Source organism: Lygodium microphyllum, chromosome 11 (assembly GCF_053477565.2).
Source record: "Lygodium microphyllum isolate KBCC chromosome 11, Lygodium_microphyllum_v1.1.10, whole genome shotgun sequence".
NCBI classification, from domain to species: Eukaryota; Viridiplantae; Streptophyta; class Polypodiopsida; order Schizaeales; family Lygodiaceae; genus Lygodium; species Lygodium microphyllum.
In genome coordinates, this window is record NC_141145.1 from 126,697,276 (window position 1) to 126,973,411 (window position 276,136).

The following is a 276,136-nucleotide window of genomic DNA, read 5'->3' on the forward strand; positions in this document are numbered from 1 at the left end:
ATATTGACGATTTGGTCCTTTCCCATGGAATGCAGCATGAACACTTGCTCTTTCAATGTCTTCTTCCATAGTAGGGTCTTCCTCCTTATTAGTCTCTTTTAGGGTAATATTTGACGTTCTTCCTCTTGCCATAGCTACATGACCACGACCTTGGGCAGCTCTGCCTTGACCTCGAAATTGGCCTTGGTGATGGTTTCTACCAAGCTTTGGACAATCTCTCCTGAAATGTCCTGTCTCATTACAATGGAAGCACCTAAGACCATCCCTGTTTCCCTGGGTAGGAACAAAATTTCCAACTGCGTTGGATTTTGCCTTCTTCTTTTGTCCTTGGAAAAATTGTCCTTGGGTTCTTTTTGCTTGACCTTTGAATCCTCCTTTGTTCCGGTTATTGTAGCTCCAGAACTTATTGTTATTAGGCTTTGATTGTACTTCCTACACAATAGGAGCAGCTCGAATCAAAGCATCCTGGAGGTCTATGGGGCGCATTGATTCTAAACGAGTGTTTAGAGGATAATTTAGCCCATTGCAAAACTTGGACACTTGTTGAACAATATCCATGGGGGGTGCATATTTAAGAAGAGAAACAAACTTGGAGTAGTATGCTTCCAAGGTCAATCCCATTTGCTTCAAATTGAAGAACTCGTTCATCTTTTGGGTGCGATAAGCTAGAGGTAAATACCTTCCTCTTACAGCTTCTTTCAGCAAGTCCCAAGTAATGGTATTTTCAGGGACACCTTGATCTCGACACCACTGCTTCCACCAAAGTCGAGCTTCGCCAATTAATTTTAGCTTAGCTATCATGGCTTGGTTGGCTGGGATAGTTCCAGCAGCAGTAAAATAATCTTCCATCGATTCGATCCAAATTTATGCATCAGCTTCCACATTTTCACATTTCCCATCAAACTCTAGAGGTTTGACTTGCTTCAAAAGATTCCTTTTCTCTTGAGCTTCGTTGGGAATTGTTGTGGGTGCGAGATTCTGGGAAAATTTTACCAATTCATAAGTTAAATTTTACAACTCTATGTAGCGTCAATAATAGAGTTCAATACTCAAAATATCTCTCGCTTAGTTTACTGAAACAACTCTCTTCCCATGCTAAAGTTAAATTGCAATTTCAGAGGTTTCAAGACAAAAAAAAAGATTGCATGATTTATTTGATTGATAAAGTATCAATCAATCTTTTATTACAACGGATGTACAAGGTAATCAGATGGAAGGAAATACACTATTCAGATGGCTCACAGGCTCTCCTTATTTTCTCTAAGGAAAAGATTCCCTACTACAATCTAAGTATGACACTCTGATACATCCTTTAAGAAGTAACTTGGATTCAGAGAGTAAATATCTAGGAATCTATATTTTTAAGGGAGTTCAGGAAATCCGTCTTTTTTGTAGTTGCGGCGACTAAAGCGACCTATGACTTTTATTCTGTCAGCCAGAAGGATCTTTGTAACTTCCCCATAGATATATTGGTTTAGTTTGATCTTCTTGCCTCTAGTATATAGGGTTGAGTTTACAGTGGCCTCATGAAATAGATAGATCTTAACAACTTTAAGATCTTCCATCCATTTTACCCTTTTCAGATTATTTTGAAGATAAGCTAGACGGTTTGCATCGATATAGCAATATCCTCCACTAATCATCCACCGTCTTTCACGATATAGAGGCGACGGGTTGTACAACTGATCTAGTACTCGCATCATCTGAATTCTCCAAGAAAAACTGGATGAATGCATAACTAACATAAACATTACTCGAAAGATCAAGAATCGCTTCCAAGATTCGTTACTCTGTCATAATTCAAAAAATATACATTAATAAAGAGAAGAAAACATGTCTTAGGCTATGCTTAGAAAAAATAATATTTTTCTTAAGCTTACGTCGTAATCTATACTAATGTGCGCTCTGATACCAACTGTGAGGTGTCCGCTAGTCTCAATCCACGGCACACCTTTTAGTAGTCCATCAGTAGGTTTTCCCGTAAATGATGCCGCCTGGTGCTCCCTTGGAACATCACAGGGTTGTCACTTAGGCCCTACCGAGTCTACTTCGCAACGGGAGACCTCTGGCTAAACCCACTAGGATCGACCTGAAGATTTGGGTTCCTAAAATCGGATGGGTCTCCTAGCAGCCAGCTAGCGTCAGTAATTTCGAGTTCCACTTTTTAGAGGATTACTTGATCTGAAGCGGACTTGCCATTGCACTTGGTTCAAAGAGAATGGGAGACGGAGGGGAGTGCGGTACGTCAACCCTCCTACCCATAAGGCAAAATCCCATTCTGGCCCCCTAAAATAATGCAAGTCAGTTCTACCTAATGACTACTTGGTCAATTTATCGTCTTTCTATTTCTATATCCGATGTAGAAAAGCTCCCAGCTAACCGGGACCACCCTACCATTGGACGGACCCGTCGGGGGTTACGCCCACCCGCTTTCCTCTGATGATGGGTCATCTTTAGTTTTTTAATTACCTACAACACATTTATTGGAACATATACAACCAGCTTCCTTAATTAGTCCATTAAGTTACATGTTCCTTCACACAATTTATCTCACTAACATGCATACAATTCAAACAGTAAAGCAAACTTCTTTATTATATTGGAAGTTTATTACAATTTCCATCATTTCGTCCCAGCGGAAGATACACAAAATTCCATAAGGATATTCTGTCCACTAAGATTCCACCCTTGTAACTAGTATTTAGGGTTCCAGGATCCCATCCTGGGTCACGAAGGGGCTCGTCAGATTCTTGGAACAATGTAGGATTTACAGCCAGGGCCCCCTCTGGCACCTACAATTCCTACTGCTGGGACTATCCCTACTGACAAACCTTTCGCCTACGGAGCCGGTCTAAGCCTCTCGTAGCAATAATCATGACCCCCTTGGAGTAGGGTCTCGCCACTAGCTTGGGGGTAGCCTAGCGCGATCCTTCCTTTTATTCTGTTTGACAATAATTTCAATCAAAAATCTAGATTCTAGCAAACACAAATAGTCCTTTCAAATATGTATCAAATAATGCAATGAGAATCATCCCATCATGTAAATCACAGCTTCACATAGCCAAGGTAGACCTTATCCTAAGGTAACCTTACATTCTAATGAGGATTCTTCTCCCCATAAAGAAGTGTTGAGTACACCTCTTATAACATGTTAAGCAAGGCATGAGTTTTCCATTTGGATTCACTTATCCAACATAAGCAAAATCCCTTAAGGAAATATATTGTGTCAATAACTCAACGAGATGATCTATAGTATTCCTAAATAGACAATCAGTTTCTATAACCATCACTAATCAATTCTTAACCTCGTCGCATTTTATCATAACTATATTGAATGCGCATAAAGACATATGTACAATAACCTTTGCCAATTAATTCTATCCTGATTCTATGCCTTAGTATCTCAACTATTCTAGCTACAAATCATAGTGATTAATCGTTTTATGCTTGTACTAATTTGTCATTCTAGATGAGTTATCAGTTTAATGTGTAAGTGAAGAATATGGAAGCTAATATCTTATGTAATTATCTTATATTGTAAAATAATAATCTAGTAATGAATAACATGGTTTGGCAGCATGGCGACATTAGGAACTTCATCTTTACTCGCGCTCGCATTAGCCACACCCGATGTTCCATTTGTAGTGGCAACTCCCACAACCTCGGGCACTCCTGTATCATTGGCAATACCCGTTGCTTGACCAGTTGCGTTGATTTCCATGGTTTTTCCACTTCGTCACTTTGGAACCATCGTCCACGAGGAGTTTGAGAGATAGGGAAGGTGCGATAGATTTTAGATGAGAGAGGGTAAGAGAATATTGCTTAGTTAAAGATCGAGACAAGGGATTTGAGCTAACTCTCTTCCTCTTTCTCTCTCTCTCTCTCTCTCTCTCTCTCTCTCTCTCTCTCTCTCTCTCTCTCTCTCTCTCTCTCTCTCTCTCTCTCTAGCTTCTCGCAGTCTCTTGAAGGAGTATTCTTCTTTCTCTCGCAGCCTCTTGGGGTCTCCTTATGTCCCTCTAAGTGCCCCCCATGCCTCTTATTTATAGTGAATTGGAGAAGAGGGCTTGTGGTTGAGAAATGGAGCTCTTTGTGGAGGGAAATCGTGGAAAGATCAGTGATCTGATGCTTAGATCATAAATCTGATGGTTCCATTGGCTCCGAACGAGGGGTAAAACCCCAAGACACTTGCTTAGAAAGCTCTTAGTTCACTCCTTCTTTTTTTTGTTCGAAGTGCTGTCTACTGCCTGTAAACTACGATCGCGGCGTGCGGGATTTCGCCTGTCACTTTTCTTTATTTTTCTTTTTATAAAATCTTCAAACTAACTAACACATCACTTGTTTTTTTCTTTTAAATGACATCTAATTCTAGAAATCTCCATATCTCTTTTTTTTTAAATTAAGATAATCTCTAAAATATCTAAAAATTCTGGTCTTGTCCAAAAGTCTAATATTTTTAGACCATCCAAACTATACACATTATCCTAGTGATTAATATAACTCATAAGTTTCGTTCACGTTGTAATTTACGTGAAGGGTGGCCATGGTCCTTGCCAATTCGAAAAAAATATCGAATTTACGACTCTTGATTTTTCTAAATAAAATATTTTAAATTAAATAAAAATTATTAATAATTAATATTAGTTAGTTTTTACTTTAGTTAGTCTTTAGTTAGTAATCTTACTAACTTATTAATTAACTAACTAACTTTTGAACTAACCAACTAACTTTTATTGTGTGGAAATATTACATGCACATTGGTAAAAAGAAAGATTTGAAATTCAAAAGCTTTGGGAATCATCAAAGCCACAACTAAAGTAATATAGTATAGATTTCAACAAGTGAATACCTTTTGTACATTGCATGTTGTAGAAATGAGCCATGATGCATTGCAATTTAACAGGTTAATGAAAATAATTTTGAACTCGTCATATTTATAAGGTTTCTTTTTCGAGCTTAGTTACTTCCACTTCCATTTTCTTTTTTATGTCCTTACTAGTTTATCAATAGAAGAAATTCAAATAGCTTGTGATATAGATGGGTTTAGTAGACAATGCTATGAGGCCATATACACTATGATAGTAAATACACTAGCTTATAGCAAGTAAAAATATGATCTTGCCTTGTCCATTTCCACTTACATCTATGAGAAGACAAGCACAAAATGTATCACTTGGAAAATGAATAGGAGGCTATAAGAGGCTTGAGCTTAACTCTCTCTCTCTAGTCCTAATTACTTTACGGAGGATAAGGCACATGAAGGTTGATTTGTGGGAGCCTATATGGCTTTAAACCTAAAGTTCCACTTTTCAACATTCCAATTATTCTTCCATCTACTACTCGAATTATTACCAACCAGTGTTCCTTGTGCAAGGAACACTATCCTGCTTTGCGTGCCGCAAAGCGGGGCAACAGGGAAGTGAAGCTGCTGTGCGAAGGGAAGCAAAGTTGCCATGTTATCGCACTAAAAATACCATACAATTCACTTCCATTGCACAACCATAACATAACATGAACACATACTCTTCTTTTGCATTTAGGTGTATAGAGACTCATATATGTATACAGAACCTTTTATTATACACCAAACCTATAAACTTTACCCATACTTACTTTTCATGTTACAATTAGAAATAGCATTGCACCTGACCGCAAACAAAAGACATACGAAATGCATATTTTGTATCCTTGAGTGCAAGAAATCACATGCTTGCTCACTATCTTCTCTCTATCTTGAATCTCTCTCACCATTTTTTGCCTCTCTCCCTCTCTCTCCCTACCCCTTTTCACCCCCTCCTCTCCTTGTGACTCTTCTCTCATATATTTGTTACCCATCTCTCTCTCTCTCTCTCTCTCTCTCTCTCTCTCTCTCTCTCTCTCTCTTCTTCTCCTCGTTCCCTCCCTCCTCGCTTTTCATCTCTCTTCTCCCTCTGCAACCTCTATCTCTTCCTTCCTCCCCCTTTTTCACCTCTCCCCCTCCCTCCCCTTTCTTATACCTCTCCTCTACCCCCAACCCCTTTATCTCTCACCCTCTTTACATCTCTCCCCCCTCTTTTCACACACACACACTCTCTCTCTCCCTCTCTCTCGCGTATATGCATGTATAAAAGGCTAAACATGCATTTGTATCTAGGTGTGCAAACACTCATACATATGTGCAATGACCATGCACCAAACTTGTAAAATCATATCCATACTTGCTCTACGCAATAGTTAGAAGTACCTCTATATTATCTTTGGATGTCACAATTACAAAGTCCAAGTGTATCCAAGCATTACAAACAAACTCTGAGTATTAATAATACACATAGGTAAAGTGGAGCCCAAAACCAAAGTTTGTTCCAAAGATTGTGCCAATAACTTTGCACCACAAAGTCAAGCATCAACAAACCACAAAGCGCTATTCCTTGATTGTGCCTATGCATCTATATCCAAATGTTACAAAAAGGGTCCCAATGCGAACAAAAAAATCAAAAATTTCACATGGAGCCTAACCAAAATAAAGCTTTCTTTTCTTCGAGGAATCACACTAGCACAATTTCCATTCTCCAACACAACATGGTTAGGTGAAGCAAGTCCCATTGCCACTCCTTGCCTTGGCGATGGTATAGGGGACATGATAGTCTTTCCTCTCTTTCTTGCACCTAAATTTTTAGAAATCCACAATGTAAATATAAACACATATAATGATTGACAAAGATTACTTAATTTTAGAATAACAATACCTGGCCTAACACTTGCAAACTACTCAGTAGGCATTGCCATAGCTTGATGTAGCGTCACAAAGTAATCGAGGTCTTTAAAATCATACGTCGGCCACCCCCTTGGTATTCTATCAGTGTGAGATTATCGAAACCTCTTATCCTGCTCAGCTTCACCCATATGCACTTGAAAACATTGAGTATATCCACAATGCACCACCTAAATAAAAACTGGAACTAAAGTCTCTATATTGGCATCAGCATATAAACACTCAATGACTCTTGCAAGCATTCTTCTTATAATATCATGCATTGTTACTATGCGCAAGATACATTGTAGTTCCTTCTGATACTCAGAAGGTAGATAATAGCCTCAACTTAGAGTAAGCATCTGTAAAAGTTGAGTAAACACTTAAATATAATGTAGGAAATAATCAGTTACTATCTACTGAGTATATGCCAACCGAATGTGGCATAAAGGCCATTTCACATATGAGCCAAGCAGTGACTTTACGAAGCTGTCAAATTTCAATGGATACATCCCTGCAAAAAAGCAAGCACACCATTACATGCATCCTCCAAAAAACACATCTCTGCATGCATCCTTGCAAAAAAGTAATACACTTTATTGCATCTTCTGAAGTACATCCTTATATACAATGTTCATTGTGAAATTCATAATGCTCCCATTTTCATCCAGCAAGACTCTCACACCACATGAGGATTTCACCCTTGAAAATGCAACATACAGCTATCCATGTGCAAATACCTGTGTCTTCAAGTAAAGACCAACAATAGACAAAGTCTGGCCTTGCGACTTATTGATCATCATAGCAAATGCCAATCAAATAGGAAACTGCCTCCACCTCATAGTAAACGAAAATTGCAAAGTGCTAGGAATAAAAGTGATTCTAGGAATGAAAAATCGTTCCCCTACATTTGTTCCCATTATTATTTCAGCATCTATCACCTTTCTATTGAATGCCTTACATATCAACCATGTACCATTACACAGATCTTTACCCGGATTTAAGTTCTTAAGTAGGATAATAGGTGCATTCATCTTTAGCAGCACAATAGATGGGGAGGAAACCCACCTCAAAGATTTAGTGTATTTAGATACTCTACAGAGTACAAAAATGAGCTATCATCCGTCTCTACAACAATCAAATCCGCGCTATATCACTATATAACCTCTCTGCGCATCAATTGTAATGCATGATGATTCAAAGAAGCCACCTCTGTATTCTGCACTGCAAGTATAGCACGCTCGCTAAAATATACTCCAAAGTCTCTCACAGTGGATACTTCAATGTACACACTATCAATCAAGGTTTCAATAGAGTGTCCTTTTAATACCATGCCAAATGGAATATGTAACTTATCATAATTCTCTATAATACCCACTCCATCCCCTATACCTCGAATCCAACCAATAAGCCCATTATCCATTACATCACCAACTGTTGACATCTGCATAATCCTGGACAACCTTAGAACCTTAACACACTACCACAAATGAGAGTAACATAGTGTCGCATTAACAATATCTTCACAGGAGCCCTTCATCACAACAGGTAGGATCTATCTAAAATCACCTCCAAGTAAAGTGACCTTTCCACCAAATTTTTTATTGCAACTCATAATATCCCTCAAAGTTCTATCAATTGCCTCAAATGCATACCTATGCATCATTCATGGGAGCCTCATCCCACAAAATAAGGCTTGATTGTCTCAATAGTTGAGCAGGATCTCTCTAAACATGAATATTACAGGTGGATCAATTACTTAGATCCAATGGAATTTTAAACCTCAAGTGAGTGGTGTACGACCACCCTGTAGAAGCAAAGCAAGAATGTCGAATGATGCCATTGCTAATGCTATATGGCGATCGCTACATAGCCTAGTAAGCAAACACTTATAAAGAAATGTCTTCCCAGACCCATTGGGACCATCCAACAAAAATATATCCCCAGAGTTTGCACCAATAGTATCCATAATTGCATTATATGCAACTCTATGTTCATCATTCAACATTGCCTCCATAGAAAGACAAACTCTACATTGCTCCAATATGTCATATGCATATTCATCTTCTAAAGGAGGGTTGGCACACAACCAAGAATCCATTCGATGAGGTTTTGGAAATCCATCAAAGTCAGACAATCTTCACCCATGTTGCCGTAAAAGGTCTTGAAGATGCAACAATAAATCATTTTTTGATGCCTCCTGTTGTAGAATTCCAAAAGATACATGCATATGCTCTAGCTGTAATTTATACAAAATATCCTCTACCACTAGGCTGAGCAAGCTCACAAAAGACTAAAATTGCAGCAAACAAAGCATGTAAGTGGACACCAATCTGCACAGATGCAGCTTCTTCCGAGCACATAGCACACTCATCATCACCCTCTAACACGCCCTTTGCAATGCAGGCTTCCTTAAAAGTATTGTACATCACAATGCCAACAATATGCAAATCCTCAAAAAATGTACATCCGCAAGACACTATTAAGAGCATTCACAGGTAATAACGCACACCACATGTAGGCGACACAAAGTATATTCGACCACATGTATTTCCATACTTTTCCTTCGTCCATACATTTCGTTGTGCATTCCACACCCAGTACACCGGGAAGTCTTGATAGCGAATAGCTCGAGCCTCTAGATGAACACTATTGCATGCAAACCTCTTTGTAAGAGTGGTTTTTCTTAATATCTTCATATTGCATAACATCTGATATATTGTCTGCATCTCGAAACACCACACAATTCTCACCAGCAAAGTGCACCTGCAACCATTGTATATCAGGCTTCTCATTGTGCAATGCATAGTCATATATTCACCAAAATGCTTTTGAAGTAGAAACATATCATGCATTTAAATAACTCTCGATCTCATCCACTTCGCAAATGCTCATACCATTCAACCCTAAGCTTCCAATAGAAAACTTAATGGTTGCATGATCATGTCCCTTGTATATACACTTATACAAATACTTAATGGCTGCCACCGTTGAGCATACCTTAACATTTATATGTGCATTGTATTTCTTACTTAAATAAGGGTTGTATTGAACAATATATCGATTAACAATAGTATTACCCTTTATTGTGAATGTGTTTCCATCATCCCATCTTCTATAAATAGGATAGCCAGAGCTATCAATAGTTGTCACATTCACAAAATTCGAGGAAATTTTTTAGTACATTGACCATCACGCATGCAAGGGCTCTTGGGATTCAACGCACTGCAAGGACCATGGACATTGCACTTCAAGACAGTTTCAAACAAAGCTAAAATCCTTGCTTTATCAAGAAAATTTAGCACAAGAAAACCTATCATAATGGCATGCTTTAGAGGGTTTAAAAGGGTGCTCCAAAATGAGCAAAGTATGTGAATGCGGTAACCCTCGCTTTTGAAACTCAATCACACTAACATAGCCTGCAACATTTCCAAACAAATTTCTTTTCAACAATGTATGCATCATATTAGCATGTTTTTAATGGAAGACCCGAGCGGTAAAATCAAGACGATCATAAGTAGTCTGTCCAGGCAACAAAGCATTAGTTATCTCAGACCACTTGGGATTACGTGTCATTGTTATAAAGAGATTTGGTTTTCCCATACTCCGCACTATAGCCATGGCATCTTGATACAGCTAATACATGTGCCTTGGCCCACCAATAAAAGAATATGGCAAAACCACCCTTTTACCAACAGAGGCACCAATAGCCTATACTGGCCCATTATCTATCAATCCCATCATATCTGTCAAGCCACTATAAACTTCTGAGCATAAAACTAATTGATTCTAACCACACCAAGCCAACCTACATTGCTCCATACTACAATAAGCATCAACAATAAACTGCTGCAACAATCGACTACCACACAACATGCAAACCTCAGTGTCCTCACGCACTTGTAGTCAAAATGCATAAAATTGCATCTGAGTAACACAATCCTTATTAGGCAATCCATGTACATTAACTAGAATATTAACATTACTATAAGGCACCTTTACATGCCAACCATCATCACCCATAGGAAAAGGAAGAACACATAGCATTAGCATATACGCCCTATGCAAGTTTGAAATAGTAATACATCGTCCATCTCAACTATAAACATGTATATCTTGATGATCGAGACTATCACCTTGTCACGGCATGATAGCCGCAACTTCAATTGCCACTGGAGCCGAGTATTGTCTATGAGCTTGGTCAATGCCAAAATTAATCATTCTTAAACCATGCAAGGGATTGTTTTGCAATTGCATACCCAAGGATCTAAAAGCTTGTGCATATACATTGTGTTGATGCATCATAAACTGAAGCTCCCCAAGTAAATTTGGCAATAAATTAGGCATAACACCTAATCGATTAGATAACTCGTGCTCAGTATCAGAATAATAAAATTGTGCAAATCTTGGTCTTTCCTGCCATTGCACATTAGGAAGTAGAGGGCCTATATGATGATAAATGGAGCCATACACTCTAAAGGTATAAGAATTCCCTACAACAAACAAAAACTCATCAACATTGGCACCAAGTGACATAAATGCAAGAGCACTATTATATGCCCATATATTATTCTTAAATACTCTACTTTGAGGATGCATACCATGCAACAAATCATGCAATGGCTACGGTGGATGTTGCAATGGTGGCAACATTACTTTTTCATTCCGACAACAATGTTTACCAAACAAAATTGATCCCTGCACTTGAGTCTCACATCTCCACAATTTAGCAAAACATCACTCACACATCTCAGAAAGACTTCCCATGGAATGCACAATTTGATCTTGAAATAGCAATATTGTAGTTGCAGGATGAATATCCATTGTAGCTAAAGCATGCAAAATGAAACAAAAACCTCCATTTTGAGGGCTAAAGCTTGGAGCATTATTCACACTCTCGTGCTTCAACTCTGTATGCATCAAATACTACGCTGGGAAAGGGAGGATAAGGTTGAATTACGATGCTAAAGACTCATCAATCACAGGATTTCTTGGATTTTGGTTATTTCCAATATTGCAATTATAATTCATAGCAAAAGTAAATTGCTTCTCCATCAATTCACTATTCCCATCTAGAATCCCCATGCGAGAAGGCATATTTTGCATACTATGCAGGCTACTCTGAACTCCCTCATGAATCGCACTATCATGATTTAGAGCTTCTCTGCGTGAAATGTTTTGGCACCCAAGCAACACATCTCTTTGTGCCCCCTTCGACCATGTTTTGCTCACAGCCAAATCATTTGAGTCCTAAGCCTAGCAACTTGTCGTCGTCTATGCCACGTAGAGTTGAGTCTATGCCTATGAACACGTAACACATAATCTTTGCTAGTTGATCGATGTGAAAATCCCATATTGATTGGATTCTCACAAAGCTTGCATGCCAAGAGAGACCGTGCATTCTTTCAAGGAGAGACTTGATTAGGATTGGAATTTCTGAAAAAAAAGACTTAAAAGTAGAATCAATCCAAAATCACATAATTCAAAACACTACATTAATTAATTTAAATTAGCACAGTGCTACACACAAGGAACGCTAGTAGTCAAAATAAAAGTTATATATTTTTATATTATACATATAATTAGATACCTTATAAGAGAGACAAAGAAAATTTCTATCTAACCAACAAGCGATCCCGCAAGCCTGTAACTCAAACCCAAATATATCATTCAACAAGAATGCATAGTACACCCAAAACATTAAGATTCTTAAATTATTTCCAACAGCCACAATCACGAAACTATGCCAGTACTTAGTAGAGACCTAATGAAGATTCAAGAATTACATTTGTCATAACGAAAATAACAGCAGAGTTATCTCTTCACAAATTACAAGAGAGAATAAATTTCTCTAAAGTTAATATTTAAACTTGGCACATCAAAAGTGCTGCATAATTTCTTAGCCCATGAAATGCAGCTTCACAAATAATAAAAAAAGGCCAATAAAGACCATATTTATATTACATTGCAAAAATTAATTAAGTTTTCTCTCTAGATTGCAAGACAATAAGTCTTTATATAGATTAAACCTTAAGAAAAAGGCATAACATTATATGTACCCATTACATTTCACTCATTACATTTCAAAACCAATGTAGGCTTCACAAAAAGGACACATATACCACCATAAGAAAGTGGTGGCCCAAGCACTTTACAATAAGAAAGACAATAGTAGCTTATAAGTTTCATCCCGAGCAACTAATACATACTCAAAATAAAAAATGTGATCTAATCCAAGTCCTTACACAATGAACCAAATGTTGAAGAGAGAGAGAGAGAGAGAGAGGGGGGGGGGAGAGGGAGAGAGGGAGAGGGAGAGAGGGAGGAAGAGACGTGAACATTTAATTTAAATATTATAATTAGACTATGCACTAAGAATTCTATAGAGAATATTACTCTCATGTGCATTACATTGCAAAAATCAACAAAGTTCTATCTAGATTGCAAGGCACAATGCCTCTTCCTATAGACGAAACCTCAAGAAAGAGGCATCACATCACATTCAAAGTACCCAATACATTTTACTTAGTCTAGCTTTGCCACATCGAAACCAATGTAGGCTCCACAAAAAGGAAGCACACAACATTACCACAAAAAAGCAGTGGCCCAAGCACTTTTTTTAAAAAAGCGAGATAATAATAGCTTATAAGCTTGATCTCGAGTAAGCCCTCCTCCTTAGTTGTGACTATTCATTTGACGACTCAATTGTTGCAACAAGGCATTAAACCTATTGACATTCATTTGAAACTGTAAGAATGGCAATCGACAACCTCTTTGGCAAATCATAGGCTCGAGGTTATCTCCAAGTCCCCCAAAACGATGCCCACATATCATTTACCAACAAATTCATCAACCTGCTTGTCTTAGAGACAATTGTCAAAAGTTCCCTTACTTCACCACCCAAACCACTCGAGACTTGTTGAAGAACACTTCGGGTGTGCTTTGTCTCACATACAACACTATACAAACCCTTAGCTTGTTCATGTAGCTCTGCGGAGTAAATGGCAAGTGCATGATCGACACGTGTGCATAAACTCATTTGCAATTCCATCAACTCATTCATCTTGGTCTCGATCGAAATGTTTAAAGTCTGAAGAACTTGAAGCACCCTTTGTGTTCCTTTGAACCCTTATTGTTCTTGTAGATTTAGCAACACGCATTCCCTGTTGCCTTGCCACCACTTTCATTTTTTGCACATTAACTTTACTAACTCTATTAGACTCCACATTTTGGCTGCAATAACATATACAAATAATTGTCTCCAAAAAAAGTACACAACACCTTGACATAAATACAATTAGAACTATCTCCTATACCCATGCGAACGGGTCCAAGCAGGCAAGCATTGAAGAGATGATGTCGTGGCCGTTTTCTTTAATTCCACTGTATCAACTGCATTCAATGGTGTTAGATGCACTATGTCTAGAACATCATCCATGACATTGCTTTGTTTCGTGATGACTACACAAAACTTTCAAAAGAGTTTAAGAGTTTCAATATAGAAATCTCAAAGGTACTCAAGATACAATTGATAAACACATTTGCAATCGAAAACCCTAAATCAAAGGTGACCCAAACTCAAATATAAAAGAACAGTCACGCATGAGCACATGTGTAAGTGGCCATGCATGAGCACATGCATACATAGTGTTCGCCAAAGGCCAACTAATAACATCTCTCTCTCTAATGGATGTCCATTCATCCACATTTACACACGACTCTTGTCGTCGAAGGCCTAGCAAGCACCACTCAAACTTGAAAATATGCTAGTCTCAAGCATATTCGAGACTCGAAAGCAAAAGAATCGACATGCATTAGGTCCAACATGGATAAGTAAATGCATATATGGCCATGTGTGAGCACATGTATACATGGTTCTTGCCAAAGGCCAACTAGTAATCCCTCCCTCTAATGGATATCCATTCATCCACATATGCACACAACTCTTATCACCAAGGGCTTAGCAAGCACCGCTCAAACTTGAAAATATGCTATTCTCGAGCATATTTGAGACTTGAAAGCAAAGGAATAGACATGCATTAGGTCCAACATGCATAAGCAAATGCATACGTGGCCATGCATGAGCACATGAGTACACAGCACTCAATAAAGGCCAGCCAAGCATTGTCTACTCTCTCTCTCTCTCTCTCTCTCTCTCTCTCTCTCTCTCTCTCTCTCTCTCTCTCTCTCTCTCTCTCTCTCTCTCTCTCTCTCTCTCAGATTTGCCAATGGACATTCGTTCGTCTACATTTGTACATAGGGCTTGCCAAAGGATCGAAGGTGTTGTAGATCCAAAGGTGTTTGAGGCTCCAAACCGAAAGAATACCAAGGTGAGAGATGGAAAAAGAAACCATTAAAATCATTCTAAAAAAGTTGTATAATCTGGAAGAGGTTATATATACACCAAGCAAACCATGGATCCGAGGATGTGCTTGTGTGGCGATTCATTCAAGTTAACATTGCCAAAAACCTATCAAGATAAACTTCAAAAGAATGGAGGCATGGAGGCTTTTGTAGCAAACCATGCTACAAAAGCCTCCATTGCTACAAAAACCTATCAAGATAAACATGTGCATATCAACTATTCTTAAAATTTAGAAACATGAAAATATCCTAGACGGCATTAGATTAGCCTTCAAACGCATTAATTTGAAACATGATTGATCACAATCGAATTTGCTATAGCAACCAAACTTTGGAGTGAGGTTCCAATCTGTATATCTCACACATAGAACTCAAGTGGCTCCTTTACTAACTTACATACAGGTCATATGATTAATAAACAATAGGATTTGCTATAGTAGCAATGTTTGGAGTGAGGTTCCAATATGTTTATCTCACACACAGAACTCAAGTGGCTCTTTCACTAACTTACATATAGGTCATGCACATGTCCTGAAGGTGCAATTTGAGTATTTCAAGCAAATTCCCATGGCTTCCTAGATGAGAGATTAGAGTTTTTGTGACAATGGATGTATTCATGTGAATATCCCTATGAATACATCCATCATGATCTGAAACCCCTCTCTCAACCTTACCTTAATCTTAAGTCCTCTCTTAAGTCGAACAATTTATCTTTGTTCACAACCCATGGACAAATTAAAGTTTCCTAAAATTATACCCACCTCACGAATAAAATAAACATAGATTTAACTCCCCATATTCTTGACATCTTAAGACGTCAATAATATCTTGAAATGTTTATCCTAATCTAATGTAGATCCTCATATTTCAAGTGCATGGGTACGTGCTCTCTATATACATCCAACATTAAAATTAACAACCCCACTATTTCAAAAGCCGAGAGAGAGAGAGAGAGAGAGAGAGAGAGAGAGAGAGAGAGAGAGAGAGAGAGAGAGAGAGAGAGAGGCACACACATGGAGTTTTGCCTATAACACCAAATCAAAACACTAAGACTTCTTACCCCACATGAGACACATAGAGAGAGAGAGAGAGAGAGAGAGCTACTTTTCTCACTCAAATGTATGCAACATATCACCCTATCCATTTATTTTCAAACAGCAAAGAGAGAGAGAGAGAGAGAGACGTGCACTCCCCCTCTCTCTAACCAACCAACCAACAAAACTAACCTACTTCATACCATATATAAAAGAGATAGAAAGAGAGAGAGAGAGAGAGAGAGAGAGAGAGAGAGAGAGAGTCCATAACTAATCAATCAATCGATTTCTCTCTCCCTCACCCCCTCTCCTTCTCTCCTATACCTCTCTCTCTCTCTCTCTCTCTCTCTCTCTCTCTCTCTCTCTCTCTCTCTCTCTCTCTCTCTCTCTCTCTCTCTCTCTAACCAAGCAACTAACAAAACTAACCAACCTACCAATAAAACTAACCTACTTCATACCATATATACAAGAGAGAGAGAGAGAGAGAGAGAGAGAGAGAGAGAGAGAGAGAGAGAGAAGAATCCATAACTAATCAATCAATCAAATTTCTCTCCCTCGCCCCCTCCCCTTCTCTCCCATACCTGATTTATATATCAATTAATTAAAATCTCTCTCTCTCTCTCTCTCTCTCTCTCTCTCTCTCTCTCTCTCTCTCTCTCTCTCTCTCTCTCTCTCTCTCTCTCTCTCTCTCTCTCTCTCTCTCTCTCTCTCTCTCTCTCTCTCTCTCTCTCTCTCTCTCTCTCTCTCATTAAGAGAAAGAGAGTCCATAATTAAGTAATATTCAATTAATCAATCAATAATGGATCAATAAAACTAATAATTAACCAACAATTAATAATTTTCCTCTTTGAAGGAGAGAGACCACCAACCTCGATAACAATCGCAAAAAACTGCACGAAAGAGCAAACCATGCACAAAGAGCAACATCAACCAAAGCTTTAACCAAAACCTACTAACAAACAAACCTACCAACAAATTTAAATTAATTAATTAATAACCGATCAATAAAACTAATAATTAACTCCCTCCCTCCCTCCCTCTCTCTCTCTCTCTCTAATAACAAACATAAACTCACTAACATACATACGCATGCTTACTAACACAAACTACAATGATAAACTACTAACAAACTAATCAAAAGCTACTAAGAAACTAACCCACCAACAAATTCAATTAATTAATCAAAATTGACCAATAAAACTAATAATTGACCAATAATTAATCATTCCTCTCTCTCTCTCTCTCTCTCTCTCTCTCTCTCTCTCTCTCTCTCTCTCTCTCTCTCTCTCTCTCTCTCTCTCTCTCTCTCTCAACTCAACTTTGTATGCCACTTTATACACAACACTTATTATTATTGTTATAAACATAAACAAACATCAACTAATAACTAATAATATTAATAATAATAAATCTCAATAACTATTTGAAACTACTAAACCAACACTAATAAATAAATACACCAAAACAAATAAATATAATAATAATAATAATAACAATAATCTCTCTACCTCTCTACTAACAATCTCTCTTCTTTAATAATAATTATATTAGTCTATACATAACATAAATTATTATAAACATAAACAAAAAGTAACTAATAACTAATAATATTAATAATAAAAATATCAATAACTATTAAAAACTACCAAACCAATATTAATAAACAAATATATCAAAATAAATATAATAATAATAATAATCTCTCAATCTCTCTCCACTAACAATCTCTCTCCATTAATAATAATTATATTAGTTATATACACTACAAGATACAGGCCTCATACCAATGTTCAAAGCGATGAAAATGTTCACAAAAAAATTGCCCCCATTGTCGCTAAATACATCGGTATTAGCATCTCCATTGAACTAATGCAAATAGTGATGGTTTGTGACGCACATTGCGATGCCAATAGCGATGCATGTAGTAAATTTTTTACACTAATAGCGACGGTTACAAAGAAAAAAAATTGTGGCAGGACAGCTTGTGTTGTATTTTCATTCTACAAATTGATTACATGTAAAGTGTACAATGGTTGTCAAAATGAAGGTTAAATGTACTTGAACCCACAAGACTGATACATAAAATAAATACAAGATTGTTGAATGAAAACTCATGGAATCATGGCAAGATACAAAGGATGATAATATCATAATGCATAGAAAATACCTACATAAATCACAAGACCAAAAAGGAAGAGAATGTGCACTCCACGAATCCAAGTGCGAGCTATAGATCCTCGCCATCCGAAAGCTCATCCCCACACAAAGGAGCATCAAACGGACTCTACAAAAAAAAAAAGAACTACACATGAGTCCACCATACATAATGCATTTTAATAAAAAATAGTAACTACCAACAGGAAAGATGAGTGACGTATTGGGCTGCCGCGTGCATATAGTCTATCGATCAATGTAGTGAGACCATGTCTCTCTCCATATCGAGCCTCTAGACCAATGGGATCGTGGTTTGTAATTGAGTGCTACAAAGAAAACAAAATAAAATTGTTAGAAACACGAATGTTAGTACAAGTGATATTGTAAAGAAATAAGCGAGAAGAACAAAAGAAAAACTTACAAAGCCCTCTGGGTAAGTCCTGTGGCCGCCACTCCCAAGACGATGGACCACCCCTACCTCTAGTCGTGCCCTCGCTGCCTCACGCTGAAGTCTCCAACGTTCTGGAGAATCTTTAGCCTCCTCCCTAAGTTTGCACCAGTCATCTCTATCTAGCCACTCGGGCTTTGATGTGCCACTCGTAAGTGCTTTGCGTACATCCGATCGTCTGTATGACATATACGCACGCATGCACTCCATCATCCAACTTGTGGAAAACCTATTTGCCACGGTGGGTACTAGAAACTCCTCATGCAAGGATGCTACTATGTAGTCCTTGCTCCCCTCGGGTATATTCTTCCAATGGTCTAAGAAGTTGTGCCGAAAAATTCGTTGGCACAACTCTCTCATATGAGCCATCACCCTCCTCCCCTCATCATTCATGATCACGGTCCCTATCCTATCATCTACAAGGTATCCATACCCCTTTAGGGTATGCCTAAGATGTGTTCTCTCCTACTTACGACCGTGCTCTTAAGCATAACCAGAAGATCCCTCTGCATTTGGTGTATCCATGGGGATGGTATCTCTCAGAGTAGCACCCATAGGGGAGCCACGTGAGGACGAATGAGCAAAAGCTGTGGAGTCACTAGAGTAGACATCCCCACAGGTGTGAAAAAATCCTACGGGTGATGAAAATCAACCAAAACGACAAGACGAAGACACTGCATCAGTGCCTCCATAAAAACCACTTGATCCACCCTCCTCTCAAACCTGCATGAGAGCGAGGAGTAGCACACATATCTCGAACTCGACCATGGGCTCACTGTATCCACATCTCCGTAGCATCCCCCAAAACCACTCCCTTTGTCCCCAAGCCTAGAGCGTCAAATCCAAGTCTGGAGCATCGACCTCGCCTATTACAAATTGAAGCATCAGAGTGTGCCGATGTAGATCTAATAGAATAGCTTGATGGTGTCCGAGACAGCTCCTAGTCCGAGCCATTTGATTTGGAAACATGCATGTAAATATATCCTACAACTCCTCGTCGCTCATTCCTCGACTCATCGTGCTCTCCAAAATATCGTCAAAGGTCACTTGCACAGACAAAAAGTGATGTTAGCATAGTCAATATAAAGATTCAAGCAAAGCAAGGTAATATAACTTTGAAAAAAATGATGTTACTTAAAATGCATATTCTAGAGTACCCTTATAAGTGATTCATCAATGAATTGTGTAGGCAGATGTTGCAAGTATGACGTAATCTATGGTCCCATGTCAATCTCTTGACACAACTCCACATAGACTGGAAGGTTGATAGACAGGTCACCACAAAATGATGAGTCCTTCTTGTTCTCAAAGAATTCTTAGCCTCCTATCTTTTCATCGTGGTTACTTGATTCTTCCTCCTCTTCATGCTCCAAGCCATCTTCCACCTCCACCCCTTGCAATATCGAGCCCTTCATTTGCATACTGTCCTCATCGAAGCTAGGAACATTGCTTTAATCATACACTCACACTTTGGGGAGTTGAAGGCACAAGATACCACCATCGAGGTTGTTGGGGGTTTGGATAGAAAATTACATGTTCAAATTTATATACAAGAGAGATTCAATATTTGTGACATATACCATGTCGTAATAAAATTTAAAAAAATAGTTCCTGCACTTGCTCACAATGGGCTGGCAAGAAATCTATTTCACAAATAGTGACGCCGCTAATATGCATCGCAACTACCTGTCGCTATGCCCTTATATCCTTATAGTGTACAAAACATAAACTATTATAAACATAAGCAAAAATCAACTAACTAATAACTGATAATATTAATAGTACAATCTACATATATATTTTTTATATAATAAACATTAAACCAATAAACTAATATAATAATAATAATAATAATAAACCTTTAATAAGAAAAACGACAAGTGGGTGAGCGGGGGGACGGGAGACCAAATACCACTAATAATAGTAATAAATCAATAAATCAATAAACTAATATAATGATAATAATAATAATCTATATACAAATCCACACACACACACACATATATAATAACAACAATAATAATATATTATTTTTATTAACACTAAACCAATAGACCAATAAAATATAATTAACTAAATCTCTCTCTCTCTCTCTCTCTCTCTCTCTCTCTCTCTCTCTCTCTCTCTCTCTCTCTCTCTCTCTCTCTCTCTCTCTCTCTCTCTCTCTCCCTTTGTTTTGGGGGGGGGGGGGGATGGGGGGAGGGACAAATCCATGGTGGGCAATCTGTTTTAAGGGGGGTGAGGGCCAAACACTAAACCAATAAACTAATAAATAAACATTAACTAAAAATTAAACCAATACTAATAAATAAATACACCATAAACAAATAAATATAATAATAATAATAATAACAATAACAATCTTTGTATCTCTCTCTCCAATAATAATTATAATAGTTTATACACAACATGAATTATTATAAACATAAACTAACTAATAACTAATAATATCAATAAAATTATACAAATAGATACATACATACATATATCTTTATATATATATATATATATATATATATATATATATATATATATAACACTAAACTAATAAACTAATAAAATAATAATAATAAACCACTAATAATAATGATAAACTACTAAATCATATATATATAAACACTAAACCAATAAAGTAATAAACAAACATCAACAATAAATTCTTATAAACATAAATAAACATCAACTAACTAATAATTAATAATATTTATAATAAAAGTCTGTGCTCTATGTGTGTGTGTGTGTGTGTACATACATACATACATAAACATGAAACCAATAAATTAATAGAATAATAATAGCATTAATATATTTATTATTATTATTATTATTATTAAACCAATAAAATCTTAATTCTCTCTCTCTCTCTCTCTCTCTCTCTCTCTCTCTCTCGTTTTGTTTTGGAGGGCAGTCTACTAATAAAATAATAATAACAATAACAACAACACAGCAATAATAAAACTAAACCTATAATTTCTCTCTCTCTCTCCATCTCTCTCTCTCTCTCTCTCTCTCTCTCTCTCTCTCTCTCTCTGTGTTTTGGAGGGCAGTCTACTAATAAAATAATAATAACAATAACAATAATAAACTAAACCAATAATCTCTCTCTCTCTCTCTCTCTCTCTCTCTCTCTCTCTCTCTCTCTCTCTCTCTCTCTCTCTCTCTCTCTCTCTCTCTCTCTCTCTCTCTCTCTCTCTAATAACAAACATAAACTTACTAATATACATACCCATGCTTACTAACATAAACTATGATGATAAACTACTAACAAACTAATCAAAAGCTACTAAGAAACTAACCCACCAACAAATTCAATTAATTAATCAAATTTGATCGATAAAACTAAAAATTGACCAATTATTAATACTCTCTCTCTCTCTCTCTCTCTCTCTCTCTCTCTCTAAAATAACAAACATAAACTCACTAACACACATATGCAAGATTACCAACATAAACTTAATAATAATAATAAGTATTATTATTATTATGATTGTATGATAAACTACTAATAAACCATACACACACATACGTGTGTGTGTGTGTGTGTGCGTATGTGTGTAAACTACTAAATCCATGTGTGTCTGTGTCTGTGTCTGTGTCTGTGTGTGTAAACTACTAAATCCATGGACAATGGGAGAGGGGGGAGGGTAAACCCATAATAATACAAATAGTGAAATGATGAAAATCTATAAATAAATAAATATATGTATATGTAGATTTATATATAAATCAAATACTAAATAAACTATCTAATATAGTTATAATAATAATAATGAACCACTAATAATAATAATGATAAATTTTCAACAATAAACCACCAATAATAATGATAAACTACTCAATTAAACATTATGCCAATAAATTAATAAAATATTATTAATAATATTAAATCCATAAAATAATTCACTAAATCTCTCTCTCTCTCTCTCTCTCTCTCTCTCTCTCTCTCTCTCTCTCTCTCTCTCTCTCTCTCTCTCTCTCTCTCTCTCTCTCTCTCTTTATGAACTCAACTAATTTGTATGCCACTTTATACACAACACAAATTATTATTATTATAAAGATAAATAAATATCAACTAATAACTAATAATATTAATAATATAAAATATCAATAACTATTAAAAACTACCAAACCAATACTAATAAATAAATACGCCAAAATAAATAATTATAATAATAACAATAATATCTCAATCTCTCTCTCCATTAACAATCTCTCTCCGTTAAAAATAATTATATTAGTTTATACACACTATAAGATACAAGTCTCATACCAAGTTCAAAGCGATGAAAATGTTCACAAATTTTTTTTCCTTGTCATCGCTAATTTGGTATTAGTGTCTCCATAGAACTGACGCAAATAGGGACGGTTTGTGACGTGCTCCACCACCCAACCTCAACCTCTGCCATCTCACAAATTATGTAAATTGTCCTCACAGTCAGGCAAAAAAATTATGGCAGGGCAGCTTGTGTTGTATTTACATTCTACAAATGGGTTACATGGAAACTATACAATGGTCGTCAAAATGAAGGCAAAATGTACTTGAACCCACAAGACTGATACATAAAATAAATACAAGATCATTGAATGAAAACTCATGGAATCATGGCAAGATACAAAGGATGATAATAACATAATGCATGGAAAATGCCTACATAAATCACAAGACCAAAAAGGAAGAGGATGTGCGCTCCACAAATCCAAGTGCAAGCTATAGATCCTCACCATCTAAAAGCTCGTCCCCGTGCAAAGGAGCATCGAATGGACTCTTCAAAAAAGAAAAGAACTACACATCAATCCACTATACATAATGCATTTTAATAAAAATAGTAACTACATACAAGAAAGATGAATGACTTACTAGGCCGCTGCGTGCATACAGTCTATCGATCAATGTAGTGAGACCATGTCTCTCTATATATCGAGTCTTTAGACCAGTGGGATCGTGGTTTGTAATTGAGTGCTACAAAGAAAAAAAAATACAAATGTTAGAAACACAATTGTCAGTACAAGTGATATTGCAAAAAAATAAGCGAGAAGAACAAAAGAAAAACTTACAAAGTCCTCTAGGTAAGTCTTGTGGCCGCCACTCCCAAGACTGGACTGGTTGTAAAGGAGAAAACACCCTTAGACTTGAGGGGCTGAATAGTTCACCTTTTGATTAGTATGGGCAGCACCCATAGCTTCATTAATACCAAATCTTTGCATGGGTTGAGATTGCTTCCTCGACAAATGCAAGTGCCGTTGAAGATTCAAGTTGCTAATGGAGCTTATGGATCAAGTAATGAAGTATGTCTACACACTCCTATTACTCTATCTCCTTCATGTATTATGGAAGTGGACTTGATCACTTTGGAAATGGGTCCCATAGATATTGTCACTAGTTGTGATTGGTTGAAAACCATTTGAAATTTTTCTTTGGACTTGCAAAACATGTTGATGGAATTCCAATGGAATGGACAGCCTATATTATTGAAGGGAATTGGTCAAAAACAAATGGAACTTGTCTCTATGAAGAAGATGCATAAAGAAATCAATGCACGGTCATGAATATTCACTCTTTTGCTTGCGAAAGTGGATGAAGTGTAGTCACCAAATAAGCCATCATCTTCTTCAAAGAAAAAGGATCCAAGAATGGAATATTTATTGGAGGAATACAAAGATTTATTTCAGCAACCATCATCTTTGCCTCCAAAGAGAGAGGTAAACCACCCTATTGGCTTGCTACCCAACACAAAACCCATCAACAAACCTCCTTATCACTTATCAAAGCTTGAAAGGGAAGAGGTGGAAAGACAAGTTAAAGAGCTATTGTAAATGGGTTTAATTCAGCCAAGTCAATCTTCATTTGCTTCTCCTGTGCTCTTGGTTAAGAAGAAATATGGATCTTTTCACATGTGCATTGATTGTAGGGAGCTTAACAAGTCCACGGTGAAGAATAGATACATGATTCCTCGCATCGATGACCTCTTGGATGAGGTCAAATATGCAAAGGTCTTCACCAAGATTGATCTTCGTTCGGGCTATCATCAACAGCCTTTAGGACTAAAAGAGGATTATATCACTTCTTGGTCATGCCATTTGGGCTTTCAAATGCGCCCGCTACTTTTCAAGCGCTCATGAATAAGATATTGCAGCCTTTCTTATTCAAAACATTCCTTGTATTCTTTGATAACATCCTCATTTATAGCAAATTCAAGGATGAGCATTTAATGTATGTGTGAGAGGTCTTTGACACATTACGAAGACACACACTCTTTGCCAAAATGTCAAAGTGTTCTTTCATGGAAGATGAAGTGGAATACTTGGGTCACATTGTGGGAGAGCAAGGCATTCGTGTGGATCCTAACAAGGTGAAATGTGTCAAAGAGTAGCCTACTCTTACGAATTCTACTTCCTTGAGAGGTTTCCTTAGCTTATCTTCATTCTGTAGGAGGTTTATCAAAAATTATGCTCAGGTGACGGCTCCTTTGATCGATAGGTTGAAGAAAGAGGCTTTGTTTTGGGACTCCATAGCCGACAAGAGCTTCAATGAGCTAAAATCTCTCTTAGTTTCAGGACCTATTCTTGTATGCCCGAATTTCTCTAAAAAATTCATTATATGTGCGGATGCTAGTGGAAGAGGAGTTGGGGCTATTTTGTATCAAGACCATGGAGTTATAGCCTATGAAAGTCGCAAGCTTGATGACAAGGAGCGTCAACTACATGTCTATGAATAAGAGATGTTGGCAATTTTACATGCTATTAAAAAGTGGCATCACTATATAAATAGCATCCATTTCAAGGTGAAGAGTGATCATCGTGTGCTGAAATACTTTCTTTCCCAACCAGATTTTTTCCCTAAACAAAGGAGGTGGCTAGCTACTCTTCAAAGCTATGATTTTAAAATATCCTACATGGTTGGAAAAGATAATGTTGTGGCAAATGCTTTATCACGTATGTGGGCATGTTCTTTATCTTCAATTTCAATTGTACATAAGGATTGGATTCATGACATCTAAGAAGAATATTTTCTTGATAAGCAAGCATCAAATATGATGAAGGATCTTCAACAAGGAAAAGGATAAGAGTATCCCAATTTCAATTGGCACAATGGTCTTTTATGGTATCATGGTAGAGTCTACTTGACACCACAATCCTCTTCTAAAGATCATATATTGCATGAGATGCATTCTTCACCTTTAGGGGTCATCATGGGTTGTTTAAAACATTTGACAACGTCCATAAGAGCTTCTATTGGAAGGGCATTTGGCGGGATGTCAAGGACTATGTGATGCAATGTCTTTTGTGTCAACAAAATAAAGACTCATCTCTTCTACCCGGCGGATTACTTCAGCCACTCCCTATTCCTCAAGGCAAGTGGACTGATATCTCTATGGATTTTATTGTGGAATTGCCTACAACTAAGCATGGATGGAATAGCATTTATGTGGTAGTTGATCGATTGACTAAATCAACCCATTTCATCCCTACTAATAAGGCCCAATTTACAGCCAAGCAAGTGGCTTAACAATTCATGGAATGTATTTTCAAGCGTGAAGATTGTGTCTGATCGTGACACTAAGTTTATGGGCATCTTTTGGAGGATTTTGTTCTCTTCAATGGGGACTTTTTTGACTCCTAGTACCGCATATCACCCACAAGTGGATGGGCAAACTGAAAGAGTTAAAAAATGGCTAGAAGTTTATTTGAGGCATTTTGCCATGAGACACAAAATGCATGGGATCACTGGCTCCATCTTGCGGAGTTTTATTACAACAATACTTACCATATGAGCATTGGAATGTCTCATTTTGAAGCTTTATATGGCTACAAAGTACAAGTACCCTCTGCATTGTTTCATGAAGATGTAAATCCACAAGCACATGAAGAGTTGGAAAAGATGGAGGCCCTTATGAAGCAATGCAAGGACAATATTCATAAAGCTCAAGAGATAATATGTTTCTGTAAGTTCTTCAAGCACTTATGTAGTTGCTTGAGCAATATTTTTTGAGCTTTGAGAGATCTCTTGAAAATCTTATAGAGACTCTTAAGTTACATCTACATTTCCTAGAGAGCATCTATTAGGGCAGTTAGTTCTCTTGAAGTGGCAGAAGTGATTGGTGCCTCCATAAAAACCACTTGATCCACCTCCTCTCGAACCTAATGAGAGTGAGGAGTAGCACACGTACCTCGAGCCTGACCACGGGCTCACTGTATCCACATCTCCGTAGCATCCCCCAGAACCACTCCCTTTGTCCCCAAGCCTAGAGAGTCGAATCCAAGTCTGGAGCATCGACCTCGCCTATTAGAAATCGAAGCATCAAAGCTTGCAAATGTAGATCTAACAAAATAGCCTGATGGTGTCCGAGACATCTCTTGGTCTGCCATATCTCTGAATCGAGCCATCTGATTTGGAGACATGCATGTAAATATATTCTGCAACTCCTCGTTGCTCATTCCTCGACTCATCGTGCTCTCCAAAATATTGTCAAATGTCACTTGCACAGACAAAAGGTGATGTTAGCATAGTCAATATAAAGATTCAAGCAAAGCACAAAAATATAACTTTGAAAAAAATGATGTTACTTAAAATGCATATTCTAGAGTACCCTAATAAGTGATTCATCAATGAATTATGTAGGCGGATGTTGCGAGTATGACATAGTCTATGGTCCCATGTCAATCTCCTGACACAACTCCACATAGACTGGAAGGTTGATAAACGGGTCACCATAAAAGGATAAGTCCACCTTGTTCTCAAAGAATTCTTGGCCTCCTGTCTTTTCATCATGGTTACCTGATTCTTCCTCCTCTTCACGCTCCAAGCCATCTTCCACCTCCACCCCTTGCAATATTGAGCCCTCCATTTGCATATTGTCCTCATTGAAGCTGGAAACATTGCTTTTATCATACACTCTCACACTTCGGGGAGTTGAAGGCACAACATACCACCATCGAGGTTGTTGGGGGTTTGGATAGAAAATTACATGTTCAAATTTATATAGAAGAGGGATTCAACATTTGTGGCATATACCATGTTGTAATAAATTTTAAAAAAATAGTTCATGCACCTGCTCATAATGGGTCGTCAAGACAAACGTAAACCAATCTGTTTTAAGGGGGATGAGGGCCAAACAGTAAACCAATAAACTAATAAACAAACATTAACTAAAAACTAAACCAATACTAATAAATAAATACACCGTTAAAAAATAATATAATAATAACAATAACAATAACAATCTCTGTATCTCTCTCTCCAATAAAAATTATAATATTTTATACACAACATAAATTATTATAAACATAAACTAACTAATAACTAGTAATATCAATAAAATTATACAAATAAATAAATACATACATACATACATACATACATACATACATACATACATACATACATACATACATACATCAACAATAAATTCTTATAAACATAAATAAACATAGCTAATAATATTTATAATAAAAGTTTTTGTGTGTGTGTGTGTGTGTGTGTACATACATACATACATACATACATAAACATGAAACCAATAAACAAACTCTTCTTCAATTGAGATTTAAGAGCATCCAGCTCATCATGAGCTTTCCCTGCTATCAGCATATCATCCATATAAAGTACCAAAATAAGCAATGAGCCATCACAGGCTTTCTTCGTGTAAAGACACGAATCCATAGCACTTCTGTTATAGCCCTGTAAGTACATAAAGGCATCAAACTTATGATACCACTTGCCTCAATCCATAAAAACTTTTCTTCAACTTGCACACTAGGTGCTCCCTACCAGGTTCTGCAAAGCCCTTAGGCCACTCCATGTATATCTCATCATGTAAATCCCCATGTAAGAATGCAGTCATGACATCCATCTATTACAAGTCCAAGTCAAGGTGCACGACTAAGGCCAAAACCAAGTGTAGGGTGGTCATCTTGACCACAAGAGAAAATACTTCATCAAAGTCAACTCCATGCTCCTGTTTAAAACCCTTAGCAACAAGTCTTGCCTTACAAGCTGGCTTGGGGATTCCAGGGGTACTTTTCAGCTTGTACACCCATTTGCATGACAAAGTCTTCTTGCCTTGAGGCAGTGCAACCAAATCCCAAGTCATATTCTTGTGTAGGGAGTCTATCTCAAACTGCATAGCCCTCTCCCAGGAGTGACTATCACCCCTATGCATAGCCTAATCATAGGTGAGAGACTCTCCTGCATCTGTAACTAAGACATAATGCATCGAGGGCTCAAATCTATCAAGTGGACGTCTATCTCTAGTAGACTGTCTCACGACAGGCTCTGCGGCTGGTCCGTCACCCTGGCCATGTGTACCAACTGCTATGGTAGGCTGTCCAACTGGCTGTGCAGGAGCACGTGGCCCCTCCTGGAATATAACCCTGCGTATCTCTACCACCTTCTCAAGCTACCTATGCATCTTGTCTTCATGGAAGACTACATCAGGGCTGCGGATGGCTTTCCGCGCTTGCGGATCCCATAGGCAGTAACCGATCTCGACTGCATCCCCATAGCCAAGGAAAATGCATTTGACACTCTTAGGATCCAAGTTAGTACGCTTATCTTTGGGCACATGGTAGAATGCCTCACATCCAAAGACACATAGATGCGCATAAGATGGAGGTTTCCCAGTCCATACCTCCTCTGCAACCTAGAAATCCAAACCACTAGAAGGTGATCTTGTAATAGAAAAATACTGCCAATAGAGAACTGCAGTCGTACATCCCCAATGCCAACAATAGCAAGTGACATGTCATCACCCAAGAGAACTGAACGAGAGATAGTGCGGTAGGAGTGGAACCATTCACGGCATGGTGTAACATGAAATGAAGCACCAAAATCCAAAAGCCAACACTGCGCATACATAGAGTGAACATTGGTCAATGATGTAGCATCACAAGAACTAGTTGCAAGTATGTACTTCTCATTGGAGTCATCAGTCTACATGACATTTATCTCCTCAATTTTCACATTGAATTTCACAAGCATAATGCTGCGATCGAAGGACTTTTCCTGTACTTTGTCTTTCCCCTTCTCTTTGCGCTTCTCATTGCGCAACTCATGACATTGTAGGCATATATGACCCTTTTTGTCGCAATGATAACATGTCACATTAGCATTTCTCCCACAAGACTTGCTACGCGACTTACCATGCGACTTAGACCTAGACTTCTGCAAGTTTTTGCCACGGACATTCCCACGATCATTCTTGCCATTACCATCTCTGCCTCTAACAGTCAAAGCATGTGACACACGAGAGGCATCCAAGTTCTTACGGTTAATCTCTTCTTGGCAGAAGAGCACTCTCTACGTCAGGAAAGTTCAAAACAGTAGCAGGAGCACATAAGGCAGTGCAGAATACATCCCATGACTCACTTAGAGTCCCAAGTAAAAAAAATGGAGTAACCTCATCATTAAAGGTAATACCCTGCGAAGTCAAGTTCTTGAGAATAGCATGAAATTGGCTCAAATGAGCAAGCATTGTCATATTCTCCTTCATGCGTAGCTCCATAAGATGCTTCAGCCAATACATCTAACTTGTTGGACTTTTCTTGCCATAGAGGTCTTAATTTTATCCCAAAGCTGCCAAGCACTCCGTGCTTCCTCAACCACATTGTAATGGACATGTTCAGTGGAGACAAGATGAGGGTGGACTTGCATAACTCATCAAGCTCATCGCATTCGTCATCAGTCATAGTTTCAGGCTGCTTGCCATGCATCCTTAGTGGCTTTATCTACTATTTTTGCACCAATACCTACCAAACTTGGCTCTTCCAATAGGCATAATTCATAGCATCAAGCTTAGTGATGTGAAGATAGCACTGTTAGTGGAAGAAGAACTCATAATGCAGTCCAAAACAGTGCAGATAGTTCAAAATTGCTTGTTGTAGCTAATGATGTTGCCCAACAAGTACCATCAAAAGTACATAAAATCAGGATGATTCAGCATGAAAATTCCACATCACTCCATACATAACAACTTGATGTAATAAATTACAGCCAAGTACGATGAGAGCAAACTGTAGGCAAAATCAATGCATCAAGTCAACCACTGACTGTCAAAGCATAACCAGCATCAAGGGGGCATAAATCAAAATATGATAGTCATACGGACATCGCGCAAACACCCAAGCATGTCAAACAAATCTATCAGTAAGTCAACACACCCCCTGTGTAGTAGGGCAAAGTGTACACAACATTGGCAAGACCTGACACAAAGAGGTATATGCTCAGGGAATACGAAACCCAAATCAGCCCAAATACATGTGTACGGACCACGGCATATCAACCATGCAACATCCAAGTGAAGAAGATCCCAGTCTCAGAAGAGTCAAATTTCAATAGCATAAACCACCTACTCAATGTTTGTCAAATATCCAACAATGCTCCCACTGGCACAAAAGCCATATGGATCAAGCCAAGAAGCTCAAGAAAGGCATATGAGAGTACCAATGATGAAAGATCCAAGACCAGACATCAATAAGACATCATGAGCATATAGGCTCTGTAGCCTCCAAGTAGAGCATCGATAGACATCAACTGTATCCCAAATACAACCATGGCAAGCCAAGAAGGATCCCAAGTAAGTTCCAGGAAGCTAAATGTAAGCCAAGTCAAGGCATCGACTCCAAACAATGTAAATAGCATGTAGAAGTGGCATAGGCCAAGCATGTCAAGACCGATCAGACATGGGTAACATACATGCCATTTGTGCATCCAAAATGGAGCATCAAATGCATTCCAAAGCCGAGCTCAAGTGCAAATAAAGATTCGGAACCAAAGACAAGCTCGATTTCGTACCCCGAAGGTCAATACTTCATTGCATATCCCAAAGACATAGCTAAAACCAATAGGCATAACCAAACATGAGATAATAGGCTTCAGCCCACTATGGTACAATAGTGATTTACTACTCAAAACTGAGTATTTTTAGCAAGAAAATCAGTCCAAAATGATGGCATAACATGTGCCTTGCATCCCCCGAACAATCAGGCATCAATAGGTACCAAACCAGTTAAGTAGAAGTGCCCAAACAAGCATAGCATTAGATGTAAATGTTACTTTTGTATAACATGACTGTGGAACTGCTATAAACAGTCCTGGGAATGTACAGATGAGACCCAAAACTGATGCCAATGATCAAGGAGGCTTCAACCAAAGTTAGAGACCATTGCCAAGTGCATTGCCAAGCTCGAAGAAGCATGGCATAGCCATCAATGAGAAGTAGGTGAGCTCTTGCAGTGTGTTGTCCAAAATAGCCAAAAAAATGTCACAAATTTGCTGACCCCTTCTTCAGCTCCTATGTATCCATGTGGCCTCAATGGTAGTGGTTGGAGGCTCCAGGGGGTGCCTAGGGAGGCCCACAACAAGCCTCAAGTGCCCAAATGCAAGAGGGAGCAAGATCCAAGCTCCAAGGGTTTGAGCTATGGCTGTCCTAATTGACTGCAACTTGAGAACTAAATAAAAGCACTAAAAGAACACTTCAATACCTCTATAGCAATGCCATGAGGGTGCCTCAATAGGCCAGGACGGTGCTTGAGAAGTCGAGGAGTGACAGGAGCTCGAAAAGGTCAGCTATGGCTGCCGGGAAGGAGACCCAATGCTGTGGGTATTTGAATGAAAGCTAAGAATGCCACGAACCAAGCTCAAGAAGTCTAGAAGCCTCACTCTAATACCAGTTGAAAGGTGAGAAGGATCGAAACTTGCTTGAAAGTGAGCTATGGCGAAGAGCAAGAGCAAGAAGACACAAATGGGAACTCCAAAAGTCACAATGTGTAGCCGGACCTTCCTTTATTCAAACTGTCACTAAAAGAATAAAGAATAAAGTAATGGTGATGGGCGCCTGCCACCTGCAGTGTGCAGTGGCGAGTACTGTCAGTGTAGTAATACATGGGCGACTAGGCAAAGGCGCCTTTACCCCCAGCAACCCATGGGCATGGGTGGGATGGGGAGGGGGATGGGCGGTGGGCTGGGGAGGGGGGGAATGGATGGGTGGGCCACGAAAGGGGACAAGTAGGCTGGGAAGGGGGGCAATGGGCGGGTGTCTGCTTTTTGTGGGGGGGGCCAAACCCATGGCCGGGCGAGCTTGGGAAGGGGGGGAGTCAATGGGCAGGTAAGTGGGTGGGGGAGGCGGGAGGATGGGTTGTGTGTATTGGGGGAGGGGGGGCCAACGGTCACCTAGATGACCTGATGTGCCTTCCTCCCCCTGGCCGACGAGAGCCGCCATTGCTTGACGACACCTGATGCACCCCTAACATATGCCCTTGACGCGCCCTTGACGACGAGAGAGAGAGAGAGAGAGAGAGAGAGAGAGAGAGAGAGAGAGAGAGAGAGAGAGAGAGAGAGAGAGAGAGAGAGAGAGAGAGTGTGTGTGTGTGTGTGTGTGTGTGTGTGTGTGTGTGTGTGAGTGAGTGAGTGAGAGAGATTTACTTGGCTATAACGTCGATCCCATGTCCTCAATAGCCATTTGACGATCGATCCCCCTTGGCACAATGCACGAGCAGCATGTAGGAGGAGCAAGATCGCAAGCAAGAGTGGAAAGCAATCAATGAATAATGTGGAGGATGGCACGAAGAGCAGGAACCCTTCGATGAAGACCACACTTGGTCATCACATGGCATGTCCTTTCCCATGTAAGACATGCAAGATTTGAAAAGTAGGCTCAGCAAAATAAAGAGCAGGTTTGGGAGCTTTGTGGTGGTTTGTCCATCACCTAAGGTATAGTCCCAATTATAATATAGTATAGAGCGGGAACTCTCCAATGAAGACCACACTTGGTCATCATGGCACGTCCTTTTCCATGTAAGACATGCAAGATTTGAAAAGTAGGTTCAACAATAAAGAACACCTTTGGGAGCTTTGTGGTGGTTTGTCCATCACCTAAGGTACAGTCCTAATTATAATGTAGTCTAGGGAGGGGAGAATGGGAGTGTGTTTGTTTTTTTGGGGGGAGGGGGGGGGGAGCAAACCCATGGATGGGTGGGCTGGCGAGGGGGACGGGCGACCTAGGGAGGGGGCATGGGCAAGTGGGCAGGGGAAGGGAATGGCGACGGGTGGGTTGGGGACAGGGGAGAATGGGAGGGTGTTTGTTTTTTTGTGGGGGGGCCAAACCCATGGCCGGGTGAGCTAGGGAGGGGGGGAATCGGCGGGGCACGAGCGAGCAGGTGGGGGGGGGGGGGGGGGGGCAAACGGTCATCTGGAAAACCCGATGCGCCTGCCGCCTGCCTTCCTCACCCTGATCGACGACGGCCATTGCTGCTTGACGACACCTGACGCAAACCTTGACGCACCCCTAACGACCCGAGAGAGAGAGAGAGAGAGAGAGAGAGAGAGAGAGAGAGAGAGAGAGAGAGAGAGAGAGAGAGAGAGAGAGAGAGAGAGAGAGAGAGAGAGAGAGAGAGAGAGAGAGAGAGAGAGAGAGTATGTGTGTGTGTGTGTGTGTTTGATTTACCTAGCTACAATGTCAACCCCATGTCCTCAGCACCCACTCAATGATCGATCCCCCCTTGGTGTGACGCAAGAGTAGCATGATCGTAGGCAGGAGTGGGAAGCCACCATTGAATAATGTGGAGGATGGCACGATGAGCGGGAACCCTCCAATGAAGACCACACCTGGTCATCATGGCATGTTCTTTTCCATGTGAGACATGCAAGATTTGAAAAGTAGGCTTGGAAATAAAGAGCAGGTTTGGGAAAGTTTGTGGTGGTTTGGCCATCATCTAAGGTATAGTCCCAATTATAATGTAGTATAGTGCGGGAACCCTCCACCACACTTGGTCATCATGGCACGTCCTTTTCCATGCAAGACATGCAAGATTTGAAAAGTAGGCTTGGCGATAAAGAGTAGGTTTCGAAGCTTTGTGGTCATTTGGCCATCACCTAAGGTACAATCCCAATTATAATGTAAGTCGTATGGGCACCACTCCCAAGATGATGGACCACCCCTACCTCTAGTCATGCCATCACTGCCTCGCGTCGTTCTCTCCAACATCCTAGAGAATCTGTAGCCTCCTCTCTAAGTCTGCGCCAATCATCTTTGTCTAACCACTTGGCCTTTGACGTGCCACTCTTAAGTGCATTGCATGCATCTGATTGTCTATGTGACATATACGCACACATGTACTCCATCATCCACCTTGTGGAAAACCTATTTGCCGCGGTGGGTACCGGAAACTCCTCATGCAAGGATGCTACTATGTAGTCCTTGCTCTCCTCATGTATATTCTTCCAATGGTCTAAGACATTGTGCCGAAAAACTTGTTGGCACAACTCTCTCATATGAGTCATCACCCTCCTCCCCTCATCATTCATTATCAGAGCTCCTCTCATGTCATCTACAAGGTATCCATACCCCTCTGGGGTATGTCTAAGATGTGTGCTCTCCCACCTACGACTGTGCTCCTGGGCATAACCAGGAGACCCCTGTACATCTGGTATACCCATGGGGGTGGTATCTCTCAGAGTAGCACCCATAGGGGTGCCACCTATAGACGACTGAGCAAAAGCTGGAATCACTGGAGTAGACATCCCCACAGGTGTGGCAAAATTTACGGGTGATGCAACTCCACTGAAATGACGAGACGAAGACACTGCACTGGTGCCTCCACAACAACCACCTAAGCCACCCTCTCTCGAACATGCATGAGAGTGGGGAGTATCAAGTGTATCTCTCTCTCTCTCTCTCTCTGTGTGTGTGTGTGTGTGTGTGTGTGTGTGTGTGTGTGTGTTTCAGAGGGGTGGATAGAACCCATGGGTGGCGGCGGGCGGGCTGGGGAGGGGGGAGGGGAATGGGTTGGTGTCTATTTTTTGTGGTAGGGGGGCCAAACCCATGGTCGAGCGAGCTAGGGGGGGGGGGGATCGACGGTGGGCGGGTGAGCTAGCGGGGTGGCAAATGGTCACTTGGACGACTCGATGTGCCTGGGCCCTACCCTTCTCCCCCTGGCCGACGAATGGTTGGTCACTTGGACGTCCCGATGTGCCTACCGCTTGCCTTTCTCCCCCTGGCTGACAAATGATTGGTTGCCTGATTGACCCAACACGCTTGCCACTTGCCTTTCTCTCCCTAGCTGACGATGGCTAGTCATCTAGACGACTCGACGCGCTTGCCGCACCTGACTTCCTCCCCTTGGCCGACAAGAGCCACCGCTGCTTGACGACACCTGACACACCCCTGATGACGAGAGAGAGAGAGAGAGAGAGAGAGAGAGAGAGAGAGAGAGAGAGAGAGAGAGTGTGTGTGTGTGTGTGTGTGTGTGAGTGAGTGAGTGAGAGAGAGAGTGAGAGACATTTACCTAGCTATAACATTGACCCCACGTCCTCAGCACCCACTCGACAATCGATCCCCCCTGGCACGACGACGAGTAGTAGGCAAGGAGCAATAGGATCGCAGATACGAGCGGGAAGCCATCAATGAATATTGTGGAGGATGGCATGATGAGCGGCAACACTCCAATGAAGACCATACTTTGTCATCATGGCATGTCCTTTTCCATGCAAGACATCCAAGATTTTAAAAGTAGGTTCGGCAATAAAGAGCACGTTTGGGAGCTTTGTGGTGGTTTGGCTATCACTTAAGGTACAATCCAAATTATAATGTAGTATAGAGTGGGAACCCTCCAATGAAGACCACATTTGGTCATCATGGCACGTCCTTTTCCATGTAAGACATGCAATATTTGAAAAGTAGGATCGGCAATCAAGAGCAGGTTTGGGACCTTTGTGGTGGTTTGGCCATCACCTAAGGTACAGTCCCAATTATAATGTAGTATAGGGAAGGGGGGGAATGGGCGTGTGTTTGCTTTTTTTGCGGGGGGGTGGGAGGGGAAAACCCATGGGCGGGTGGGCTGGGGAGGGGGGGAATGGGCGGGTGTGTTATTTGTTGGGGGGGGGACCAAACCCATGGCCAGGCTAGTTGGGGAGAGGGGGGGGATCAGTGGGCGAGCGAGTAGGTGGGATGGGGGGGGGGAGGGGGGAAGGATGGGCTATGTGTATTGGGGGGGGGGGGCAAAATGGTCACTTGGACAACCTCACACGCTTGCCGCCTACCTTGCTCCCCTGGCCGACAATGGCCGCCGTTGCTTGACAACACTTGACGGACTCCTGACCACCTTGATGCACCCCTAATGAGCCGAGAGAGAGAGAGAGAGAGAGAGAGAGAGAGAGAGAGAGAGAGAGAGAGAGAGAGAGAGAGAGAGAGAGAGAGAGAGAGAGAGAGAGAGAGAGAGAGAGAGAGAGAGAGAGAGAGAGAGAGAGAGAGAGAGTGTGTGTGTGTGTGAGCGAGCGAGCGAGTGAGAGAGATTTACCTGGCTATAACGTCGACCCCTATGTCCGTAGCACCCACTCGACAATCGATCCCCCCTAGCGCGATGCACGAGTAGCAAGCAAGAGTAGCAGGATCGCAAGCAAGAGCGGGAAGCCACCAATGAATAATGTTGAGGATGGCATGATGAGTGGGAACCCTCCAATGAAGACCACACCTAGTCATCATGGCATGTCCTTTTCCATGTAAGACATGAAAGATTTGAAATGTAGGCTTGACAATAAAGAGTAGGTTTGGGAGCTTTGTGGTGGTTTAGCTATCACCTACGGTAGAATTCCAATTACAATGTAGCATAGAGCAGGAACCCTCCAGTGAAGACCACACTTGGTCATCATGGCACGTCCTTTTCCATGCAAGACATGCAAGATTTAAAAAGTAGGCTCGGCAATAAAGAGCAGGTTTGGGAGCTTTGTGGTGGTTCCGGCCATCACCTAAGGTACATTCCTAATTATAATGTAGTATAGGGAGGGGGGGGGGGGAATGGGTGTATGTCTGTTTTTTTGGGGGGAGGGAGGGCAAACCCATGGGTGCGGGTGGGATGGGGAGGGGGATGGGCAGTGGACTGGGGAGGGGGGAGGGGAAATGGACGGGTGGGTTGGGGAAGGGGACAAGCAGGCTGTGAAGGGGGGGAATGGGATGGTGCCAATTTTTTTGGGGGGGGGGGGGGGGGCAAACCCATGGCCGGATGAGCTAGGGAGGGGGGGGAATCGATGGGCGGGCGAGTGAATGTGGGGGGGATCGGGAGGATGGGCTGTGTGTATTGGGGAAAGGGGGGCAAATGGTCGCTTGGACGACCTAATGCGCCTTCCTCCCTTGGTTGACGACAGTCAGCGTTGCTTGATGACACCTGACGCACCCGTGACATGTCACCTTGACGCGCCCTTGACAACCCGAGAGAGAGAGAGAGAGAGAGAGAGAGAGAGAGAGAGAGAGAGAGAGAGAGAGAGAGAGAGAGAGAGAGAGAGAGAGAGAGAGAGAGAGAGAGAGAGAGAGAGAGAGAGAGAGAGAGAGAGAGAGAGAGAGAGAGATTTACCCCATGTCCTCAGCACCCATTCGACGATTGATTCCCCCTTGGCGCAACGCACGAGTAGCAAGCAAGAGGAGCAAGATCGCAGGCAGGAGTGGGAAGCCACCAATGAATCATGTGGAGGATGGCACGATGAGCGGGAACCCTCCAATGAAGACCACACTTGGTCATCATGGCATGTCCTTTTCCATGTAAGACATGCAAGATTTGAAAAGTAGGCTCGGCAATAAAGAGTAGGTTTGGGAGCTTTGTGGTGGTTTGTCCATCACCTAAGATATAGTCCCAATTATAATGTAGTATAGAGCGGGAACCCTCCAATGAAGACCACACTTGGTCATCATGGCATGTCCTTTTCCATGCAAGAGATGCAAGATTTGAAAAGTAGGTTCGGCAATAAACAACACATTTGGGAGCTTTGTAGTGGTTTGGCCATCACCTAAGGTACAATCCTAATTATAATGTAATATAGGCAGGGGAGAATGGGAGTGTGTTTGTTTTTTTGGGGGATGGGGGGGGGGGGGGGGCGGGGGGCGCAAACCCATGGGCAGGTGGGCTGGGGAAGGGGACGTGTGGGTTGCGGACGGGGGAGAATGGGAGGGTGTTTGTTTTTTGTGGGGGGGCCAAAACCATGGCCAGGCAAGCTAGGGAAGGGGGGAGGATGGGCTGTGTGTATTGGGGGAGAGGGGCCAAATGGTCACCTCGACAACCCGATGCGCCTACCTTCCTCACCCTGATCGACGACGGCCACTGCTGCTTGACGACACCTTACACACCCCTGGCGACCTTGACGCGCCCCTGACGACGAGAGAGAGAGAGAGAGAGAGAGAGAGAGAGAGAGAGAGAGAGAGAGAGAGAGAGAGAGAGAGAGAGAGAGAGAGAGAGAGAGAGAGAGAGAGAGAGAGAGAGAGAGAGAGAGAGAGAGAGAGAGAGAGAGAGAGAGAGAGAGAGAGAGAGAGAGAGAGAGAGAGAGAGAGAGCGTGTGGGCATGCGCACGTGTGTGTGTGTGTGTGTGTGAGAGTGAGAGAGATTTACCTGGCTATAGCGTTTACCCCCATGTCCTCAGCACCCACTTGACGATCGATCCTCCCTTGGCGCGACGGATGAGCAGCAGGAGTGGGAAGCCAACAATGAATAATGTGGAGGATGGCACGATGAGTTGGAACACTCTAATGAAGGCCACACCTGGTCATCATGGCATGTCCTTTCCATGTAAGACATGTAAGATTTGAAAAGTAGGCTTGGCAATAAAGAGCATGTTTGGGAGCATTATGGTGGTTTGGCCATCACCTAAGGTACGGTCCCAATTATAATGTAGTATAGAGCGGGAACCTTCCAATAAAGACCACACTTAGTCATCATGGCACATCCTTTTCCATGGAAGACATGCAAGATTTGAAAAGTAGGCCCGGCAATAAAGAGGTTTGGGAGCTTTGTGGTGGTTTGGCCATCACCTAAGATACAATCCCAATTATAATGTAGTATAGATATAGATATAGATGTTGGGGAGACCGAGAAGGGAAAGTCGAACATAAGGAGAAGAACGTCACATTTCGTGATCACGACGATCGCACCTTGTTCATTGTCATCGACGATCCTTGTAGCACACCAACAATCCGCCGCCTGTATGTAGTTATAAATCCCATCGTTAAGGGTTTTTTGGAATTCGTTTATAGGCGACACTTTAGATGCCAACAAGGGTTTGGCTACGTGGCGAGTGCTGGTGAGCATCTGAGGTGGATGCTGAGTTGGAAGTCTTTCTTTTTGTGTCTTACTATGGCAGCAGCGATGGCGTCCTTTAATAAGACGTAAATCTTCCCCCAACGGCAGGCACCTAAATCTTCCTTAACGGCAGGCGCATCTTAGGACAAGACTGCAACGTTGCACCTCGACTACGTCTCGTCTGAGACAATAGAGCTGAAAGAGCCGTAAGCATCCCTTCCTTGAAATCTGTGCCTCACTATGGCAGCAGCGATGGCTTCGTTCCAGATGTAATGTCTTCCCCTACGGTAGGCACATGAGAGAACAATACTGCAACGTTGCCCCTCGACTGCGTCGCTTCTGAGACAGTACAGCTGAAACAGCCGTCCGCATCTCTCCCTCTTCAAGGAAGTAGTGCGGCTTCATGTGCTGCAGCGGCAGGAATTCAAGGAAGTTCCAACAGAGAATGCTCACTACACGTTGGTTAAATCCTGCATTTGATAAAGTTTCGTGCAAAGGATAGTCTTCTTAAGAAATTCTAACGGAGGACGACTCATTACGCGCTGGTTCAATCCTGCATATGGTAGATTTTCTGCAAAGGTTTCTCTCTTTATTGCTTCTACAGCTGCATTTGGGAAATCCTACATTACAAGCCAGCATGAGGAAGGCCTTTACTGCTTCTATAGCTGGCCGGAAGCTGCTCGATGCGAAGTTTCAGAGATGGTTAATGGCAGCTCGCATGCGAAGTAACTCCAGTTACTGCACTTCCCTTCATCGAACAGCTTTCCATAGCTTTTACAGGGAAAGAATACCATCAGCGGCTCCGCCTCTGTATACTTTGCTCCCTGATTCTGGGAAATCCAAAATTTGTATGCCTGCTTTACAGCCTGTTAGTTCTTGCCAGTGTGGAGGAGTTCGTTGTATAACATACCGCTCAAGACTTGACAATTTGGAAGCTTTGCAGAGGCCCTGGTGTAATAAGACATTTAAGCGTACTCACATTGGTCATGCGCATCATCATGATGAACATACAAATAATGTGCGAGATGACTCTGGAGATGCAGGGGTTAGGGTCTCTCGTCTGGGTTTGATTGCAGACATCTGCTTGACTGTTGGTAAAGCATTTTGTGGTTACATATCTGGCAGCGCAGCAGTTGCAGCAGATGCAGCACACTCCATGTCCGATATTGTAAGTCTCTCAGAATCTACCTAGTGTGCATACAAGGTGTTATCAGACATTGTTGCTATCATTTGGATTTTTCAAATTAATGTGCACAAACTTATGGCTGTCCTAGCAACTAGAGCTTTCAATTGCATTGATAGGCAATTGAATATGAATTACAATATAATCATTTTAGCAGTATCTGTTGCTGCTAATTTTGGTTGGATGTTTTTCCATATTATTGCAAGTAAACATTCTTGTTTACCTATGAATGCAAAGTACTCAGCAATTCTTAGTTAGGTATTCAAAGGGAGGTCGAGATAGTGTTTCTAAGCTATCATATAAACCACTAAGAAGAAGGTTTAGTCTAAGTTTAAGCAACATATCACAGTTCTGCCTTTCAACTTTGGCAGGTTTGGCATTGACATTGCCTTTGTAGCTCAGCTGAGATAGTAGCATTGGTTTGACTAAATTGGAAGAGCAGTTTTTTGTGAAGCAGTTTCTAGAAGAAGAATGTCAGTGTTCTAGAACTTTCCCTTTTTTCCCTAAGAAGATACATGCACATGACACTCCCAATATGGGTACTATCCCTTCCCAAACATTGAATTATCCATTCATGCTTTTTTTCTTTGAACATTGGAGTATACAAATGATTGAGTAACTTAGCAACTCATTGGATGGGTTAGGGATGCACTCTTGTTTGAGTCTTGGCTCTGATACCAGTTGTTGGACTGTAAGGACACAGCTTAGAGAGTTTGAGATCGAGCAGGAGCGTGTGAGTGTGACAGCTGGAGAGAGGGGTGAGCAGAGTGAAAGTTCGAGACGATAAGAGTTACACAAAGAATAAAATGTATTTATACTTAGGGCACGCAAAGGGTGCATTCACATGTACAATGTGCGTGTACTATATACACGGAGGTTACCGGGCCTTTATATCCCAACACATTACCCTGTAATAACCCAAACAACCACACCCCCCCCCCCCCCCCCCCCCCCCCCCCCCCCACACACACACACACACACACACACACACATTAAAAATAAAATAAAAATAAAAACCCAAAAAAAAGGTGTGGAACAACAAAAATCCTTGCAATTTTGTAGTTTGAGAGAAGCATGTGAAACTATTGGCAAAGCATGTGGCACCATAGTCAAAGAACATCCGCCCTTGAGCACTCTATCACTTTACCATTTTACCACCTTGGGTCAGATTGTTCTAAAGAAATTGAGACGAGCTGATACCCAATTGGCCTAAAACCATTGGCACACCTTGTGGCATTTTGTTTCACATTAATTCCAAAACTTTGTTCAACAGAGATTTGATTCGAATCCTTGAGAAGTGTCATGCTCTCTAGTCCTCATTTTCTCTATTGACTGAGCCAATCCTCCTACAACATTTGGAATATCTTGCTGTTCTCTATAACTAGCAATTTCAAAATCCAAATTGCCCCTTGATTCTGATATTAGGGAACTCCAAATTGAATCCTCTTTGGGTTGCATGCAAACTAGGCTCCTGTAAACCTTCCAGATCTCACCCGTTATGTAGTCCCTTTGACTGAATTTGCATCAACAAGCTTTCTCAATCACTGAGACAACCATGCATGCATCCCATTGCAGCCATGCAAACCCTGAACTTTACTTTCGTGGTTTCAAACTGAGATTAGAAAATCCCCAAATTTGCAACATATCAGGTTCAAATCCAAGGCTCAAATCTCCAATTTCCTGCAAGACTGCACATGCATTTGACCAAGATGGGAGAGAAGCAGCATGGGAGAAATTTCTGATTTTTCATCCCTGCAACATCAATTTCAGCCTAAAATAGTGACAGTGTCATTAGTCCTCAGTTGTCTCTTGTTTGTAATTGCTTGGGCAGCAAAATTGAGTTGTCAATAACTGTATACAGGTCACCATTGCAGTAGATGACCAAATCTCTCCAAACCTTCTGTTAATCTTTAGATTTGTAGCAACAACTCTTCATGCATATCTGAGACTTGCTAGCATTTATTCCAAGAAAGCTGGTAAACCCTAATTCTTACTGAAATTAGGTATGCAATCAGCAAATTCACTGCTGAAATGCTTCAAATTCACTGATGGTTCGGCATGGAGAGAGAGAATTCCGATTTTCTCACATAGAAAATGCTAAAAATAGGAGTTGCATACATCTGATTATGCATTGAATGCTGTCACCTACAGCTGACTAGGGTTTCTCTTCTGTCTACTCCAAAATCAAGTTCAGCAGATGTCTGTTGCACTACAATGTGCATCGACAATTGTGTATTGTTCCAAAATTGATCTCCACAACCTTCTCTAGCCTTGCATGGCCCATAAACCACACTAGAACGGGTGAGAAAGAGCCAACATGGAAGATACACTTGCATGCAGTCCAAAACTGACCCAAACTTGACATTTGGCAAATTTCCATTTTCATTGGGGCTTTCACATGCAAATGTGAGCTGAATAGCACCTTTGGCCTTACTCTGCCCTCATTTTAAGTAACATTATATTTTCCCAACCTCACTTTTAAATTCCTAACCTCTTTGAACCTGAAAGCGGAGACTTTCCATAAACCTTTGGCTAGGAAATCAAATCATTTAAATTTACAACTCTAATGACACCAAGAGTTATTTCTAGGGGGACATTCAAATGTCACGACCAAGATTTGACTTATGTATTGCACTGGCACCTATCCGCCACTACTTTTGCCAATGTCCCCCATTGCCCAAACTAGGATCAATTGTCGGCGTGACACATTCAACTTAATCTCACAAGTAAACCACACATGCACAACTTAAGTATCCCAACTTAACTGTCCAAAGAGCATTAAGTTAAAAATTCACTAGAAGCCCCTTTTTAATCAAAACAGCCCCAATGCTAATGTCTGTTGCACTACAATGTGCATCGACAATTGTGTATTGTTCCAAAATTGATCTCCACAACCCTTTCTGCTTCCTACCCAGTTTGCATCTATTGTTGTAACAACAACTGTTGCTATTGTTGTTACTGCAACAAAGCAATCATCTGTTGTTAAGCATCATTACCACTTGAACCTGCAGAATCCTATTGCCAACTTTCACGTCGGGCACACCACCATTGTCAGAGCGTTTGTGGTTGAAAGTCTATCACAGGGGTAACAGACACCAGGGTGAAGAGAGGCTTAAAGGTGACGTTCTCAAATATGTCATTGAGTGTTTGTCTTGTCAACGTATCAAAGCTGAACATGTCAATGGCCCATAAACCACACTAGAACGGGTGAGAAAGAGCCAACATGGAAGATACACTTGCATGCAGTCCAAAACTGACCCAAACTTGACATTTGGAAAATTTCCATTTTCATTGGGGCTTTCACATGCAAATGTGAGCTGAATAGCCCCTTTGGCCTTACTCTGCCCTCATTTTAAGTAACATTATATTTTCCCAACCTCACTTTTAAATTCCTAACCTCTTTGAACCTGAAAGCGTTGAGACTTTCCATAAACCTTTGGCTAGGACATCAAATCATTTAAATTTACAACTCTAATGACACCAAGAGTTATTTCTAGGGGGACATTCAAATGTCATGACCACTTATGTACTGCACTGGCACCTATCCGCCACTACTTTTGCCAATGTCCCCCATTGCCCAAACTAGGATCAATTGTCGGCGTGACACATTCAACTTAATCTCACATGTAAACCACACATGCACAACTTAAGTATCCCAACTTAACTGTCCAAAGAGCATTAAATTAAAAATTCACTAGAAGCCCCTTTTTAATCAAAACAGCCCCAATGCTATTAACACATGCATCGCATTGTTGTGAATATATGATAGGGTTTGCACCAAGGAAACACAAAAAGTACAACCAGGACTGAAACACAAAGCTTTAGATAGTGATATGTAAAACTCAAACTCTACCCTAAACGCAAAATCCAAAACTCAAGGTGCAAAAAAATAAACATAGGGAGAGAAAAAAGAGAACTCTGGAGTGAGTGAATCCATACAGGAAATGAATGTGAGAGTGTACAAAATGCTCAAGGATAGAGCAGTGAGTGTTCGAGTGTGACATCCATTGGAGACAAATCTGGAGTATTGTAACCACTAGTCGAGATGTTGGAGAGTGGAAAGGGCAAAATGTTGATCATCGAGGCAATAGGCATCTAGCTGAGAGCAAAGAAAGGTGTCTAATAATGATAAGATCAGAAAATCTGCAAAACTCAGTAAGCTGAAGGGGAAGCAGGTGATGTGTTAGGGCTTGCACTACAAGATGTAGCCTGTTTGATGCCGAGTGGATGCTTGGACAGCAGGGTAGCTCCTTGATCAGCAAACACAATAATCTGGAGGGGTTGAATGGTGTTGCTAGCAAGGTGGAGTGATGGGTGGCAGCAGTGGATAGGTAGTCAAGAAAGGATGATGATGTGGCAGCAGTTTGGAGGGGCTGGACAGCCACGGAGGGAAGATTGATGGTGGCTGAAATCTGCACTTGAATGCGAGAAACCTACTCCACAAAAAAAAGGATCAATGTGCTTTTATCCGCCTTTGCAGAACTTGGTAGGCCATTGAGAAACTGACAAGCACCCTTTGCCCACTGCTCTATCCTTTCTCGGGTGACTATTAGGGCTCCCTTGATCAGATATTCATCACCTCTATAGTCTTGGTGGGCCACTAGGCAACCAACGTGTACCCTTTGTCCAATGCCCTAACTACTTTGGGGTGGGACTCCTTAGGGTAAAAACGTGCTTAAGCCTTTCTTCCAGTCCCTTCTTGGTTCCAGTTTTGGGCCTAAGAGGGGTTCTTAAGCTAAAAATTCATTACATACTAATTAGCTCTTTAAAACAACCCCAAAATAGTAAATTACCAAAAGTTTCGTTAAACGGGGAGTGGTTCTAGAGAGTTTCTGTATCCCACATGCAAAACCCTAATCTAGAAGGATCCTTCCACGTCTATAAATAGACAAGCTGTCCACCATTCAACCTCATCCTATATACAATAACCCATTGGTTTGCAATTGTGGGATTCGAACACTTGGTATGCAAAGATTGATGCCTTTTTTACTCAGCCAAGGGTTCATAAACCGCTCATTAGAGTCTACACTTTACGTATGTAAAGGGGGGGAGGGGGATCCTTGCTGGTTATATGTCTTTATATTGATGATTTGCTACTTATAGGAATACTGTTGATTAGATTTCAGCATTCAAACAAAATTTGCAGCAAGCTTTTGAGATGTCAGATTTGGGGTCTTTGCACTAATATTTGTGCATTCAGTTTATTCATGATGCTAGAGTCATTGGATTGTCATAGTCTAGATACATTGGTAAACTTCTTGAGAGATTTGGCTCACAGGATTGCAAGCTAGTCTTTATACCAATGGAACCTGGACTCAAGCATCCTTGCATGATGACAGTGATTTGTTTAATATCCATACATATACTCCAGTAGTTGGATATCTCATTTACTTATGCAACACAAGGCCAAACATTCAGTTTGCAGTTTCAGCCTTGAGCAGATATATGCATCAGCCACGCATGTCATGTTGGCAAACCGTCAAGCATGTTTTTCATTACTTGCAAGGTACTAGGACTGGGGGGACCATTGCACCTACATTTTTATAGTGATTTTGATTGGGTTGGTGATTATGATTCTTATCACTCCACAAGTGGTAATTGTTTCTTTCTTGGCTCATCTTGTATCTCTTGGGTTAGCAAGAAACAATCCATTGTTGCCACATCGTCATGTAATGTTGAATACAAGGCAGCTTTCACTACCACAATTGAATGCGGAAAAGCTCAGATGCTTGTTGGCTGATTTGGATGTATTTGTCATGGGCCCTACTCCTTTGTCTACTGATAGTGAGAGTGCCATTGTAGTGGCACAGAACCAGTGTTTCATGCACGCACGAAACACATTGAGATCCACTATCACTTTGTTAGAGAGAGGCTACATGCAGGTGATATCAACCTTGTCTATTGTCCTACCACCAGTAATGTGGCAGACATCTTCACGAAACCTCTTCCTCATGACAAATTTGAAGCATTCTACAATGCTTTAAATTTGATCTCCTTTGGTGGATGACCCTTGTATATTGATCACTCTTCACTCGAGGGGGGTTTGTTGGGTTTGACTCACGCCTATCCTCACAGAGGAGTGCCGGTGATCCTCGGTAGGACATTGGGACACTTTTTACTCTCCTTACGAGAGGTTTTTCCCCCTAGATTTATTTTCTTTTATTTTATGTGCCTATGTCACACAGTTCAGGCACTTATCGAGTTTTACACATTTCGGGTGTGAACACACTCTAGCAACCCTAAGGTTTAAGGATTGTACTTTATACTTGCATCACACACTCTTCAGATTATTGCATTGGGTGTTGTGCTACCACACTCTCTTCACTGTCAACTGCACTCTCAGCCGATCTGTCCTCCTCACACTCTTCACTGTCAACTGTACTCTCAGCCGATCTGTCCTCCTCACAGTACACTGATCAGCGAAGAGGCAAGAGTGTGGAATGATCGAGGATAAAGTGGAATGCCCACAATTTGCTCTTATATGGAAGATGTTTGGGCAGTTTTCCTACTAGTTAAAGTAAAGCCATTTATTTTGGCAGCACTCCAGATAATGACGGTGGCTGGTACAGCAGGGTGGCAGCTTTGGAAGGAGTGGACAGCTGGAGAGGTTGCTGGATGACAGCTGGCTGGTACATTGATCAGCGGAGAGGCAAGTGTGTGGAATGATTAAGAATAAAGTGGAATGCCCACAATTTGCTCTTGTATAGAATGTTATCAGGGATTTGTCCTACCATTAAAATTTAAAAGTAAAGCCATTTAGTTTTGGTAATTGCTTTTTGATGCTTTTTAGGGCTGTTTTAAGGAGAATAAATTAGGCATTAATGAAGGCTGAATGTTTGTCTCAGTGTAGGACAGGTGGCGAGGATCAATATGATTTCCTAGTGTTGTCTTTGCTCTTTGATTCATGCTTAAATGCATGGGCAGGACAGCTTTGTATGAGATGGGGGGATTTACATGGAGAGCAACACCCTTAGGTAGATATTGCCAGGCTATTATTCAAAAGGTTCGGTTTTTCCATGGTAGTATTTGAATTTAGAAATCTTGGTGGCATGTTTCAGACTTGAGGTAGGCCATAGGCCATCAAAACTCACATTGTATTTGCTCTCATCACTTGATTGATTCCTGATAGGAGACCTTACTTTTCACTTCTTGGGGTCCTCTTGAATCTATATAGGATATTAATTGTTTCCGTGTTGTGGTCTTGGTCTCTTCCAAATTCCTCGATGGGCCAGAAAATTGATTTTTGCATAGTCAATTCAATAATATGGCAGTATTGGATTGTAGAATGAGAGAATTCTGCCTAATCAGTTCCTACAATCTGGTTCATATCAATTTGTATCTCCTATGAATCCAGTTGTCGCAAATAGGACGAGTTATGACGATGTGCCTAGGGCTAATTGCAAACTTGGGTTTACTTCTCCCATCCTATTTTGCCAACAATGGGTCAGCATGATGGTTGGAGATATAAATATATGAACCAGATTGGAGGAAAGAATTGGGCAGGGCAGCATTCTTTGTTGCCATGATTGGACAGTTCATCTCCATGGTTGGATTGGGCTTTTATTCCAAGGACTTCATGAAGTACTCTACCAATGAGGTCTATCACAAAATGCTGGAGGATACCTGGAAAACCCTTTGCTCCATGCACATCTCCAAGCTAGCGATGTGTTTGTGGAAGCTAGGAGATTATCAATTATGTAGAATTTGTTTGTCTTTGTAGAAGAGTGAGCTCTTGGTGAAATGATATTGTCTTCATGCATGTAACCTCTGCTACTGCATGTGATGCAACTGGGAGCAACACAAGCTCTTCAGGTAAAGTTGATATGAAACAGAACCTTGTACTATTGCTGTTGAAGAGTAAGCAAAAATTTTCGAATCCTTTGACTGGAGAAGATAAGAGAATACAAATGTGGAAACAGATCTCCTATCAAATATATCCACATTTGCACTCCAGTTGTGAGCACAATTGTACTCTCTCTGTGCTCCAAATCCTGAAGTTTACGCCTTGCTGCCCTATCCAAGATAGACTCACAATCACAATGATGATGAATCCTCCAACAAGCATGAAGTCTCTTACTTGTGCCCCTTGATCCACATGCATGCTGTCTGGCTCACTCTGCTGTTGTCACTTGAGGATGATCTTGATCCATGATCCTTTGACCCACGATTAACTGATGAATGACGCTTGGAGAAAATCGCAATGTAGACAAATGTACAGCCTTACAGGATAGTTACAATGTCAGCCACATTGGTAAAACCCAGCTTCTGACCAGTAAAATGATCATATAAATGCATTTTAATGACCAAAGGGGGATCTTCTCCGAGCTGTCGCTAATAAATCTTTCTTTTCTTGAAAAACTATTGGCCAATCATGTTCCATTGTCTTGGAAACTTTCTTACCAGGTTTTGGCTTATTCCGTCACCTAAAACTCTTTGTTTTCTTGAGAAAAATGCTAACACATCACAGATACACCATATACTCTTTGCATCAACTTATAATGGAGGTTACTTGTTCATTAAGCAAACAGGTGACAGCCTTCTGTAGTAATCATTGTTTGAATACAGACAAATGCTATGGGTCTTAGTTGTCTTTTTGTTTTCATTGAAAATTGTTGACTTGGAACTTTTTTTAGGTACTTAGTGGAGTAGCATTGTGGACCTACAAAGTAGCAAGAGCTCCTAAGGACAAAACACATCCTTTTGGTATGTTAACCTTGACATGAAACTTTATAAATTGGGAAGATATCAATGTCTATGGGATTTATCAATTTGCTATTTTACATTTACACAGGGCATGGAAAGTTTGAGTCATTGGGAGCTTTAGGAGTCTCAAGCATGCTGGTGTTGACAGGAGGCGGCATTGCATGGCATTCCTTTGAGGTTCTGCAGGCAAGTTCAGTGTTTTCCACACGTGCTAGCTTACCTTCCTTCAACATGAATTGCAGTTTCAGTGCTTTTTACATCCTCCTGAGTCAAGATTATTTGCATGTTACTTCAGAATTGCCTATTTTGTGCGTGTGCGTGTGTTACAGTAAATTCAAAGTTATTCCAGTCAATTCACTGTGTGTTGGGGTTTGCAAAATCTTTCTCTTGTGTTCTTCTGTTAGTTCCAATGTCTTTTGAAAATGTAGTTTGTTTCCTCAAATGTAAGATAGACTAGAATAAGACCAATCTGTGAGAACAACAACAGTACTTCTTTTGACATGGTCTATATCAGGGCCTGCTGACTGCATCAGAGAGTAGTAATCTTGTTTCTTCCTTGCAAAGTGGTGCGGAACATGCTCATTTCTTTGGGCATACTCATTCACATGGTGGGCATCAACATGGCATCGACAAAGAACACCAGATCCTGGCACTATCAGCAACGATGATTTCTATATTGGTCAAAGAGGGGTCAGAATCTGATTGACTATTGAATTTAATAAAGGGTCTCCCCTAAATTTGTCATTTGAGCAACTATTTGACAATTTCAGGTTATACTGGGTAACTAAAAAAGTAGGGGATGCTTATGGAAGTGAGCTGCTAAAAGCCAATGCATGGCACCATCGGAGTGATGCAATCTCTTCTGTGGTTGCTCTTATTGGTGTTGGTAAGTGGTTCAGCCTTTTTCCATTCAGAATTGTTTCTCCTGCCCCTCAAATTTGAGGCCTTAAACATGGTGCTTTTGGCATGTATAGGAGGAGCAATGTTAGGATTGGAATTTTTGGACCCTATAGCTGGCCTTTTTGTGTCAGGCATGATCATAAGAGCTGGCATACAATCAGGGTACCGAAGGTGTGTGGAAAATGATTTGTATTTCCTTGGGAACATCATCACTAGAGGTGTAACATGATCCATATTTTAACTCTTGAAATCAAATACACGAGTTCGTCATACAAATCTTTTGGTACTTTAGTCTAAACCTTGTCAAGAAGCTACATTTACTGTTGGAAAGTCCAGTTCATTATCAAGTTGTAAGCCTCACTCTAGAAGACTAATAAGTGTAATTTTAATGTACTGTTAATATGCCAAGGCACTGAATCTTAAGTGTCGAACGGCAGCTAAGGGGTGGGAAGCTGGAGTGGCATGCTGTGGTACAACTTTTTGAGCTACATACCTTGTTCCATGTTTCATGTGCTATGTGTCCACTTATGCTCAGAGGTTTGATAATTTGGGGTTCTGGTGGTAAACCTTTATACATTGCTCATTAGCCAGCTCACATCAGTCATAGTGAAAGGTCTTCACTTGGAAGGTATAACATCCCATTCTCCTCCACCTCCTCTAGCTATGTTCACCCTTGTTTTGAGATAAATTGAGATTGTCGTAGTTGTGAGTTGCTGGAGCCTTCTATAGGACGAAATCGCAATGATTGTGAGTTGCTGGGGGATTACTGTGAGAATCCTTGATAAACTAGAGAGGTTATCACTTTGTTGCACTTTGATCCATGGAAAACCCCTCTGTTCAATACCTGATTTATCATTCCACACCTATTTAGACCAGGTTAAAGTTGCTGTTTGTTTTTCTCAGCAATACCTTATCTCACTAGCTCCTTTAGAAGTATTTTGCATTTTGCTTTCATAGGGAGTAGTGTTTTTGGAGCTCAAGAGAGACACCAAGGAAAAGGGGTTTCTACTGCAATAAAATTTATATTGTAACATCAAGAAGCTTTTGTTTCATTCTTTAGAGAACCACAACAAGGAAAATAACACCACTAGCAAGAAATCTTCACGCAGCATCGTATAAACAATTCTCCCATGGCTTTATCTTCAATAAAATTCATCATTCTCTTTATATTCTTTATAGAATTCATCAACCAACAAAGAGAACACAAAAGAAACACCACTTTGAATGGAAAAATATCACATAGTATTTATCTTCTTTGTCTTCATAGTTTTCTTTCATAGTCTCTCATAGATAGATACATTGTTTTATATAGAATTGGCTATCTCTTACTCTCTCTTTCTCTCTCAATCAATAGTACATTATCTCCTCACTACAATACTCTATAATCACTCATAATAATCTTTTATTGGTTGTAAAGATACCTCTCAAAATGTGTGTCTGATACGAAAAGTCACCAGAGCCACTACAGTGACTCTTCATAGCTCATTATTGTCACTTCACTCCAGTCTTCTCTTGAGTCTTCAACATCTACTTCTTTAACTTCTTCAAGCTCTTTTGAACTTACATTCACGACTTTTTAAGGCTAGAAAACTTTCCCAAAGTCTCACGTACATTTCACAGAACACTTACAGAAGCATACATAATAGAAAAGAATAAAAATAAACCAGAAATAGAGGCTCAAACAGAAGGTTATAGAAGGTCAATAAAAGGTATCAAAACCACATAACTCATACTAAAATCATTCCAAACTATCAAAAATCATTCAATGAGCTTTCAAAAGACCTCAACCTCTATCAATCATTAATCTATGTTTCATACAGAAGAAAATCAGAACAAAACATAACCAAATAGAACTTATCAAAATGTCAACAGATCATCATAAAACCTCATATCTCAACTCAAAAATACCATGGATTTATCAAAACCATTCCATTATATCCAAAACACTCTTAAACCACTTCTAAACCAATCAATCACCATACAGAATGAACCATTCAGCCCAAAAAACAACAAAAATCAGCCCAAAAAATCATAGTGCTTTAACAATCAATATATTCCCACACTTAAAAAGGGAAGCGTCCTCGCGACCTAGGAAAAAGGAAATACAAGTCCATTTAAGAGCTCATATCGTTGATATTCTTCAGTATCTTAAATAATTCACCCAATCATGACTCCAACTTATAACATGTATCTAAGAAAGCATATAACAAAAGGAAAAACTCTTTATCCATTAATACTTAAAAAAAAAAAACTGGTAAATGATATAAGAAGTTTCTTTTATCCATCTATCCATTAATCAGCTTCGTGATTAAGTCTATCTTCATCTTCAACTTCACTTGAGAGAAAAATAATACATATACATACACATACATTTCGACTTGACACAAAATCAGGTAGTTTGAATGGCATACGCTCCCAAAAACGGAGAATAAATGAAAAGATTTTCATTAAGAAAAAAGATGATACAATCATGAAAATCCTCTGTTGCTAAGTAGAATGAAGATGTTTCTTCTTGAATTGCATACTCAGTTTAAGACGTTCCAAGGCTTTGTTCTCATCTACAAAGTATAGAGATATATTTTGGAGAAACTAGAGAAAATATATCATTTCTAGTAAGATGATAAAACTGGTGGAGAAGGCCTATGCAAAGTAATACAGTATATTCATTTGAGTAGCAGCTACATCTATATTTGGATCTATGATCAGCTAGGGGATACTCTTTCAAGTATTCAAATGAGATTGATGATTCATGAAGGCAATATACCAGCAAAAATGAGCTGCAAGATGAAGTAACATGTACTTTGGTAAAATGAATATAAGAATTCAAACATGTCATAGACGTATCCTAGGACCCTGGGATAAAAGGCTACACTGGTCTTGTTACAGTATCATGCAGCATCCATTGTCGTCGACGAAGAATATCATGATCATAGCCAGGTGTATCTAGAACTGTCTAGGGAGGAAGGTTAATGTAATAAAATGGAGAGGGCAATGGAATAAGAGGAGAAGATTGTAACGGAGGATAAGATAAGTCATAGAATGATGATAAATGAAGTGATAAGGAAGGTGGAAAAGATGGAGAATGCATAAAAAAGGTTTGAAAAGAATCTACTGAAAAAACAGAAGGAATAGAAATGGTAGGAAGAGGTAGGAGATATCGTGGGATCAGCAATAAAAGGACAAATGGTAAACACAGGAATGTGAGGTAACCCAGAAGGGGTAAAAGATAAAAGAGGAATGGTATTAGGTTTAGACGAAAGAACACAAACATATAAAGAAAGACGATAAGATATAAGGGAATAAGACAAAAGATCTGCAAGATCCAATGGATAGGAAGAACAACGAAAATGAAAATCTTGAAAAAAGGAATCAGTAAATAATGGATGATTAGCAAGATAGCTCAATAACTAAGATTATAGAGACTGGATATCGGATTTATGGAACATACTCTTGAGACGACGAGGTTCCAAAGCAGCAATCTCCAAAGGTGGATGCCAGGCATGTCCTTTACACCAAGATTCATGATAAGTCTTCAAACTTTCAGCTAGCAAAAGCTCCACTGAGTGTACATACATAACAGCTTGCAAGATCACATCTCCTACATAAACATTTAGATCTTCCTCATCAAGGATATGCAAATGGCCTGTAAGATACATAAAAGATAATAACTGAACTTCATGGGACATATCAGTACACCGGGCATCCCACGTGTCTTGCTGTTGAGCATCCATGAACAAATTCTAACTCTTTTCTTTCTTGTTTTCGTGAAGCTCCACTGACCACGACTCCTGAAGCTTCTTCACGATCTCCCATTTGATGATATCTAGAAATTTCTCAATGAATGCCAAATCTTCCATGGATGGTCATTCTCTCAGTTTCTACTCTTCAGTTTGTTCCCAAACAATTTGCCACCAAGATGCAAGTTTTTGCTGCTTCAACAGGAAGAGGTAATAGCCCACTACATAGAGCCTGCATCATGATGGTAATATGCTTCTGCCATTGTGGAATGAACTTCTTGTGGAAAGTGACTTTGGTAATGAGAATCTCCCACTCTTCAGTGGAAGAAGGAACTTTGCAAACATTCATTGAATTCTTTTCTTCTTGGCAATGCCATTTCTTTCATTTTCAGTCTCTTCTGATGCTTGTTGATAGCAGTGCTTCCCCGGCTGTGCATCAAAAACATGGAACCCCAAGAGAGACACGAAGGAAAAGGAGTTTCTACTGCAAGAAAATCTATATTGTAACATCAACAAGCTTTTGTTTCATTCTTTAGAGCATCACAACAAGGAAAATAACACCACTAGCAAGAAATCTTCACACAGCATCATATAAACAATTCTCCTACGGCTTTATCTTCAAAAAATTCATTATTCTCTTCATATTCTTCATAGAATTTATCAACCAACAAAGAGAACACAAAAGAAATACCACTTTAAATGGAAAAATATAACATAGTATTTATCTTTATTGTCTTCATAGTTTTCTTTTACAGTCTCTCATAGAAAGATACATTGTTTTGCATAGAATTGGCTATCTCTGACTGTCTCTTTCTCTCTCAATCAATAGTACATCATCTCCTCACTACAATACTAGATAATCACTCATAATAATCATTCTTTGGTCGTGGATACCCTTTCCAAAAGGTGTGTCTGATATGAAAGGTCACCAGAGCCACTACAATGACTCTTCATAGCTCATCATCGTCACTTCACTCCAGTCTTCTCTTGAGTCTTCAACAGCTACTTCTTTAACTTCTTCAAGCTCTTTTGAACTTACATTCACCACTTTTCAAGGCTAGAAAACTTTCCCAAAGTCTCACATACATTTTACAGAACACTAACAGAAGCATACAGAACATAACAAAAACAAAGTAGGAACAGAGACTCAAACAGAAGGTTATAGAAGGTCAACAGAAGGCATTATAACCATATAACTCATACTAAAATCATTCCAAACTATCAAAAATCATTCAATGTGTGAGAGAGGACAGGATCGAAGCTCAGCATGGAGAACCAGTAGACAGTGTGAGAGTGAAGCACGACAACTGAAAGACTGTAAATTGGAAGTACAAGGTACAACCCTTAAAGCTTAGGATTGTAGGGGGTGTTTACACCTGAACACAGTAAGTATCCGTAAGTGTGTGTTATAAGCACATACGAAATAATACCATAAGTTTGGGGGAAAAAACCTCTCCTACCGAGAGTAAAAAGTGCCCCAATGTCCTCTTGATCATTGACACTCCTATGTGAGCGTAGGCATGAGTGAGGCGTGAGTGAAATACCCAACAAACCCCCCTGGAGTGAAGAGTGATCAAGAGTACAAGGATCATCACCACCAAAGAAGATCAAATTTAAAGCATTGCGAAATGCTTCAAATTTGTCACGAGGAAGAGCCTCGGTGAAGATGTCTGTCATATTACTGGTGGTAGGACAATAGATAAGGCTGATATCACCTGCATGTAGCCTCTCTCTGACAAAGTGATAATGTATCTCAATGTGTTTCGTGCGTGCATGAAATATAGGGTTCTGTGCCACTGCAATGGCACTCTGACCGTCGGTGAACAAAGGAGTAGGCTCCGTAACAGATACATCCAGATCAGCTAGCAAGCGTCTAATTCATATGCATTCAACCGTGGTAGTGAAAGCTGCCTTGTATTCAGCTTTACATGACGATGTGGCAACAGTGGAGTGTTTCTTGCTAAGCCAAGATATGCAAGATGAGCCAAGAAAGAAACAATTGCCACTAGTGGAGTGACGTGAATCATAATCACTAGCCAAATCAAGATTACTGTAAGCATGTAATTGTAGCGGTCCCCCCTTGGCATAAAGCAATCTAAGAGATCTAGTACCTTGCAAGGAATGGAAGACATGCTTAACAACTTGCCAATGTGACATGCGTGGTTGATGCATATATCTGCTCAAGGTTGAGACTGCAAACTGTATGTCTGGCCTAGTGTTGCATAAGTAAATAAGACATCCAACTGCTGGAGCATATGTGTGAATATCAAACAAATCATCGTCATCATGTTATGACAGTTTAAGTCCAGGTTCCATTGGTGTACAAATTGACTTGCAATCCTGTAAGCCAAACTTCTCAAGAAGTTTACTAATGTATCTTGAGTGTGATAACCCAATACCTCTAGCATTATATATGAACTGAATGCCCAAGTAATAATGCAAAGACCCCAAGTTTGACATGTCAAAAGTTTGCTGCAAATTTTGTTTAAATGCTGAAATCTGATCAGCATGTGTCCCTGTAAGCAAGAGATCATCAACATAAAGACAAATGATTAGCATGGATCCCCCTTTTTTACATACGTAAAGGGTAGATTCAGATGAGCTGTTTATGAACCCTTGGCTAAGCAAGAAAGTATCTATCTTTGCATACCAAGCTCTAGGAGCTTGTTTTAAACCATATAAAGCTTTTTTCAGCTTGCAGACCAAGTGTTCCAAGTCCTCAACTGCAACACCAATGGGCTGCTGTACATACACTTCCTCATGAAGTTCCCCATGTAAAAATGCAGTTTTAATATCCAACTGATGCACAATCCATCCATAATGAGCAGCCAAAGCAACCATAGATATGATGGTCGTCATGCGGGAAGTAGGAGCAAATGTCTCCTCATAGTCAACGCCTTTCTTCTGTGCATAGCCTTTAGCTACAAGCCTTGCTTTGTATTTGTCAATGGATCCATTTGCATTTCGTTTCAGCTTGTAGACCCATTTTGTTCCAATGGCTTTCTTCCCAAATGGCAAAGACCGATTCTTAGTGATAGAATCCGATTCAGCTTGCATTGCCGCCATCCAATGCACACTTTGTTGTGCATCCTCAGAATATTCAGGCTCCTCATCATCAAGGGTGCTTGCTGCCATAACGAACTCCATGGTATGTGCAGTATCATGCATACGAGCTTGCCTTCTAGTACGACCCGCCATGGATGCATCCAGATAACTATCTTTCATAGTCTGTAAATACTATCTAAGCATTTGTCTTGCCTCTTGACTGTGCATAAGTTGTTACTGAATTTCAGTTTCAGCACTTTGCTGCATATTCAAATCAGCCAATGGCTGATTATCTGCATTTTCCAAAGGAGCAGCTGGCTGAACATTGAGTTCACTTGCTGAAACTCCAACTGAATCACCAAATGTAATACATCACGGGCAGCCTGATATGTGTCTAAACCAGCCAGGGACAATTCCGATTTTTCATCAAATAGTACATCCCTACTGACAAACACCTTTTTAGAAACATGATCATAGAGTCTGTAGCCTTTGCTCTCATTGTTATATCTCACAAAAATGCTTTTAACAACCTTGTTGTTCAACTTTTTCTTGAGTACCTTTGGAATATGTGCATATGCAAGGCATCCAAAGGTACGAAAGTGTCCAATAGAAGGTTTCTGGCTGTTCCAAGGCTCAAAAGGTGTAATTTTCTTCAAAACTTTGGTGGGGCATCTGTTCAAAACATGGCAAGTATACATGAAAGCTTCCATCCAAAAATTGTGAGGCAAGCTCTTTGCCTTTAGCATACATTTGGCCATCTCCATGAGTGACTGATTCTTTCTCTCTACAACCCCATTCTACTATGGAGTATAAGCAGTAGTGTACTGATGGACAATGCCCTTTTGCTTCAAAAAGGAATTCAGCATAGAGGATATGTATTTTCCCCCTTGGTCATAACGGAGAGTCTTAATTTTACAACCAGACTGGTTTTCAACAAGTGCAATAAAGGTCAAGAATGCATCATACACTTCTGACTTTTTAACCAAAGAGTAGACCCAGCAAAATCGAGTAAAGTCATCAATAAAAGTCACAAAATAGGAACATCCTCCCAATGACTTTGTCTGCATAGGCCCACATACATCTGAATGTACTAACTGCAAACTAGTTGTTGCTCTAAAAGCAATATCACGGGAAAATGAAAAACGATGCATTTTTCCCAAAATACATCCTTCGCACAAGTGCTCAGGAGGTCTCTCCAGTAGAGGTAATCCATCTAGCATCTGCGTACGCTGTAAGAGCATTAAGCTGCCAAAGTTCACATGCCCCATCCTAGCATGCCATAACTTTGCCTGTATCATAGCAGGAGTAAGAGTGGATGTCAAATATGCTGATTGATCAACTGAAAGAGCATCCAACTCATATAACCCATGACATAAAGTACATGTCAAGACCAAAGTTATGTGTTCTTTGTCTCTCACCATGCATCTATCATAATCGAATGTGACCTGCAATCTACAACGCGCCAAAGAAGAGATAGAGAGCAAATTCTTCTTTATGCCTGGCACAAATAAAGCATCCTATAGGCGGAGAATAGAGCCATCAATGGCTGTGAGCACAATCTCCCCAATACCTCGAACAGGGTATGATGCATTGTTGGCGCACTGTACAGACTTGCCAACTGGAGCTGCACTAATAGAAGCAAGTAAATCTCTGCGAGATGCAATATGCCTAGAAGCACCATTGTAAAAAAACCAAGTGCTTGAATCCTCAGTAGAGTTGAATGCTCGATTTGCCCAAGAGGTGTCATAACTGCATGTGTAAAAACAATAGTCCTTGTCTGCAACAAAGGATGCGGACTCAATAGCGGTGGAAGGAGTATCAAAAATAGACATTCGTGACTCCTTTTTCTTCTCTTTGGCAATGCGCCTTCTGCACTCAGTGATGTAGTGGCTTGGCTTCTTGCAAAAATGGCATTTGGCCTGTATGACTTTTGCATAGAAGATCCTTCATATTTATTGCTTGAGATCCTTCATAACCTTTTGAAGGTTGGAAATTTGTGTCTATAATTTATCTATACTAGTTGTTAGGGTAGAGGCCATTGCAAAATAAAATCATAAAATATGAAATGCATAGATAGTATATGAAAATGATATATACAATTACACATTTTGAAATGTCCTAGAGATTTACTTATCACATTATCAAAGAAAATATTATTACTTATGCTTTATAAAATACATATAAACTCTAAAAGATAATCTTTACTTTCATACATATCATTATTACCCTTGGTTTTGAGCGGTGCTTGGCTTAATAATTTTGGCTTGCATATCCCCTTGTTTTTTGTTTGTCTGTGATGTGCCAGAAGTCCCAGAACTCTGCAGAGCATTCTTCACTTGGCTGCCTTTGCCCTTCTGTTTAGCCATAAAAGCTTGCTAAGAGGCTATAGCATCCATACCACTATTTCTTCTTGTTTGCTCCTCCTCTAAAAGCAAACTTACTAACTGAAGAAAAGTGATTGGTTACGCGGCAATACTCGTGGTGAGGTTTAAGGCCGTATGAAAAGCTAAGTACAAAGGAGGTAATGGGTTCAAAGTGGTAGATATCATCTGTGCATTCGAATAATACTCATCAACATTCATGAGTTGTTCTCGCAAGTCCTAAATTTTTTTCAAGTGATCCTGAATAGAATCACCTTCATCCTTTCAATGTCTCTAGCTCTTTCTTTAAGAAAGAGATGCGAGTTTCATTCTTGCCTGCAAACATTTGCTCCAAAGTTAGCCAAGCTTCTCTTGGAGAAGCTGTTGAATGAATGTGGGGGATGATTGATCGCTGAACTGCCAATGCAATCAGCGACAAAGCTTGTGCATCTCATGTATCCCATGCTTTTTGAGCTGCTGTTCTTTGTGGGAGTGGTTGAAGTGGAGTCGGTTGAGGTTTCCATTGTGCACGTTCTCTTGGAGGAGTAGCTGGAGCCACAACTCTAGGTCGAGCTTATTCTCCACTAACATAATCCCAAAGATTTTTGGCCACAAGTACATTTTTCATCATGAAGGACCAAAGTGAATAGTTATTTCCATCCAGTTTGTCTTCTTTGGATAGGTGAAGACATCTCCTTCTTGATTTGCCATGATTATCAATTACCAAGAAAAAGCAAAAGAGCAATGTCGAAGCAGGACTACACTGGAAATCTAAAAATTTCTAGAAATTGCAGGAAATAACTTTCTGCAATTAGTGTACAGAGGTGCACTCTGTCAAAATTGTCTGTTATGCACACAGTCCAATGTGCAATCAGTGTTCAGCAACACTGTACCAGCAAAATCCCCAAAATTTCTTGCCTCGGATTTGTCAAACAATCTTTCAGTGACTGTAACTGCAATGCGTATGCCAATGTTCCTAGAAAACATAAAAGCCCCAAATTTTTTTTAATGGATGTGTCTAGAAATTGCATTCAATGTGTCCCAGACACGTTTCTGAATGCAATGCTTGTGGCGTAGGAACCCTTGCTTCCAGAAATTGCAGCTAGAATTAAAAAAAAAAAAACAAAAAAAACGTCTACCATAGAAATCACATGTTGTCTGGCGGGTTGACTTGCGCTTCGGACGGGCTGTTTGCACTGTCGTGGCGAGGTAGTTTGACAAGCAGCCGTGTTAGGCAGGTGACGTGGGGACCGTCGGGCGAGCTGGACGTTTTCGAACTAGAACAGTGCAGCACGCAGGGGTGGGCGCTGGTCCAGGCGGGCATAGGTGGGCGTGGTGACTGCTCGTTAATCAGGGGTGTGACGTTTGGCGGGTGGCGCAGAGGCTGTGTCTAATGGGCGTCGCTGGAGATGTTTGCCACAGATAAGCTACGAAGGCGGACAGCACTAGCGAGTTGGCAAGCAGGGTGCTGTGAGACTGACGGGCTGTGTTGTCAAGATGTGGCCACAGTGGCCCGTACAACAGATTGGCGTGGCAAGCTGAGCTGAACAGAGTGAATGCTTTGATATCAAATGCGAGAGAGGACAGGATCAAAGCTCAACACAGAAACGCACATACGAAATAATACCATAAGTTTGGGGGAAAAAACCTCTCCTACTGAGAGTAAAAAGTGCCCCAGTGTCCTACTGATCACCAACACTCCTATTTGAGCGTAGGCGTAAGTGAGGCGTGAGCGAAATACCCAACACAATGAGCTTTCAAAAGACCTCAACCTCCATCAATCATTAATCCATGCTTCATACAGAAGAAAAGAAAAAGAAAACAAAATCTAAACAGAAGCTATCAGAACCTCAACATAACCAAACACAACCTATCAAAATGTCAACAGATCATCATAAAACATGATATCTCAACTCAAAAACACCATGAACTTATCAAAACCATTTCATCATATCCAAAACACTCTCAAACCACTTCTAAACCAATCAATCACCATACAGAATGAACCATTCAGCCCAGAAAACAACAAAAATTAGCCCAAAAAATCATAGCACTTCAACAGTCAACAATTTTTCATCTCATTTTGTTGGAAGTATATTTATTCATCACAGTGCCGCTATTGTTGTGTTTCTTCTATGTTCTCTCATAAGTAGATGAAGTGACTTGGCTAGGAAAGCCCAACCCTCTTAATGAAGATTGTTTCTAGGATTATCACAATGTTTCAATAATGAGGCGTTAAACTTGAGTTCGCATGTAAGGTGGATGATGCAAGTTTGGAGTCTAAACCTAAGCTATTGAAAGCATGTAGAAGAGAATCTAAGTGATCATATGAAGAGCAAGGGACGAGACGAAATTAAGAATGATTAGCATCGACAATATGCTCATATGAAAGAGAAGTTAGTGTAACAAGAAACTTGATGAAGTGACTTGGCTAGAAAACCCCAACCCTCTTAACAGAAGATTGTTTCTAGGATTATCACAATGTTTCAATAATGAGGCGTTTAACTTGAGTTCGCATGTAAGGTGGATGATGCAAGTTTGGAGTCTAATTTTAAGCTATTGAAAGCATGTAGAAGAGAATTTAAGTGATCATATGAAGAGAGAGGGATGAGACGAGATTAAGAATGATTAGTATAGACAATATGCTCATATGAAAGAGAAGTTAGTGTATCAAGAAACTTGAAGATGCACTTCTGCCCTAGATCCTTCTCTATTGACATATTGATATTGGTATTGGTGATTTACAACCAGATCCTTCAGAATAGGAGCAAGAGAGAGGGGTTTTGGCTTATGCAAATCAAATGGATTGTACATCCCTGACACCGGTAGCTAAGGTGAAGAAAATTGTTTGCTAATCATCCCAAATGTGATTGATGCACAGATCTTGTCGAAGGATATAGTGAAGAGGAAGGAGTGTGGTCAGGCTATCTTATATGTGACTGATTTGTGAACTCCACATCTGACATCTTCTCAACATTTGGCAAGCTTGAGAAGACACCATTGGTTTCAAAGAAAGAGGTGTCTCAGCCATTGTGAATGGGTCAATGTAGCTTGTGTCACTCATGCAAACCAAGCCTTCATGATAGCCATAAGATACTATTTAGAGGAGCATTGGAATTTGGCTCTGATACCATGTGAAGTTATGGTAGGGACAGGGTTTGCACAGAGAGAACACATAATGTAGGAACATGACTAAAACACAATAACTCATACAAAATTGAAAACTGCAAAAGGGAGAGAAGTAGATTATGATGAATGAATGAATATTGTAAATGGATGAGTGAAGAAGATGATACATGCATAGATGCTCAAGAAGCGGAGATGTCTTGCAACCACCAACTCTCATAGGAGTGGACTGAGGGAGAGTACCGGATATTGACATCCTCCTTGTACCAACTGCAAGTTGAGGAATCCCACCAAATCTGAAATAGATGGAGTGACTGCAGTTGAGGGTGATATCACACAGCAGGTGAGGGCCAGTCAGTGAAGAAAATTACCGAAAATCTGATGTAAAAGATGCTGAGACCAATCAGAATGAGCTAAAACAGCAAAACAAAGGTCAAAGAATGACATACTCTGCAGTTGAAGTAGCCCAGTAGCAAAACATGGCAGTATTGTGCCACGTGGAAGCTGGAAATAAGGTCACTTGCTGATGGAGGATCAAATAGGAGCAGCTGATCATGATGAGCTGGAACAACAAAACACAGGTCAAGAGAGTGGCATACTCTGCGGTCAAATTAGGCTAGTTGCAAAATGCAGCAGTATTGTGCCATGTGGAAATCAAGTTGCCTGTTGATGGAGGGTCAAATTGGAGCACAGCTGATCGGGTTGCCAACTGTGGAGAGATGACTGGAAGGCCTCTGGATAGGCATCAGCTGCAATCGTTGATAGGCTGGCTGCAAAAATGCAGCTGTAGAAGCGACGTGCAGGCTGGCATCAGCTGGAAGAGGTCAACAGAAGGGCTGACAACAGCCTTTGGAGTTGGTGGTGCTGGCTGGTACCAAGTGCAGCACCTTTGGATATTGCAGATGGGGGTAGATGATGATGGAAGCGATTGTGGGCTCAAAGGGTTGAAAGTGGTATGCACACCAAGTCCCTTTTATAGAAGATGTTGGAGGTAGAAAATTGTCTAGATTGTCATATGTTGGGTGCGGAGCTTGCATGTGTGTGACCAGTAGGCTTTGGTAGATGGAACTCCATGAAGGTGAGAAATGAAATGATATATTAATGTCTGCAAGAGTGTAAACGCCCCGAACAACGTAGTATGCTTAACAATTATGATATTCACTTGTTTTCGAGATTTAATATAAAAGAGAATGAACACTTAAAGCTGAAAATGAAAATTACTCACAAAATTACAGCCATGAAAATGTAAAAGTAATGGAGACAAGATTGAGGGTTGAAGATGGGCAAAAACCCCCCCGTCGAAGAAATGTATCTGCTCAACCCAAGTCCCTTAGGGAAGGGCTCAGTTACAATCAACCTGAGAGTGAGGAGAAGTAATTCTCACTCTCACAAGATCATGCAAAGATGTACAAACATACATGCATTATCTATTATGCAATGATAAGAACTGATTTCTTTACAGTATGAGAGAAGAAAGAGGGGAAATCGGCCTTTCTTCATCATTGATCAGCAGTACATGGATAGGGCTTGCTTCTTGTTGCCAAAATGGAAGAAAGAGCTCGAGAAGGAGGTGCTATAATGAATTTACAGGCTTGCTGTCCTGTAAAACAGCAGTGATAGAAGAGGGAATATGGAGGAAATTGATAATGGAGAAGTGGGGGATGATGATGGGGATGGATGGGTCCAGTTTTTGGCTATCTGTGGGTGCTGTACATGAGTTTACAACAAAGAAAACTGATGCTGAATGAAGAAAAACGAGCTCTTATTTATAGGAGAGGGAAGAGCTAGTACAAAAGGAGAAAGTGGAGTAGTACAAGACAAGTGTCCAGCCACATGTCATGAGATGTGACAAGTGGTGGGACACTTGGAAACTTGTGTGACAAGTGTCTTGACACTTGTCTCTTCTCTATGGCCTTCCTTTTTGGGCTGAATACTGTCAAGAATAGAAACAACCAAATTTAGTAAGCACAGTCAGAGTACAGAATTTACTATTTTTAGAATGACATCCCTATTTTTTAGGACTAGCATTTTTAGGCTAATTCGAGGCTCCTAAAATTTAGGGACCCCCCAATATGGATGTCATATGAAAGCTTTTTCCGTGTACATCACAAAAACAGTATCAGAATCTTCATGTGACTTTCCTATGCAAAGAAATGTGCATTTCAAGCTTTCAGTCCACACATGCACATTGTACAAGCATTTCATGATCATGCCATCTTGTTGATTGTAGCTGTCTGTTCTGGCGGATCTAGCCCACACTTCAAGGCATTAATCCTTTCTGTGTGCGAGTCTAACCCTGATATGAGTGAGTTTTGGTCACAGGCGCCCAATCGGACCATACAGGTGGAAGTGTGAACTATCTTTTCTCTAACCCACCGCGTGGGTCCACCATAACCTGTGACCACTCATTAGTGGCCAGCTCCAATGTACTTTTCTTTATATCTAATTAGTGCAAGGGAAACAAATTTAATAAATCATTATATAGACAAATTAATGAAAAAGGATACAAATTCTGTTTCTATAGAGTTGTGACAAAGAGGCTGAAATGACCTCTGAGACCATGAGTTACAATCAATTGTATGATGATACAAGTGTTTGAAAAGAACAGTAAATGTAAATGAACAGTAGAAGAAAGCTAGAAGCTGTAAGTAAAAAAGAGAACTCTAGCTGAATTAAAAATGGTGGTAGATGTGTGCCAGTGCCTATGTGATAGAGACGAAACTTAGTGCTAATCTGAGGAACTAGAACCTTGTACTCTGGCTAATTTTGATTTGGAGCTGAAATTCTTCTTTAATCTTTGGTAACTTTCAAACTGGCAAGTATGACTGTAACGTCATCTAAAGTATCCTCCTGTGAAAGAACCTTCTCCCATGACAATACAATGTTCATGTGTGGAACTAAAATCTTGTGACTTTTGGAATGTTTTAACCAAGCAATACATCTTTCATATCATCCAAGAAATTGGCTAAGAAAATCTGAACATAATCAGAAGAAAAATCCTCTAACATGAGACCAATGCATGTGATCTCGATAACAAACTTCTTTTGTTTTTGTTTTATCTTTTTTAGTTCTTGGATTTAAAGCAGTTGATGGCTTTTTGAGAAATACATAAATTTGCCTTGATAAATGAAAATGGATGCCTGCAATGTATCGTATGCCAACACTGATTGCATGTAACTCGACTTCTTTTGTTTATGTTTTATCTAATTTTTAGTTCTTGGATTAAACTAGCTGATGGCTTTTTGAAAAATACATAGTTTGCCTTGATAATTGAAAATGGCTGCCTGCAACATATTTGTATGCCAGCACTGATTGCATGTAACTTGCACGACTGCTTGTCAATCACTAGTAATATGACTTGCACAATGTTTGCCTCCTTGCTTCTCATTGTGTTGTCACTCGTCACTTATAAACCATGCTGGTTATCCTGTTTATGTGCATGTGCCTGCGATGTTGGGTCACCAATTTTTGAATCTGGGTAATATTGTGCATATTCCATGTGTAGGGAAACCCTCTACTAGTCCTGTTGAAGACGTGCTAGAAATAGAGCCATATTAATCCCTTGATAATCTGTGTAGGGAAACCCTCTATTAATCCTGTTGAAGAGATGTGCTAGAAATAGAGCCATATTAGTAGAGATATTAGAGAGATTCTCCCCTTGAATCCCTTGATGATCTGTAGAATTCCTAATAGATTTCTGTAGCATGCTCGAGGTGAATAGTCTTAAAGTGGTAGGGCTTGGATTAAGTTTTTGGAAAATGGAAAGGGGGTTTTGGTGGGGGGGTTGTGGGGGTGGTGTTAATTGGGGTTGATCTAGGATCTGGTGGGGTCAGGTGATCATGGCTTACAAATGCTGGAGGTGAATAGTGTCAACGTGGTGGGTCTGGGATTAGTTTTTGGCAACGGAAAAGGGAAAGGTTTTTTTGTGGGGGGGGGGGGAGTTCATCGGGGTTGATGTAGGATCTGGTAGAGGGACTCTACAGAAGTGTGCCAGATGGTGTAATTGATGACGGGTCAGGGGATCATCGCTTACAAATGCACCTTGAAGCCTCCTACCAGTTGATGTTCAAGAATAGCTGATATAATTCCTATTGCACGCTTTCTCTCTGTCATGTCTCATGACTACTTTGGAGCTTGGAGCACATATTGGGAGCTCACTTGCAAATCATTACATGGATTGGGGCAATGAATTGAAGGATCCCAACCTTGGAGGCTCATTGGCAATGACATGGATGGATACCTTGAGGGCAGTGATTGAGCTTCTATAAACTATACGGATAGATAGGGTAGCTAGACAAAGCTTCCATGTCCCAAGAGTGCTTGTATGGGAGGACTGACATCTCTTCAGTAGATGATGTCTACTTCCATTTATCAACAAAAAGTTAGGGCTAGGGTTCTGTAGAACTGCTTAAAATAGAAACCTTAGATGTGTGACTACTCCAAAACTAAAAGGCCTTTTGGGAATAGGTAAGGGTCACAATGTTGCTATTGCCTTTTGGTTGTTTGGAATTTAGATATGCCTCACCTATCATACCCTTGTGTACTACTGAATGTCTTGCTTCATCTCAGGCCAAAAGAAGTGTTGAGACCACTTCTCAAGGATGGGACCTTAACCTCAATACCCCATGGCTGGTGCAATGTGCCTCTTTTGTCTCTTGTAGTGAGTGATTACCTGTTAAGGAAAGCAAAGGAGAAGAAGATGATGAAGGCCATGACATGGATGGCAAAGAGAGGAAAGGTGTGGGTTTAAATAGGGCCTGCTGGACAGTCCAGCCACCACACTGGTTGACTTTCCACGAGTTGAGTTGCTGCCAGTTTGACTGCAGCTACTAAGTCTGACCAATCGCTGCCACTTTGACCCATCCAACCAGTTCAACCTGCCCAACCGGTTTGACTTATTGGCTTCTGTAGTGATCATGTGGCATGCCCATCCATTAAAGTGGTCAATGCATGCTTAAACGTGAGCTTGGACTTCACTGAGATATAATCCCTTGACATAGGAAGTACCCAAGTGTATTACATAAGATGGCTTAGGAGATGATTCGATTTGGCCCTACACCCAAGCTCATTATCAAGGAGGGCATATATGGCCATTTTCAAGCTTAATCTCAAGGAGGGCATGCATGGCCTGAGGACCATGCTTAATCCTAGAGATTGACATTCTTGGACCTAGGATCAAACTCAATCCTAGAGATAATTAGGAAGGCATGTATGACCAAGCTCATTATCAAGGAGTGGATGCAAGCCTTCTAGGGAGGATTAGATGGAAATGATGCTGTGTGATATCACCATTGCTTGTTAACTCACGTACTGTGCCTGAAAGTTCTTAGTATTTCTCCATGGAAGAACTGAGTGAATCAATATCTGACCTCACATACTGTGCCTGAAAGTTCTTAGTATTTCTCCATGGAAGAACTGAGTGAGTGACAGTTGCTCAAATTGAAAGTAAGTTCTTGAGGTTCATGTAAGAGTTCTGTGTCTGGCAGCTTGCAGGACCTTGTGGACTCTGCAGTTCCAGATTCTGTGCTTGCTTCTTTCAAAGAAACTGTGCTGAACGTTCCTGGAGTAAAGGTGTGCTTTTGCTAGCATATTTGATAACAAGGTTTAGCCTCTGCTTGCTTTGCATCAGTATATATTATAATCATATTTTTGTTCAAACCTTGGTTGAAGAAATGGGGCATTGTAGGCTGTAGATTGTGTAAAAGTGCCTTTTTGGTTTCAGGGATGTGACGAAATGAGGGGGAGACGGGCTGGATCTTCAATACACCTTGATGTGCATATTAAGGTATAGCTAATGTATGTGATTGCACAATGAAATTAGAAATTGCAAGGTATATCATATGGACGTCAGTACATAGTTATATTATATATATCTGCTTGCACGATACATATTGCTAATTGTAAGATGAAAAGATACATAGTTGAATAAAATTGAAGTTTCATCATGTTAAACCTTTAAATCCAAGCTTGTCATGTCTCGCAATGTTTCATGCAATAATATTTTCACTATGTCATGGTATACCAAATCAGACCTTAAATGAATGTGTGCCATTGAAAGTAAAATAAGGTATGCCACTGATATTGACAATCTGCGACTTTTAAAAAAGGTGATAGGAGCCTGATCAATTCCTTATAAATTTGCTTTTGCTACTGCTAGAAGCAACTAATAGGAATTGTGGGAGGTTATAAGCACTACTACTTCACTAGTTACCTGGAACAAGCATGATCAGCCTTTTGCAGGCCTATTGCCACTGCAACAAGCCTGCTCTGTACGAGGATGTACACCAAGGGCACAGAAGCAAGCTGTATGGCTACACATGGCAGGAGCCATGTTTGAGTAACTTCTGAACCTGGAGAACTGGCTTTCCGAACATGCAAAACACAGGGAGTAGTGTACGCTAGTTGCTGAAGAAGAATGTGAAATATAGTTACTAGGAACAGTATTAGCACATTGTAAAGGAAGTATCCACAGGCCAGTTTATTGGGCAGTAAAGGAAAACATGTTTGCACACAGCCAGCTTGAGGCATGTGAGCACTCGTTCACTGTTTGGCAGGAAATCAATGTTGATCTATGCTTTGCTAGTTGTATAAAATTTTGTTCGTCAAGCTGCCCATCTCTTAGTAGAAGGGAAACTTGAGCACAAACAATGCAGAATACAAGAGAAAATGTAAGAGTGAAACATGAGAACTACCCAGGCATGCGAACACTAGTTCACTGTTTGGGAGGAAATCAATGTTGATCTATGCTTTGCTAGTTGTATAAAATTTTGTTTGTGAAGCTAACTATGGCAGGAGGTTCTTGACGCAGGTTTCTTGTGCAGAAGAGTGCTTGCTTTTCTGGATTTCACACATGATGCTCAGATGTACACAATACAGGCCCCAAAGGGCCGGTATCATGCTGGAGACTGTGATGAAGGGGGTGCCCTCTGTGTGGAGGATATTCCAGACACCTCTGAGACCGAGTAAACAGTTGGTCTGGCGGGTTGTAATGCCACTATGTATGATGAACTGGAAAAGGTGCTAGATTCCCATGTGTGAATAAAGGCGTCTCACCTTTACATCTTGCGCTCAGTGTCGCCCTATAGCGTCTTCCATCTCCCATGGATTATATGGATAATCTCTGCCTAGATGCTAGAGGGAGTCTCACAGTAGGCATGTCTTGCAAATTGGTGGCATGATCGCATCCTATGGTGCAAATGAATGAAGCAATAATGCTAGTAGTCATCTTCCATCTATGGCACCATTGCTGAGTCCATGGGAATCAAATGCTAGTCAACAATGAGAATGAGTCCTTGAAAATCCTTGCGTCCATGTGTTAGATCTTTGTCTGTGACCCAAGCTATTGCCCGTGAGGTCACTACCCTAGTTCTAGCTATACCATGGAAAACCATGCCAAGGGCTCCTCTCCAAATTGCTTGAGCCAAGTCAATCCCAAAGGCAATATCTTTCAATGTGTTGTGGCTCTTCACATCTCACACAAGCTATAGGAAACATGCATGTTAGATATGCTCAATGCCTCACCCTTGGAAGGTGCCACCAGTGATCGATGGTGGTGAAAATTGTAAGGCCCCCATTATGAGGAGAAGCCGTGTGTGAGCTCAATTGGTTGGGTCTTGACTTGTACGTCGGATGAGGTCTATGTGATTGGATGGCAAAAAGGTGACCTTTGTGGATCTAAACTTTGGGTTAGATAGAGTAAAGCACATAGCTACTTGAGATACATTGTATCGAGTTGTGGGTGTGGGAGTTATTAAGGATCTCTATTTTGGGCTGTGAAAGCGGCCCTTGGTTGGGGGGTTTGGGGGGGGGCCAATGATCCCCTTGATGGTGGTCTAGGGCCCCTTGGCCCAATGATAAAGGGAATATTTCCTCGTTGACTCGCAAAGGTTCATAATATGGTAGATCAGACATGCCAACTTGATTGCCTTTGCAGGCTATCAAAGGGAGACTCCTTTATGACTGTGATTATCTATCTTTATCTATCTTTTATGTAGTCAGTACTCTTCTAGCTAGCCTTAAGCTCTTAACCTATCATCTAACCAGATCGCCATTAAGTTTCACAGTGGAAGCACACAGGCGGATATAGCTATCTTTGTATTAGTTTGTTTTGAACTACATAATTATTTGTTCTTCTCTTATTTGCTATGTACTCTAATCCTTGCTTAGATTTTGTATGTTGTGCTGTGTAATTTTAACATGCCATAGTTAAAGTCATGTGCCAATTGCTAAACTTCTATGGTACTAACCATCGGAATATTGAAATCCATGGCATGGTCTCTCATCCCTTTGCACTTAAGAGATTTGTTCACTAAGGATGTCCCTTGGTATTGCTGGTATTTTCAGTCATTACCGACTACTTCTGCATGAAATTGTTTGGCTAGTTTAGAGAGGGTTTTTTTTTGCGGATGACAATTCCAGTATGGTGCGAGTGGACCCAAAGGATATGGAAGCACTATTAGGAGTATTTCAAGAATTCTCTGACCTTTCAAGCTCAGGCTAAGCTATATGAAGAAGGGGATGCTGTGCAAGATCATTAGGAAAGGGGAGATTATCCAATACCTAGGCTGTCCCATTGGAATTGGACGAGATGCCGTGCAAGATCATCACTAAAGGGAAATTATCCAATACCCGGGGCGCCCCATTCGAATTGGAATCACCCAAAACAATGATTTCAATGGTTCAAGGAGAAGATTGTCGCAAAGACCTAGAAGTAGAAGGATAAAGACTACTCTTTGGGGGGTAGACTTATGATTCTTGTCGTGTTGCTAATATCTCTTATTGTTTTGGTGCATTTAGGTTTGATTTGAGCTGAGCTAGCTGAAACAAATTAGAGAAAGTACTTAAGATTTACCTATGGTTCCATGAAGACTCTCATCAATGGCACCCTATTGAGTGGAACTTAGTTTTAGCACCAAAGGAGGTTGCACTTGGCTTGAAGGGACTTAGTCTTAGTAAGTAATCTTGGGTTTATGCTTGCCTACTCTATTTTTGCTTTAAAATGTCATTAGAATAGGCTTCCTCTAACATAAAGTATCCTTGTAAAACAAATGAAGTTCTTGCATAAGGCCGAATTGAATATGCACTTTTCCTTGGCTTATGTGTTATTAAAATCAAGAGCTTCATGGATTGAAGACTAATAAACTAGTTTTAGCATTGGGTTTTCTTGTGCACAAGACCAATAATCAATATTGCGATGATGAAATAAATGCTAAGTTCAAAAGCCATGATGAAATAATGAATATCATTGTGATGAAAAGGCCATGATGAAATAATGAATGTTGCCATGATCAAATAAGTGCTGCTTGTCATTACATCAACTTCAAAAGTACTTACCGATTGTTATATCCTTGGGCATGCCGCATTTGAATGGGTGCTAATAGCATTGGTCATAGTGGTTGTGAAGTGATTTAGTGTGAATGCACTAAAGTCACTTCGAGATTAGGACATCAGAGTCCTATTCATGGGACTCAAGGCCCTATTGTGCATGCCATCGTGTGATCACCACTCTTCGGCTCTTGACCATTGGTTGATGCGTTCGTACACTAGGATAGTGTGGGTTAGTGGTATGGGATGTTAGTTATTAGGATGTGGTTGTGACTAGCTTCGAGGCTTGGGGGTGAGCCCATTTGGCTCTATGGTTGGGAGGCAAGTCTAATGTCGAATCCCTTTATTTATATTCATGGATAAAGCTTGTGTCATGTCTTGTTGTGCAAGTTGGATCCTAGGTGGGTATTTCATTGGTATCAAAGCATCAACTTGCTACCTGGCGCAAGATTCAATGAGGTTTTTGCTTACGGAACTGTGATGGTTCATACTTGACAGGCATGCGTTTATGTTGTTTAGGGTGGTATGGGACACTTTTAGTGAGAAGGGTGTGTAGGGGGGCATGTGTTGCGGGTTGTGGATATGACAATGTATATTTCTTTTCCGGTACTCGTATTTGGACTTTGTATTGAGGAGATGCTTGTGTACAAGGGTTCAATGGTATTGGTGATTGGAGTTTGGGGAATTGCCACTCTTGGGCTACAGTAGATCATCATTGGTAGCTGAACTCTTGTAGACCATATAGACATCATTGTTTTTGTCTTGATAGTGACATTTAAGTTTAATGTGATCATTAGAATAAATGATTATGCCACATTTAATATTTATTGTTATGTTGACAATAAATGTTAGTATGAATATTTATAGTGGTATTGAGAGAGGAGAAACCTTGTTGAAGAGAGAGAAAATATCTGTTGGAGAGAGAGAGAGAGAGAGAGAGAGAGAGAGAGAGAGAGAGAGAGAGAGATATGAGGGGATGAGAGGATCGAGGTGCAGCTGAGAGTGCAGTAGATAGTGTGAGAGTGAGGGAGACAGAGTGAAGCACGACACCCAATTGAATAGATTGAAAGAGTGTTGAATGAAAGTACAAAGTATAACCCTTAAACCTTAGGGTTGTAGGGGGTGTTTACACCCGAACACGATAAGTGCTCATAAGTGTGTAACATAAGCACATAAGCACATACGAAAATAAGACTATAAGTATGGGGGAAAAAACCTCTCCTACCGAGAGTAAAAAGTGCCCCAGTGTCCTATTGATCACCGACACTCCCATATGAGCGTAGGCGTAAGTGAGGCGTGAGTCAAATACCCAACAAACCCCCCTGGAGTGAAGAACGATCAAGAGTACAAGGATCATCCGCCACCAAAGGATATCAAATTTAAAGCATCGCGAAATGCTTCAAATTTGTCACAAGGAAGAGCTTTGGTGAAGATGTTTGCCACATTACTGGTGGTAGGACAATAGACAAGGCTGATATCACCTGCATGTAGTCTCTCTCTGACGAAGTGATAATGGATCTCAATGTGTTTCGTGCGGGCATGAAACACTGGATTTCGTGCCACTGCAATGGCACTCTAACTGTCAGTGAACAAAGGAGTAGGCTTCGTAACAGACACATCCAGATTAGCTAGCAAGCGTCTAAGCCATACGCATTTAACTGTGGTAGTGAAAGCTGCCTTGTATTCAGCTTCACATGACGATGTGGTAACAATGGATTGTTTCTTGCTAAGCCAAGAAATGCAAGAAGAGCCAAGAAAGAAACAATTGACACTAGTGGAGTGACGTGTATCATAATCACCAGCCCAATCAGAATCACTGTATGCATGTAACTGCAGTGGTCCCCCCTTGGCATAAAGCAACCCAAGAGATCGAGTACCCTGCAAGTAACGAAAAACACGCTTGACAGCTTGCCAATGTGACATACGTGGCTGATGCATATACTCGCTCAAAGCTGAAACTGCAAACTGTATATCCGGCCTAGTGTTGCGTAGGTAGATAAGACATCCAACTGCAGGAGCATATGTATGTATATCAAACAAATCACTGTCATCATGTAATGACAGTTTCAGTCCAGGTTCCATGGGGGTACAGACTGGCTTGCAATCCTATAAGCCAAACTTCTCAAGAAGCTGCCCAATATACCTTGACTGTGATAGCCCAATACCTTGAGCATCATGTATGAACTGGATGCCCAAGTAGTAATGCAAAACTCCCAAGTCAGACATGTCAAAAGTTTGCTGCAAATTTTGTTTGAATGCTGAAATCTGATCAGCATGTGTTCCAGTGAGTAAAAGGTCATCAACATAAAGACATAAAATCAGCATAGATCCCCCTTCTTTACATACGTAAAGGGTAGACTCAGATGAGCTGTTTAGAAACCCCTGACCAAGCAAGAAAGCATCTATCTTTTCATACCAAGCTCTAGGAGCTTGTTTTAAACCATATAGTGCCTTTTTGAGCTTGCATACCAAATGTTCTGAGCCTTCAACTGCAAAACCAATGGGCTGCTGTACATAAACTTCCTCTTGAAGTTCCCCATGTAAAAATGCAGTCTTGATATCTAGCTGATGGACTGTCCAACCATAATGTGCAGCCAAAGCAATCATAGACCTGATGGTCGTCATACGGGAAGTAGGAGCAAATGTCTCCTCATAATCAATGCCCTTTTTCTGTGCGTAGCCTTTAGCTACCAGCGGTGCCTTGTATTTATCAATGGATCCATCTGCTTTTCTTTTCAATTTGTAGACCCATTTTGTTCCAATGGCTTTCTTCCCAAATGGCAAGGACACCAAATCCCAAGTTTGATTCTTAGTAATAGAATCTAATTCAGCTTGCATGGCTGCCATCCAATGCACACTGTGTTGTGCATCCTCATAACATTGAGGCTCTTCATTATCAAAAGTACTTGCTGCCATAATAAACTCCATAGTATGTGCTGAATCATGCAAACGAGTTTGCCTTCTAGTACGACCAGCCATGGGTGCATCCAAAGGACTATCTTGCATAGTCTGCAAATACCATCTAGGTAGCTGTCTAGCATCCTGGCTGTGTGCAAGCTCTTGCTGAATTTCTGTTTCAGCATGATGCTGAATATTCTGATCAGCCAATGGCTGAATTTCTGCACTTTCAATAGAAGCAGCTGGCTGAACATTAGGTTCATTTTGTGAACCTCCAGCTGAATCACCAAAAGTAATGGGCAGTAGCCCTTCAAAAACATCACGGGCAGCCTGATATGTGTCCAAACCAGCCAAGGATAATTCTGATTTTTCATCAAAAACAACATCCCTGTTGACAAAAACCTTCTTCGTAACGGGATGATAGAGTTTGTAGCCTTTGCTCTCATTGCTATATCCCATAAAAATGCACTTAACAGCCTTGTTGTCCAATTTTCTACTAAGTACCTGTGGAATATGGGCATAGGCAAGACACCCAAAGGTACGAAAGTGACCAATAGAATGTTTACGGTTGTTCCAAGCCTCAAATGGTGTGATGGTCTTCAAGGCTTTGGTAGGGCATCTGTTCAAAATATGGCAAGCACACATGACTGCTTCCATCCAAAAACTATGAGGCAAGCTCTTTGTCTTCAGCATATATCTGGCCATCTCCATGAGTGACCGATTCTTCCTCTCTGCTATCCCATTCTGCTGTGGAGTATAGGCAGTAGTGTACTGATGGACTATGCCTTTCTGCTTCAAAAAAGAATTCAGCATAGAGGACATGTATTCCCCCCCTCGGTCCGAATGGAGAGTCTTAATTTTGCATCTAGATTGATTTTCAACAAGTGCACTGAAAGCCAAAAATGCATCATACACTTCTGACTTCTTTTTCAAATAGTAGACCCAGCAAAAACGTGTAAAGTCATCAATGAATGTCACAAAATAGTAACAACCACCCAATGACATTGTTTGCATAGGCCCACAAACATCTGAATGCACCAAGTGCAATCTGGTTGTTGCTCTGAAAGCAACATCACGGGGAAATGAGAAACGATGCATTTTTCCCAAAATGCATCCCTCGTATAAGTGCTCAGGAGGTCTCTCCAAGAGAGGTAAGCTATCCAGCATCTGAGTACGCTGCAAAAGCATCAAGCTGCCAAAGTTTACATGCCCCAAACGAGCATGCCATAACTCCGCCTGTATCATAGCAGGAGTAAGAGTGGATGTCAAGTATGCGGACTGATCTACTGAGAGAGCATCCAACTCATATAAACCATGACACAAAGATCCTGTCAAGACCAAAGTCATGCGTTCTTTATCTCTAACCATGCAACGGTCATCATCAAATGTGACTTGCAAACCACAACGTGCCAAAGAAGAAATAGATAGCAAATTTTTCTTGATTCTAGGCACAAACAAAGCATCCTGTAGGCGGAGAATAGAGCCATCAATGGCTGTGAGCTGAATCTCCCCAATACCATGAACAGGGGATGATGCATTATTGGCACACTGTACAGATTTCCCAACAGGAGGTGCACTAACTGAAGCAAACAAATCTCTACGAGATGTAATATGCCTAGAAACACCACTGTCAAAGAATCAAGTGTTAGCATCTTTTGTAGAGCTAAGTGCTCTATCAACCCAAGAGATGTCATAACTGCAAGTGTAAAAACAATAGTCCTTGTCTACAACAAAGGAGGCGGACTTACTAGCAGTGGAAGGAGTAGTAGAAACAGACATTCCTGACTCCTTCTTCTCTTTGGCAATGCGCTTCCTGCACTCAGTGATATAGTGGCATGGCTTCTTACAATAATGACATTTTCCTTTTTTATTTTGTGTGCCTCCTTGTGTCTGATTCTGTGATGTGCCAGAAGTACCAGAACTCTGTGGAGCATTTTTTACCTTGCTGTTTTTGCCTTTCTGTCGTGCCACAAAAGCCTGCTTAGAGACTATAGCATCCACACCAGTATTTTTCCTTGTTTGCTCCTCCTCTAGAAGCAAACTAACCAGCTGAATAAAAGTGAGGGGGTGCTCGGGAATCCTCATGGTGAGGTTCAAGGCAGTATGAAAAGACAAGTACGAAGGAGGTAAGGAATTCAAGGTTGTGGATATCAACTGCGCATCCGAAAAGTACTCATCTACATTCATGAGCTGCTCCTGCAAGTCCTGAATCTTATTCAAGTGATCCTGCATAGAATCACCCTCATTCATTTTCAAAGTCTCTAACTCTTTCTTCAAGAAAGAGATTCGAGTCTCATTATTTCCTGCAAACATATGCTCCAAAGTCAACCATGCATCTCGTGAAGAAGATGCTGAACGAATGTGAGGGATGATGGACTGCTGAACTGCCAAAGCAATCAATGACAAAGCCTGTGCATCTCGTGTATCCCAAGCTTTTTGAGCTGTAGTTCTTGGAGGAAGTGGCTGAGGTGGAGTGGGCTGAGGTCCCCGTTGTCCATGTGCCCCTTGAGGAGGAGGAGTAACGGGAGCTACAACTCCCAGTCTAGTTTCCTCTCCACTGACATAATCCCATAAATTCTTAGCCACTAATACATTCTTCATCATGAATGACCATAGCGAATAATTGTTTCCATCCAATCTGTCTTCCTTGGATACATAGGTAAATACATCACCTCCCTGATTTGCCATGATGACAAATTTCCAAAGACAAATGAGCAATGTCAAAGTAGTAAGGGCTGGAAATCTGCAAATTTCCAGAAATTTCAGCAAGCACACTTCTACAATTAATGTGCAAGGGTGTACTCTATCAAGAACTGTCTTTAATGCACGCTTCCCAAGGTGCAAACAGTGCTCAACAACACTGTAGTGTCAAAATCCCCAAAATTTCTACCAAAATTTCTGTCAAAAATACCCCAGAATGTGCATTTAATGTGTCTCTGTCAGACACAAGTACGTGTCCCAATGCAGAAAACTGATCCTGCTGTGTCTCTGTCACAGACACAGGCACGTGTCCCAATGCAGAAAACTGATCCTGCTGTTGCACGAACTCCTGTGTTTGAAATAAAAAATGCAAAATGTTACCTCTGCAGAATGATTGCAGCTGACTGACGACGAGCATGGATCCCGAGGCAATGTCTGCGCACAGGAACAGGCTGGCGAACCTGGTGGCGGGCTGCTGCAGATTCAGGAGGTGGCGCCTGCAGGACAGGTGGCTCGTGCAGGCCAGTGGCGCGCGCAGGCACGACTGGCGCGCGCTGGGCAGATGGTGCGCTGTGCACAGGTGGTACGCTGGGTAGATGAGGCGGCTCCTGGACTGGAGACGTCTACAGGTGGCGCGCTGGGCAGAGGAGGCGGCGCCCAGGACTGGCGGCGTCTGCAGGTGGCTGCAGCTGCAACTGGCGGGTGGAGATAGATGGCACGCTGGCGGCTGGAGCTGACGGCGCCTACAAGGTGGCGCGTGCAGGCAGAACAGGGCAGATACAGATGGCTCGGGTGCAGTCGGGACTGCACACTGCAGACAGGAGCTCAGCTCAGAGCTGAGCTTTGATACCAAATGTGAGGGGATGAGAGGATCGAGGTGCAGCTGAGAGTGTAGTAGAGAGTGCGAGAGTGAGGGAGACAGAGTGAAGTACGACACCCAATTGAATAGACTGAAAGAGTGTTGAATGAAAGTACAAAGTACAACCCTTGAACCTTAGGGTTGTAGGGGGTGTTCTCACCCGAACACGGTAAGTGCTCATAAGTGTGTAACATAAGCACATAAGCACATACGAAAATAAAACTATAAGTCTGGGGGAAAAAACCTCTCCTACCGAGAGTAAAAAGTGCCCCAGTGTCCTACTGATCACCGACACTCCCATATGAGCGTAGGCATAAGTGAGGCGTGAGTCAAATACCCAAAGAGAGAGAGAGAGAGAGAGAGAGAGAGAGAGAGAGAGAGAGAGAGAGAGAGAGAATAGTTGGCTTGTCTCTTCCCTCTGGTACCCAACTTGTGGGTCAATCTTTGGCAGATGATCCTTTTATGTTCCTCAAGGTTGATCGTACTAATGTTAATAAGGCAATGGTGGCGTGGAATATTTTTGCTTTGGCATTGGGTCTTCATATTAATACTTAGAAATCTACTCTAATTTCTTGTACGGAGAATGATCTACAAGCCTTAGGATGGCATGGCATTGTGATCTCAAAGGGAAATATAACTAGACACTTGGGATATCCTATTGGTGTGGAGGTAGCTCCCTATGCCTTGCTGGATTGGATGGGCTCCCGGATTAATGATAGGTTCATGTACTGGAAATCTCAAGGCTGGCCTCTACATGTCAGACTTAAAGTTGCTCAATGTATTATGATCAGTATGATTTCATTTTTTCTGCCACTGCTTCCTTGGACTAAGAAATCCTTTTTGGAATTGGTTTAGCCTATCATATTTATGTTGTGGAAAAAGAAAGGTAATCGTTTGGGACAGGTATGGATTTCATGGCAGCATGTGACTACTCCGAAAAGGATGGGGGGTGCAGCTTTGTTGGATATCAACATGCATATGGTTGCTTTGAGGCTAACCTTTTTGCAGGCCCTATGTGTACAGAGTCATCCTTGGTCAGATATTGCTAAATTTTTCATAGAAAAGATTGGCATATCTCATGGTAGCATGGTTATTCATGCTTCCTGGTGGCACGTGCTTAATTCCACGAGGCCTATTAAGGTCTCCCAATCTTTTCTCCTTTCTCATTTGATTGTATTCTGATAAGAGATGCTACGTTTTGCAATCATAAGGAGGAGAATTCGCTGCAAGCAGAAGTACTGGCTTTCTCCAGGTTGTTGGATTGGCCGGATAAAGATCTGCTAAGAGACAAGTTTAATTGGATGGCTGGTTTGGGGTTACAGACAGTCCTTGATGGTGTTATTCCTGGGCAGTCTCGTCTTTATTCTTTCAAGTGTATACATACGTCAGTACTTCTGGATGCCTCGTGGATATAGTGACATTTGGTCATCCATACAAGATAGACTTCAGAGGTTCTCTCCTTTGCTAGCGCTACAGCCATTGTACCCTTGGCGTGATTGGATGTTTGTGCTTCTTGATGATTTTGAGAAGACATAAGCTAATCAAATATATCATCAGATGGTGGAGGCCAAGAAATGGGTCACTGGGAATGTTAATAAATTATGGCATATTTGAGATAGCAAAAAGAAATGGTAGGAAAGATTTATTCAGTTGTGGAAGTCTAAGGTTCCGTATTAGGGTAAAGTGTTCATGTGGAGGCTACTTATTGGGGGTCTTCCAACTGGGGATGTGCTGTGTGCCCGAAAGATTTTTGCTGGTCATTGTGTATTTTGCACTACATGTGATGAGACACTGCTTCATCTCTTTGTCTCTTGCCGTGTTGCTCGGCAGATTTGGAGTTTCATTTCCCATGTGTGGTCCTTGGCGACTCAGCACCAGATACTTGCTCGCTCGTGGGTTATGGGAAACATGTCCTCAGTGTCTTCTTTGCATTGAGATTATTCTTGCCTTTTCCAATTCCTTCGATGGACAGCCCTGTGGCATATTTGGCGTACTCGGAACGCCTTTATTTTTGATTCGGTTTCAGGCATCCATGGTCATGTGGCTCGTGTTCGTGGTTTAGTGCTATGGCAGATCTCTTCTATGATGTTAGCTAACCTAGTTCTTCCTGATATCGCTACTCCCTGAATGGCTATTGTTCGCTCTACTCTTGCTGTCCTTTTTGTGTAATCTCTTTCTATTGCTCATGTAGAAGTTTGCTCTGACAGCCTAATGGCTTCATTATTGTTGTTTCCTTAGCGTTTGGTTGGCCTGAAGGCCTGATGTAAATATTTCCCAACATTAATATACACTTATTCACGCGAGAGAGAGAGAGAGAGAGAGAGAGAGAGAGAGAGAGAGAGAGAGAGAGAGATCACTTGTGTTGGACATAGGGAGATTGTCTTGATAGGATAGTCGGCGCTAGTGGTCTTGGTGGTTGGGCGGCCCCCTAATGGCAAGGGTGGTGCTGTGGTCTCGGGGTGGTGCTTGGTCTTAGATCACAAGGCCTTAGTGGGATTCTTCTCAATTCTTTTGGGGATCTGATGGAAAAGGCGGTACTGTGGTCTTGAAACAGGAGGTGTTGGTGGTCTTGGGATTTTTTTTGATCTTTTTGGGGGAGGGCAAAGTGTGTTCTTGATCCACGTGGTGTGAGAAAAGAAGCGGGCAATCTATCTATTGAATATATGTGGCATTATGGTTGAGTTTAGACATGGGAGAAGGTGACATTTTTTATGATGGGGTAACATCAACCCTAGCTAGCCCCTTAAGCAACTCCCTTGAGCAGGCCTCTTACCCAAAAAAAAAGGGGTTGATCAGATCTACATTAAATGCACTATTTGTAGCTTTGCTCTCATCAATAACATAGCTCTCTCTCCGCTCTAATATATACACACTCATGCGTTACATCTTTCTCTCTTAATTTTATTATTCTCCTTCTCTCTGTGGACTAGTTCTCTCCTATCACCATGTCCTCTTATGGTGTGAATCTTTTGATACACTTGCTGCTACCACACCTCAACACATGGGGGATGCCCGTCTTATCTAAAACTTGAGCACATGTACATGTAATGTCTCAAAGGATCTTCTTCCATGAAATGATTGAGATACATCGCTAATTGTGATTCTCCAAGGTCAAATTAAATACATGCAACGATAGTTGGCTGAGTTGCGCACTCCCCACTTTCCATTTGTGCTCACAGCCATGAGAATGTTGCATCTTCAATTCCAACATGGTTCCTTTAAAGGGGAGAAGAAGGAATGCGATGAGACCAGCATTGACTTTTGATATACCTATTGCTATTGAACCTCAATACATGGAGGATGCTCATCATCCGGCTTCTTCGAAAATTGAGCATATACATAGGTAATGTCCCAAAGGATCTTCTTCCATGAAATCTCATGGAGATTCATCACTAGTGGTGATTCTTCAAGCTCAAAAAGAAGACATGCGATGATAGTTGGTTGAGCTGTGCATTCCCCACTTTCCATTTGTGTCCGCAACCATGAAGACATTGGCTCAACTTGATTCCTTCAGAGTGGGGCAGGGGGGAGGAATGCAATGAGACCAATAATGACTCGTGGCTATCTAAGTGAACAGCTTATTTTGATTCGTATCAGTTCAATGACACTCAACGTCCTGGACTGATACAAATTATGTCATAGGGGAAGGCATATGCTTGGTTTGCGCGGCTACGTTCCAAGCTGAAGTCATGGGCAGATTTTCAATCCGTTTTTTGGAAGTGATTCATATTGATGATTAGATTCAAATATTTGCAAGTTGTTTGAGCTCGACATGGGAAAGAAGACCTTGGATGTGTATTCATAGGAATTTAAAGACCTTCTTCACAAAACAAAGGCTTTTGGATCTCATTCGCAGCTCGACATGGGGAAGAAAACCTTGGATGCATATTGATAGAAATTTAAAGACCTTCACAAAACAAAGGCTTTGGATGATCCTTGGGCATTTCTCTATATGTGTTATTTTTTTTGGTTGTTGCTTGACTACTAGAATGAGGTACTCCACAACCCTTTACATTCCCTAGAGGACGTCTACAGGTGCACCAAAAACTTTGATAATAGTTTGGTTGTGAGTAGGGGCAGCCAGTTTAGGTCCCATTGAGTTGCTTTCACTTTCAAGCCAAAGAAAATCTCTACCTTGGTAGTAACTCATCAGTCACCTTCAGAGTTATGCAAAAAGAATTATGCAAAAAGAAGGATAGTAATAAGAAGGTGAAGTCAACTTCAAAGACTTCGGTAAATACTATAGAAATAGAAACTCCACGTATTTCTTCTAAATTTTAAATAGAAGATTTCTTTGTTAATGCGAGTAGTTGTAATGGTTGTTCCATAAATAAGACTATGTTTGGCTTGTATGACCTTTTAAAGGTCACTGGTTATCCAAACAATTATGGTTTTGTTTGACAATAGCTCTATCTACAATTTTCTTTCTTCTTGATTGGTGCAGAAACTTCAGCTCTAATAGTACCTGCTGACCAAGCATATCATGTCCATTACATGGAGGGTCCAATAGTAGATCACTGGGATTGGAATCGAGATAGTGTTGAGGTTGGATCTTGCAATCTAGTAGTACCGTGAGCTCTTGGACTTTTGATCGATGAACTTTGACCATGTGGATGTCGTTCTTAGCATGTTATTGTTTTTTGATAGATGTTCCTCTTTGTATATTGACTATAGTATTCATGTGCTATCTTTTGAACTTGATGGCCACTATGATGTGATTGAGGGCTATTCACCATCTGAGATTGCAAAAATTTATGTACATATGATATTAGCTTTGGAGTTTAGTTGATGTTTTCATGATCTAAATATTGTTACTTATGTTTGTTTTTTGAAAAATTTCAATTGCCTATATTGCAGTGTAATTCAATTTCTTTTAATAATAACGTTGATGTAAATTTAGATATAAGTAAATATTTGAATATGATTGTACATGAGTATGCTAATGTCTTTTCATCTAAATTACCCGAAAGACTTCTGCAGTCTTGGGAAACATTAGACCATAGAATTGAGATTAATAGCCATCCCAAGATTAGATCTATCTAATGTTGGGATAAAGGCCCGTTTAACCTTCTGTGTATAGTACACACACATTATTTAGCTGTACATGTGAATGCACCTTTACGTGCCCTAAGTATAAATACATTTTATTCTTTGTGTACCAATACATTGTCGGTACACTCAAATCTAATCGTACTTCACTCTCCCTCTCGGTCTCTCTAGCCGTCACTCTCACTCCGCCTCGAACTGCTACATCCAGCTGAGCTCTAACAACTGGTATTAGAGCACAGAGTGCACGCTTCTTGAGATCTAAGGCAGCTTGCGAACACCTCGAGGCAAAAGGAAGTCAGTCGAGCAGGAGTGTCGGGCTCTCAGCTCTCAGAGTGGGTTGCAGACAGACTGCACGTGACAGTCAATAGGTGCTAGCTGCCCGATCAGGTCCGTTGTGTGTGACCAGGCTACAGGGCAGCAGTTGTTGCAGTAGTCGAGCGACAGGGCAGCAATTGGGCAGATGACGTATGTAGTAGGGACCATCGTGGCCGCTAGTCGGCAGTTCGTCACGAGGACCAGGCACCGGCAGGTGACAACCAGGCGTGATAGCCGTCGCGCAACGGGGCAGGGTCAAGAAAACAACCCCTCCCCCCCCGAGTCAGTTCTTTTTTAAATTAAAAGTTTTTTCTTTAATCCTTTCAATTACCGCTTGTCTTGGTGGGGGTTCACACATTGGAGGCATAGATGTCAGATTTGTGCTAATTCGAGCCCGAAAATTTGGGGTTTTTCCCAGATTTGACCTTGTCTATGCCTGGCAGTGATATTCAAGTGAGAAATTGCAGACATTGTGTGTGGTGACCTCAATTAAATTGAGGATTTTACCAAATTTGTCAGAATTTTACTCTTTTGAGTAAAATTTCTTAACATTAAATCCTAGAAAATTTGGGCTTTTCATGTATTAATAAAATTTTGATCAGCTGGGTCAGATTGGCTGGCATTTATGTAATTTTGGACCCGAAAATTTGGGGGTTTGTGCAGAATTTGGTAAATTTCTGCATTTTTGCCCGTGTGGTGGCTGGTTCATGTACAAACAGCAGAGATTTATTACTATTTGAGAAAGAACAGCAGTGTGTTTGTTGGTTCAGCTTGTGCTTTTGCATTTTAGGGGCATTTACTCTTGTATTTGTGATAAAATGGCTGCAACTTCTTCTAGTTCAGACATCAAGAGTTTGATGGAAATCAAACGATTTGATGGTCATGGCTTTGACCTTTGGAAAAACCATATGCAGGGCATTTTGTTCCTAAAGGATTGTGAGGATGCTTTGCAGGAAGATAAACCCGTACCAATATCTAATGCAGATTGGGCCAGAGTAAATAAAAAGGCTGTGGCTTACATTAAGATGGGTGTCACTGATGACATTTTAATAGACGTTAAGGGTTTAGATATAGGTTATGCAATATGGGAGAAGCTGAAAACTACCTGTGAGATCACCACACCTGTTAATCAGGTGCATTTAATGCGCAAGTTGGTGAATATGCAATTGGATGAGCCAAAGCTAGCAACTGAGCACTTGCGTGCATTTACAGGGATTTTAAATCAGCTCAAAGGAGTAAATTTGGACTTTGATGATAAGTTGAGGGTGAATTTTCTAATCGTGACACTGCATGATTCTTGGGACACCTTGTTGGTTTCTCTCAACAAACCCAATCTTTCATATGATGGGGTGAAGGGTTCAATCTTGAATGAAGAAATTAGATGTATGTCTAGTGGAGAAGGCAACAACTCGGTTTATAATGTAAGAGGCAGGGATGAAAAGAAAAATGCAAATGCAGGACAAAGAAATAGGAGCAAGAGCAAAGCAAAGGAAAAGAGTGACATGACATTACTTGCTATCATTGTGGTCGGAAGGGCCACAAGAAACCTGATTGCAGGTATTACAACAAGGAACAAGAGAGAAAGAAGAATGTAGGAGATAAGTAGGAGGAGAAGGATAAGATAGATGCATCTGAGGCAGCCAAAGGCAAGGAAAAGGCCAATGTGGCCTCTAGTGTGATCATAGAGGAGCTTTCAGATACAGAAGCTAATGTATTATGTGCAGCTGATTATGATGCCCTTGTATGTCATATGCAGGATATGTAGATTACGAAGACTGATGTGATTGATGCACTTTTGTCAGTTGATGATGGTGTCACTTAGACTTGGATTGTAGATTCTGGTGCCTCTTTCCATGTAACTCCTTGCTTGGAGTGTTTTGCTATATTCAATGCAGGCAGTTATGGAAAGGTATTTCTTGGAAATAACCATGCTTGCAGCATTGATGGGATTAGCACTGTACACTTGTCTTTAGACAATGGTTAAGAGCTTGTGTTGAAAGATGTAAGATATGTGCGTGGCATTAAAAAGAGTTTTGGTCAGCTTGACTTGCATGGCTATACCACACTGTTTGGTGGTGGTTTGTGAAAAGTGAAAAAGGGTTCCATGCTGATTGCAAAAGGAACCAAGAAGGGCACTTTGTATTGTTTGCCCTGTAAAGCCTTGAATTGCAAGTTTCTTGTAGTTGCTGAAATTTGCAGTCACTTGGAGTTATGGCATAAGACATTAGGCCATATGAGCCAGAAAGGACTTGATGTCCTTATCTCTTTGAAGAGGGTTGATGGAAAAGGCTCTAAACTTGACTTTTGTAATGAGTGTCAGTTTGGAAAGCAAATAAAAAATTCCTTTTACTTTGGTGTCTCTCGTAAGTCCAATGTCTTGGACTTAGTGCATTCTGATGTATGTAGTATGCCCGTGAAATCGTTGGGTGGTGCTGCATATTTTATCTCCTTTATAGATTATTGTTCCAAAAAGATTTGGGTATACCTGTTGAAAAAGAAAAGTGAAGTGTTTGTTGATTTTAAAACTTTTCATGCATTTGTGACCACTCAGATAGGTAAAAAGCTGAAATGCTCGAGAACTGATAATGGGGGTGAGTTCATATCAACTGAATTCAAGTCCTTTTGTGACTTGCATGGTATTAAGAGGGAGCTTACAACCCCTTACAACCCTTCTTCAAATGGGGTGATTGAGAGATATTATAGGACTTTATGTGAAAGAGTGCAGTGCATGCTGTCCATTGCTAATCTTCCTCATGAATTTTGGAGAGAGGCACTCAAAACTGCGGTTCACATTTGCAACCGTTCTCCAAACAGGTTCTTAAATAACGGCATCCCTGAGGAGGTTTGGTCTAGCAAATTGGCCTCATATGACCATTTATGCATATTTGGCTGTAATGCTTTTGTGCATGTTCGAGATGAGCTGTGGAACAAACTTGACCCAAAGTCCACCAAAGGCATCTTCATGGGCTATGGTGATGAGGGTGAATTTGGCTACAGAGTGTGGTCACCTCAGTCCAAGAAATTTATTCGCAGCCGTAATGTTGTGTTTAATGAGGCAAAATTAGTGAAAGGTACTTTAGCCTCAAATGAAGATCTGAAAAAGGTCAAATTTCAGAGTTTGCAGCCATGGTGATGAGGGAGAATTTGGCTACAGAGTGTGGTCACCTCAGTCCAAGAAATTTATTCGCAGCCGTAATGTTGTGTTTAATGAGGCAAAATTAGTGAAAGGTACTTTAGCCTCAAATGAAGATATGAAAAAGGTCAAATTTCAGAGTTTGCAGCCACCTATTAGTTCAAAAAATGAGCCTCATGGTGCTGTACCACAGGATGAAATTGATGATCAGCCGGTTATTTTTGAGCCAGATGATGATGGACAACAAATAGGAGCATAAGGAGGTCATGGACAGCAATATAGACTTGCTGATTATGAAAATGCAGATGCTGGTAATGAAAATGAAGGTATGAAAAATGTCAAATATCTTCATTTGACCTTTTTCAAATGAAGATATGAAAAAGGTCAAATTTCAGAGTTTGCAGCCACCTATTACTTCAGAAAATGAGCCTCATGGTGCTGTACCACAGGATGAAATTGATGATCAGCCGGTTAGTTTTGAGCCAGATGATTGACAGCAAACAGGAGCACAAGGAGGTCATGGACAGCAATATAGAATTGCTGATTATGAAAATGCAAGTGCTAGTAATGAAAATGAAAGTGTTGTACAGCATGAACAACATGCTGAAAATGGCTTACAGCAGCCAATAAATGCTGAAAATAATATACCTCTAGATGTAGACCCAATTCCTGAAAATGTTGATCATTGGGCCAGATGATGATGGACAGCAAATAGGAGCACAAGGAGGTCATGGACAGCAATATAGACTTGCTGATTATGAAAATGCAGGTGCTGGTAATGTAAATGAATGTGTTGTACAACATGAATAGTATGCTGAAAATGGCTTATAGTAGCCAATAAATGCTGAAAATAATATACCTCTAGATGTAGACCCAATTCGTGAAAATGTTGATCATTGGGTATGCAGGTCTACATGCGTAAGAAGGCAACCATATAGGTTTGACCCCTCCTTGCATTATGTGATGCTTATAGATAAGGGTAAGCCGCTTACATACGAAAAGGCCAAGTCATGCAAATTCAGTAATAAGTGGGAGCTAGCTATGCAGGAAGAGATTAAATCTCTATATGCAAATGATACTTGGGATCTTGTGTCATTGCCTAAGGGAAGGAAGCCCCTTCCAAACAAATGGGTATACAAAGTAAAGACAGTTAATGGGAAACCCAAGTACAAGGCAAGACTGGTTGCCAAAGGGTATGCACAGAAGGAAGGGATTGACTTCCAAGAGGTCTTAACACTTGTTGTGAAGATGACCACTCTACATGTGCTTTTTGCTCTCATTGTTGTATTGGATTTAGAGCTGTACCAAATGGATGTAAAAACAACTTTCTTGCATGGTGACATTGATGAGGAAATCTACATGAAACAACCCGAGGACTGTGTAGTTCTTGGAAAAGAACAGATGGTCTGTAAACTAAAACGCAGCCTACATGGGCTGAAGCAAGCACCACGGCAGTGATACAAAAATTTTGACACTTTTATGCTATCTCATGGGTTTACATGTAGCCATGCAGATCATTGTTTGTACATGAAAAAGGATATAGATGGCAGTCGCATCATACTTGTTTGGTACGTGGATGATATTTGCTAGTTGGAAAAAGAAAGACTAGCTTGGATGCTCTCAAAAATCAGCTGAAATCAGCTTTCTCCATGAAAGATTTGGGGAATGCAGAGCATATTTTGGGCATGAGGATTCGCAGCGATAGAATGCAAAAATTGTTGTTTTTATCTCAAGAAAAGTACATTGAAAAGGTACTGGACAGATTTAACATGACTAAAGCTAAGCCTTTTGGGGTACCCTTACCTCCTTATCTTAAGCTTAGTAAAGCTAACAGCCCAAAAGATGACGTGGAAGCAAATGCTATGAAGGAGATCCCCTATGCATCAGCTTGTGCCTCTCTTATGTATGCTATGGTTGCTACTCGTCCAAACATTGCTCATGTAGTGAGAGTTAGCAAGTTTATGTCAAATCCTGGCAAAACACATTGGGAGGCTGTTAAGTGTATTCTTAGATACCTCAAGGGTATACAAAGAAAGTGTATTTGCTATGGGCAGGGTGCACTTAGTTTGCACGGTTATTGTGATATAGACATGGCAGGTGACTTGGACACTCGGAGGTCCACCAGCGGGTATATCTTTACAGTTGCTGATGGGGCTGTTTCTTGGTGTTCCAGGTTGCAGAACATCGTTGCACTGTGTGCCACTGAAGCTGAATACATATAAGCTTATTGAAGCTTCTAAGGAAGCTATATGGTTGAGCAGACTTGCAAAAGAACTCGGTATGTCTATGGATATTGCAATTTTGGGGTGTGATAGCCAGAGTATTGTGTATCTGGCTAAATATGCCATGTATCATTCACGCACAAAGCATATAGATGTGTGATATCACTTCATCAGACTGATTTTGGAAGATGGTCAAATCACATTGACCAAGATCAAAACACAAGACAACCCTGCAGATGTTTTCACTAAAAGTCTAAACAAAGCTTAGCATGAGCATTGCATACGACTAGTGGGAGTTGGTTAGAGGTTGTTGGGATAAAGGCTCGTTTAACCTTCCGTGTATAGTATATGCACATTATTTAGCTATACATGTGAATGCACCCTTACGTGCCCTAAGTATAAATACATTTTATTCTTTGTATACCAACACATTGTTGGTACACTCAAATCTAATCGTACTTCACTCTCCCTCTTGGTCTCTCTAGCCGTCACTCTCACTCCTCCTCGAACTGCTGCATCTAGCTGAGCTCTAACATCTAATTAAGAACCTTGCAAAGGACTCTTTGATTATCTGAAATGGCTATGATATTTATGGCTTGAAGTTCGAAGTATGGTCTTTTGAGGACCATTGTTGGAGGTAGAGATCCAAAGATAGCATGTGATATCTGACAATTCGGAACAATATTGGACTCTTTATTTTCACATCATTATATTGAATGACAAGAATTATTAATCTTTACATGTTTAATGTGTTGCTTGAAAAGATTTAAACAAATGCAATGTAAATAGATAGCACATGGTCTTTCGCACTTTGGCTATGTAAATTATAACCATGTATGTGCGGCATGTTAGTTTGGGAAGTAGTCTAGATCCCATTTTCAATGAGGGGGAGAGTTAGCGCATATCCTTTGGAAATGGCACATTCATATATTTGGGCTCCATATCAGAACATGTCATTGAGTGGGAAATGCAAGTTCTACATTAGTTTCATTGTTGATTTTAGTGCTGTCAAGAACAGATATTCCTTACCTTGGATGGATGGCCTTATAAATTGGCTTTGTGGTGTGATATTTCACGAAGATATTGATCTTAGGTTGAGCTACCATCAGATACGTATAGCTTTGGAGGATGTCACGAAAGCTGCTTTTTGAACGTGGTATGGACACTATCAATTTTCGGTCTTGCCTTTTGAATTAACTAATACTTTTGTAACTTTGTAGTAGATGAATGAATGATTTATTATGTTTGTATCTCATAAAGTGGATAGTTTTTTCTCTCAATGACATACTTATTTATAGTAAGTTATTGGAGGAGCATGTGAACCGCTTGCGTATCATCTTATATCTCTTAAGACGAGCAATTGTTAGCAAAACTATCCAAGTGTGAATTCTTTCGTATAGAGCTTTTATATCTTGGAGATATTATCTCAATTGATGACATTTGTATGACTTGAAAACGTTCGAGTAGTGCTTGATTGGCCTATTCTAAGGACCATGAGGTAAATGAAATTGTTTTTGGGTTTTACTAAGTTCTTTTGCAAGTTCATTAAGGACTATGCTCATATTGTTGAGTCCTTAACATGTTTGCTTAAGGACATCTAAAATAAGAAAAGCATGTTATGTTAGTCTGCTGGTTGTTTGGACTAGTGAGCTTGATCAATGTTTGTAAACATTGAAAGGGCTTGTTACCATTGCATTGATATTGCTCAAAATAAACCTTTCTAGGTTTATACAGATGCAAGTGATTATGATATGGGTGTTGTTATTTATTAGGATGGTTGACCTGTGGCATTTGAGAGCTATAAGCTCACAAATGCCCAAACATGTTATACCACTCAAGAGAAGGAATTTTTTGGTGGTCATCCATGTGCTTAAAATTTTGGCATCATTATTTGTACGATGTTTGATTTATTGTTTAGGGACTGGATCACCATTCGTTGAAATACCTTTGTGATCAGCTTGATCTTTGTGGTTGTAAGGCGAGATGGATGGAGCTTATGCAATAATTGGACTCCGAGATTCATTATCAAAAAGGTGCAACTAGTATAAATTTATTTATCCCCTTGTGTGAACAACATTATTATGTGTAAAAGTGCATGTTTAGGTGTGAATACCTTTTACACCACTTAGCATTAAATAAGGGTCAAAGGTGTAGCCTTAGCCTTGTGTGAACAACATTATTGAGTGTAAAAGTGCATGTTTAGGTGTGAACACCTTTTACACCACTTAGCATTAAATAAGGGTCAAAGGTGTAGCCTTAGCCTATATATTTTAGGCCCTATCACTTGTACTTTCATCCCACATATCTCATGTATCTATCTTTCAGTTTGTGTATACTTGCAAGAGTTCACCCCCCCCCCCCCCCCCCCCCCCCCACAATGGAGTTCCATCTGCCATAGCCTTCTGGTCATGCACGTGAGCTCCATACCCAACAATGGTATCAGAGCCATGGATCTTAGTATCTGTGCCATTGTAAACATTGAACTCACAACTTCGCCATGTTTGGCTAGTATTACTAAGGAAGAAGAGTAGTAGCAGCAACAAAAGAACAAGGTGAAGAAGGAAAAGAGAAGAAGGTGAAGAAGCGCCAGTTCTAGCTGTGCCAAGACTGAAATTGTTGACCTGCAGAAAGTATAGACCTGCTCCTGCTGTGCTCCTGCTGTCGCCTGGTTTTGTGCCGTTGCCTGCTCCAGCATGTGTGCTCAACTGTTGCACAGCAAATTCCCTGTCGACAGTCACTAATGATCCACCTATCATGTGTCCTGCTGCAACCTCTCTTGCTGCATATCAGTCTCGTGTCCCGCGCAACTTGTTGACTCCGTGTCCCCGACTCCAGGTTGTCACTAGTGACTCGCCATATCTCATCAGTCTTCTTCATACCGAGAACTCATTGGCTTCAGCCCGTTATCTATTGCCGGCCACATCCAGCTCAACCGGTCATATCATCAAGTCTGTTGGATCTATCACATTGGGATGCATTAACCAGCCATTGCATGGAATATAAAACCACTACCAAAGTATACCAGCTGCCGAACATTGCGATGCATACTCTGCTGTCCAAATGTCATCGAATTGGCATTTCCAAGATTGGCAGGTATTTAATGTCCAAAAGTCATCGAATTAACATTTGCAGCTTGCTTCTAATAATTGTTGGCATTCTATGCTTCTTGAGGTTGAGTTGCCTCACCTTTTGGGAACTCGTGCTGACTTGAAGCTTTAGATGATGAATTCTTCTTTTCACCCATGCCATTCTTCCTTGGAGAATGGAAAAATTCCAGAAACTGAGGATCCTTTGCAAGTTGTGCAAAGATATCAGCTGCTGTCCTAAATTATGCCTCAAATTGGGCATCATAATCATTCTCTTCTTGCTGGTCATCCACTTTTGGAGGCCTTGAAAGAATGGTCCCATGGTCAAAAGCAAGATCATGCATTACATTTCTTCCAAAGCTCAATGATCCTTCACATTGTGATGCATCGCCATTGCTTGAACTTCTAACACTAGAGTAGGATGATGACATGCTTGGTAATTTGTACTGAGCTGATCACAAATTCAACGAATTGCAAATGTACTAGCTTGCAATCAGGTACTTCAGGGCCACCTACTTGGAGGAGTTGATGCATCGGGCCCACTTGCTTAGTGGAGTTGATGTAACTTGGCAATGTAACCATGAAACCAGCATTCCTTATTAGATAGGGTTGATAAATGACTTGATTTAACGTTAATTACAACAAGCAAATAATTCACAAATCTGAAATTCACAATGACTTTAATGTTGGAGATTCAACACCCCATTTGCCCTTGTGGTATTTCACTAACTTGTATTGCTCAAATCTATGGTACCCTGAGATGTAGGTTGATCTCTCTACAAATTTGGGCTCTTTGTGCTGTCACAAATCACCAGCAGCATCAAGATTCAATTTGCACTTTAATTCTAACACAAATTAGGTACAAATTGAACCAAGAACACTTGCATGCAGACCAACTTCAATGTCGATGTACAATCCCCTCAGATCTGCTGTAATTTCTTCTATTGTAGCAACTAGTCTGATTGCTGGGCTTCCAATTTCTGTGGACACTTCCCAAGGTGGCTGAGAAATCCTAAATTCAGCAAAAATCAGGGTTTTTGATAACAAATTCTGCTAAGAGGAATTGAGAACTTAATAGAGGAGAGAGAAAATGAGTTGAAAAGACAATATTTCAAACGCAACTTTAATGGTGCCAACAACTTTGAAAGGTGGGTAAGACCCCATTGCAACTAGTGAGAGCCGTCCTCTTCTACCGTTGCCTCTCACCAATGTGGAGAAGAAATTTGCTGCCCTTGTCCTTTTGTGCATGTGAGCTCTTGTTGCTTGTCTCAAAGCTAATCTTGCAGCCCAAGAATGTATGCCACAGCAGTTGCCCTAGCTGGAATGCCCTCTCTCCAATTTCAGCCAGCCCCATTCAGCTCTTCTCTTGCATACATGGCAAGTTCTCTCTCATCTTGATAAGTGGTACACCTAATGTAGTCTCAGCCACTAGACTTTAATTTCCAGCAATTAATTTATTGTGGAAATTAAAATTTCTCTCATTTGACACAAATTCGATACAAATGGAATTGAGAATACTTGCATGTGAGCCAAGTTTGATGTGAATGTCCAATCCCCTTTATATTCACGATCTCTTGTCGCAAAGCTAATTTGATACCCATAGAATGTACAGTACAAGATTCGTTTGCAAATGAAACATTGTATACTAGTTGGTGGTGAGAGCATCAGGGCCTTTGTAGTAGTGGAGAACTTCAAGCACTCTCATTGATTGGTACAATCCTTGGATCTTTAGCTTGGTCTATAACACTAGACAACTAGATTGAATGAGTCTTGACTAGGGTTATTCGGAGGACCGCAATGAGATACCTTGGATGTTGTGTATGTAGAAATATCACACTAGAGCACAAACTCTCACCTCTAAGAATTAGTAGAAGCTCATATGCTCGAGCACCAAGAGACTCTCTTTAGCAAGGAAACTAATGGTTTCTGATAAAAAATGTCACAAAAAATATGGTGCATAGCTTTATATTGAGCCTTCTCCAAATCAAGTATTAGCTAGGTAAAGTGCCAGATCAAGAACTTCATGTGGTCGTAAGAAAGTACAAGAGCAAAGGTAGCTTGGGATGACATCTTTCAGCCAAAGTAGAGCCTTATTGGCTAAGATTATTAGGGGTATTCTTTCATGGAGGAAACCATTATTACAAAGACTAGTCTCCATTATACTTGTTTTTGAAGAATCATGGTATCAAAGCATACATTTGACCTTCCAATAGATTAGCCCAAGAGATCTTAGGATAGAATTTGAGGTCACATTTGCAGCCACCATAATTAGAGCGCATAAATTCGTATGATCTTGTCTTCAACAAGTAGCGCCGAGCATAGTTGAAGAGAAGATGAGATAATATCTTCTCTTCGACCACTATTTGAGATTAGAGTCCAATCATACCTTGGCAAGACTTATTGTTCCTAGTAAGCTTCTCTATCTATGTTGCTTCCACAATAGGAGAGTAATTTGTTTTTCAAGTTTTACCAAATGAGACTTAATAGTAGAGCCTATGTGACCGTAGGGATGCCAAACCTATGGTAAAGAAAGTGACAAAGGGAGTGCATTTTTTTTCCCAAAGAAAAGAAAATTCTATTAATAACACCTTTGAGAGGATCTCCCAAAGGTAAAATAGAAAGTAGAAAGAATCCTGTGGAGAGCAGCTAAGTGTATCACAAATCCAAAAATTTGTGTGAATAATCAATCTGGTGGGCAATAATACCGGATGAGTTGAGGGTTTGTCTGAAAAAAGGTGTCAAAGTACCAAGTTTGTAAAAAGGCATCTCTTCTCTTCATCGTCCTCTCATAGCCATCTTGTAGCCTTCCCATCTACCACAGGAGAGTATCGATGATCTTTGTCCAAATCCTCAAAATAGTTTCTGCAGTGGAGACATCTTGAAGATCTATAACATAGTTGTACCTTGCGATTCAAATGTACCAAGAAGTAATATTAGCAATCAACTCTCATTTATGACAATTTTCCTAGGTTGATTGTGCTTGCAAAAAATATGGAGTGGGGATTCTACTCCAGTGATGACCAATAATAAGAACAGATTGGCTTCCCAAAAATACTCATATCTTGATAAAGATGATCTCCAAGAGCACGGGTCTGCATACTTGGGGAGGTGGAGCATCCAAAGTAGGCAAAGACCTTTTTTTTTTCTGATAAAATGTGGCTGATTATATTACTAAAAAAAACTGATTACAACGGAGTGCTCATGCTCAATTGACTAGTTGGAGCTGATGCAAAGTCAATACATCATGAATACAAGCCTCTCAAGGCGGTCTGGGGGGGATGGGGACAAGAAGCCATGGAGGGGTGGTGTATCGCCATCTGGGGCTGCCTGCCTACATCACAAAAAATAGGTCGTGACCACCCCATGTATGCATGAAACGACTACAGAGTTCCTGACTCGCCCTGGACTCGCCCTGTACCTGATCCCAATGGCCGCGGAGGGAGTGCTTGTGTTGAAAGTCTCTCTTCGCTGAAAGTCTCCTGACACTGTGCCTTCCAGATATGCCATCCAATAAGACTCCCTATGATCTCTCATATCTCGGAGCGGTCTGTTGTGGGCTTTGGTACCTGACGGATGGGTAGAGCCTCCAAGCCGACCACTGCGCATGACCCTACCTTGATGATGAATATCGTGTTCTGTATCCCAGTCTCATACAAAAGGTGTTGGCCCTGGCTGACTACCTGCCAATAAAAAGCTCCTTATGAGATATATCCAAGGTTGGGTGCTATACGGCGAAGGATGCGGCATGCTCCTCTCCATACGAGCTGTGCCTCCTCACATGACCAAAGGTAGTGCTTTGGGGTTTCCAGAGGCTGTTGTGTGCAACGCTTACAACCTTTGTCCTTCTGCATTTGGGCAAGCCAACTTCCCACTGCAAGGCGGCGCTAGAAGGTCCGTTGGAACGGCTGCATGATGTTGTGCTCCACCCAGTGCTTGCTAGGTGACGGCGCCCAATCCATGTCCTCTTGCATCAGTACGTGTCTGGCAATCCTGGCAATGTATTCCGGGAACCTCGGTGGCTTCTTGGCGACTGCCGTGGCCGGCCATAGCCACTCTCCTGGATCCTACTCCAGCTCATCAAGTGGTTTGCCCTCCCAAATCCAAACGCGCCACTCCCCGAGTTCCTTTCGAAAAACATAGGGGTCTAGTCGCCATGTCTTCCCTTGAAGGCCCACCACCCGAATCCTCCTCCACGAAAGGGCAACTAATCCCTCATCTTGCTGCCCTCTGTCAAGGGCCAGACGCCCCCCTCCTGAACAGTGAAGAAAGTCCCCTGTGGGGCGCCGCCCACTCTACCTGCCACCTGTAGGGGGATGCCTGTTGGTGAGAACCTAGCGGCCCATACCTCCCTGGGCTCTATCGGCACTCATATCGGGGGAGCAAGCCACTCCAGAGGTATTGTTGCGTCTATCTCCCTTCGCCTCAACTTCACTTCTCTCTGGCAGCTTGATACTCGCTACAACACCTCCTCGTCCACCATCGTGTACACCTCCTACCATGTCCTGATGGTATGAGCCGGGCCGGCCTACCAACCAGCCCATTGGATGTGGGGGCGCTCGCCAATCTGTGCCCCTTCTCGATCTTTGACCTGGGGGTTCCAGATCACTGGCTGACGGTCTATCTCCTCCTGGTAGCCTGGGGGGCTCTGGATTAGGGTCTTACGGAGGCCCTGCCACACGTGGAGTAAGCTGCGTAGGAAAGGTGATCTAGGGGGGTGATCTGGGCTGACGTGAAGATCCATCTCAGGGATGGCCTCCACTCACCGCCAAGCCTTGGTCTACAATTCAGAGGACCCTCCTGCAGTAGGACCTTCTAGGTCTACCCTCTTGGTGTGAGGCCGTGTACAACTAGCTTGCCCAAGAGGGCCATACTCTGAAACTCTGGGTCTATGATCCCAAGCTCTCCCTCTGACTGATGCCGTATGATGGTTGCCCACGCCACCTTGGCCCGGGAATCCCTGGAGCCATCAGACCTGGACCAAAGGAAGTTCCTCACAAGACGACGAAGCTGCACTATGCAAGACGAGGAGAAACACCAACACGAGGCGATGTACCACGCCGTCGCTAGGAGGCCTTGGTTAACCACCAAGGCTCGGCCGGCTAGTGAGAGATGTGCCGTGCTCTAGTAGGTCAACTTCCTTCGAATAGAATCGAGGACTGGAAGAAACTATTGGGCGGGAGTGATGTCGAGTCCCACCTGGAATCCTAGGTACCGGGTGGTCTGCCCTCTGCTCACCCATCTAAATCCAAGGTGGATGCCCCACTTTGTGCTAGAGTCCGGGTCTGTAAGAAAACCAACCGACTTTCGCTAGTTGATTTTCCCTCCCGCTACTGAAGAGAACACCTCAAGAGCCAGCCTCACTCTCTCCAACATCAACTCATCGTCCTCTATGTAGAGGGCTATATCGCCTGCATACTCTGAGTCTAGCAACTCAGTCTCCTCTCTCACTGGAAGCCGGAGGCTGCATAAACCGCTCACATGGGACCCGAGGAAGTGAGACATCGCCTCTGCAAAGAGTAGGAACAGGTACGGGGCTAGGGGATAGCCCTACCGGACCGATCTCTCCAGCCGAAACTCCTCCCCACGCCTACCACCTATGAGAACCTTGTTGGTGGCTGATCTGTAAAGTGCGGAGACCCCGCGAATCCAAGCCTGTGGAAAACCCAACCTCACCATGGTGCCCTCTAGGAAATCCTAGTCCACCCTATTATAAGCTTTCTCGAAATCCAAGAGAAGTACGGCTAGTCTCTGCCCACTGTGCTGAGCCCACTCTGTCGCCTCAAGGAAGGTAAATACATTGTCCAGGATGCTCCTATCCTGGACAAAGCCTATCTGTGTGTCATGGATGATGTCTGGCAGCACGGGACGTAGTCGCCTACCAATCATCTTTGCCAATGCCTTATAGGCCACTGACAATAAGGTGATCGGTCTCCACTGGGAAAGCTCCAATCGATCTCCCCCTTTGGGGAGAAGACTGATAAGGCCTGCCGAAAGGCTCCCTGGCATTTGTCCTGAAGTGAAAATCTCCTAAAAGACCATCAGTAGGGGGTCCTTCACCACTTCCCAGTAGGTAATAAAGAAGGCCTCTCTTGGAGAGGCCATCCTCCCGGGCATTTTTGCTCGTCCTGTGTATGGAAAGCCTCTTCTAGTTTCTTTTGGTGGAGGGGGCTAGGAGGGAGCGTCCCATCTCCTCTGTGACGAGGGACGGGATGTGATCCCAGACCTGTTGCCTACATCGTTGTCCTCTAGCTGAGGCTGTCTCTTGCTGGAAAAGGCGACCGTAGTAGTCAGTGGCAATCTCCATCACCTTGTCTGGGCTAGAGTGAGTCCTCCCATACTGATCTCTGAGACTGCGTATCTGCCCTCTTGAGGTGCGAGGCTGGTGCACCTGGAAAAACTCCCTCCACATAGTATCCCCCTTCCGTGCCTAGAAAGCTGCTGAGGTGCGGAAAGAAAACTTTGGGCGCCTTTCCTCTAGGCTCACAATGGCTGCTCACGCTCGCACCTCCTGTGCGTGGAGGTTGGGATCCCCTGGTGCCTCCTGTAATAATATCTGCGTGGCTGCAAGGTCCCGCCGGAGTGCTCTTTCCTCTTCCGAGCTCTGCTGCTTGGCCTGTATGGCTGCCTCTTGGCAGATTCTGCTCGATTCGGCTAGGACCTCTGCAACCTCCTCTGCGATCCGATCCCTCTTGCCTCATTCCCTAGTCCAAAGTTGCTCTATCTGTCTCGTCACCTCCTCCCTCCTATAGATTGAGTTAGGGATCTGACAGGATCATGTGTCTAGGGCAGATGCTGGGGGGTCTAGTGTTAGGAGAACCGGACAGTGATCGGACAACATGGTTCTTGCCAACTGCCCGATTTGGCCTCCACAAGAGCCTCCCACTCTCCCACATAAAATCTGTCCAACCACTCTAGTAGGACTCACCTAGCCGTCTGTATCCCTAAGAGAAGTCGAGCGACCTCTCCCTCCTGTGGAAGGGAGGGTCTCTCCCGGCATCGCGTGCACCTACTGCTAGTAGAAATACCTCCCATGCCTCTTGCTCCTCCCCGGCCATGCCTCTGCCTCTGCCCTGTTGGTCCTCCAAGGCCTCCAGGTTGTTGAAGTCTCCTCCAAAGATCCAGGAGTCCACCTCTGGGAGTCCCTCCACGATCTCCACCCAGAACCTGTTGCGTGCCCTAACCTCCGTAGGGGCATAGACATTGAGGACTCCCAAGCACGAGTCCCCAATGTCGAGTTTGATCCATAAAACCCTCCTTGCCACTATCGTCCTGTGATCTCGTACACAGGCAATGAGACTTGGGCCGATAGAGGTGCATACGCCTCCACTCCTGCCGTGGGCACCTATGGCGTGCTCCCAGTAAGTGTGGGAGCTGCCTGGGAGTACCTTTCCTACCCGCTGGGCCTGGGTGGGTGTGAGCTTGTGCTCTTGTAGAAGTAGGATGTCGATCCGTCCGGCAAGGGCAGGCTGTAGCTCTTGCCGAACAATCAACTTTCTAGAACCACGTGCCCCACTATAGTGGAGAGTGTTCGCATTCCATGATGCAAGGTGCAAGCTCATGGGGAAACCTGTGACTGACTGAATAGGCATCTATTCAGTGTGGAAGCCGTTGATGAGGAGGAGAAACTATGAGGCATGCAAGTGCGCTTTGCCGTAGGTTTGGATGGTGAATTCCAATCCCCCACTCAACGAGGTTGGCTGAAATATCATCATTGGTCCTATGAGTGGCGGATGTCTCTTAGGCAGCCATTCTAGGTCCTTTTTCTTCTCTTCATATAATCATCCAAAAAAAAGAGACTTTTGTACAAAATGCTAGAAGCTTCAATGTATAATTGTGCTCTTTGTCATGTACAATGCATTTGCCATCCTCAAAGATAACCTGAAATCACGTCCATTGAAAGTAGACACTAAAAGCAAGTTCTTGGTAGTTAGCATATACAAAACATCCAAAAGTTGGAAATTTGTGCTATTCTGCTGTGATCAACACCTTATTAATATCACAAGCCGCATGAGAAGTGCTATTGATACAATATACTTCTTACCAAAAGGGGATGAATGGAAAGAAGAAAATAAACACTTCCTAGAAGTGATATGATGATGCATCACTATCAAAATACGGAGTATGCCAAGTCTCTTGCATTAAAGGCTGACCCATCGATATCATAATTGCATGTAAGAAAAGCATAGTCCTCCTCAGCGAGGTTGGTTGAAACATTAGTATTGGTCATGCAAGGCTGATGCCTCTTGGAAAGCCATACTAAGGTTCTTTCTCTTCTTTTGCAAGCCATTTTTAGCATTCTTCAATGTAATAAGTTGGGTTTTGGAATAGTGGCATTTCCTCCTTTTTCTATGACTTATCTCCATCATTAGTGTCCTTGTTTGAAGGTTGGACAACATCAACTTTGGGCTGATTTGCATTTTACTTTTCTTTTACTTTGCCGTTGTACCTAGAAAGCATGGTTGAATCACTTGAACATAGGGCCATGGTTGAATCACTTGAACATAGGGCCAGTCCACCCCAGGAATAAGAGGGTATGCTACTATCAATGATAAATTCTAGTAAGTGTGGAAACTGAGGTAGGACTTTAGAAGAGAGTTCAAGGTGATATTCACCATCTCAGCATCTTCAATCACCTCCTCAATGTTGAGCAACTGCTCACACAAATCCTGAATGCATGTGGTGTGATTGATGTGAGCATTGGCCAACTTTCTTCACTAGAAAGAGATGCAAACTTGATTCATGGGTACAAACATCTGCTCTAAAATAACCGAGCTGCATGGTACAAACATCTGCTCTAAAATAACCGAGCTGCATGTGTACCTAGAAAACATGGCTGAATAATGTGAATGTGGGGCGTTAGTTAACCCTAGGAATATAAGAGGGTGTGCTGCTCTCAATGATAAATTCTACTAAGTATGGAAACCAAGGTAGGACTCTGCAAGAAAATTCAAGGTGATATTCACCATCTCATCATCTTCAGTTACCTCGTCAATGTTGAGCCATTGCTCATGCAAATCCTGAATGTTTGTGATGTGATGTGTCATAACATCACCCTCGTTCATGTGAGCATTGGCCAACTCTTTTCGCTAGAAAGAGATGTGGACTTGATTGCTGGCTGCAAACATCTGCTTTAATCAAAGTTGCATGTATACCTAGAAAGCATGGCTGAATCACGAAAATGTGGGGCCATATTCTTCCAAGTCTGCTCCTCTTGAAGCAAGAGGCCAGTCAATCCCATGAATATAAGAGGTTCAGCTGCCCACCTCAATGACAAATTCAATTAAGTGTGGAAACCAAGGTAATTGTGGAAGAAGGTTCAAGGTGATGTTCACCATCTCACCATCTTCAATCACCTTCTCAATGTTGAGTAGCTGCTTGCATAAATGTTGAATGTATGCAATTGATTTGTCATATGATCACCCTTATTCCTGTGAGCATTGGCCAAGTTTCTTTGCAAGAAAGAGATGTGGGCCTCATTCCTAGCTGCAAACATCTGCTCCAAGACAACCCAAGCTGCATTAGAGGTTTTGCAAGACCGGATGTGACGTATGATAGCTCTTTTCATTGATTGGGCTATCAAAGACAAATCTTATGCATTGCGAGAATCCCATCTCTTTTGGTCAAGTGTAACAACAATGGGGTATAGTAGGTTGTTCTCTACCTCTCCCTTGCACAGGAAGAGGGGTGCTAGGAGCAATTGTTGTGGGTTGAATTTCATCACCTTTGACATAATCTAAGAGATTCTTGGCCTCAAGGAGATGAAACTCCAAGGGAATTAATTTGTACCATCCAATTTTTGTTGGGTATCTCACACGCCTTACTTACGCCTACGCTCATATGGGAGTGTGCGGGTGATCACTAGGACACTGGGGCACTTTTTACTCTCGGTAGGAGAGGTTTTTTCCCCCAGATTATGTGTACTATTTTGTATGTGCTTGTGGTGCACACTTACGGGCACTTACTGTGTTCGGGTGTGAACAGCCCCTTATAACCCTAAGGTATAAGGGTTATCATTTGTACTTTCAGCTAACACTCTATTTTAGTACTATTGCATTGGGTATCGTGCTCAACTCTGTCTCTCACTCTCACACTGTCTACTGCACTTCAGCTGCACCTCGATCCTCTCCCATTTGACATTTGGTATCAGAGCTAGTCAGCAGCTCTGCACAACTCCCGAGGATTCTGCACAGCTCCCGAGGACTCAGCCGCCGTCGCTAGTCAGCTCAGGTTTGGGCCTGCATCTGTTTGCCCTGCGCAGACTCGTCAGTCAGCCCATCTCCTTCCTGTAGCAGCGCCGCCAGGAGCCCCGCCAGATTGGCGCCTCTGTGCCCTAGCGCTAGCTCGTCAGACAGCGCCACCAGCTGCCTGCGCCGCCTGGACCTGGAACTGAAGCCGCCTTGTCTGTCACGAGCCCTGCTCTTGCGTGTGCCAGTTCGTGACCAGCGCCGCCCTGTCTGCGAGAAGCTCCACCTGACGCGCCTCATGTACTTGCAGACGCCGTTGCCACCTAACGCGCCACCTGACGCCGCCTCCTGACGCCGCCCTGTCACGTCCTTGCCAGCTGACGCCCTGTCCCGCCATGCCCTGACGTGCCGCCTGTGTCCTGACGCGCCATCCTGTACCTTGTACCTGTGCGTCAGTCCGACTGTACCCAGCAGTCATTACCTCGGGAATCGTGCCCGTCGTCAACACGCAGAGGTAACATTCTGCACTTTTCTTTTACACAGGAGTTCGTGCAACAGGTTCAGGTTCAGCATTGGGAAACGTGCTGAACAGCAGGTTCAGTTTTCAGCATTGGGAAACGTGCTGTGTCAGTCTGTGACACATTGAATGCACATTTTGGGGCTTTTGTAACAGACATTTGTGACAGAAATTTTGGGCAGAAAATTTTGGGGCTTTTGATGTTTTAGTGCTGCTGAGCACTAATTGCACCTTGGGAAGCGTGCATCAGTGACAGTTTTTTTTTGACAGAGTACCCTTTGCACATTAATTGCAGACTTGTGTTTGCTGCAATTTCTGGAAATTTGCAGATTTCCAGCCCGTACTGCATTGACATTGCTCTATTGCCTTTTGGGAAATAATGGCAAATCAGGGAGGAGATGTATTCACCTATGTGTCCAAGGAAGACCGATTGGATGGGAACAATTATTCCCTTTGGTCTTTCATGATGAAGAATGTATTAGTGGCCAAAAATTTGTGGGATTATGTCAGTGGAGAGGAAGCACGACCGGGAGTTGTGGCTCCCGCTACTCCTCCTCCAGGAGGACGTGCAAGAGGGCAACCTCAGCCCCCTCCACCTCAGCCCGCTCAGCCACTTCCCCCAAGAACTGCAGCTCAGAAAGCTTGGGATACACGGGATGCACAGGCTATGTCGCTGATTGCATTGGCAGTTCAGCGTTCTATCATTCCTCATATTCGTTCAGCAGCTTCTTCACAAGAAGCTTGGTTGACATTGGAGCAGATGTTTGCAGGAAAGAATGAGACTCGCATCTCTTTCTTGAAGAAAGAGCTAGAGACTCTAAAGATGAATGAGGGTGATTCTATGCAGGATCATCTCAACAAAATTCAGGACTTGCGGGAGCAACTCATGAATGTGGATGAGTACTACTCAGATGCGCAGCTGATTTCTACGACATTGAATTCACTGCCTCCCTCTTACTTGGCTTTTCATACTGCCTTGAACCTCACTATGAGGATTTCGAAAGAGCCCATCACTTTCATTCAGCTTGTCAGTTTGCTTCTAGAGGAGGAGCAAACTAGACGGAACAGTGGTGTGGATGGTATAGCCTCTGAGCAGGCTTTTATGTCAAGGCAGAAGGGTAAAAACAGCCAAGGGAAAAATGCTTCGCAGAGTTCTGGTAGTAGTAACACTTCACAGACAAGTCAGAAACAGGGGGGCACGCAAGCCAAGAAAGGAAAATGCCATTACTGCAAGAAGCCTGGCCACTATATCACTGAGTGCAGGAAGCGCATCGCCAAAGAGAAGAAGGAGTCAGGGATGTCTGTTTCTGCAGCTCCTTCCACTGCTAGCGAGTCCGCTTCCTTTGTTGCAGCCAGGGACTATTGTTTTTACACTTGCAGTTATGATGTCTCTTGGGCTGATAGAGCATTTAGCTCTACAGAAGATGCTGACACTTGGTTCTTTGACAGTGGTGCTTCACGGCATATCACATCTCGTAGAGATTTGTTTGCTTCTCTTGGTGCACCTCCCGTTGGGAAGTCTGTTCAGTGTGCTAATAATGCATCATACCCTGTTCGTGGTATTGGGGAGATTCAGCTTACAGCCATTGATGGCTCTATTCTCCGCCGACAGGATGCTTTGTATGTGCCTGGCATTAAGAAGAATCTGCTTTCCATTTCTTCTATGGCACGTTGTGGTTTGCAGGTCACCTTTGATGATGACCGTTGCATGGTCCGTGACAAGGAACACATGACATTGGTCTTGACAGGTTCTCTGTGTCATGGGTTATATGAGTTGGATGCTCTTTCGGTAGATCAGTCTGCATATTTGACATCCACTCTTACTCCTGCTATGTTAGAGGCAGAGTTATGGCATGCTCGTTTGGGGCATGTAAACTATGGCAGCTTGATGCTATTACAGCGTACTCAGATGTTGGATGGATTACCTCTCTTGGAGAGACCTCCTGAGCATTTATGCGAGGGTTGCATTTTGGGGAAAATGCATCGTTTCTCTTTTCCCCGTGATGTTGCTTTTAGAACAACAGCCAGACTGCAGCTTGTGCATTCGGATGTTTGTGGGCCCATGCAGACACAGTCATTGGGTGGTTGTTACTATTTTGTAACATTTATTGATGACTTTACACGTTTTTGCTGGGTCTACTGCTTGAAAAAGAAGTCAGAAGTGTATGATGCATTTTTGGCTTTCAGTGCACTTGTGGAAACTCAGTCTGGTTGCAAGATTAAGACTCTCCGTTCGGACCGAGGGGGGGAATACATGTCCTCTATGCTGAATTCTTATTTGCAGCAGAAGGGCATTATCCATCAGTACACTACTGCATATACTCCACAGCAGAATGGGGTAGCAGAGAGGAAAAATCGGTCACTCATGGAGATGGCCAGATGTATGCTGAAGGCAAAGAGTTTGCCTCATAGTTTTTGGATGGAAGCCGTCATGTGCGCTTGCCACATTTTGAACAGATGCCCTACCAAGGCCTTGAAAACCGTCACACCTTTTGAGGCTTGGCACAGCCGCAAACCTTCTGTTGGCCACTTCCGTACTTTTGGGTGTCTTGCATATGCCCATATTCCACAGGTACTTCGAAAGAAGTTGGACAACAAGGCTGTAAAATGCATCTTTATGGGATATAGCAGCGAAAGCAAAGGCTACAGACTCTATGATCCCGTGACCAAGAAGGTTTTTGTCAGCAGGGATGTTGTATTTGATGAAAAATCAGAATTATCCTTGGCTGGTTTTGATACATATCAGGCTGCCCGTGATGTCTTTGAAGGGCTGCTGCCCATCACATTTGGTGATTCAGCTGGTACTTCAGCAAATGAACCTAATGTTCAGCCAGCTGCTCCTATGGAACATGCAGTAAATCAGCACATTGCTGAAACTGAAATTCAGCAGGAACTTGTACACAGTCAGGAAGCAAGACAGGTGCCTAGATGGTACACGCAGACTATGAGAGATAGTCATTTGGAAACACCCTTGGCTGGTCGTACTCGAAGGCAAACTCGACTGCATGATTCAGCACATTCCATGGAGTTTGTTATGGCAGCATGTACTCATGATAATGAGGAGCCTGAATGTTTTGAGGATGCACGACATAGTGTGCATTGGATGGCAGCCATGCAAGCTGAATTGGATTCTATTCATAAGAATCATACTTGGGATTTGGTGTCTTTGCCAGTTGGCAAGCGTGCCATTGGTACGAAATGGGTCTACAAATTGAAAAGGAATGCAGATGGATCCATAGATAAGTACAAGGCACGGCTGGTAGCTAAAGGCTACGCACAGAAAAAGGGCATTGACTATGAGGAGACCTTTGCTCCTACCTCCCGTATGACGACCATTCGGTCTATGATTGCCTTGGCTGCACATTTTGGTTGGAAAGTGCATCAGCTGGATATAAAGACTGCATTCTTACATGGGGAACTTCAGGAAGAAGTGTATGTACAGCAGCCCATTGGTTTTGCAGTTGAAGGCTCAGAAAATTTAGTATGCAAGCTGAAAAAAGCTCTATATGGTTTGAAACAAGCTCCACGAGCTTGGTACGCAAAGATAGATGCTTTCTTGCTTAGTCAGGGGTTTGTAAACAGCCCATCTGAGTCTACCCTTTATGTACATAAAGAGGGGGGATCCATGCTGATTTTGTGTCTATATGTAGATGACCTTTTGCTCACTGGAACACATGCTGATCAGATTTCAGCATTCAAAAATAATTTACAGCAAACTTTTGACATGTCTGACTTGGGTATTTTGCACTATTACTTGGGCATCCAGTTTGTACATGATGCTAGAGGCATTGGATTATGTCAGTCAAGGTACATTGGGCAACTTCTTGAGAAGTTTGGCTTACAGGATTGCAAGCCAGTTTGTACACCCATGGAACCTGGGCTCAAACTGTCATTACATGATGACAGTGATTTGTTTGATATCCATACTTATGCTCCAGCAGTGGGATGTCTCATCTATCTATGCCACACTCGGCCAGACATACAGTTTGCCGTTTCAGTTTTGAGCAGGTACATGCATCAGCCTCGTATGTCGCATTGGCAAGCTGTGAAGCGTGTGTTTCGTTACTTGCAGGGTACTAGAGCTCTTGGATTGCTTTATGCCAAGGGGGGACCACTGCAGTTACATGCTTACAGTGACTCTGATTGGGCTGGTGATTTTGATACTCGTCACTCCACTAGTGGCAATTGTTTCTTTCTTGGCTCGTCATGCATTTCTTGGCTTAGCAAGAAACAATCCACTGTTGCCACGTCGTCATGTGAAGCTGAGTACAAGGCAGCCTTCACTACTGCAGTTGAGTGCGTATGGCTTAGACGCTTACTTGCTGATTTGGATGTATCTGTTACGGAGCCTACTCCTTTATATACTGACAGTCAGAGTGCCATTGCAGTGGCACGGAACCCTGTGTTTCATGCTCGCACGAAACACATAGAGATTCACTACCACTTTGTCAGAGAGAGGCTACATGCAGGTGATATCAGCCTTGTCTACTGTCCTACCACCAGCAATGTGGCAGACATCTTCACCAAAGCTCTTCCACGAGACAAATTTGAAGCATTTCGCGATGCTTTGAATTTGACGCCCTTTGGTGGCGGATGATCCTTGTACACTTGATCACTCTTCACTCCAGGGGGGTTTGTTGGGTATCTCACACGCCTTACTTACGCCTACGCTCATATGGGAGTGTGCGGGTGATCACTAGGACACTGGGGCACTTTTTACTCTCGGTAGGAGAGGTTTTTTCCCCCAGATTATGTGTACTATTTTGTATGTGCTTGTGGTGCACACTTACGGGCACTTACTGTGTTCGGGTGTGAACAGCCCCTTATAACCCTAAGGTATAAGGGTTATCATTTGTACTTTCAGCTAACACTCTATTTTAGTACTATTGCATTGGGTATCGTGCTCAACTCTGTCTCTCACTCTCACACTGTCTATTGCACTTCAGCTGCACCTCGATCCTCTCCCATCTGACAATTTTGTGCTCCTTGGTGAGGTTGCCAAGAACATCATTGTTATTCCCCGCCATTGCTAAATAAAATTTAAATGGAAGCTGTAACTAAAGCTTCCAATATGGAAGAGTTGTAAAATGAACAAAATCCTCTCTGGGATCCAATGCAACAAGCACATTTGCTGTACCAAAAATATCAAATATTGAATCACTATGTGTAGCCAAAATAACGGTTGTCAATGCCTTGATTTCTGTGCCCGAACTGATCAGAACAACAATTTAATGCTGTATCACCTCTTGTAGTATGCCTTTGAAGCCATTAGAGCGAAAAGCCCCAATATTTTCTACCTAAATTTTGAGAAATTGTAGAAATTCAAAATTAGATACAGACAAGTATCAATATTGGGGATTAATCTTGAGATTTGAGCATGAATTAGAGTTGATTTTCAGTAGAAGCCCCAAATTTCTTGTGCAAATGTTGATGAAATTGTACAATGTCGGCGATTTGGTGGTGATGCACACAAAGGACCTTGAATCGCAAATGGAATAGCTAGAGGCCAAGAAAAGTGTCTTATTTCATTTGGCTTCTTGCACATGGAAGCCTCACAATAGGGAGTTGGTTGGTCCCAATGCAATAGGATGGAGTCTGCAAGCATTGTCCACAACAACGCTTGGAAACTCCAAAGCATTGCCTTTGGTCATGCGAGGTACCTTGGCTAGTATGGAGAGGTGGCTACCGTCTTCTCCATCAAGTTGCACCTAGCCTAGGATGTATATCCTATGAGAGTGCGCAAGGGAAAGAGGAAAGTGAACATAGAGAGAAGAAGGAGCCACCTTCACACTCTCCTTGAGCTTTCGAAGCTGCTGCCCCCAGCTCTCCAAGGTGCCACCCAACTATCCACTGCTGCCACCCAGCTTAATGTTCTGCCACAAGTGTTGCTGCCTGCTGCTAATATCGCTGCCTTCTAGAGGTCTTCTAGTTTGCAGCCTTCTCGATAACTTCTTTGATTGTTGCTATTCATCTTCAAGCGTTTGAAGATTGCAGTTTTGATTCAAGTCTGCTGTCTAACAACATCCTGATCATATGTGGAAGTTGTCTACTATTAGACATTCTCCAGGCTGCTGCTCTTTGGCTGCCACTTGCTCCTTGACATCATTTTCATCATACACAGAGGATGACACACTCTAGCATTCTCCCTCCCGTGCATTCCCACAAGAGTTGGTGGGTTTTGGACAGGTATGCTCGTTGAGCACCCACATGTGTATCTTCTTCATCATTCATTTCATTACTGCATTCATTCATTAAGTTCTTCCTTCTTTTTGCATTTTGCTTTCTTGTTTGAGTTCACTGTGTTGTAGTCTTGTTTGTATACTGCCAGTGTTTTCTTTGGAAACCCTAGCGTATCTTCACACTTGTCACTGAGCTTCTGTAAGATGCTGAATAGGTCGTCAAAGTGCAAGTGTGCATTGGGTCCCCCATAAAACTTGTGAACACTCATTGGTGGTGAACTCTTAACATACTGTTCTAGATTCAAAGGTGCTGACCAAAAGGATAGAAGATCTTTGTTTTTACTGAGTTATAACATTTGGTTTGAGCTTCCATCTCTCTGAGAAGGGTCCCCCTCTTGAGAGCCTTTGTTTGCTAGATACCTTGTATGCATGGATTGGGCCCTTAACCAAAGGAGACATTCTTCTCATAGTGGTGGCTATCAGTGGAGAGAGTGTTACCTTTTGATAGATGAGGATGGCAAACTCAAGAAAGGTTTTAGATATAGTTAGAGTCCATAGGATGGTCTGGACAGCGGTTAGGTTATGGCTCATTGTGATAGGATCCTGTGACATGCATGAGGGATGGTTGGAGGTATTGGGCATATAGGAGGAGGCCCCTTTAAAGAATACAATTGGGGGGAGGGGGGTTTATCGAGATCTCTTTTCAAAGTAGCTCAGGGATGGCCCCTTCTTTAACAACACCACTAGATTGAAGAGAAGATTGAGATGAGCAAGATTAAGAGTGATGCCAATTGTGAATTGCATAGGCATAGCCTTTCCTGTCTAACTTACAGGGATGATATTGACGGATATCTTTAGATTGAGAAATATTTCACCCTTTGTATGATGAGATGTGTGGAGTTAGAGGACATACATAGACATTGCATATGGGATTGCTTGAGGGCTTATGATGTATGGAGGAGAGCCCTTGGGATGGTGTTTCAAGTCACAACAGAGTCTATGACTGTGACATGGGGGATGGTTGAGTGGGTCACGGATGGAGGTCTGGACTGTGGATATGATGATATACAGGGTAATCATGCCAATCTAATTTGGGCCCAAAACTTGAGCAAGATTGCCACCCCAGATTCTTTAGTTAGTCTGGACTAAAGGGCACTATCACAGCTGGGAACTAATAGCTAGCATCATTGCATGGTATATTTGGACTGCAAGTTGAAATCATACTATAGATTTATTTGACATGTCCATTGCAAAAGAAGCTCTCGAGGATTTGAGCAGAGATTGTCCACACTCTTTGTGAGAGAAGGGAGAGGATACAAGGTTGTTTGGAGACTATGAGGAGAAGTAGAGATGCTTTCATTAGGACCTATGATTCTGACACTTTCTTTCATTATCAGCCAGACATGGTTTGACACTATAGACCTTGTGATTGGTTATTCACTCAGGTCTCATAAATAGACTTCCTCTTTGTCATATATTTTTCGTTTTGCAAGCTCTTACAGGACTATTTTTGTACTTTGCTGTGGGATACTTTGTTTGGAGGGGATTTATTAACAGGTTCATTTTTCTCTGAAAAGAATTGATAATTATTGATACACTTATGATTTATAGCATAAAAATGAAACATTCATCTTTGGTTCTTTTGTTTGTGGTTTTTTGATATGGTACGACTGTCAGGGTTTTCCATATCTAGTGACTCTTCTTCTCTTATCTTCAAAGATGTTCTCCATAAGCAGTGCCATTACTTGTAGGTAGATCCATGGCTCAGTGTTAGTGCAGCTCACAGAATAGGAGAAGCTGTGCGTCAGGGCCTTCAAGATGAGCACCCTTTGTTAGAGGAAGTTTGCATACACATTGGTATAGTATATCTTCTGTTTGCCCTTTCTTTTATTTCATAGTCCTATACACTGTTGAAGCCTTTTCAGCTTCTTAATCTAGATGATGTTACATATTCAACTTCAGAGTATTTTCAATGCATGGTTATTTCATTAAACAAGTGAGTTTAATTAACTTTTGTTCGTGCTTTTTCATGGAAAGCCTTTTCATAAATATGCATATTGAACTTTCTAACAAGTAGGCAATAAGTTATCGCTCTTTTATCTATTGAGCTCATAGACACTGTACAGCTTTGACACAAGAAAGGTTGCAGGCAAAATTTTCCTATGATGTCTTTTATTTGTGTCTATCAATACCGTACAGCTTTGACACAAGAAAGGTTGCGGGTAAATTTGTCCTATGATGGGTTTGTGTGCGTGCGTGTGTGTGTTTAGATATATATGTATATGTACATATAGCCAATAAGGTATTGTGCATTTGACTACTGAGCTTATAGACACTACTGTACAGCTTTGACACAGGAAAGGCTGTGGTAAATCTGTCCTATGATGTTCCTTTTTTGTGTGTATGTGTGTGTGTATAGACATATATGTATATGCACATATAGCCAATAAGTTATTGTGCATTTGACTACTGAGCTCATAGACACTAGTGTACGGCTTTGACGCAGGAAAGGCTGTGGTAAATCTGTCCTGTTATGTCTTTTTTTGTGTGTGTGTGTGCACACACACACACAGACACCCCATGTCCCTTTTGCTCTTACCATCTTTGGATTTTGCCAGCTCCTAGCAGTTGGCATAGTTTTCTGTGCATTAGAAGCCCTGTAACAGCTGTGCTGCAACTCATGTTGCAAGTTTGTGCAACTTGTCTTGTCACGGTCATGCCTCATGCCATTACCATTGTCTGTGCCACCCCATAAACACAGACAATGGCAACCTCAGCTTGCCTTGCTCACTGTCTTTCTATTATTCTAGTTGTGTTTCAGCCTTAATGCATCTACCATACCTAGCTTGGGTTGTAATAATGGCTGCCAACTTTGATGCAAAGTTATCGTACATGCTTCCTTCTTTGTACTTGCTCGAGAATAGTATTTGATAGAAACATCTTTACCCTTTTGGACTCCCTTATGCTTACACTTTCCCTCTTCAATGCATTGAAGCATCAGGTATATTATCCCTGATCTGTAAAGCTACATGTCCTTGCCCATCTTAGTTCTAGTGGAATACGTGCTAGTGGATGGCAGACAATGCAAGTGCTTGAGGAGTCCTCAGGTACATTGTATCCAAGTCTGGCTGAATGGTAAACACTGGCCTTGCATACATTCCCAAACAAAAGACTTCGTTCTTGCAAGGTGGCCTAGTCCAAAGGATATACATTAGACTGATGGTAATGTCATATTGAAATTTTCAAGCGATAAGATGCAGAAATGCATACAAGTCCTCAGCCTTGACATTGATGAGAAATCAATTGAGTATATTGTATGAAAGAAGTTTCATGTTTTCAAGCTATTAGATGACCCATCAAGTTAGCTTTGATAGGATGGGACACAATATGATGCTCTAGCTGTCCTCTAGCTCTCTAGAAGGCTCTCTCTCCTCTTAAAAGCTATTAGATGACCCTCCAAGTTAGCTTTGATAGGATGTGACACAATATGATGCTCTAGCTGTCCTCTAGCTCTCTAGAAGGCTCTCTCCTCCTAAAAGCCTCCTCTTAGAATAAAAAACAAATGCTCGGAGGCATTCATCTAGATCTCTAGCCCTGCCGTGTAAAAGTGGTCTTGCTCCCCAAATGGGCTGTTTGAGATCAATATAGCAGCATCTACATGAGGGGTCAATGACTTGCAAGTGTGTGGTAACTCTAAAAACACTTCATTCATGCCGTGTTTTTGAGGTTATGTGGAGTCTCAACATTCTGTCTCGTTGTTGGGACCGATGGAATACCATACACACATTGTTTGCTCTACAACCGTGATTGTTTGGGAGGATTGAATAGTGGTCTACCTTCCTCCTTGGAAGGCATTGGTTTGTGAAAGCTCTCCAACTAGTTTAGGATGGCAATTGAAGGAACCAGTTTGAGAGATGAAAGTAAATGTGGGAGGATTGAGTAGTGCTCTACTTTCTTTCTTGGAAGGCATTGGTTTGTGAGAGATATGAGGATAGTTTAGGAAGGCAATTGAAGGAACCAGTTTGAGAGGAGAGAGTAAATTAAACAAAGAAAGTAATGGGTTTAGAAGCTGGAAAGTGGTTGGATAAGCTCTATAAATTTTCTATGCATGTCATACATATCTGGCATCATGGAGTAGCCTAAATGCATCACAATGTCCAACCTGGAAGGTATTGCATCTCACAATGAAAATTTGTAGGTCTAATCAATGTGAGCCGCAGATATACACATACCCCCCCCCCCCCCCCCCCCCCCCCCCCTTGTTACAGACCTTCACGAGACTTCAAGTCATAACCTGTCATGAGGCACAAAAAGGCACAGCGGAATGGCACATAAGATATATGAATAAGGAATCTTTGTATTCATGATATTGAAAGATACAACATTGAGACACATCTCAAGACTACACCCTAGTGACGTCGCACAGGTGAGGGTTCACCACTGAGTATAGGGAATCACACGTAGAGTGGAAAACAAGCTGAGTTCAGAGTCACTACTACTCCTTATATAGGTGTTTCTGGCTCCAACGCCATGTATAGCTACAAAGCCCATACCCTTACACTCATCCCCACTTAATGAATTGCTGTCCTTAGCAATCTAAGGGTGGTCTTGACTTATTCTAGGGTCTTAACATAGCTTATGCTATCAAGCTAGTAAGTGTTTGGCGATCTAGTACTGACTCATTAGCGAGGTCTTAACGCAGCCTTTTCTATCAGGTTGGTTAGTGTCTGCCGCACTACGACTTGGGGGTCTTAACATAGCTTATCCTATCATGCTGGCTAGGGTCTATCCCTCTAGATTTAGTTCTTTTATTGTTTTGCATTCGAGTCCACCCTTGACTCAATTACATTTGAGGAGTGGAGGCTTCATAGTCCTAACTTGAGGTTGGCTTGGCACTTATGGATTTGCATGCCAAGCTTTATAGACGCGATTCCAAGTTGTTGCGTTGTTAGGGTCAAGGCGTGGTGGCGCGGTTGTCACCATGTTGTGCTACGCTTTAAGGGAGGCAGTCCATTGAGTTGCTCCTTGTGTCGGTCCTCCCTTTCTTCATGCTATCGCCTTGGGCCTTGGGTCTCTTGGTTTGTTTGCCTCATCTTTTCCTTGATCTTCTCTATGGCCTCTTTTCCTTGGCCAAGAGATCCGAGTCCCCAAGGAAAATAGCACGATTCTCTTCTTTCCTTGATCTTCTCTATGGCTCCATCTAAGAAATCATTTTCTTCTTCTTTCCTATCATCTTCTTCTATCTCCTCCCATATTTGCATGTTTCTCTTCTTCAGTGCTTTTCCTAGCCTATCATCATTGAACTGTGAGGGTTTGGTTGATTCTTGTTGGGGTTGTCAGGGTCGAGGTGTTCCAAGATCTGGGATGAGCTCATCCTTCCCCTCTTCTTCTGTTCCTTCACCTATATCATCATCTATAGTAGAAGTGTTGGCTCCATGTAGCAGATGCCCTACCCCAGGTGCTTTCGCCCTTCTATTCTCATCTTCTAACTCTATCTCTTCATCTACTTCTTCATCTTCTTCATCGTCAAAGGCATCCCGTGCCTCACAAGAGGGCGCCGACCTGCCTCACCCTCAATCTCAATGGGTGGAGGTGTTCCAAGATCAAGATCGAGCGCATCCTCCCCCTTCTCTTTTTCTAACACCGGTTCTTCATTCAACTGGGCTGCAACTTGTGGGTGCAATGGTTCATCCTTCTGACATGTCCACCTTGCTTCATCTTCTTTTTTGTATCCTAACTCCATCATAGTATTTTCTACCTTTGAACTCACATCCACTTTCCATCCTTCTCCCTTCACATAATATTCCATCATTTCTTCTTCTTCTTGAACTCCTTAAGGTTGTCATTCTTCGGGATAGGGGTAGTCGGTGTAGAGGTATTCTTCATTTGGGTGGTAGTCGATGGGAACATCTTCAGGATAGCGGTATCCATCTCCTTCAGGGGGTATTCGTTGTCGAAGTATTACTCTTCAGGGTTTGGGTAGTAATCTTCCGGGTTGTAGTCGGGGTAGTAACCATCTGCTTCTTCTTGTCGGGGACGAGGTGTTCCAAGATCCGGTTTGAGCTCCTTTTCACCCTTGTCTTCATCTTCATCTTTATCCGACCATATTTCTTCTTCTTTTACCTGTTTATGCTTCTCTTGGCTCTTTGGTTCTTCTTTGGTTTGGCTTCACTCCATTCTTTAGTTCTTGGACTCTTTCAGCCCGCATCTACTTCAAGTATGTTTCGGCTCTCTCTTTGGCTTCTTTAGATCCAGAGGTAGTCTCCTAGTCCCACCTTAGCATGATTTTCTCTTGTAACTCCGTGTTGAGGTCTCGGGCCATCTTCACTGTCTGGCTCTCTCTCACACCATGATGGTACAATGGTGTACTCTATCCAACATCTTGAAAACCCTCACACATGGTTCCATTAAAAATGCATTAGAAAAGGAGCAAGGTTCTCATATGCATTGAATAAGTTACTCTTCAAGTAGTTCATCATGATCTTGTGGCTTCCAATGCTGTAGTCTGTCGATTGTATTTCCCACCATCCTATGGTAAAACAAACTACAAGGCTGGCAAGCAAGGCCCTTGTGGGGGAGACATAGTGGGCTGTCCTTGTGCATCTTGTAGATTCTTTGTGTAGGTGTACCATGCTCATGGTGTTATCATTGTGGTACTTGTTTGTCTCTCCTCAAACATCTTCCATCCCCTCGTTTTGTCTTGCCCCGAGAACAGTTGGTATATTTCTGCCTCTAGTTTAGCTAATATATACCCATTTCTTTCTCCGCACTAGGCATCAAAAGATTGATTGAGCTTCCCTATGTCTAACAGCCCTAGTAGCTGCAATTGTGCCATGTCTCAGGATGCTAAGCATCATACCGACTGCTTTATGGAGCAGTACTGCATGGAGGGGTGGAAGAAACCATATTATGAGTGAAGACATGTGCCATTGATGCATGCAAAAGTCCTCCCTCCAATATTTTGCTATCATCCGAGATTGTAGTGTGAACCCATAGTGAACAATCCATCATATACTTCACACTTGTATACATGAGTAGTTCTCTTGTAGAAATTGGTATCTAGGGTGTTTTCTTTGAGCAGTAAGGGAGGTCAGCCACCTGCCATTGTGGAACTCAAATATGCATATCATCCACCCTACAACAATAGGCCTTGTGGAGAAGTAAGATCACTTATATTAGGTAGCAACAAGGGTGACCCCTTCAAATAATCCACTGCACTTCATCCCTCTTGGGTTCTAACATGTGAGCCTATGGAGATATGGTAGGGTTCACAAAAGAAAACATTGAGTGTATGAGCATGACCAAAATATAGAGAACTCAAACAAAATGCAAAATGCAAAACAAAAACGGAGAAGAAAGATAACAATGTAGTGAATGAATGAATTCTGTACATGAAGGAAAGAGTGCACAAGATGCTGAAGGGGAGAGCTGTCCAACAACTGATAGCTCTCATGGGAGTCTGCTGAGGGAGATGTGGATGTGGATGTCCACTAGAAACAAATCTAGAGTTCTGTAACCACTTGTTGGAGCTGAGATGAGCCTGAAAGTGGAAGGGCAGCAGGCTGGAAACCGAATATGTAGCAATCTCTTGGGCTGGAACAGGTAAATGTAGCAATGTGGCCACTTGAGGATGATGGTAGCATGTGATCACCGAAGACTATTGGAAGCTGGGTGGCGATAGAGGAAGGTGAAGATGATGCTGATTGGGCCTGCATTGGAGTAAACAAAAGCTGCAGCATGCACTAGAAGTGTCTGGACATCGAACTGGTAAACGTAGCAATGTAGCCACTTGAGGATGATGATGGCCTCTGATCACCAAAGACTACAAGAAGCTGGGTGACAATAGAGGAAGGTGAAGATGATGCTGATTGGGCCTACATTGGAGTAAACACAAGCGTAGCATGCACTGGAAGTGGCTGGACAGCAAGACATCCAAAGTGGACAAGGCACGAGGGGCTAGTGATGATGTGGCAGTAGTCGCTATGGGCTGGATAGCTAGTTGAGGGAGAGTTGATGGCTAAAACTTGCAAAACAAGGGATGAGATTGAATGGTAGGAAGCCTGTCTATTTATAATGGAATGGATCATGCCAAAGTAGTGTTTGGCTTATGGGAGATAGACACTCTAGGACGGCACATTGTTTAATGAGACATTGGGTAATTTACATGTTTTGGGGTTGTTTCAAGGGCTAATTAGTTTATAATGCATTTTTTAGCTCAACACCTCCACTTAGGCCCAAAATTGAAAATAGAATGGGATTGTAAGAGAAGCTCAAGACTATTTTACCCCAAGGCGTCCCACCCCAAAGTAGCCAGAGCATTGGACAAAGTTTGCACATTGGTTGCCTTGTGGCCTACTAAGACTATAGAGGCAATGGTTATCTTACCAAGAGAGTGCAAGTGATCACCCTAGGGAGGCCAAGGCATTGGACAAAGGATGCTTGTTAGTTGCCCAGTGGCCTACTATGACTTGCAATGGCGGATGAAACCATGTTGAGCTTTTTGTTCCCTTTTTTTTGGAAGGGTTTTAAATCATACTTTTTATCCTATTGAATAATCTGTGCCCCTAGGGGAGAATAAAAGGGATGGTTAGATCCACGACATCACAAAATAGACAAGCTATCCGGATCACTTATAGGTGTCGATGACAAAGGAAAATGGTGAAGTATGGGGGTGCAGTAGTAAGGTGGTAGAAGAACCACCGTTGCAAACAACTTAGAATCTGCTCAGAGGTCCTTTGCACAATGAAATGTGTAGATGAATACAACATGAAGAGAATGTAGATGCAGTAGGTGCCACTTGAACAATGTCCATCGTGGGCAAATTGTTCACTTCCTCAAGCGTCCTTTTAAAAACATGTTGATGATCTTGCAATGCAAAGGGCAATTACAATAGGCAAGGGAGGCTGATGTCAAAGACAATGCTAAAACTTGTAGGTATGAATGAAGGGTAGGAACCCCCTCACAACCATGGATGTTGATGTCGAAGGATTTGATGTTGATCTTCGTGTGTTGTTGAGAATCATGATACAAAATGAAGTTAATGATGAAGGTAGACATGACACCCCTTAGCCAAAATGGCTGAAGGAAAATCAATCATCTCGTACATGGAACATGTCAGTAGTGGATCTCGAGAGAGGGTACATGTGATGACCAATTGGCGTAGGCAAGCCCGAATCTCAACCTCGGGAGAGGGCTGCGACGCTAGTCGAGAATCTCCAAGATAGCAGTTTACCATGTAAATAGACCCAATGGATGATGAAGGAAGACCTTACACTCCCCAACTAGAATGGTGGTGTCATGGGAATGTGAAATTTTTGGATGCTTTGCTTATGCTAGATTAACATTTGATTAATTCAATAATCAAAATGTGCAATGTTGAGATGCAGATGTGATACACGTGATGTATAAGCTAGTATTTCATGGTAAAAGGCTAAGGACCTTGAGGAAACGTGTGTCAAAGGCAAAAGTTGTAACAAGTTATGTCAACTAGGTAATGGTGGTGTCAGCTTGGTCGTAGGATAATTAATTGGCTCACAAGTATCAATGGTGACACTAGGGACTAGGCATTAATTAATTAATTTAATACTTGCCCATAGGTCAATCAAGGTCTGGGACCACTTGGGATTACAAATGGCCTAGCCAATTAATTGGTGGATGGATATATCTAATTTTGGGCAAGGTCAAAAGAGTTGAATTAATTTTCAAAAGTTCTTAATTTGAAAATTAATTAAATGGCTGAAACTAGTTGGAAAATGGATTAAGAAGGTTGCTACTTGGCAAAACTGCCCATGCAAGGGCTATTTAGGGCTACTAGAGACTCATTCTGTGAAGAAAAGCAGAGAGAGAGAGAGAGAGAGAGAGAGAGAGAGAGAGAGAGAGAGAGAGAGAGAGAGAGAGAGAGAGAGATACAAGGCCGGCTGACTTTAAGCAAAGCCTCTGCTAACCAAGTGTATCATATTCTGATTAAAGATCATCAATGGCTCGTCACCAAAGTGAATGCTTTATGGGGATTACGTAAATCCCGGTCATGGTGGAGGGAAACTGTCATGGCGGGCTGGTTGAACAAGACACCCTTCAAATGTAAAGTTTTTCTTTGGCGAATGATGGTTGGTGGTCTTCCGCTTGCTTCGGCTCTCTCCAAGCGACGAATCTCCAATGGCCACTGTTTCTTTTGCACCACTGCTGTGGAATCTGCCCGCCACCGATTTATTTCTTGCCCCATCGCAAAGAAAGTCTGGTTATTTATGTCGGCTGTCTGGCAGGGAGTGGTTGGTTCCACCCTGCGCCCCTTTGATTGGGTTTTCGGTCAGCCCAAATACCCCGCTCCTGCACAGCCACATATGAAGCTCGTGTATCATTTTCTTCGATATTGGGGCTGCTGGCATAACTGGACCGTTCGGAATGCTTTTCTTTTTGACTCCGCCTATAATATTCAGCGGCATATTGCTAGGCTTAAAGGCCTCTTGTATTGGCAGTTGGATCTTCTCCGGCATTCTGATTTGCTCTCTAGGGAGGACTTACGCCCCTGGCATAGGGCAATTTCCTCTGCATCTTTGCCATGACGTTGTAACTTGTAGCACTTAGAACCTCTTCACATGATGACGTAGACTGTCGTCATGTATCTTGTAATCAAGTAGTCTTGTATTTTTTTCGTAATTAATACAATTACCTTTTACGAAAAAAAAAGAGAGAGAGAGAGAGAGAGAGAGAGAAGGAATTTACGATGGCGGAAAGAGACTGTGCGCCCGTCTGGCCCCTGCTGTCGCCTCGACCTGCGCGCCCCACCCCTGCCGTCGCCTAGACCTGCGCGCCTTGTTAGAGCGCACCGTCGACGCCTGGAGATTGCCTGCCTAATCCGCCCGTGTTCGCCTGTGCCCGCCTGATCCTGCTTGCCTGACGGCTGCTTGCCTGATCCACCTGTGGTCGTTTCCTCTGCGTCAGCATGTAGCGCCCTGTTAAACTGCCCCGTCGAAGCCTGAAGACTGAACGCCTTTCATTTGCTGCCCTGTCAGTCATTTGTACAGTGTCTGCCCACGGGTGCCTACCCTATGCATCTTGCTGGGCCGCGACAGAGACATGGAGCCCTAACCTGGCAGCACGTGACTGCAACCCTGCGCAGATCAGAGGGCTGATCTGCTCTTGTACACACACACACACACACACACACACACACACACACACACACACACACAGAGCTAGTGAGAGAGCAAGAGAGTGAGAAACAGAGAAAGAGGACAGAAGCATGGCTGGGCTGGATATGGTTTTTATCGACCAGACGGTGGTAGCCCTTGGTCCGGATTCTGATACAAAGGAACCGGAGGATGATATGGTTCCTTGCACAGAGGAGATGTCTCCTGGTTCTGACCTTTTGCCTGCGGGCAAACGCTCCAAGCATACTTCCAAAGAGACAATGGGTCATCAGGAACGTTCCTATGCGCAGGTTGCCTCTGATTCGGTGGAGTCACAGGAGATTGATTGGTAGCACTTGCTGGAGTTTGCCAATGCTCCGCTTGGCGATTATGTCGAGCATAATCATGAAGCTTTTTCTGACTCGAGAACTGAAGAAGTTCTGGAAGCCATGGTGGACCCGAAAACTATCTTGCGCTCTTTTTCGGTGTTTTATGACCGTGTGGTTATATTCTTCTTCACTGACAGGATCCCAGTGCTTTCCCATATTCGCCAGTGGCTGCACCATTTACTATGAGGGGAGTGTGTTGAGGAGATCTTTGTTGGGCCCCGAGGCTTCTATGAGGTGCTGATGAAATCGGAGAAGCATCGGATGGAGCTCCTATCCAAACTGCCATTGTTCTTTGATCGCCGCTTGGTCCATGTTGTGCCATGGCGCCCTATGGTAGACTTTCAGCGCCAGCTTCAATGTGAATGCCCGGTGTGGGTTGAAGTGGAAAATTATCCGGTTGTCTATTGGCCATTGTTAAAGGATGCCATGGCCGTTGTGGGAACGGTGCTGGTTTCCCCAAGCCTAGGGGCCATGAATCGAAACCGTTTGTGTATGTTATGGGACATTGCCAGGAAAAGGCCTGCGTGGCTTCGCCTTAATTGCTCTGGCATGCATCCTTTGCACTTTCGCTTGAAATGGGGTAACTTTGCCGGACACTGCTTTTCGTGTGGAAAATTGGGGCATTTTATGGCCGAATGCCCAGAGAGGCAACCGTCTTTAGATGATACGCATGTTGTGCTGCCTATGGAGGACATGGTGCTTGATGCCCTGTCACAGGAGGCCATCCAGCCACCTAATATTTTGTATAAAGGTAAACAACAGATCCTGGGTTTGGATTCTACAGATCCTGGGTTTGGATTCTACAGATCTTGGGTTTGGATTCCCGTAGCAATGATTGGCTAGAGGCACGTCCCAAAAAAGGTAAAAAGTTGGATGCTGGCCTGGAAGATTCTGGGCCTAATGTTTCACAGGATTCCGTGCGCACGTATATACGTAGGAATGAAATGGTCTCTTTACAGCATGCTGCACGTAACATGGTTCCTTCTGCTCCCCGTAATCAGTCTACGAGGAAAGTATATACAGATGGTCAAAAGGGCCCACCTGTTAAGTTGGCGTTTGATAATAGAGGTAATGTGATTACACCCTGGGATTGTCGTTATCCCTGTTCCACTCCCAAGACAGTGGATATTCCATCTACCTCTAAAGCGGGCCGTCAGAATTCTTTTGCAGTGTTAGCTGATTTTCTGAATGAAGGTGTCCTTGACATTCTAGTAGACAAGGTTAAATCGAGGCAAGCGGTGCCTTCTTCCTGATTTCTTTTTTGAAGATATATGAAGATATCCACGTGGAATGTGCGAGGCATTTGTTCTCGCCATAAGCAACATGCCATGTGGACTGTCTTGTATGAGAATCAGTGGGATATCTTGTGTGCGGTTGAGCACAAGAGCCACGGTGAAGCAGGAAAAGTTGTGGATTGCCATGGGTTTCGCTTGTTTTATGCAAGAACACATGCTATGCACTATTCTGGTGTGCTTATGATTGTCCATGAGAAATACTAGCCTGTTCTTATTAAAAATGATGTACAGGGCCGCTTTGTGGTAATCGAAGTTTTATTTGAAGGAGAGATCTTATGGTTGCTGGGCCTCTATGCTCCGAATGACCCTTCATCTCGACGGGATCTTTGGAAGACTTTGCAGAGCTCCATGTCACTTGGAAGAAGGGGTTTTTTGATGGGGGATTTCAATATGTGTGTTGACTCTTCTCAGTCCACTTCAGGGCATTCGGTAATGGATGCTCCGGAAAGCCGGGTGCGGAATGCCTTGTGCTCTTGAGGTACTTAAGCAAGATTTATGGTCTTGGCTCCACCCTTCTTCTACAGGGTTTACTTTTCATTCCGCACAATATGCAACTACATGGTCGCGGCTGGACCGAATGTATATCATGCAGGATGATGATTTTCTTCCTGAGATGCTGGAAATGAAAGTCTTGCAGCAATATGCCTTGTCGGACCATTTCCCTCTCCAGCTTGACATACTTGCACAACCCATTGCACCTTTTATGCAGTTGCTGGATAGACTGCCTTTACGTTTCAACTCGTCTTATTTGAAGCATCCAATCTTTCAGGGCTATATGGAGCAATTGATTGAGAGGTTTTTAGTGGACTTCACCTCTGAGGGCTCGGCGTCCTTTGAACGACTGCTCTCTAATGTGCAGCGGGTTGCTCGGCAGTATGGGATCCATCATGCCTCTATTTGTCGGAGGCGTCGACACGCAGCGGGACTTACTGGCTTTGGTTCGTTCACTGCTGGTGGACTTTCCAGATGATGAATTTCTGCTGTCTCTGGCGCAGCGTGTGGCTGGTCTTATTAAAGAATTTTAGTTGAAATCTTATTAGCAGGCCAAACTGCACAACTTGACTGACAATTTGCAAGATAGTGCTTGTCAGACTCATAAGTTCTTTCGCGCCTTGCATGTTTCTTTGGCTCGAGAAAATATGGCTAGACTCCAGGATTCAGAAGGTCGAATGGTCACTGATCCGCAGACCATTGTCAATATGTGCAGGAATTATTTTCTGGATCTTCTTGGTTCTTCTCCGTCACCTTCTGACCAGGGTACGCATGCACGCTCTGTCTTCTATGATTTGGTCCGCCATCAGGTTCCACTTGATATGCAAACTACTTTGGAGGCAGATATTTGTGAGGAGGTTATGGATGTTTTGTTACACATGCCTAAGGATAAAAGTCCTGGTTGGGATGGTCTCACCAATGAATTCTTTGAGAGCTCGGCTACCCAACTGGTGCAGCCATTGGCGACTATGTTTCAGCAGGTTTGGGAAACAGGGGTCATGCCCTCCTCATGGAAAGAAGGCCTTATCAAATTGCTTTCAAAGGTTCCTTCACCGTCAAGGTTGCAACATTGGAGACTAATTTCTTTGATGGGTTCGATGTATAAAATCTTTTCCAAAGTACTGGCGAATCGGCTCCACAAGCACCTTCCAGCTATTGTGCATCCTCTTCAATATGGTTTCATTAAGGGCCGCAACATTCTGCATAATATCTTAAATGTGCAAATGGCTATTGACTATGCCAGGCACTCTAGTCAGGAAGTGGTATTGATTCAATTGGATCTGAAAAAGGCTTTTGACTATTTAGACTGGTCTTTCATTGCAGAACTTATGTCTGCTATGGGTTTTGGTAATCGGATGTCCCGATTGATCTACACCATTAGTGCTGCGGCTTCTTCGTGAGTTATGCTCAATGGTGGAGTTACAGAGCCATTTGTCCTTGCACGTTCGGTGAGATAGGGTTGCCCTTTGAGTCCTCTCTTCTTTGCCCTGGCGACCCACCCGGTTCTTTCAATGTTATCTTCAATGGCAGCCTCTACTCAGCTGGCCGGATTGTCTCTTCCTTTGGGACAGCACTTCATTAGTCAATCTTTGGCTGATGATAGCTTTATGATTTTGCGTGCGGACAAGGACAACATTCGCAAGGCATTAGATGTTTGGACGCTCTTTGGTCATGCTTCTGGTCTTTGTATCAATGCCTTCAAATCAGCCATTCTCAGTTGCATGGAGTCTGATTTATAGTCATTGGGTTAACAGGGTCAGGTGGTTCCCCGTGGTTCCATTGTCAGGCAACTTGGGTACCCGTTGGGTGTTGATGTTCGGCCAAAGCAGCTACTGGAATGGATTTCACAGAAACTGGCAGCTAAGTTTATTTATTGGAAGTCGCAAGTGTGGCCCTTCCATGTCCGCCTCAAAGTGGCTCAGACAATTATGCTGCCAATGCTCACATATTTCTTGCCATTGCTGCCATGGACTCCTACTACTTTGAAGGCTCTCACTCGCCCCATTCGTTTCATGTTATGGAAGAAGAATTCATTGCACGCAGGTATTTCGTGGATTTCGTGGTCACATACAGGTAACCCCAAGCGCCTGGGTGGTGGAGCTATTTTGGATGCCAAAACTCATATGTTGGCACTTCGTTGGTCTCTCTTTCGTGCCATGTGTGTGGATCATCACCCGTGGGCCATTATAGTCCGTTATTTTCTTGAGGACAGCGGGCTTCGGCATGGCAATACCCAACTTCGGAGCTCTTGGTGGCATGTCCTTAATGCAGACTCTCAGTTTTCCAGTCCGTCCTCCTCTTTGTTATTGCATTTGGTTGGCTCCTGGAAAGTGGTGCTCCAAAAAGCGCGTTGGCATCTAGTGGAGGACCGCTTACATACTAACTCTTTTCAACTGGAATTGTTGGCGGTCTCGAGATTACTTTCATGGGAAGACAAACATGAGCTCAGACCAAAATTCAACCTCATGACCTGTTTGGGTGTGACTTTAGTTGCGGATGCCACCCTTGCAAGTCGTAATGTCCTCACATCATTTCATACTGCCAGGAGACTTTTCAGAATCCCGCGTGGATACCGTGATTTATGGGAACAGCTTCTGTTAGTGCTTCAGAGCAGGCAACCCTTTCCTGCCCTTGCTGTGGATCGTCTTTGGCAGGATTGGGCCCTTGCAGGTCAGTTGAGTCTGGAAAAGGCCTCTGCTAATCAAGTGTATCATCTTCTCATTAAAGATCATCAATGGCTGGGTGTTAAAGCTAATACTGTATGGGGATTGGGGAAATCTCAATCATGGTGGAAGGCAACGGTGATGGAGGGCTAGTTGAATAAGACACCTTTCAAATGTAAGGTCTTTCTTTGGCGGGTGATGATTGGTGGTCTTTCTCTTGCCTCGGCCCTTTCCAAGCGTCGAATCTCGAACGGCAATTGTTTCTTCTGCACCACTATTGTGGAATCGGCAAGACATCGATTTATTTCTTGCCCGCTCGCTAAGAATATCTGGTCGCTCTTGTTGTAGGTTTGGCGCGCGGTGGTGGGGTTCTCACTAACCCCTTTCGATTGGGTTTTTGTGCGCCCAAAATACCCCACACCACCACGGTTGCATAGGAACATCTTATTCCACTTTTTTCAATACTGGGGATGCTGGCACAATTGGACCACTTGGAATGCCTTTCTTTTTGATTCGGCCTCTAATGTACCGAGACACATTGCTAGGCTTAAAGGTCTCTTGCATTGGTAGATAGATCTCATTCGGTACTCGGATTTGCTCCCTCGGGAGGACTTACTTCCCTGGCATATGGCAATTTCCTCTGCGTCTTTGCCATGACTTGTGTAACTTTTTCCTGGCTTCGTATTGGGATTTTCCACACGTTGGCTTAGAGCCCTCGTGTATCTTGTAATCATGTAAACTTGTACCTTTTTTTCGTAATTAATACAATTACCTTTTACGAAAAGAGAGAGAGAGAGAGAGAGAGAGAGAGAGAGAGAGAGAGAGAGAGAGAGAGAGAGAGATGAGTCTCTTCGGAGACATCTGGTAAAATTGGAACGATACAGAGAAGATTAGCATGTCCGGTGCGCAAGGATGACACGCACAAATCGAGAAATGGTCCTAATTTTTTTTACGAAAAAAGAGAGAGAGAGATGGTGAATCTCAAGGTTGGCCTCTTCATGTGAGACTTAAAGTTGCTCAATGTATCATGATCAGTATGATTTTGTTTTTTTTGCCATTGCTTCCTTGGACTAAGAAGTCTAATTTGGAATTGGTTCAGCCTATCTGATTCATGTTGTGGAAAAAGAATGGGAATCATTTGGGCTAGGTGTGGATTTCGTGGCAGCATGTGACTACTCCTAAAAGGACGGGGAGAGCAGCGGAGAGCAACTTTATTGGATGTTAATTTGCATATGGCTGCTTTGAGACTAGCTCTTTTGCTGGCACTGTGTAGAGAGTCATCCTTGGTCATATATTGCAAAATTTTTCATAGAAAGGACTGGCATCTCTCATGGTAGCACGGATTCACACTTCTTGGTGTCATGTGCTTAATTCCACGAGGCCTATTAAGGTCTCCTAGTCTTTTCTCCTTTCACATTTGATTGCATCTTGGCAGGAGATGTTATGTTTTGCAGTTTGGCACCCCCTTGATTTTTGTAAGGAGGAGAATTTGCTGCAAGGAGAAGTACTGGCTACCTCTAGGTTGTTGGATTGGCTTGATAAAGATTTGCAGCGAGACAAGTTTAATTGGATGGCTCGTTTGGGGTTGTAGAGAGTCCTTGATGGTGTCATTTTTTGGCAGCCCCATCTTTGTTCTTTTCAGCGTATTTGTTAGCACTTTCGGGTGGCTCGAGGATATCATGACATTTGGTTGTCCATACAGGACAGGCTTCTGAGGTTCTCTCCTTTGCCTACGTTACAGCCATTGTCTCCTTGGCGAGATTGGATTTTTTGCTTCCTGATGATCTTGAAAAAAGGTCAGCTAATCAGATATATCATCAGATGGTGGAGGCCAAGAGATGGGTCATTGGAAAGGCTAATAAAGTCTGGTATATTGGGGATAGCAAAAAGAAGTGGCAAGAAAGATTCATCCAACTCTGGAAGTCTAAGGTTCCGTATCAAGGTAAAGTGTTCATGTGGAGGTTGCTTATTGGGGGTCTTCCAATTGGGGATGTGTTGCGTGCTCGCAAGATCTTTGCTGGTCGTTGTATATTTTGCACTACATGTGATGAGACATTGCTTCATCTCTTTGTCTCTTGCCTTGATGCTTGACAGATTTGGAGTTTTGTTTCCCGTATGTGGTCCTCAGTGACTCAGCACCAGATATTAGCTCGTTTGTGGATCTACTTTGCATTCAGATTATTCTTGCCTCTTCCATTTCCTTAGATGGGCAGTCCTGTGGCATATTTGGTGTACTTGAAATGCCTTTATTTTTGGTTTAGCATCGGGCATCCATGGTCATGTGGCCTGTGTTCGTGGTTTAGTGTTATGGCAGAGCTCCTCTATGGTGTCAGTTGATTTGGTTCTTCTTGACATTACTGCTCCCTGGTTGGATATTGTTCGCTCCACACCAGCTGTCCTTTCTATGTGATATTTTTGTGTGAGAGTCTTGGTAGACTTTCATTCATGTCTTTTTTTCTTTGCTGACCTGATGGTATGGTGTAAATATTTACTTATTAATTCAATTATCTTCACGAAAAAAAAAGAGAGATATGGTGACTTGATGGGATCCTGTGCATCGACCACCAGCCCTGGCTCCAATCTGCTCGTGTAGGGTTTCTGCACTACGTTTTTTACCTGTGCGTTGCCTCCTACTGCTCGTTTCTCTACCTGAGCTACGTTGCTTGCTAGGCGAAGGTCCTGTGCTTTTACTAAGTGACGTTCGTGGCTGCCCTGCTTGCGACCTTTGTTGACGAATGGTGGCTGTTCCTACCCATGGAGCAACGACCTGGGACCACCCTGTGCACAAGGCGCTGCCTTGCAGACCCTCACCCTCCTTGTCTGCTAGAGGCAACGACTCCTATGCAGTGTGCAAGTGTCTTCGTCTTGCTTGCCCCATACCAGGTTTGGGCCACTTGCCTTCTAATGTACTTTTGCCTTGCTCTTTGGAGGCCCTGCAACACCTTCTTGTTTTGGGGTAGATGCTTAGTCATGGATTGCGTTTGCATTGACTTGCCTCCGACAACCAGAGACTTGGCCATGAATGTTGAAGGTGATGCAGCTGAAGTAGATATGGTTCCTTGCATTGATGAGATGACTTTCTCACCTTGTGGTGATCAGCCTTCTATCAAACACAGGAAGAATGAAGAATTTCCTGTTGCCCGTGAGGCCCTTGATCTAGGTGATTCTTCACTATGCTCGTAAGCACATGTGGCCTCTCGCTCACCAGATTTGCTAGGGCCAAATTGGGAGCAACTATTAGAATTTGCTGACTCTATTTTGGAGGATTATGTTGAGCATAATCATAGATATATCCTTGTTTGCATGGAGGAAGAGATTTTGGATGCATAGGTAAATACCCAAGGGATTCTTTGCTCCTTTTTTGTCTTTCATGGGCGAGGTATCATTCTCTTCTTCACATGCCAAATTCTTGTTCTCACCAAGATCTGTTAGTGGTTGGTATCACTTCTTCAGACAGATGGTGTGGAGGAGATTTTCGCTGGTCTAGGGCTTCTATGAGGTTGTCCTTTGCTCTTCCTCAGCATGGGACTTTCTTCTTCATCAATAGCCCCTCTTTTTTGACAAATAGTTGGTGCATATTTTTTCTTGGCACCTGATGGTAGATTTTCAATGCCTAGTCATGGTTGGAGGTGGAGCATTGCCCAACTGTTTATTGGGCCTTTCTCAAGGATGTTATGGCTGCTGTGGGCCATGTATTGATGTCCCCTAGTCTATAGGCAGCCATTAGAAACAGGTTGTGCATGCTTTGGAATACAGCTAGAAAGAGGCCTAACTGGTTGTGCCTTAGTTGCAATGGTATGTGGCCTCTTTGGTTTCACCTCAAGTGGGGTACTTTTGTAGGGCATTGTTTCTTTGTGGTCAACTAGGTCACTTGCAGAATGTGTGGATAGAAAGACTACCGTGGTGGACCAACCTATGGAGAGAGAACAAACTGTGCCCCTCATCTTGCTGAGAGAGAGATTATCGACCCCAGCCATTCTAAACCAAGCCATCGGCTTCACCCTCAGATCTTGAGATGCAAGGATGGACGGATGCCTGTAGCCATGCTGAAGACAAAGCCAAGGAGACTTTTGTGCATGTAGTGCCTACTGGTCCTTCATCAGCAGATCCTCTTCGCACCTATTCATGTCGTCGAGATGTGCCATGTGCTCGAGTCTCTACCACTCTCAGGGAACCCCGGTCCCCCAAGGAGCTGCAACAACACCAACCCGCACGTGATCCACTAGTCTTCTTGGCTTTTGATGTTGATGGCCGAGTGATCACTCTGCGGGATCGCAAGTACCCAGGTTCACCTCTCACACTGCAGATGAACCCTCTTCCTCACGGGCTGATCTTCAGAGACCTAATCCTGTTGCTGTATTGGGAGACTTCTTTGAAGGTGGTGTATTGGAGACATTGGCAGCAAAGGCCCAGGCCCATGCGGCGAATTCTTGTCAAAACTCTTGATCTTGTGTGTCTATTGAGTCCCAAAGCGCCTTTTGCATACTCGTCCCTTTGCCTTTTTTGTATCCATTGTGCCTAGAGCCACCCTGAACTTTGTAATCTTGTTATCTTGTACTTTTCTTTCGTAATTAATATAAACAACCCATCATGAAGAGAGAGAGAGAGAGAGAGAGAGAGAGAGAGAGAGAGAGAGAGAGTTCTTTCTCCTCACTCTGTTGTCCTCTTTGCTACCCCGCATATCTATCTTAGAGAGAAAGAGCTCTAGAGGGCTTCAGAGGACAGCGGTAAGGAAGCAGCTATGGTCGCTGTGGAGCTTCCCGATGTCACCTCGTCTGCCGGTCTCAAGCATCTCGATGAGTGCCTCCTCACCCGAAGCTACATCTCCGGGTATCAACCCTCGAAGGACGATGTTATAGCATACTGTGCTTTTTCTGAAGCCCCTGGATCTGATCTGGTTAATCTCTCTCGATGGTACAACCACATCTCAGCCTTGCTAGAGAAGTGTCTTCCAGGAACTCCTGTTGGTGTTAGCATCGCTGGTCTACCTATTGTGCATGGTAGGGAGCTGTCTAATGGAACTACAGCACCTGCACCTGGTACGCCTGATGCGGCTGCAGAGGCTGGTGGTGAAGATGACGACGACCTTGATCTCTTCGGTGAAGAGACAGAAGAGGAAAAGAAAGCTGCAGCTGAGCGAGAGGCGAAAATGAAAGCATCAGGAAAGAAGAAAGAAAGTGGAAAGTCATCAGTTTTGCTGGATGTGAAGCCTTGGGATGATGAGATTGACATGGTGAAGCTTGAAGAGGCCGTTCGCAGTGTTGCTATGCCTGGCCTTCTGTGGGGTGCATCTAAGCTTGTCCCAGTTGGATATGGTATCAAGAAATTAACAATCATGATGACCATTAAAGATGACTTGGTCTCTGTTGACAACTTGATCGAGGACTATTTGACTGCAGAGCCTAGAAATGAGTATATACAGAGTTGTGATATCGTTGCTTTCAACAAGATCTAGAGTTTAGAGTGTTTTTTGGAGTTGTGAGATGGACATTTATACCTCAACATGAGAGCAGTGACTGATTTTTCGGCTGCCTTGGATCTACCAGGGGCCTGTGCTACTGCTGAAAACCTTGATGGCTGTTTATCGACTATCTGAACTATCAAGTAGACTTTCACTAAGAAAAAACTAATGAGTTTTCCCGATAATCAAATCTGAGTATATCTTATTCCAGTATTAAAAAGAGAGAGAGAGAGAGAGAGAGAGAGAGAGAGGAGGTTGCTAATTAGTTTTCCTACTCTGGGAGACATTCCAGAGACTGGTGACTTCAGCAATTCCCTTCCAGAAGTAGGCGATAGCATTTATGACGCCTACCGGATTTTGCGACAGCAGTTTTTGGTCCTCAAGCAGTAGGCGACAGCTTCCCAAGCAGAATTGATAGGGCAAAATTGTTACCAACAAGATTGAAGCATCTCAAAATTTCACGTCCCCATGACAAGAACACTTGACGCATTGTGACACTCGTATAAAATTTTTCCTGTGAATATCCTAGTCTTCGAGTGTACGAAGTTTGCCTTGTTTAAAAAATAATCTATTACAAATGGAATACTTATTCACTATCTTTCTGTGAGTACCTAGCTTTCAGGCGTTTGGACTGCAAAAGGCCTAAGCTATTAGATCCCTCTTGATTTAGTTTCTAGATCTTACTAAAGTGAAGATAATTTTGGTAACACCCTTTGGGAGAATGATAGAGATCAATCGAAATTTCTAAGAAGGACAAAGCATTGACTTTAGGAATTCGATTAAGAGTATCGCCAACCATATTAGTTGCACCCTTTCTGTAGTGAATTTTCAGGTCAAACTCTTATGTAAGCTCCTCCCATCTCTCCTTGCAGCCATAGAGATTGGGCTGTTTACATGAGTATTTCAATCAATGGTGATTTGTCCAAATAATCAATCGATTGTTGTACAAATAATGACGCTATTCTTTAAGCTCATGGATGACTGCTACTAATTCCTAATTCTAGATGGTATTGAGGTCACTACTCCAAATAATTGTCGGACTAACGTGCTTATTTTTTCTTTGGATGCTCTTAAGCAAACGTGTGAATGATTCAATAATATGAGCATGGTTCTTGGAATAGGCCAATCAAGCACTACTCGTACCTTTTCGGAATCGATGCAAATGCCATCAATGGAGATTATATGACTAAGGTATAAAAGCTCCATGCGAAAGAATTTGCACTTAGATAGTTTGGCAAGCAATTGCTCTTGCCTTAAAAGGCGTAAGATGATACGCAAGTGTTTGGCATGTTTCTCCAATGACTTATGGGCAAGTAAGGTTGTCATTAAGGAAAACAACTATCCACTTTCCAAGGTATGGATGAAATAAATCATTCATTATTTGTTGAAAAGTTGCAAGAGCATTGGTTAATCCAAAAGGCAGGACAAAAAATTGATAGTGTCCATTTTGTGTTTGAAATGTAGTTTTGAGGACATCCTCTGAAGCTATCCATATTTGATGGTATCTGGATCTTAGATCGATTTTGGTAAAATACTGCATATCTCAAAGTCAATATATAAGGTCGTTCATCCTAGGCAACAGATACTTGTTCTTGATGGCCATCTTATTGAGACCTTTGTAATTGGTATAAAGCACATCGTGCCATTCTTCTTTTTAGGGAGAAAGGCAGGCATACCCACAGGGATCTACTCAGCTCAATAAATCTATTAGTGAAATAGTCCTGAAGTCGCCTAGCTATCTTGTCCTCCTCTTTTAGGCTAAACATGTAAGGTTGTGGAGAGATGGGATGGCTTTGGCCTTGCTATCAAGCAAGGTTTCAATCCTATGGTCGAAGATTCCGCAAGATAGTGGAAGTCTGTCAGGTAGCTTGAATAGAAAGATATCAACATACTTATGTAATATTGGATCCAAATATATTGACTTACATTTGAAATTATATTAAGATTATTATTAAAGGAAATTGAGTTACATCGAGAATCACAAAATTGAAGTTTTTCAATGAGACAAATAAAAGTAGTAACACTTGATGGAAAAAACATTAAGTAAACTCCATTGCTCAAATTGTATATATATTATTTTTTGTGATTCGGGAGGGTAGAGAGTCCTCAATCAAATGGAAACAACCATCAAGCTTAAAATAAAATAAATGATTTTTATAACCAATATAGTATTTTTCAAAGAACCATGGTATGCTAAGAATGACATTGACATGATCAAGGCTCACAAGTTAAAAATCTATGATCTAAATGTATTGCTGAATCGAAAGATGGAAGTGTGGTACCATGCGATGCTAGCAATCCACCATAGGGTCCTCCGCATAACCGACATCATAAATTCGGTTAGTGGGTACTGTGTGGAGCCATAGTCTCTGTACCAAATGGGAAGAAATAAAATTATGAGTGAAACCATTATCAAATATAAGGGTAACCTCTAGGTGATTTAATTGCTTAGTGACCTTTAAAAGGTCATGTGGACGAAAAATAGTTTTATTGTTAGTATTGACACAACCATCTTCAAATAAAATTTCAAAAGATATACGTTGAGCTTCAAGAGTATTTATCGAAGTCTTAGAAGTAGACTTTGTCTTTTTTTTTGGGAGCACCCATGATCACCATGAAAGTGATCCCTTTGATGGTAGGTGAAACAATGGGTCTTTGAGTGATCCTCCTTGGGAGTGACCTTATCCTTGCCATCCTTTTTCTTATGCGATTGCGAAGATGGTTGACGAGTTGCTGTCAAGTTAGTTGATTTCTTTGACCTAAAGACTAAGGTAGCTCGATGGGAATCCCCAGTTGATTAGTTGTCCCTACTTGTAGCCAAAGTATTATTAAAAAAATTTGTATACTTGTAGACATCCTTAAGCAAATGAAGAGGATTACGTGGGACCTCATTTTAGTAGTCCAGTGGCAATTAGAAAAGGTATGGCATATAGAGCAGTGCTTGAGGATCATCCGAACCCTTCGTTTTATGCAATAGATCTTTAAATTCCTGAGAGTATGGATCCAATATCTTTTTCCCCATATAAAGCTCAAATATTTTTTGAAAATTTTCAATCCACTTATCGGTCTTGAAACAATCCAAAAGATAGGTAGAAAATCAGCCCAAGTCATTGGCTTAGGGTGTAGGTTCACTCATCAAGGGTACACCTTCCCTCTCAAGTTATAACATTATTTGTATTTGTCGGATGCATTGGGCATCATCGAACTAATACAAATCAATATATGTAGTCCATTTGGTCAGCAATGAATTGATGTTTGTATCATCACATTCCTTCTTTTTCCCTTTAAATGGACCGGGTTGTAATTGAAGAGGGAATGTCCTCATGGCTGTGGACACATATGGAAAATGGAGATTGCACAACTTAGCAAATTGCCGTTACATTTCTTTCACTTGAGCCTTGAGACTCACCATGAGGGACGACTATCCGTCAGGTTTGAAAGAAGAAGAGGCTTTGGGATGCTATCTGTGCATGTGTTCGGGTTTGGGAGAAGCTAGACAGGCATCCTCCATATGTTGAGGTTTAGTGGGAACGGGCATATGAAAAAGAGATGGCCTATGAGAAGCCATGATGTGGATAAGAGAAAGGAGTAGATAAAAAAGGAATTTGAGAGAGAGAAAGAGATGCGGTAGTTTTGGAGATCATGTAGCACAAAAGAGGAGAGCAGAGTAAGTAGAAACAATATGCATTTAAGGTAGAGTTGGATCTATTTTTTTGGTTTTGGATGGAAGCAGGGGTTTAGATTAAGGGGTTGCTTTTGGTTAAATAACCCAGAGCCGAGATTAGCCTTTTTATATTAATAAAACGATGTTTGAATAATTTTGTGTGAGAGAGAGAGAGAGAGAGAAAGAAAGAAAGAAAGAAAGTTATATTAACATCTACAACAGGCCAAGTTGGCCTATGAGACTAAAATGTTGGATACAAATGTCTGGGAGATTTCAAAAGTCCCAGTGAAGCTAACATTTATGCTATGTTGAACTAAATTGAGTAGGTACAAAATGATGTCTGGACTAGATACAATCTAGAGGTACTCCCAGTGCGGTGTGGAACTTCTCTTGGGGTGTGCATCCTAGGATGTTGTAGAAGAAGTTTGTCACTGCTCTCTGTGTGTGTCCTTCTAGATGAGTTGGCCTCCTGTCTTGTAGTAGTGCAGTTCGGTGCCTCTCAAGCTCCGGGAGGAAAAGACCTAGGCATCTCTGGTCCTCGTACTCCATGACGCGACGAAGAGGTCCAAATCCATCACAGAAGAGGCAATGGTACCGTCCTCGTATGTCATAGTATATTGTGCATTTGCATATGTTGTGCTCCTCTGTTTTAGGCTCTTGACCACAAAGCTGGCAAGTCCTATCCTCTGCTAGGGTATTTATCCATCTGCCTATCTCCATTTGCAGCCTATGTGAGGAGGTGCAAATCTGTCCGATAGCAACCCGTACGCTATGGAAGAGATGGGTGTCCATATATGCTGGCCGAATAGTGAAACCATCATCAGAGAGACACAATAAATGACTCCTGTAGAACTCCATCCTCGATCCTAGAGGGAGTGGTGGATGGATCCATGTCCTTGCTGTCTCAATCCTCAAGATATCAACTCTGATCACCTGGTTCAGCTCTGATCGGCTGAGAGAAAGTGTAGGGCAGTCAAGGCTATAATCCAAGGGTGGGAGACCGTGAATATCCAAACTATGTAGGCTCATCCAAATAGCCATCTGTGAAAACCAACAGTTCTTCTCGCCTCCTGCTGCTAGTTGTCTAGATGAGGTTAGTGCTAATCTAGAGTATCTATGGCATGGAAGTTCCCATAGTCTGTGCCAAAAGGTCACTGCCTTGAAGAGTGCCTCCGTAACTATAGATGCTGCCCCTAGCTCTGCTCTGACAATGGGATGTGGGGTGAAGGGCTTACTCCTAATCATGCGTGCTATCATCATGATCAATGGGCTTTCCATGCTATCCCAACCATTATAATAATCCCTCTCTACTCCAATCTGATCAGTGAGTGGGCTAAGACGCCTGTGGTACAAGCTGCAACCCCATACCTCTGCTCCATATAGTAATGTAGGTATGACTAGGGTGTCAAATAGCCAGAGTTTGGTGCGGGGCTCCTGGAACTGTATATAAGCACACTGACTCTCAAGTGCCGCTAGTGCTGCGTATCCACGTGCCAGACGTGCCTCTGATGCTCCCCTCAACGAAAAACGTGGGATAGACATATTCCCTCACATGTTTCAATATGTCTCCCCCAAATGTAAACTGGTACATAGATCTAGTCATCCATGTTGCTGAAGTATTGAAAACCATGGTTTTGGTCTTCCCAAGGTTCACTGTGAGATCTTTGTCTCTACAGAAGATGTGCAAAGCATCTAGATGGCACTGCAATCCCTCCGGTGAGTCTGAAATGAGAACAATATCATCTGCATACAGTAATATCGGTATCAGCACCCCTGCCAGGCTGGCTCAAGCTCCTCCTCCTCGGTCTATGTAATCAGATACTTCATCTATGTATAGACCAAATAATGTGGGTGAAAGTGGGCATCCTTGTTTCACTCCTATGGTACTGTCAGTCCTCTCTGATAGCCCCCCAGGTGCTCGTACATGACCTGTCACTGCTTCATATAATGCATAGACACCCCATCATATACCCTCTGGTGCTCCAATGTCCTGCAATCTCTGCATGATGCGTGTACGAGGCACATTATCAAAAGCTTTGCGAAAGTCTACAAAGCAACAATAGATCCTCTTGTCTCGGGCTTGACCCTCCTCAATAATGGCTCTAAGTGTGAGAATGTGGTCCAGCGTGGTATATCCTCGTCTGAAACTTGCCTGTCCTTGTGCTCTCTTGCCTTGCATTTCAGCCCATTCACTGAGTTCATGCTCCAATATAGATCTGTATATCTTGGCCAAAGCATGACCAATCATGATAGTCCTATAGTTGCTAGGAATCAAGGGATCACCACTTTTAAATAGCGGGATTATAGTATTGTTTGACCAACTCATAGGGAAACCTTCACATATTGCTCTATTGAATATATGTGCTAATATGGGTGCTAATATGTCACAACAAGCATGTGAGAAATGTTCTGCTACTAGTCCATCCTCATCCTATGCCCTCCCATTTTGTAATCTATAAATTGCATCTCTAACCATTTTCCATGTGAAGAAAGACCATTGTGTTGGCCTACAAGCTTGTGGGGGCTGCATAGGTGGCTGTCCTGGCAGGTCATACAGTTGTCTCCCATAGTCAAGCCAAGGATCTGGTGATGTAATCTGTATGGGGGGCTGTCTTTCATGAAACATCTTCCATGCGCTCTTGCTATCCTGCCCCAAAAATAGCTGATATATCTCTGCTTCTGCTTTCACTAAGTTAGTTTCATTTCTTCTTTCGCACAAGGCGTTTGAAGAACGCCTTTGCTTGGCAATGTGTCTAAGTGCCTAGCTCCACTTCTCTCTGTAAGCGAGCTCAAGTGACTCTGAACTCATCATCATACCAACTATTTTGGGGAGCAATAGATCGTGTGGGTCTACCTTGGGGCGAGGTGTGTGGGAATGCATACATGGCTGATCCATGTATGGCCTCTGCTAAATTCCTTGTACATTCTTCCAACGATCTACTCAAATCCAAATCATGTAAACTGGTCTGCAGAGAACCACTGTAGATGTGTGAGGTGTCTTCTGTAAAGTAGTATTTGGGATGTCTCGGGAGGCATGGTGTTGCTGATCCATGTATGGCCTCTGCTAAATCCCTTGTACATTCTTCCAACGATCTACTCAAATCCAAATCATGCAAACTGGTCTGCAGAGAACCACTGTAGATGTGTGAGGTGTCTTCTATAAAGTAGTATTTGGGATGTCTCGGGAGGCATGGTGTTTCATGTTTCATATGTACACAAGAGAGCATGAATGTCAAAATAGCATGATCTGCTACTATGCCAATTGGTCTCTTAGATATCTTAAAGTTTTGGATGTCTGGTATCAATGCTGGTGAGCCCATCAAGTAGTCCACAGTACTTGCCCTCCTTTGTGATTCCAGCATGTCAAATTGTCAGATCCTAGCCATTGTGGCAGACCATTAAAGATGGCTAGTCTGTGTGCACTTCCCAAAGTCAATAGGTGTGTCCCATAGGTACTCACTTCTTTATCCTGGGCTTTCCTGCATAGGCCTATTTCATCTATGTCGATCTCTTTGAACATGGCATTATCATGCATATAAAAGTCACTCTGTCTATCTCCAATGCGTGCATTGAAATCACCTACTAATAATATGTCCCCAGTGCTAGCATATCTCATGATATCCTCATAAAGTACATCAAAGGGAGATCCATCACGTGTGGCATAGGTAGAATTTGCAGGACGAAAGTAGCATATTGCAATGAATATATCCCGTGGTCTTCTTGCATGTATCCTAATCCATAAATATCGTGCATCATCATCTCTTTTCATTACTTGCACTATCCCTTTGAGGTCTTCCCGGTATAGTATGGCCACAACTCCAGAACCCCTAGTGCTTCCTGGTTTTCTAGCTCTGCTGGACAAAATGCACTTTACCACCTGTATCCCCGCACGTCTGGTAGTCGGCTACCTTTACATTGGTGTGTTTCTGTGTACATTGCTATATCTATGTTTCGGAAGCTATCTTCAAAGTAACCAGCATCCAAGCATAGGGCTCCATTACAATTCCATATTGACATCCGAAGTGTCTCATAAGCCTCGTACCGTCATGAAGTCCTTTTGTCAGTGATGATGACTCGTCTATCCCTATAAACAGCCCACTTTCCCTCTTTGTGAGCCTCCAATACCTTGGGCATGTGTTCTCTGCGATGCGCTATTTGTGTTGGGTAAGGTCCTCATCCAAATAAATCTTCTCACCCTTGAGGGCTCTCCTCTTGGAGAGGAAGGCCTTTTTTTTCTCTATGTTCCCAAAGCGAGGAATTAGAGCCTTGGACTTAGAGGCCTCTTTCCCCACTCTCCAAGCACTGACGATAGGTACGTTTGAAGCCCCAATTTTGTCAGGAAGTGTCTTAGCATCTTCTTGTGGATTGCTCTTCTCCTCCCCTCCTGCTACCCATACGTGTAAAACCCTAGCCCGTCTCCTAGCCTGTTCTTCCAAGGTAGCATTCATTACTTGAGTCTTGTTCATGGATGTTCCCTTATTCTTTTTTACTACCTCAATCCATGGGCTGGCTTCTTCTATTTGCTTCTGTGTTGTCTTTGCCACTTCTGCCCATGAGTGAACCTCCCTTTCATATGCCTTCAAAGCCTCTTTCTCTTTTTGTAGTTCTTCTTGCACATTCATTTCTTTTTTCTTAAATGTATTCAATTCTTTCTCCAGTTCTAAGATTTCAGATTTGTTGGCATTTACCACTTTCAGCATTTCAATTTTCAGCGTGTGCATTTCGGACAGCATTTGTGCTTGTAAGTCATTCTTAATCTTTATTTGCATGTCTTGCATTTCTGCCCTCTGATTTACTATCAGTTTGGCTTTGACCTGCTCTCGTATTTCTCTCTCCAATTCTTGTCTCATAATTCGTAGTTCAGAGCGAATCATGAGATGAATTTCTTCATATTTCTTTTCATTCATGGTGCGTGAGGTCTTTCCATGCTTGTCAGATGCTGGGGAGATGGTCCAATGACGGACCCTATGGCCATACGTCTTGTACCGTGTGTTCTTAGAAGGGGTGTTGAACATTGCTTCCAGGGACGGTTGTGTTAGTTCTTGATCAGATTCGTCTCCCAGATATTCATTTTCCACGGTTTGATGCTTGCATTTGTCTACATTATCCATCTCTCACACACTCTGTGTGCAAAGCCACTCAGCTTTTACTTTGTACTGGCAAAATCAGAGCAAATTCTGTGATTCCTGCAAATTTCCAGGGTTTTCCTAAACCCTCACTGAATTTTTGCAAGCCCCGTAATCTTTTACGAGCCCGAATGCCTTCACACTGTTTGCAGTCACCAGGACACAGCAGACAAGCCAGCATTCATGTCATTCTGAGTACATTGGCATCCCTGCAGGACAGTGGCTGTCTCCCTGTGCAGAGTTGTGACCTTGCAGAGCAGCTCCTTCAGGTCAGCACTCACGCCAGTCCCGCCAGACTACTGTCACTGCCCTTGCTCCCACCAGACTGCCGCTTCTTGTAGGACGGACATGACAGTCACGTCAGCTCTTGTCACTCGCGCCAGACACGTCTGTCATGCCAGCAGGTACCAACAGGTTTTGGCCATTTCCAACTGTATGAAGGCTCGTACTGCAAGCAACAGCTCCAACGAGAGAGAGAGAGAGAGAGAGAGAGAGAGAGAGAGAGAGAGAGAGAGAGAGAGCTTTTAGTAAACTATCATGATGTTGATATGCAACCCACTATCAACGGTTAATTGCTAGTGCACAACTGTTTTTTTCCATGCCAATGCTCTTGTTCTGGACAGACACATTAGTGGCCGTTAATGCGACCACACCCATCTGGAAGTATCCTTGCCCGACAATGACTAGAATCGATGACACGAGGTCTAGTTTATTCAATGAGCAGGTCTAGCAATGTCGTTAGAGGCAGGAGGGGAGTGTTAATTGTTGAGTCGCAATGGTGACTAACGTTGAAGAGAGATGGTAGAGACTTAGACTATGCAGTGTTCCATACCACCCTTAATGAGATAAAGGCGTACTTGTTAGGCGCGAACCATCATACCATCGGATCTTGCATCCAATTGCAAGTTGATGCTTTGATACCAATGAAACGTCCCCTTAGGATCCAACTTGCACACGAGACATGACACAAGCTAAACTAATAATAAAAGGGACTGGGCATTAGATTCACCTCCCAATCATAGAGCCAAACGGGCGCATCCTCGAGCCTGGGAGCTAGTAGCACTCTAGGTCATGACCACATCCCAAGGGTTGGCATCCCATACTAGTAGTCCATACCAACCTAGTGTACGGATGTGTTGACCAATGGGCCAAGGGACCACGAATGGTGATCACACACAATGAATTTGCACAATAGGGCCTTGAGTCCTATAAATAGGACTCGGCTTCCCTAAACTCCAAGTGCCCTTAGTGCATTCATACTAAGCCACTTGATGACCACTGTGACACCAATGCTACTAGCTCCCATCTAGATGTCCCCTCATAGTTGAGAACAGTGTAAATTGTGATGGTTGACTATTGTCAGAGTGATTATAAGATGTGTATTGCCCCTAATTTTGTTGGTTGCCACTACCATGCCTCCATTGTCTAGGTTTATCTTGCAATTATGGGGTGCAGGTTTTGTTGGGGGTTTCTTTGGTTGTGTGCCTTTGGCCTTTGAAAGACACTCATCGTCAAAATGGCTAGTCTTTTGATAGTATTGGCAACACCTATTTTTCTTGGGTACATTTTGCCATCCATGTTTGAGTTGTGACTTGAGTGTTCCCTTGTGACTTAATAGGTTGTAGATCTTGAGTTTGGTCCTATTTGACCTTCCCTTTCTTCCACTTTTGAGAAGTAGAAACAAGGACTCCCCTTGAAGGTGAGAGAGTCTTATGAAATTGGTCAAGAACAGTTGGGTGTAATGCAGAAGTTGATGCTCAAACTCATAGAATGTGGGAATAGTAGGCTGTAAATCACTTGTGTACAAAATTGAATTATTTTCTATGGAAGTTTATTGAGGACCAACATGAGTTGCTCATTAGGGATTTAGGAACCAATAGTGGCAAACTCGGTGAGTAAATGCTAGTATTCTGCTAACTTGACCTTAAGGTCATCCAGGTGTGTGATTCTAATCCCTTAGAGCTCATGGACTAGATTGATACAATAGGTGATATCAGGAGTCGCATATGGTGGAAAGATTTGTTGCTTTCCAAGAGTGAAAACCTTTGGATGAGCCTAACGATGGTTTGGTTGTGGTTCTAACTCATGATTTAGGTCCCATAAATTCTAGGAGTCTAAAACATGCCCCATAAGATTCAACCATGCGGTACAATTAGACCTGTTGAAATGAGCCTTGTTAGTGAAAGCTTTCCTTGTAGAGGTAGATGAAGAATAAGAACTTTGAGGGGTTTGATGGAAGGGGTAGGGCGAGAAGATAGGGATAGGGTTTGGGATATCATAAGGTGCCATACGAGGTAGCATGGGAGTCTAAAGCCCTCGCCCGTAGTTGCCTCCGTACGTCATACGGTGCGATTTGTACGGTACCGTACGATACGTATCTGTACGTGATTTTGGGCCCTTTTGGGCCACCTGGTCTGTGCCACCTGGATCCTATGTTCCACGTTTCCTACGCCCCCGCCTTTACTCTTGCGCATTCCACCTGCCTGCGTGGCACTTTTTTGGGGGGGGGTGGGAAGCCTTGGATACCTCATCCCACCCCCTTTTCCAACCATGCACTCACACCCCACCCCCCACCCCCCCCTCCCCCCCCCCCCCCCCCCCCCCCCCCCCCCCAAACAAATCCTCTTTGGATTCCTTCCAGGTAGCAGCCCTCTCTTTGACCGTTGACCCCTCTTTGACTGTTTGAACTTTGACCCTTCTCTCATCTACAAAAGGTGCTCTTCTCCTCCATGCTTCCACACCAATTCAGCAAGCACTTACCATTCTCATCTTCCTCTCTTGGATCTTGATTCTTGAATGGACTTGTGATTTGTCGTTCTCGAATCTCACCTCCCATCCCCTCTTTCCTGTATCCTATCGAAGCATTTGTCATTCTCAAATCTCATCTCCCATCCCCTCTATCCCGCGGGTTGCACCCTATCAAAGCATTTGCCATTCTCACCTCCCATCCTCTCTCTCTCACTCTTGCTCTTTCAACTTTACCCCAACCCTCGGGCCTCTCGAGTCTCCCTTCCTTTCAACTTTCAAGACTCGAGTTTCAAGAATTGAGACTCAAGCATCTCTCTCTCTCTCTCTCTCTCTCTCTCTCTCTCTCTCTCTCTCTCTTTGTGGCCTCTTTATCCGTCATCGGCACTATGACTTGTGAGAAGCATGAGGCCTTCAATTTGCATGCGATCCATGTGGAGAGGGACACAAAGAAGTCCAACTTCCACCATTGGACATGCAAGTATTGTGGGAAGCACTATACAAGTGGTGCATCTCGGCTTCTCCAACATCTTTCCAAGACGGGGAGGCAAGTTGCTCCATGCAAGGAGATCCCTCAAAACATTGCAGAGGAGATTCTCTCCAAGATGAGAGGAGGATCCACAAGAGGAGGAGGAAGTGGCTTATCAGCATCAACTCCTATGCCTACTAACGAGGAAGCATCCAATGTGTGCGTATCTTCAACCGATGCGGGAGAGGCCTTTATCATTGGTGGTGGAGGCTCCACATCCGTATTCGGCTCCAGTAAAAGACCAAGAGTGGAGGCTCATGCGCTGCTGGAGAGACAATTGTCTCTCTCTCAAGCTCCCGGTCATGTGCGTGGATCGGTTGCTTTTCTTAGTAGAGAGACAACGACTTGCGGGCATTGAAATTGCACACACGGTGATTGAGTGCAATCTTGCATTCAATGTCCTAAAGCAAGAGCAATGGAAGAAGATGGTAAAAGCGATTGCCAATGTGGGTCCATGTGAAGGATGGACCAGTGTCACATTCAACGACATAAGGACAAGAAAGATTGATGAAGAGAAGGAGAGGATTGATAGAGCCCTTGATCCTATTCGGGCTGCATGGATAAAATATGGTTGCTCCATTCTCACCGATGGATGGAGTGATCGTAAGAAATGGGGCATCATCAATATACTCGTCTCATGTCTACTCGGCACTTACTTTTTGTGGACCATAGATACCGGCAAGAGGGGAAAAAAACAATGGGCACACTCATCTACTGCCACATTTGACAAGCTATCATTGATTTATACATTGCAATTTGCATTTTAAATTTGTTTCACTTTCTTTCATTATGATAATATCATGATTCATAATTGAAATTTGATTTATACATAACTTGTAATTTGTAAATTATGGTTGTAGGTGGGCCCCAAAAGTGTGGTGCAAGTTGTTACCGACAATGCATCGTATTGTCAGCGCATGAGCCGTTTGCTTGAGGCCGAGTTTCCTACGATTGTGTGGACTCCATGTGCAAGTCATTGTTTGGACTTGCTCATGGAGGATATTGGGAAGCTCAAGTGGGTGAAGAGGGTGGTCCGCAAAGCTACATCAATTGTCACATTCTTCACGGTAAAGGTAAAGGTGCTTGTGATGTATTGTGAGCATAGCACATTGGAGTTGAACAAGCCTTCTTCAACTCGCTTTGCTTACATGTGGTTATTACTGGAGCGCCTTTATGAGGTGCGGTCTGCCTTGTGCCAAACAATGGTATCTACTCTATGGAATGAGTGGGATGAGCATGAGACAGAGGAGGCCAAAGCCATGCAACGCTTGTGCCTTAATGAGCAGTTTTGGCAAAAAGTCCATGTCATTGTCATTGTTGTGACTCCCTTTTATAGGGTGTTAGGTATGAGTGATTGCAAGGGGTCCACCATGGGCCTTCTCATTCACTTCTTTAGAGCGGCATTGGCGGAGGCATATGCTTGTACAGTTATCACAGACACAGCGTGCACATGTTTTAGAGATAATAGAGAGGAGATGGGCGTGGATGCATAAGCCTATCCATGGTTTTACCACTTTGGTACATCTGGCCTATAAGTCACCGGCGGTCATGGATGATAGAGACTTCCGTTCAGACCAGCTTGCTTATTTGACTCGTGTGGTCCTTGTGGATGACCACAATGCAGTGCTAGAGGAGCTAGGATGCTATGCAGATTAGAGAGGGCATGTGGCTTTTGCTTCTCCCACTTGTTGGAGGAGAGAGTTACTTGTAAAGCCTTTATTTTGGTGGCAAAACTTTGGATACACACTGGAGACCCTTCAGCCCTTAGCCATGAGGGTCCTTGCCTAGGATTGTTGTTTGGGTGCATGTGAGAGAAACTGGAGTGCTTATTCTCTCATTCACACAAAGATTCGCAATCGGCTTAGCACATGACAGTTAGAGCGGCTAGTCTATTGCCGCACTTACGCATGATGAGGGCTATGATGAGCATGGATAGTCCGAAGCAGATAAAGGTTAAACACTTAACCATAACATTTAAAATTTGTTGTTTTAACTTTTAAACTTTGAACTTTGAAGTTTAAACTTTATACTTTATAATTTAGACTTTAGCATTTACAATTATCAACCTTACGTGCATCACTGCATTGTGTAGGTGAATGTTGATACATTCAAGTTGACGGGCGACACTCTTCCGAGTACACATAAGGAGGTGGACGAGGAGGAGATGATTTTTGCAGAGCTCTATAGAGAGCTTATAGCAGCAGATACTCGTGACACTCGCAGTCAGTGTGCTTGTGGGCGAGGAGTTCGAGTAGGTGGTAGCAGGGGCATGGTCATTCGACGCCCTTCATCATCGAGGAGAGGTGGTTCGAGTGGCTTGCAAACATATGTAAGGTGGGGCTCTAGTAGCTCACATCCTATGCCTCATGATGACATCCCCCCCTTGCCTACACAGCCGCCACCTAGGGAGCCATCATTTGATGATGATGGTAACCTCATCAGTGAGTATAAGTATGAGTGTGTCTCATCATTGGATGCCGAGGAGCCATTTTTAGACTCTCTTGATGAGCACTCAGATGGTCCTAACGATGATGATAGTGATGCCTCATCATAGATTCATATGACATGTCACATAGGTCTCTCTTTTTTTTTTGTGTAAGATATACTAGACTGTAGTTGTATCGCATGTTTTGTGTAGCCCATGCGACTGCGATGGTCACCCTCATGTATTCATCTTATTCTGTAATGAAATGGCTATTTCCTCTTAAAACATGTATTCTATGATCTATCATTTAATGATTTATGGTTTTTGTTATTTAAAAAATCATCTTAAATTTTTTTCGTACTAATATCGTACCGTACCTTATAAAATCATAAGGTACCAATTAATACCGTATTTTATCGTACCGTACTATATCATACCTTTCGTACCTAACAACTATGTCCTTGCTGAAATATAGGCTGAGGCACTGGAACATAACCAAAAGGACCAAAAGGTCCACTAGGTAAGGACATTTGCACAAACTGTGATACCAATTTATCAACAATAGGGAGTAGGTGTGCTTGGGTAGATAACCCCTGCAAACAATACCTCAAGGGTGCTTGGTTTGGAAGATGAGTCCCCACCACCGGTGCACCTCCACCACCTAATTGTGCAAAAGTAGAGGGCCTAAAAGAATAAGATATGTCTATGTTTGATGGTCCCCTCGGTGTGATGTGTAGTGCTATTGATGAAGGAATGAATTAAGGTATAGGGGAAGGAAAGGGTGAGATGGGTGGGCTTTGAACTGGAGATGTGGAGCAGAAGCAGTGTATGTAGTGGAAAAACTTTGTGAATTAAATGGAAATGTGAAAAATTGAAAAGTAGATGATGGATTTTGTGTTGATGAAGATGAAGCACAAAAAATAACCTTAAAAGTCAAAGCATAAAAAGAGGCATTTGCATTTGCATTTTATACTCATCAGCTATGTATTGTTTCATGTTTCTTTTTTCTCCATTTGTTAGTCATAGCATTAGATGAGCTTTCTTAGTCCTAGACTTCTCAAATGTAACTTCTTGGTCTCATTGGCCGATTTGGCCTTTTGTAGACGTTAGTATAACTTTCTTTCTTTCTCTCTCTCTCATTACAGTTTGCAACATATATCTCTCTCCTCTCCTCCTTATTGCCCCACCAAAAAACCACAGAAAACAAATTAGAGCTATCATTGAGCACCACAAAAAACAAATGTCGAGGAACCTCAACCACACAAGTCTATATTTCCACTTAAGGGAGATACTTCCTTGAGGAAAATAGCATTTCTATCTTTTTCTGTTTTCCTCTTTCTTGGTAGTATTACTTACGACTGCACCACATATATATTCTTACAAAGACCTAACATCTAGTCTCATAGGCATATCTTTTATCTTATAAAATGAGAGAGACAATTCTTGTATGTTTTGGTGGTCTCATAGGCCACAATGGCCTTTCAGAAGTGTTGATATACTCTTTCTTTCTTTCCTTCTTTTGTGATGGTCCCCTCTCTTATTTTTTTAGTAAAAGGTAATTGTATTAATTATGAACAAAAAGTACAAGATTACATGGTTACAAGATACAAAGGAAGCAAAGTGACCAAAGGGGGACAAAAGAAATTGCAGTGTGCCAAGCAAGCAAATCCTGTCTAGGGAGAATATCTGTTAACTCAATCAAGTCTAGCTGCCAATGAGGAGCCCTTTCAAGCAGGCTATATGACTCTGCACGGCAAATGAAGCATCAAAGATGAATGCATTCCTCATGGTCCATATATGCCAACTACCCCAGAAGTGTAAGAAAGGAAAGAGCACTTTCATATCAGCTTACACGGGGTCCACAAACTTGGGATGTCCAAAGACCCATTCCTTTGTAAGCTTCGGCCACTCCTTTGTAAGCATTGGTAGCCCAACTACTTGGAATCAAATGGCCAATAGTAGTGACCAAACCTTCCTTGTGACCGGGCAAGTAAGGAACTGATGGCGGGAGGTTTCAACTAACGTCTGACAAAAAAAGCAGCAACCATTGGAAATCCTTCGCTCAGAGAGTGCCGAGGCAAGAGGAAGCACACAAATCAACATCTTTACTTTGGAGAACCTCACATGCAAGGTGATTCAGAGTGCATGAGCAGGAGGCATGGGGCCTCCTCGCACCCCTTGGGAGTCTAACACTGTCTTCCACTTAAGGATTCCACATATGGTTTGCCAGTATAGGTATGCAATTAGCATTGTACTAGACACCTCCTTGAGTAAATAGCCAGAGCTATTGTGTATGAACCATTGAAACAAAAACTGTACTCATGAAAATATTAAAAACAGTAAACTGTACATGGAACGGGATTCAGATGTGTATAGCTTTCACCTGCTTGGTGTGTAAGAGTTTTCAGATGCATATAGCTTTCACTTGCATACAGCCATTTCTCGATGTATGTATCAATTGTGGCTGCATTGAATGTGTTGCCTTGAATTGTAATGACCACAGCTTACGTGTGTGAATTGATATTTTTATTTGAGCTACAGAACCTGCAGAGGATTTCTCAATGTCAAACACACTGGATTATAATGTCTGTGATGATGCTAAAGAAAAGGCTAAGTCCAATGGGGAGCTCAAAACTGGAGACTTGCCTCAGCAAGAAATTGAAAAGGCATTACGCAGAGTAGTTGAAACAGAATTTGCACAGGTTGATCCATCTGTCACTCGTCTTATTTGCAACTATAAAGGTCATAAAACTTTTTTTCTTTGGCCAAATTGTATTCCTTGTAACTTCATGCAAGGTCATATTCGTTGAATGCCATTTAGAAAAGTGAAGGTTGCTGCTGTCATGCAGGTTTTTTTAATCAGTTGAGAATGATATTAAAAAACTAGTGTAGCTTCTGTCTCTTTTATATCATTAAGCATTCAAGTCGCTTCCCACAGAGGATGCTACAATGTATGGGAATAATGTGAGCATAAGTACTATTGTGAACGTCTCAAGCCTAGTCCATGTCTTGTAGGTTAAGTAAAGCGTTTCTTCCCCGCCAATAACAGAATGACATACTAGTAAACATTGAGAAAGCCATTCCCCAAGTTGCATCTCTCAGCTGCGGATCCTCTTCTTGAGAACTTAAATTGGAGTCCTCAGTAGGGCTGAGGTAATACTTGCAGGCTTCCTTTAAAAAAGAAGAAGTTATATTAGACGCTCTTAAAAGGCCAACGGGACCTACATGGTCTATCTAACTATGAGTGCAGTAGTCCACTGCATATCACTTTATGGAAAAACAAAGAAGGACAAAGTAGTAAACTGAGAAGGCTTTTTGTGTCTACAAAAAGGTCATGGCATCATCCCAAACTATTCAGCTTGGGGTAATAAGGGAGAGATCTCAATACCTTTGTAGTTACCATTATGTTACCGTGATGGGCAGTGCTAGACCTTGATAAGTTTAGGTATGCTTGAGATGAAAGATCAGGGTCATAGAATGCCTGAGCAGGAATGGTGCTATGTACATTTTGCATAGTCCATTGTTGATGTAATATGATTTACTCTTGGTGCCTTTGGTTTAGATAGGAGGCCTCTTTGCAAATTCTGGAACAATGCAAGAGAGATGTTGCACCCTGTTCTTCTGGTACTTAGCCGCACGAGACTAGATGACCAATATTAGAGGCCATGCAGCTTCGGTGCTCATTTTGCAAATTTTGGTATAATGCAAAAGAGATTTGGCAATGTTGCACCCTGTTCTTCTGGTACTTAGCCGCATTGGCAAGAGACTAGATGACCAATATCAGAGGCACGCAGCCTCTGTTAAGCATTTTAAGGAGGATGTTTGAGTAATCTTATTGCAGACTAGGGTGGAGATTCTATAGCCAATGGTCATTAGGAATATCTATCCTCATATCTGTAATGGATCATAAATCAAAATAGTTTCTTATTAGCTCCATATTTGTGTTTATCCTCCTTGTAGTAGTAGGAGTGTTCCCCATGTGTGATAAATTCACAAGATCAGCACATAGTTACTAGAAACTCTACAAAACTCCACTTTTTTGCTATTTCAAAAATTCCAAACTTTTTTGGTTTCTATTTCCATTGTCTCTTTTGGTTTCCCATAACTAAGGATTAGTATAGTTTTAGTATCCAAGAGCAATGGGAGTGATCATGTACTCTCCAATGCTTGTATTCGTTATATTTCTTGGTGTTAGCCCCTCTCTCTCTCTCTCTCTCTCTCTCTCTCTCTCTCTCTCTCTCTCTCTCTCTCTCTCTTTGATACCCATGCTACTATATGCAGATGATATAGTTCTCCTCTCTAGCACGCCGGAGGGATTGCAGCGCCACATAAATGCATTACGGACCTTCTGCTAGGATAGGGACCTCACGGTGAACCTTGGGAAAACCAAGATCATGGTATTCAACACATCCACTCAATGGATCCACCGATTAGTGCCCCATTTCAAATACGGAGAGGATATAGTCGAGGTGGTCCAAAAATATGTTTACCTGGGGATCACATTCTCAGGGCCGAGATTCACTTGAGGAAGGCCACGGCGGACAGACTGACACGTGGCTATGCTGCCTTGGGATCTATGGAAAGCCAATGTGCATGTCTACAATTTCAGGAACCTCGCACGAAGCTATGGCTCTTTGATACCTTGGTCACACCAACACTTCTGTATGGGGTCCTGATATGGGGGTCTAGCCTCTACCATACATGGCGAACCACACAAGATCAGCCATTACCCGAAGGGGAGGAGATATATGAAGGATGGGAGCAGATGGAATGCCCCCTGGTGATGATGATCTCCTGGCTGATCAAGAGTAAACCATCAATACCACACGAGATCGTGAGGGCCGAATTGGGAGCACCACCTATAGTGGCAGAGGCCCTATCCCAGATGAAGACCTTCTTGCACAGGTTTTGGAGCCTACCGCGACATAGATACTCTTGCCTCGCACTAGAATCATCCAAACAACTCGCATCGCAAGGGGACATTGAATGCTGGTACGTTTGTACTCAGGCCTGGCTGCAGCTGCATGGGCTACACATGGACCACCTCCCGCCCCTACAATATAGTCTGGACTGCCCACACTTGAAGATTAGCCAGGAGGAGCTTAACTACGTCATTAGGGTGGATATTATTCAGCTACACACAGCCATGACATGGGTGCTACTGGCCAAGGATCTGGGGAAGAAGATGGCCTTCTACCGAGAGAAGCTCCTACGCTTCACACCTGACGGCTTCATTATACGCCCGAGATACATGGATGTACACCTGTCCCATGGGGTCCGAAGTGCCATCGGGCAACTCCCTACATCATCACACTAGCTACGGATCAAGATAGCCAGATTGGACTCTCTCCCACCAGAGGATAGGATCTGCCAACTCTGTCAAGTAGCTGGAGCCAGGGACAGAAGAACATTACATATGTAGATGCTCAGTATACTACGAGATTAGAGGCTGCTTCCACTGTCTCTTCAAGGAGGGATTCGGGCCACTCTCCCAAATACTAGACTTCCCCGACCAAAAATGCCTTGGGCTCTTCCTCCTGGAGCTACGCCGACATAGGGACCACCTTCTACGGGTCTGGGACAAAACAGCCAGGAACACACAACAACGCACCCTCCAAGAGTTCTATAGAACCTCGGCTACCCCTTCTACAACGAGGACTGCAGCCAACCGACCAGTGGCCCCTCCGCGAGGAGTCACCTTGGATAGAGCTACAGAGAGAGGCAGAGCTTGCCGCCCACACCCAGTAGATCCACGCCCCTGCAGGACACATCACCTACAGATACAATGGATACTACAGTGCCACCGGGGAACCATACCCCGCCAGCTCAGCCTCTCCATGCTAGACAAGCCCATGCGGGACATCTTAAGATGACCACGCTTCATGAGCAGTCCCACACTGCACTTGAAGTGCATCTAGATTGTATGGAGTCTGTATACCATTTTGTACCTACTCACCTAGTTCACCATAACACCAGATAGTAGCTTTACTGGGACTTGGAAAACTTCCCAGATATTTTGTATGTAACCTTTTGGTCTCATAGGCCAACTTGGCCTTTTGTAGACGTTAATATAACTTTCTTTCTTTCTTTCTTTCTCTCTCTCTCTCTCTTTTCGTAAAAGGTAATTGTATTAATTACGAAAAAAGTACAAGTTTACATGATTACAAGATACACGATGGTTGTACGCTAGCGTGAGTCAACTGTCATTACAAAACCCGGACTGAGATACACAAGCCATGGCAAAGACACAATGGAGATTGCCATATGCCAGGGGAGTAAGTCCTCCCAAGGGAGCAAGTTAGAGTGCCGAATGAGATCTATCTGCCAAAGCAAAAGGCTCTCTCTTTTTTTCCCGTAAAAGGTAATTGTATTAATTACGAAAAAAAGGTCGAAGGGCTCTCTCTCTCTCTCTCTCTCTCTCTCTCTAGTTAATTTCTGTATTGGTGGTTCAGTCCTTGCATCTTTTGTCAGGTGGCCTTCTCAATCGCTTCCAATTCAGTGTGAAGCTTCAAATGCAAGGGATTTGTGAAGCATTACATCGAAACTTGCTTCATATAGGTAAAGCACCTACAAAATGTTAGTGATATTTCATATGGACAAAACATGTTGATTTTTTTTCACCCAAGAAAAGAAAATTTTATTAATAGCACCTCGGAGATAATTCCCATTAAGTTAAAAGATAAAAAAGTACAAACAGACTTTAAAGAGAGTATCTAAGTACATTACAAGTGCAATGGTTGTATGAGCAATGAATCTGGTGGGCTATAATGCCAGACCATCTGAGGGGTCATATGGAAAAAAGTACTAGAGTCCTAGATCTATTAGAAGGCATCTCTCCTCCTCATTTTGTAAGAATCTCCCTATATCCTCTCCCATCTAAGGGTTCATATGGAAAAAAAATGCTAGAATCCTAGATCTATAGAAGGTCTTTTTCCTCCTCATCCTATTTGATTCTCCTTGTATCCTCTCCCATGTCATAGACAGAGTGAATGATCTCTGTCCAAATCCTCGAAAGAGTCTCAATGACGGATACATATTGAAGGTCAATGATATGGCTAAATTTTGCAATCCAAATGTACTAGGCTATGATACTAGCAATCAGCTCCCATCTATAATATTGTCCCTAAGTCCATTATACCTCTAGAAAGTGAAACCATCCTTCCTTCTCAGATAGGGTGGTAAATAACCTGATTTAACACTAATTACAGCAAGTATAAAATTCACAGAAACTAAAATGCACACTGTACCACATTAATCTTGGAGAATGGATAGCGTGTTGGCCCCAAAACTGGCGTCCCTTGCGGTACTTTTTTAACTTTAATTGCAAATGGATGGAGTACAACTGAGATCCTTTGACCTCCTCCGCTAATCCAAGTGCCACTTGCTATTAAAACTGACCAACAACCCTCCAAACCAATTTGCCCCTTGGTTTGCTCGGGGATTGGCCTTCAACCTGCTCCGTGAAAAACAAAATCAGCCCCGAAATCTGATATTGGTTGGTTAGCCTTTTGAATCTCCCTAAAATTCCTCAATTTCAATTGTTGAAATTCAAGTTGTAGGCCCTCAATTTTGTGCATGCATCTCGAGGTGGTAATCAAACCCTAATTTTTGTTGTAAATTAGGATTTACAACAGAGTTTTTTCAACATCTCCACTTGTGATAACTCAAACTGTTGGAAAATGTTGAGGGAAATTGGAAAATGGCTAGGGGATGAGAGAATGTTGTAGAGAGAGAAATTTCAAAGTTCATTGCGAGAAAAACTAAACAATTGCTGTTACCCTACTGAAACAGCCATGGAAGTTGTCACATACAGTGTAGAACCACCACCAAGGTTGCTGCCCCCTCTTATATGCTATCATCTGTACCAATAGAACCTTGGGCTGCTGTCACCAGCACTTGGAGGGCTCCAAATTGTTATTGCCTACTATAGGATTGGCCCTTGGTGGCTGCAAATCACATTAGCAACATCTTGTTGCTCTTTAATAGCCGCCTCCTCTCTCACAATAGTTGGAATAAACTTCCACTAGTCCCCAAAAACGTTTTTTCCACTTGCATGGGTAAGGTTTGCCAAGTGGTAGCCTTCTAATCCAAAATTGTAGCATTATCCAGCTTATTAAATTAATTTTCAGAATATTAATTCTGAAAATTCATCTAATAATTATTGTAGTGCTCAGAAAATTATTTTCACCAATCAATAATTAAATTTGCTAGGCCAATCTATCTTCCAAGTATGCCTTAGCAGTTATTTGCCCTTAGATTCACATTATTTAATTAATTAATGCCTAGTCTCTAATGTCATCACTGACATTAGTGGCCAATAAATTGGTCTAGGCCCAAATTTGACATTAGGTACCACCTAGTATGTGTTAGGCATAAAGTATTATAATTTGTCTTTGGCACAAACTAATATCTCGGAGTCTTGGGTTCCTCGTTGTGAAATAATTAACATGCACCTCACATGCGTAAGTCACATTAGCACATTTTAATTAAATGCTAAGCAAAGCAATAAAACCTAAACATCCTCAAATCCGCATGTTGGGCTTCTTTTGTGACCCATGCTATAGCCCCCTAGTCCATGAACCTAGTTTTTGTTGTATTGTGGAATGTTATCCTAAGGGCTTTTCTCCAAACCTCTTGAGCTCTAAGACAGTCCCATATGCAATGTCTCTACATCTCCCTTGGCTCTCTGCTTCTCACACACCATTGGATCCTCACCATATTCTAGCCAAGTGCCTACTCTCCTTTGGCTCTCTGCATCTCACACACCATTGGGTCCTCGCCTTATCCAAGCTAAGTGTCCATTGCTAAGCTCCTGTGGACTAATAGCCATAGAAAGAGGGATATCTTCCTAAGCCTAAAGCTTTCATCTAGCCTCCTCGAAAAGTCTGATAGAAAATGCATTGAGGTGCCTTGTCTATGTGAATGGGAAGTGGTTATTGCTTTGCCCTGATCTCTGCATCTGTATCCTTCTTTTGAGCCTAGTAGTATAGCCAAAGAAGGCCACGTCACATGATCTATCAAGAAAAGAATCTCACCCTCTTGGGTCCCATTGCAGTCTCTGTAAAGGCCTCTCGTGATGAACCCAATATCTCCATCCATCTATAAGACACATGGTTGGGTCTAGGTCAATGTGTTGTTTCCTCTCGAAGTGTACCACTACTCTAATCCTCTATCTTGAGTATCTTGTGAACTCTCTGAGATCCAAGTCCTCTCATTGGAGGCATCCATCCTCCTCTACCAGAAAAGTGAATGCCTTGTATCTACTAGTTGCCATGATCGCTAGAAGGATTTTAGCTATGGAAAAGTTACTAACCTAGGTCAAAGAAGTATGTGTATTTATCCACCACTCGGGAGGCACTTCTATCATAGCCTCAACTATAGCCATGGCTCCCCCAAGTCCCTGTAGTCTTTTCTTGTGAATCTCTTGCAATAGCTCTTGAAATGTGGATCAAATCTAATCTCAAACAATCATTGAAGAGAAGGGGCTGCCTTCTTTTCTCTTTGGCTGTTGTTGGTGGTAACTAATGAAGGCCGAGAGAATAATTAGCTACAAATGTGACTTCAAACCTCCTCCCCAAGTCTCTAATCTTGATCTCTTAAAAAATCCAATGAATATGTGTGGGTGTGATGGACCGGAGTCTCCCTATTGAAAGCTTCTTTCAAGACTTCTCATGTAGAAGAAGGCCCTTGACAATGAGCTTTGCCAATAAGGCTTTGCTCTAGCAATCTCAATCTATTGTCCCCAAGCCTCCTCTAGACTTGGGTTGTATGATAACATCCCAAATCACCTTTGTTCTAGCTAGCTCCCATCCCATGACCAAATAAAGTTACTAGTATTGCATCATCTGTCCAATGCAAGACCTAAAGCATCTCGGTCTATGATCCCCAAGTCTCCTCTAGACCTATGTTGTATGATACCATCCCAAACTACCTTTGCTCTAATTAGCTCCCATCTCCCCTTTACCAAATAAAGTTCTTGATATCGCTTCACCTATCCAATGCAAGACCTAGAGATTGCCCAATCGAAAGTGATGTACCACATGGTTGCTAGAAGGACTTTGTTGTTTGGTGATCTCTACTCTCCCTACTAACAAGAGTTTAATAAAACTCCAATACAAGGGCTTCTGTTTGATGCTCAAGAGAAGAGGTGCCAAATCTTGCTATTGAAGTAATGTCAATCCCCATGAGGCATCCTAGATATCTCAACATGATTCCTCAGGGGACCCATGTGAAATCCTTGTGAGGTCACCATTCTGGCTGCCTAGTGTCACATATCCAAAAACCATAGGACTTGTGCCAATTAACTAAGGCACTCTCTACTCTACAAAAGATCTCCATGGCCCTTGCAATTCTCATCCGTGTCTAAATAAATTGTTATGTTATCATCAAATTCCATATAAGCTCCTCAAACTCAAGGGTGGATAGCATGAGGCTTGTAATGCGTGTGAATCTCTCTCTCAAGAAGGAGCTCATTGCCTATGCTATGAATAGAAACAAGAAGGGGGACGATGTGCAACTTTGTCACATTGATTTGTGAATGTTGAATCTCTCTCCTCTAGCTTCCCTAGTCATAACTTGGTTGTGTGCTAATGAATAGAGAGTTGCTACTCCCCGAATCAACTGCTCTAGAAATCCCCTCCTCAACATCTTGCCTTCCAAGAACTCCCAATCAATGCAGTCATATGCCTTTTTGAAGTTGAGAAGGAGCACAATAAGGTCCTGATTCCTAGATCAAGCAAGAGTGGTAGAGTCACAAAAGGTGAAGATCTTGTCCAAGATCTTGCGCTCTTGGATAAAAGTAGTCTTGTTGGGATGGATATTAGATAATGTTTGATATCAACGGGGCTAGTATAAGATTGATCACCTTCAAGAATCTTGTAGGTAGTTCCAAGCAAGATGATCGGCCTGCACTATGTGATCTCCAATTTGTCTGTGCTTCCCTTGGGAATGAGGCTTCACAAGGATCTTGTAGGCAGTTCCAAGCAAGGTGATCAGCCTGGAGTGTGTAATCTCCAGTTTGTCTCTGCTTCCCTTGGGAATGAGGTGGATTAGTCCCTTGAAAAGTCTCTACTTCCTTGGGAATGAGGTGGATCAGTCCCTTGAAAAGTCTCTCGCATAACCCTTGATACCATAATCTCCTAAAAAGCTGCGATGAGGCTTGCACCGATGAGGTCTTAGTAGCTCATAAAGGACTTATCCAATCCGTCTTCTCTTGGGCACTTGCTCAAGGGTAATGCCGAAAGGGCCTTCCCTAGCTCCTTTGTAAAAAGGGTTGTGAGACATTTTCTCATCCTATCAGTGACCACCCTCCTAGTGCTCTACCATATTCTCTATATCCCTCTTGTAACTAAGAGTTCTAGTTGTGGATCCTAACAAAGCTTGTATAGTACTACATAGCCACATGTCTTGCCTCTAGAGGGCCTTGTGCAATGGATCCATCAGCTCTCTTGAGTCTTTGTACAATATGTCTAGAGTGTTTTGGCCCTATGGTGTGGGAAATAATCTTTGTTAACTCTATCCCTAGATAGAGTCCAAAAGAAAGCTCACATGTGAAATCTGTACTGTAATCTAGCTTCCTTCATGGCATCAATCTTTGCTCTCAGCCACCCATCTACACCTTGGGTGTCTCTCATCATTCCTCTATAGTGTAGCTAGGGATGCTCTAGCAATCCTCAGCTTCTCTAGAAGGCCTTGTCTCCTCCTTGTGGCCTTCTCTCTAAAGAAAGAACTAATCTCCTATAGACTCTTATCCAACTAATATCCCTTGTGGTATTTCTTTATCTTTTTTTGCAAGTAAAATGTGGTTGATTATATTACTCCAAAAACTGATTACAATAGAGTGCTCATGCTCAATAGACTAGCTGGAGCTGATGCAAAGTCACCAATACATCATGTATACAAGCCTCTTAAGGTGGTCTAAGGGGGATGGGGGCAAGAAGCCATTTGGGGTTGGGGGGGTGGGGGGGAGGGAGGGGTATATCGCCAGCTGGGGCTGCCTGCTTGCATCACAAAGAACAGACCCTGGCCGCCCCAAGTGCGCATGAAGTGACCTCGGAGCTTGTGACTCGCCCTGGACTCGCCCTACATATGATCCCATTAGCCGCAAAGAGAGTGGATGATGGAGGTCCAGAGCTTTGCTAAGGTCACATGTGCTGAAAGTCTCTCTCCGCTAAAAGCTCATGACACCGCGCCTTTGCGCCTTCCAAATATGCCATCCAATAAGACTCCCTATGATCTCCCATACCTCCGAGCGGTCTGCTGTGGACTCCAGTACCTAGTAGATGGGTAGAGCCTCCAAACCGACCACTCCGCATGACTCTGCCTCGATAATGAATATTGTGTCCTGCATCCCGGCCTCATATAGAAGGTGACGGCCCTGGCTTACTGCCTGCCAACAAAAAGCTCCCCATGAGATACATCCAAGGCTGGGTGCTATACGGCGAAGGATGTAGCATGCTCCTCTCCACACGAGTTGCGTCTCCTCACATGACTAAAGGCAGTGCTTTGAGGTTTCTAGAGGCTGCTGTGTGCAGCGCTTACAATCTCCCTCCTACATTTGGGCAAGCCAACTTCCCACCGCCAAGCCTCCATGTGCCACCAACCATAAGAAATATGACACCCTTTTGGGCCTCCAACTATCCCATAGGCGGCACTAGAAGGTCCGTAGGAAGGGCTCCGTGATGCTGTGCTCCTCCCAGTGCCTACTACATGACGGCACCCAGTCCATATCCTCCTGTATTAGTACATGTCTACCAATCCTGGCAGTGTACTCTAGGAACCTGGGTGGCCACTCTCTCGGATCCCACTCTAGCTCATCAAGTGGTTTGCCCTCCCAGATCCAAAGGCGGCACTCCCTGAGCTCCTTCCAAAAAACATAGGGGTCCAGTCGCCATATCTTCCCTTGAAGGCCCACCATCCGAATCCTCCTCCACGAAGGGCGGCAATCCCACGAAGGGCGGCAATCCCCTTATCCTGTTGCCCTCTGTCAAGGGCCAAACGTCCCCCCTCCTGAACGGCGAAGAAAGTCCCCTGCGGGGCACTACCCACTTTACCTGCCACCTGAAGAGGATTGCCTGTTGGTAAAAACCTAGTTGCCCATACTTTCCCGGGCTCTATCGGCTCTCATGTCAAGGGAGCAAGTCATTCTGGAGGTATTGTTGCGTCTATCTCCCTTCTTCTCAACTCCACTCCTCTCTGGCAGCTTGATACTCGCTGCAATACTTCCTCATCCGCCATTCTGTACACCTCCTGACATGTCCTGATGGTACAAGCCGGGCTGTTCTCCCACCTAGCCCACTGGATGTGGGGGCGCTTACATATCTGAGCCCCTTCCCGATCTTTGACTTGGGGGTTCCAGATCATTGGCTAACGGTCTATCTTCTCCTGGCAGCGTGGGGGACTCTCGATTAGGGCCTTATGGAGGCCTTGCCACACGTGGAGTAAGCTGTGAAGGCAAGGTGATTTGGGCTGACGTGAAGATCATCTCAGGGACGGCCTCCACTCACTGCCAAGCCTTGGTCTAGAGTCCTGGAGACCCTCCTGCAATAAGACCTTCCAGGTCTGCCTGACAACTAGCTTGCCCAAGAGAGCCATACTGTGGGTCTATGATCCCAAGCCCTTGCTCTGACCTATGTCATATGACGGTCATCCACGCCACCTTGGCCCTGGAGTCCCTGAAACCATCAGACCTTGACCAAAGGAAATTCTGCACTAGGCTGCAAAGTTGCACTACGCACGATAAGGAGAAGCAGCACCAACACGAGGCGATGTACCAGGCCGTCGCTAAGAGGACTTGGTTAACCACTAGGGCTCGTCTGGCTAGTGAAAGGCGGACCGTACTCCAGTAGGTCGGTTTCCTTCGAATAGAATCAAGAACATGGAGAAATTGCTGGGCAGGAGTGATGTCGAGTCCCACCTGGAACCCTAGGTACTAGACGGTCTGCCCTCTGCTCACCCATCTAAAACCCAGGTAGACGCCCCACTCTATGCTAGAGTCCGGGTCTATGAGGAAACCAACTGAATTTCGCCAGTTGATCTTCGCTCCCACTGCAGAGTAGAATACATCAAGGGCCAGCCTCACTCTCTCCACCATCAACTCATCGTCCTCTATGTAGAGGGCTGTGTCATCTGCGTACTCTGAGTTTAACAACTCAATCTCCTCTCTTACTGGAAGTCGGAGGCCGCATAATCCGCTCACACGTGACCTGAGGAAGTGGGACATCGGCTCTGCGAAGAGTAGAAGCAGGAATGGAGCCAAGGGGCAACCTTGTTGAACCGATCTCTCCAGCTGAAACTTCTTCCCTCGCCTTCCGCCTATGAGAACCCTGCTGGTGGCCGATCTGTATAGGGCGGAGACCCCACTAATCCAAGCCTGGGGGAATCCCAACCTTACCATGGTGTCCTCTAGGAAATCCCAGTCCACCCTGTCATAAGCTTTCTCGAAATCCAAGAGTAGTACGGCTAGTCTGTGCCCACTGTGCTGAGCCCACTCTCTCACCTCAAAGAAGGTAAATACATTGTCTAGGATGCTTCTATTTTGAACAAAGCCTGTCTGAGTGTCATGGATGATATCTGGAAGCATGGGGCGTAGTCGCCTACCAATCATCTTTGCCAGTGCCTTATAGGCCACTGACAATAAGGCGATCGGTCTTGTTGTGTCGAGATGGGCGATTCAGTCTGATAACTGATACGATGGGGCAAAGTAGAATACAACTTAGTTCGATTCAAGACAGAGGCACGAGATACGTTTCTCCTCCCAACCTTGTCTAGTTAATTGTTGGCAACTCCCATCGTGATCCGATTGCCAGCCGTCAACTCTTGGTGAGTCCTACTATTCTTGGACTCCCTTTAATTCTAGGCTCCCTTAACCCCCGTTCAGGTGCCCAAGGCCCCCGGACGGTCATCCCTCGCGCTTGTTTCCCGTAATTTACCTAATTAATGTAACATTTCCTTCCCCTTAAGAATCGGTTTCGTCCTCGAAAACGATACTTGGAAGGTCTAACTGTAAATTGGGAAACCTTTTCCTTAAGGTACTTGCTCCCATGTTGAGCTTTCTTCTGAACAATCTTTCCATTTGACCAAACATTCTTGATAAATAGTATTCCTTGTTCATCTATTACGAACATTTAATATTCTTTCTGGTTCATGTGGATTAGATCGGTCGTCTAATAACTCCTCAATGCTATCATTTAGGATTAGATTATCCAAATCACCCAGCTTCTTTCTTAACTTACTTACATGAAAAACTGGATGTATTTTACTACCAGCAGGTAGTTGGAGCTTGTAAGCCTGTTCTCCCACCTTTTTAAGTATTGTGAAAGGACCACAATACCTGGGTGAAAGTTTTGGACATTGTCCCATTTTCATGGTTTTAGTTTGTTCAGGCACTTTAAGATAAACCAATTCTCCTTCTTCAAAGGAGACGTCTCTTTGGTGAGGATCTGCATAAGCTCTAGCTTGATTTTAAGCTTTCTTAATATTTTCTTGAGAAAATTTTAACATACTATTCATATCCTCCAAAAAGTCCTTAGCTTTGGGCTGAAACCCATACATTAACATAAATAGACTATATCCAGTGGAAGAGTACTTGGCACTATTATATGCAAACTCTGCTATCGGTAGATACTCTTCCCAATTAGTTTGCCTTTTACTTACATATGCCCTAAGTATATCTTCAAGGATTTGGTTAACCCTTTCAGTTTGCCCATCTATTTGCGGGTGGTCCGCCGTACTCATGCTAAGTTTAGTATCCAATTTCCTAAATACCGCACGCCAAAATTGACTATCAAATTTTCTATCCCGATCAGAAACTATATTTGCCGGAAGGCCATACAATCGGTATATGTTCTCTACGAACAATCTAGCCAATTCTTGTGTTTTAACATCCGTTGAAGTTGGAATAAACCTAGCCATTTTGGTTAACCTATCCACAATCACCCACATGGAGTCGTGCCCCCTCTGTATTCTGGGTAATGCAACAATAAAATCCATGGAGATACTCTCCCATTTTCCTGAAGGAATCTCTAATGGATGGAGAAGTCCTTCCATTTTCAACCTTTGAGCTTTATTAACGTGGCATTTATTACATTTGACCACATAGTCAAGGACGTCCTTATTCATTCTAGGCAATAGAACTGCCTTTTAGTAAGACTATAAGTCTTATTAACTCTTGGATGTCCCACGCTAGGGGTATCATGACACTCAAAGAGTATCTAGCGCCTTATTTCTTTATCTTTCGGGACACATACCCTACCCTTGTAGAGTAAATAACCATTATCAATGGTAAAATTCTTCCACTTGAATCCGGTTTGAGCAACCCCTGATGCTCCATTTCCTTGTTGAACATCCTCAGATATTCCTTCCTCAGTGGAGGCCCTTCCATTTGGATCCCCATTTTCTATTGCTTCCCATATGTTGAAATATGCTGGATCAACTTGGCATTTTCCTTTTAAGGATTCAAGCAAATCGGAAGTGAACTGAGTAAAACTCAATTCATTTATGATGGGCATTCTGCTGAGTGCATCAGCCACTATATTATACTTTCCTTCTCTATACCTTATGTCATAGTCGAACTCTTGGAGGAGTTCGGCCCATCTGGCTTTACGCCCTTGTAGATCCAGTGGGTCATTAAGCCACTTAATGCTTTCATGATCCAACAAGATCAAAAGTTTAGCACCGTACAAATAGTGCCTCCATTTCTTCATTGCATGTACTATTGCATATAGCTCTCTCTCATAAACAGAATAGTTCTGTTTTGCACGGTCTAATTTCTTGCTTTCAAAAGCAACTAGTCAACCTTCTTGTAATAAGACTGTGCCTATCGCCTTATCACTAGCATCAGCTTCAACCACAAATGGTTTATTGGGATCCACAATTAATAGTACTGGAGCTGTAGCAATAGCTACCTTAAGTTTTTGAAAACTTTCATTTTGGTCTGTTCCCCAATTAAAGCTCTTTCTTTTCCCTTTAAGTTGGTTTGTCATTGGAATAGCTATTTTGACATAATCTTGAATGAATCTACGATTAAATCCAGATAAACCTAGGAAGATCTGTAGCTCTTCCAGGTTCCTTGGAGATGGCCATTCAATAATTGCCCTTACTTTTTCTGGATCCATCTTGATTCCCTCTTTTGAGATAATATGCCCCAAATATTTGACCTCTTGTGCGAAGAATTCGCATTTAGTTTTCTTCGCATAAAGGGAATGTGTTCTTAACAGTTGGAATACCAATTGTAAGTGTTCCAAATGTTCTTCTCTTGATTTACTAAAGATCAAAATATCATCCAAGAAGACTACTACAAAATGTCCTAGATAGGGCCGTAACACACTATTCATCACCTTCATAAAGGTAGCTGGTGCATTAGTGAGGCCAAAAGGCATCACCAAAAAATCATAATGCTCGTATCTAGTACGAAATGCTGTCTTAGGAACATCGTGTCTTAATTCTTACTTGGTGATAGCCTGATCTTAAATCTATCTTTGTGAAGAATTTTGCCCCTTGTAATTGATCAAAAAGATCTTCCATTCTGGGCATAGGAAATTTATTCTTCACCGTTATTTTATTAAGTGCTCTATAATCAACACAAAGTCGCATAGAACCATCTTTTTTCTTTACCAATAAAATTGGCGAAGCGCAAGGTGAATTACTGGGTTGTATAAACCCTTTATCAAGGTAATCCTTAATTTGTCTTTCAACTTCTTGGTGTTGTGTTTCACTTAACTTATAAGGTGGTTTAGAAATAGGGTGTGTATCCTTATTTGTGTCAATTGGGTGATTTATATCACCCCTATCTGGTGGAAGGCCACTTGGTAAATCAGAAGGAAACACATCTTTAAATTCATCTAACAAACCACTTAATTCATTATGTACATTCAACTCACAAACATAAGAAAATTGTTGCTTTATATTACAGGAAGTAAAAGTGTTTTGTACAGGAAGAGACCATAACATATATACCTCACAAGCTTCCTTCTTTATCAGCTTCTGAACCTCAGTGGAACACAACAAAGGATTATCAGATACTTCATATTCACCTTGAATCACAAAAGTCTTACCATCCCTTTCAAATTCTAGTGTATTATGATGATAACTGCGTTTTAAGGATGGTTCCAATCCCCATAGCCACTCCCTCCCTAAAGCAATATCAGCTCTTTCCATATTCATAATTTGGAAATCAAGTTTATCTTTATATCCTTGGATCTCAATTTCCAAACTGGATACCATTGTATCCCATATTTTATTATCTTGACCTTGCATCATACGAACAACATATTGATGCCCATTCTTTTGTTGGGGAAGTTTCAATTTTTTGACAAGTGCATAATTTATGAAATTGTGGGTAGCAGAGTCATCAATCATGACTCTAACCCTCTTTCCAGCTATCAATCCATGCACTCTAACTAAATCATGTGGCCCAAAGGTAGGCTGCCACATAGAAGTTGACATACAACACCTGTGTTATACATCCTGGTGCAAAACCTCTAAAGATTTATACCTTCCATGCCCCTTTAATTCTAGAGTCTGCACTACATGGATTTGTTTTTCTTTTCCCTTGCCCTTGCCCTTATCCTTTCCTTTATCTTCCCCTTTTTTTCTTTGAGAGCAATTCCAGACAGCATGGTTAGGAGATAGGCAATTGAAACACAGCTTTTCTTTTTGGCCTTATCAAAGTCATCTGGACTTAACTTTGGCCTTACATATTGTTTCTTTTCAAGAGGTTATTTCTTGCTCTTAAAAAATGGCATTTTCCTTTTAAATTTGCCTACAAATTTTGAGGTTTCCAATTCCTTAGTCTTGGGCTCCGTATCAGTGAGACTAGTGAGTGTACGTGGACGCGTACTATCTTCATTGATTAATGCAAATTTAATTGCCTCTTCAAGCGTCTTAGGTGAACTCCTTTTTACTTACTTTTTACAGGCCTTATCTAGTCCCCTAATGAATCCTCTTGTCTTTTGAAATTCATCTATTCCTTCCAATTTGAGGATTATCTCACGATATTCCTCCAGATATGTTAGCAGGGTTCTTCCCTTTTGTCTGACATAATCCCAATCTTCCCAATTTCTTTCCATTTCATTTTCAGGAAGGAATTCTTTCAAAAAGACCGATTCAAATTAAGTCCAAGTTTCAGGTATTTTATTTGCCTCCTTTAAAGTTCGCCACCATTTATATGCCTTCGGCCCCAAAGTTAAACTGGCCTCTAGCGCTTGGAGATGTGGTGGAGTATTTTCAAGTTTGTGCCAATCTTCCCATTTTTGGACAAAAATAAAGAGTGTCTTTATTTCTATCTTTTTCCTCCCCGTGAAATTGAGGGGGTTTCATATCTTTTAAAACTGGATTATCCCTCAACTTGTGGTGGGGTTCCTTAGGATCTCGCATAATCACATCCAAATCTTTCGATGAAGATGGGATATTCGAGGTTTCTAACTTATTTTTATCCCTTTCTAGTAATAAAGTTAATTGAGGTTTTATTTCGGTGAGTGTTTGAGTTAAAAATTCCATTTGAAACCCCTCTGCCTACACATGAACAGTTAGATCATCAAATTGTTCTCGTGTGGCAAAAAATTCTTCCCACTGTTCTTCTTGTATCTCCATTTCATGGGGATCTACCATAGGGTGGTCCCCCGAACTAGAACCCTCAATTACTCCCTCTTTCCCTTTCTCTTCCATTAATACACTAGAATTGGAAAGCAAATATAAGAAATTTGCGTACAAAGTAAAGTACTTCCCTGGTTATAGTGACAGGGCAACTGTTGCTGGTTTTAATAATAACCCCGAAGAGTGAGGGATAATTTATCTTTCCCGAACTGAGCCGGTCACGCTGGAAATGAAGCTTATTGGCAGAAACAGGTAGTAAGGAGGGGACTAAATATACCCCTTCTTAATGGTCACGTGAACCATCTATGCGCCTTCCTTGAATTCGTTCTCTGCCCAACCTGTACTTGTCATACGACTGCAGTCGGAGCTAGTCACAGAAACGCTAGACGGTAGACAGTAACCTGCAGTCGGAGCTGGTCACAGAGACGCCAGACGGTAGTGCCGTTTTTTATTGGTTGCGCCTCACGAAGTAGATCATGTCCAGAATACGGGCGTTAAGTGTGTGGGGAACCGTCTTCACGTTGGATGACGGGTGACATGTCGGGTAACGACTTCACGCCAAATTTTGTATGACGTGTCGTGTGGGCATCGGAAAAAAAACTTCACGCGTAAACGGAAGCGAGACCCGGCGGCTCTGAAGAAAGGATGACCCGACGGCTCTGAAGAAAGAGGATCCAATGCCTGCTCTAATACCTGTGTTGTGTCGAGATGGGCGATTCAGTCTGATAACTGATACGATGAGGCAAAGTAGAATACAACTTATTTCGATTCAAGACAGAGGCACGAGATACGTTTCTCCTCCCAACCTTGCCTAGTTAATTGTTGGCAACTCCCATCGTGATCCGATTGCCAGCCGTCAACTCTTGGTGAGTCCTACTATTCTTGGACTCCCTTTAATTCTAGGCTCCCCTAAACCCCGTTCGGGTGCCCAAGGCCCCCGGACGGTCATCCCTCGTGCCTGTTTCCTATAATTTACCTAATTAATGTAACAGGTCTCCACTGGAAAAGCTCCATCCGGTCTCCCCCTTTGGGGAGAAAACTAATGAGGCTTGCCAAGAGACTCCTGGCATCTGTCCTAAGGTGAAAATCTCTTGGAAGGCCATCAATAGGGGGTCCTTCACTACTTCCTAGTAGGTAGTGAAGAAGGCCTTAGAGAGGCCATCCTCCCCCGGGCATTTCTGCCCATCCTGTGTATGGAAAGCCTCCTCTAGTTTCTTCTCTGTGAAGGGGGCTAGGAGGGAGCATCCCATCTCCTCTGTGATGAGGGACCGGATGTGATCCCATACCTGTTGTCTACATCTTTGTCCTCTAGCTGAAGTTGTCTCCTGCTGGAAAAGGCGCATGTAATAGTTGGTGGCAATCTCCATCACCTCGTCTGGGCTAGAACGGGCCCTCCCATACTGATCCCGGAGGCTGCGTATCCGCTCTCCTGCGGTGCGAGGCCGGTGCACCTGGAAGAACTCTCTGCACATCGTGTCTCCCTTCTGCACCCAAAAGGCTGTTGAGGTTCGGAAAGAGAACTTCAAGCACCTATCCTCTAGGCCAGCAATGGCTGCTCGCGCGCGCACCTCCTGTGCGTGGACGGTGGGGTCCCCTGGTGCCCCCTGCAATAATCTCTGCGTGGCTGCAAGGTCCCGTTGGAGTGCTCTCTCCTCCTCCTAGCTCTGCTGCCTAGCCTGTATGGCTGCCTCTTGGCAGATTCTGCTCGACTCTGCTAGGACCTATACAACCTCCTCAGCTATTCGGTCCCTCTTGCCTCACTCTCTTGTCCAAATCTGCTCTATCTGTCTCGTCACCTCCTCCCTCCTATAGATCAAGTCAGGGATCCGACAGGATCGTGTGTCTAGGGCGGATGCTGGGGGGTCAAGTGTCAGGAGAACCGGGCAGTGATCGGACAACGTGGTGCCTGCCAACTGCTCAATCTGGCCTCCACGAGAGCCTCCTCACTCTCCCACATAAAACCTGTCCAACCACTCCAGCAGAACTCTACCTAGCCTCTTGTATCCCCAAGGCAAGTCCAACGACCTCTCCCTCCTATGGAAAGCAGGGTCTCTCCAGGCATCGCGTGCTCTGACTGCCAGCAAAAAGACCTCCCATGCCTCCTGCTCCTCCCCAGCCATGCCTTGGTAGTTACTACCTCTGCCCTGCGGGTCCTCCAGAGCCTCCAGATTGTTGAAGTCTCCTCCAACAATCAAGGAATCTACCTCTGGGAGTCATTCCGCGATCTCCACCTAGAACCTGCTGCTTGCCCTAACCTCCGTAGGGGCATAGACATTGAGGACTCCAAGGCACGAGTCCCCAGTATCCAATCTAACCCATAGAACCCTCCCTGCCACTATCGTCCCGTGGTCTCGAACACAGGCGGTGAGACTTGGGCCAATAGAGGTGCATGCATACATCTCCACTCCTGCCGTGGGCACCTATGGCGTACTCCCAGTAAGTGTGCGAGCTGCCCGGCAGCACCTTCTCTATCCGTTGGGCCTGGGTGGGGTTGAGCTTGTGCTCCTGTAGAAGCAAGATGTCATTCCGTCTGGCCAGGGCAGGCTGCTATAGCTCCTACCGAACAATCAACTTCCTGGAACCACGTGCCCCACTGTAGTGGAGGCTATTCACATTCCAGGATGCTAGGTGTAAACTCATGGGGAAACTTGTGACTGACCGAACAAGTATATGTTCGGTGTGGAGGTTGCTGATGAGGAGGAGAAATTGTGAGGCATGCAAGTACGCTTTGCCACCGGTCTGGACAGCGAACTCTAGTCCCCCATGGAGGCCCTCGGCTGGACCATAGGAGTGATAGATGCTCCAGGTGGTATTATCAATGCATCTATCAGCCATGTTGAGAGTCGTGACTCGGTACACTAGTAGAAACGGGCCGCCTGTGCCAGGGGCCACTCGATCACGTCCCTCAGAGCTCTCCACTGTGGAGGGGCTCGAAAGATAATGCTCAAGTGTGGGACCTCGGCACCAGCCCACCAGTTAATGTCCATCATGCACCCAGGCCACTGCTGTGCAAACAATGCTAATCCTTCATCTCCCATCCTTTGGGATATGTGATCCACCACCTGACTCTTCACCTCCTCCTCTATCTGTATAGTCATCCACACCCCTGAGTGAGAGGACTGAAGAAAAAAGGTATAGTTTGGTCCATCCGGTGATGCTAGTAGATGGACCTTGCCTCTCCTTGACTTACGAACCACGAAGATCCCCACCTCTCCCCACCAGTTAATGTCCATCATGCACCCAGGCCACTGCTGTGCAAACAATGCTAATCCTTCATCTCCCATCTTTTGGGATATGTGATCCACCACCTGACTCTTCACCTCCTCCTCTATCTGTGTAGTCATCCACACCCCTGAGTGAGAGGACTGAAGAAAAAAGGTATAGTTTGGTCCATCCGATGATGCTAGTAGATGGACCTTGCCTCTCCTTGACTTACGAACCACGAAGATCCCCACCTCTAGAGGTAGTGGGAACTCTCCGCGCTCCGCAACTCTCAGGTAGGACCATGGGCTACCACGGAAGAACTCCTGTAGCAACAATTGTGCTTGTCTCGAGAAGGTGTGACGGGCGGCAGGGGCGGATGAATTGGTGACTGTATGGGAGGGGGAGGACTGGTGGTGCGAGGAGGAAGTAGGTGTGTGTGGCTCATCACCTCTTGTGGGAGGGTGGGGGGTGGGACTGGGAGGGGCCACCTGAACCGGGTGTGGATCAGGGGGAGTGCTCGGTATGGAAAGTGGTGGGGGGAAAGAGGATCGAGGAATAGTAGGATGGACAGGGATGCATGGCGGGTGTATGGGGGGGACTGATGGCCTTGGAAAGGGGGGGCTATGGGCCCGGGTCAGTGGGGGAGGGGCATGAAATGTAGAAGTGGGTGGGTGTGGGGGCTGTGGAAACTCAAGCAAGGTAGTCTGGGGCGTGGGTGGTGGATGTGGAGGGCTACAGTCCTGCCGGGTGGGACGGGCAGGGGGGGGCTGTGGAGTGCTTTGCCGGGGGGGGGGGGGGGGGGGGGGGGGGGGGTGGAGTGCTTTGCAGACGGGGTGGGCATGAGCTGTCAGGGCAGGGGCAAGCAATTGGGGATAGCTCGTCAGAGGGTGGCGTGTCAGATAGAGCGGGGGGGGGGGGGGGGGGGGGGGGGGGGGGGGCGGGGGGGGGCGGCTGGTGTTTGTCGAATGGGAGGGAGGATGCCTGGCGCGGGGCCGGGGGGGGGGAGCTGGCGCAGGCGAGGGGGGGAGGGGAGGACTAGCGTGGGGGCAGTTCAAGCGGGGACGGAGGCAGCAACAGTGTGATGGCAGGCTCTTTTTTTTTTGGAGGGTATTTCTTTATCTTGTATTGCTTGCTACAAGGTTGAAGTACATTGAGATATAGGCTGATCTCCTTAATCTTCAATAGTACAATGGCTGTAAAAAATGACCAGCACTTCTTGGGCACAAGTTTCCCCTTGATTGTACAACAATTCGGGCTCAATTTGGGTCTTCAATCTCTTACATGTGGGTCACAATAATTTGGGAAAGGGCTACACCTCAGATCAGCTGCAAATTAATGCCTTTAGGCGTGCTATACCGAGTATGTGGTTCTTTAGTAATTGGGCATGGATCTCAAGATGGCTGTGGAAACCTTGATTTCTAGTGTAAATTAGGGTTTGGGTAGCAATGTCTTTAATTGCTCTTCACCCCAAGTTTGAAATGGGTGAGAACCACTAAGGGCTCATTGGTAGATGAGAGAAAACACCTAGTACAATTGGCAAGCCCTCCTCTTCTATCCCTACCTTTCACTAAGGCAAAGAAGGAAACCTGTTGCCCTTGTCTTGTTGTGTTGCATGGTCAATTGTTGCTCATCTTAGAGCTTATCCAGTGGCTCCTCCTTCCTCCCTTACCCTTTGAATGTTAGAATAACCCTCAACCAGCCCCTAAATAGCTTCTCTCAACTTGCATGGGTAATTTTGACAAGTGGCAGCCTGTTTTGCCACTTGATAGCTTTTCAAATGTAATTTCCAGCTTTAATTAATTAATTTTCAGAATTTAATTTCTGAATATTAATTATTTATTTATTTGACCCTGTCCAAGAACTATTCGGTGCCCATTCACATTTAATGTGCTAACCCCCATGGGACATTTACGCCTTGGACTAGCGTTAATTTATTATTTTAATGGTCCAACTAATGGCCTAGACCCAAGTACCTGTCTAGTATAATTTTATACAACTTTTGCCAATGTCACCCACTGATCACTTGGGACACTTAGGTGGTCACCGTGAGTTGATTGGCTTGCACTTCACATGTGCACAACTAAATTATGCCGAAGATAAGCATGGGTCCATGTGATAGATTTTGTGGACCTACCAAATCCTGCTATGAACCATGGGTCATGTCCTTTGATCTGGAGTAAAATCTCCTCCCAAGCAACTTGTTCTCCTTCTCGAATAGCATGTATATCTACCTTTCCTATCCTCCAAGGTCTCCACCATGTTGAAGTCACCCCTATCCAATGGTTAACCTATGGTAAGGACTGTGAGGGTGGTCCAAAATTGTCTCATGTCTTGCTGGCAAATCGAGGCATAGATGACTAATAGACCAATCAATGCCTCCTATACTCTCACAGAGGCCTACATGGCTCTCCCCAGAACCACGATGCCCCAGTCCTTGTATTGACTACGTCCACTCCTCACTGATAAATATGCAAACAACCACCTTTATCTCTATGGCTCCCATAGCTGCTACCCAGTAGATGTGGCTCGGTCCTAGTAGTAACTTTCTACAACATTGGGATATCCTCTCTATAGAGAGGTGGTGCACTTGCAACATGAGAAAGTCCACCAATCCTCCCACTAGTGCTCTATGTAAGTCCTATTGCATGAGGCTTTGACCTTGCTTGAAGTGTTGACCTTCGAAGCCTCGTACATTCCATGAGAGGATCCTCATGGTGTGCCTCTAAGTCACTCGGACCGGCGTGGCTCTACAGCCCATGTTTGTCTTTACTGCCTCCTACCCTACACTTTGTGTGTCTCCTCTCCACTGGCTTTGTTGCAACATGTAACATGGGAAATCCTTAGAGAATGCATCCGAGTCCTCTGTCTCCTACTCACTCTCGTAGCTCACCTCAACTTCCTCAATCTAGCTTGTGTCCAAGACTTGTGATTGGATTAGCTTTGGTGACTTTGTCTAGTGAGTAGGGAGTGCAGTGGTGGCATGTCCATGGTCTAAGAGCTCTCTCTTTGCCATGTGAGGGGCTACTACTATCTGAGGCTGAGAGATCTTTGGCTCTTGGGTGGTCTAGGTGGTGAAAGGAGTATCTCTAGAGGTTGTAGAAATCTAAGGCAGCACCATACAAGCAGCCAGTCTGAGGTCTCTAACCATTGTCCATCATCTGTCTCCCTATCTCTGTGGCTCCAAGTCTCTTTGCTCCTATCCCTATTCCATGTTTGTGTGCTGGTGTGGTGTTTTCTTCTGCTTTGTCTAGCATTACACCATCTATGATGTTCTACCTCGCTCCTCAGCCTAAGTCCTGCCGCCTCCCTCATCCTTAAAGAAGACCTACCGCCATCATGACAGGGGGCATTCCACTGCTAATACGTGCTGAATTATCCTAAGGCGAAGCACTGACCAAGGAGTCCTATGTATGACATCAGCTATATGAGGAATTCCCCATGGACAGAGAGAGTATCCTAATGGTCTGGGGAAGGTTGTGTAAGGATGCTACGGGCACAATGAGATTTATAAATGGGTATCATTGTGGGCCCTTGGAGAGTGCGTTAACAAATATCCTCTCTCTCTATGTAACATGGACGAAGGTGCTACTAATCTCAGGCAGATATAGAGTGAAGCATTCATCAAGGCTAGGAAAGAGATGGTGATGACAGTGCCATCCTCAAGCGATGAGTAGTCCTGACCCTCCATCCATCTATCAAAGTATGCTACCGATGATCTAATGTGGAGCGGATTGGTAGCAAGCATTGCATCTATGTTGCCTAGAAGAGTCGAACTGGAGCTTGGAACTGACTTTTGTTGCCCTAGTTGGGTGTCGATAAGAGCTACTGTATGGAGTCCTTTAGGATGTGAATGGTAGGGCGATTTCCAACTAGTCTATAGGTCAAAGATGATGCTTTGAGGGTTGTCATTGTGTCTCGAAGTATGAGCTATTTGTTTGGGCTGAAGCGAATCAGAGGGAAAGTATCAGTCATAGAAGGGGCAAGGGGTTGAGTGGAGCCCCCTGGTGGTTGTGGTGAACCGGCTACTATCTCGTGCAACTTGCTGCCTCCATGTGTTTAAGGTGTTGGTGGTATCTTGATGATCCGTATTGAGCTCTATTGTAGTGGCTCTAGTGCATGAGTGGGTTGTGCTAAAGGAGGGGTGATGGATGCATCTTGGGCAAGGAATCAAACATTACTAGGGTGGATGTAGATGCTGAAGACATCCATGTGTGGTGTGTAAGAAAACTAGATGCAACAGAGCACATTTTTAAGCAAGTGACAAATTGAGAATATGGAGAATTAATAACTTTGATTATTGTACATGAGTACAATAGATAGTTGATACTTCCTTGTCATGTGCTTCTATTAGGCGGCTTCGATAGCACACAAGAAATAGACAAGTGCACAGGCTGTGTATATAGAAAAGTGTGGTTGTGGTAATGAAAATGAGCCACAAATTGATATGCTAAATAGAGTGTTGCATGCATGCTTTTTTGCGCATGCAACCAAAATTGGCTGCCCAACGTATATTCAGTAGGTCCATGAATTATGCAGGGCATTTTAGTTTAACCACCCCTTGGGTGAGGGGCTACCTTCCCCCAAGAAGGTTGGTAGGAAAAGCTGCACCGCGATAAGGGCCTAGTGTAGTGATAACTCTACATATGTATGTAGCTAGGTTGGCAATGTGCCAAACCCCACAATGGTCTTTCTCTAGCTATTTGGCCACACTTGGCCACCATCCAATGCTGAAAGCAGGACCTACTAGGTAAATGTGTTGTTTATAAATGCCTTCTTCTCATATGAGGGGGGACTCACAAAGATGGAATCAACAATTGCCTATCTAGTTACATGAGGGGTGGAGCATTGATCTCCAACATGGAGGCTTGGATGGAAGGGAGGTGACGATAATGAAGAATTTGTCAGGCCGGTTCAAAGAGCTGATGTGCTGGCAATTATGGTGGACAAGATGATAATTGGCAGCTGATGTAGGCATGTAGGTAAGTGAAGGGTGGTGAAAAATAGGTAAGGTAGGTGTCTGCAGCCAACTAGGGCTGACAGCAGCTGGGAACTGGACAGGGTGATCAAGTAAAATGGAGGCAAAGGCAATGAGGTGAGTGGCGTGTCAGCTGGTGATGAGTAGATGAGGTGGGTGGTAAAGCTCAGCAGCAAAGGCGTCATGCTGACTGGAAACCTATCAGAGGGATGTCGCATGAGATTTTTGGGTGGTTATGTCAGCCATCTCAAAGGTCCTGTCACTTTTGCATGTCATGTTCCTTAGGCAGTGGGCCTGCTTCAAGGAGAGGGGCAAAATATGTTGGTTAAACATGATCTAATTTGTAAAGAGGGAAATTTTGACTTTTCATGGAGTACAATAGATAGTTGACACTTCCTTGCCATGTGCTTCTGTTAGGAGGCTTCAATAGTGCACAAGAAACAGACGAGAGCAAAGGCTATGTATATAGAAAAGTGTGGTTATGGTAACCAAAATGAGCCATAAATTGATATGCTAAATAGAGCATTGCATGTATGTTTTTTTGAGCACACAACCAAAATTGACCACCCAATGTATATTCAGTAGGTCCATGCATTATTCATGACATTTTAGTGTAACAGCCCCTTGGGCCAAGGGCCACCTTCCTGCAATAACATTGGTAGGAAACACCGCACCGTGACAAGCCTTCTAGACAAGGACCTAGTGGAGTAATAACTCTACATATGAATGTAGCTAGGCTGGCAATGTGCCAAACCCCACAATGGTCTGTCTCTAGCTATTTGGCCACACTTGGCCACCATCTGGTTTTGAAACAGGGACCTACTAGGTAAATGTGCTGCTATTTTAATCCTTGTAATGTGGATAATTCTTAGGATGGAATATGATTCTAGTGACATATTTTCCATTTATGTCAATTAGTTTGTGGTATGAAATGAGACTGAACTTTTTGGATTCATTATGCATATACTCTAGCTTGTAAAGAAACTTGTTCTTGTAAAGAAGGGAGGGAGGGTGGGTGGGTGGGTGGGAGGCTTCTTAATTCCATAATTTTTCAGATGATTTTTGAACAAATGAGATGCCATTTCTTACAAGGTCACATTATTGTGGAATTAGAAGTCTCTATGGATCCAACTACAGTAATCAGGTTAGTGTCAAGTCTCCAAAACGTAGGTTAAGGTGTAGGTATTGAGTGAGCTTTTAAAACTGTTTTAAATGCAGGAAAAATAAATTTTAAGAGATTGTAAGAGGATTTTGTTGGCTTTCAGTTTATATCATTGTTCTACTAAAAGCTTCTCCACAAGCATGTATTCCGTGTTACTTTTTGTATCCAGTTTTACTCAAAGATTTGTTTGCCATCATAAATTATTGCATAGGAAAAGCATGATTGAAATTATGCATTGTGTCATTTTTGCATGCATTTCCACACACTTTCATTTCTACTTTGTATGCATACATTGCCTTCCTCAGGTAGTGGCTCACCCGTGAGAAACGGCCCTTCAACCTTTTTGCTTGATCTTTTCAGAGTGGTAGAACTACAGCTAGCTCATTGTTGTTGGATTTCTATTTCCTGCAATTTCATGGTATTACCTGTCTCTCCATTGCCCAGTAAGTCTACATCATTTTCCATGTTGGGGAAGCCAAGGGGAGCATATAATCTGTGTATTGTTGGGCAGCATGTGAAGGGAGGAGGGCTGGCCCTTGCAAGACGGCCATTGGTGAACATGTTCCAATAGTGGTGGAACAGCAGTGGACAGTGTAGTCATGAACATATAGGTGCATAAGTGTGTGAAAGGGTAGCCAGGAATTGCAGCCAAGTGTCAGTCAGAAAGTTTGCATATGCTGGCACTCACGTGGAGATCCACTCAACGTGCAGGTCAGAAGTCACCATGAATACATGGCCATTCACCAGCTGTTCAGCATAGTTATGAACATGCTACATTTCTCCTGCAGGTCCCCAAAGAGAGAGAGAGAGAGAGAGAGAGAGAGAGAGAGAGAGAGTGAGGAAAAAAAAGGAAAAGCAGACAAGATGCTGCCCTGTGCACACTTCTGTCTGGCACCCCCCATCTGACGTGCTGACCTAGAGCTATAACCTGCGGGCTGCACAGTAATCTATGCGCTGGCCTGTTCCTGCAGGCAGAGAGAGAGAGAGTGAGTGAGTGAGTTGATTTGCAGCAGACATGTCTGAGTTAAACACTGTTTTTATTGACCAAGTGGTCGATGCTTTGGGACCTGATTTGGATGCCAAAGAAGGGGAAAACATGGTCCCTTGTACCGAGATGGAGGTACCTTATTCCAAGGTTCTGCCTAGCCTAGATGCACAGCCACTGATGAGACGCAGCATACATGCTTCTGATGCCTTGAGGAAGGAAACTGTGGAATACCACCAACTGATAATCAGGTGTGCTTCTATGTGTAGGTCATATCTATCACTGAAGACTCTCAAGACCTTGATTGGGAACACTTATCAAAGTTTGCCAATAATTTGCTGGGTGATAATGTTCAACACAACCGTGAAGCATTCTCTGATCAGGATCAAGATGATGTTTTAGATGCAACCATTGATACCAAAACAATGCTGCATTCTTTCTCGCCATTTCATGAAAGAGGGGTCATCCTCTTTTTCACGGGTAGGATCTCAGTGGTTTCATGGATCCGCCAATGGCTCCTGGAGGAAATTTTTGTGGGACCACGGGGCTTCTATGAAGTAATGCTCAAATTGGCAATGCTTTGTGACAACCTCTTGGCAAAGGTGCCTTTGTTTTTTTATCAACGCCTTGTTCATGTTGTACCATGCAGACCGATGGCTAACTTTCAGCACTTGCTCTAATAGGAATGCCCGGTCTAGGTGGAAGTGGAGGCGTGCCTTATGGTATATTGGACTTTGCTTAAGGAAGCTATGGTAGCCATTGGCACGATCTTGGTGCCCCCTAGCTTAAGGGCTAAAAATTGCAATCACATGTATATATTATGGGATAGTGCTCACAAGCGGCCTAATTGGTTAAGGCTAAACTATCTTGGAATGCCATCCTTGCATTATCGTTTGAAATGGGGCACCTTTGCTAGTCATTGTCTATGTTGTAGGTAGTTGGGACATTTTATGGCTGAGTGCTTGGATAAAAAGGTAATTCTAGAGGCGGGAATTCCACCAATGGCTCAGGAAGATCTCATGATTGAACGCCCTCAAGATGAGGAGGTTCCAACACCCACCAACATAGACAAAGTGAAAAAATCTATGCAATCCCAGGATCAATCGGAACAGGGTTGGGGTTGCTGATGGGAGACTTCAATATGTGTGTGGATTCATTGTAGTCTACTTCTGGTCATTCAATGAGGATGAATGCTCTTGAGAATCGGGTCTTAATTTGCCTTGAATATTCTTAAAAAAGACTTTTGGTCCTAGCTGCATTTATTGAATCCTAGATTCACATTTCATTCAGCGTAGTATTCCGCCACATGGTCTAGATTGGATCACCTGTATGTCATGCATGATCCCATTCCCCTTCAGCGCTCGATTAGACAAGACTGCCCTTTGATTCCTTCGTCTTTTGCTTTGGCAACCCATCCAGTCCTTACTATGTTATCTCATATGGTGGCCATTGGGAAATTGTCTGGTTGTTTGGTTTGTCCCTTCCTTTTGGATAACATTTTATTCCTCAATCATTGGCCAATGACACCTTCATGATCCTTAATGCAAAAAGGGACAATCTTCATAAGGCATTGGATGTTTGGGATCTCTTTGGTTATGTTTCTAGTCTTCGTATTAATTTTGTGAAGTCCTCTCTTGTTAGCTACACTAAACTTGATCGTTAGTCCCTCGGATGGCAAGGGTTGATCATACCTCATGGTAGTGTTGTCAAACATCAGGGGGTATCCCTTGGGGGTCTATATTCAACCCAAAGTTTTGCTAGATTGGATTTCGCAAAAGATAGAGGCGAAATTCATCTATTGGAAATCCTATGCTTCGCCCTTCTATGTGTATCTCAAAGTCGCATATGCCATCATGCTAATGATGCTCACTTACTTCCTCCCAATCTTGTCTTGGACTATTGCCACTCTAAATGCCCTTACAAAGCACGTACGCTTCATGTTGTGGAAGAAGGATTTGTTGCATGCAATAATATCTTGAATTTCTTGTAGTCATGCTTGTACCCCTAAAAGTATGGGTGGTGGAGCTATTCTTGATGGGAAGGCTCACATGGTGGCCCTTCATTGGTCACTCTTTTGAGCTATGTGCACTGATTATCACCTTGTGGTCTTTATTGTCCAGGCTTTTTTGGAAGATCAGGGTCATATCCATGGTAATGCTAGCACACAAGCTTCATGGTAGCACATTCTTCATTCTGATGCCCACTTTTCGATACCTCTCTCTTTGGCGAATCATTTGGTTTGTCCTTGGTGCCTGGGTCTTCAAAAGGTGCATTGGCATCTTGCAGAGGATTGCTCGATGGATAATTCTTTTCAACTAGAGCCGTTGGCTGTGTCACAGTTGCTCTCCTGGGATGAGAAATAGGAGGATCACCGCAAATTTAACTATATGGTGCGTTTGGGTTTGACTTATATTGCTGATGCCACCCTTGTCAACCGTGGGGGATTCATGTCCTACATAGGTAGGAGACTTTATCGGATTCTTGGATATTGTGAGTTGTAGGGTTAGCTAGACAGGATGTTGCAACCTATGCAGCCCTTTCTTGTTTCTATTCGTGATCATCCTGAACAGGACTAGGACCTTCTTAGTCATCTTAACCTTCAAAATGCTTCAACTAGCCAAGTTTATCATCTCATGATTAAGGATCATTATTGACTGGTCAATAAAGCCAATGCGACTTGGGGTATGTATAAATCTAAGGTCTAGTGGAAGATGACTGTGATGGAGGGTTTCTAAATAAGACACCCTTTAAATATAAGGTCTTTCTTTGGCGAGTGATCATTGATGAGCTGCCTCTCACCTTGGCATCGAAGCGTCGAATATCGAATGGAAACTGCTTCTTTTGCACGAGCCTTGTGGAGTCCTCACGTCATTGATCTATCTCTTGCTCCTTAGCCAGGAAACTCTGGACTTTCTTGTCAAATATTTGGAGAATTGTGGCTGGTCCATTGTTGTGCCCCTCTCATTGCTCGTCCAAAATACCCCGCTCCGCCGTAGCAGCATATGAAGCTTATGTTTCATTTTCTCAAAAGTTTTGGGTTTTTGGCATAATTGGGTTACCAGAAATGCTTTCGTCTTTGACTCTGCTGCAAGTGTTCAAGGGCATATTGCCAGAATCAAGTGTCTCCTACATTGGTAGTTAGATCTTATTTAGTATGCTGATCTTCTCCCTTGAGAGAATTTGGTACCTTGGCATATGGCAATCTTCTCTATTCAATTGCCTTGACTTTGTATCTTTTTTTAATGATGGCCTAGAGCCACCTAGAGCCATCCTGCATCTTGTAATTTTGTATCTTTTTTTTAATTAATAGAATTGCTTGTTACGGAGAGAGAGAGAGAGAGAGAGAGAGAGAGAGAGAGAGAGAGAGAGAGAGAAAGGGAGAGAGAGAGGGACACATGCCATGCATTATTCTGGTGTGCTTATGATTGTACATGAGAAATATCAGCCTGTTCTCATTAAAAATGATGTACATGGCCGTTTTGTGGTGATTGAAGTTTTATTTGAAGGAGAGATCTTCTGGTTGCTGGGCCTCTATGCTCCGAATGACCCGTTATCCCGTCGGGATCTTTGGAATACTTTGCAGACCTCCTTGTCACTTGGCAGACGAGGTTTTTTTATGGGGGATTTTAATATGTGTGTTGATTCTTCACACCCCACATCAGAACATTCGGTGATGGACGCTCTGGAAAGTTGTGTGTGGAATGCTTTTGCTCTTGTTGTACTTAAGTAAGATCTCTGGTCTTGGCTACACCCCTCTTCTATAGGGTTTACTTTCCATTCTGCGCAGTATATAACTACATGGTCACGGTTGGACCGCATGTACATCATGCAGGATGATGATTTTCTTCCTGAGATGCTGGAAATGAAAGTGTTGCAGCAATATGCCTTGTCGGACCATTTCCCTCTACAACTTGAGATACTTGCACAACCCATTGCACCTTTTAAGCAATTCCTAGATAGACTCCCTTTACGCTTCAACTCCTCTTATTTGAAGCATTTAATCTTTCAGGGCTATATGCAGTAATTGATTGATAGATTTTTATTGGACTTCGCTGCTGAGGGCAATGCTTCTTTTGAATGATTGCTTTCTAATGTGCAGCGGGTTGCTCGGCAGTATGGGATCCATTATGCCTCTCTTTGTCAGCAGAGGACTTACTGGCTTTGGTTCCTTCTCAGCTGGGGGACACTCCGAATGATGTATTCCTGCTGTCATTGGCGATGCGTTTGGCTGATCTTACTGGCTTTTGTTCGTTCTCTGCTGGGGGACACTCCGGATTATGTATTCCTGCTGTCATTGGCGATGCGTTTGGCTGATCTTTCATTGCAGAACTTATGTCTACTATAGGCTTTGGTACTCGGATGTTCCGCTTGATCTACACCATTAGTACTACTACTTCTTCGCGAGTTATACTAAATGGTGGTGTTACCGAGCCATTTGTCCTTGCATGCTCTGTGAGACAAGGTTGCCCTTTGAGTCCTCTCTTCTTTGCCCTTGCGACTCATCCGGTTCTTTCCATGTTATCTTCCATGGCAGCTTCTACTCAGTTGGCTAGATTGTCCCTTCCTTTTGGACAGCACTTCATTACTCAATCTTTGGTTGATGATAGCTTTATGATTCTGCATGCGGACAAGGACAATCTTCGCAAAGCATTAGATGTTTAGACGCTCTTTGGTCATGCTTCTGGTCTTCATATCAATGCTTTCAAATCAGCCATTCTCAGTTGTACGGAGTCCGATTTACAGTCATTGGGCTGGCAGGGACAAGTTGTTCCCCGTGGTTCCATTGTCAAGCATCTTGGGTACCCTTTGGGTGTTGATGTTCGGCCAAAACTACTTCTCGAGTGGATTTCACAGAAACTGGCAGCTAAGTTTCTGTATTGGAAGTCGCAGGCTTGGCCCTTTCATGTTCGTCTCAAAGTGGCTCAGACAATTATGTTGCCGATGCTCACATATTTCTCGCCATTGCTGCCTTGGACTACTACTACTTTGAATCCTCTCACTCGGCGCATTCGTTTCATGTTATGGAAGAAGGATTCCTTGCAGGCAGGCATTTCATGGATTTCTTGGTCGCATACATGTACCCCCAAACGCATGGGTGGTGGGGCTATTTTGGATGCCGAAACTCATATGCTGCCACTTCGTTGGTCTCTTTTTCGTGCCATGTGCGTGGATCATCACCCGTGGGTCGTTATAGCCCGTTATTTTCTTAAGGATCACGGGCTTCTGCATGGTAATTCACAAATTTGGAGCTCCTAGTGGCATGTTCTTAATGCAGACTCCCGGTTTTCTGGTCCTTCCTCATCCCTGCTTGTTCATTTAGTCTGCTCCTGGAAATTGGTTCTCCAGAAGGCACGTTGGCATCCAGCGGAGGACCGCTTACATACTTAACTCTTTTCAACTGGAATTGTTGGCAGTTTCGCGATTACTTTCTTGGGAAGGCAAACATGAGCTCAGACCAAAATTTAACCGCATGACACGTTTGGGCTTGACTTCAGTTTGCAGATGCTACCCTTATCAGTTGTAACGTCGTCATATCCTTTCAAACACCCAAGAGGCTTTTCAGAATCCCTCGTGGATACCGTGATTTATGGGAACAGCTTTTGTCAGTGCTCCAGAATAGGCAACCCTTTCCTGCCCTTGCTTTGGATTGATTGTCCTTGGCAGGACTTGGACCTTGCGCGTCGGTTGAATTTGGAAAAGGCCTCAGCTAACCAGGTGTATCATCTTTTGATTAAAGATCATCAATGGCTGGTTACTAAAGCTAATACTGTATGGGGATTGCGGAAATCTCGGTCATGTTGGAAGACAATTGTAATGCAGGGCTGGTTGAACAAGACACCTTTCAAATGCAAGGTCTTTCTTTGGAGGGTAATGATTAGTGGTCTTCCGCTTGCTTCGGCCCTTTCCAAGCGTTGAATCTCTAATGGCCATTGTTTCTTTTGCACCACTACTATGGAATCGGCCCGTCATCGATTTATTTCGTGCCCTCTCGCTAAGAATATCTGGTCGCTCTTGTCAGCGGTTTGACGCGCAATGGTTGGCTTCTCGCTAAGCCCTTTTGATTGGGTTTTTGTACGACTAAAATACCCCACACCGGCACAACCGCATATGAAGATCTTGTTTCACTTTCTTAGATACTGGGGATGCTGGCACAATTGGACCACTCGGAATGCCTTTCTTTTTTATTCGGCCTCTAATGTCCCGGCACATATTGTGAGGCTTAAAGGTCTCTTGCATTGGCAGATAGATCTCATTCGGCACTCGGGCTTACTCCCTCGGGAGGACTTACTTCCTTGGCATATGGCAATTTCCTCTTTGTCTTTGCCATGACTTTTGTAACTCTTTTGTAGTTTAGTACTGAAGCCTTTACACATGATGGCTTAGTGTCATCGTGTATCTTGTAATCAAGTAAACTTGTACTTTTTTTCGTAATTAATACAATTACCTTTTACGAAGAGAGAGAGAGAGAGAGAGAGAGAGAGAGAGAGAGAGTATGATAACATAATGGTCAAAAAAGAATAATAAATGTAAATGTAAATGAACAATAGAAGAAAACTAAAGGCTATAGGTTAAAAAGAGAACTCGTTGATAAAGAGAGCTCTATCCAATATAATCTCATGGGGGCATAGAGGGCATGGCTCTAACCCTAGCAATAATCTCCTATATGTGCCTATGGTGGTGCCGTTGATGTCTATGTCAAGATCTAGGATATCTGGATTGGCCAAGCTAGATAGCTCGATCAATCAATATCCCTTGTATGTGTAGATAGTGGTGGTGTCAAAGTGCCTTCTATGATCCTCCCTTGGGTGGACTAAGACTGTGACTACCCTGAAGCCTCTTAAGTTTCCCTCACAAAGAAATCTATGAACTGCCTTTGGGATAGGGCCTTGTTATCCTAGAGTTGTGCTCCTAAGGAGCATGTCACGAAGCCATTGTATCTCAAGGAGCAAGAGATCAAGGCATCTCTGATGATCAGTGCAAAAATTACAGCAATAATAAAACTCACATAAATTGAAAATGCAACATTACCGGCGCCTAAAATTGCGCCCTTGCAGTATTTCTTTATCTTGTATTGCAATCTGGATGGAATACGTTGAGATTCTTTCAATCTCCTCTCTTCTATTGCCTCTTGCTGTCACAAATGATCGACAAGCCTTCAAACCAATTTGCCCCTTGGTTTGCTCAACAAATCAGCCTTTACTGTCCTCCTGGGGTAATAAATTCAGCCCCAAATCACTCTTGGTTGGCTAGCCTCTTGAATTTCTTGGAATTCCTCAATTTCAATTGCTTGAAATTCAAGCCCTAGGCCTAAAAATCTGAGCACACTTTTGAAGGTGGCTGCCAAACCCTAATTTTTGCTATAAATAAGGGTTTACATTAGAGATTCTCAAATCTCCACGTCCAATGGGGATTATTGGAATTAACTTAGGGAAGATGAGTAATGGCTGGAGGATAAGAGAGGATTCTATGGAGAGAGAAATTTCAAAGTTTCATTGCAAGAAACTGAGCAAATCAATTGCTGCCCTATTTCCAATTGCATTTGCTGCTTTGCGTGTCTCTGATTATCTCATGATTAGTTCTTGGCTTTGGAATTAGTTTGAACAAGTCGATTGTGATGAATACTTCCTTCTTCAATTCTTTCTCAAAGAGTGTTGACAGGAGTAACAAGAATACAACCCCGCTATCCATTAACTCTCTCAAAAAATCATGAGTTTCTCCTCCAATAACCCTTTGCAACTTTGGGCAAATAAGAGGCATTAAAAATCTCTACCTGAAGTGCCTAGCAACAATCCTACCAAGGCAACTGATCCAAGGGTGATAAAGAAAATTTAGAAATCTGCTTAAAGGAGATAAATGAACTTTTTAAAAAGGGATTAACAGAACCTAGTAACAGCCTTGGACTTGCCAAGCGTTCTATGTCAGCAGTTATGCTGAACAGAAAAGAGAATAAAAATAGCTTGTCATCAACTACAAGCCTTTGAAGAGATTCTCAATTGACAGCAAATATCATTTACCCTTAAAAGGATGATACAATTCAGAGATTGGAGAGTACTCAAAAGTTTTTCCAAAATTTGATCTTAAATCAGGTTATTAGTAGTTCAAGATAAGACTGGAGTTTGTCTAGAGAGAGTGGATTCAATGTATAGGCTCCTCAGACACTACTATGGAGCCTAGATTAGTGATGTTTTTATTGTTTCCAGAAAATTTTCAAAGAACACTTGAAGCATTCAGAACAATTTGTTTCTTTGCTAAAAAGAAAAGGGCTAGCTCTTTCAGTGATAAAGTATCGATTTGCTACTCCAAAGCAAAATTTCTAGGAGTTAATATTTTGCAATGGCGCAAAAAGATTGCAAGATCATGTTGTGAAAAAGAAACTTAAATCTTTTGAAACACCTTTGATTAATACAATGTAGCTCCAACAACTATTGACATGCCTAAACTGGATATATCCATGTCCCGACTCTTCAAAAGTATACTGGAAAGTGGATACCACTACTAGAAAAAGATTTGTATGGACTATTGAATATGAGAGTAATGTTCAGTAGTCCTCTTCATTAAAGCAAATCATTGAACAGTTACCACCTCTACGAAATACTTTTCCAGGATATAAAGTAAAAAATTATCTAGGTACCTCTGATATTGGATGGGAAGATATTCTAACTTGGTTAGATGAAGAGAAGGAAGAAATCTGTGCATCTGTCTCTAGAGCATTCACCAGTGCAGAAAGAATTATCCCTCCTCATCATGAAATTTTTGCACTTAAAAATGCACAAATTGTCTTAAAACATTTATTGAATATGTTCCTTTTATTACCAGAACAGACCTTAAAAATATATAGGGATTCTCCATCAAAAAATCAATATGAAATAGACGATTAGAGATTATTATGATAGTCTCATGGTTTGAACATCTCCAAATCCACTTTTGAGCATATGCTAGGTCATAAAAACATCATTGTCAACATTCTTTCCAAATGGCTTGAAAAATATCATGAAAAGTGATCATATATATCCCACACGTAAAAACTTATTCCATCCACTAAGGACTTGTATCATGACCTTCACTACCCATAAAGTGATTCCTTTTTCCTTTATTCTCAATCCACAAAGGATTTGGATCATAATCTCCACTACCCAAATTTGTATATAAGGAGAGAGTCTCTCCATAAGGCATTGGCTGTTTGTATATCTTCTCTCTCGAGTAACAAAAGTGTGTACATTTTGTAGCTTTGACTCTGTACTCTACTATCTTTCAATCCTCTCTCTTGCAAGTATTTTGAGCATAGTCCTTGTGTAGTTTTCTATGGAGTTTTTTGGTATGTTGATCCATCCATCTACAACATAGGTCGATGTGCCACTTTCTCTGAAGTGTGCAACTACTTTGATCCTCTATTTGAAGCATCTAATGAACATTGATTGGTCAAGGTCCTCTCATTTGAGACGGCTACCATTCCCAACCCTAAAAGCAAATGGCACGTCTCTGTTGGTTGTAATTCCTACTAGAAGAATGTCCCCTCTGGAGAAGAGACCAATCCAAGTTTGAGAATTGCCTATATCTATCCACCAATCTAATGGAACTCCTTTAGTCACTCATCATAGCCTCATTCATAGATAGCTCTAGCTCGCCTAAGACCATGTGGTCTCTCTCTCTTAATATCCTGCAGCAACTCCTAGAATGCAAATCAATCTCCCACTAACATAATGACCTATGGAGAGAAATCTCCCCCATGATATGTTCTCTATCCAAGAGTGTGGCTTGACTTTGATCTCAAATAATGATTGAAGAGAAGAGGCTACCTCTTGTTCTTTTTGGCTATAGTCAAGGGTAGTTGGTAAAGCCTTGATGATAAGAGTTCTCCATGCTCTAATAATAGTAGTTGTGAATCTGACCTCAAAGATCCTTCCTAAGTCTTTTGTCTTAATCTCCTAAAAGGTCTAGTGAATATTGGGCTACCATGGTCCCTCCATATGTAGATGTCATAGCCTCAAAGATCCTTCCTAAGTCTTTTGTCTTAATCTCCTAAAAGGTCTAGTGAATATTGGGCTACCATGGTCCCTCCATATGTAGGTGTCATAGCCTACAACCTCCCTATCAAAAGTTTTTTCCAGGGCTCCTCACTTAGAAGTAAAACCCTAACACTGAGCTTAGCCAATAAGGCTTTGCTCTAGCTATCTTGGCCTATAATTCCCAATTTTTTTAAGATCTAAGTTGTATGAGGTTGCAAGAGCATCTCTTGCTTTCTACTTTTATGTGATTGTCACAACTCATCGATACTTGTCAAATGCAATGTTAGCAATAAGCTAAATTGCTATGTTATTAAAGGGATTGTAAGATCATAATTGCTAGTATTATAAATTCTATCATGGATTACATGCTTCCTTTTGCTAGGGAAAATGTGATCAAGCTAACCATTTCTACATGTGAAAGGGTTACATATACTCAAGAAATTGTGCATGTGTGTAGAGATTACTTTATGAATTTGCTTGGATTGCAATTATCTGTTTCTGATACAATCTTGGTAGTCGTTGCTTTGTTGTGTGAATTTTAGATTTCTAATACAAGATATTCTTACAAGTATAACATGCAATTGAAAGCATATTGATTCATAACTTGTCATATTATACTGTAGTTACTTCCAAATTTCATACATGATTTACTCTTATACTTATTCAAAAGATTTTTGGTTTTGTATATTCTCATCTTCTAGCTTTTTGGGTTACATATTTTATACAAAAAATTTGGCAAACTTGTGCATCCATTCATTTCACAAAGTCGTGTTTTTATACTTTTTGATATAGGGATGCCAAGGAGTATGTTGAAACTGCAGAGAGAAAAATTTTAGAGACGTACCCTAGAATATCTGCCATTGATACACAATTGAGACTCACCAATTGTATTTCAAATCATCAAATAATTTTTTAGGCTTTTGATTTGTTTACATTTATATTGTTATTTAAGACATTGCAACACACAATTGCTTTTTTCCTTACAAAAACTAGTTTTTGTACTAGAATTCATAAGCATCAATATGTTTGAAAATGTAGGACTCATGGAACCTTCATGGTTAAACTGTTGAAATCATGATGGTTAAAAGTAAGGGTTCTCTTATATGGTAAGAGTATAATTCACATGGAAAATGTATTGATTGATAGAGATGTAGAAATATCTTTCAAATTCATCTATTATTCTACAAATTATACAAAGTATACATTTGACTTTTTTGGCATTTTATTTTAAATCATGAATCAACATATGACTCAAAAATCAAGTTTCTCTTCAAAGTGTTATCATGAAGATAGCTTTAAGATGGCCAAAGAAAGCTAAAAAGATCTTGGATAAGGTTCTCTCTCTCTCTCTCTCTCTCTCTCTCTCTCTCTCTCTCTCTCTCTCTCTCTCTCTCTCTCTCTCTCTCTCTCTCTCTTTTAGGTAATGGTATTAATTACAAAAAAGTACAAGATTGCAAGTTTTCAAGATCCAGAATGGCTCTAGGCCATCATGCATAAAAAGAAAGTCACGGCAAAGGAACATATGAGATTGTCATATGCCAAGGTACTAAATCACATGCATGTGCGCATGTGTGGACACACACACACACATGTACACATACAAAAGACATGCACATATATAGAGTAAACAGAAACACAATGTGAGAGGTCGAGATAAGGGTCATGTACACACGAGTGTGGATAACACACATACAAAGAGAAGTTGAAATTAGAAGGGAGAGTACTTTGTGGATTGGAGAGAATGTATTTGTTAGTAGAGTCTCAAGAACTTCACATTAAGTTATGTTTGATTGATATCATAGTTACATTTGCATTAATTTATAGATTGTAGCTATGGGGGCATATTATTGATCATTGCAACCAATCAAGTCACACACATGGTGAATGGAGATTGATGGAGGAATCCTTAGTATCCATGATCTTCAAGATGATTGGATGTAAGGTCTTTGTTCCACATGAGATCATCATAGTTGAGTAAGAGGGGTTATATTGATTGTAGCACTAGATTAATCTATCTAGATATAGGCATATATATGCATAATTAACTCTCAAGTCCTCTCAATAGATTGTTAAATAGGAAGATACTTATGTTGATGCTCACTTTTGCCTTGATACACCATCTCTCACACTTAGTCAATTAGAGACTGGCATGACTATTAGAGTGGAAATCATTCAATTGGATGCAAAGAGAACATGGCTAGCATTGGATCATGAGCTAGAGGTTGAGATGGTTTTCTATCAACAGCATATTCTCCTATTGCAGAGGATGGTCATATTGTCAATTTGAGATATACATATATCAGCATTTCTCATGGAATATAACGTGCTATTGACCAATTGTGCACATATTTGCACCAATTAGAGATTACATTGTCAATCATAGATTTGTATCTCTAGAGGATCACATATAGCTAGATATGTCAATTGGAGTAAGACAAAGAAGTGTTATATTTGTTGCTACCTAGCCTGTTATGAGGTTTAAGGGTACTTTCATTGTCTCTTCTTAGATGGGTTTGAGCCACTAATAAGTCCTAGATTACACTACGACATTGTCTTTCTCTTTTTCTCCTTGAGATGTAATGGTTGAGACACTTCTCAAGAATAGAGTTCCAATGCATCCAGGACCTATCTACAGGTAGCTTATTAATTTCTTCAAGTGGGACTCAAAGGGCTTTAGAGGGATCTCAAACTTGGTCCACATCTAACAAGAATAGTGAAAAGGCTTCAACATGGCCATATTGTACACCTACATGAAGGATCTTGATCGATCAAACTATGCATACTAGTCAATCCAAACATCTCGATTGTGACCCATGCATTGGTGGCATATGCACAAGTGGATGCAAGATATTAGTGCTCATACTAGATTTATGCCCCATATATCTCCATGATATTATTATCTTGTTTCACAAATACAATATTCTTACTTCTAATTGTATTAGCTCGAACTTTCTTTTCTTTCATTTACCTTTCATTGAATTCACTATTTTCTTTCAATTAGTTGGGAAGAGGAGTTTGGAGAGAGAGAGAGAGAGAGGAGGAAGGTGAAACAATCTAAGAAGAAAAGTGAAAAGGCTTCAACATGGCCATAGTCTACACCTACATGAAGGATCTTGATTGATCAAACTATGCATACTAGTCAATCCAAACATCTCGATCATGACCCATGCATTGGTGGCATATGCACAAGTGGATGCAAGATATTAGTGCTCATGCTAGATTTATGCCCCATATATCTCCATGATATTATTATATTGTTTCACAAATACAATATTCTTACTTCTAATGGTATTAGCTCGAACTTTCTTTTCTTTCATTTACCTTTCATTGAATTCACTATTTTCTTTCAATTAGTTGTTGGGAAGAGGAGTTTGGGGAGAGAGCGTGCGTGCGTGCGTGCGTGCGTGCGTGCGTGCGTGCGTGCGTGCGTGTGTGTGTGTGTGTGTGTGTGTGTGTGTGTGTGTGTGTGTGTGTGTGTGTGTGTGTGTGTGTGAGCTCAACTAATCAGCAAATGTTATGCACAAGAAGAACACATTGACTACAAGAACACCTTTACATGCATTAATTTGCAAGTAAGGCATAGCATGTACATCAACTGTACATAAATACTAATTTTTGCAATGGTGATGTGTTGAAGGAAGGATATGCATTGTGGCCACTTGGATCCAATAAGAAGGTGCAAATAAAAATAGGACAATTGCATAAAGGATTTTATGGGTTGAAGTAAGATCCTTATACTTTGGGCCAAATGATGTGAATACTTCATATTTTATAGCTTTTTGACACAGAGAGAGAGAGAGAGAGAGAGAGAGAGAGAGAGAGAGCGCTCAACTAATCACCAAAGGTTATGCACAACAAGAACACCTTTACATGCATTAATTTCCAAGTAAGGCGTAGCATGTACATCAACTGTATGTAAATACCAATTTTTGCAATGGTGATGTGTTGAAGGAAGGATATGCATTGTGGCCACTTGGATCCAATAAGGAAGGTGCAACTAAAAATAGGACAATTGCATGAAGGATTTTATGGGTTGAAGTAAGATCTTCATACTTTGGGCCGAATGATGTGAATACTTCATATTTTATACCTTTCAAAATAATCCAACAAAGAATAGAGTTTATGTACTTCGAGATGGGTTGATTTTCGCGTTGTGAATCTTTCTGTTCATAAGTTGTTCATTAGTGATTCATATATGTATGAAAATTTGGTATTTATTACTAATCTGTGCTCAGCATTTTATGTCATAAATTTGGATCCTTTGTGCTATTACTCAGGCATATAGTTCATACTTGATTAAGGGGCATTTAGCTCTTGATATGCCATTACATTGTGATGTCTCACAAAGTTGCCAAAACGTTTATCTTAGAATGCATTAAGCATATAAGTGTTGCTAGAACCATACCATGAGGCTCATACGCATCCCTACTTTTGAGGCAACCAGAGTATTGTTAGAGTGTTGTGATCATAGGGCTTCTTATTTTAGTTGAATCCACCAATCACCTATCCTTTCATGGCCCAATCTCACTTCGATCCTCTTTTATGATGTTCCACTTGTGCTTATATATAGACACCCTTGCACTCTTACACATCCTTCTAGCATTGTAATGATCTTTAATGCTTCTTGTTTTGTTGCTCTTCCTTCCCCTCCATATTTCCAGATCATCTTTACGATATGGGTCCAATATATTGATTTACATTTCTCGTGCTCATCATATACTCTCTTTTTTTTTAAAGTTTCCTCTTACATATTTCTACCTCTCTTCATTAGGAGCTTGAGAAAACCCAAGAGCTTAATATGCATTGTGGTTACAAGTTACATAGAGTCCTTTCAGGTAGTTGTTTGTTGTTCATTGAATCAAAGTACATTTGTCTTATTTTGCGCACCTAGTTTTTTCTTCCATTTCTATGACAAAACTTCCTAAGACAAGGTACAAAATGAGCCTCACAATCTAAATAAAATAACTAGTGATGCTAGCTATCAACTCTCATCTATGAGAATGTCCTTGATCGCTCTAGCTAAGAAAATAAATTGGTGGGACAATGTTGCTCCAAGATATGACAAGAGATGAGATAGGAAAGACTTTTCACATGTTCATTGGATCTCTATTAGGTGACTCAAGCAGAAGTCCCCATTTTTAGTATGAGTATCTATTGTGTGTTGTGGAAGACCATTCTAAGGGAACTCTCCTCCAAACCCTTTGAACATTGGTGCATTCACATATATAGTGGCTTTACATCTCCTCTAGCTATGCTAAGGGGACTCTCCTCCAAACCCTTTGAACATTGGTGCATTCACATATATAGTGGCTTTGCATCTCCTCTAGCTATTCTATAACATGACCAAAGGTTCAATATAGCTTTAGGTCTCATGGTTTGTCAATCAATTTTGGCAAGGTGGAAGCCAATAAGAAGGGTAACATGGAAATATGAGCCTTTTACTTTTTCAAGGAGATCCAAGCTCTAGAAGTCAAGAATAGGTGATGTCTAGAACCAGATTGGTTATTGTAACAACTCCTCTCGTGGCATCTACTTTACAATAGAGATGCTAGAGAGCTAGCTATATATGACGTAATTTCTAAGTAGCTACCTCTAGCAATATTGGGCCATTGGACTTACACTTCTTAATTGTTTGATTCAATCCAACTTTTTGCATTGAATCTAATATTTATGTCTTGATTATTGACGGGGTTTAAAATAGACATCGTTTGTATTACAACTAACATGTTTTTTCCTATAGCACCCCACTTAAACCATTATAGCTGGCTGATATGGTAAAATGATCTAGTTTTATTCAAGAAAAATAGATCATTACTTATAATCTAGATATTTTTATCATAATACAAGATTGATTTCGAAATTAAGTAACTTCTTTAAATCTAATAGATGCTTAATAGATGTTCGTGTCAAGTTAAGAAAGATCCAAGTTCGTCATCCATAACCATATTTCTCCTTCAATAATACAAATGCCAAAAAAAAAAGGTCATACATAACCATAAGCTCTAAACAAATTTTAATATTAGGCTCTTTATTGAGGATAGAAATATGCCAAAATGGTTTGAGACTTTGTTCGTGAGCGGATTGTATTCATTGTGCAAAAATGAGCTCAATTAATAAGAATGTCCTAGTAACAGATGTAATGTGTAGAGTTGGCAATAGAGCATCATTTTATAGCTTGTAATCTGCTATGACCTTGCTAAACCTTGATATTGCAACTCCATTATAACTACTATTGTCTATTGATATCAATTTCATGTGCTTATGTGCGTGTGCATGTGCCTGTGCCTGTGCCTGTGCCTGTGCATGTACGTGTGCGTGCGTGCATGTGCCTATGTGTGTGTCATTTTGTAATTTTATTAATGGAAAATAATATACAAAAGTCACATGACTACTGAGTATTACACAAAGTGACTAAAGAGATAGCAGCACACTAGGAGCCAAATTATCATCACTTAAAAAACATGCATACTGGATTTTCCACTTAAAGGAAACCTTGCAAATTATTGTTATGGCTATGCATGAAAAAGAATGGGATTAAAAAATGAAATTATTCTCTTTGCATGGCCCTCTTGCACATTTTGATACTTTTCTTATACTTTTTATGTTGCTTGCTTCATTTACATTATCTAACTTTGTTATATAGAGTTTCACATGGGTTTGGGACATACAGTCTTTGTTTCCTCATTAAAGACAACCTCATGGTTGCGTACTACCTTCATTGATGAAAAATCCCACAAGTGATAGCCCCTTTCACGTGATTCTTCATAGCCAAGAAAAATGCATCTTGTAGACTTAGGATCAAGCTTACTCCATTTGTCCCTAGGTATATGCATAAATGCCTCATTGTTGTAGGTAAAGGCACCTGTGCTTAGCTGTCCAAGCTATAGCAATTTGATAGCACTTTCATATTTTGGCTATAACTTATGCATACGATATCATATTCATGTGTTCTATAGCTAGAAATGAAAAGCGCGATGAAAGCTATAGATCTGAGCACTCATAGAGTTTATTATGTGCAATTTTGAGTTGTCCATTTTACAAAAAACAAAACAGTTCTAGTTTGTACAACAAGCATTTGATCGGTTTGTACTCTACTAATGATTATGGGAAATGTCTGCAATGTGCAAATGATGCATTGATGCTTCAGAAAGGCTTTTAGGCTAATTAGAGCTTGATTAGCTCAATCATTAAAGTATTTATTTCCATAACAACAATTTGGACAAGAAGCATACAATAGTGAGCTATGGTGATGTCTAGCATTGATGTATAAGCCAAGATATGGTTATGACATGCTTTGGAACTTGGATTTGAGCTATATTTGATGTACTTAGGATTTGGTTAGTTGCTTTGAGATTTCATGCTTACTTAATTACGAGTATTGAAGCTTCAATGGACACTTATGCTCTCGGATATTTTTGTGATATGGTTGGGCTTCCTAAATGCTTCGATGTATATGTCTTTGCCTTTTCTTGCTCACTTTTGCATTTCAAATTTTCTTTCAATAGGAGACGCTTGTACTTACTTGGCTTAGCTTGGTTCTTTGAGACAATGGGACTCTTGGTTCATGTACATACTCTCGTTTATGCTATTGGATGCAATTACCTCCTCTTGTGAGCTAATTTGATCTTATATGCTTTGGACCGACACTTACCTCAACCCAAAAATTTGTTAATAATGTATACATGCATATTGGTTATGTACCAAGCTACATTGCTCTTTGCTCAGTCAATTGTGCATTTGATCGATCTCTAAAATTGCTCTTGAGATCTTCTACATGTATGATATATGATTATGAGATGCATGGTTTACTGACACTTTGAGTTCATGATAGCCTTTGGTGCCGATGGTATATATTTAATCACTATTAGTTGTATTTTTTGTATCCTGGTTGCTATGTGAATATTTGTAGTAGTGGGATCTTTCTTTCTTGGCTATTTGCCACAATTGGTTTGACATATACTACTGTCTTTATTTCAACATTGCTCCAATTACACTTTTTCAGCATTCTTTTGGAGAACAGATACTTTGCTTTGGCCTTCTATTGATTGCAGTTTGTGGACAGTTGTACCCTCTTTTATTTCCACCCTTTTGGATCTTTTTTGGGACTATTTTGTCGAATTCACAACATCTCGTACTCTTATCACTAGTAGTCATTATGGCATATTCATCAATCAATAGTGTTATTTTCAATATTGAAAATCTTGATGGTAATAACTTCCAATATTAGAAGATGTAGATATGGCAAATCTTGGTGCATAAAATGCAAGTTAAACAATTGAAGTTAGAGGACATAAAGCTTGATCATTCTATCATTATCAAAGTAGGTGTATTTTAATGTCATCGACATTGAAGGTGGTGCTAATGCACTATGGAAAAGGATTTATGATCTTCATGACAAGCAAAGTCCTACACCTCATATGTATTAGTTGAAAAAGCTTGTGGACCTTCACATGAAGGAGGGTACAACTATGTCTACTCATTTAAATGAGCTTTATTCCATTTTCAACCAACTTGTATCACACGGCATTCAATTCGAAGACAATATCAAGTCTTTGTTCTTGTTTGTTACATTGCATGAGTCATGGGATACCTTTTATACTATTATGAGTGCTCATTCCCTTGAGGGTGATTTTAAATATAATGATGTAGAGAGTGGTCTATTGACATAAGAGGTAAATATGAGGAATATTAATGCAACCTGCACATCTCATGCATTGTCTGTTAGAGGAAGAAATGGCAGTAATGGAAATAATAATCATGATGGAGACTCACAAACCAACAAATCTCGTGGACAATCTCACAGTAAGTCCTATAGGACGTAAGTCCTCTTTGACATGTCATTATAGTGGGCAGGAGGATCATTTTAGGCCGTAGTGTGATAAAATGCACAATGATAGATGCAATGAGAAAGGCAAGGGCAAAGCACAAGATAATGCAAAGCCTGATAATCATAGCATTATCCCTAGTAAGTTTAGCATGGAGATTGAAGAGATAAATGTAGTGCAACCTGAATCCAATGCTGGCTATATCTTAGATGCTTTATCTCTTAATGCTAGTCAATTGATTGATACTTCATCTACTTACTCTCAATGTTGGCTACTTGATTCAAGGGCTTCTTTCCATGTTACCTACATAACGATTGGTTTCATATTTGTAGCGACATTATAGTTCTATGAAACTGGAAAATGAAACTACATTGGATGCCATTGGCAATGGGGATATTAGACTACAGCTTGCCTATGGTAGCTCCTTTTTTTTACATAATGTATGCCATGTATCAACTTTAACCAAAAGCCTACTCTCTGCTAGATAATTAGATGATGCAAGATATCATGTCTCTTTTGGTAATTCTACATAAAAGATTATCTGTGGTTGCCTTGCTTATTAAGAAAAAATCAGATGTTCTTGCTACATTTTAGCACTTTGTTGCTCTTCTTGAGAACGAGTCTCAGTATAGGGTGAGATGCCTAAGGTCGAACAATGGGGGTAAATATGTCTCTAAGACACTTGAGTAGTTTTGCAATGAACAAGGTATTAAGCACCAGTTGACTATCCCATACACCCCATCCCAGAATGACATTGTAGAGTGCATGAACATGACTATTTAAAAAAGAGTCTGTAGTATGCTTAATTAGAGAAGTTGTACATTTGGACTAAGGTAGCTACTACTATCGTGTATCTCAGTAATAGATTCCCATGCATTGCTCTTGGCTATCAGGTTGCAAAGAGGAGGTATGGTCTGAAAAAACTTTGTCATATACTCATTTGAAAGTCTTTGAATATGAGGCTTTCTATCATGTTCCCAAGGACAAGCACGAAAAGTTGGATCTAAAGTCTGTCAAATGCATCTTTCTTGGATATAGTGATGCAAGTAAGATGGGCTATCGCCTTTAGGATCTACAGGCTCAAAAGGTTATTTGCAGCCATGATGCTATGTTTCATAAGAGATGATTCATAAGCAATTTGAGTAGCTAGTTGAGGTATGCTGAGTTGTCTTTTAGGAGGAGTCTCATGTTACTATACAACCAATCCTAATGAGATAGCCTTTTGTAGTTATTGATGATGTAGTGACCCACGATCTACTAGTTGTATGCTCACCCTAAGCTAACATATAGTGCTAGATTAGTCGCAAAGGGTTTTAAGTAGGAGCATGGTATTGACTTCGATGAAGTCTTTTCTCTTGTAGTCAAGATGACTATCCTATGCTTGGTCTTAGCCTTGGTTTCTTAGTTGGATTTGGATCTTTATTAGATGGATTTTAAGATGACTTTCCTACATGTAGACTTGCATAATGAGATTTATATCCAAGAGCCTAAGGGCTTTGCGAAGAAAGGCAGGGAGCACCTAGTGTGAAAATTGAAGAACGGTCTTTGTGGGCTTAAGCAGACACCTAGGAAGTGTTACCATAAGTCTTATTATTTTATGCATTCACAAGGGTATTCCCACAGTGATATGGATCACGTATAGATCCATGTTTATATAGGAAGAAGGCCCATGATGGTAACCTTATTATATGGGTGTTTTATGTTGATGATATGCTTATAGTAGCTAGGAGTGCACATGCTAAGCTAGATGCTTTAAAGACTCGACTTAAGAAGATATTTGAGATAAAGAACATGGGATAGGCCTCACACAACTTGGTATGGATATTATGTGCAATAGCTCTAAGAGACTTCTCTACTTGTCCTAGAAGGAGTACATACACAAAGTATTTGAGTGGTTTCATATGCAAAATGGTAAGCCTATGAGTTGTCCTTTCCCTTCTCATGTGAAGGTTAGTTAGGCCAATGTTCACAATCAAATGATGAGAGGGCCAAGATAACCAAGGTTCCGTATGTATCCACAATGGGCAGTTTGATGTATGCCATGATAGCCACTCATTCTAACATAGCATTTTCAGTGGGAGTTGTGGCACGATATATGGCTACACTTGGTAGGAGACATTGAGATGCCATGAAGGGTATCATGAGATACCTAAAAGGCATAGTAGATATGTGCATTTTCTATGGCAGCCAAGATATATGAGTCATGAGTTACACTAACCTCGGATTATGCAGGACATGCAAATAGTAGGAAGTCCACCTCTGCGTATGTCTTTACTATGCTAGAGGTGTTGTTTCTTGGATGTCCAGGATGCAGAAATGCACGACCTTATCCACTACTAAGGTAGAGTATATTGCATCCACTATGGCTTGCAAGTAGACCCTATGGTTAGAGCGTCTAGTGGTAGAGCTTGGTATAATTGTTACTCCTACATTACATTTGGATTTTATGAGTATCATTCAGTTGGCCACACATCGAGGTGTGCTACCACTTCATCAAAGAGGTGGTAGAGGACAAGTTGGTTCTACTCACTAAAAGTCTCTCAATGGAATAATATGCCTTCCTTAGGAGGTCGATGAGCATTAGATAAGATGGCGCCTTTTCTCATCCTGTTGTAGTCTATGTACATGTTATACTTTTCTCTCTTTTTCTTTTACTCCTCACTAAGGCACATTTTCCTTTAAGTGGGAGGTCGTTAGGGGTAAAGCACATGTGCTTAGCTGTCCACATTTACTCCCTGTACAATGTACCTACACAAGCGCCCATCATTGTCACTTTATTCTTTATTTTTTTAGTGACTATTGAATAAGGGAAGTCTGGTTACACATTGTGACTATTGGAGTTTCCACATATGGTATCTCTGCCTCTTACTCTCTTAATCCATCCCCAATAGCTCTTTCTTTGCTCTTGCTTCCACTTGTGTGCTTCCACTCAAGCTCTACCTTTCACTCACAACCAAAAACATGCAAGTGATCATAACTAGATCTCAATGATATCATAGCATGTGATACCCATATGATATCACATGTGATGTCTTGAATCATAACCAAAAATATACAAGTGATCATATCAATATTAGAGTTAGGGTTTCTACCAAAACTTGGGCATCCTATCCTCTTTTAAGGCTTTTGAATGGTCCTTTTTAATAATGTATGCATACCACTTAGGTTAATCCTAATATAAACTAAAGTGAGTGGAGTTATTTGATCTATCATAATTAATTATTACATCTTGCACTAGCTCTTATATAATGCTACACAAAGTAATAATATTCATGCATCCATGACAAATTGATGGAATAACTTGCAACTATATATTATGGATCAATAGTCCTTGAGATAAAACATTGTACATTCTGGCACTTTAAGGGTTAACACAAGCCATATCATTATTCAAAACCCTTTAACACTATACCATTCTTTGTGAGAGCATACTATAGATATAAAGTCAACACAACATCATATCCCTCAAACATACCAAACAGTATGCCCATGAGCTATTTGATAAGCTTGCATGTAAGTCCATCCTTAGCACCTACGTACCAAGTCCATTTTTTGCATGTCTTGCAATCGGCCCATTTTCAAAAATTTTAGCACTACAAAATTCTCTCAAACATACCAAACATCCCATTGAGAACAACTTTATCACTATTTGACAAGCCTTTAACATTACACCACTCTCTATGAGAGCATCCTCCAAATACAAACCAATGCCACATCATGTCCCTAATAGCTCATGAGATCATACCAAACATCCAATGAGAACAACTCTATTACTATTATCAACCCTTCAACACTGCACCGCTCTTTTTGAGAGCATTATCCAAAAACAAATCAATGGTAGATAATGTCCTTAACAACATGCCCATGAGCTATCCCAAATAAGCCTACATACTGAGTCCATACTTACCACCTCTATAAGTCTATTTTTAGCACATCATACAACCAATGCAATCACTTTCATTCCAAGTCCATTTTTGTATATCAATTACTAAAACCATTCCTATGGCATAGCAAGTCTATTTTCAACATAAACAAGATCATCCGATCACCTTTGTCCCTTTGAGCATGCCCATTAGTTTTCCTAAACAAGCCTACATACCAAGTCCATTTTTCTTCATGTGAAATATATATTGTACATTACATGGGCAACAAAAACCTAAGTTAAGCTTTACATGCACACAACCACAATTAGCCAACATAACAAGCAAATCATGTGAACATCCTCACCTCCCTGTGATGTTGTAGACTAGATATCATGCTCATACTTCTTGTGTCCTCCATGCTATGTATACTTGAAATATTTGTAGAAATCCTACATAGAACAAAGAACGCTTGAAAGCTCATGTACTATGGGAGTTGGGGGTTCCTTTTGAGGTGTGGTGGGGTGACTTGGCATTGTATGACTTAGCTACTAGACCTATTTGAGCTCTAGGAGGGATGTCTGAGGTGGTCAGAACTATTGGAGTGAAACAAGGTGACCTCCTTTCACCCACTCTCTTTGACCTATACATTGATGAGAAAGCATATTATATTGATAGATTTGGGGGAGATGGACCTAGACTTCGAGGAGTATTGATATCTCTACTATATTGTGTGCATATGATTATGCTTATTTGCTTATCTCAAACACCCTAGAGAGGTTGTAGCCCCACCTAGATACCTTGGGGAGTTAGTCATAAATATATATATGTATCACATGGGTTCAATATAAGGGATTTCTAAAATACCATTTTTACACATTTTTTACATACAAAAGGGTCCCATATAAAGGGGTTACTTACATATCGAATAGGAAAGGGTTATATTTTATTAAGGTAAAATTCACGGATAAGGATATTGATAAATATGCTTTGAATGCACGTGATATAGACGTTATACATATAGTAAATTACCCGAGCTAGATGCACTACATTCCTTTTGACAAAAGAGATACCTCATAGTGAACCTTGGGAAGACCAAGGTGATGTTAAACACCTCCACCCAGTGGAATACATGATTAGTGTCTCAATGGGGAGACAATGGAGTGGGTCCAAAGATATGTTAACTTGGGGATTACTTTTATTGCATTGAGATCTATTGAGGAGATTAGTTGAGTATATATTGACTCGAGGCTATGTAGCATTAGGAGCCATGGGGAACCTATGTATGCATATAGTTCCAAGAACCTTGGGCAAAGCTCTATCTGTTTAATACATTGGTTACACTGATATTCCTATATGGAGCTTCTATTTGGGATCAAGTCTCTATCATAAGAGGAGAGCTATAGCAAAGAATTCAATACTAGATGGAGGGGAGGTTTATGGATAAGAGCAGATGCAAAGGCACTTTGTGATGATGATCTCCCACATGATTTGGAGGAAGTCCTCAGTGCTACATGAGATAGTCAAAGCAGAGATGGGAGAACTGCCTATTGTGGCTAAGGCCCGTTTAACTTTTATGCACAATCTTTGGAACATCCTGAGACAAAGATGCTTTGGACTTGCTCTAAAGTCATCTAGATAGTTAGCACTACAAGGTGATAGTGTTGGTATGCTTAGAAAAACACATGGTTGTACTACATAGGCTACATATGGATCACCATCCACCTCCATAATATATCTTGGATTCCCCCCTTACTTAGAGATCAACTAAGAAGATCTCGACAAGATCATTAGAATGGACATTATTCAACTACATACAACCAAGACTTGGTTGATACATACCCAAGATCTCGGGACAAATATGGTTTTCTACCAAGAGTATCTTCTATATGTATTCCTTGATACTTTTGTGATCTATCTTAGATACACGGACACACACCCATCCCATGAAGCATGGTGTGCCATTGGTAAGCTCTACACATCCTCAAGCCAGTAAGGAATAAGACTTATTGTTACAGAGCAAATTGCCTTACCCCAAAGGGTTGGATTTGCCCAATTTTCTAGCTTGACTAATGAGCACTACATATGTAGGTGCCTAGTGGACTGTGAGATTAGAGGGCACTTCCACTATCTATTTTTAGAGGTATTTGGACCATTATCCGAGGTGATGGACTCCCCATATCGGCATTGCCTTGGACTCTTCCTCTCAGAGTTGTGTGAACATAGAGATCAACCCTTTAGTTTTGAGGGACGTACCTTAGGGATTCATGAGAGAATGCATGCCCTTATTTACTTTTTCAAAATTGCAACTACACCTAATACATCAGAGCATATGCTAGATTGACTCTTGGTTCCATTGCAAGGAATCACCCTAGATAGCCATATCAAGAGATATAGAGTATGTCTCCCATGGCCTATCAATCTACGTCTCTATTCAAGGAACCACTAGAGGATATATATGATACTAGCATGTCACCAAGCAGCTCTACCTTGATGCTTCAACCTACCCTTGTTGGATAGACCCATGAGAGATATCTTGGGATGATATTGATCCCCATATCAAGTCCACATTGATGCTTCAACCTACCCTTGTTGGATAGACCCATGAGAGATATCTTGGGATGATATTGATCCCCATATCAAGTCCACATTGTATTAGATTCCTAGTGCTTTCCTAATATTTTACTTGAAGAATATTTGATTATGTTAATACAAAAGGAATTGATAACAAGAGATAGGGGGCAAGGATGATGTCACTAGGATGCAAGCATTCGAGCATAGAAAATGAGATTGAAAGTGATATAGAGATGAGCTCTCAACACTTTGTTTGGCTTTGATACCATGTGAGAGTGCAAAAAAGTAGGAACATCGAGAGAAGAAAAGATGTGATGAAACACAAAATAAACTAAAGAAAAATATTAATATAAGCACATTACAAAGGTGATGAAATAGAAAATCAATAGAAGAAAAATATTAATCTAACATTACGAATGTGTGTTAGTGAGGGTGCTGAACTAATGGGAAGAAGATGCAAATTGACTAAGGAAGATGAGAGAGAATGATTTATTGGATTATATGATCAATGAATGTGTGGAGGTATGGACTAGGGCTACCTATAAATAGGATTTGTCAACAAAGCCTTTTAAAGTAGAGAGAAGGGGGATAAGAAAGCACCTTCTCCACCCACAATTCAAGCATTCACTCTCGAGCGCCTTTTCAATCTTCACATACAAATCGTGTGAAAGCATGCACTTTGGTAACTCTTGCAAATGCTTTTTTCAGGGGCTCCACTCTAGCCCACAAGCTAGAGTTTGCATAGTTATTAGACCTCTACAACCTCCTAAGTTACCTCATGAAACATCTGCCACCTAGAGGAATCCCAAAGGCATTGGTAATCATCTTTTGAAAATGAAATAAATGAGTTTTGGTGGAATTAAGTGGTCAAGGGGATAGTGATGTGATGCACAAAGCACCTTATAAGGGTTGCTTGAGGAAGATAAAATAACTTTGATTTTGCTAGAAGAGATTTATTATATACAACAAACAAGTCTAAAGGGTCAGACTACAACAAGGTTTCACTTCCTCTATTACAGACACAAGTAGACCCCCTACTTTAAAACAAGCAAAGCTTGAGCTTAAGCGAGTCCCTATTAAATCCAAGTAGATCCCTTGCTTAAAGAACCCCTATGCTTGCATACATCAAAACCATGTACCAAGATCTCTTCCCAAGCATCCAAAGACAAGCTATTTTGCTTCAAATCCAACCACCACAAATGGATGCCAAATCACTACCAAAATGGCTATTGCAACCCTAAATCGAGCCTCAATGGCTCAAGCACCTGTTAGACTCAAATATATAGATTCCAATTATGAGAATAGTACCTCTATCAATGTGTGACCAATAAGAATCAATGTCAAAGAAGAAGCTTGAATCATCAACCTTCATGACAAAGCTTCATTTCTTATGCTCCTTGATCCAAGCATGAGCTCCCACAAATACCGACGAATGCTGCTCCGATACCAATTCAGAGGAAAGCAATGATGGATGTGAGGTAGAAGCTATGGAGTATAAGAGAGTTGAGAGAGAGAACACCAAGGAGTTATGTGGATACAAAATGAATGGCACACTTATTCTTTGTTATCTTCATTTATATATGATTGTACAATGTGTATGTTTACAAGGGGTGCCCATTCCACTATAGGCCATTAGCCTTTACCCCAACACCCTTGACCATGTCAACTACAGAATAGTAGGTGCCTTGAGTTACTATTATCACTATTTCTCAAAATAATGAGACACCTACCACAATGATAGCAGATGTTAAACTAGTAAGTGTGGACCTTAAAGAAGTCCCTACTACAATCATGAAATCAAATGCCCACCAACCACAAGAGGAGGAACCAAGGAAACCTAATGATCATTGTTAACCCTGGTGCAAAAAGAAGAAAAAAAGAAAGCAAAAGAAAATCAAAAGACATAAGGCAAAGCGAAAAAGGCAGCTGGTGCAAAGGAAGCAAAAAAGAAAGCAAAAGAAAATCAAATGACGTAGGGCAAAGCGAAAAAAGGCAGTCCAACGGAAAAAGAGGAAAAAAGCCAAAAGCACAAAAGCAACTCTAAAAGTCCAAGGCGAGTGCAAAAAGGGAAAGGTGCATGTCAAAAATAAAAGCACACCCTAAATTTTTGTAAAAGAGCACCAAGCTCCCTCATGTGCAATTTGTAAATATAGACGAGCATGGGTGAAGGAACAATGTAAATAGAAAGGGAATAGGGAAAGAGGACCTAGGCTAAAATGGCCAGTCATGTGAAAAATGGATGGGCGCCCAAGGAGAAGGTAGGGCATGTATAAAAGGCAAAAAGTGAATTAAGAAGCTCATTTTTATGTGTGTCTAAAATTCGCTCTCTTCTTCTTTTTCTTCTCCTCTCTGTTCTTGCTTGTACTTATGCTTGAGAGAGGGAGTGTGAGGGAGTGAGGGAGTGAGTGTGTGAGGGTGAGGGACTATAGTGGAGAAGCTCTCACACACGGCAATGGAGCTTGAGGATAAAGTTTGCTTAAGCTTGCACCTTGGATCGTGGAGCTACCGAAGAGCTCATGGGAGGAGGCAACTCAATCGAGCATGAAGGTAAGCTCACTACACTTGTAGGGGGGAGAGTGCATGCAGCTATGTGAGAGGTAGCCATTGCACTTGGCTTGAAACGCTTGAAACAATAAGCAGTCCCTAGGTCTTAGCGATCGAGCGCAAGCTCCCACATTTTAGTTCCGTTGCCATGACCAACTGATTCAAGCTTTGAGTGCTTGCGCACTCCGAATCAAGCATTGAAGTAGGGTTTGCCCCAAACCAGGTGCTTGAGATAGGTAGGAAGTGAGGAAATTAGAGGACATTTGATCTCCTTTGCAAGTAATTTTTTTGGTTTTTAAGAATTGGGTAAGTAGGTTGGAGTAGCATAGTTGTTTGCTTTGTGTTTTGGATGCAATAAGGTAGAAAGAAACAAGGAAAAGAGAAAAACAAACAATAGGATTACTACTATTAAAATATGGTAAAATAGGGAGAAACAAGGCTTAAATGCATTAAGGAAGCAATGAGAGAAAAGGGGCAAGTAACAGAGCAAGAGAGAAAGGGTTGAAGAGGCCAAGAAGAGAAGGAGAGAGCTCATTTGTGTGTATTTAGTTAAGAGAGTACTTGAGAGAGTGTGTGAGTGAGAGCTACAAGGCAAGAGCACAAATTCATTCACCAATTTGCATTTTGGCATCCCTGAGCTCTACAAGTATTCTCTGAGTGACAATTGATGCTTATTGATCCTAGTCAGAACCCTAATTGCAATGTTAGGGTAGGCGCAAGGAGCATTGGGTTGATTTTTTTCTATTTTGGACCCCCGACCACTGCACTCGGACGTTGTCAGTGGCCTCAGATAGCCTCAATCAACTTGAGCTGTCTGAGTCATGGTCCACCCAGATGACCACAGAACCATCTGAGCTCAAGATTCAAACTCGAATCTTGAACATCACTCAGGCCCTGAACCGCTTCAGCCTCCACAACCATCCACTCTGACAAGTCGGTCTCGAACAGCCACCCATTCAACTTCAGATGGTAGAGGCATCACGCTCACATGGAGACTTAGACATCCGAGTCTACAAGTCAGACACTGCACTCAAATGAGTTTATAGAATCACAATTTTGGCACATCAAACATCCCAGGGTTGGCAGACCCTAAGTTTGAGCTAGATGACACCCTCATGGGCCTCCAAACACATAGAACAACTCATAGAGCCGATAAACTCCAGAATCGTGACCTGAAGGTCCAAAAATGATTGTGATCATTGAACGTTAGTCATTTATCCTGCTAGACACTTGAACTAGCTAACTGAGTCTAACATCCCTCAAACCCTATATCTAAAATGTAGTAGAGACCAAAATTGACCATCAAGAGTGGCCATCACCCTGTACTACGAAGAAGCTGTAATTAGCCAAAATTGATTGAAAAGGGCGTGATCTACATTGCTTCCATTGAGCTAGCACATTGCATTACTTAAACACTTGGAGTGTACAAGAAATACAGAAAGCCTGATTTTGCACTGTGCACATCAATAAGCACCACTCGAGCATCTGAGTGTATGTAATATTGAGGATTGTTTTGAATAACAAGGAGCTCACACAAGATAACATAAGTCAACAAACCCACTAGTAGGAGGACACCCCCAGACACCAAACGAGTGACCAAGAAAATCAATTGCTGAATACTAAGAAGCTTGAATCATCAAGACGCTTAGGGAACAACAAAGACCATTACGATTAGGGACACAGCTTTGCCTAATCTGATCAACCTGATTGTTACACTAGTTGCTCAAGAAATCGTCAGCATGCTAAGAACTAGTAGCAACCCAGGAGACAATGAGCTCGACTTGAGAGAATTCCCGACCAATATCCAGCAGCTTGTAAATTGGTATGTCGTGCAAACCAGAATGGTGCAACATGGTAGACCAGCTGAGGAGATCATAGTTGATCTTGAGGAAGAGAGAAAGTTGGCAAAATATGCGCTGCAAAGCATAGCTGCCTACAACCAATAGTAGCGAGCTAGAAGCTAAGACAAGACATAAAAATACATGAGGTCCAATGCATCTTGGCTCTCACCAAGAACAAAACTAGGACATGGCCAAATGCTAACGGCAGGGAGAGAGTGCTAGAGGCACATCTTCACACCAAGGGAGCTTCTCACAAAGCAACTTTTAGATAATACGACTACAAAGTAGAGCCGAGTAGCCCTAGCAACTACATTGCTATCAGGGCTAGGAATCACCCCAAACTCTAAGGTCCAAACCAAGATACCTGTAGTTGCTAAGCAACTTGAAAAGTATCACAGCCCGTATAGCTTCGTAGAGAAATTTGAGCAAGTATACAATGTGAATGGTCTCACAAACCTTGGTCAACATGCACAAGCTTTTAGACTTTACCTAGGAGACAAAGGACCGACGTGGTATACTAGCCTAGATAATCTCAAGCATAATAACTTTAATAACCTCAAGGATCTATTCATCAAGAGATTCTTTGAGGCGGGATACTCTGACAACCTCATTGTCAGGTTAATGAATGTTAGCCACCCAAAGAGACAAGGAGAATATTCAAGATTACGTTACTTACATGGGAGTCTCTTTAAGAGAATCCTAGTGGTAGAATGAGCAGTCTCCACTATATTCATAAACAAAATCCAAAGTGAAGAGTTGTACAAGGCCTTGGTGAGCAACTCAAACCTGCAAATCGAACACAGGGACATGTTAGCTAGGGTCTTCGAAGAAGCCATACGTGTGGATGACCTGCTCAAGGAGAGAAGCTCAAGAGCCACAACCAAATATAGTACTACCTCTAGATCCTTAGAGAGAGCCACAGCCATTGGCAAAAGACTCAGCCGGAGCACATAGGACAAGGGAAAGAGTGTCAACCATGAGAGCCAGGAGTTGGTGGACATGAAGCTCGAGTTGGCTAAGCTTCAAGAGATGACAAGAAGACCCACACAACCTCATGTGCAATGGGTGCATTGTAGAGAAAATCACCTTCCAACCGAGTGCATGGATCCTAGATCAAGACCATGTGCTAACTGTGGTAGGTTTGCCTATGATGCGATGGATTGCAAATTGTCAAGATGATTCCCATACCCGCAATTGTATAATCGTCCATATTACCTAGGGAATAGGCCATTAAACTTTGGAACGAAAGCTCCATTAGCTCTCCAACACCCAATAACTCAAGCCAACTATCTCTAGGATGGATATCAACCCTACAGGGATACCCAAACCACCTAGACCCTTTATGACCCACCTACCAAGTGACACTCTGATACATTATGTAGAGGAGTTGAATGAGGACAAAGCTTACGTAAACCCTTACATATCATACAATGAAGAGGGTAAACCCATCTTGATGGATTTCAAACCAATGCCAGTGATGGAGTTAGGCAAGGGAAGAAGTAGAGGTTTAGGAGGATAGAACCAAATGGACTTGTGGTCACTGAGGACACATCTCATCTTGCTACCTTGAAAGGGAGCAAGCCAATCGAGATAAGACCCGACCTAAGATGTCCAAAGTGCGAGATCACACACTTATTTGCCAAGTGCCCTAGGAAAAAAACATCCTCTAGTTTGGAAATCTTACCATCCGTACCATGATTGGGGATCTTCGGAGTTGAGACACTTGATGGTGAGGCCACGCTGACAATCCAAATGAATGTCATGACTCAAGCACAAACCAATCAGGCCAATGTTTCATTATCCAGACTTAGCAACCTTGACGTAGCTTCAATAGGAAAGAAGAGTCGTAGGAGAAGGAGAAAAAGGGTTGAGGCAAAGGTTACACTCAAGACAAACAGTACTACCACATTACCCAAGGGGAAGCAAGTCACGGACATGGAGTGAAAACAACTACTCCTAAGATAGCAGAGAAGGGGAGTGCCAAGATTGGGGAGTATCCTGACTCGAGGCACCAATTGGAGGTGGTAGATAAGGTCAAGGAGTGGGTGAGAGAAGCCCAAGAGCACCTAAAGGATGTCGAACCTATCATTGAAGACGAGATCAATAAGCTCTCTAGCATGAGCACATCAATCTCACCTACACGAGTAAGGTCGAGAGATGTATCCGCACCCCCACATAGCATCGCATAGACAAAGCCTACATGCCATAGGCAGGCAAATTGCCCAAAATCACTACTAAAAGAGCATAGAGATTGATAAAAAGCAAGCGGTTGGCAGTCAACTCATGACATTGATATCAGCCCCGGTGTGACTCTACCATTGGGAGAGCTGCTTAGGCAGAATCCAGCACTATGGCAAGAGAGTTGAAGCAGTGGGTAGAAGGACCTAACAAACTTGGACCAATCAACTTTCCTGACCATGACGCAGCAATGCAATTACCAAGCTTAACCCTAAACTTAGTACCTAAGTCCTTGTATATAAATGCTTTTTGGGAAGACACAAAAACACATGCAATCTTGCCTATCATAGCCTTAGGAGATGCCACGATAAAGGGAATCATAGATACAGGAGTAGGAGTCAGTGTGCTCAACCATATGGTCCTACTATAGGCTTGGGGTAACCCACCTGTGGAGACTACAAGGTTTAATGTCATGCTAGCTAACAGAATGAAGGTTAGACCATTTAAAGTACTAAAAGATTGGCTTGAAAATAGCAGGTGTTTAGTTCTCAATGAACTTCATAGTCATGAAGGGAGTGGACTACAACATCCTAATAGGCCAACCCTGGGTGTGAAATGCACAAGTAATAGAAGATTGGGGTAACGATCTAATATTCTTAGGCAACAGATCAAAAGCTATAAGAGTCGAGATGGTGGACACTTGGAAGACCATGATGGTTGACCTAGATACCATCTCTACCATCTTGAAAGGAGACTTATAAGTCAAAAACTCGTACGAGCCACCAACGAGATATATCCCTTGCCCTGAGGATTAATAGGATTGGATGCATGGATAGATCTGCCATTCTTAGATGAGGAGGAGAAGTATAAGTAGGCTGCAAGGACAACCAATGAGTCCCACAAAGCCACACCATCTTAGCTACCCAAGACTAGGACCACACCATCGATACCACTCAACATGATGGCTAGGAGCTCTAGCAGTTGACTAACACCTATCCCTTCCCACATTCTATCTAAAAAATTTGAACTCCAGGGGATTCTTGAATACTTGACAAGAGAGCTAGTTCGTAATCCAATTGCCAATCTCAAACCCCTCAAGGACCTCATGGAGGAGTGGAAGTGGCAATGGACCAAAGTGCATGACTTGAACCTATTATACAATTGGGCACTAATCACACAAACGAAAAGAAGGTTGAGAGTGGAAACCTAGGAAATGATAAGTAGTTAGAATATGAGGATTCTGATGACAAGGACAAGGACTCCCATTGTACAAATGAAGAAAGTGAGGAAACGGCCGAGACTATAGAGTGTGATACTGCGAATGGCCAAGTGATTGAACAGATACGAGTAGATTCCAAGCCATAGAAAGCCAATGTCTTTAGGATCGAAAGTGGAGTCATCAAGCGGAGTGCGATTGTGCTTGGTTGGACCACCTAGGTGTAATAGACTATGAGCAAGCCGGATTAGTTCAACCTAGTACTGCATCACTCTTTAGAACTGAATCGGCCTCAAAGCTGCGACCACCAAAGGAAACTCTCTCTTCTAGCAAAGGTCATGAGTTTAACTATAGGTTGTAAGTGAGATCTAAAAGTGATCTGGAAATACTGCGACCACCTAAGACCAAACACAGCAAAGGGGACCTGCCCATCCACCTAAGGTGCAGACAACTGAAGGAGGAAAAGAGGAGGCAGTCAAAGGGGAAGAGCAGAGGAAGCCCTAGGATCTATCGGTGTGCTTCACAAAGTTCAAAAAGAACAATGGGATAGTAATCCTGCTAGGAGCTAAAAGGCAAAGACAAGCAAGCAAAGCAATAGAAGGGCTTGCTAAGGTCAAGGAATTTAGCTTAGCAAGGGAAGGGGAAGAGCCTTGACCCATGTTCGCATAGCAAATGACCTAACTGAGACAGAGGAGGCTAATCTCATAGCTCTCTTGCAAGAGTACATGGATGTGTATGCTTAGATGAGCTAAAAGGAGTAGATCCGAGGCTCATGACTCACAACATCCTTATGACTCCTGATGCAGCACCAGTCAAGCAGCAACCATTCGTGATGAATCTGAAGCATGCACATGCTGCTAAGCTATTGGGGGCCAAATTCATCTATGGAATTGAGCACACTGATTGGATATCATTATAGTGATTGTCATAAAGAAGAATGGAAAGATTTGAGTATGTGTGAATTATAAAAAGGTCAATGATGCGAACTAAGAGAGACAACTATCCACTACCCTACATGGAGCACATGCTCAAAAGAGTGGTGGGAAAAGAAGCCTACAATTTCTTAGATGGCTTCTCAGGTTCAACCCAGTGCAAGTGCATCTTGATGATAGACATAAGATAGCATTTGCAATCGAATGGGGCGTATTTGCCTACATAGTCATACCATTTGGGCTTATGAATGCACCAGCTACCTTTCAATGCCTCATGTCTGCCATCTTCAAAGACATGCTTAGGCGAGAATTGGGGGTGTTCATTGATGATCTATGTGTCCACTCCGGTTGGAGGGAACACCTAATCTCTCCTTAAACCCCTGAAGTGTCAATTATAGGTTAAACACGGATGTATCCTAGGGCACCTAGTGTCTAAGAATGGTATTATCACAAACTTCTCCAAAGTCAAAGTCATTGTCGATTTACCACCACCCATGAACTATAAGGGAGTTTAGTGCTTCCTAGGACACACAAGGTACTATCGGCAATTCATTTTAAACTATACATTAATTGCTAGATCCCTTTACGAATTGTTGATTGTATTTGAGTGGATTGAGGAATGCCAAAGCGCATATGATGAATTAAAGAAGGCTCTTACAACCGCACCGATCCTACAAGCCCCAAATTGAAACGTAACATTCCACATGCACATTGATGCATTAAAGTTCATCGTGGGAGCTATTTTGTGCCAACTTGATGAACATAATCTCAATTATCTTGTGAGATTTGCTAGCAAACAACTCACAAATATGGAGATAAATCACTCCACAATGGAAAGGGAAGGCCTAGTTATGGTGTTTTCTTTAAATAAGTTCCTTCATTATCTTTTGGATACGCCCTTCACCTTCTTTGTTGACCATCAAGCATTGTTGTATTTGGTGAACAAACCTTGCGCTACAAGATGCATAGCTAGATGGCTACTTCTACTTCTATAATTTGACTTCTTCGTGGTTGTTTACAAGGGTAGACAGCATTACATGGCAGACCATATGTCTTGCATACCCATACGAAAAGTGGCCAAACAAGGCATCGTAGATGACTTACCTAATGCACAACTTTTCAGCATGTCTAGTGACAAACGAGACCTATTTAGTGCCGATTTAACACCGTATTGGACAAATGATATAGTCCAAATCCTAGAGCATGGATTGCATGAAAAGCCTATAGAGAAGGCTAGGCTAAAGTGCCTCATCCTCAATATTCAACCCTATGAGTTTTAATAGCTGGCCAACTCTACAGGCTAGGACAAGATGGGTTATTGTGAAGATACATGTGTAAGCATAAGGTGCATGATGTACTTGCTGAAGTGCATGGTGGAACTACCGGATGACACTTTAGTGGTGGAGACATTACAGTATGCAAAGTGTTGTAATCTCAATTGTGGTGGCCCAGCCTCTTCTGCAACACAGCTAGGTTCATGAATCATTACAATGAGTTCCAAAGGACCAAAATCTCCATCCATAAGGACAAGATGAAAGTGACCCCAGTAATAGCACGACAATCCTTTGAAAAATGGAGAATTGACTTCATTGGACCAATCATCCCTATAGTGCAAATGGATTATCTTATGAAGTGGGTGGAAGCTCGAGCCACCAGGAAGAATGACGCTAGGACCATAACCAAGTTCCTTTGGGAGCAAGTGATCTCATGATTCCATTACCCCATTGAACTAGTTAGTGATCAAGGCACACACTTTGTTAATGAAGTGATTGCCCATTTGCTATCCACCTTCTTGATCATCCATAGGAAATCCACACCATACTACTCTCAGGTTAACAGTCAGGCAAGATCCATGAATAAGATCCTAGTTAATGTCCTGACTAAGGTGGTCTCCACCTCACACACGAACTAGGACAATAAGCTCATGGCAACATTGTGGGCTGATAGAACAACTTATAAGATAGCCATAGGATAAACACCATTCAACTAACCTATGGGACTGAAGCAATCCTACCAATGGAGTTCTTCATTCCAAGCTTGAAAGTGGTAGTCCAAAAGAGATGGGATGGAAAAATGCCTAGTAGAGTTAGAATGCCTATCTGAGACCTGACTCCTAGCGACCCATGCAAGCACTGATCTATGAGAAGGCAAGATGCAAAAGCTAGTTTGACAAACATGTCAAACAATGCAAAGTTCAAAGGATTGGGGCCTTTCAAGGCCCACAATATTAATTGAACTGGCAATGTAGAGCTTGAGACTCACAACTGTAAACATAATTGAAACAAGGCTAACAAGAGTAACCACCAAAGTAAAAGTAGGAGCTATTAGAGCACATGTGGACATCCTTAAGAAGATGGCCATACACTTAGCCAAATTCCTTGCACCATGAAAGTCAATTCAATTTGCAAGTAGCCATGTGGAAACATGTGACCACTCTACAACATGAAATGTATTAGAAATTCATCATGACAACCTCAATGTGACCAAAACAAACAAAGTGGAGGAGCTAAGGACCTTACTTGGCCTTGCCATCATAGCCTTAGTGAAGTTTTCTTCTAGCAATGAATTCAAGGCCATATCCTATGAGCTAGCAAAAGAAAGATTGATGGATCATCTCACCACTAGATTATTGTGACCTAAACCTGAGAGAGATAGGACTTTGGTCAATCAAACCCTCATAAACCAATAACATTTGGTTTCAATTAGTATAGAATCCAATTGTAGAGCCATCTAGTCTATGGATTTCATGAAAGAATATGTGGAGCATCTAGATTTTAATGCTCCTATGAAGGAAACTAAAGAAGAACCACAAAGCTCACAAGAAGCAACAAATTTGGCCCTTGACACATAGGAAAACTAATATGAAATGATTAAGATTCTACAAGCTCAAACATAGAAGATGAATAATCTTCCATAATAATTTCCACCTTTAGAAGATTAAGGGGAGAATCCAGAGGAGATGTTATGCCAACACCAAGAGAAGTAGAGGGATGAAGTTGCAATAACATTTGAGTTTAATATCTACCAACAGCCCAGGTTTAGACAAACTTTACCCATGAGTACAATACAATCACTCATCAAGATAGAGGAAATAACCACAAAGAAATGGCTCAATAGATGGAAACCTTTAATGAAGCCTACAAGCTTCTAGAGGAATAGAAGAATGTATCTCAAAATGAAGCCCAAACAAGCCTGGAAAAGAATTGGTGGTACGTTTTCCTTGATTCAAATGAGTACACCTAGTTTGCTTTTTGCTACTCACCTCATAATGAATGGGTTAACATGCTTCATTGACATTATAGCAAAAGGCATGGTAGAGACTATGACTCCCAGCTTCACAGTATGTATAATTTTTCAAAAATTCCTAATGTGCAAGCTACAACCCTAAAAGAATCTATCTATTCTAACTAGGAGACCTCAAATTGTTTCTCAATAGCATCTACTGAAAGTTTAGGGATTGCCCAACATAATTAGACCTTACAATCTTCTCCTATTGCTACTAAAGCTATTGCAATACCTAACCATGTTGTATGAAAGTGGCCTTACACCTTTTTTTTTAAATATAAATATTGAGATAGATCATGTCACAATGGCACAACTCCATCTCACAACATTACTCCATCTTACTATAATCCTCCATGGGAAGATATAGTCAACAACCGATTTATTACATACACCCATTATACTCAAAGTCCTCAATCAGGTTGAAGGAAGCAATAAAGGAGTGCCTACGCAATCAGGGTACCTATCAAGAATGTTGCTACCACTCCTTGAATCATGATTTTTACTCATCAATAAAAAAGAAAGAACAACAAATACTCCAACCTAGAGTAGAGTCACGCACACTCATTGCATCTAGGGTTTCTCAAAATTATAGATGATCAATGGCTTGATGGGCTAGCTCCTCTCTAATTCCCTAGCCCTTTTTCCCACTACATAGTCTTAGGATGCATGAAGGGCAAGATCCCCAAGTTTACTCAGTTAACCTATTACCATGAACACTACATACCTAACCTTATATTGATTGGATCATCAAGTGTGGGATAACACTTTGGGCTTGCCTATGACACATTTTCCAATTGTTGTCACACAACACATACCTCACTACACAATAAGGTAGTTGCACCTTTAAGGTAATCACATAGTAAGGTAGTCACACATCTAAGGAGCACATGTTGACTACAATACCACTAAAGATCGATTAAGAAGATCCATCATTGTCAATGGCCCACACACATTCACCATCCTCTTCTTCCATGGCAACACCATTCCCTACAAGCAAGGACATCATCCACTACCATTGTCCAATAAGCAGTGAAAACAATCTCCAACATCATCATCAAATACATCACCATTCCTCCAATAGGACCTCTATAATCACACCCATCCCTAACAAAAAAGATCTATAGTGCAAGATCCAATATGCTACCTTTGATGTTAAGTGCCAAGGGACTAGCACTCGTATAGAAGGGGGATGATAATAACCCTTAAATGTGAAGAAGGATGTGAAGTCAAGTAATCAAGTCGAAGTTAAGTGAAGAGGCATGCAAGTCGAAGTGCCACAACCCTTAAATGTGAAGAAGGATGTCAAAGTCAAGTAATCAAGTCAAAGTTAAGTGAAGAGGCATGCAAGTTGAAGTGCCACAACATTTTTTAGGTTCTAATATAATATCAATTTCTTGAGGATACATGAATACTATTAATTCTTCTAACATTATATGAGAGCCAAGCTCACTCTCATGCAAAATCCAATGCCTCCTAATAATAGAATAAATAACTTCATTTAAAATAAATTAGATTAGGATTAACCTAAGTGGTATGCATATTGGTGGAAACCCTAACTCTAACCTCTTAATGCGTAAAACCATAAAGTGAATAGAAGAGCTCATTCTCATGTATTCCAAATTGTGAGATCTAGCTTTCTCCTTCTTTCCTTACTTTCAGTATTGCTTGTTTGAAAGAGAAAGTGAGAGTAAGAGAGAATAATTCAGAGAGTGTGAGGGACTTGGTTGGTGAAACCCTCTCTTGAATCGATTACTCTCTTGTCCTTCTTTATTTTCTCTTCCATTGCATGCTTCATAAGGCAACTATGCTTGTCAAGTATGTGAGTGTTTCCTACTTGTGAGTGATCCTTGGAATCTAGAGGGAGGAACAACATGTTGGATCAAAAGCTTGATTTATGAGAGGCTTTCACCCAAATCCTATTACCATCTACTTATTCAATCACTACAAAGAGAAGGTATTGGAAAGGTGCATCAACTATAGTGTTCAGTTGTTGAGCTTTTTTTCTTGCATGGTTATTGTAAGAGGAGAGTACAATGCTTTAGAGCTTGAAAGGTAAGACTAGGTGAGAGAGAGTTAATCAAAGTTAGTTAAAACTCTTGAATCAATAAGTGCTTTTCCCATAATGTGTCATTGAGTATGCTCCTATATCCTAATAGGTTGTTTTATATGCTTAAGAGAATATCCTAGTGCAAAATTTGTTGAAAATGGGTTGATTGCAAGAGATGCTAAAAAAGGACGGTACAAAGATGTTAAGGATGGAATTGATGTGCACACTTATTTGGGACAACTCATGGACATGCCATTTGGCATGTTTGAGGAACATGAACATGATATAGTGTTAATTTGTGTCTTTAAGACTCTCTTACAAAGAACGGTGCAGTATTCAAAGGTTGTCAATAGTGATAGGCTACTCTCATAGGTTACTTGATATTTTTTAGAGAATGTTGTAGTGTTGAAATTGTGCAAAATGAAATGGTTGTTGCAAGACTGTTGAAATTTGACTCCATACCTAGAAGGATGGACTTAATATGCAAACTTATCAAGAAAACTCATGGGCATGCTATTTGGCACATTTGAAGGACATCATGTAGTGCTAGTTCAATGTTTATAGTATGCTCTCATAGAGAATGGTTTAGTGTTGAAGGGTTGTCAAGACTAATAGGGATGTTCTCATGGGTTGTATGTTTGAGAGAACATTGTGTTGCTAAAATTATTGAAAATGGGCTAATTGTAGGACTTGGTATAGAGGTATTGAGGATGGATTTGATATATATGCTTATCAAGGACAACAATGGGCATGTTTGGCACATTTGAAGGACATGATATTGTGTTGGTTTTGTGTTTACAAGATGCTCTCATAGAGAATGATGTAAGTTTGAAGGGTTATCAAGAGTGGTAGGGTTGCTCACATGAGCTATTTTAGAGAGTGATGTAATTCTAAAGGGTTATCAAGAGTGATAAGGATGGTCTCATGAGTTATTTGGAAGAGAATTATGTAATTCTGGAGGGTTGTCAAGAGTGATAGGGCTACTTTCATGAGCTATTTGGTAGAGAATCATGTAATTCTAAAGGGTTATCAAGAGTGATAAGGATGCTCTTGTGAGCTATTTGGCAGAGGATGATGTAATTCTCGAGGGTTGTCTGAGTCATTGGGCTGCTCTCATGAGCTATTTGGTATGTTGTGCTTGGTGAATATCATAGTTTTGAGATGTTGTTGAGACTAAGATAAGGCTATTCTCATCAGTTGTTTGGTATGTTTGAGAGAATTTGTAGTGTTGAATATGTTGAAAATGGGCTGATTGTTGGACATTGTGAAAAGAGACTTGATAGAGAGGTGTCAAGGATGGACTTGATCTACATGCTTAACTTGGACATCTCATATCTTGCTATTTGGCATGTTTGATAGACATGATGTATTGGCAGTCTTGTGTTTGTAGGATGCTCTCATAGAGAATGGTGTAATGCTGAATGGTTTCCAATCATAATAAGGCTACTCTCATGGGCTATTTGGTATGTTTGAGAGAATGTTGTAGTGTTGAATATGTTGAAAATGGGTTGATTGTAGGACATGATGTAAATATTGTCAACATTGACAAGGTGCTATCATGGGTTGCATTATTGTGTTTGCAAGATGCTCTTCATGCTAAAAATGGATCATTGATGTTGTGGGCATCGTTGTTGTGTTTGCAAGTGATTGTGTTGGTTTCATGACTTAATGGAAATGGACTTATCAAAATTTACATGATTGCTATCATGGGCTACAGTTTGTTCATGTGTTTGTAGGAGATCGCAGTGGTTAGAGGACATGATAAATACAAACTTATTGACAATGAGAATGCTACTATCATGGTTGGCACTATGTTCATGTATCTTCATGCAATTTATATTGGTTGCAATATATGCTAGAAACAAACTTATCAATAGTGACAAGGTTCTTATCATGGCATGCATTATTGTTGTCTTTCTAGGATGCTCTATATGTGGACAATGTGTACATTATGTTATGGGCACTATCATTGTAATTGAAGGATACTCTTTATGAGAAAAAGTGAATTATATGCAATCTATGTGGCACTACATTGGGGTTTGTGTATGTGAGGTGTGGATATGCTATCATGGGTTGCATTGTTGTTGTGTTTGTGCAAGATGCTACTCATTCTAAAAATGGAAACTATTGTTGTGGGCACTACTATTGTGATTTCAAGACATGGTAGACATAGATTTGATTGTCAGCACACTAACAAGGCTACTACGATGGGTTGGACTACGGTCATGTGTTTGTGTGTGCAATTACATTGGCTATAGGACAAGCTAGAAATGCACTTGTCAATAATGGTAAGTGGTAGGTAAATCTATGTGGCAATGCATTAGGATTTGTGTACATCAAGTGTGGATATGCTATTATGAAATACATTCTTGTCGTGTTTGCAAGATACACTTAATAGTGAAAATGGACTCTGTACTTGTGGACATTGCTATTGTGGTTGCAAGACATGCTAGAAATGGACTCCTTACTAGTGACTAGGTTGCTCTCATGGGCTATACCATGTTTATGTGTTTGCAAGTGATTGCATTGGTTGCACGACATGCTAGAAATGCATTGTATTCATATCTTTAAAGTTGGTTGCAAGACATGCTAGAAACACACTTGTCAACAATGACATGCACGACATCATGGAAACACTTGTCAATAGTGACATGTAGAACATGTTGGAAACACACTTGTCAATAGTGATATGTAGGACATGCACTCGTCCATAGTGACATGTCTCTATCATTATTGACAAGTCCATTTTTGGGATGTCTTGAAACCAACGCAACCACATGTAAACACATGAACACAGAGTAGCCCATGATAGCATAACACCCTCGTCACAATCAACAAGTCCATTTCTAGCATGTCCTACAACCAACATAATCACCTACAACCACAACCATAATGCCTACAACAACAATGTCCATTATTAGCATGACTAATATCCTACAAATACAATAATAGTGTGGCCCATGATAGCATATCCACATGTGGTATACATAAACCCAAATGCATTGCCACAAAGCTGCATAGCATCCAATTTTCTACATGAAGAGTATCTTCTAAATAGAATATCAATGCCCATAGCATCATATTTTTGTTTTTAGTATAAAGATCACCCTACAAACACAATAATAGTGCAGCCCATAATACCATCCCTATCATTATTGATAACTCTCTTTCCAACATATCCTACAACCACTGCAATTGTCTACAAACACATGAGTACAATGCAACCAATATTAATAGCCTTGTGAGCATCTAGAAGTTCATATCCACCATGTCCTCCAACCAATACAATTGATACAAGCACAATAATAGTGCCCAAATGACAATGCCCATTTTCAATGTGAAGATCATCTTGCAAGTGCAACAATAATGTAGAGCATGATAGCATATATACACTTAATGTGCATAAACCCTAATAGACTACCACATAGATTGTATATGATCCAATTCTCAACCAAAAAAAATCATCTAAACACAACAAGGGTATCAATAACATTATGTAAAAATTTTCAACTTGAAGAGCATCCTACAAATGCAACAATAGTGCAACCCATAAGAGCAACCATGTCACTCTTGATAAGTTCATTTCTAGCATGTGTTACACCCAATGCAATCTCCTACAAACAGATGAACACAATGTACCCCGTGATAGAAGCCATGTCACTATTGACAAGTTCATTTCTAGCCTGTTCTAAAACCAACACAATCACCTACAAATACAACAATAGTATCCAGAAAATAGTTTACATTTACAATATGAAGAGCATCCTAGAAACACAACAAGAGTGCAACCCATGATATCAAGCCCTGTCTCACTAGTGACAACATTTTCAATAAGCCTTGCTCTTAGCCCCTTTGCAACATATTCAGTTCTACAACATTCTCTCAAATATATCAAACAACCCATGAGACCAACTGTGTCACTATTGAATGACCCTTCAACGCTACCCATTCTTTGTGAGAGCATCTTTGCAAACACAACACCAACACTACATCATGTCCCTCAAACATGCTAGACAGCAAGCTTGTGAGTTGTATTAGATAAGCTTGCATATCAAGTCCACCCTTAGCATCTTTGTACCAAGTCCATTTTTAGTACACCCTACAATCAACCCATTTTCAACATATTCAACATTACAACATTCTCTCAAACATACCACGCAATGCATGACAACAACCCTATCACCCTTGACAACTCGTTAACACTACACTATTCTCTATGAGAACATCTTGCAAATACAAAATCAACAACATGAGCTATACTTGATAAGCTAGCATATCAATCTATCCTCAATATCTCTATACCAAGCCCATTTTCAATTTGTCCTACAATCATCCCATTTCTAACAATTTCAAAATTATAATATTCTCTCAAACATAACAAGCAACCCAAGAGAGTAGCCCTGTCCCTATTGGAAACCCCTCAACACTACACCATCCTTTGCTAGAGCATCCTACAAACATAAAATTAACACCAAATTATGCACCAAATCATGTCCCTCAAACATACCAAATAGCATGCCCATGAGTTGTCCCTAATAGTCCTACTTATTATCAAGTCCATCTTTAGCACCTTTACACTAAGTTTGAATCAATATGTCTTGTAACTAGCCCATTTTCAACCATTTCAGCATTGTAACATCCTCTCAAACATACTAAACAACCCACAAGAGCATCCTTACGACTATTGACAACCTGACAATACTGCATCATTCTCTCTATGAAAACATACAAAAAATACAAAACCAAAACCATATCATGTCTCTCAAGCATTCCAAACAACACGTGCATGAGCTATCCTTGATAAGTGTACATATAAAATCCAGCATCAAAACCTCTCTATCAAGTCTATTTTCACCATGCCTTGCAATCAACCCATTTTCAATCATTTGAACTGTACAACATTCTCTCAAGCATACCAAATAGCCCATCAAACCATCCCTTTCATTGTTGACAACCCTCTAGCACTACACCATTCTTTGTGAGAGCATCCTACAAACACAAAACCAACACCACACCATGTCCCTCAAACATGCCAAACAACATACCCATGAGTTGTTCCTGATAAGTTTGCATATCAACTTCATCCTTGATGCCCATATACTAAGTTCATTTTCAAGATGTCTTGTAATTATCCCATTTTCAACGATTTCTACACTAATACATTCTCTCAAACATAGCAAATAGCCCACAAGACCACTCTTATCATCATTGCTAAGTACGCTTTAGCACCACATTTTCCCCACATTTTCTATGAGAGTATATTGCAAATACAAAAAACTCTCTATATGTGCAAGGCTTGAATCGGGATATCTGCAAAGCTTTAACTTAAGAAGGCCTATCAATTAATAACATGGATTATTTCTACCAACACATAGCTTTGTTGAGATGTTTCTAGCTAAGGAAAAGTCAAAAAAGGAGGAAATCGGTAAAACCCACTAATAAACCCTATCGTATAAAACCCAACACCACATCATATTGCTCAAACATACCAAACAGCATCCTCATGAGTTGTGCCTAAGCTTGTATATTAAATCCATTCTTAGCACCTTTGTACCAAGTTTGTTTTCATCATGTCCTACAATCAACCCATTTTCAACTATTTTAGCACTACAACATTCTTTGAAGCACACCAAGCAACCCATGAGAGTAGCCCTATGATCATTTACCCTTCAACACTACACTATTCTCCTTGAGATCATCTTGTTAACAAAAAAACAACTGTAATATTTCCAGGACCATGAGATTCCCCCCCTTTTTTTAACAAATTTAAACAAAATTTTTATACGTCTCCCCCCTATCGACGCTGCCAGCTGGCGGAGGGAGGGGAGAGCTGAACATGTAGTCAGCGCAAGGTAAAGGAAAATATCATGACGGCAAGGGGAAGATGATGTGGCAGTCATGGAGCTGTTGAGGATCACAACAGCATCCATGAAGATGATGATGACGATGATTTTGATAGTAGGGAGGGGCACACGTGTGCCACCTCCAAACCCCCCCCCCCACTACTCCTTCCCTTCCCTTAACTAGCCACATGGCGGCAGGCAATCTAGGGTCCTGTGAAGTTAAGGACCCCTTATCACATCGTTCCCCCCCCCCCAATTAATACCCATCTTCCCCCTATAAAATCCCCTCCTTAATCAAGGGATAGCATGCTATTCTCCTCCCCCCTGCTGCCAATTTGTGGAGAGAGAGAGAGAAGAGTGCTCAAGGAAAACTACCTCTTTCCCTCTCTTGAAAAGAGGATACAAGTTCCCTCCCTTCCTCGCAATTCCCATGAACTCTTTATCAACAACCCCTCTACATGGCAAAAGGTTGCGGAAGTCAAGCAAAGCATAGGGAACTCCAAAATGGCCCCGAAGCGCAAACTCTCCCAAGTAACTGGAAAGGCCACAACCACGAAAGGAGAATCGGGCAAAGATGTCACCACTAACATGAACGGGTTATCGGGTATAAATGCTAATTCGACACTCCAAAACCAGGTACCATTACGATGTCAAGCCCTATGAACAGAACAGTAAAGCATAATCATCATAGAAGGAAATCATACTTTTGCATCGTGTAATTTGCATAACTTGAAAGGTAGTTGTAAAGGCTTGAATCAAGTTCTTGATGATCATGATTTGCCATGAATCAATTAAGCATCTATGGGTTGTTGCAATACTAAGCTGATTATTAGGCATGAATTTTTGCAAGTGCATCTTAGATTGCCAATATATATATAGATATGTAAGACCGTGTAAGATGATGGCATCCTATAAACCATTAGAAAGATGTGGCTTGCATTTACATTAGGCATGACGAATTCATGTACCTCACACAAAGAAAGATATAAGTCACAATTTATGATTTTCATAAGTTCTTCTATAAGTGTTCTATGGAATTTATGTGTGATTTTGGGAAATATTTCTAGCTTGGAAAGAGGTAAATGTAAGTTTAAAAGAGCTCTAGGAAGTGGAAGAATTAGTTGCTGAAGACTCAAGAGAAGACTGGAGTAAAGTGACAGTGTTGAGCTATGAAGAGTCATTATAGTGGCTCTGGTGACCTTTCATATCAAGCACGCCTCTTGGAAGGGGCATCCACGACCTAAGAAGGAGTATTATGAGTGATTATTTAGTATTGTAGTGAGGAGATGATGTACTATTGATTGAGAGAGAAAGAGAAAGTCAGAGATAGCTAATTCTATGCAAAAGAATGTATCTATCTATGAGAGACTATGAGAGAAAACTATGAAGACAATGAAGATGATTCATATGTGATTATTTCCATTCAAAGTGGTGTTTCTTTTGTGTTATCTTTGTTAGTTGATGAATTCTATGAAGAATATGAAGAAAATGATGAATTTTGTTGAAGATAAAACCGTGGGAGATATCTACTATGATGTTGTGTGAAGATTTGTTCTTTTCCTTGTTGTGGTTCTCTAAAGAATGAAACAAAAGCTTGTTGATGTTATAAGATAGATCTTCTTGCAATGAAAACCCCTTTTCATTGGTGTCTCTCTTGGGGCTCCATGTTTTTTGTGCGCAACCGGGGAAACTTGCCATCAACAAGCATCAGAAGAGGCTGAAAATGAAGAAAATGGCATTACCAAGAAGAGGAGAATTCAATGGAGGTTTGCAAAGTTCCTTCTTTCACTAAAAAATTGGAGATTCTCATTACCAAAGCCACTTTCTACAAGAAACTCATCCCACAATGGCAAAAACACATTACCATTATGATGCAAGTTCTATGTGGTGGACTATTTCCTCTTCATGTTGAAGCAGCAAAAACTTGCATCTTGGTGGCAAATTGTTTGGGAAAAAACTGAAGTACAAAACAGAGAGAATGACCATCCATGGAAGATTTGGCATTCTTTGAGAAATTTCCAGACATCATCAAGTGTGGGAGATCGTAAAGAAGCTTCAGAAGACGTAGTCAATAGAAGTTCATGAAAACAAGAAAGAAAATAGTTGGAATTTGTTCATGGATGCTCAACAACAGGACACGTGGGATGCCTGATGCACTGACAATCTCTTGTTTGTTCAATTAGCAACCCACTAGAAGTTGGTGGATAGAGTATTATTCACAACATACACTATTGAAACCATTAGAAGCTGGCATTATTATGATGATGGAACAACAACGATCCTCAAAAGAATGAGTTTTGATACCTTCAGAATGGAATATCTCTCTGTAGTGGTTTGAAAGCTGAATTCAGAGACATGGAGAAGAAGGAAGTAGAAGAGATGTTGGCCATAGAGTCCTCTAGAGACTAAATTTCCCCTCTGATTCTGTTCTATTGAGTACAAACCAACTGGCTGGAGCCAACCCCCTGATGAATGACGCAATCAAGAGGCAAGCACTAGAACGAGTCCAGAGATATGTGAGAAGAGAGAAGGCAAAAATCAAGGCCGAGAATGAGCTTGCAGTAGAAGCTTCCTTTGACACCTTAAAAGCACTCTTTACAAAAGTCCCCATGGCAACTCAAGGTCCCCTTCCTAGTCAGACTCGTCCAGGAAATATTGATGACAGGCCAGCAAATGTAGTCCCATTGCCAATTTTAAGGGAGAGTGCAATGAAGACCTTGATCTTCATGTAGCAGAGTTTATGGTAGCATGTGTAGCTAACAATGCCAGAACCCTCGAGCATTGGTTAGCAATATTCCCTACCACTTTCAAGGGCACGGTGTTTCAGTGGTATGAGAGACAAGTAGCAGGAACTTTTGGCACATGTGATGACCTGAAGTTGGCCTTCCTCACTAAATTCAGGCGTGAAGGTTTTGAAGAGAGGATAGAGAGGAGTTTGTGAACCTAAGTTAGTCCTCTGGAGAAAGAGTAGAAGCTTATGTCTTGCAAATGGAATCCATTCTAAAGAGATGGACCAATCATCAATTGGATGAAGGCATCCAGAAAGGAGAGTTCCTCAGAGTCCTACAACTAGACGTTTGCAAGTTCGTGGATTTGAGAAGACCAAACAATCTGCAAACTACAGTGGAGGTGCAAGACTATATGACAAAGTTGAAGCAAGGCTATCAGTGACTCCAAGAAGAGGAGTCTTACATCCTCCCATAATAGGAATGGTATACCCACCAAATGTAGTCCCAATGACCATTCCGTACCCCTACCCCCAGATGCAAACAGTGTCACAGTACAATGCACCTAATCCACAATGGCCGCAGACGGCTATAGACAACAATGCCTTAAATGATGGTTCAACCACAATAGCAGTGGTCTCAAACAGTTCCTCCAATGGTGACTCAACAACAGTGGAATCCTACCTACTAGAATCAACAACCCCAAGTCTCAACAAGAGCTCTAAATCAGAACCAAAATAGAGGACCTCTTGGATCAACCCAAACCATGTATGTAGTAATTATATAAGCTTCCCAAAACCCTACAATAAGTACTCCATGAGGTGAAAATCTAAAGGACTACCTATCCAATTCAGTGGCAAGTATCAAGAAAGAGATTATGGATATGATTACAGAGTAGCTATAGGCACTAAAGGTGAATACCACCAATATATCCACTCCTGCGGGAGGTGGGAGAGATGTGATGTGTTGTAATACATTGTGTGGAAAGTGTCATCAACCAGGACATTTAGCCACTGAATGTACCCAAAAACCAACCATTCATGGAGCCTTATGTTTGTACTATTTGAGGAAGAACCATAAATAGGATATCTACTCTCTAAAAGAGATGCACAAATGAAGGAAGAAAGATGCAAAAGCAACTGGAATCCAAAATGACAATGCAGGACATTGGACCAAAGCCTAGGGAGTTTGATCCTAATTTCAGTCCAAGGAGGTTTCCCTCTCAAAGTTATAGAGGACGACAATCTGATGGCGGTGGTCAAAGATCAGAGGTGGAATGTTATAGATGTGGAGAAAAGGGTCATATCTCACCAAATTGTCTAAACCCTAGAAGATTTGTGGATTACAAGCCCTTATGCAGTCGATGCAAAGGAGAAGCCCACACTGCAAAAGATTGTCCAAGTCCAGCTCCTGTGAAATCTACTTCTGATAGCCAACAGAAGACCCAAGAACCTGCTTTCAATTTGGTGGAATTGGAAGTGGCCACAATAACGTGAGCAAAGAAAGGAGAACCCATAATTCCAAAAAGAACGTTTCTTCTACTAAGACTATGAAATTCAACCTTCCTCGGGAAAAACAGAACAATGCAGTCCACAACAATGTAATACAGAGCACTATAGAGCCACAAAGAGCTACAGAGATAGTTACAAAGACAGGACCAGAGATCCAAGAAATAGAGGATCCGGAAGTACCTCCTCGTGAAGAAGAGACACATATGTTGCCATTCCTAGAAGAAAAAGGAAAGATAAAAGTGGGAGTGGCCCCATTTCCTAGCCGATTGAAAAAGCCTATGGATCCTATCAAAGAGTATGATTCGGTCAAAGACCTAGATACTTTTAAACCAAACTTAACCTTCTGACAGTTGTTGATGTTGTCTCCCAACTGTCGAAAGAAATTCAAAAGCATACTGACAAGAAGAAGAGGCCTAAAAATTGTTCCCTCTCTGGTGACCAAGTCCAATAGAGCCTCAGAACCTGTGAAGAAAGTAGATGTGGCCAACACCTTCCTGAATCCTGGAGCCCCAAAGATTAGCGTATGGATAGAAGGATATTTTATTGCACATGCATTGATTGATGGAGACTCATCAATAAACATAATGAGACGGATGTGACAATGAAGGATCTATGCTTGCAAGGAATGCAACGTACATAATGGCTTATCATATTGGTAGACCAAAGTAGAAACAAACCATTGGGCATCCTCCCATACGTAAAAACAACCCTTGTAGGAAGAGACTATTAGCTTACATATTTAGTGGCCAAACCAAATTCCTACGGAACCTCATACCCTCTTTTGTTGGGAAAACCTTGGCTTTTTGAAGCAAGAGCAAGGACGAACTAGTTCAAAGGAACCCTAACCCTAGGTAGAGGACCCAACATTGAAGTTGTATGGATCGCAAAAAGGCAATGGATCTACGTCCATCGACGAAGTCATAATAGACTCCCCTGATGAAGTAACAAATGGTATATCAGGAGACGAAGAGGCTATCAAACGGATCTTTCCCAAGGAAATAGAGGCACAGTCCCTAACAGTGGGCACTGTAAGCCAACTACCAAATGAAGCAAAGTCTTTGTCCATGGGAGAATACCTCCTGCCTAAACCCAAATTGACTTCTGAAATCACCTCTGATAGTGAAATAGAAGCATGGATGTATTGTTCTCCCTGTTACATAGTAGCCACAAAGTCAGAGGCAGAGACAAAAGCAGAGGTAGAGATAGAAGCAAGAAAGAGACTGAGTCAGAGGCAGAGGCAGAAGTAGAGGATATAACAAAGAGCTTGTTCTTCTCTTACACCCACAGATGTAGAAACAGAGTGTGAAGAGGAAGAAAGTGATAATGCAGACAAAGATTATGAAAGTGAGCTAGAAGGATCTATCCTCCTCACAGAAGGTAAAGATGAGGAAGATGTTCCTGACGTTTCTAAAGCCTCAAAAGAAGCAAAAGATCCCTTTCTATTTGATAGAATGATTATGGTACCCTTTGGACTAATCCATGAATCATGTCATACGCAAAGCCTTTATAAGAAATGGATTAAGAAAAATAACCCTTCCTTCGGTAGTGGCTCTTGTCATCCAAGGTTACCCTTCCTTAAAGAAGATGATGACGATGCACCCTGCCAATAACCCCCAGCCCTGCAGCTCAAACAGAATGCAAGAAGTTCATGTTATGTGGCATTCTTGATGCATATTCAGAAGACAAATTCTTGAGCCAAGAAGTAACTCATCCCCAACCCAAACTCGAAACCTCAATGATACCCTTTCAACCTCCCAAAGAGCGAGCTAAGCCTCCATTAAAAGATAGCAATAGTTATAGTGCATCATCAAAAGATGACACCGCTCCCTTATAGGAGTCAGATCTCTACCCAAAAACAATCCGTGGGACATGTATCCGTGAAGTGGAAGGTGAAAGGCAATTGACGATCCTGGATGCTATCGGTATTGAACGTCATTTGAAAGTGGGTCTAAATCTTCCAGAAGAAGAACTAGTGGTCCCGCAAGACCTACTAAAGGAGAACTTAGACGTGTTTGCATGGTCATATAAAGATGTAAAGGGGATTGATCCTACAATATGCCAACACCACATCGATCTAGAGCCTGATGCCAAACATGTGAGGCAAAGATAGAGGCACATGAATCCCAATTATTCTGCTCTAGTGAAGGTGTTGAATTATTGAAGCTCCTTGAAGCTGAGTTCATTTATCCCGTGGCTAACAATGAATGAGTTTCGCCCATTGTGGTTGTACCCCATAAGAATGGGAAATTTCAAATTTGTGTGGACTTTTGAAAGTTGAACTCCAAGACGAAGAAGGATCATTTCCCTATCTCTTTCACAGACTAACTGTTGGACATAGTGGCAGGCCATGAGCTCTACTTCCTCTTGGATGGATTCAGCGGATATAACCAAGTCCAAATCGCAAAAGAGGACCAATCCAAAACAACCTTCACAACATAATGGGAAACCTATGCTTACAGAGTGATGTCGTTTAGGCTCTATAATGCTCCTGCTACCTTCCAACAAGTGATGATGGATGCCTTCCAAAACCATTTGCATGATTTCATTGAGGTGTATATCAATGACTTCTATGTCTATAGCCTAATCCGTGAGCATTGGGGATACCTAGAGCAATGTTTTGACAAATGCTGTGAGAGTATGGGATTTCTCTCAATCCCAACAAATGTGTTTTTGGCATCTCATCAAGAGTTTTTCTGGGCCACATTGTCTTTGCACAAGGGATAGCAATAGATCCTACTAAGATTGAGAAAATTGCCGCCTTGACAGCCCCAACTAACCTTAAGCAATTGAGGGGATTTCTTAGCCATGTGGGCTATTACAGAAGGTTCATTGCACATTGCGACGAAGGAAGCCCCTTTGCATAAATTCCTACAAAAAGATGACGAGTTTACATGGACTATTGATTGTGACTAGGCATTTAATACCCTGAAGCAATGTTTGATTGAAGCACCCATCCTACAGCCTCCTAATTGGATGAAGGATTTCCATGTTCACATTGATGCACAGTTGAAGGCCTAGGTGCAGTCTTATGCCAAAAGGGCCCCTCTAAGTTAGATCAACCAATCTATTAAGCAAGTTGGAAAGTAATCAACAGAGAACGGAACTACACAATGATAGAGCTTGAGTGTCTAGCAATGGTGTTTGCTTTTTGGAGAAGTTTCGACATTATCTGTTGTCGACCCATTTCAAATTCTATGTGGACCATGAAGTCCTTTCCTTCCTGATAAACAAGGCCGATGTGAAGGGAAGAATGATGAGATGGCTCCTTCTGTTTCAAGAGTTTGACTTTGAAGTGGTGACCAAACCCAGTTGCTCTCATGTCCTGTGGGCTGATCACCTTTCGCGAATCCCTAAAGTGATGATGAAGAAGAGCAAAATGATCCATACCTTCTTGATGCTTCCTTGTTTTTAGTCGACACAGTTACCCCATGGTACGCAGACATAGCTAACCTCATGGCAACCCAACAATATCCCCCTGGCATCTCGAGCCGTAAGAAGACAGCTTTTGTTGGAATCATCCCCCTACACCCTATTAGGTAGCACTCTGTACAAGAAAGGCTAGGACGAAGTCTTGCAAAGATGTATTGCAGGAGAAGAAATCTGCATAGTAATGAAAGCATGCCATGACGAGCCATGTGGTGGACACTTCATAAGAGAAGTGACAGCTAGAAAGGCCTTACTTGCAGGATATTGGTGGCCAACCCTCCATAAGGATGCTTATGATTACTACAAATGGTGTGATGCTTGTCAGCGAATGGGAAAGCCTACGAAATTCAGTGCCATGCCCTTGCAACCCATTCTTCCGCTAAAGCCATTCGAGAAGTGGGGGATTGATTTTGTGGTCCCCATTGATCCACCAACCAGAAGGAAGTAGAATAGATACATCTTGGTCTGTACAGACTACGTAACAAAGTGGTGTGAAGCTAAATCTTTGAAGTGGGATGATGGTAATAGCATGGTCTTGTTCCTATACAAGAACATCATCACCCGTTTTTGCAATCCCCTAGAGCTCGTAAGTGACCACGGTACGCACTTCCTTAACAAGATTATGAAAGAGTTGACAGGACTGTATAAGATCCACCATTGGAAGTCCACCCCCTATTACTCGAGAGCCAAGGGCCAACTTGAAGTCACCAATCACGTCCTTTGCTCGATCCTGATAAGGACCATTGCCGCACATCGCCGTGATTGGGATGATCGACTTACAGAGGCCCTTTGGATGTACATAACCTCCCATAAGACAACTACAGGACAAACTCCTTTCCAGTTGGTGTATGGAATAGAAGTCGTCTTTCCTATTGAACTCAAGCTACCCTCTCTAGGTGTGGCCATCAATGAACACTTGGGAGATACCGAGTCCTTGCAATGCCGTCTTTTGCACTTGAAGTGTCTTGATGAGATCCGTAGGATGGCCCTACAGTGCATGGAAACCACACAAGCTCGCAAAAAGGTTTATCATGACAACTTCATCAAGCAAAAGGAGTTCAAGGAAGGTGACTTAGTTCTCACTTATAATTCCCAATTTGGAAAGTTTCCATGCAAGCTTCAACAACGATGGATGGGTCCTTATAAGGTACTTGCCGTCAATCCGAATGGCTCCATCCAAGTCCAAATAGTTGATGCCTCTGATGATCCTTTTCTGATCAATGGCTATCACCTAAAGAAGTACTTCCCTCCCAGGGATCTTGACAATCACAATCGACCCGCCCTTTCCCTTTTGGGCATTGCACTGTCTTTCTCCTTGTGCTACTGACAGCCATTATGCTCTTCTTTATGAGGCGGCATCCTTCTGCTAGCCCCTCCCAGATACCTCCCATCCGTACTATGTTCTCCTCTTGTCTGATCCAGCAGTGGTGGTGAGGATGGTCCTGATACATGGTATTTCTACCCTTCTCTTTATTATATATATATATATATATATATATATATATAGATCATGGGAAAAAAGGACTTAGGTCCTTGTCATGCCAACCTATTCTTCGAGAAAAGGTGGAAACACGCTCGGGAGTAAGAAAGAAAAAAAAAGACAAAAAAGAAAAAAAAAACAAACAAACTGCTATGGGAGAAAAGAAAGCAATTCCCTGTCATAGTAAGCCTCGTTCCGAGAAAATGTGAAAACACCCTTGGATAGGAAGTTGGCTGTGGAAAAGATTGTAACACCTCGTAGTCCAGGGTAGCCGAATCATCAACATACACTTTTCCATAAGAAATTCCAAATCCACCTCCCTTGGTGTGATGTCTCTGTACTCCCCGCAGAGCATGTGATTCCCTCACACAGATGACATGATCTCCAGAAAATCTACAGTACCAGATATATGGGCTACCTAGGAACGCCTCATGTTCAACACCCTAATGACAATAATAGATGAAGCAATCTTCATCGACAAACATTTGAGTGATGACAACTTTCATCCTATTAGGATGGGCTGTGAGTATGGGCTACCCTCTGTATTTATCAATAGAGTGTGAGACAGAGGGTGGGGTGAGTAACCAGTCCTTGCCCTTTACATTTAACAGAGAGGTTCGGTGTGTGAATGGAGTGTTGCATGCACGGGTTGGGCCTCTCAGTGTACAACGCACGATCTGTTCCTATGCACTGCACTATAATGCTCCCTGGCCTTCCTTCTCGCATGGTATGTCAGCACAGGGCGGGATACACTGCTACAATACCATCAAATGAGCATAAGGCATACAACCTCTACACAAGTGACTATGAGGATAACATCAATGGGTTTTAGGAATAGGTTGCCATCTTGCATCTATCAACAGAGTGTGAGACAAAGGGGGGTTGAGTATGACTAGTGTTTCCTAAATCAATTATTGAGAGGTGAGTATTAAGGGATATTACGACAATTGGAGTAAGGTACGTTCTTATTTCCCTATGTACACACAGGATTGGTCTCTACTATCACCATAGGACACGTCATCCTCTTCTATACATTGCACAACAAGGCTCCCTGGCCTTCCTGCTTGAACCTATGCCAAACATGGTTGGACGCATTAATGTACCATCAACTGTGCACCCTTGCATACTCCCTCTACACCATCCCCCTTGTTGATTCCTAACCCGGGTGTGAGATTCGGGTTTTAATCATGATTCACTCAAGTGATGTTAGTACTCGGGTGAGTGATTGTTCTTTCATTCTATTTGAGTGGCCATGAGCTGAGTGCAATATTTTTCACCATCAAGGGTTTCCCGTGATTCCCTCAACAAAGATGCCTCCCTAGGTATTGCTACTGCATGGTCCCTACCCCGCTAGATGTGTACGTGTTGCAAAGACACCTTGGTCTCTCCTGCATCCGCCTATGACACAATATGTGACATCGACATTCAACCTCTATTCTCTCCAACATGGGACAAGTTTTTCTTACCCTACACCTTTTGTTTATTAGTGATGGTCAGGTCTTAAGTGTGGAGACACATCTCTGCGCATCTATGATATATACCCCCTATATATGTCTCAATTTAATCATGCATCTATGCCATGCCTTGCTTTTATCCTGATGGGGTCCCTTCCCCACCCACCCGTCCACTTTCAACCCACCCTTGGGGTTGTTCCTTCTCTCTTCCCTTTATCCCTTGTTTTGAAGTTTTTTCATGTGAACGCCAGAACCCCAATCCAACCTCCCTGCCTTGTTTGTCCCTTTAAGCTGACCATTTTTCCTTTTTACCAACCCCTGTTCTGCGAGACAATTCTTGAGTTCTCAATTTTTGAACATTTTTTTGTCAATTGGACGTGTTCCATGTGAACGCATCTTTTTGCTCTGAAACAGCAAACTGACTTGACCGCCCTGTCATCTACCTTCCATATGACATTTTCTCTTTTTACACCCTTTCATTCCGATGCACGGTTCATCGGTTATTAATTTTTGTGGTTTTTTGAGACATTTTCGTGCGTATTTTTTTTACATTTTTTCATGTGAATGTGCCCTATTTTCACCATAATTCCAGTTCAATTTGGCAGATGTGTCTTTTTTCACTTTTTTTTTCCCTCCACCTTATTTTTTCCATTGGATTTTTAGTTATTCAATTTTTAATGTGTTTTCGGATGTCTTTTTTGTGTTTTTCGCATGTGAACCCCTCCTCATTCCCCCGGACATGAGTTTTGATGTGACCTCCCTATGAATACCCTTCCCTCGAATATTTTTCCTTTTTATTGCCCTTTGTTTCAATACTCGATTATTTTCGTATTAATTTTTGTGTCCATTTTCGAGTCTAATTTTTACCTTTTTCCCATGTAAATGCGCTACATTCTCCCCGGACCCCCTGTTGCATTTTTCCATTGTCTTCTCCCTGCCTTTTGTTTTTACAACGTTTCATTCCAATGCACAGTTTGGGTTTTATTGCTTTTTTCGTGTTTTACGTGTACGTGCCTCTTGCATTGCATGTGAACATCTGTGTTTTTTAATTTACATGTCCTCTACTGCATCTGTCGCACTATTCGCTTCCGTGCTGATGTCCCGACCATCTACGGGTCCTGCTACTATAAATTTTTTTACCCCCGCCCTACGCCCGCGCCTATGCACAGGACAAGGGGAGACTCCCTTGTTTTTCTTTTTCTCATTATTATTATTATTATTTATATTATTTTTTAAAAATTAATTAAAAACTAAAACCCCCTCCCCAACGGTTCCCTCCTCCCCCCTCTCCTTCCTCTTTTTTATCATCTTCTCTCTCCTCTTCTTTCTCTCTCTTTCTTTCTTCTTCTCTCTCCCCGACGCCTAAACAAACAAACAAACAAACAAAAAATACATAAAATATAAAATAATAATAATAATCACAACACAAACACTAATCACAACTAAACAAACTAAATAGGACCACACTAACCTTGTCTTGATATTTTTTAAAAAAAATATAAGGTGTTTCAATTTTTTTTTCCAATTAGTGCCTTTTGCTTTTTTCTTGGACTCATTGCATCTTGGGACTAATCCGTGCACCCTCAGTTTCTTGCATACACACCCCTGCCAAGTATTTATTTTTTATATTTCTTGCTTTATTTTTTTCACCCCATAACCACGGTTAATTATTAAAATGTACTTTAATCACCCACTTTTTCACACGCACTCGCGCCAAACACACATTTTTCTAATAAAATAAAATAAACCAGTCATTCACTTAGCACATGCTTCATGTGCTACAGATACATCTAAGTTTATTTAAAAATGAACCCGTCGTCACAAGTGCATGCACTACACAAAAAGTGCTAAACACATACTTAAATTTTAATCAATGATCCAGGTATCGGAGTGTGGGTTTTGTTTAAAGCACCGCTTCACCCTAATAATTTGTAATTAACATTTTAAGAAGGAACCACTGTTTTCTTTTTAAGGTTTAACACTTAATAAAATTTCACCCATTTTTAAATATTTTTTTTAAAAACAAACCATTCATTAAAACTAATTCCCCTCACTACACTTATTCCCCTTTTCAATAAATGCCCTTTATGGGATGGGCACGTGCCGTCTTTCAAGTTGCAGTTGCTTACCGAAGTTCTGGTTATGTTATGAGTGGGTTGTTGTTGTATTATGGCTTGGTTGTTATGACACGATTACAAGTACGGTCTATAGTTTTCTTTTTTCACCTAATACAGGGATTCAGGGTGTTTGTTTGTCTTGCATTGCATGAAGCTTTCGGTCGCATCTATGTAGAGGTCATGCCAAAAATTTTCTAAGATGTAGATTGTTTGGAATGGTCATCACGTATGTGTGTGTTTATTATGATCGATCTCTTATTTCTGGTTATTCTGTTATTTTGTAGGCATTCGTTGTGATTGTCTGTGTATGTGGTGTGTGCGTAATCTATTTGAATGGCACCTCAAGCTCCTCCTCCAATTCAGTACATCCCCTTGGTATCTCACGATTATTCTTTATTGTTGGAGTCTGAACTTATTGGCAAAGTAGGCTTAGTCAAGTTCATCGCACTCTCATTACCACTCATTCCAAAGAATAATGATACTTGTGATCAGTTTCTAGCCTCTTACAGTAAGAGGTCTGGTCTTATCAGAGGAAAATTTATCCAATTGACACCTAAAAGTTTGGGTAAGGCTCTCTCTTTACCCTATCGGAGAGAGTTTTTCCGTACTACTAAACAATTGTTTTTGAATGAGGATATCCTCAAATTGTTGGAGAAACAGACCCAAGATGTGTTGGATCCCAAAAAGGTTCTTACCACTTCTGGCATCAGTGTCTCCATGATCTCCAATCCTGTGTGGAAGCAGTTATGTCAATTCCTTCAGGACAGGTTTATGCCTGTCAATACACCCTCTAATTGCCTTTCAAAGGAGTTGTGTACAGCTGCTAGAATGGTGTTGAAAGGCATAATGATTGATTGGAGTTCCTACCTCTTGTCAAAATTGGATCAACACTTTGTCAGAGCCACAAGGAGTAATGTAACTAATGTTACATTTGGTTCCTACCTTTTTGTCTTTTTGGCATATGCCGCCCCTTTGAAGGAAGTTCCTACCTTGATAGTTGATCCACCAGAAGCTCCTCCCCCTACTGAACAATCAGATGTCATCATTGAGGATCTTGATCCTATCCCTCCTATGGTAGTTCAAAGGAAACACTTAAAATGAGTGGTTGAATCAGCCCCAGCTCCTCCTCTAGTCTCCGTTCCTAACCAATCTAGCAGTCACCTACTAACTTTCCTCACAACACCGAATCTTTTCAAAGCACATTGTAAGGGTACTCTAGAGATTTTCATCCCTTCAATACAACACTTGGTAGAGCTGGAGATGCAATTCCCTTCCTATGTCAAGATGTTCAGTGTTCTATTGAGCTCTCAATGTGACTGCATGCATCCAACAACTCTATTCCTCTTGCTATGACGAAGTCCAACAAACCAAAGAAGAGCTGACAAAAGCAAATGCAGAGCTAGCTTCTGCTCATGAACATTTTTTTGATATTTGTATCCAAATGGAGCAATAGACTAAGATCATTGGCACTCAGACAATGGACATTTCTAGTTTGCACACTCAGTTGGCTAACACTACCACCCAAGTGGTTAATGAAACTGAGGAACGATATAGATTGTTGAAGGAATCTCAAGAGCTTCAAGCTCTGCTAGCTGCCCAGACAAAGGAGCTTAAGATAGCAAATATCACCTTAGAACAGAGCGAAATCCAAATTCAACAACTTAAAATGCAATTGGTCCAATCACGTTCTTCTACACCAAGTCTTGGGCAACCAGTTTCTTATTTGACCCCTGCAGACTTGGCAGTTCTCCAATGACAAGTCACGTTATGTCCGTTGTTCCAAGCTAAAGTGGAAAGACTGCAATCCAAGATGGACTTATTATGGTCTTCATTTGAGAAATTTCAGGAGTATATTCCTCCCGACCATTCCTTTTTTGTCCACTATCAATTGCAGAAGGTGGCCTTCTATATTAAGCTCTCAACTATGGATCTACCCCTTCCAGAGGATGGTTGGAGTGGAGCTTGGTCTTCTAATTTGCTGACAGAAGTAGTCCATATGGTCTTTGAAGATTCTGTGGCTTTGAATACAATGTTGCTATCTTATATGTATTTACAAGGTGATCTGTTGATTCCAGATGATGAAGATCTGGATTGGTATGTAGGGGATGTGGTCTTACAAGCTGCCTTATATGTCAAACATTTGGAGTTGAGGATAGATGAAATGTTCCATTGCTATTCTTCTCAAGTGGCTGCTTGCCCTGACACTTTATGGCATACAATGATTGATTCTATAGTCCTAAACCAACAACATAATAAAGCCTCTACTCATGTGCAAAACACTAACCAACTGAGGGTGGATCTTTTAGCTAATCTTTCCAAGAACCATCCATTTGATTCATCCTTCTTTGATGCCTACCATCGACGATCTGCTTTAGGTCCCTCCATTTCTAGCTTATTTTATTATCAACAAACAGCCCATCGATATGATGCTTATTTTTCCCTTTATCAATCCAGCTCAACAACTATCTTACCTCTCCTTTTCCAACCTCAAGGTGCTCCTCAAATTCCAATCTTTACCTATTGTTCTTTCATTAAGATCGAGTATTTTTCCCTTCTCCGCCTTGTCCTTTCCCATCTATCCATATTCCTTCTACTTTTCCTACTTATCAATTAACATCTTTCTTAATTGATTCTTCTAAATTCTCAGCTAATCCTTCTTTAGCTTATTCCTCATTTTATGATTTTGCCTACCCATCCCTTCATCCTCTTTTACCCATTCCTCTTCCACCTCCTACCACTTCTATATCTCAACCCCCTCAGTTGGTTGGTGGGTATGAAGGATTTGATCAGAAGATTCCAAGAAGATGAGGATGGAGCTCAATTGATTCTCTTACAGGACCACAAATTAATTGGCCTTTAATTCTAGGGGACTGGACAAGCGTACCAAAATTATCTCCCTTTTTCCCAACAATATTCACAATCTCTAGATCCTTTAGTGAAATTGACAGTCCACTTTGCTTGGTACCTAGCATATATGCATAGGCATTCCCATAATGATCAAAAGGCCATTCCAAAGCTATGTATGAATGTCAATGTCAACATTGATTCCCAACAACTGGATGTCCTATATTTTCATGCCCTTTGTCTACCTAGTAGATACCTTGTTTTGGTAGAAAGGATGTGCTGCCTTCAATCCTTTCAAAATCCTCCAAAATCTTTTGTAGATGAATCCTTAGCCATGGATAGTTTTCATAATCGTCAAGCTTTTAAGAGGGATTGTCTTCACTGATACCCTTGGATGTATCTTCTATGCTTCTTAATTATATATCTCTCTTTTGGAGGTGCCATTCAGATGGTTGTTTTGTGTTTGTGCTGTGTTAATTTTTCTGTGATGAGTTCATGGTGGTTGAATATTGGATTTGTTCGAGAGCTCTCTTTTCGACTATTGAACTGATGGTGATGGTGGATGGAAAGCCTACGATGCAAAGCTGAAGAACCTCTTATATCCTTTACAAATTTGTCATGACTTTCTATTGTTTATAGGATGTGTTACTAGATAACGGTGTTTTCCTTTAGTTGTATCATTTCTTAAATACAAGTGACAAGTTGGGGTCATGGTTGGGTGGATTATTGAAGATACTAAAGAAGATCAATTTAATCTCTTAATGGACTTATATTACCTCTTTCTTAGGTCATGAGGACGCTTCCTTATTGAGCGTGGGGATATGTTGAATGCTAAAATGACTCGATTTTTTGGTTGATTTTTGTTATTTTTGAGGCCTGAATGGTTGATTTTTTATGGATTTTTAGTGATGATTAGTTGTTTTGGAACTGTTTGAGAGTGTTTTGGATGATATTGATTATGTTTTGGAAGCTCATGTGATGATTCTCAATAGAAATATGAGGTTTTGTGATGTTATGATTGGTTCTGATACCTTCTGTTTAGCTTCTGTTTTATTCTAATTTTCTTCTGTGTGAAGCATGGATTGATGATTGATGAAGGTTGAGGTCTTTTGAAAGCTCATTGAATGGTTTTTGATAGTTTGGAATGGTTTTAGTATGAGTTATGAGGTTTTGATGTTTTCTACTGACCTTCTGTAACCCTCTGTTGAGCTTCTGTAGGGCCTCTATTCCTGTTCTGTTCTATTCTGTATGCTTCTGTAAGTGTTCTATGGAATGTATGTGTGATTTTGGGAAATATTTCTAGCTTGGAAAGAGGTGAATGTAAGTTCAAAAGAGCTCCAGGAAGTGGAAGAAGTAGTTGCTGAAGACTCAAGAGAAGACTGGAGTGAAGTGACAGTGTTGAGCTATGAAGAGTCATTATAGTGGCTCTGGTGACCTTTCATATCAAACACACCTCTTGGAAGGGGCATCCACGACCTAAGGAGTATTATGAGTGATTAATTTTTTGTTGAATGGAAACAAATATGCCTTTATCAGTGTTGGCCTTTTATACAGTGGAACATTCTCTTTTGATATAATGAGGAGATGATGTACTATTGATTGAGAGAGAAAGAGAAAGTCTGAGATAGCTAATTCTATGCAAAACAATGTATCTATCTATGAGAGACTATGAGAGAAAACTATGAAGACAATGAAGATGAATCATACGTGATTATTTCCATTCAAAGTGGTGTTTCTTTTGTGTTCTCTTTGTTAGTTGATGAATTCTATGAAGAATATGAAGAGAATGATGAATTTTGTTGAAGATAAAATCGTGGGAGATATCTACTGTGATGATGTATGAAGATTTGTTCTTTTCCTTGTTGTGGTTCTCTAAAGAATCAAACAAAAGTTTGTTGATGTTACAAGATAGATTTTCTTGCAATAGAAACCCCTTTTCCTTCGTGTCTGTCTTGGGGCTCCACATCGGCATGCATTTTTGCACACATAGCAATAGGGAATGTGTCCCATGACTCAGGCAATGTAACCAATAAGAACAAGGGAGGAAGATTATCCTCAAAGTCAATCCCTTGTGAATATAAGTGGCTGGAAATAGAATGAAACTCATTTAAGTGGGCAGACATAAAAGTCCCCTCCTTCATACGAAGGTCCATGAGTTTCTCCAACCAATACCTGTAAGAGGTAGGGCTCTACTTGTCATAGACATTATGAATCTTATTCTATAACTCTCAAGCGTTCTACCCTTCAAAGACAGCATTATAGAAAACCTGCTTAAAGAGTGATAAAATGATTGTAGATTTACATAACTCATCCAATTTAGCCCAATCCTCTCCATCATCAAAGCATTATGGCTTTACACCCTTGTGTCTCAATGGCTTAATCTACAATTTATGCACCAAAACTTACCATATTTGTGCATTTCAATAGTTGTAGTTAGTGTCATCTAGTTTGTCAATGTTAAATAGAGCATTGCCATTTGATCCACAAACCATAATGCAATAAATGAAAGCACAATCCAAGACAAACAGATTATTGTGAATGACAACAAAATAGGCTAAAATCAAGACTAAGACAGGGTCTAAATAGATGAAATCCTAACTACCAAAGAGTGACAGTCAAGTCAAAGCATTTGACCTCATAAATGACAGAAAATTGCAATTACAAAATGCTGAAAATTATTGCAATAGTAAAACCAAAAGCCAAGTGTGAGCAATCAATTGATAGAATCCAATATGCAACTACCAAGTATATGCTACAAGAAGTGGGATATGCATGAACAACGACCACCACTTGAGCATGCAACTGGTATTGAGAACTATCAAATGCAATGCCTCAAAGTGGGATACATCCAACATGCATAATATTATGCATATAGCAGGTCTCAAGATAGCAGAAGAGAATTACCAGATACACAACTGATAGAGCAAGTGTAGTAAAGAAGCTCAATAGATAGCAGGTATAGGATGCAATGCTTTAGAGTGCGATACATCCAATAGGCATGATTGTCATGCATATAGTAACTACCAAATACACAACTAACTAAGCAAGTGTAAAGAAGCTCAATACATAGCAAGTAGAATGAATATCTCACTGACGACACACTAACAAAGATAGGTGTTGACTCAAAGTATGAATCAAATCAGTCCACTAGGCAACAACTACAGTCAAAGAGCATAGACATAACTCAACCAAGTCACACAATCTTGCTAAAGTAAGCCCAAGCTCAACTATGAATATCCAAAGCTCTATGTAACATACAAGTGTCAAGCAAGCTCCCACCACTGGAACAAAAAGTGAATGCCAAATGAGCAAAAGAGGCTCAATACATCATGTGTATAGCATCTAGACATCTAAGATACATGTGACATAACACACAATATCTTCTTTAATCTCTTACTGTAGCCTCCAAAGTAGCAGTCAATAGCATAAATCACAATCAATGTCAATGTAACCAAGCCCAAATCATAGCTCAAGAGCTCTCAATAAGCATAATCAAGCATGCCGTATCCATGACAGACACCAATGCATCCAATAGAACGCCTAAATAGCATCCAAAAGTAATAGGCATATGGATGCATTGATCAAATGGTGTGCTATCTTGTTATTTAGAACTCAAATGATAGTGAAAATAGAGCTATTTCAAGCTCAAATCAATCCCAAAAACATTCCAAGGCATCAAGATTATAGCATTAATAGATCTCTAGATAATAAAGTGTATGTTGCTCTTGTATGTATTACAACATGTTGCCCACAATGTACAACAATAAAAACTCTTCTAAATTGGAGATAATGCAAGCTCAAAGTCAAGCCAAATCTCAAGATATGTGTCAAACATCCTAGCATCAATGCATATGCATACGGGCATTAGTAGAGACAAGAATGAGCTCTAATGATTGAGAAGACCTTGTTCAAACCTATATTATAGCAAGTTATTATATATCACAACAAGTACCTGAGGTTGGGAGCTCCAAATGGTGTCCAAATCACACAATGTCGATGCCCAAGAGATGCTAGCTTATTGCCAAGATATTTATCAAGTGTTAGAGACTACCAAGCAAGTGGCAAGTGATAATGGCCTACTATCCTCTCAGCCTAGGAAATTGAGAGTGCACAAAAGAAAAAGGAAAGTGAACACAAAAACAAGAAGGAGACAAAGAGAGAATGCAAGAGAGAGAAGGAATAATGTGACTGCAATGGCTCAAGGTACAAGGCTACAATAGTCAGCCCCAACATGTAGCTCTACATGTCAATGTGGGTGCCAAACGACAGCAAGGGAATGATAGAATGAGGAGGGCTAGCTGATCATGAAGGATCAATTATGGATAATGGATAATGAAAGGCACATGGTAGGCTGCCCATATATAGGCCAAAAAAAAAGTGAAAATCCTAAAGGTGGTCAAACCCCTAAAAAATAGCAAAAAGTGTACAAAAAGGAATTCGCTAATGTGCCCTCCACCTAAAGTTTCTAAAACACAAGTTTCTAAAACACATAAAATGATAGACAAAGACAATGTTAGAGCTCCTAATATCCTTGTCAAGGCTCGTCGGAAGGAGATGACCACACAAGACATACATGATTGCTAACACCCCCTCTCAGATCCTAGATGTGGTGGAAGGCCAAAGGAGATGTGGATCCAAGGGCAGCAAGAAGAGTGCAATGCAGAAGTAGTCCATCGATGAAGAAAGCCAGCCAAGGAGCAAGACCCTAAAATTGCAGTTGGGGGGATGGGTGAGCCAAGCCTCTAACCGGACTATGGAACGATAGTGATGAAGTATCGAAGGTGCCATAAGCTGCATAGAAACACTAAGCGCCAAGCAATAGGAAATGGTGGCTCGATGATGAAGAAAAGGGATATTTGATTTATAAGAAAGGACCAAAGTAGATTGGAAACCTTGAAGAAACTCCTCACAATCCTGGGAAGTCCCCCTCTAAAGCGCAAAGGGCCAAGAAATCCACAATCGCATCACCAATAGCATCCCCCTATGAAAGGGATGGGAGGTATGAGGGAACCACCATAGGAAATGATGGGGGATGGGATGGAACGTATGGGATAAAAGGTGCATAATTGGGAACGAGTGTGGCAATAGAAAACTACCTCGTAGGGCACTGCACAATGGGTGGGAGTATAGCTAGCCCCCTCTATGGCCAACTTATCACAAAAGTGGCTCCTATAGAAGAACCCCCAACGAAGGCAGCCAGCTCAGTGAAGACAACACAAGTCTTGAGTCTAGAAATGTCATGAACTGAGAGGAGAGAGAAGTCCAAGTCTAAGGGCCTCAGAAATGAAGCTCGATGGACATCGAACAATAGAGGCAAGGTGCCAATACCACTAATAGGCACCGAAGAAATTTCACCAACAATGATTACACCCTCTAATAGATAGAGATCTTGTAACAAATTACCTCAAGGGATCATAGGACTCAATGCACTGTTAGCAATGAGCCAAGGCTGCTTAGAAGAAGAGAAAGCCAAAGAAGACTCCTCAACTTGATAAATGTGTAGAAACACTAACTCACTAGAAATGCAGATCACAAGTAGAGGTAGATGAAGGCTCCACTATAGATCCACTCTTCACTCCCAGACAAAGGTGAGGATACATCCTCCAGCCCTTCTCCTCCTCGGGGTACAAGATCTTGCCACAATGATGACACATGGGATATCCTCTAATCTTCCCCACAAAATCCATATCAAAGTCAAAAGGTGACCCCAACTTTTTCCTCTTCCCTTTCTTCTAGTTGGCTTGTTCTATGCCTATAGATAAAAACACATAAGCATGGTTGTATGCATGGGCTCCACAAGAGACTAGCTCACTATGATGTGTATCCTACTTAAGAACCAAAGGGACTAGCTCTTCCCAAGTGAGAGTCTCCTAGTTACGAGAAGTGAGAAGACTGGTATAGAACACATCATATGTCAGTGATGGAAGATGTGAGAGAAGTGTCATAACTATGTCCTCCAAAGAAATGTATGTACCAAGGAATGAAAGCTCATCTTGAATCTCCTCCATCCTATGGATGTGATCCCTCATTATAGGGGAATCTATTGACAAAGAGCTATCATAGCTATTTATCGACAAAGAGCTATCATAGCTTCAACTCAAGAGATAAGGGATGCCCAAATGTCTAGATCCAAAAGAGAGATGCCAATCTCCTCCAAATATCTATAGTGGTGTGGAGATGTCAAACATGCATGAGCATAGATTCAATACAACTCAAAAGGAGAGAAGAGCAGGCTCTAGCATTCAACCTGAACCCATAAATCTATCGAATCCACAATCATAGTGTCATGATGAGGATCCATGATAGGTCGGGGTATAGGGACTATAACAAAATCCCAAATGTCATAACCATTGAGGAGGCACTCCATGCAGCATCACCATAGAGGACAATTTGGTCCCATCCAGCTTCTTAGATGCAGAGAGCGAGGGTAGGGCTAGCACCTACTTAGGAGTTGCCATTAATGCCAATCAGGGACTAGAAGCCCCAGAAGGATATAACAAAAAAGAGTAATAAGATGGTGGTTGGTCTGAATGATCCCGAACCACGCGATCCCCCATAGCATACACATCGGCCATATTGGACCCTCAAGAAATACTTGCAAGAAAACAGAAGAAGATGTTGCACTAAAATAAAGACATCCGATAAGAGGTGTCTACAAGATAATCGGGGTTTGTTGGCCCACGCTATAGAAGAAAACTGATTGAGGCAAAAAGTAGATGGGAAGTATCCGATACCAAAGGGAATAGACAATGCCATGTAGAAAAAGGGAGTAGTAAATGTAGAGGAAAATAGGACTTCAACCTATAAACATATCTAAACTAGGGGCTAGTTAAGAATCAGGAGTGCCCAGAAAGTGAATCCCTATAGTAAACATAAATTTTTGATGATGTTGTCCTGCTATGGAGGTAGCCTTGTACATAAAATAAGTCACCCTGATCAGCAAAGACCAATCAATTTGAATTGCATCAGAGAAAAGATGTTGTCCACTCGTAAACAAACTGCCCAATAGTGAATAATGTCACCCAACTTAGAAGAGCTACCGCCGAGTCTTAAAGGCTGCCACTTAGTAGAAAGGAGACTACCTAATGGAAGAACACAAGTTCAGGGGAAACTACTTATAGAAAACACAGGCAACGCAAGGCCTACTTCTGCAGTGCATGTGCCAAGGGCTATTTGCACAAAATTGCAGTAATATATGGCCTAGTTTTATAGCACATGTGTCGAGGGCTACCTATAGAAAACATAGGTTTTTTTGTGTTACCTAGCTAATAGAATGACTGGCCAGCTTGTTTCATGCCGCATCAGTGTAGTAATGGTACCACCTAGCCTAGTAGAGGTTGCCTAAAAGAAAAACACAAATATACCCTAGTACTTTAAAAAAAGATAAAAGTTAGGCTGCCCTGCCCTGTTTGACTCCAAGCATAAGGTCTAAACACATGGGGATGACACTTGGCAAGTTTTGTTGCAAACAACATGCTCCTCTTCGAGATCTTCGACTCCCACACATGGCTTTGATACCATGTGAGAGTGCACAGCAGAAAGAGGAAAGTGAACACGGCGATAAGAAGAGATAAAGAGAGAATAGAAGAGAGAGAAGGAACAATGTGACTACAATGGTTTTGAAGATACATTAGGGGAGATTTGGACTCAAGTTTGGGCCTTTTAGTTTTAGAGAGAGAAAGCTTCTCAACCAATAGAGGGAGAGCTATCGTTATGGTAAAATGGGGTTTTTCAATTTTGAAGTCTTTTATCTCTTTTTTATAGATTTTTGAAAGAAAAAATATTTTTAGGCATTTTTGGAGAACAAATTCATGAAGGCACAAGAAACAAGAGGTACTTATATAATTAAAGGTACTAGATGGAGACATTTCTTGTCAGCCACGCACTCTCCAAGTCATTTTCTTGAATTCTTGAATAATACATTTGAACATTTTCCCTCCATTGTACTATCCCTCTCTTTTTCACAAAATCTCAAACAGTTCAACAAAGTGCATGTTCACCCTCCATTTTTGCACAGGATTTGCTAATCTCTCTTTTCATTCAGTATCTTCTTCTACTTCATCTTCTATGTCAATTGAAGCTTCACGTCCTTGGCATACTTCCTCTTCCATCAAAGCAATGGAAGCTTCACATCCTCGGCATCCTTCTTCTTTTAAAGATCAATCACACTATATAACAATTTTTATCTTGACAACAAAAGGTGGATTCCTACTACATTCTTTATCGTCGATACTTGGGTTATGCTACAAACAAAGAAGAGGAGAATACCTAATTTGAGTACCCCTAGGTGTCGTGTTGTGATTGTGAGTGCTTTTTTCTTTTCTTTTCTTTTTCTTTTTCTTATTATTTTTCTTTCCTCCCCTTTTTTTAAAAAAAATATCATGAGTACAACCATTGCAATACGTTGAGGCTATCAGCCTTTCAATTGGATTGGGAAATGTCGAGATTCAAAGGCTATGAAACTAGATATTACAGCGATGATTGTGTCCTAGCCTCGTTGCTAGAGGAACAATTGTTGAGATGGGGAGATACACTGGAGATTTTGCAAAACCTCTTTGTAACGTGCGATCTTGGTACAATTGAGGTAGCAGCTACCGTGAGTGCCAGGTGTAGAGTTCGACCCAGAAAGAGAGAGTGGCCACACTGATCATGCTTTGGGCCATGCGATGTGGGCGATCGGCAAGGGTGATTTTCACTTTCGCTAATGTTCCTTCATCATGGCATTGAACACTTTCGTACAAAGACCTGTGTCGTCCTACATCCACTTGACGCTTCATGAGAGTATATGCAAGTCACATGCATCAATTATAATGAACAGATGCAACACAAAAAGATATTACTTTATCAAAATCATATGGTGCTAACTGCGATGCATATCATCAGCGCTTGTTGTTAAGGACATGACATGTATTAGTAGTAGGTAAGGGAGGTTTGTATAGTTGGGGAGCCTGCCCCTTTAACCACTTAAGGAAAAAAAGTTATGACAAAATGGCATTTGGCAAGCAACTTATACAACATAGGGCCTATTCTATTTATATGAGGTGAAGTGAGGTCGGGTGGTCGGGCAACGGAGGTTGTGTTGGTGAGGGGCTCCCATCAGGCTAGGCAAGGAAGATATCGGTTGGGACCCGAATGGTGTAATCCATGGCCGCAATTGTTTCAAGAATGATTTTAAATAACTATAATGTGTCCACGTGTTCCCTTCAGAACACGTCTTAGTAGTCCATCAGAAAGGAGGTCTAGAAAGCTCCGCCCGGCACTCCCATGGAATGTTATGGGGTTTGTGATCTAGGACTTTTCGCATCTACCACGTAGCGGAATTATTATGGCCGTTCCCACTTAGGACCGACCTGAATCAGGGTTTTCCCTAATGGTCATTTCTCAAACGGCAACTAGCGTCAAACCCCAAGCGAACTACTTTACGTAGAAATGCCAGGGCCGAAGCGGATTCACGCTCCACTTGGTTCAAGGAGAATGGGAAACGAGAGGGGTGCAAGGCTTGACCTTTCTGCCATAAGGCATAGTCCCATTCCGTTCCCCTAAAACAGCATAAACCGGGATTATTATAACCTAGACTCTAGGTCAGCACCCTTGCTATTCATTTCCTTTGAGAAGATCTCCTTGCTGTCCATTATCATTGAGAAAAGTTCTCGGCCAACCGAGACCACCCATCCGTAGGACGGACCCATGGCCACATCCACCTCACTTTCCTCAAGGTTGCTTTAGTTGTCTAATTACCTACCACATTTAGTTGGACAGGCATCAAGCAGCTTCCTTAATTAGCCTGTTAGACACCGGTTCCTTCACGTAATCTTAGCACTTGACATAGAAAAACAGTGTCAAACAAGTTCCTTTTCAACAGGTTATCATATTTATCTTTGGAATATATTCAAAAAGTCCAGCCTGTAGGCTTATCCATAATCCGCCCAAAGGCTATCCAGCAATCCACAGGGATTACTAATCCAAGATTCCGCTCATAGACTAGTATGCGGGCCTCGAGATCCAATCCCGAGTCACGTTGGCCTCGTGTGCAGGGCCCGAAAGGCGAGGGATTTACGGCCAGAGCCCCCTAGCACCCAATCATCCTCCTGCTCCAAGTAGTGCCCAACGGAGAGAGCTCACACGGTGGGTTCGGTCCACGTTCTTGACATGGCTAACAACCCCCTTAGTTAGGGTCAGGCAGACAGTTGGGGGTAACTCAGGCTGCCTCTCCCTTCAGACCTTCAACCTGAAGCATTAGATATCTTTTCATCCTTTAGTTCCTTGAGCAAACAAAGCAAACAGTGCTCTCTAAACTGTTACAAGCACAATCATTTCCAGTGGTCGTTATTTGGCCAACTACTAAGGAGTGAATCATTCTCTCCGAATACATCCAGCATTCGATCTGGGATCAGTTGCGACTTGGCAAGTTTCCCAAGGGTTTGTCCGTTCTCCCTTTTGTCCTTGGGTTAGGGCCATACCCTATTAACCCAACTCAACCAATACCTTAGGTTTTATTAACAGTAAATCATGGCGACTATTTCGCTCCAAATTGTTGATTGGTCCTTTGCTTCCAGACAAATACCTAATCCCCTTATCTTGGCAAATTTTCCCAAGAAAGGTGATATAACAAGATGACTACTCATCCTCTTGCAAGTTAAACTTGCGCAAGATTCTGCCAAATCTCCTTCTGAGGAATTGGTCATTCTCTTGTGATCAACCCACAAGATCATACGACGTTGCAACTTGTTGCACAAGTGTTGCATCTGGGTCATTTCACCCATCGAACGGCAGCTTCTGGTCACGAAATCATGATTAGATAAGAAGCAGGGTTTAGGGTGTCTCTATCAAACCCAATCCCAATTTCACTATGCCGACCTAGAGTTTCCAACGATCCCAATTTCACTAGGCCGACAATGATCGGTCCTAGAGTTTCCAACCCAATCCCAATGGTCCTAGAGTTTCCAACTCAATCTGAGTTTCATCTTTTGAACGAGTGATCCTTAGGGTAGAAACCCTAGATTGTTTCTTGCAAGTACATCCAATTGTCCTTACATTCCGTGAATGTGGGCAGGACCTTTGGGTATGAGGGTTTCGACTTAGCAACAAGTGCGACTAGGTCAAGTCCTTAGCATGCTAAACCCTGGTTAGCACTTGGAGTATATTGTATCAATTTAATCATCTTATGCGAATCCTTTGCGGTTTAGATGTTTTGGGTAATCCAGTTTACTTGTCTTATGACAAGGATAAACCAATCCTAGGGATGTTAATTTGATCTAAAAGAGGAAAACTAGTCGCATTACATCGTAATTCACGTAAGCACACGATTCACTACCTCTATGTACAACTAGATTCACAATCCCTAACTTTACTTGCTAAGACCAAAACACATGTTAAATTACAACAAAATTTCCATTGATCCTACTAGAGCTTGCATTCATGATTTATGCCACTAAGCTTTTAAGGTTTTATGTTAAAATGAACCATGCAGCCTTTCCCTAACTACATCTCTTGATGAATGAAATTCTTCTTACGATGAATGTGCATTATGCAACCTTTCCTAACTACTACGTCGTTAAATGAGATTTATGCCAATTGAAGCTAGAGTTAACCTACTTCATGCAGCCCTTAGAATCTTTTCCATGCCTTGCAATTTTCTATGGTTGATAACGACTTCTTTTTAATGAATTATTACGAAGAAGATTTGTCTAAAATTGCGACATGCGATTTAATCTTTCCATGCATAATCAAAGGTGTACTACAATAATTTCGACTTTGTAATAGTAGTCACTAGTTGTTCTAGATTCGTTACTTTGCAATGAACAAAGGCAACTTGCTAAAAATGCTTAGACACCTTATGTTCTTTTTCGTTCATTCCTTTGAAAGTACAAATGACCAATCTTCAATCATGAGTTACTTCTAGTAAATTTAAAATAGCCAATTTATTTCAATCACATCTAACTAGGTGGATTTGACAAGCATAAGTGCATCCTAATTCCATGAAATAACAATGCATAACTGCAATACTTCTACGTAAATCAAAAATAGGAAGAAAACCTGGACTTGTGGGCTCGGTGAAATGTCCAAATGAATATTAGGAGATGATCCTCCTGCAGGTGCGCCTTGCAACTTTTTAGGGGCCATCGTGATTTCGGCTTCTGGTTTGCCTTCATGGATTCGAACTACTTGCCTTGGTTCGCAGCCTTATGATCTTTGGCCATCTCCCTCATACGCGCAATTCCCTTTGAGGTACGGCTCCTTGACAGAAGTACCAACTTGCGGAATTTGGCTTTGGAAGGCCTTAGGGTTTGGAGCTTGGACCTTCTTTCTTAGGGTTTGGAGCTTTGGAAGGCCTTAGGGTTTGGAGCTTGGACCTTCTTTCTTCCGGGAAAAGAGGGATTTTGTGAAGGGATCTTGTGAAGGCCTTGCAAAAACAGAGGCCCGTGAACTTCTTCTTCTTCTTCTAAAAATCCTGGGAGGGAAAAAGGGGTAGGACCGGGCTTATGTGGAATCCAGTGGGGAGGGGGTCTAAGGAAGCCCCTCTTCTTTTCCACAAAGACCGGGGGGGTAAGGATGGACTTATTGGGGGATCTAGTGAGAAGGGAGTTTATAGGCTTTCTCCTCTTCTTTTCAAATCCGGAACTAGGGATGATTGGTGGGAAGGGGCTTTGTATCTTCCTCTCCTTCAAAGTCCCGAGATGGGCTGATTGAGTGATTGGTGGGAAGGCCCTTATAGGCTTCCCCTTCTCCTCTTCAAAGCCGGGGATGGGCTTATTGAGGAACTAATGGGAAGGGGGGCTTTAAACCCGGGCTAGGAAATGGGCTTGTGGTGGATCCAATGGGAAGGGGGGCTTAGAGAAGCCCCTTAGAAGCTTTTTAATGAAGCTTCTGGAGTGTGGGGGAAAAAACGAAGAGATGGATTGACAGGGAATCGGCGGCACTAACAGCTAATCTGGGCAGTGGCCATAACGATAGGAGCAGCAACGTTGAAAAAGGGCGGCGTACCCAGCCGGCGGTGGCTCCTCTAGCACGGTGACTCCACAGAATTACAGCAGCTCCTTCCTCCTTCTCATACGAATTCTGTAGCTTCTCCTTTCCTTTACCTCCTTCCTTCCCCCACACCACAAAGGGGGGTTCTTATAGTCCAAGGGGGGAGAGGGAACCTCCCCCTACATGGTACTGTGCATGGCTCTCTCCCCTCCTCCCTTCCAAATGTAGCCCTACTATCCCATTTCCCCACACTCCCTCTCCTCCAGCCGTGCATCGGCTGGAGGAGAAGGAATAGTAAAAAAAAAAATTGAAATTTATTTCAACATTATCCTCTTATCCTCCTCCCAAGAGGATGCTTCCCCGTGGCTATGCAGGTTTGAATCCCCGGACTTATTTTTCCAAGCACTGAGTTCTCCATCTCTCGCGTGCGGATATAGATTAGCTGCTGGCACTAAAGATAATCTTTGCACGGGTTTCAATTTTCAATTTTTTTTTACTATTCCTTCTCCTCCAGCCGATGCACAGCTAGAGGAGAGGGAGTGTGGGGAAATGGGCTAGTAGGGCTGCATTTGGAAGGGAGGAGGGGAGAGAGCCATGCACAGTACCATGTGGGTGGAGGTTCCCTCTCCCCCTTGGACTATAAAAACCCCCTTTGTGGAGGGGGGGAAGGAAGGAGGTAAAAGAAAGGAGAAGCTGCAAAATTCATACGAGAAGGAGGAAGGAGCTTCCGTAATTCCATTGAGTCGTCCTGCTGGAGGAGCCACCATCGACTAGGTACACCGCCCTTTTTCAACATCGCTGCAGCTATCATTATGGCCGCTGCCCAGATCAGCCGTTAGCACCGCCGATTCCCTATCAATCCATCTCTTCATTTTTTCCCCCATACTCCAGAAGCTTCTTAGAAGCTTCATTAAAAAGCTTCTAGGGGCTTCTCTAAGCCCCCCTTCCCATTGGATCCACCACAATCCCATTTCCTAGCCCGTGTTTAAAGCCCCCTTCCCATTAGTTCCTCAATAAGCCCATCCCGAGCTTTGAAGAGGAGAAGGGGAAGCCTATAAGGGCCTTCCCACCAATCACTCAATCAGCCCATCCCCGGACTTTGAAGGAGAGGAAGCTACAAAGCCCCTTCCCACCAATCATCCCTAGTTCGGGATTTGAAAAGAAGAGGAGAAAGCCTATAAACTCCCTTCTCACTAGATCCCCCAATAAGCCCATCCTTACCCCCCCCCCCCCCCCCCCGGGTCTTTGTGGAAAAGAAGAGGGGCTTCCTTAGAACCCCTCCACACAGGATTCCACATAAGTCCATTACTACCCCTTTTTCCCCCCAAGATTTTTAGGAGAAGAAGAAGAAGCTCACAGGCCTCCGTTTCCACGAAGCCTTCACAAGATCCCTTCACAAAATCCCTCTTTTCCCAGAAGAAAGAAGGTCCAAGCTCCAAAACCTAAGGCCTTCCAAAGCAAAATTCCGCAAGTCGGTACTTCTGTCAAGGAGCCGTACCTCAAAGGGAATTGCGCGTACGAGGGAGGCGGCCAAAGATCATAAGGCTGTGAACCAAGGCAAGTAGTTCGAATCCACGAAGGCAAACCTGAAGCCGAAATCACGATGGCCCCTAAAAAGTCGCAAGGTGCACCTGCAGGAGGATCATCTCCTAATATTCATATGGACATTTCACTGATCCCACAAGTCCAGGTTTTCTTCCTATTTTTGATTTACGTAGAAGTATTGCAGTTATGCATTGTTATTTCATGGAATTAGGATGCACTTATGCTTGTCAAATCCACCTAGTTAGATGCGATTGAAATAAATTGGCTATTTTAACTTTACTAGAAGTAGCTCACGATTGAAGATTGGTCATTTTTACTTTCAAAGGAATGAATGAAAAAGAACATAAGGTGTCTAAGCATTTTTAGTAAGTTGCCTTTGTGCATTGCAAAGTAATGAATCTAGAACAACTAATGACTACCATTACAAAGTCAAAATTATTGTAGTACACCTTTGATTATGCATGGAAAGATTAAATCGCATGTCGCAATTTTAGACAAATCTTCTTCGTAATAATTCATTAAAAGAAGTCGTTATCAACCAGAGGAAATTGCAAGGCATGGAAAAGATTCTAAGGGCTGCATGAAGAAGTACGTTAACTCTAGCTTCAATTGGCATAAATCTCATTTAACGACGTAGTAGTTAGGAAAGGTTGCATAATGCACATTCATCGTAAGAAGAATTTCATTCATCAAGAGATGTAGTTAGGGAAAGGCTGCATGGTTCATTTTAACATAAAACCTTAAAAGCTTAGTGGCACAAATCGTGAATGCAAGCTCTAGTAGGATCAATGGAAATTATGCCGTAATTTAACATGTGTTTTGGTCTTAGCAAGTAAAGTTAGGGATTGTGAATCTAGTTGTACGTAGAGGCAGTGAATCGTGTGCTTACGTGAATTACGACGTAATGCGACTAGTTTTTCCCTTTTAGATCAAATTAACATCCCTAGGATTGGTTCGTCCTTATCGTAAGACAAGTAAACTGGATTACACAAAACATCTAAACCGCAAAGGATTCACATAGGATGATTAAATCGATACAATATACTCCAAGTGCTAACCAGGGTTTAGCATGCTAAGGACTTGACTAGTCGCACTTGTTGCCAAGTCGAAACCCTCATACCCAAAGGTCCTGCCCACATTCACGAAATGTAGGAACAATTGGACGTACTTGTAAGAAATGATCTAGGGTTTCTATCCTAAGGATCACTCATTCAAAATATGAAACTCGGATTGAGTTGGAAACTCTAGGACCGATCGTTGTCGGCCCAATGAAATTGGGTTTGGGTTGGATATAAAGACACCCTAAACCTTGCTTCTTATCTAATCATGATTTCGTGACAAGAAGACACCGTTCGATGGGTGAAATGATCACATGAAATAGATGCAATACATGTGCAACAAGTTGCAACGTCGCATGATCTTGTGGGTTGATCACAAAAGAATGGCCAATTCCTCGGAAGGAGATTTGGCAGATTCTTGCGCAAGTTTAACTTGCAAGAGGATGAGTAGTCATCCTGTTATATCACCTTTCTTGAGAAAATTTGCCAAGATAAGGGGATTAGGTATTTGTCTGGAAGCAAAGGACCAATCAACAATTGGGAGCGACATAGTCGCCATGATTTACTGTTAATAAAACCTAAGGTATTGGTTGAGTTGGGTTAATAGGGTGCCGCCCTAAACCAAGGACAAAAGGGAGAACGGACAAACCCTTGGGGATCTTGCCAAGTTGCAATTGTTCTCGGATCGAATGCTGGATGCATTTGGAGAGAAGGATTCACTCCTTAGCAGTTGGCCAAATAACGACCATTGGAAATGATTGTGCCTGTAACAGTTTAGAGAGCACTGTTTGCTTTGTTTGCTCAAGGAACTAAAGGATGAAAAGATATCTAATGCTTCAGGTTGAAGGCCTGAAGGGAGAGGCAGTTTGAGTTACCCCTGACTGTCTGCTTGACCCTAACCAAGGGGGTTGTTAGCCACACCAGGAACGTGGACCGAACTCGCCACGTGAGGTCTCTCTATTGGGCACTACTTGGCGCAATAGGACGCTTGGGTGCCAAGGGGGCTCTGGCCCTAAATCCCTTGCCTTCCGGGCCCTGCAAAAGAGGCCAACATGACTCGAGATTGGATCTCGAGGCCCGCATACTAGTCTACGGGCGGAATCATGGATTAGTAATCCCTGTGGATTGCTGGATAGCCTTCAAGCGGATTATGGATAAGCCTATGGGCTGGACTTTTTGAATGTATTCCAAAGATAAATATGATAACTTGTTGAAAAGGAATTTGTTTGACACTATTTTTCTATGTCAAGTGCTAAGATTATGTGAAGGAACCAGTGGCTAATGGGCTAATTAAGGAAACTGCTTGATGCCTATCCAACTAAATGTGGTAGGTAATTAGACAACTAAAATAACCTTGAGGAAAGTGCCGTGGATGTGGCCATGGGTCCGTCCTACGGATGGGTGGTCCCGGTTGGCCGGGAACTTTTCTCAATCATAATGGACAACAAGGATCTTCTCAAAGGAAATGAATAGCAAGGGCACTAACCTAGAGTCTAGGTTATAATAATCCTAGTTTATGCTGGTTTAGGGGAATGGAATGGGACTATGCCTTATGGCAGAGAGGTCGAGCCTTGCATCCCTCTTGTTTCCCATTCTCCTTGAACCAAGTGCAGCGTGAATTCGCTTGGGCCTTGGCGTTTCTGTGTAAAGTAGTTCGCTTGGGGTTCGACGCTAGTTGCCATTTAGGAAATGACCATTGGGAAAAACCCTGATTCAAGTCGGTCCTAAGTGGGAACGGCTAGAATACTTCCGCTACATGGCAAATGCAGAAAGTCCTAGATCGCAAACCTTGTAACATTCCATGGGAGTGCCGAGCAGAGCTTTCTAGACCTCGTTTCCGATGGACTGCTAAGACGTGTCCTGAAGGAAACAGGTGGACACGTTACAGTTGGTCGGGATTCAAACCCGCATAGCCACGAGGAAACACCCTCTTGGGAGGAGGATAAGAGGATAATGTTGAAATAAATTTCAATTTTTTTTTTACTATTCCTTCTCCTCCAGCTGATGCATGGCTGGAGGAGAGGGAGTGTGGGGAAATGGGCTAGTAGGGCTGCATTTGGAAGGGAGGAGGGGAGAGAGCCATGCACAGTACCACGTGGGGGGAGGTTCCCTCTCCCTTCTTGGACTATAAGAACCCCCCTTTGTGGTGCGGGGAAGGAAGGAGGTAAAGGAAAGGAGAAGCTGCAGAATTCGTACGAGAAGGAGGAAGGAGCTGTCATAATTCCGTGGAGTCACTGTGCTAGAGGAGCCACCGCCGGCTAGGTACACCGCCCTTTTTCAATGTCGTTGCTGCTGTCGTTATGGTCACTGCCCAGATCAGCCGTTAGCGCCGTTGATTCCCTATCAATCCATCTCTTCGTTTTTTCCCCCATACTCCAGAAGCTTCTTAGAAGCTTCATTAAAAAGCTTCTAAGGGGCTTCTCTAAGCCCCCCTTCCCATTGGATCCACCACAAGCCCATTTCCTAGCCCTCATTTTAAGCCCCCTTCCCATTAGTTCCTTAATAAGCCCATCCCGGGATTTGAAGAGAAGAAGCGAAAGCCTATAAGGGCCTTCCCACCAATCACTCAATCAGCCCATCCCGGGACTTTGAAGGAGAGGAAGCTACAAAACCCCTTCCCACCAATCATCCCTAGTTCGGGATTTGAAAAGAAGAGGAGAAAGCCTATAAACTCCCTTCTCACTAGATCCCCCAATAAGCCCATCCTTACCCCCCGGGTCTTTGTGGAAAAGAAGAGGGGCTTCCCTAGACCCCCTCCCCACTAGATTCCACATAAGTCCCTTCCTACCCCTCCCCCCCCCCCCCCCCCGGCATTTTTAGGAGAAGAAGAAGAAGTTCATAGGCCTCCGTTTCCGCAAGGCCTTCACAAGATCCCTTCACAAAATCCCTCTTTTCCCGGAAGAAAGAAGGTCCAAGCTCCAAACCCTAAGGCGTTCCAAAGCCAAAATTCCGCAAGTCGGTACTTCTGTCAAGGAGCCGTACCTCAAAGGGAATTGCGCGCACGAGGGAGACAGCCAAAGATCATAAGGCTGCGAACCAAGGCAAGTAGTTCGAATCCACGAAGGCAAACCAAAAGCCGAAATCACGATGGCCCCTAAAAAGTCGCAAGGCGCACCTGCAGGAGGATCATCTCCTAAAATTCATGTGGACATTTCACTGAGCCCACAAGTCCAGGTTTTCTTCCTATTTTTGATTTACGTAGAAGTATTGCAGTTATGCATTGTTATTTCATGGAATTAGGATGAACTTATGCTTGTCAAATCCACCTAGTTAGATGTGATTGAAATAAATTGGCTATTTTAACTTTACTAAAAGTAACTCACGATTGAAGATTGGTCATTTGTACTTTCAAAGGAATGAACGAAAAAGAACAAAAGGTGTCTAAGCATTTTTAGCAAGTTGCCTTTGTGCATTGCAACGTAATGAATCTAAAACAACTAATGACTACCATTACAAAGTCGAAATTATTGTAGTACACCTTTGATTATACATGGAAAGATTAAATCGCATGTTGCAATTTTAGACAAATCTTCTTCGTAATAATTCATTAAAAAGAAGTCGTTATCAACCATAGGAAATTGCAAGGCATGGAAAAGATTCTAAGGGCTGTATGAAGTAGGTTAACTCTAGCTTCAATTGGCATAAATCTCATTTAACGACGTAGTAGTTAGGAAAGGTTGCATAATGCACATTCATCGTAAGAAGAATTTCATTCATCAAGAGATGTAGTTAGTGAAAGACTGCATGGTTCATTTTAACATAAAACCTTAAAAGCTTAGTGGCATAAATCGTGAATGCAAGCTCTAGTAGGATCAATGGAAATTATGCCGTAATTTAACATGTGTTTTGGTCTTAGCAAGTAAAGTTAGGGATTGTGAATCTAGTCATACGTAGAGGCAGTGAATCGCGTGCTTAGGTGAATTATGACGTAATACGACTAGTTTTCCCCTTTTAGATCAAATTGACATCCCTAGGATTGGTTCGTCCTTGTCATAAGACAAGTAAACTGGATTACCCAAAATGTCTAAACCACAAAGGATTCGCATAGGATGATTAGATCGATACAATATACTCCAAGTGCTAACCAGGGTTTAGCACGCTAAGGACTTGACCTCGTCGCACTTGTTGCCAAGTCGAAACCCTCATACCCAAAGGTCCTGCCCACATTCACGGAATGTAGGGACAATTGGACGTACTTGCAAGAAACGATCTAGGGTTTCTACCCTAAGGATCACTCGTTCAAAAGATGAAGTTCGGATTGAGTTGGAAACTCTAGGACTGGCCTAGTGAAATTGGGATTGGGTTGGATATGCAGACACCCTAAACCCTGCTTCTTATCTAATCATGATTCCGTGACCACAAGACGCCATTCAATGGGTCAAATGATCCCATGGAATAGATGCGACACTTGTGCAACAAGTTGCAACGTCGCATGATCTTGTGGGTTGATCACAAGAGAATGACCAATTCCTCGAAAGGAGATTTGGCAAATTCTTGCGCAAGTTTAACTTGCAAGAGGATGAGTAGTCATCTTGTTATATCACCTTTCTTGGGAAAAATTGCCAAGATAAGGGGATTAGGTATTTATCTGGAAGCAAAGGACCAATCAACAATTGGGAGCGACATAGTCGCCATGATTTACTGTTAATAAAACCTAAGGTATTGGTTGAGTTGGGTTAATAGGGTACGGCCCTAACCCAAGGACAAAAGGGAGAACGGACAAACCCTTGGGAATCTTGCCAAGTTGCAATTGATCCCGGATCGAATGCTGGATGCATTCGGAGAGAATGATTCACTTCTTAGCAGTTGGCCAAATAACGACCACTGGAAATGATTGTGCTTGTAACAGTTTAGAGAGCACTGTTTTCTTTGTTTGCTCAAGGAACTAAAGGTTGAAAAGATATCTAATGCTTAAGGTTGAAGGCCTGAAGGGAGAGGCAGCCTGAGTTACCCCCGACTGTCTGCCTGTGACCCCAACCAAGGGGGTTGTTAGCCACGCCGAGAACGTGGACCGAACCCGCTGCGTGAGCTCTCTCCATTGGGCACTACTTGGAGCAGGAGGATGCTTGGGTGCCAAGGGGCTCTGGCCGTAAATCCCTCGCCTTCCGGGCCCTGCACACAAGGCCACCGTGACTCGGGATTGGATCTCGAGGCCCTCATACTAGTCTATGAGCGGAATCTTGGATTAGTAATCCCTGTGGATTGTTGGATATCCTTTGGGCGGATTATGGATAAGCCTACGGGCTGGACTTTTTGAATATATTCCAAAGATAAATATGATAACCTGTTGAAAAGGAACTTGTTTGACACTGTTTTTCTATGTCAAGTGCTAAGATTACGTGAAGGAACCGGTGTGTCTAACAGGCTAATTAAGGAAGCTGCTTGATGCCTATTCAACTAAATGTGGTAGGTAACTAGACAACTAAAACAACCTTGAGGAAAGCGCCGTGGATGTGGCCATGGGTCCGTCCTACGGATGGGTGGTCCCGGTCAGCAGGAACTTTTCTCAATCATAATGGACAGCAAGGAGATCTTCTCAAAGGAAATGAATAGCAAGGGTGCTGACCTAGACTCTAGGTTATAATAATCCTGGTTTATGCTGTTTTAGGGGAACGGAATGGGACTATGCCTTATGGCAGAGAGGTCGAGCCTTGCATCCCTCTCGTTTCCCATTCTCCTTGAACCAAGTGCAGCGTGAATCCGCTTGGGCCTTGACGTTTCTGCGTAATGTACTTTGCTTGGGGTTCGACGCTAGTTGCCATTTAGGAAATGACCATTAGGGGAAACCCTTATTCAGGTCGGTCTTAAGTGGGAACGGCTAGAATACTTCCGCTACATGGCATACGCGGAAAGTCCTAGATCGCAAACCCCATAACATTCCATGGGAGTGCCGTGCGGAGCTTTCTAGACCTCCTTTCCAATGGACTGCTAAGACGTGTCGTGAAGGGAAGAGGTGGACATGTTAGAGTAATAATTCATCAAATTCCCTCTTGTTTCTAGCTCCCTTCTCCTCTTTCGAGCACCTAGGCCCGAGCGTCTGGTGAGGCCTACTCAGCTGGTGTCGCTACACCTCGGGTGCTCCCTTGAGCCTTCGTTCTCTTGGCTTGGGGAGTTTTCGGCCTACGTCCTGGGCAATGTCACTTGGGGCCTCTTTTCGACGTGTACCTTTTTAGAGTAGGCACATAGCATTCTGGTGGAGGCGCTAATGCCTTATGCTCCCTCCGACAGCAGAGAGCTTCCTTGCATGCCAGCTGCATTGTGCGCTCCATGACGGCTACTATGGGGGAATCTGTAAAATGTAAACCAATGTTATGCTTTGAGGCAGGATAGAATTATTTGCATGAAAGGGATTACATAGTGGATTATGAAGTGCATATGACAAGGATGGGTGAGGTGAGGCATGCAATGTTTGTTGTAGAGGGACGGCCCCCGTGATGATATTCATCCTGCTTTGACTGCGAGGCATATTCCAGCCATTAACAGATCTTGGCTTATGCTAAGTTGTGTGGATTGGTTGTGATGGAGTGCAGCAGGGCTCATCCCCAGAAGGATAGATCGTAAAGGGGAAAGGTGTATAGAAGGGGACGGCACCCCATCTACACCATCAGAGATGTTGGTCAGGGCTTCCTATGGCAGTAATGAGGGTTGCATGCCCTCCACCTAGAGATGGAAATGGTCACACAACTTCTAGACGTGTGGTGAGAGGAGGACCTAAGGAGCTCAGCCTATCAAACCCAACTCTTCTCCTTGCGCTTGACTATCATTGCTTGTGTGTGTTGATATTATCTATATAGGGTCACAAAACTTCATTGTTTATTTATGTATATATTTACGAATCCATGTCACTTCATGATGATAAAAACCAATTGTAGAACTCATGATTGTACTGGAATGTGGCACATGCATCGAGTACTCATGGTAGTTTACTCAATAAAAATAGATATTTTGCAACATCAAGTAGCATGGTGCCTTGTCCGAGTCTACTGGCAACATGTAACTCCTCCTCAATGAGAACCTTATCAGCTAGAGAGTTCTCTTGGCTAGTTCCAGCTAAGTCCATATCCCAAATGGTAGTCAGTACTTGAAAGGAAGTTGGTGCCACATAGGTTGGGTCTCTATGAGACCGCCATTTGGCCAATCACTCCTCTGAGACTATCATAATCTGGGCTCCTAGTTTGGCCATTATAACATGGTTTTCAAACCAACATTTTTCAAATTGACTTCGACTCTTTGATTGTCGCTTTAGTTGCTCTATCTCTAAAAGATTTGGTTGGCAGAGCACATCATTGAATGTCACAGTTAAGCGTAGTTCGTCGGCTTCCTCGTCAGAGATGAGTTGCATGCATTCATGCAAGAGCCTGTCATAGTGCTCGTGAAGATGTTCTTGATCTTCCCAGGATAGGGGAAATGGCAAGTATTCTTTCTCAGCTGCCCCCTAAGAAATGCGCCCATGTCTGCTAGGACATAGACACATGCTAACACTTTGAGCTTAGCATCCAACTTAGTTAAGCATTCTGTGACACTTCTATGTTCAATGAGGGCTTGCTCGATTGCTACCTCATGCAAGGTTCTAGGAGTTTCCCTAGGCTTTAGCATGGCTGGGGGCTCATGCCTAGATAAGCAAGATTTGTCAATGCTAGGATTACTTATGCTCTCGAGGTTTCCATGTTTCTCTTGAGGCCTTGCTGCTATTGTGTCATGGTTCTCCTTGGATGTGACCAGTATAGTCTTGTCATCCTGTTGTGACAGTGTTGTATCCACTCTTGATTGGTCAATGCGAGTTATGTTGTTGGTGGATTGAGTATTGCAAGCAACTGTTGATGGTAATGGTTGCTTTGATTTTTCAGAGCACATGGATGCGTCTGAGGTTTCACCGCTACTAGGAGAGATGGAAATGGGTTCATTTATGGGTAGACTCGATGCTTTATTCCTCAACTCTTTGGCACTCTTGGTCTCAATCTTCTTGGGGTCCATAACCACTTGTAACTGTTGTTGTGTTCGTTGTGTTCTCCTCTTGTTCATGGGCAATGAAGGCATCTTTCTCAAAGACTCAGGACCTTGAACTAGGTCCGTCGTTGATGTGCTTGGTTGGGCCTTAGCACTCTCTTTCTCTGGTGTGCTTTCATGGGACTTAGCTGCAATGTGCTGAACAACCTTGCTAGGTTGATTGGTTAGATGTGCCATCTCCTTGGCCACACCTTCGAGAGATTTCTCCTCAAACCTAGGCTTTAGGTGCTTCGGCAATGTTGGAGATATCAAGGATGTTGGTTGCGCCACCTCTTCCACCAGTGAATGGCTAAGGACATGTTTTGCAAGGGGCATCGTCACGGCCAAAGGCTATGACTGTTGTGATTCCTGATTGGAAGTAGTAAAACGGCTACTTCAGTGGACTGGCTACTATTAGTAGATTGCGGTGTCAGGTCCTCAAGCAGATCGGAAGTGGGTGTGCCTTTTGTTGCCCTTTGAGCATTCACTTGTGCAAATCAAGCCTCAATTGATCTAGTCACATTAGATTGCATAGGCATATCCAAGGGCCGAGAGCTACAGGTGGTGTCATGTCCCACCTCTTGGGCATTTGGAAGCTTAGATGGAGATAGAGATTGGGATTGAATAGCTACACTTGACGACTACTATTGTGCCTTGTGTGTCCATTTCGGGAAGGAGGATGTAGGAGACTTAGGACTCCTAAGTGGCTTTGACACTGGCTGGAAGATTTGCTCATGGCTGTTAGATGATTTTGCCATTTGCTTTGTTGAGCATTTAACCTTGCCATGAGCAATGTTGTGCCTATGATGCATGTTATCCTCTTGGGAAATCAAAGGCTCCTTAGGCACTAGTGGCTTTTTCTTACCCTCAACGATTACATCTAATATATGCTCGTCAAGTACGCTAGGCTGAGGATCTACCCTTCGAATAGTCTCATTTGGTTTCTTGATTTTGATCGTGAGGGGCTCGGTCACTCCAATAATTTTAACTTGAGACTTGGTTTTTCATTTAGATTTCCTCCTACGCTTCTTTGCTCTTGATACAATCTGGCCTTCAGCTGATAGAGGAGGTTTAGTAGGGGGTTTTGGTATCCAAATCCATCGGGTAGCTGCGTAATATCCTTGAGCACGTAGCAACACTTTGGATATCCATCTTTATTGGCTCTCCATCGATACCTTCGTTTATAAGGCTTGGGCTTCTTTTGGGGTCTTCTACAATATTTGTAAGTCCAAAGCCCATCCTTGACATTGTCTCCTGACCTTCTTGTTTCAAGCATGGCCTTGCTCAATGGTTCTCATTGTCCAACATGTGCTTATATAAACTCTTTCAACAAGTCCTAGCTCTCGTTAGTAGGCTTGACCATTATGTCAGCACCTTCCTTGCCTTTCCCTCGAGGTTCGATGAGGTCACCCTTACTAAAGGTTGCGATTATCCTCACACTCGGTAGTGTCAAGTTTATCCTCCGTGCTACATAATCGGCCTCACACTTGGTTACCCTTTTGAAAGGTTGTCCGAGGAGGGTTTCCTTCCCACACTTATCACTATTTGGAGGAACATGGAATAGGATGGGCAAGCTTTCCATTTCAATGGTTACAAGGATTTTGCACTTTCCCATAAGTGCTTGGGAGTGTCCCCCATAAGGAGTAAGAGTTGCATTAGTCGGTGTGAGCTCTGGTTGGCCTAGTAGAGTCCATGCTGCATAAGTCAAGATATTAAAATCAGCTCCTTCATTGATGAGAGCGTCGACACAGTGCTCCCTTTTTGCGGTTTCGGGTCTTGGCTTGTAAATTCAAGCCTTCTAATACACGCCCTTGAGCCCCCAATTACACGACCAGATGCGGACTCTCCACTAATTTCTTGGGTCATCTGTGCAGTGTCATTCAAGGTGCATCTATCTTCAAGACTATCATGTCTAGTCATCCACGTAGTTGTAGCTTGAGGTTGTTGCATTCCTCTTTGACTGGATGCAGTCCGGACACAATCTAGACATGTTTTTGTTGTATGGCCTTTTTGCCCTTGTATGCAACATTTGGCCCATTGAGGTTCTAGAATCTCTGTTTGTCTTTGTTCGAGTATGGGCTTTTGGCTGCTCTTTTGCAAGTGAGAATCCATGCTTCTGTAGAGCCATTACTACACTAGGATCTAATTTGGAGGACCTATCATGGCACACATTTTCTCTCCCTACTTGGGGGAGGTGCGGAGGGAGGCCCCTCTATGGGGGTCCGAGGGGGGCAGTCCACCTTGGTCCGTAGGGCCATTATGGTAAACGCCATGTGAGATTTGAAGGAGTGTTTATAGCCAAGTTTTGAACTACTTGCTCCAGATTTTAGTCTCATGGTAGATCTATGATGTGCTTTTAGCTCTATGGGGTCTGTGGTCGGTTTCAAAATCTACCAGTTAGAATTTTGAAAAAATCCAAATTCAGCCCCAGTAGGTCCGAATCGCAAGGGTCAAGTGACCAATTCGGATGGGCCGAGTGGTAGCCGAGGGCCAAATATCGAGTTGGTTGAAATGCTTGATTCAAATGGGTTGAGCAAAGGGCGTCCAAATACGATGGGCCAAATGGTTGATTCGGTCAAGGGTCGATTGGTAACTTGTCCGAGAGCTTAGTGTTTGAGTGGGGTTGGCCGAGAGCTTAGTGTTTAAGTGGGCCAAGGGCCCAGTGGCTGAGTGTATTGCATGGTCCGAGGGCCAAATATAGGACGCGCCGAGGACCGATTCTTGGACTTGGCCCAGAATCCCCGTCACTCGGACAAGCCAAGCATGATGCATCTTTTCACCATTTCAAAGAATTCATCGCACCGAGTGAGCGAGGCCTTCCTACTGGTTGAGCACCTCAGATCCAAGCTACTCATATAGGGGAAGGTGTGGAATCACCTGTGGTGGGCAAAGAACTCCTTGATGGCCAGATTGAGGCAGGTCCATGCAATGAAGCTCTCTCTCCCCCTCTCCGGCTCTCCTGAAACCCTGCAATGCAAAATGTGGTCTTCCTTGCCACTCTTGGCCCTTATCACCCTGCCCAGGCCTGTACTTACCTTAGTCTTGCTCCCCTCACTAATATTTAACCCAAAATTTCATTTTTTGCCCTTCTTTTCCCTGTTTCAGCCTGTTATACAACAACAGAAAACCCTACTGCATGCTCCAATATTTTGCTCCTATCCTATCTAAATGCAAGAAAAAATCACAAGGAAAATAGCTACAACAAGCTTTTCCAAGTCCAAAAACCAAAAACCTACTTGCTAAAGAGATCGAATACCTCTTTAAACTCCCTCCCTTCCTACCTATCTACCTCAAGCACTGGTTCAAGAAAAACCCTACTTCAATGCTAGATTCGAAGCATGCAAGCACTCAAGGCTTGAATTCGTTGGTCCCGGCAACGGAATCAAAATGTGGGAGCTCCCACTTAACCGCCAAGACCCACGAACTGCTTATTGCTTCAAGCGTTCCAAGTAGAGCACTAATGGCTACCTTTCACATAGCTGACGCACCATCCATCTCCAGGGGTGTAGTGAGCTTACCTCCATGCCCGATCGAGTTACCTCCTCTCCCGAGCACTCTGGTAGCTCCACGATCCAAGTGCAAGCTTCAAGTGAGCTCCATCCTCAAGCTCCCCACTCCAAGCTCCATTGCCGCGAGAAAGACAAGAGAAGAGAAGAGAAGAGAAGAAGAGAGGAGAAGATGGAGAGCTTCTCCTCCCCGGTCCCTTACCCTCATGCACTCACTCTTCTCCTCCCCGGTCCCTCACCCTCAAGCACTCACTCCCTCACACTCTCACACTCCCTCTCTCAAGCACAAGCTCAAGCAAGCAAGAACAAGAAGAAGAAGAAGAAGAAGAGGAGAGCCACTTTTGGCCATACACAAGAATGAGCTTCTCATTCAATTTTCAACTTTATATACAAAACCTAAATCGCTTTTGGGTGGTCATCCCCTTATCCCCTTTTTTACATGGCTGACCATGGCCTAGGCCCTTTTTTCCCATTGTCCTCCTATCTTCCTAGCTTCCTTTCCACTGCCCGTCTACATTTACAAATTGCACTAGTGAGAGCCCGATACTCTTAAAATAAATCCTGGTGCGCCTTGCGCTTTTTTACAACAATATAGACTCGCGCTTTTTCTCATGCGCCTTTTTCCTTGATTTAGGAATTTTCTGCACTTCTTGTGTTTCCAGATTCTTCTTGGCGTGCCTTCCTCTTCTATTTCACTTTTGCCTTGGCCTTGTCTTCTACTTTAGATTTTCCAGCTTTTCCACCTTGTTTGTTTGAGGGTTAACACATGCCATCACATGTTTTTGTGGACTTCTTTTGTGATGAGAAAGTCCGAAAAACATCTTCAATGTTCATTTGTAGCTCAAAGAAATGTGTGGACTTCCTAGGTCAAAACTGGGATACAAAAGAAGTTTGTGGATTTACATCCAAAGTGAAATGGAAATCCATTGTTTGTAAATATATGATTGCATCACAAAATTTTATTTTGACTTTCTATTACATGAGATGGCATTATATGGATGAAAAGATTGTAGCAATTGACTAAGACTTACAAGATTATGTTGATAATCCTATGACAATGTTAGAGATTTGCTTAGAGGATGAGCTCTTAATGATGCTCAATGTAAGAGAAAATGTCTCTTTATGTCAAGTGCGAATGGACCTAAATATCCATGCTACTTATTCATTCAAGTACAATGGTTACAAGGTAAGTAGAACATGTAATCCAAATTTGTGGTACATTGTCTAAGATACATTTTTTTAATTTGCTAATAATATTAATCATAGAGAACCTTATGTATAGGTATCCCAAAGAAAAGAGAGAAATACTGTATGTAGGGACATTCCCACTAAACAAATTTTCCTCTTGCCACAACTTATCCAATAGAAATACATGTGTAATAGTTGTAAAAAAGATGAAAAGTAATACAAAATAATTTGAATTCCATTGCTAATGGTGGAAATTTGATTAAAAGTTGTGTTGTATATATAAGAGGATAATTTTTTATTTGAATGCAAAATTTTGGCATATTTACAATCTCTACACTCTTTGTATCCAAACTTGGCGCATCTGAAGTCTCCTCTACAATGTTAATCAGGTCTAGATCATCTAAGTCTATAGTATTTTTATGGGATTTTGGCCTTTTGACTTCTTTGGGTATTTGACACAACAGTGGAGACACATAGGCAGGTGGTATGGAAATGTCTCCATGTGATGGATAGCTAATCTAATTTTCAACCGCTCTGCTCTAAATAGAAAAAGGTTGTCATTAGTGTAATTTGCTAAGTGATTACCTTGCATAAAATCATACAAAATGTATGTAGGTATAAAGTCATAGATGACATACACTAATTAAGAAAAACTAATTACATCACTTGTTTGTATCCCAATTAGATGTTGTAGGAGCAATTTAGCATTGTAGTAAACTCTCCACCTGCAACTGTGGCCGTCACCCTGTTCTAGCACTCTACAATTGATTATTCTTGTATTCTCTAGCATTTTGTGGTCTTGAACCACAACCTCAAAGCCCCAAATAAGTTTCTCAATAGATCTATTTTAGTTAAGGAAAACAAGGTTAGTTCATCTCTTTCTCCCCCTCTCCCTCTCCCTCTCATGGGCTTAAGAAGCTTACTTCTTCATGTTATCATGGTACCCATCTGTTGAACTGGCAAGAAAACATCTCATTGTATGAATGTCATACACTATCAGGATCTAGTGAGATCTACAAGGCAAGGAGGAGAACAAAAATACAGGGGGAGAGAGAGAGAGAGATTTGATATAACTTAGAAGAAACACACCAAAGAGTTCCTTACCTCTCATTATATGTCATCACAAGATACTATACATTATTCAAATTACAATCTCTATGCCATGGGCACGTGTCCACGAGGATGTTCTCTCCTAGATTAACACCATAGATAGGAGAGAATCTATGATGAAAACCTTTTCTTGTACATGAAAAGGAAGGTATAGAAGAATTAAGGTGCAAAAGCAAATACATAGTAAGTTTCAATCCCATCTGCTTATAAGAAAAGCATGTAAAATTTTCAAATCTTATGATTTCACAATATACCTTACGATGGTGTTTATTACATGATCGTTGACCTTCTTGTGAATGCTTGCAAGGAAACGAGTATCCTCCTCACACTAAAGTGAAAGGCATTGACGTGCTCTTGTTGTTCGTACAACTTCCTAAGAGGTAGCACAATATCAAAGCATGGGCAAGCATCTCTAGGACCTCATGATTCTCCTTGTGCATGCCTACATGACTTTCTCTAATCTCTCTGGCCTCTCTCCCTTGAGCCTCTCTCTCTTGGGCTTCTATCTCTTGGGCTTCTATCTCCCTTGAGCCTCTCTCTCTTGGGCTCATCAATTTATCGTATCTAAACCTCAAAAGCCTAAGGTATGGAAGTCCCTTGGCATAACTATGACCCTGTGTGCATGAGCTGCCAAAATGTATGCATCCTGGAAGAATTTGATCAAATTTCTTCACTAACTTCATGCAGGTAATCTAGCTGAGAAATGCCAACAAAGTCCAAATTGCTCCTTTCTTATATATCTTTTACAACCCTAGTGAATGGAAGCTTAGCAATGGGCTCATGGACATTCATAATCCTCTTTAGCTCCTTAAGGTTGGAGGCATGTTGTTGGTATGGGGAGGAGGCAAAGGGGTTTACAAAATTAGGAAGCCCCCCCCCCATTTGCATTGTGTAGGGCCCCGTCAAGGGGGGTTTCCAAAATCTCAAGGCCCCATCCTCATGTTGTGTGGCTTCCACCAAGGGAGGCAAGATTGCACAACCTGAGGGGGGAACCTTGAGATTTTGGGACCCCCCCTCTTTGCATTATGCAGGTCCCACGGGGTTCCCTTGGACCCAAACAACATGCAAGAAGGAGGTCCAAAATGTAAAAATGTCCCCCTCACATTGTAAAAGGCTTTGCTAGTGGGAGAGACTCACCGTATACTAGCACTAAAAACATCCAGGATGATGTTGCTATGGAGGTCCAAGAGATATGCAACGTGCAAAATGAAATTTTGGCTTTCAAATTCAGACTATATAAGGCAATTACATGTGCTCATTGCCAACATTTTCCCACAAATAGTGTGAAGATTAATGGCATATGTATGTGCCATGTATCCACCCTTGAGGTCTCTTTGCATGTGTGGAAATGATTGCATATGTACCCATAATGTGTGCTATAATGTCCCACCATGGAGGAACCACCCCTCTATTCTAATTAAGCAAAATCTTCTTTTTTTTAATCTCTTTCCCCCTGCCATCGACAAGATAGGTGGTGAGGGGGAAAGAAGGGGAAGGAGAAAAAGAATGATGGTGCTGCTAGAAGATGACGTGGAGAGGAAGTAAGAAGGAGGACAGCACGATTGATGATGGAGATGACACAAACAAGCAGTGAAGACGTTGAAGAGGGAGAACACGATGAGGATGACAACGTAGGCAAGGAGAAAGGCCACATCTACTTGTCCCGCAGCCACTTGGAGGGGCCAAAGAGCCCCGTTGTCATGCAAACGGCACCACCTTCACTCCAAGTCCCTCCCCCCCCAATTATAACTCTCCCCCCCCCCCCAATTGTGTATATATATATATATATATATATATATATATATATATATATATATATATATATATATATGAAGCCTTAGAGGGGGCCTAGGACACTGCATGAAAAAGAAGAGAGAAGGAGAGAGAGAGAGAGAGAGAGAGAGAGAGAGAGAGAGAGAGGAAGGAGAAGAAGAGAGGAAGAAGAGGGAGAGATAGGGAGAGGAAGAGAGAGGGAGAGAGAGAAGAAGAGAAGGAGAAGAAGAAGAAGAGGGAGCCCTTCCCCTCTTTAGAGGGTGTCCACACACTTCATCTCTTCCCCTCGAGTTTAATCCTCATCTCCCTGCGAGTCTAATCCTTTCAAGAAGAATCACCCCAGCACACCATCTCTTCGATGTGAGAAAAAGAGTGACTTATAGGCCGAAAGTATGACCCCAAAACGGAGGGAGACACGCATTAGCAGTAGTACCGCATCTAACAATGGAGCCACTGGCCAAGGCATTTCTATGAATACAAATACAACGTCGAGTATGGTTAATTTATATCTGAATATCCAGGTACAAATTGCCATCTCCATTATTCATTGAGGCAAAGGCATGTGCATGAATTCATTTCAACAAGTAGCTTGAATTATTTGTTTGATAATTAATGAGCTCATAGGGGATCATAGGTTAATTCTTTCCGCAACCATAGATGACCTTGTATAGATTTATGCATATGGTGCATTGAGGTTCGCACAAACCCATATACTCAAATACTTTGCATCCCCATGCTATGCGACAAAGTCATAGGTGGCATAAAAGAACATATAAGGCTACTTAAGATTTATGCACATGGACGGTGCATGCATGGGAAAGACACTATGAAACATGCATTGATGGTACACAATTTGATCTTGCATTGAAGCCTTGCTAATATCTCAAACTATTAGTTCATTGGGATCTTGAAGTCATGCGTAGCTAGTACAAACAACAATCATTGGGATTAAGACTATGATGTCTGGAGATCACTGATAGGGACTATGTTTATCAATCCTATTCGTGGTTGGGCTAGATGCAACAATAGCTCTAGGGCAAGTGAAGAGCTCAAGGATTAGGAAACCCTAAGTCAAAGGAAAGACCGATGCTTTTGTACTCATTAGGAAGAATGTTCGATTATCAATCAAAGTAAGGGATTATTAGAACTCATGTCTTGAGCAATGTCCTAGCTGAATGGAGGAAGTGTTAAGTAATTTTTGCTATGGAATTGCTTAGACCCCAAGGGAAAGAGCAAACACACAATGGAAGGTTATCGTGACTATTCCTGCAATGTTTGGAAAAGGATACCATTGTTTTGTGGATTGATTAAATAACATCCTAATTGCTTTTGCATTAAACTAATAGTGGGATGTGAATTGAAGGATTATTCCAAGTGCTTGTGTTTTGGTAGAGGTCAATAATGACAAGTTGCCATGGAAAATAAAGGAATGTTTCCTTGGAAGATGACATTAGGCCGATTGCCTTGATTGTGCTTGATTCTTAATTGGATTAATTAAGGAAGGATATTTTATGCGGGTGGATCATCTCCAAGGTCACTCCACGTTTCAACCCGAGAGGGCACTACTCGATTCATGGGCTGAACAAGTGGTGAAAAGGCCAACCACGGAAAGTGTGTCTCGCTCCTAGGTCGCTTGGGGTCAGTGGAGCTCTAGACACCCCTGGTCGAGTCTAAAATGGAATGGAAGACTGCCATGAGTCCAATGTCTAGGGTGTTGGAAGATCCTATTCTAGATAAAGGATAGAGATTACGGTGCCATGTGATTTGGACCGGGTAATCCTGTTGGATAGAAGGGATACATAATTCTCTTGTATGGGCAGGAGACAAAGATTAACTTGAGATAAGTTAAGGAACGTGTTTGAACTTGTTTGTTAAAAGGTTGCTTGCTCTGTATTTGTGTTTGTGATGTAACTTAAGTGAACGAAGTCTTAATTAAGGAAGCTGATTTTGAATGTTATACATAAATGTGATAGGACCTAATTAGAAAACTAAAGCTACCAAGGGAAGTGGGTGGGCGAAACCCCGACGGGTCCATCCTATGACGACAGGGTGGTCCCAGAAAACTAGGAGGCTTCTCACAAGGTTTTATTGTCATTCTACCTTTAAGTATTGATAGGTTAGAACCCGATTCATGTCGTTTAGGGGGCCAGAATGGGATTATGCCCTATGGACAAAGAGATTGAGCGACGTATCCCTCTCATTTTCCATTCTCCTTGAATCAAGTGTGGCATGGGTCTACTTCGGATTGGGTATCTCAATGTAAGGCAAGATGTCCAAAATTCGACACTAGAAATACTATCAAGAGATCTTGTTCACTAGAAACCCAGATTTTAGGTCGATCCTAGTGGGTTCAACCTGTAACATTCAATGGAGTGTTGGACGAAAACGCTTGGACTCATCTCTTGATGGACCGCTAAAAGCATGCATGGACAGCCGATAGGCGGGCACATTATATATGCAATACCCAAGGCTATAAAGGCCTCTCTCTCTCTCTCTTTGCCCAGCTCATATTGTGTGTGGGCCCTCTTCTCTTCCTCTCATTATCAAAGGCCCACCCTCTTCTCTCCCTCTTGCTATCAAAGGCCATCCTCTTTCTCTCCTTAGGGTGAGGCCCTTGTTGGACTATTATTATTGTTTTAGTATCTTTTTTTTTGTCATCTTCTGGGCTATTTGTCTCCCCCCTATGAGGGACTCAAACAATGCAAGGGGCAAGGGGGGTCTCAAAATTTTGCACCCCCACACCCTCGCATTGTGCATGTCTCCCCACGAGGGGGGGCTTGAGATTTAGGTGCCCATCCCTCTCGCATTGTGCGGGTCCCTCAAAGGGGGAGTGCCGAATCATGACACCCCTCCCTTGCACTGTGTGGATCTCCTCCTTGCACAATGTGAGGGGGGGCTCAAGATTCTTGCACCCCCTCCTCACATTGTGCAGGTCCCCCCCCCCCCCCCCCCCCCCCAACGAGGGACTTGCACAACACAATGAAAGGGGGCTCAAGATTTTTCACCGCCATCCCCTCACGTTGTGTGAGTCCCCCCCTCCCCCCCCAACAACACAAGGAGGGGTCCTCAAGATTTCGAGACCCCCCCTTATACAACGTGAGGGGGGGTCCTCAATATTTTGCGACCCCCCTTCCCCCCTCACGTTGTGCATGTCTACTCTCTAGATCCCCTCTGACAATTGGATTTTCTCATGTAGTTGTGTTTACATATGGATGCTGCCGAGGTGCAACTTGTGGAGGGAGCTCAAGAGCTTGGAAGGAGTGAAGACACTCCTAACACTCATGTTCAAGAGCCTAGGAGTAGTGGAGGCAGTCTTGAGGATATGATTCTAGATTTCCTTTCTCGAGTGGGACAAGAGCATCTGCTACTGTAGGTATTGTAGGTGTTTTCTTACGCTGCCACTGTGGAGGAATGGATTAGGGCCTCACAATCTACCTCAAGGAACAAGAGGCCACTTTTGCGGAGTAAACAAGTACTAGAGAGGTTCATATTGAGGGCCTTCAATATGTTCATATGACTTCTGTCTTTCTCAAAAAGCCCCTAAGAAAAAGGTTTAATAGAACAGTGCTAAGGATTCTTGAGGGTATGAAGAAGGCAAATCTACAGTGCCCTACACACAATCACAAGTGTCGTGTTGTTGAGTACTTTCATGGGTTTGTTTGCTTTCTGAATGTGTTGCTAGGGGATGAAGGGAAGAAGCTATTCAAGACCCAAAAGATACACAGCAACATGTTGAAGCAAAGACTGATAAGGTGCAAGAGGTCTCCTAACTAGTAGATATGGCCAGTGAAAGGGAGTAAGCTTGATGTTGAATCTTTAAGACGGGAGAACATAGAGGTGGGTTTTGTTGATGAGCAAGAGGCTGAGGAGCATGATGGTGATGTTGCTACAACTCTACTCCCCAACTTTCCTATTGGCAAAAGGCAATATATTCTCCTGACTTACATCTAAGCCCTTTTTAACATTAGGGAGGACTATTACCTGGCCATTATTTCACAAAATCTTGGAACAGATTGTGACTTTATTGTTCTAGATTGGGATAAGTATCTATTTGTGGATTCAAATTTCAAGGAAACAAAATGCTACTCTGCAACAACAGAGACTTTGACCATGATATACAAGGATGCACTCCGATATTAGTAATCCCTTCCTCCTAAGGAAGAGTTAGAAGCAACAAAAAAAAAAAAAAAGAATTGTCTTTCTTGGGTAGATCAAACAAGGACTTTACTCCTAAGTCTTTTCAAAGCAGTCAATCAAGCATTCAAATATGGAGTGAGGAGTTATTGGTTTCATATGAAAATTTAAAGGTTAGTTTCATGGGCTATGTTCATTTGTATACTATATTGTTTTCCATAAGAATTTCGTAATAATTCACTAGGTATGTTTCCTATTTTTCAACTTATCATGTACAAGGATGGGTTCATTGGTCATGTAGGTGGCAAATGGAAGGGAGGTTTAAGCAAGGACTCTACCTTGGGCATGATATCAAATACCTCCTTATGTTTTAGTATGTAAAGCCAAGTGTATGTACTAAAATCATCAATGGAGGATACATAGTAACGAGCACCACCAAACGCAGCATTATGAGACGGACCCCATACATCTGAATGTACCAATTGCAAGGGTCGTGAGCTATTCCATACATGTCTCATAAATGGAAACCTTGTCTACTTTCCAAACTGACATGCATCACATACATGTCCAAAGTCATGATACTTGAACTTAGGTAGTCCAAGCACAATCTCCTTTTGCCGCACAGATTTCAACTTTTGTACATTCACATGGTCAATCTGCTCATGCCATATCTCAACATCTTGTATAGCACCATCATCATGTGCAAACATGGCTGCTTTCAATTCTGGAATTGATGCATCAAGTGTAAACATTCTGCCATCTCTTCGGCCTCTAGCAATCCATTTGCATCCATTACCATATTCTTCAACAAAGCATCCATCTCTATTAAAGCTCGCTTGCAGATTCTGTTTTGCTATATGTTCAACTGACAAAAGATTCTCGGTTATTGTAGGTACATGTAGTACATCATGCAGGCTCTTTTCCCTACCATCAAGCATCAACAACGGAACAATTCATGTGTGCTGAATATCATGTTGGGTGTCATCCCTAGTACACACATAACCATGTCAACCTGCAGCCATCTCGTCAAACCATTCTCCATGGGGTGTCATATGATTTGAACCCCATGAATCAATGCACCATCTCTCATCTCTACTCTGCCTAGATGCATTCTTAGAGACATGCTGCATGGCAAACAATCTGTCAACTTGCTCATCCTGAGCACTGCTAGAAGATGCATAGTGCCCATGTTGTTTGCCCTTTGCCTTCATATCTCCCTGCTTCTTGTAACAGCCTTTGTAGTGTGTCCATATCTACTACAGTAATGATAATCCTTATCTCTATTTGACTAATCATTTGACTACCATGAACTAGATCCACCACCTCTACCATGGGGTGATCTCCCCTGCCTCTAAAGCCGCTAGATCCATGCTGGCCCTGTGTATTTGTGCCATGCCAGGCATTCTGTTGATGCTGTCCATAAGTGTTTCGAGTGTCTCCTCGACCTCGAAAAGAGCCACGGCCTCTGCCGCCTCTGCCATACTAGCTAGAGTAAAGAACAGTGTCTCTGCTTTGAGACGTACTAGAACCTGTATTTAGCCCAAGAGTAACTTCCTCATGTAGCAGCAAAGCAATCAGCTCATCCCAATCAGGGGATTCAGCTCTCACAGAAATAGATGTATCAAATACTTTATACTCTTTGCCAAGTCCATTCAATGTCACTACAATTATATCATCCTTAGACACTGAAGATCCAATGGTGGCAAGCTGATCCACTATGTTCTTGATCTTTGTAGTGTAGGCCTGAATGCTTCTATCATTCTTAGACATGTTATTGAATTGTTGCTTTAGTTGAATCTTTCTTGCATGTGTTACATTTCCATAATTCTTCATGAGTATGTCCCATTTATCATTTGGAAAACTGCATCCAGTAATTTGTATAACCATAGCATCTGATATATATAAGGAAAACCAATGTAACGCCTTGCATGCTTTCTCAGTCCATAGCTTATGAGCCCTTTTCTGATCATTTGTTGGATTCCTTTCGTGCATTTCAAGTTCAGCCTCATCACATGTACACAAGTCCCAATAACCTCTACCAACCAAAAAATTATTCATATGGAACTTCCATAAAGCAAAATTTTTGTTATTGAGCTTTTCTCCCACAATTTGAGTAATATTGTCAGTGCCTTGAGCATTTTCCATAGTTGCAGCTTAGGTACTCAGTGATGTATACAACTTGTAAGTACCTGACTCATTTTCCTACAGTTCAAGACCAGTTTCTTGCTATTCAAGACAATTTTTTGCAATTCAAGACAGTTTTCCTGAAAACTTGCTTGCTTTAAGCTATATTCCAACAATGAAAAAACATAGTGAATTGAGCATAAACCAAGCTTAAATCAGTTCAAAACATTCTATGGTAGTGGCAGAACATCCCAGCAACAAACTATGTCCATACAAGTATCAATGTTTGTACTATATGCAAGTAGTAGTACCAAATACAGCTAGCCCACTGCAATAACCAACAGTATTTTCTCTCTTAAAACAAGAGTATTCAAACCTCAAAATAGCCCCGAAACATCTCCTTCAGTTGCCACTCTATGCAAGAGTTGATACATGTCCAAGCAGTCAGAATATATTTCATGTATGTCAAGTGAAGATGATAGGTATCCTTCTTGCAAACAATAACCAGTCAATACCATGGTATAACCAGCAACAAATCAGTCCAAACTTTGGACTTTCAGCACTCACAATATCCCAAAAAGCATCTACCACTCAAGTGGTATGATCCAAGCATTTGTCGGTAGCAAATAAGCATCAGAGATACTTTAACCCTGTAGGTATATTGTTTCCAAATTCAGGACAACAACCAGATCACTGTTTCAAGCCTGCAAATAAGCTTCAAAACAAAGCATTTAACACTCCAATATCATGCTCAAATGCATGATAATAAGGGCATTAAAATTGTTATCATGATAATAAGGACATTAAAATTGTTAGGATGAAAGCAAACAGTGCCCTAGAATCACTTGCTATTTACTGCAATAAACAACTAGTCTGCACAGGTCTGTACTAAATATCTCAAAATCTGTGAGGAATTTGAAAGATCTTTCTTCTGCAAAGTTGTAGATCATGCTGAAATAGTCAGGATTATCAGGCCGTTTCTCCAAAAACCATTTCTGTTACAAGATATAGCTTCTATAAAAAAATGGGATGCAGGCACAATCTCCTTTGATGATGTTTTCTTCAGATCTGATGTCTTGATGTTAAATGGCCACTGCCAAGCCTTTAGGCTTTAGGCATTCAAGCTCTGATACCATGTTGGAAGAGAGGGAGAGAGACAAAGTGGAGCGGAAGATGAGCCTCAACTCATGGTTGTTCTTCTTCCATTATTCTTCCATCATACTAACTGAAAGAGACTTACACATGTAGGTATGACTAACCAAGACTAATTGTGGTTAAGTCACTAACTACACCGACTTATTGAATGTCACACACATGTACAGCTGTATCCAGCTAATGTCGGTCACACACATAAAGATAGACTGACTAAAGAGTAACGGGAGCTTGATATTCTAACAACTTAGATGGAGTTGTAGTCATAGGCAAATGTAGACGTTGAGGGGCCTAGTCTTGTTAGATACTTGTTGTTAGGAGGTGTTGGTTGGCATATGACATGATTCCATTGATCTTGTTTTAGGAGCACATGACATAGGCCACACTACACTACCACATATCTATGGCAATTAAATGTCACCACCACCACCTTAGTAGGCCGACATTTGGTTGCACTTGTATCATCTTCAGTTATAACTTTCACCAAGCATTCACTTCCTCGGGGACCAAGGTGATCATAGTCTTGAGCCTGCATTTGTTGCTGCTTCTATTATCTTCCATTCCTTTGTTGGTTGTAAGCCCTCTTCGATAGAGTAATACCCCTATCCAGGATCATGCTACACCAATTGCTCCTCTAGGGAACCCTCAATGTTGGTGTCATCTTTACTTATATGCAATGGTTCAACATCCATGAGCATGCATGCCAAAAAAAATACCTCTCTAACAAGAGGGGTACTGTCCTCCTCACCCCTAACCATTATTGTCATTGCCTTGTTCCACTTACCATAATAACCTTCAATAGCAAAATCAAAATCAATATTCTCAAAGCAAAATTACTAGTAGACATCCCTATCTCCCTTAATACAATGCCCAATAGTCTAATACAGTAACCACCCTACACATGACTCAATTTCAAAATTGAGCCTCATGCAACTTCATGCAAAGACTAGTAGCAATACCAAATAATATAGTCTAACAACCATCTTACTTTAGGCTTACTTCTCATGTACCCTCATGCAATATTGTTGGATTGTCTTATTTTTGCAAGTGAATATGAGTTTTAAAATGCAAGTTTTCATGATCCTTTAGTTTGTGCTATAAGGATCAAACTGTTATTTAAACAAAATTTTGAAGAAATTAAATTCTCTACAAGGTGGTTAACATGTTTAATCTTAAGTTTGATTCTTGTGAGAGGCATTAGAATAATTAACTTCCTTGAGTATAGTGATCTATGCTAAAATTTGATGAACATGATAGGTAAAAGGTTTGCAAATATCACTTTAGATAATAAGTATGGAGCTCACAATGTTTACTTTGAAGTACAAGTTTGGTCTTAAATATTTAATGACATGGATTAAACAAAATGTAACTTAAGCAACATAAATAATATAAAAAAGACATCTAATCTACTATATTTGCTAAGAAAAAATAACTAAATTATATAAGCATTAACCATATTATTGGTACACTTTTTCAAGTTCATTTAAAAATGGCACTTGAAAAAGTGTCAAAATTTCTCAATGGATCTTTTCAAGAAAGAGTTTGGCCACTATATGCTTAGTCATGTAGGCTTATCACAATACTTTTGGAGTGAGGTAGTTATTATTATTGTACATCTCATTAATAGATCCTCATGCATTGCTCTTGGTGGTAGAGTTGTAGAGGAGGTATGGTCCAGTAAACCTCCCTTATATGCACACTTGTGAGTCTTTGGATGTGAGGCTTTCTACCATATTTTCAAAG

The 276,136-nt window shown here is 41.9% G+C and overlaps 1 protein-coding gene, 1 non-coding gene and 1 pseudogene across 4 annotated transcripts; all 3 read left to right on the forward strand.

The window, feature by feature from the left end:
* Window positions 1–39,606: 39,606 nt before the first annotated feature.
* Window positions 39,607–186,292, forward strand: LOC148029348 (Cation efflux family protein). Of its 3 annotated transcripts, XM_087688127.1 has the most exons (13): window positions 39,668–39,684; window positions 39,843–40,949; window positions 49,598–49,667; window positions 49,756–49,853; window positions 50,182–50,357; window positions 50,438–50,553; window positions 50,642–50,738; window positions 68,322–68,406; window positions 68,558–68,620; window positions 111,053–111,158; window positions 147,761–147,921; window positions 174,047–174,135; window positions 185,938–186,292. In XM_087688127.1, exons 2-13 carry the CDS (start codon window positions 40,341–40,343, stop codon window positions 186,059–186,061), a joined length of 1,794 nt encoding a protein of 597 aa, XP_087544253.1. In that variant the 5' UTR covers window positions 39,668–39,684; window positions 39,843–40,340; the 3' UTR covers window positions 186,062–186,292. The 3 variants fall into 3 exon arrangements, 2 of the variants coding, with proteins under 2 accessions (XP_087544252.1, XP_087544253.1); XM_087688126.1 differs by having other exon boundaries at window positions 39,610–40,949; XR_015692412.1 differs by lacking the exon at window positions 111,053–111,158 and having other exon boundaries at window positions 39,607–40,949; window positions 185,938–185,987.
* Window positions 126,115–126,217, forward strand: LOC148029349 (U6 spliceosomal RNA). Its single transcript, XR_015692529.1, has one exon. It is a non-coding gene; the product is annotated as a U6 spliceosomal RNA (small nuclear RNA).
* On the forward strand, window positions 129,916–130,937 carry LOC148029350 (elongation factor 1-delta pseudogene; annotated as a pseudogene).
* Window positions 186,293–276,136: the final 89,844 nt, after the last annotated feature.

What these genes read in the sequence shown, in the direction of transcription:
- LOC148029348 (XM_087688126.1), top strand. Translation starts at nt 40,341, where the DNA reads ATGGTAGATTTTCTGCAAAGGTTTCTCTCTTTATTGCTTCTACAGCTG. An exon ending in CACACTCCATGTCCGATATT is followed by an intron (nt 40,950 to 49,597) that starts GTAAGTCTCTCA and finishes AACTTTTTTTAG; the next exon opens with GTACTTAGTGGAGTAGCATT. An exon ending in GGACAAAACACATCCTTTTG is followed by an intron (nt 49,668 to 49,755) that starts GTATGTTAACCT and finishes ACATTTACACAG; the next exon opens with GGCATGGAAAGTTTGAGTCA.